Here is a 288358-nt window from a genome sequence, read left to right as displayed (position 1 = left end):
AACCACATCTTCCTGGACACAACAACCAGACTGGTAGAAACTCCATACAGACATCTTCTCCAAAGCAACCGACAAAAACCTGTATCTCCTCCCAGGTAGCTGTCATCCAAAACACTACATTAGGAACATCCCATATAACCAGGCTAGTTAGATACTAGTTTTGCACTGTTCATTGTCAGTTTATTGCATTTACATATATATATTTATGTGTGTGTATATAAAGTGTATCCAGGAAGATGTGGTTTGAGTTGGAGATTCTGCCATGAATTTTATTGAGGGATGGAAGTTTTTTGCCTTTGATATATGTATGTATCTGTATATATGTGTATATATGTGTGTATACATGTATGTGTATACATGCATATATATATGTGTGTATGTACATGTGTGTGTGTGTGTACATATATATGTGTGTGTACATATATATGTGTGTATACCTGTGTATGTGTTTATATCAGTGTGCATAGATAGCTCCTAAACCTGCTTAAAACATTGGGGAAGTGTGGGGTATGATATTTTTCTATCACAAAATCCCCATATTGGGCCCCTATTTGTTGAATGCGAGTAAAATCATGATCAACATTGCTAAATGAAACCGTGATATAATGTTCTTTTTGTTATTATAAAGAGTTTAATGCCCAAAAATTGGAGCCAGCTTCATGAAAATTTCCTTTATTAAAAAGTTGCATATTTTGTTAAATTTTATTAAAATAAAAGATTTTCATTACACTGTAAGTACAAAATGAAGCAAAATATTGATCAGTTAAAATTTTTGTAATGCCTACCGGCAGGAACACATCATGCAATAACTACTAATTAAGTACGTTTTGTTAAGTGAAATTCAGATATCAGTTTTATCTTTATCTTTAAATTTGGTTTCACTGTAATCATAATAAATGTGACATGCCCTCTAGCATTCAAATGTAAACTATGTCATTCAACCATCACAGTTTCTGTGAAAACATAAATTAAATGCTGATTGTTTTTATCTAAAACTTGCAGAAGTGTTTGCAGAATCAATACAATAAATGAAATATAGACTTGCTTTGTACTATCTTATTAATTATGTAATTTGTATCCAATCAAGCAAATATTGTTAAATCCTCTTGACTTGCTTAAAAGTCAGTGGGCACCATTGTGTGTCAAGTCAGCTCATTTCAGGTGACCTATCAAACACTGTTTTAAATATTAGTAACATCCTTAAAGTACATACCATTAATTGGTAGTTTATTCTACTTCTTCGTGAAAGTGATCAAGAATAGCTAGGGAACCAAGCTAAATATGTACTCTGTGCATTAAGTTTTGACATTCTTGTTTCTTTAAAAAAATGTTTTGTTCTGAATCAACGATAACTCCAGAAGGTATCCACAACCACATGAAAAAAGTTGTAATACACAATGTATTTTCTGTACTGTATAACAAGTTAAATGCATTAAGTTATTTTTATGATGACATTTGACAACTGTCTTAATACAAGAATTTTTTTTTGAAATATGAGTATATAAATTGCTAGGAAATATATATTATTTTTTCTGTTTCACGTAAATATGATCTTACAGGTCTTAAACATTGTTCCTTTTTTCAGGCAAATGATGTCGAAAGTCCCAGCACAAGCTCTGGAGTAGTTCCAATACAAATGAAAAAGTTCAAGAGGTGGTTAGGTGTCTCGAGTATGCAATATGTGTCGATGTGCCTTGGTCGCCTGTTTGATAAAGATTCCAGGCACAATGCAGACAATTATGCCATTTTCTTCAGCAAAGATTCTGAATCTGTGCACTTTGTAGCCAATGATCCCATTTTCTTTAGTAAAGAATCTCAATCTGTGCTAGCCAGAACATTGCCTTCAGTTCCTGATTTTCTGAATAAGGATTGTAAAGGTAACAGGAGAGTAACACAAAAATTACCATCTGTTCCTTTGCTGGTAGCCAATTCACAAATGTCTTTCACTTCATCAAGTGTTTTAGTGGAAATGCATGAAAGGGAGAATGTATACAACCCTCTCATGAAAACAGATTCAATACCATACGATGAATTTAAATTAGGAAAACCTGGTTTGGGTGCACACAATGTTACAGATACCATTAATTCCACAAGTCAAAATGAGACATGTAAACAAGACCATCATTTTTTTGTGCTAGAAGCTACTGCAACCTCAGCAGATTCTGAAGACAGTGCTAGACAATCTTCACAAAAATCTTTTCCACCACAGTATCAGATGAACACAGAGAGCTCTCGTGCTAGTTATGAACTGGCAAAGAATGTTTCAAATTTAGATAATGAATCTTTATCTACATCATCATCTTCACTTAGTCGCATGTCGCACAGTGGAATTCATCAAATGAACGATAACCAAAATTATCTATGCACTGAGTCTACAGACAATTCTGTAAATAATCCTGATGGTCATGCAGAAGACAATACAAAAGCAGATCATGCTATTGATCATGAGGATTCCAACATTGCCTTAAAGAGAAATACTAGTTCAGATGATTATGTAGAACCTATAAAGTCAAACACACTTTCCGAGTATTTAGAGATTTTTCCTTGTGTTCCTTAAAGGATATGCAATAATTTCATGCTCATTGAATGTATTTTTCTTCAATGAAATTATTTATGGAGTCATCTTACACTTTATTATAATCAGCATTAAGATAATTTTAATCCGAAGTTGCAATTCAAAAAGACATTGTAAAACACTGAAAGACATTTTTAGGACACATATCTTAATTTGATGATTTTAAAATTGGATCATTGATATACACCACCCCCTCGATAACTCGCGCCCTTGCTTATAACACAAGGTCAGACGTGGATCCCGTTTCTTAAACTAGAAAATACCCCAAATACTGTTCGTATTTCTTGAACTTGAAGAAAATCGTGATCAAAATTGGTAATGGAAACTTTGATGTATCGCTTGTTTTATCGTAAAAAATGCTAGATAGGACCTGGAAATTTTCATCAACACTATGAAATATCAAATTTAATAGGTCATACAAATTTTTACATTTTCTTTCCAAACGACATTCCTAGTACACCGCAATTAATGATATGTAAGGAAATTTCGATCAATGAAAATATCACTCAACGCTGAGTGGAGGCAGTACTTTAATAAATACAAATTGAATTTTAAAAAATTATCAATTGTAATTTGTGTTCTATTTCTATCTTTTAGTTCCATTTAAGTGCAATCATCATAAATGCAATGTGTCCTCTTGTAATTAAATGTAAAATGCTTCAATCTACCTTAGCAGCTATATCCGCAAGCGTTTTAAGTGCCGACAGTGTTTTGATAACTGACTTCCGGAAGTATTTGTTGTACTGTTGCACTGAATTAAAAGTTGGCCTCCTTTATATTATCACATTAATTATGTCTTTTGAATCAAATAAAGGAGGTGGAATAAAAGAAAAGTTAAAAGGCACGAAAATCCTACAAACTTAAAATCTAGCGGCCTTGGTCGTATGTCGGGTGAACTCACTTCATTTGATCAATCGAAGAGTTATAAATGTTATTGTGTATGTAACATAAACTACTTAAATTAACTGACTCTTTCATAACTGTGATCAACGATAACAAGACAGCGAAGCAAAACGAATACTTCGTAAAAAAAAGGAGCTCGATTTCACTGATACGGACCATTGTGGGCAAGCGAGTTTCAGAGAATTCTTGAACTAGGACTTAGAGATATCCTCAAGGATGATAAGTTTCATTAATTCCAGTTAATTAATTTCACGACATCAATATTGTACTAATTGAGCTATACAAAAATTGAGTTTCAACGCAGACGATTGTCTCACGAAACAAATGTTGTGTGTTTTTAAAAAAAAGTAATCTTGTTTAGTGGTGTATCAAGAGTTAGTCTAGTTCCATGCTATGTGGACTCCCGATTTGGCAGTATAATATTAAACACCATTGCAGGAATCAGACTCATCAAGAAAACATAAGCAGTGATGTAATATATATTTTTTTGGCGTACACGTGATGGTTGTTGAAAACAGTTGGAACGATCTTTCATATGTTGGACATTTTGAAAATAAATGTTATTTAAACAGAATAACGAACAACTTCATTACAAAAAAATATTAAAAATTATTATCGACATGATTTTAAAAAGGATTTAGTAAATAAAGAGCCCATTTCCCTAATGCCGCTCCCACCCACATCCCCCACGGTTTTCTCGAAGTCAGATTTTTTTTCAATTTTTGGAGGTCCCATGGTAACTCGCGCCTTGCCTATAGTGCGGTCTATGTTTGTGAACCTCGTTGTGCACGAGGGAGAGATGTAGTTAGAAATTATGAAAAATGTATGCATATTTCTTTTGTACATTGCAGATCAACAAATATATATATACATATGTTTTATTTGTTGTTAATAAAATGGTTGATTTAACAATAATAATTATATATTCATGAGAAGGAATTACATTTTACTATGAAGCAGATACATACATCCTTTAGCAAAGGATTTTAATTTTATCAGTCTTTTGGATACATTTGATTCTGCTTTGTTATAACATTGTCCATGGGAGCAATAGATTAAATCAATTTGTAATGAAGCACATGCATATAATTGTACTAGCACCTAAAGAAAGGGGATCCATCAACATTACCTGCCATAAAACTGGAATTATGTTCCAATGAAGGGCCATATAGTGAGGTGAATATGCTCCATTATAACACGGTCCATAGAAGCTGTATAGCACACACACACTTGTATGAGTATGTTAAAGCTACATTAAAAATCCAAAACAATCACATTGTGGCAGTTTATTTCAATGTCTATCTCTGGGACATCAGACAGGTAGCATCATGTCCCACCCAGTCACATTATTCTGACAATAGGCCATCGAATCCTATCAGTAACCTCTTAATGCTAGGCAGCTGCTAGCAGTTGTTTTACTTTTGTTTTGGTATGAATCGGTCAGGGTTCGAACTTGCAACCTCCCTCATCTGAGCCAGATGCTTTACCACTTAGGCCACCAGGGCAGTCACACACACTTATGATGAAGTACATAATGCATCCATCACCATATATGCCATAGAACAGGAAACGTGTTATGATAAAGGGTCTGATAGTGAGGTTGTACTGTATTTGTTTCTTTGCAGATCAATATATTTAAGCAGATAGAAACACATAAATATAAAGGGTAATTCACAGACAAAAACTGATGGACAACATAATTTGTTAATGATCTTGATAGCACCAAGGTACATACATAAACTAATCAACAGACAGAATATTGCATTAATATGATTCATCGAATAATAAACCAAAACTGTTTCATATATAGACCGCAAAAACTTCCATTCAACACACAAAATATAGATCCTAAAGAGCTGACATGTGATGAATCTGCAACAACAAAAACACCAATGGTTAAGATTATTTTCAGGTAAACAAGGAAAATGTTGATTATAAACAAGCCAAGGAATTCATCTCAGATAATAAATGAGAACTTCATTGTTGTTGTATAGGCTTAGCAGTGAATAAAACAGATGTGTCTGCAACTATATATAGGTCAATTCCAACTGCATAGAAGCCTCATTTGCCTTTGCATTACGCACTGGCAGATATAAGTATGCAATTTGTTAGGAGTACTCAGGATAATAAACATTAGCCCTGATCTGCTGGTGCATTATGCAACAACAGATTAGGGTCTGTGTTGTTTGCAGTTGGACTGAACTAATAAACATGTTTATCTCCTATATGATATGTCTGAAGTGTTCAGTTTTACGATCTGACTGATTATAATAATACAACCTTCTCTCCCTAAGCTGGATCATACCATCTCGTATTTACAACAATATTGATATAAACATGTTTTAGCATGAACTGAACTAATAGACTACACCTAATATTTACATTCATTTACAGTCATGTATAAAACTTTAATTTGATTTATAATTAACGAAATCAGGTACCTTGTAAAGGTATTGCTCTCACCACATCCATCCATCAAGACCTAATAACTAAGAGTAGAGCTGCTAGATGTACCACAAATAGATATCGTAACACTAGCAGTGTCAGAGCAAAGTTGAACCATCTTCAGTGGGAAACACATGAATCCAGGTAAACCAAGGCCCTGATGACCATGTTGTACAAGATAGCGAACAACCTAGTGGACAAATACCTGACCCTGGCATATAGCCAAACTAGGGCAAACCACAGGAAGAAAATTCCAATTAAAGTCAGCATCGACAAATTGTTTCAAGCTTAGCTTATTCACGTGTACAAAATATGGGCTTATAACAAATTACCATCATTAATTGCAGAAGCTCCTGACTTGGTATTTCACAAGCAGGAGCTTTCCAAAATCACACTCTAATAAACTAGTCACTACAAGTAAGACCTAGTGAGTATCAGGGTTATGCCGGCTGAGGTTCATTATCTCATAGCCACTACGGTAGCTGGATTGGTCTGAGTATGAAGGGACGAAAACGTACACGGACACTCTTACTTATTTCTGTCTTTCCTATCATTACTCTTCTGACTGTTCTATCACTTCCGTCTTTACTTTATCTTAGACCACGCACCACCCGCTGCTTTATAATCAAGTGTGACTGCGTCAACGTATTTATAGATAGCTAGCTACCTTACGCCGACACCGAATGGAGTCGGCGAATTCCAACATTTCGATGGGAAATTGACTCAGACCCTACACCCATACGTAAATGTCCAACTATCAAATTTTGAGTGGGAAGGGTAAGAGGAAATCTGGATTATTACAGTGTGGTACTTGCACAATATCTTGATGAATTCACAGGCTGTATTAAAATCTTTAGTTGGTTACATTTCTTAAGTATCAAACAAGCTATTTATGATGACCTTTGAGGTCTCCTGCCCCTCTATAACGTGGTATGTGTTAAATGGCTGTGGAACAAATAGAACAATAATGCTGTGCATTCAATCAACGTGGTTTGTCTAATAAGCACTGGAAATATAAAATACATATCTTTTGTTTTGCAGGAAAATTATCGTGAAAGTAACCGACGATGCTAGAAGCCACTTACTATCCGGCCTAGCAGACTTTAACGACTTTTTATTCAATAGTCACGTGATATCAACAATAAATCATTTGACAATGTTGTTGTAGGAATACCCTACACCCCAACATAAATGTCTAAATATCAAAAATGGGGTGTGAAGTGTCAGAGGAAACGCAGAGTACCCACTTCAATTGATATATTGCATCACCAAGTGTCCCCTACCACATAAATTTAATGTATTAACAGAATGTGAACAGTATTTACTGTGAATAATTAAGAAGTGACCATAAATTATTTAAGACATAACTCTGCGTTTATTGTACGAGATGACCAATATGGGTACAATTTTGATCTATTGACTTGATTAAGATCTGACCACGATTGGGCTGCTAATCCACTGTAATTCCTTTCCACTAAATACCAAATGCACCACCAAATGATCTCAAAAGATATTAGTCTTTAATCTGGACATGTCCATTCCGTGGTGTAGCAAGAACTTCTGTCCCCCATCTAAACTTAATTCTGGAGACTCTCCCAATAAGAAACCTTGTTTGGTGGGCCCCTCAAAGAGTTTGAAGGATCTTGTCCGCCGCCGCCATCACCAATACTTTCTTCGCTCGCAATACTGAGAACTTGCAGAATCCCCTGATCAAAGAGGATGGCCTATTCCGCCATGCCCTTGTAAATGTGTTCTAACTCCACATCTAGAAGCATACTGTCGGTATATGAGTATAGCAGCTGGGCCTTAGCACCGTAACGTGCATATAGCCAGTCATAGTAAAAGTCAATACAGCAAATATATATTGATAGGCCGAGGACGGATTGGCCCGTTTAGATCGGGCAGTTGAAATCAAGTCTGGAGTTTGCCCTTAAAGATCTTTAGGCTGCATGGCAAGAACTGATAGCCGTCTTTAGACTGGAGCTGGCCAAAAGCGAAGGTCGCATACTTTTTCATGCTGTTGGTAATGGCGTTGATGTCTGTCTGTGAGTCTGTATCCATTGCTATCAGCTGATGGTGGCCATCTTAGTTTCACATGTTGTGAAATAGGATGGGTACTTTCATTTCTTCTGGGTTGTTTCGCAGCAAATGTTGAAGCTGTTATGTCCGACTCCTCTGTATCGGTCAGCGATGTGACAATGGTCTCTTTGTTAGTGGGATGCAATCCTCTTTAAGGTTGTCAGATATAGTATATAACATCGTTCTCGATTATAAGTGCTCGGGTAAAATACCATAACAGAGTATTATATTTCTTATCCCGAGTCATCATTTGAATAGCTCTCCTGTTAGAAGATCCAGTAGTTCTATTTCTGATCGACTGTATGTGTCACATATGTAGCGTGGGCGGTCTAGGCTTGTAATCAATTATGCCGAGACTAGCCATACCATATGGCCTTCTGCGATCATGGTCATCACCCCTGAAATTTGCTTGCGCTCTGCACTGTTGGCACTCGAAGTATCCTATTGGCACACCTCGTCTCTATTTGATGTGATATTGATATTTGCCCATCCAATGTTATATCATCATGACCGCTCCCACCCGCCTCTACCCCTACCCGATGAAATGAATTTTGGCACAATGAATGAGGTTTTAGTAGAATGAAAAAATGGCAGGATGTCATAGGAATTTACATACAAGTGGAAATAAAAATATTCAAGGCACTTTTGAATAAAACGTCGTTCTAAACCTGTGACATGTAGGTGCGAAGCTGATCTTGAATGTACTGCAGAATCACTACTGTATCTAACGAAACTGCTGTAAGATGCATCAGTCGTGGCCCATATGGCATGTTAGACGATCGTTTTACATTGGATCCAAGGCCATGGGCATGTTCAATGGCCCCTTCTAGGTAATCACAGGTTGTTCTTATTCCCACAAAGTCCTCTCTGTACACGTGTAGAAGATGAAACATTGTTTTGTTGCGGTATTTGGTTGTTGTTGTTGTTGTTGTTGTGGGGTTTAACGCCATTTTTCAGCACACGGTAGGCTATATATGGCGGCCAGTATTAATGGTGGAGGAAGAACCCGGGAAAACCCCGGAAAGAACCACCGACCCACGAGAAGCTACTGGCAAGCTTTCTCACATACCCACATTGGCTGAATCTTAGACTCGAACCGACGCAGACAGAGGTTAGATGGCAGTGATCCGTAACGAAGAGTGCTTTAGACCACTCGGCCACTCGGGGCCCCTGCGGTATTTGGATGTCCATGGCTGTAAGATGGTTCATTAGAAACACCTAGTAAGCTGAGGAGGGTTTGCCATAGTCGTTCGGGTATGTAGCATAACCATGTCAAAATTCCAAGAAGACACTACTTCCTCTGTCAAAAAAACGTGAAATCCTCCTCCCCATCAGTCTATCCGAGCTGATACTTCTCCCTCCATCAGATTTTCTTGTAACGGTATCATCTCTGCATATTGGTTCTTAACATGGTCAATGAATTCGAGTACACTCTTAATGAAAAAGTCTGTAAACTGCCATTTTGGCATGACTGTTTGCACCTGCCTTCATGTACTTTGTTCGTTCTCGTGTATATTTTCAATTCTGTAAATATCTTCTTTTGAAACGGAGAAAACACTACGTATCTCCAGCCCTCGTTTGGAAGGCTTAACTAAAACCATTAACGTCCACGAGACCAAAAAGCTCAGTTTATTAATATGGACATGTATATAAACGGATAACGGCGCAAATTCAAAACGGTTTCCCAACGTTTCGGGCTTAACAAGCCCTTCTTAAGAGGAAAAAACAAACTTACATTTACATAACATTATACACAAAATCTACGAAAAGTCATGGACTCCTACGTGTCAGAATCAAACGGGGCGGTTTACAACTAGAGAAATAGCAATGCAATATTGTGCGAAAATAATAAATTTCGAAAAATACTGTGGTATCATTTAAAGACATTGTGAATTATATCATTGCGATACATGAAAATGTAGAATATCGCCACATTCCAGACTATTGGTACGTCAGCACATTCAAGATTGGAATTCACTTGGAACACCACTGGAATTCATTTGAAACACTTTATACGTTTGGACTTTTAGGAGAGTGATTTCTACAAGTTCATATCCAACATAAAAATTCTTTAAATTTTGTATTTGTCAAATTAATCACCGATTTTGTACTAAATTTGAAGAAACTTTTAATATCGTTAACACGTTTCTTGCGTAGACTGATATAGTCAACACTCCCGGGGTGAGATAGAATACTGTAGAATGACAGAACGTTCCAACAGACTTCAGTGTGTAACATCACTAAACTACAGATTTTAACGATTCTCAGTTTGCTTGCAAAGATTTTAGATTCTATATTTGTCCATTTCTGCATTCAAACCTTTTGTGTGCTAGCAAGCTTGCAGTCCATTTCCGAAGCATATGATGTGCTCAAATGTCGACGTTACTAAGTTTCGAGTACAATCCACACTTATCAATGCCTAATTGTTCCATCTTCTTCAGACACTTATGAATATCATGAAAACTAAAATCGCCACTTTGACTAAATATACCTTGAAAATATTGTCTAAGTTTTTGTTGTTAAAAATGTGCACCTTGTGCCGTTGAGTGTAAAAGGTATATGAGACTGTATGAGAGAGGCGAAATATTAAATAGCTTTTTTGTTGCTGTTGTTATATGGTTTAACACCATTTTTCAGCACACTATAGGCTATACATGGCGGCCAGTATTAATGGCGGAGGAAGAACCCGGGAAAACCCCAGAAAGAACCACCGACCCATGAGAAACTACTGGCAAGCTTTCTCACATACCCACATTGGCTGAATGCGAGACTCGAACCCACGCAGACAGACGTGAGATGGCAATGATTCGTTAACAGAGAGCGCTTTAGACTACTCGGCGCCCCCGTATTAAATAGCAACAGGTCATGTTTGTTCGTGATTTAAGTGAAAAACTGATTTTAAACAGTTGCGTACCCCTAGCTACATGAAAGAAGAAATAACCAAACCATATATCCCAGATATGTTTATGGTTAATAATGCTAGCATTTTTAGAATAATTACCTGAGAATACATACCAGTTTAAAATATGTACATATCTATATGTTATAACTTGGACCCTTTGCCCATATTTTCGATGTTTTGCCGTTTGTCTGTTCTTCTGTCCAAATATATATACGTCTGTCCAGTCTTATCTTCATTTATCGTAATTTCCATTTTTTTTTCGTCCCAGACACGTTAATAAATTATAATTTATTAGATCCCTGTATAAAAAGTTAGGTACCGTTCGTCTGCTTCGTAGACAAGAAGTTGGCTTCGGGTAGACCTAGTTTCCCTATGGTTCTAATAATGACTGTCCATTGGTCAACATCAAGCGGTGGCGTCCGACTCCAAACCCACGAATCCGATGTGTGCATTGACCCCATACATTTCGTTGCTTGCATCCATACACAACAGAGTACCCTGCATATTCAGTTTTCATTACACAGTAATCCGAGGTCACTGACGTTAATGGGACAGAAATTGTAAAGAAGAATATTGATTTGTATTTTCCTACCAAATGCAACGATCCATTTAAAAGGAGACTATATGAATATTAAGAAATGAGGGGACAACGACGTGCACATGTGGCAATCAGTGAAAAGAGCGACATATACCATGTTTGCGACTCTACGATAATCCCTTCTTTAATTACAGAACAGAGGTAGATGCAAAATTAAGTTTTTACTTACTATTAACTCAATTCAACTTTAGGAATCCTGTTCCATGGAAGAATTAGACATTGTCTTCTTCGCCGCACACATCTTATAGAAGACTCATTTTCAAAACTTGTAAACTATAGGGCACACACGTCAATGGCGAAATATGATTGGCTCAAAAGGTTATAATTAACTAACATAGATGCATCAGAGAACCGTTTCACGATGTAAACTATTTGTACCCAGGCAAAAATAGGTAATAACATGATCGCATCATGTTAGAAATAATTTGAATGTGTTAAATTAATGAGAGTATACATAAATGTGTAACCTTTTGAGCCAATTATATTTTGCCGTTGACGTGTGGATTTGACCACTGACCGAAAGTTAAGATCAGAAAAACCTCGAGTCCGCAGTAAATATCGCTAATGTACAGTGTGATGCGTTTTAATTTTGGTGGCAAAAACAAATATTGATTTTGGTAAATTTGGCTATTGAACATATTTTAATATTCTGATAATTAGCATTATCTACGCTACTATGCCTATCGTCTGCTTGTATTAACGTTGAACTACAGACGCGAGGTTGTTCTGATATTACCTTTAGGTCAATGATGAAATTCAAGACTATCCGAATGCAAACGGGACTGCCGGACCAATTCTTGTTTAGACGTCAAAATCGGCAACCAATTGTTGCATTTACTCCAGGATGTCACAAACTGAACGAAATGTGTCGAGCTGTTCTGAAAATTGAACTATTCTTGATTACGACTGGCATAAGTAAGAAATTAGCAGACGCAATTATGACAAACTAGCAGGGTTGGAACTACCGAGCGGTGCGGACTCTTGTCTTCCCTTGTGTTTTATTGTTACAGGTTAGACTCCTAATTTTCTTTGTAAAGAACCCCTGTGCTCCAAATGTAAGTATAATTCAAAGATGAAAAAGGATGGCGAGGTCTCCTGTTGAAAAGAGCGTGATGTGTCGCACGAGCGGAAGTAATAACCGTAATATCCTTTGTCTTTGCCGCCTAATCTAATAGGTAAGGGAGATCACTCGGCCGGACCACCACATACGTTGGCAGAGAACCTTTAGCTCCCTTTAGTTAAAAGTTATATCTGGGAGGGCTGGATTGGAGAGGTAGTGTCAGTACTCCTAAGGTATTATGACTTGGTAATGTATTCGAAGAAGAAATGGCGCTAAACCCCAAACAATAATAGTAACATTTTTGGAAGTGCGAAATAAGAAATAAAAGTGTAGATTTAACAAAAGTAATTTGTTTCTTTTCGGGGCCTTTATATAGCTTACCATAATGGAGTTTACTATGATGTATTTTACACAGGTGTCGAGATCGAGAGAGAAAACGTGTTTATTTAAAGAGACAGACGGAAAGAGGAAAATGTAGAAGTTGACGATTCATGGCGTAAATAAATATAAAAACAAATGATCGTAATTTTTTTTCATTGATTGAGAGAAATCGGTCTATTTTCTTACAGCTTATTCACTTCCCCACACATCCTGGACTCAGAATCTTCCAAAGCTTGAAACGAAAGAAAACAACGATTAGACAAGAAAGCCATTTATCATTATTATTATTATGACAAGGTTTTTACTGAACGCAGTCTCTTACCTGATAACGCATTTTCCTCTGTTGGCAGGCAAAACTAAAACAGGTGATGCTTACTCGAGAACTAGCTTTGATGTGAAAGATGGGTGAAATTAAAAAATCTTTAACACAAGAGTCTTAAACGTTCCCCTTGTCAGAGCCCCCAGAAAACTGACACCCATTAATCCTTATTGAAAAGCAAGATAAACATCGAAACTATTATTGTCAAATTATGTGATTTTATGTGATTATTTTCAGAATTTTCTCTCTCTCTCTTTCTCTCTCTCTTTCTTTCTCTCTCTCTCTCTTTCTCTCTCTCTCTCTTTCTCTCTCTTTCTCTCTCTCTCTTATGCATGCATGTATGTATGTATGTATATATGTATGTATGTATGCTATAGGTGTTGTCAAATGTTGTAAAGCGACTAGACCTTCTAAAGATTAGGCGCTATTCAAATTCATTATTATTATTGTATGTATGTATGTATGTATGTATGTATGTATGAGTATGTAAAGAAATTCCAAACTTTTTCAATAATTTTGGGAAAGCGACTTTTTCAAATTTTGATGGCACATATAATTGCTTCAAGTTTTTTTTGTGTCAAATTAATGACCATTTTCATAACCAAACTTAGGAGGCTTTAATTTTTCTTAACAAATTTTGTGCGTGAATTGACACAGCAAACATTGCCGGGGTGGGGGGTGAAATACTCTAGAAAGCTGAAAGAACTGTCCAGCAGACTTCAGTGAGTAACATCAACAAACAACAGACTTTAATGACCAGTGAGTAACATCAACAAACAACAGACTTTAATGACTGAGTTTACTTGTAAAGAATTTGTTTTCAGTTTGTTTGCTTCAGCATTTAAGCGTGAAGATTTGTTTTGTCAATCAATCAGCCCATTTTGGTAACATAACTCAAATGCTGATTGTCACATAATTTCGATGCCTAATTTCTCGATCGTTTTCAGACATGATTATGATTGTGTTGAGAGTTAAAATCTCTACTTATTGTTATATTTGTGAAGAGTTTTTATTAAAAAATATGTACCGTTTGTTCTGGGTGTAACCAGTTTACCATACCGTGTGGGTGACAACATATGGAATAGCAACATGTCTTTCAAGTTCAGTCACTGACAATTAGCATGATTCGTGTGCAAAACTAATTATAAAAATGTAATACTTGAAGACACCGTTTTTGTTGTTTAGGGCTCAGTTTGATTTGTTCTTGGTGGCGCTTTCTCATCGACTACATAAATTTGTACTAGAGGGTTCATAGTCTCGAACATTTTAAGAGCCGTTTATTCAGATGGAGAGCCAGAGACGGAGACAGAAAAGAAGAAAAATTGAAATAGGTCTAATTATACAAGTTGGGGTCTGAATAACATTTATAAGGGCAGATATAGTCCCTAAATGGGAAAATGAAGTAGTTATATCGCCACTGTGCTTATAAACGTTGTATCGCCACTGTACTGATATAATTAAATATCTTATTATGAAATATATTAAAAATAAATCTCAACTGGCTCGGGTGGTATGAAAAGCACACAAAATCATTATGGACCGATGATGATTAATCCGAATTAAAAAACAATTCAAAAGATCTGAGAAAGTCCAGAGTTATAAGCAAATGACGGATGGCAAAGACATGATACACATGCATACGGAAACGGTACAGGAAATACGACCGTCATACAAAAGTGTGACGGACAGAGAGGCTTGCCTCAGTATATTTCACATGTCACAAACTCCAACAAGAGTATACATCACTGCTACTTCGTACACTTTATAAATAAATACCGATACGAACACAAAACTTTTTCTGATTCAACTCAGAAGTTTCAACCAAAGATAGTTAAACTTTATCGGTTGTTCTTTTCTAAACCGCATCATACAAAAAAGATTATGCACTGTGTACCCTTAGTTAAATCTAGGTCGAAAACCTCATATCTATTTCATATATATATGTGTGGTAACAATGAATAATGCCAGCAATTTTAAAAAAATACGTACCAGAGACCAGTTTGAAATGAAACATTTGGCAAACTGTATACAGATCTCTCGATTTTTATTTTAATTAGGTGTAATTTCCATTGTTTGTCGTCTCAGACAGATTCAATATTTCACATGTATTAGATCTCTTGTAGAACAAACAGTTACCGTTCGTCTGCTGCGTTACAAAGAAGTTGTCCTCTGGTAGACATAGTTCCCCTATGGTTGTAAAAACGACTGCCCATTGGTCACGATCAAGCTGTGGAGTCCTGCTCCAGATCCACGAATCCGGACGTATACACTGACCTAGTGTATTTCGTTCCTTGCAGCCATACACCACAGAGTACCCTGTATAGTCCGTCTTTATCACCCAGTAATCCGATGTCATGGACGCTATTGGGACAGATATTGTGAAAAAGAAAGCTAATTTGTATTTTTACAACCAAACGCAATGATCCAAATGAAAGGAGACCAAAGCCATATAAAAAGATGAATGAAAGAGAAAGGACTAATGTGTAATGAATCAAAAACTTTACGAAAAAGAAGACACCCCTACACCGAAAACACCACATAAAGCAACAAAGATTTATAAAGGCAGATATCCTGATGCAAAGTGCAAGAACGAAATTGATTTAGCGGATTTAAAGGAACGAAACTCTGTTGGATACGCTTCTAGGTTACACACGAAAGTTATCTAATACGGAACGCAAGTAACGGTTCAATTCAGTAAACAAATCTAAAGCATGTCCGGGATTAACGTCTTCGTCGATGTTTGGGCTTGCAGCGTTTTCCAATAGAGCCATGGTGAAACCATGACTGATGGCCCCTTAGTACGCTGAAGTTGTAATTTCGCAATCTATATTAAATATATCAAACGGGAACACTAATAAATTTTGACAAATATTTGCGAAACTAATCAATGTTCAATTATGAAGTACTTTTATCTGTATTAGTATGAACAGGTAACATAACGAATACGTTATCCAATATGTGAAGGTATCCTTGGGATATATCTTAATGTTGATGGGGAGAAAGATTTCTAAGTTAGAAACCATAACAAAAGTTTCCCCCACACCTTTAGCATAATATACTGTACTATTATGACAAGAACTCTCTGAAAATGATAATGTCATATTACAAAAGTGCCAAATTAACATGAAGGCAATCTTGAACTTTTACTGGTCACAAACTTACCTGTCTCATTGACATAAACGGTTCTCTGCAGTTTACCAGGTGTATTTGTTGTCTTTAACAGCATCGTATAACTGAAACACGGTTTCAAGTTACCTGGGTCCCTGTCAAAAGTAATAAGTGTTCCAGCATAAAATTTCCACGCAGTTTACAGTATAAAACCAATTGTCCCCCCCCCCCCCTTTGTTTCTTGTGCGTATACTTAAGGGAATGTTAGGGTCAAAATCCAAGATATTCACATCAGAATATAGGGATCATACACGGTTTGCTGTGTGCAAAGACTTACTAGTAAACTAGGGAAGATTTTGAACTAGTGAGATTAGCCTAGAGATTTTAAAGTCCTACCCGAGTCATCTGGCGGTCGTTTGAACATAGGTAACTGGTTAAAATGATTAGTCTTTCACTATCAGTAAACCTAACGAGTACTTTTCAAAAACATTATGTACAAATGCCACTCCGGAATATCCGACTTCCCGCCAAGACTGCAAGATTTACCTAAATCTCTACACGATACAGGCCTGACGGTTAATGGAAAGGATTAATCTTCTCAATATTTGAACCTATTAACGTGTATGATTTACTGAGCAGCTGACGGTTATTAATGCTGTACATCGGTCACCTGGCTATCGTTTCCTTTCGCGTTCATTATTCATTTCTTTGTATGTTGGATTTAGGTCTTTGTTGAACATGTCTGACAGTTTTAAAAATACTTCCTTAGGATTGTGTTGATATTGTTTCCTGCTATTACATGATAAACAGACTGATACTAGAACCGGACGTACTGTCTGGACATGCGCATGCGATGGTTTTGCAGGATATACAATGACTAAGAAACTATCCAGTGACCTCAAAACATAAAATAGTGTTTCTTGAAAATACAAAGCTATTAGTCAAAGGTTGTGATAACAAACATATTGTTCAAAGTCGTATACTTAAGGTTAAAGACTTGTTTTAAAATCAGCATCAGGATTAAATCGACCTGATGTGCCATGTTACTTTTTCGTGACTTTCTGTCATTTCCGGTCGATGTCTCATTCGACAGGTATATCATCGATACATTAGGAAAAGAATTAAGAAAAATATCATACTAAACTATATTCTTATGCAATGAGTCAAAGACAACTAAATAACAACTGCGTTCTCACGTTTACTGACTTTGCAAATTTATACAGGCACTAAGCTTAACTGAGCCCATAACACGTGTAAAAGTTACATCCTTGCTTCCCGTACTCATGAATATGGATTATGAAATAAAATTACTTAAGTCTCGGCTGCTAATGGAGCATTAATTAATACGCATTGATTGCCCATGTGCTCCACCAGTCAAGTTGCTCTGGATGAATGTGGTATTCTTGCTTGACTTCATTTATATCAAAGACACTTGCCCATCCGACGGAAAAAATCACACTCATGCAAGGGTGCCCAACAGCTGGCATAAATAAAACAGAATCCGTACCCATGCAGCAGAAAATCTTCCAGTTTTTAAAATCAGCAAACGTCACATAACTCAGACATCAAATCAGGCAAAATCTGCACGATATTTAAATCCAGTAGTCCAGATGGATTTGCAGATAATACTGCACATCTTATTCTTGCTACGTAGAGTCTTACAACGAATGGAAGTTAACAAAGTAAAGGTCTTTAAATGAACTGATTTGTTTCCTTTTCTAATTACTACAAAATGATGCAACATCATGTTTTCATCGCCTTTGTATTTCTTACCTTCCACTGATATAGGTTGTGACAGATCCATTGTTGCTGAGGACATAGTTGTGTGTGTAATCCTGGAAACTTCTTCAGGCGGGATATAAGATTGCGGCAACCATTTTTGTTCATACCATTTGCCGAGGTACTGTATAATAAATAGGCCTTTGAATCAAAGAAGTACAAACTAAGTGTAACAGCAAAGTAGTAGTTTAGAAAACCTTTGTCAATTTAGAAATAATACCTTTTCCATTGAAACTCAACATCTCTCTCTCTCTCTCTCTCTCTCTCTCTCTCTATATATATATATATATATATATATATATATATATATATATATATATATATATATATAAAAATATATATATATATATATATATATATATATATATATATATATATATATATATATATATATATATTTATATTTATATATAACTTTTAGATCCATTTAGCTAAATGTAGCATGTGGGAGGGAGGGATTTGCAAAATAGTAGTAGTTATCCCAATATATCATGATTGGGTAACGTATTTAAAGAAGAAAGGTATACCCAGTTGTCTCAAAACACTAATCGAATACTTTTCATTTTTGGCAATTCTATTAAATCAGTTTTCCTCGCTTATGTGCAAGAATGCAGAATGGTGACATACCCCAAACTTGTTAAGTACATATTTTCATTTTTATTACTTTCTAATACTGACTAGACAAATATTTCATTATTCAAAGATGTGATGAAACTGTTACTTTAATGGGCACACTAAACGGTATAGGTTGTGTGGATTAAGGCAAAAATACTGTTACCTCAAATTCCGAAATTTAGAAGCAAACAATTTTTGAATAATAATAATAATAATAATAATAATATAGATAGGCAAAAAAACCCAAAATATACAAATAAAACAAATTGACCAAATATATAAACAAGAAAAAGCTCTACTTGACCGTTGTTTTTACTGATGATCATATTACCCCATCTATTCACCATGCTCAGATTGAAATTGGGCTGGACTTGGAAAGACTCAACAAGACAATCTACGAAAAAAGATACACATCTTTTGAATGAAACTTGGGAGTATATGCTTGTCTCAAAGGAACCTACAAATTGTTTATGTACCATACCTACTATAATTTATGTTGCATGTTACAACTGATAAATATATATTACAAGACAAAAGATGAAAATTTACTAAAATTAAATGGATCTATTGATTCATAAAGTTATTTAAATTTTTAACCTGCATATATATGAAGAGTTTTATTTGGTAGATTTCAGTGTATGAATAAATACGATACACTGGTGAAAGAGACTGCAATGATAGAGCATTCTAATACATGATATCGAAATTTGGATCTGTGATGTCTCAATGAGCGAGTGTCGAAGACATGTAAAATCACCATCTGATTTAAATAATATAATAATTGATAATTATAAAAACGTACATGTCATGATGATTACTTACCCACCGTGCATTCTGGAACAAAATGAATGCAATGATTATAGCATAGATTGAAAGGATCTGAAAGGAATAATGCTTTTAGTAATTGATTTGACGTCACATTTTGATCAGGTAACGCATGATAGAAAACTAAAATAAATAAAGACAGATTTGAGATAATTGAATCTGCACTGTCTCTACACTGTTTTAATGACAAAATCTCTTAGATAGGTAAACAATATAATGCAATTACTATTACTACTACCACATCACGACATGAGGACTACCACTACTACAACTACCAAAACCAACCATATATACTTGTCTTTTGGGGATGCTTTTTGGATCCCTATAATGGTCCCTTCTCGCAAAAATTATTTAACGTACAACCCCTTTTTGTTTTTATATCACACATATTATCCAGTTTGTTTTAAAACATCTTGATTTATGTCGGGTATTTAATTAGCATAAACCTGCTAAAGATGGTGTAGGCAAAAAGACCATTCAGCAAGTACCATTCTGATAAAGACCACTTTTGGATGTAACCTACTTGTGTTACACACCCTCTCTTCTCCAGGAAGAGTTAACTAAGTAAATCCAGAAAAATGTAACAATTGCTGTTTAACAATGAGTGAGCACAAGAAAATGCGTACAACCGATCTGCATTGACCATAACAAAATTTGTTGTATCAACAAAACTGATTCAGATCATATAAGCTCTTGATTTCTACATCAACAGCCAAACTCAAGCGCTTTAACAGGTGATTGTTTTAACTGAACAACGATACTATTGCCCTAATCTCTTTAAAAACATTTAAGCATCTTCACGTCGCTGGGACATGCAATTTTCCTCATTCTTTGGCAATGCCTCTGCTGTCACGGGCAGTCATGACCTAATACATGTTCGCTGCCGCTGTGTCTATATAGAACTATTAGTTTTATATTGAGAAAAATTAAATGTGGCTTCTCTCGCATACCTTTGCTCACCGTCCTCTTCTTCAAAAATGAACATAGAAAATCATCCATGCAAACATATCATCAGGGGTATTGCAATTATATTTGAAACGTGTGAAGAATTCGCTCTAAAAATGCGTGTCAACTTTCGTCAATAAAGAAAATCACTTAAAATGTTCAGGAGATGAGAAAAGGAAACAACTATTAAAAACGAAGATAAATACGGGCGGAAGGACGGACAGACTGACTCACAATTCTCCCCCCCCCCAAGACTTCTAATAGAAAACTATCATAATCACATCTACGTTTCCTATGTATTCATCGCAACTATGCGTTTATTCCTAATAATTCCTGTAATCTTGAAAACCTAAAACAAATCAGTTTAAACGAAAATGTGATGTATGTATTAATCTATCTCCTAGTGAATACCTATATCCGTTGATTCATAGACGTTCGCTCGTCTTTCCCTCTTGTTTATCCGTTAGCCCCCGTCTGTCTGTGCGTATGTCTCTGCATCTCATGTCAGTAACTACAATCTTAATTTCCATTTATCGTCGTCCTAGAACCGATGAAACCTTGGAAATTTGCTAGATTATGAATGTCAAACATAGTTACCGTTGGCATGCTGCGTGGCTAGGAAGTTGGCTCCTTGCAAACAGGTTCTGCATGGCCGTATTAACGATTGCCCATTGGTCAGCATTGAGCTGTGGAGACCGGCTCCAGACCCACGAATCTGGGTATGTACATTGGCCCAGCACATTTTGCTCTCTGCAGCCATACACCACAGCGTACCCTGTATAGTCTGTCTTCATCACCCAGTAGTCTGATACCATCGACGCTATATGGGCAGAATTATTAAAAAAGATTATATATTTTTTAACCAAAAGTATGAATCCATCGATATGGAGACCAGAAATATATGTAAACTAAATATTCTGACGAATCAAAGAGCAATGACTAAATTGTTTTGAAAAAAACATTAACGTGTGTGTGTGTGTGTGTATTGGATTTTGAACGCAGCTTTTAAACATTTTTCAGTCATATCGCTATGATGTCTGCAGTGAGACAGCTTATAGTGACGTCTGGTACTGGGGCATCATGGCGCAGACATTTGGCATCATGTTCCACCCGGTCACATTATCTTGACACCAGACCGACCAGTCCTAACACTAATCTCTTAATGCTGAGCGTCAAGCGAGGTAGCTGCTAGTACTATTTTTCTAAGTCTTTGGTATGACTCGACCGGGGTTCGAATCTGCGACATCAACCATCCGAGGTGAACGCCACCGGAGCGGCCGAAAAAACTAATAATTTTAAGAAAACGTTAACAAATAATGAACGCTAATATATCCCGATTAATCAGAGAGCAAGCAATAGACCGATTAAACAGTGAAACAGGTAAAGAAACTTACATTCAAGTTGCAAAGACATGTAGAACAATGAGTTAGAAAGAAGAGAAAGTTGTTGCTGTTGTTTTGGGGTTTATCGGCATTTATCAGGGCAAGATAGGATATATATATATATATATATATATATATATATATATATATATATATATATATATGGCGGATAGTATAATTGATAAAGGACGAATCCGGAAAAAACGGGAAGTACTAACGACCCATGGGAAGCTACTGGCAGCTTTCTCGAATAACCTCATTGGCTGAGCCGACACTCGAACCCACGCGGCCAAAGATGAGACGGCAGTGATCGGTAAAGGCAAGTGCTTTGGGATGCAAGGAGGGTAAGTAAACATGCAGATTGATACATGAACATAACGTACTGTCACAAGGATTTCCCTCTGCAACTTTTCGACTTGATTCGTTATGAATTGTCGTAAAGGTCAATTCAGGCCTGATGATTCTTTGAGCCAAGAAAATAAACTGCTATTATGGCATTTAACTGCACTATCAAAACACACTAATTGTCAACTCAGACAATTCCAAACACACATTCAACAGGCAATTACTAGGAGATTTTGGTGGACACAAACTTACTTGTTGCATTTATGTAAACGGTTCTCCGCAGTTTACCAGGTGTATTTGTTATCTCCATCAGCATTGTATAACTGAAGCACTTTTTCAAATCAACTGGATCCCTGTCAAAATTAACAAATGATCCAACATAAAAAATTGCATGCAGTTTTTAGAACAAAACCAATTTCTTTATCTTATCTCTTCACTTTGTGTACGTATCTTTAAGCCAAAACTCACCATAATGACATAAGAACACAGAAATCATACATGGCTTCCTGTATGCAAAGATTTTTTAGACTTGGGATTATTTTGAACTAGAGAGCATAACCCGTGGGTTGAAAGTCCCAACCGAGTACTCTAGAAAACGTGTGAAGACAGGTAACTGCCAATAGGTATTATTCTTTCACTATTAAAAATTCTAATGAGTACCTTTCAACAACAGCATATACAAGTCCCCACCCCCCATTGCTGCAACATTTACCAAACTTCCTTAACATATATACCATTAAGAGTAAACAAAACTAAACCATTTACTGGAATGGATTTGTAAAACTTCAATATTTGTCCCTATCAACCCGTATGCTTTGCTGAATAGTTGAGTTATTGTGAGGTGAACGCCGTATCTCGGTCCCCTGGCGATTGTTGTATCTACTGTACGTCCTTCATTTATTAGTATGATAGGGTTTAGTATGTAAGATATGTCTTTGTTCAATATATCTGACAGTTTCAGTAAAACGTTCCAATTATTGTCATGATTTTGTTTCCTACTGTCACATGAAGATGTCTATAATGAAATCAGATGGACTGGCTGGGAATGTGCACAAGATGACTTCGAATGAGCTACAATTACTAAGATCGCAGTACTATGGCCTCAAACTGACGATAGACAGCCCCAGATTCTGTATCAGAAAAGAAGGATAGATTACCCACATAGCACAAACCTTTCCAGTTTTTGAATTCAGCATACAAAAAAAACCTCAGACGTTAATCCAGTCGAAACCTGTACATTAAAATTCAAGAGTCCAATGAATATCCATATACTTATTTCCCACAATATTGCTGCTACTCTGCCTATTACAGAGAATTAATGGAGATTAGTAAAATAATGTTCTTTAAATGCACTGCCTGGTATTCGTTTCTGATTACTACAAAATCACGCAACATCTGGTTTTCATTGCCTTTTGTACTTCTTACCTTCCATTGATATAGGTCATGACGGATCCACTATTGTTGAGGACATAGCTGTGAGTGTAATCCTGGAAAAGTTCTTCTGGTGGAATGTAAGATTGTGGTAACCATTTCTGTTCGTACCATCTGCCGAGGTACTGTATATAAATACATTAAATTAAATTACAATCGAAATGTTACAGCATAGTGCCAGTTCGCAACACCTTTGTACTCGTACAATGTGACAACGATTTTCTTTGTTTTGTTCGAATTAATGAGGAAAAATGATGGCTGCGATCCCGTTGAAAATAGGGTTTCTTTACACAGCGTGATCCATATGCGTTCAGCAATAAATAATTGAAAGGTAAATAGTAGACAAATGAATAAATCCGTATTATATCTTGTTATGTACGGTATAATTTAGAGACAATACTTTTACGAAAACATATCATCAACAATCATATAGAAAGACATTTACAGCTGTCTCACAACACTTTTCGAATAACTTTCATATTCGGCAAACCTATCAAGACAAAGATTTACTCGCTTATGTACAAAAAATAATATGCAGAATCGTGACATAGCCCATACTCATTTAGAACAAATATTTTCATTTGTATTACTTTTTACGATTTTCTAGATAAATATTATATTGTTCAAAGATGTGCTGAAACTAATACATTAATGGGCAATAGCACGGTATAGGGTGAGTGAATTAATGGAAAAATAATGTTACCTCAAATAACAAAATGTAGAAGCAACCACCTCTTGTATAATAATAATAATAATACGCAATATGTAAAACGTATTTATACAAATAAAACAAATCGACCAAATATATAAACAATAAAACGCTCTACTGGACCGTTTTTGTTACTAATGTTAATACTATCCCATCTACTCACCATGCTCAGATTGAAATTGGGTTGGACTTGGAAAGACTCAACAAGACAATCTACGAAAGGATATACATATGTGTTTAGGTGAAATTTACAATAAAAGGTAGTCTCAAAGGAACTTGTTGATGTATTTTCTGACATTAATATCATATAAGCCGTCAGTACTTTCCTACAAATAATTTATGTTTCATTCTACAAATGTTTAATGTCAGATTTACTGCAAGATAGAAGATGAAAATCAAATAAACGTAAATGGATCTTTCGATTAATGAAGTTATTTAATTCTTTAAAACTGCATGTAGATAAAGCGTCTTACTTGATAGATTTCAGTGTATGAACAAATAATATACGCTGAAAGAGACTGTTAAGGATAGAGCATTCAAATACATGAAGTCGATATTTGACTATGTGATGTCTTAGTGAAATAAGCTCAAAGACATGTAATAATCCATCTGATTTAAATAGTACAATGATTAGCAATTACAAGAAGGTAAATGTCTTGAGGATTACTTACCCACCGAGCATTCTGGAATATATAAAAGGACTGATTAACGAACAGGTTAAAAGAATCTTATATCGATTTATGTTGTTTTTTTGGTAATTGAATTTCCGGTTATATTGATCATGTACGAAAACTGAGTAAAGATGGGAGTTAGACAGGGACGTCAACTTTTTCGGGGTGGGGGGATGGGGCAAAACTTGATTCACGGGCCGGGGCAAAACTTCATGGGGGGGGGGGGGCAAAACTTGACGGGCTTGTTAATTTTTGTATATTGGCAACAGCAATTTTACATTTTTACAGCACATGCAAATTCGTTGGGGGGGGGGGGGCATGACGCCCCTGGTGTTAGACAATTGAATCTGTCACTGTGTCTGCAGTGAGATAACTAAGAAAACGGACTTCTCCGATTGAGTGGATTTTCATATGCGACAAATCTTCCTGTCATTATACACACACTTGCAAGGTCTGGTGAAAATATATTAAATGGATCATCAGGTGGTAGGAAGGGAACATTAAAGCGTGATGAATAAAGAAGACAGTTCACAAATGAAGGAGAAGTTAAAATGTATTTATCAGGCAAAGTCCAATTTGATAAGTATCAGATGGCAAAGTCATCATACACATGCACACGAAGTAAAATAAAGACAGCTCAACCGGCTCAGGAAATATGAATAGCATAGGAAAGTGACAGACAGAAGGACGATCAGACTTCACTCCAATATACTCCACACCTCACAGACTTATATAGAACACAAGCATTACTCATAGCTACTTTCTCTATGTATTTATCGCAACTATATATTTATTCCTAACAAATCCTGCAATCTTAAGAACATAAAACAAATTAGTTTAAAAGAAAATGTGATGTATGTATTTATCTTAATCTCAATCAATATGTATATCCGTTGATTCATGTACGTTGGCTCATCTTTCTCCGTATGTTTATATGTGGGCCCGTCCGCCTGTGTGCATGTCTCATGTTCCGTGGCCATACTTTTAATTTCCTTTTCCCGTCGTCCTGAATCAGTTGAAACTTTGGTCATTTACTAAATTATATAAGCTAATATTTACCGTTGGCCTGCTGAGTGGCTAGGAAGTTGGCTCCTTGCAAGCACATGTTTTCTATGGTTGTATTAACGATTGCCCATTGGTCAACATTTAGCTGTGGAGTCCGGCTCCAGACCCACGAATATGGGTATGTACATTGGCCCAGCACATTTCGCTCTCTGCTGCCATACACTACAGCGTACCCGGTATAGTCTGTCTTCATCACCCAGTAGTCCGATACCATCGACACTATTTGGACAGAAATTGTGAAAAAAAGGTTGATTATACTCTTTTTTGGCCAATCGTAATGAATCCATCAAAACGGAGACCAAATAGATGAACTTTAAAATATGCTAACGAATCAAAGAGGCATGCCAAAATTGTTATGAAAATGACTTGATCAAATAACTAATTTTCGGAAAACATTAACCAGTAATAAACGATAATATACCCCGATGACTCAAGAGAGAAATCCCTAAAATGAACAGTGAAGAAGGAAATGAAACTTACATTCAAGGTTTAAAGACGCGTATAGCATTGAGTTAGAAAGAAGAATAAGTTGCTGTTGTTTTGTAGTTTAACGCCATTTCTTATTACAAGATCGGCTATATATGGCTACCAGTATTACTGGTGGAGGAAGAATTCGGAAACAAAAATGAAAGAACCAACGACGCATGGGAAGCTACTGGCAGCTTCTTCACATACCCACATTGGCTGAGAAGACACTCGAACCCACGTGGACAGATGGCAGCGTTCGTACATGTGAGTGCTTTAGACCACTCGGTCACACAGAAGCGTGTAGGTTAAGTAATCATACAGACTGATACATGAACCTAACGTCCTGTTACGAGTTTCCTCTTCCACTTTTCGACCGGAGTCATTATGAAATAGCGTAAAGGCCAAGTCGGGCTTGATGGGCATTTCAATAAAGAAAAGAGACTACTATTATGGCAGTTATATGCACTGTCGGAACACATTACCTGACAATTTACAAAATCTCAGACATGCACATTTAACAGGCAATTACTGAGAGGATGTGTTGGTCACAAACTTACTTGTTGCATTTATGTAAACGGTTCTCCGCAGTTTACCAGGTGTGTTTGTTGTCTCCATTAGCATCGTATAGCTGAAACACTTTTTCAAATCAACTGGGTTCCTGTCAAAATTAAGAAATGATCCAACATAAAAATTGCATGCAGTTTACAGGATAAAAGCAATTTTTTTTTATCTCTTCGTTTTATGAGAGTATCTTTCAGCCAAAGGTAGGATCAAAATACAATATTAAGGACATATGCTCATGTACAGTCTGCTATATGCAATATTTTGAACGATGGAGCATAGCCCGTGGGTTTAAAAGTCCTACTGGAGTTGTCTCGGAAACAGTTGAAGACAGCTAACTGCACAAAAGTATTATTCTTTCACTTAAAGCAAAACCTAACGAGAACATTTTCAACAACAGCATCTATAAGTTCCACTCAAGAATATCACACTTCCGCATATTGCTGCAACATTTAACAAAATTTCTTAACATTGACAGTAATCAAAACCATACCATTTAATGGAATGCATTTTTTAAAACCTCATTATTTACCCATATTAATCCGTAAGATTTAGTGAATAGTTAAAGAGTTATTTTGATCTGAATACCGTACCGTGGGCCCCTGACAATTGTTATATTTGCTGTACGTCATTCATTTCTTAGTATGATAGGGTTTACTTTGTAAGACATCTCTCCATTGAATGTATCAAACAGTTTCAATAAAACGTATCAATGATTGTATTGTTATAGTTTTCTACTGATACATAAAATGTCGATTATTATATCGGATGGACTGCCAGGGAATGCGCACAAGATGATTTTGTATGAGCTACAATTACTAAGAATGCTGTACTATGAACTGAAACCTATGAGACAGCCCAAGATCGGTATAACAAAAGAAAAATCGATCAGTCACCCAGCACAAAACGTTCCAGTCTTTTAATTCTAGATACATTAAAAAGCTCATATGCTAAATCAGTCCAAACCTGTCGAAATTTAAAAAAATGATCCAACATAAAGATGCATCCAGTTTACAGGATAAAACCATTCGGTTGACCTCTTCGTTTTGTATGCGTATATTTTAGCTAAAGTTAGGATACAAAACCCACTATAATGACATAAGAGTATAGAGATCACACACAGTTTATGTGGAAACATTTAATGGAGCAAGAATTTTTAATATTTTGAACCAGAGAGTATAGCCCGATGATTTAAAGTCCAAACCGAGTCCTCTGGTGAAAGTTTGAAGGGAGTTAACTGCGTACGTGTATTTTTCTTTCACTATCAGTAAACCTAATGAGTAATTTGCAACAACAGATGTACAAAAATCCACTCCAAAATATGAAGACTTTGAAGGCTGCAACATTTCCCGAACTTTCTTAACGTGTACGAGTTAGGAGATCAGCGTATAAATGAAAGGATTAAACCCTTAATCTTTGTCCCCATCAACCCATAAGATTTACTGAACAGCTGACAGTTATAATAATGTGAATGCAGTAAATCGGACACTTAGTGATTTTTGTACGTCATTCCTTTTTTATTATGATAGAACTTAGTTTGTAGGACGTGACCTTTTTGAATATATGTAACGGTTTCAGTAAAATGGTCCCACGATTGTGCTGGTACTGTTTCATACAGATAAATTATGATGAAATCGATAAAGGAACCGGTCGGACTGCCTCTGTCATGCGCACGGGATGCTTTCGTGTGAGTTAAATGATGAAGATTGCTGTACAGTGGCATGAAACTACTGTGAGACCTCCCCGCAGTCTGTATAACTAAAGCAAGATCAGTAAACCACGTAGAATATAAATTTCCAGTTTTTGAATTCAGCATATCTTAAAAAAGCTCAGACGCTAAAACAGTCAAAACCTGCAAGATATTTAAATCCACTAATCCAGTGAATATGCAAATAGTATTACTCTCAATACTGCTGCTACACGACTTGTTGCAGAGAATGGAAATTAGTAAAATAATGTTCTTATGAACTGCCTGGTATTCGTTTCTGATTACCACAAAATAACGCAACATCTTGTTTCCATTGCCTTTTTTACTTACCTTCCACTGATATAAGTTGTGACAGATCCATTATTGTTGAGGACATAGATGTGAGTGTAGTCCTGGAAAAGTTCTTCGGGCGGGATGTAAGATTGCGGCAACCATTTCTGTTCGTACCATTTGCCGAGGTACTGTATAATAAATTCATTATTCAATAAAATTACAAACGAAATGTTATAGCAAAGTGCGAGTTAGAGACACCTTTGAACTATTACAATGTGACCAGGACTTGCTTTCCTTTGTTCCGATTAAAGAGAAAAAAATGATGAATCTGTTCCCGTCGAGAATAGTGTTGTTTTAGAAAGAGTAATCCATATGCGTTCAGCGATAAATAATTGAAAGGTAAATAGTAGACAAATGAATAAATGCTTATTATAGCATGTTATATACGGTAGAATTTAGAGACAATACTTTTTCAAAGAAACGTTTCATCTGAAATTACATAGAAAGGTATGTTCAGCTGTCCTATAACATTACTCGAATAACTTTCGTATTCGACAATTCTATCAAGTCGTAAGGCAATTATATCAAGTCGTATTTTTCCTTGCTTATGTGCAAGACAGAATAGGATAGAATTGCGATATACCCCGAATATTGTAGTACAATTTATTTTCATTTTCATTTACATTTGATGATAAAGTAGATAAAATGTTTCAAATTAAAGGAAAATACTTGTTTAAAATCATACAATTTTAATAATAATAATAATAATAATAATAATAATAAGAAGAAGAAGAAGAAGAAGAATGCATAGGATGTACAAATTTCACTTGTAATACAAAATATCGAGCAAAGAAAGAACAATATCCTGGGAAGAGTATTCTGACTTTTTATCTACTCACCATGTTCAAATTAAAATTCGGCTGGACTTGGAAAGATTCGAGAATGCAATCTGTAAAGGATTTGCGTTTGTTTTAAATTACATGTTAAATATCCAGTAAAAGGCACTCTCAAAGGAACATGGGAATTCACGACGTAATTGGCAATGAGATTACAAAATCATAAATTTTCCAACAGAAAATTAAATTGGCTGTATAAATATTCTACAACAGATTAAGCGCAAGACATATAAAAATAAAATTTATGATAATAAAATATGACGACTTTTTACTCTTTCCGATATGGAAAACACTCGTCGATGGGAGATATACCGTCATCTCATGTTAGACAAGTTCTAAAGTGTATTCATCTTAGACCGTCTCACTTCACGTCATTGTCCCATGCGCAGAGGCTCTCCTTATTCTTCAAATGTTCGATTCTATGACCGTGACTACGGAAGGACATCAGAGATGGATAGTAAGAACGCTTCCCAGAAAAGACGGGAAGTATTAGTTTTGCTCCCCATTCACAATATACGGATTAAATCTGACGGATGGGAAAACAACGGGATCAACATAGTTGAAAGCGTCCACTGCCCAGGCTGACTGCCCAGTCTGACTGACAAGGATTTTTATAGTAGGCTTCATATCGCTACGACGTCTTCAGTGTGGGGGTTTATAGTGATGTCTAGCACTGGGGCATCATGCCGCAGACACTTAGCGTCATGTCCCACCCAGTCACATTATCTTGACACCAGGACGACCAGTCCTAGCACTAACCTTGTAATGCTGAGTGTCAAGCGAGGCAGCTTAAAGTACCATTTTTATGAGTCTTTGGTATGGCTCGGCCGGGGTTCGAACCGGCGACCAACCGCATCCGAAGTGGACGCTATAACCACTAAGCCACCGGAGCGGTCCTTGGTAGTTATACATATTCCTACTAGTAATTCCAAACGCAAGGAGTCTGGAGAATGGTGTCTCATTGTGCGAAACGCACAAAATAAGTTAGCACTGACTATCAAACGATATTTTTGTTTCATAATTATGGATTGACGGATAACTGACGGATAACGTTTGACTAAAAAGAAATAAGAATATTAAGTCCTGACATATCATAACCATCACTGTTATGTTTTCTTCCAGCGAATATTTTCCCAAGTCTGACGTAAGATGTCTGAAAAATTAACGATACTGCGCTATTGCGCATGTGCCGATGACGACAAGTTCTGGGTTGATGCACGTTTTCTAAAAATTTATAGAACAGGAGAATGGGGCATCTATCTCGGACGACTCTTTTCCATTGCCCAAACGTAAGCGTGCATGTGTATTATTTGGATTTTTAACGTAGCTTTAAAAACAATTTTAGTCATATCGCTACGATGTCTGCAGTGTGGCAGTTTATAGTGATGTCTAGCACTGGGGCATCATGCCGCAGACACGGAACATGATGTCCCACCCAGTCACATTATCCTGACACCTGGTCGACAAGTCCTAACACTAACCTCTTAATGCTGAGCGCAAAGCGTGGCAGGTGCTAGTAACATTTTATCAGTCTCTGGTATGAATCAGCAGGAGGTCGAACCTGCGACCTCCCGCATCCGGGCGGACGCTCGAACCACTAGGTCACCAGAGCGGTCCCTAAAAGTAGGCAGTATAATTAAATAAAATATAAATAATTAAATTAAATTAATTAATTAATTAAATTAAATTAATTAATTAATTAAATATAAATAATTATTTTTCAGACATCTTACGTCAGACTTGGGAAAATATTCGCTGGAAGAAAACATAACAGTGATGGTTATGATATGTCAGGACTTAATATTCTTTTTATTTTTAGTCAAAAGTTACTGACAGATACGAATTACTAATATTAAATTTTAGATTTCTGTTGTTCCCAAGTCTATATTTAAAAGTTTACCAAGTTTAGATACTGCAAGAAATCTGATTTTTGTTAGATATTTGAGCTTTCACTTTTTTTAAAATATAAAATTTCCACAAATTCAAACATGCCAGGAATATTGTTTCGTTTTCATTTAGACCAATATTTTCTCTTCCCAATTCTGTATCACCCGGTTAATATTTAGCATGTTAAATATGCCTTGTGTTGGCTCTCCAGTTACGGTGTATGAGATCAATGAAAAAAATACATAAGGAAAGATATTAATTTGAACATTGGTCTGCACTCACTATCCTTGTCTTCAAATGAGAAGTCCCTGTGGACAATCGGATCTTCAGTTATGGCATGTCTCTTCTCATGGGATATATATCCATCCTTGTTCGGTTTCAGGTCAAGGCTCTTAGCTTTGCCCAGTTCTACAGGATGGTGAATCAGGTAATAAATCTGAAAATGTCACGAGAACTGTTTGGCTTCCGTGCAAGACAAAAAAATATATATGTATCGTGTTGCGTGCGTGTGAATTTTTTAAAACGTGCGCACACGTGTCTATTGGAAAGATATATGTCATAGTTTTACAAGAGACTCGATTGAATCTATGATCACTCAGCTGCTGACATCGACATATAACCAGAAGCAATGGCAGTTCGCCAAGAAGCCCGGGTGAATATGACGCTTTTGATATTTAAAGGGCTATATCTCTTTTTTTAATAATGGTACAATAATAGATTGCTGGTCAGCATCATTGTGTACATTTGAAAGGCCTTCATACCAGTAGGTTTTTTATGTAATTTGTTTAAATACTTTTGCGCGCGATGTTTATTGAAGAAGTCGATTTCATTTTTTTACTGGGGGTGAGGGTGGCGGTGGGGATAATCCAAATATATTTGATGACAGATTGGCATCAAATTTTATAGTAACAGCCTCTATATTTGATGTCAGATTTGCATCATTTGTATGAATTCAAAAGCGTCCTTGCTAGAATCACGTCCCTTAAATTTTGCCTAATTCTGTCCAAACGTGTTCGAGATGTTTAACTGCCATGAATTTAAAGGGTCTTATTATAGAATGTCTTATGCCTTGTTTGGTTAAATTTGTTGCTTTTTGTTTAAATTAGTCTTATGGATTTTAATATTTTCAATAACAGCGGTCACGATAGATGGCAAATCGGCAGCAGTGTTAAATTTGTGCCAAACTGTTTTGCATAAGCTAGTCAAATTCTGTTAAGCGGTTTAAAAAAGTAAATGTATTTTAAAGTTTTTATATTTTATTAACGGCGGTCATATTTAATGGCGGATCTGCATAATTCATATAAACGTGAACGGTCTTTTTGACAGGATGCCAAGTTTGGTTAAAGAATTTTTTTAATGGGTCTTTGATTAAAGGTTGAAGAAAAAAACAAAAAACAATAGCTGATGGGCGACGGAAATTGCGTGAACTCGCAGGTTGTCATAGCCACACTTGCTTTAATTCTCCACTGAGCTATAACCAATACTACTCTACACAGCATAGTAATATTTCTTGATTTGGTGACTGTCACCTTTTCAAACCAATGAATAAATAATATTCCAAATTATAACCTGGACTAGATTAATAGAATCCATGTTGAGGTTGACATCAGGATGAGTAAATCCAAGTCTAGGAGTTGTATTTTCACATAAAAGTTAACATTTAGTAACGTCAAGATACCACTTGATAAGAATCGCAAATATATGTTCGCCGATATGAAATGCTTCAAACTCGTTGAATAAAAATGACATTTCATGCAAGCAGCTCGTAATATATATAATAATATTCATTACTTTTCATAAATTTTATATAAATGCAACACCAAAGTTGTTGTTGTTGTTGTGGGGTTTAACGCCATTTTTCAGCACATGATATGCTATGCATATACTAACCTCTTAATGGTGAGCACCTAGCAAGGCAGCTGTCAGGACCAATTTTTATAAGTTTATGGTATGATTCGGCCGGGGTTTGAACCTGCGACCTTTTGCAACCGTGGTGGACGCCTAACCACAAGCCCATATAAGCGGTCGACTGTGGACGTGATTGAAAACAGATTTTTTCCTTTCGTCAATAAACAAGTGATGCCGGAACTGTAGATAATACAGTCGAGGGAGGGAGGAAGGAGGACAGAACCTTGATGGCGGAAGTAAGCGGAAAACTTGAATCCACGCCCGTGAGGCTGATTTTTCACGCATCATAGCAAAATCTAATAACGACGATGGGACGTAAGAGCAAGTTTTCGTCGTCCTTGGATAAAGGTAGTGAAGTCAACGACTCTTGTGTTGGAGAAGAATGTTGAAAATGGTGGCGTACTATTCTTTCAGTACAAGTTAGATACGCTGACATCCAAGCTGTCGCTACGCATAGGCTCCCGATGAGAAGCAAATTCTTAGAACAAATGAAGCTACATCTCTTGCATATTGATACACCAAGCTGGACATCATATGCGGGCATAATGCATAATGATTTGCGGTACTACGCAGGTTAGATCGATCCCTGAGGGTGCCTGTATAAACTGTGACATGAAACTTATATATATATATATATATATATATATATATATATATATATATATATATATATATATATATATATATATATATATACTGGAGGACTTAGCTGCGCATCGTACGCGGAAAGTGCTTTGCGGTACAATGCGAGTCGTAAATAATTAGACAAAGTTTGTTGTTCTCGTGGCTGATACTGTATGATCGAATTTCGTCGTGGCCCATTGCAATCCGAAATATAGAGTCTGGTCACGATTGAACAGGGCCAACCTTGCTGGCATAAAGTTCTTGAGGTTGGAACTGAGTACGAATATTGATCCACGTATCCGGTCCGTAAAACTGATTTGCGAGATGGTAACTGAGAATGCTGCATGCTCTCTATCTCACTTTCCAGCAATTGAAATGGTTTGAAACCCTTTCAGACACCCTCTAGTGCTCATATAACTCCTACTTATGTGTAATTCCTTTACAAACGGGTACATATTGGCGAGTTTCTATTCAAGGCTTTAGTAGCGTCTGGGCGCCAGCCTTAATGTATTTACATGTATGGGCAGTCTCTGGGCCTTTAACACCACAGGTATTGCTTCATAATGGGTTTTGTTGCACGTACTATAGACTTCTATATACGTTGCATCAGTGCCCTTTTAAGGGAAGGTTTTCGTGTGTAATGTAAACTTTGCAATCACTGTTTTTAGACGGCGTATGCCATCCTGTCTCTATTCATAAGGCTCCCAGGACGTTATTGCGATACGCCTACAGCATCCTCTATTATTCAGGGACCCCAGTTGACTCAACTTCGTCCCTGGGGTCTTCCCTCATCTGATGAAGCGAGTAATGACGCATGTCTGTAACGGCAACATCAATAACGAATATATCTTACCTCTCTATGCATAGATACCACAGATAGCCAACTTCCTCCTCTGACTTCGAAGAGAGCAAGTTAACGCCAAGTACGATACAAGGTTAACGTTCCACGATCGCGAACACCTTTCGGCATCGGAGTGAGGATATCGGACAAAACCAGGACTTATCCGACCTTCTCACCAACTTTGTGTATACACGGCCAGAAACATTAACCATAGGCCCAGATCGGAACCTATATTGGTATTAACCTGGCTGGATAAGACATCTTTTTGACTATTTTCAATGGCATCTATGGAGCTCCTTTTCATACAAGACCTACTTCCTCATTTCATTAGCAACTGCAGGCAGAATTTATGAAATACATGCCCTGTGAGAAGATCCGATTAACATGCAAAGTTCAGACAAGACGGATTAACCTTATTCATGACGGCATCCTCTTTCCTTGCCGAGAACTGTCTATCTTCCACGGGTAGCTAAACCCTTGTCGGAAACCGTCTGTCTCCCCTGGATACATTAACTAAAGGCCACCTACAAGACCCAGTTTGGGCTTTCAGGTGATTCATTGATTATAACAAGAGCCGTTGCGTCGAGAGATCGGGCTTCTTTCTACTTCTCATAAAAGGACAGGACTATCGATCGGAACAGAAGTGGATTATTCGCTCAGCATATAGGGAAATAACCCCAATGAACATTTTACGCACCTTGGTTGAAGAGGTTCGAGCAGTTGCCACCAACCTAGCATCAGACCGGAACTATTCGCCAACCGACATCAGTCAGTCTGTGGGATGGAGATCGGAGTCCACATTTTCTAGCTTTTATCTCCGAGATCTGTCATACCCGAGAGGCCATTTTGATCTATATTTACAGCTCAATAGGTCTCACTTCCAGATCGATCGACAGCTTCTTCGGGAATCGGATATCATATCTCCGGGGTAAGGGAATGTTTCTCCATTCACCTCTTACCTATTGTCCTCAGGTAATATGATTGGGTAACGTAGTTAAAGAAGCAACCAATTCTTCCTAGTAAAATGTTTCTTCAAAAATACTTACCCAGTAATATTACACTTACAGCCTCCCAGCCTCCCCGCAGTTTCATCCATGGGAAGCGTGCCCTCCGCGCCAGTAATAACTGGGATATTCTTACACTGTGTCGCCACGTCTTATATTTAAGGGGATATCACTATGCCCAACCGCCAAATAGGTCAGCATACAACTCTTAGCTCCCTTTAGCTAAAACTAGCATCTGGGAGGTCTGGAATTTCGAGGTAGTTGTATTCAAAGAAGATATATATGTCGCAGTTACCTTTCTTTCTATAAATGTGGTACTGAGAAATGTATAAAATCACCTACGTTTGGAATTACAGCAGTAACAGTAAAAATGTAAAAATATACCAAAGTGAGTGAATGTGAATATGCGTCTTTCTATGGTGATCAGACCTTGATAATAAATTTAAACAACAAAATGTAACTAACGTTATTGAACTGTGAAATATAGGTCACAGGGAGCTAGCTACCTTAGCGATGAGGATGTACTATACATGGATGAGAGGCAAAATAGATAAACATAATCCATCAGGATTATGCTTGCATATTAAGTCAACTTTATGTAAGTATGATCCATGACATACCAAAGAAAAGATTGTATAGTACCAGTGTATGATAAAAACAAATTATATTCAGAAACTTTATGAAGAATTAAATTCTTCATACGCTGAGAAATAATCATATTCACAGATCAATTAAAAGCGGTGTAATTAAACTAATCTGTGTCATAGTTGTGAAAAGGAAATGAGTCTTGGTATCAACAAGTAAAGACGGTGAAAAACTATTCAAACATAAATCGCAACCAAGAAGTGGTTAATTTAGAGGGTCAGTCCACAACGAATGAAATTTAAATTACAAACATCCTAAATATATACCTCTGTTTATCAATAATCTACGTGGATATGATTCACATGTACAACATTCATAAAGATGTCGGCAAGGAATGATCCTGTACAAGAAGTCACTAATATACCCAACAAAGACTAAAAGTCTATCAAATTTTCAAATCCTTTTTTGTATAGTTGGCTTGTTTGAAAAAGTTGGAAAGAGATTGTTCTGAAAAGATCAGTAAGCAGTTTACATAGTTTTCTATGTATCAATCTTTATAGAAACTTCTAAAACAATCTAAATTATCAGTACATAGGAAAATGAAGTTTCGAAGAAATGGAGTCAGAATACTCTTTAAAAAAAAAGAAAGATATCCATGCAAATAAAACAGGAATCTTTTGAAAACATTAAAAATACGAAACTAAACAATATAGAAACAAACTAAACATTAAAGAAACGGAACTACCTATAATTTTTCTGACTTTATCACGATCTGAAATTAGTGACAATGATGATCAATAAATAAAAGATGGGATGAAACACTCGAAACTTTTAGATCTTCACAACTATCATGGGAAGAAAGACACATTAATGTAGCATATTTTCAGAGTACAAAAATATATGCATGCGGAATTATAACCTGGATCCTAATCACTATTTCGGCACAGTTAATCTTATCTCATGCAGCTAGTTTACAAATTCACTAGAATCAAACTTGAGCAGATATCTGATACATGTTTCTCATGATTTGATCGGGATTAGAGATGGAATTAGAATGGTATGGCAAAGTTATGCTGAATCGAATCGTGAGTATTATCATAATGAGATTCCGTGCATGACAAATATGGCTTGTATTTTTATTTTTATTTTTTTGATTGCTTATCATTAGCAATCTTAATGGTTAGGCTATGGAACAACCAAAGCATGTTAATAACCATTGACTTTAAAAATTTATTTTAAATCTATATTAATAATGATGTGTTTGATAAACAGATGGAAAATCTTAAAAAGAGCCATGAATAGGGTTTATCTCCATGTTTCAGCACAAGATAGGCTATACATGGCGGGCAGTATAAATTGTGGAGAAAGAAACCGGGAAAACCCCAGAAAGAACCACCGATCCACGAAAAGCTACTGGCAAGATTTCTCACATACCCACCGCCATCTCACCTCTGTCTGCGTGGGTTAGAGTCTCAGATTCAGCCAATGTGAGTATGTGAGAACGCTTGTCTGTAGCTTCTCGTGGGTCGGTGGTTCTTTCCGAGAGTTTTCCCGGGTTCTTCCTCCACCATTAATACTGGCCACCATGTATAGCCTATCGTGTGCTGAAAAATGGCGTTAACCCCTACAATAACAACAACAACAGCAATGATCCTTAACAGTGAGCGCTTCAGACCACTCGGCCACTCGGGGCCCCTCCTAAGTAAGAAAACGTGCAAATACTGGATACTTTACACAGCAAAAATATTTCTTTGGAAAGAAGAACTGTAATAGAGATACAATGCTTGCTAGCATGAAAACTTAAAATTAAGAAATGTAACAAAATATTTTTTATGATGGCTTTATAGTATCAGAAGCAAGTGAATTGCTTATGTAATGACGGATACTGATTCTCTTATTTATTCATTTTGAATCAAGTTTTACGATGATCTAAGAAGAATATGTATTTTTAATATGGAAGTGGCCATGAAAAATAACACTTAACATCATACGTGTAAAATAAAAATACCAGAGATTTTTAAAATGAATGAAAAGGCGTATCAAATGAAATATTTTGTTAACTTAGAAGAAAAATTGTATTTCCTCAGAAAATATATAGAAGAAAAGAAATAATGCAAGGGAATTAAAGTCTATCGTTAAAAAGTACAAGAATTTGACATATAAAATGATACTTTGACATGATACTTTGACATGTAAAATGATACTTTGACATGTAACATGTAAAATGATACTTTGACATGATACTTTGGCATGTAAAATGATAATTTGACATATAAAATGATACTTTGACACGATACTTTGACATGTAAAATGATACTTTGACATGTAAAATGATACTTTGACATGTAAAATGATACTTTGTTTAAACAAACTGTAAATCACCTTGAGATGAATTAATAAGATCCCACCATCATGAGTTATATATTATACAACTTTCTTTTATTTCTTTCTTACTATCCAGTCATTTTCAATTCATTCGTTTTTATTATATAAAACAACTTTTTAATAGATAACAGAAGCCTATTCCCATGTCATTAATTTAGCCATTTATTCAGATTTTAAAATTTAACATGAAAAAAGAATTTAATCGTTACAGCTGTATCTAATTATTCTAAATATTAAATCGTGCTTCACGCACAAAATAAATATACATATTGTTTGCATTCATGTTTTCTTATCTTTTATCTGCACATTCATTTCTTGTTTATTATTATCTGGGCTTCTTAGATCCAACCATAAACAATGACAATAAGTATTAAAAAATGGTATACGCAGTGGTGGTGTTGATCTTCATGTGCTTTTGTTGCTCAAAGAAATATGTCCTTGCTTCAATAAATGTGTTAATATATTGTATGCACCTGAGATTAAACATGTTGGTAATCACTTTCCAGTAGAACCGAAAAAATAGCATCAAATGCAACATAATCAAATATTGTGCCTTGATTATTATCATTATCGTCAACATCACTATCATTATCACCACACACATCACATTATTACAATAGCCGTCATCTTAGCTTGACCTAAGACAAATAATCACATCACCGAACTGCAAATACTTTTATCCCAAGCTTTTCGAAGAACCAGTCTGGACTGTGTGGTTCTGTACGTAGGCACGTAAACACATACCGGGCAGCGTATCGTTTAGGATACATACTTTCAACGTTAGGACACGATTGGGAGTAGTCTGAATATGTGCAGAGCGGTTTTGAAATTTTGAAACACATCGAGTATGGCGGAGGTGTCTAGTGGTTCACTTCATCAGCAATAACGTGAGAATACAAGGACAGCTACGAAAAGCAGAAGGCAGCTTAGGCGTGAATTTAAATTGTGTCTTTTGTCTAACTTAGCCTTAACATTTAGTCAAGTTCACTGCACTAGAAGCACTTGTTAAAAGAAAATTATTACAACTAAAACGACGAAGATAACAAAGACTACGAGTACCGGAAAGACTAAGATAAAGAAATAAAGGTGATAACGAAGAAGAAGACCATGACGATGAGTCGAGAATAGCATCATCTTGACTCATTTCTTTGACCATGCCTCATCTACAATTCATGGAATTCTGTATTTAAGAAATGTTCTCTATGCTTGCTTGAAAATTAACACTTATTTTCAGGTAAATTGGCAATCCAGCACATATAACTTACTGCATACATTTTCTAACCTACCTTCAAAAATGATCCAGGTGGGTGGGAGAGAGAGAGAGAGAGAGAGAGAGAGAGAGAGAGAGAGAGAGAGAGAGCTGGAACAGGGAACTTTGGCCAGCACATGTCTCCCCACATTTGATGTCACACAATCTCTGACGACACCCGATGAGATTTCCCTGCAGATGTCGGAACACATGTCGTCGCAGTCACTAAGGGTGAACGTATTGGGCTCTATGAGTACATCCCCCATTCTCTGGATGACAAGATCCATGATTCGATTGACCACTGTAATTCGAAGGTCATCACATGGATCCTCGGCTCCGTTTGTTTCGGCATGGAAGAAGTGTTTCCATACAGAACGAAGGCAAGACAGGCCACAATAAAAGGTCTGGCTATTTTCATCTGAAAAAGCACGTCTAATCAGTTGTTTAAATATCACGACAGTTTTTTATATATAAAAAAATTCGTCAACAACAACACTTCATGAAAAGGAAAACATAATAGAGATGTGTTCCGGAACATGGATGTCCCAATTACAGCACCTGAATACTGGTCTAACCGGAAAACGTTCCCAATGTATGACGGATAGTAGGACGGAAGGGGGTAACACTATATTTTCTACAACTTCCTTACTGGACAATAATTCTGGAAAACTGACTTAAGCACAAAATTTAACTGAACAGAAGGACGAACGGAAATCAAATATATACCCCTACCTCATTCAGTCCTTGATCATGCAAGCTTGAAGTATTTAAAGAAAGGAGAAATAACAGTAAATGGCAATAATTTAAATATCGTCCGTCTTTCTTCAAAACTATACAAATGGTTCTTCAACAAAGGTAATGCCGTATGAAAGTTGTATATTGTATCCTTGTGATGTTCTGCAACAGTCGACGAAATGTTACTTAAGATGTCGTGTACACTGCTTGCAAAAATTGTCTCCTAGCAATTGTACTAGCATATATTTCCTTTTTCATTATCACTCAAAACCATCACAATGTATAGGTAACTATGTCAACATACCATCAACGATCTCTAACCACTGGCATGGATACAAATGATAAAAGCCAGGTTTCTTGATTTCTCTAGATTCACAAAAATACAATAATGCAGCTGTTTCAATAGTCACATAACTGTTTTCAATAGTCACATAACTGTTTTCAATAGTCACATAACTGTTTTCAATAGTCACATAACTGTTTTCAATAGTCATCTTTTGATCCATATGTTCAGCAATAACGAATTCCTTTTGGATTTGACTATAAAACTGAGTATCATTAAATTGCCTTTTTAAGGAAGATTTTGGTTTCTGAAAAAAGTTTTTGGGTCACTGTTGCCAATGTACATGCTTAGCATCAGAAGGCACATTACACAATTCAAGCAATATTTGGAGACAGAAATATTTATTGTTGTGCGGCTGCTATTTAACTTCAGCACATTTTGCAACGATTGTGTGACAACGTAGATTCTACTATTCTTCTAGCATGCATGAATTTTTATTCGTGATCTGGTCTTACATTTGTCATTTTTTAACAGTAGTAACCCCTTGAATTGTGTATACAGTCCTACTGATTAATAGACACAATGTATCTTTGAAGTCTGTCAAAGGTAAGGGAGTTAAGCAGATGGTTGTGTCAGAACGAGGAATATTACATTATGGTGAGGACCTAAACCCACCCAAATTGTGTGCGAGTGTGTGCAAGCGTGTGTGTGTGCGTGCGTGCGTTTATGCACTTTTTAAAAATACTTTTTTTCTTTTTAAAGGGTCGTTTATAAAAGGAAGTTTACATTCGTACAGTTACCCCACAAAGATTTCACGCAAATATTATATGATTTAAAAAATATGTCATTTTGAAGATATACCAAGTATATTATTGCTGTACAGTAAACGAATTGTTTAGTCCTAATTCGATTTGAGGGCTTTTTATTATTTTTACTATTCCCTCGAAGGATAATAAGGGATCTCCTTTGCATGATATCTCATTTTCCGCAGAAGTCCTAAATACGCGAGAGTGTGTGATTTGGAGTTTTAACGTCGCTTCAACAATTTTTCAGTCATTTCGCTACGATATCGGCAATGTGACAGTTTATAGTGATGTCTAGCACTGAAACATCAAGCCACAGACGTGTATCATCATGTCCCACTCAGTCACATTATCCTGACACCCAGCTAACCAGTCCTAACACGAACCTCTTAATGCTGAGCGCCAAGCGGCCCAGCTGTTAGTACCGTTTTATACGTCATTGGTATTACTCGGCCGGGGTTAGAACCCGCGACCTCCCGCGTCCGAGACGGACGCTCTAGCCACTTAGGGCACCGGAACAGTCGTGTGTATTTAATCATTTTAGCTTGGAGAAAGTGATTTTGCTCTAAGTTGCCAAGAAGCATAATTAAATCAATATTGCACATATTGAAAGTTTTTGTCTCTTGGTAATCTGCTATTTAATATTCGATTTTAGAACTGAAATGATAACTCGTCGATTCATGCTTTTTGTTTTACATGTGTTCTCTTTATAAATATTGTCCACATTTAGAAATGTTAGCAACTAGTTATACATCTTCAGCTGTGCATGTGTTATTTCTGTATGGTGAAGGGTGGAGTTCTGATGCGGCTTTCTTCACTTTGTCTTGTTCTTATGCCACCCTAATATACAACATCATGAAATTAGTTCATTCTGGAAACAAGAAAGACTTCTCTTAAGATTTCACAACATAAACTATTTACTTTTAAGTTTTGAAATTATCGCCCGAGATAAAAACGCTTTTGCGTTTTCCATTTACAACTTTAATATGTTGTAAGAATAGGTCGTAAGAAAACTTTCATTCACCTGGTTCATCTTGCTTAGGATGCCAATAGAACAGGAATGCGGATTTTGCTACCAACCAAACGGATATTTAGTAAATAATATAAAAAACGTCGGACCATCAAATACAAAGCTACACTCCATAAATTCATATTTGACTACAATAATTAATTGTCTCAGCTTCATAATGATTCATCCCTTGAACAGATTATCTCGGGGTTTAGGAACATGTGGTAATGAAAAAGCATGAACCAAACCTTGACGCAAAGTTTCTACTACTGTGATCTTGTCCCCAGGGTAGTATAGACGAGCGAGTGTGTCGTAGAAAGATTTGTGCTAGCTTCATAACGATTCATGCCAAGTACGATGACAACGAGCAAATGATACAGCTTTAACCAAAATCCTAACAATCCGTCGTCGACACCGACGACGGAAAAGCCGCTGCTGTTTCTAGCTTGCCACTAAATTATGCTAGACAAAATCATGTGGACACTCCTAGCATGCAATAATTTATTTTTACATCATCCACTCCTGCAGAAGGATACGACGACTTAAAATAAAAGTTAAGGACAGTTCTAACGAAGAGAACATTTTATACCAGCCATTAGTTAGGAGGTACGGTGCTCCTTCAGAACACCTCGCCTTCAGCGAACGCCTCACTAAAATGAATCGATCATATTAACATGTTCATGGATCACCAACTACTCCAGTAGGGATATAAAAACGATATAGTAAATATTAAACGTTTCTAGCCAAATAAAAACAATTCGATTAATTGATTTAATGTATAAAAATAGAATTAATAGTAAAATGCCATAGTGCTATGAATTCAATAGTTATCCTTTTTGCATTTGGTTTTGTTTTCAGAAAGTTGATATAAACTTATCACGAGTCTTAACATGAGACCATCATTGTCTGTATGAAGAGACAATTTGGATGCGACACAAGTGAGGACAAACTCAGCGGCATTACAAAATAACACACAAGAGAGAATTGTTTTAATTGAAGATTATATCCTTCAGAACTTTAGAAATGATGCTGATTTACAGATTACATTTCTTGATGATAACACTGAAGAAAAAAAAAAACATTATCAACGTAGCAAGCCTGTTAAAAATTACAAACCATTAACCATTTTTGCTAACTACGCTACAAAAATGGTCAATAATGACCATATCGAAGGTTACAGATCAAAGTGTGAAACAAGATTTTGGCAGAATAAACTGGCTGGGTAATTGTCTTCTGCACCAGAATCAGCCGAATCATCACAGAAATCACACGCATACAACAAATTTCTTCTGTCCCATAAAATGTTAGGGTGATGTTAAATCATGCGCCATCACATTGCTAGCATGTAAATTGGCCGTTGTCTCGATATAATTCCGAAAAGCAACGAAAATCTTTCTTAAAACTGCCAAATACCGGAGTGGTTGTCAAAATGTAGTCAGTTTTACAGACTAACCGAAAAATATTCGTTATTACGGAAAGCTAGAGGATCTAACGCTGAATCTTTAAGATATTTCACGTGATTATTACCATCAGCATAATTATTATCTTTACATACATAAAAGGGACAAATCAATCATGTGAACCCTATCTATGGCTGCTGCGTCCGCCATTGTTTCGTTGTCGTTGCGTAGGAATATCGTTGCCAGTGCTTTGTCATCATGCCGATGCATTATGATTCATCAGTGTTAACACTGGCTACTTGTGTATGCTTTTGCAATATCACCGGTTTAAATTAAGGAATTTATTTTTTCAACAGATTCTTACCTGCAATGAATGACACAACTGTGTTTAAATACTCGTCTTTCGCACAATGTAAAATCAACGTGAATCATTCCTCTTAAAGCTTATTCAAGAAGTCTCCATACAGAAAATAATTATTTTTGTCAAATATATTCATGTTGTTGTTGCTGTTGGGGTGTGTGTGAGGATGGGGTGGCAGTGCCATGATTCAGCACATGATAGGCTACACATATCGGCCAGTATGTATGGCTGAAGAACACGGACAAATCCCGGTGTAACAGGCAATAGTATACCCCCAGTCCGGAGTATACCTGGGGTTAAAGCGGCCTAGGCTAGAATATACCCGGGTATATTATGGCCTGGGCCAATTTATACCACTGGGGTATATTATGGCCTAGGCCAATTCATACCCCTCAGGCCAAATTATACCCCCATGATATCAATAGTGTTGAACGATATACACAAGAATTACTTAATTTTTCAACATTTTTTGGGGGATTCAGCTTTGTCAGGTAAGTTAAGTGACATGTTTCAGTCGTACTCGTAGTCTGTCAAGGTATATACATACAAGATACGATTATATACTCTTCATGTCCAGAGACAGTGTTAATCATGTAGTACACTATCGTGGTAGTGTCAATGCACAACAATTTGAGCTTTTTGTGGAAAACTTGAAGGAATCAAGAATCATGATACAATATATACCTCACATTCTTCCAGTCCAATTGTATTGATTAACTATTATATTTCCAACACTCCCATCAATATGTTCTAGTTTTTAAATCACAATGGTATTCTTATTTCTTTAAGCTGAAGCTAAAACATACATCAATAAACTCAGAAAAGGCGGTGACGATTGCTGTTCATGTTTTCCTGCTACAAGTAAAGACCAGAACGATAAGTAAATAGCTTACCTTTGAGCTGTCTTTAATGCTTGCAGTCCTGTTTCGAACTAGAACATGCGACTGGGCCCGCGGAACCACAGCGTCCTTTTGCACATAATCAATTAGCATTACAAAGCGTGCAACAAGTGCATTGCGGGACTACTTGAACTCTTTTCAAGCTTTCTAAATGACTATTCAATTCATTCGAACCCACGACCTCCCGCATGGTAGGCGGACGCTCTAACCACTAGGCCACCGGAGCGGTCTGACACTGTTTGTAATAAAGGTGCTGCTTCACAAATAATTTCTTATATATCCTCTTGCAATTAAAACTATATGGATTTTATACCACTCTTGTCAAACATATTAAATTTACACATGTTGAATATGTGGACAAAATATTATTTATGATAGGCTTTTTACTTATCCACTAAATTATTTGCGCCTGCCTCGGATGCGGGAGGTAGTGGGTTCCAACCCCGGCCGAGACATACCAAAGATTTAAAAAAAATTGTACTCACAGCTGCCTCGCTAGGCGCTCAGCATTAAGAGGATTGTGTTAAGACTGGTCAGCCTGACGTGACGATAATATGACTGGGTGGGGCATTATGCTTCGTGGCTGTGGCATGATGCCCCAGTGCTAGACATCACTATTATCTGCCACACTGCATATATCGTAGCGATATGACTGAAAAATTGTTAAAGCTACGTTAAAAATTCAAGACACACTCACACACACACATTTATTTTCATATCGCTGGGGTTGTGTACACGTTTTCCATTTTCATTTACTAGTATTTTCATTTGTTTTTTTTCTTCTTATCGTTCCATTGTCGTTTTCTTTCCTTTCCTTCTTTGAATTGCTCGTCTTGCTAGAAAGGGATGCTGGCATGTTTGCTTTTCAGTCAAGGAAGACAAATTGCAAACCCTTTTTCAGGCAACAAGAGGTAGATTTCTTCCTCTTCATCTATTGGTTTATCTATTTGTCGTTTTTACCGTCAATACCCAAAGCTGATCTTCTGTCGTGTAATCCGACGAAATGGCGACATGAAATACGGGAATCCCATGTTATCTCGTTAGAAACTTACTTTCACCCTGTCCGTTAGCAGGTTTCTCTAGCCATCTGCATGTCTATCCCAATGAACGTCAGTCCCGAAACGCTTTCAACTGTCGTTTACCCTAGTGAGCTTCACGGACTGATGATGTCAGCAAAAATCCGTTGATATAAACATCAATTGAAGCCACTAAAATAGTTACCAAGAAAAGTTGATTATATTGTTAAATTACGGACAACAGTTATGTATTTATTTACTTTGTACCAAGACGGATCTGGGTTCGATTCCAATCAGTGGTTTTGCACTGGATAGCCCAGTTTGCTTCGACTTATACACCGTATAATGGCATTTTCCGAATTGATCAGATTACTTCGTGTTAGCATTAGGAGCGGGAACATGTTACATAATCAACGTGAGAGAGGGAGAGAGTTCTTTACCCATAAGCTTACATCAAGTATGTCTATACTTGTAATTATAAATTTATCATTAGAATTCTGAAATTTTAAAGTTATTTAATTTTTAACATCATGGTGTTTCCACTGGTTTATAATAGAGGCTGAATTGCATGAAATCATTCATCTGATGTCTTACAATAGTACTTCTTGGACCCCAAACCAGTGTGTATGTTTACCTCATAGTTCGATTTATAATTAAGAAGTAGATAACAATAAAATTGTCTTGTAAGAGTGTGTTAATTATTTCAGATACGGATTAATCATAAATAGCTTGTGTAAATGTTTGCATGTTAGTCTATGTAAACAACCGATTTTAAATGTACAATTATTAAATGACCTTTGATAATTTTTCCTAACACTAATCTCTTAATGAAGAGAGTCTAGAGAGGCAGCTGCTAGTACCATTATTACAAGCCTCTAATATCAATTGGCCGGGGTTTGAACCCACGACTTCTCGCATCGGAGGCGTACGTTCTAACCATTTAAGTCAATGGAGTGGTCTCTAAAAGAGTAAGAGCTGTGAGTAGCATTTAGCAATGGCAATGGCAGATATGGTTCACATTATCATAACCAGCCAGCAATGGCAATGGCAGATATGGTTCAAGTTTTTAAACACCTTTTTATATAAAATAAAATCAGGATAAAAATGACCAAAAAAAATTCTTCATCATAATTTGTTTTTATAAAAGAATTGTGCGAGGGCCTTTGCTATATTGCCACACCATGAAAAATATCATACATGTTAGAATGAGAGTATTAATGTTGTTTGGGTTATTGTAATACTTATTAGGGATGATTGATACTATAACAATTAGTGGTGACCAGCAATGCAACAATAAAAATTTCTGGATAAACTAATAAAAATCAAACAATAATGGTAGGAATTTTTTTTAAAAACAAGTAGTGATCCAGAACTGCCATTGCCTAAACTACTATTGTTCAAATGAGCACATATGGAATCAAAATGTAAGTGACGCCTAACGCAGCTGAATAAGATAAACAGAGACAATAGTGGCACAAATTTTTTAATTTCTGTCTGAAAATACATGTAGTTAATACAACAGCCTACGTTCTGCATTGTACACAATACATACAAAACCTGACTGAACCACATTCACAACCTCCTCAATATTAACAACTGATAAGAGTAACAACGTTAACATGCCTAAGAACTGACAGAAAGAATACAAAGAACAATGTACATGCAAATTTGCTATACAAACGATGTACAGAAAGTGTACTGAGAAAGAAAAAATGACATGCAAACTTGATGTCCAAATGATTAGCACAATTTTGTACATTTTTGTGGAAAACTAAACAAATAACAGTCATTTGTAGTAAATTTTTTAACACATTGTGATTTGAAAAACTGTAAAAGAAGGAACCATGACAAATCATGTCTGATGCTCCAAGTTTTATGTTTAGGAATAAACAACATAATTTTTAAGCCCAATTCTTAGAGCAGCCAAAACTCGTCCATCAACATCTTATCCCAAATGATAGTATCATAAAGACAACTCTTTACAATACTTTATTTTGTTATCTTAACCTACAAAGTGTTAATGAGAAATTCCAGGCATTGACATTATACATGTACCATGTTTTAGCCTGAAATTTTGTGTCAATTAATCACAAAATACTTTACTTTTCAAAAGCCTCTTAGTATTTTAATCTCTGAATTTTATGATCTCCACGTTAAATCAACTTTGTTATATTCACAGAACTGCAGAATGTGCACAGTATACTTGAAACAAGGCACTTAAGACTGCAAGCCAATTTACCTAGCTGATAAATGCACAAACTTGTGGCTAACCTTTGATAGACTGGGGTCCAGTCCAGAAGAAGTCATATATTAATATTAAAATAAGTATTAATGATTATAAAAGAAAAAACAATTTCTCAAAGAAATAAAGACATAACAAATTTAATTTATAAAAGCAACACAACTAAAATGTTTTCCTATTTTAAGAAGAAACGATAAATGATCAAAATTACTTTTCATTAACATGACAGAATTGTGACATCATGTAACTGTATACATCAAAAACAAAGGTCAATTTATGTAAAAATGATAAAGTATATATTCAAACTGCATGAGCTTTAAAACAAATAAATGCACAAGTTCCTTTTGGAAAAGGAAGATACTCTGTCACTTTCCCTGCAGTGTAAATGCTTCTGTTCAAGTCCTGGTTTCAGCTGAGCAGGAGTCTGATGTCAAGATTTGCCTCCTTGCTTTTTAATCAGTTACCAGTACAGTGAAAAGTGTTACACTGACATTACTGCGCACCTCTTAAACACTGAATACTGTAAATTGCATTTTTCAGTCCATTTGATCACTGTCTCAATTTCACTGTGTCAGATCGGATGTGCTGTTTATCACCCAGAGTAGAAAGGTTATTAATTTCTACCATACCTGTCACATTTTACATGGTGCATGTGCTACTTGATCTGTGTCACTCCATAACTAATCCCACAGAGAAATGGTGTGCTACCAAGTTTCAATACCCAAACTCTTTATGAAAAACGTGTACAATGGGCTTGCATTGACTACTATGCTTATGCTGATTGGCTATCCTGTTAGCTGATTGTTTTAAAGGCACAGATTTTTTTTTGTTAATACATGTAGTATTTCAACCAGATATATGTTTAAAATAATATACCAACTTCATCATATATATATATATATATATATATATATATATATATATATATATATATATATATATATATATATCTTTTTTCCATCTTTCTGCTTTTCTTACATGTACAAATGAACTTTCACTTTAAGTTATCAGATACTGTTTTATAGCCGTTAGTTTTTTGGCAGTGACTGATAAAAATAAAGATAAAGGGTCAGTCTAACCCTCTGATGAAAATCCTTAATGGAAGCCAAGCATAAGTATGGATATTCATTTTAATCTCATCACAATTATCATTTATGTATATTTCTGTCTACCCTACCTACTGTTGCGAGGTCACCAAAATTTTACAACAGTGAAATCAAGCTGAGCCTATTGTAACAGAACTGTAAAGTTACTAGACTGATATGGACAACAAAATATGTTTCTTATTTCTTTCTCAACTGGCATGAAGTAAAAGTGCAGAAAAGTGTAATAAATTGATCCACGACCTTGACCTTGAATGTAAAACCTTGACTTGTCATACATGAAATGCTGTCAAATAGAGACATACATGCTTTATCGTAAGAAGTGTTATGGTGTAAACCCCATGCTGAAAAATGGCGTTAAACTCACAACAACAACACTATGTCAATATGATTTTCCATTCTTCTGGAGAAACGATAAGATTTTCAATATAGATTTTGTGGTGGCCATACTGGATAACAAATTTGCACCATTTTCATTTAGGACCAACAAGATTTTGTTAGTGCAAACCCATGTTGATATACCTGTCCACTCAGGAGAAGGAACAATTATAAGATTTACAAGATGAGTATTGCTTTGGCCCTATCAGTACTATTTTCATTTGGGACCAACTAGACATAAGTCTTCTGGTGAAAACTGCATGTCACTATGACTTTCTCTTCAGGATGTGTAGTGACAAGATTTTCAAGATAACTGCTGTGGTGACCATATCAGATGTGGCATAATTTTCATTTAGGAGTAAAGACCATGAACTGAATGTGTGTGTGAAGTTTCATGCCAATTCTCCAAGTAGTTCAAGAGTAGTGATAGCAAACCTATACTACAGGATTGTTGGATGCTGAATGAAAAACCATCCCATAAGGTCTTCTGGTTTACAATCAGCACAGTCAACAAATTAAACAAATTTGGGTAACAGAAAAAATAAAGGTACCTGAATGAAATATGTGACCGTAAAAGCCCTACAGAGTTGAAGCTGCGTACTGAGGTGCTTTATGGTGATTGACTACTACAGTTATGGGGAAATCAGATTTGGTACAAAATGTTTTCCCAAAAATTCTATTTTTAGTGTTAACAGTACTTATAAGTGACATTTGAGAAACTAAACCTGCAGTTTACTTTAGCAACCAGCATTCCCTATTTAAAATAAAACCGACCCATGTTTATATGCTTAGGCATAATCAGTGCTGCTGCTGAAACGTAGTGTTTTGTAAAGATGTAAATCTGACCAGGTTAAAACCAAGCCAAGAAGTGGCAAAATAAAAGAGTGACCCCCATTTGATCAAGGATAAGTTTTATTTAGGTAGAAAGACAAAATCTTTAACACTGTCCTTAAATCTAAAACATGAAAACATTTAGCTTAATCCAGTGTGCAGACAGACATATGGACATACAGACATATAGAGATACATCAAAGTTATATATATGTCATCCTGTCACCAAGGTGAGCTAAAGAAAACAAAAAATCCAGAGTTTTCACATAACTTAAGTAAGGTGGCATTAACTTGTATAATGTTCAATCATCATTTGTTAATTCATGTCTAATCCAAGTGTCCAGCTACTGAAATTCGTTAACACAAACAAAACAGCAGTTAAAAGCATATACAAGAACACACTTCAAAAGACGAGACATTTTCATGACTAAAATTGAACAATGTAAGATTTGAGTCATCTCTTACAATATGGCACAAATTAGTACTTCTGTAAAAACAATGGTACTCACAATAATGTTAAATACTACAAACTGTACAAAATAATGATGTCAGTACAAAAGCTTATTTTACCATATTTTCAGTAAATAAACATATAACATATCAATATTATTTTTCATCTGAGGTAAAAAAATGTTAATTCATACATATATACACTGTGATACACATAAATGTATAACTGTCAGAATATCAATAGGTGATGTAAGGGGAGAGTACATAAACGGACATATCTTCAGAAAACAAAATGGGGCCAGTTTTAGTGGGGGGTGGGGAGGTGGGAGGTGAGGGTTTTTGGTAGGGATGTTGAAGTGATATCAAACAGGGAAAATAAGCCTGATCTCTCTTGCTGCTTTTCTACTGAAATTTCTGAGAATGCAAAACAGAATGTCTTATACAAAAAAAGTTTAACACAAGAAACTCTCAATAAGATTTATGCACTACTGGTCAAAACGAATTTGTAGGAATTCATGGGATGTTAGTTCCTTTCCTTCTTTTATCTTTGCTGAGCTTTAAAATCATCTCAGATATCCTTGAGACACTCCAATATTAAAACATTTGGTTACATAAATATTTTCTTATATATCCAAGTTAACTTGTTCACAAGTCTAATTCATGTAAGCTTTGAACTTGAACCTGATAACATAGACGGAATATCACTTAATGCATCTCAGGCACAGTCGAGTTTGTTTTAATTAGTAATTAGTATTTGTTTTAAAAACACAACATAATGAAATGGCATCTTTAAATATATCAACAAAATGGGTTTGATAAAAAGTAATTCATACTTGTCCATGTTATTATGCTCATTGACAAAAACTCAACCTTTGAACTTTGAATCAACAAAATTCATGGTCTGGTCCAAATCTCTGCATTAAGCTCATCCATAAACTTTGACCTGACCCGTAGGTCTGATATTCAAACATGATTACAACAGGGATGCTATTTTTATCGTTGGATCTTCACTATTTTCATTCAGAACTAATTACTTAGTGCAAGAGGTGATTTAGTGAAAATGTAGTGTCAATGCCACCACTCCTTCAATGAGTAGAGATAACAAGATTCCTCAGATGTCCACAATGGTTGCCATGCTGGAGGTCAGATCTGAACCATTTTCATTCAAAACATTTTGCATATTCTTAGTCTTTTAGTGACAAGCCCATGAAGATACAGCTATCCATTTAGAAGCAACTGCCTTAAGATTTTCATGATGGCTGTCAATGCAGCGATTCTAGAGATCAGATCAGTATTGTTTTTTTTAGTAAATGAACAACTACAAATGGTAAAATAGAGTTCTAGCAAGGCACATGTCTCAGTTCAGAAATGCAGTCATAAGAGATTTTATGATAACTGCTGTGGCAGCCTTATTTAAATATAATATCTACACCAATTTAATTTCGGACCAACTACACCTCATGAGAAGTCTTTTAGTGAAACTCCATGTCAGATGTAACCATCAGTTCAATAGGGTCACCATGGTAACCATGCTGGATGTCTGATCACATCCTCTTCATTTAGGACAATCTACAAGTCACAATACATTTTTAAATGAAACCCCACATCAACAAGAGGAAATGTAATAACAAGATTTTCATGGAGGCCACACTGGCTGTTCATGGGGGCCATACTGGTTGTTCATGGGGGCCATACTGGTTGTTCATGGGGGCCATACTGGTTGTTATTCAGGACCAACTGGACCTCAAAATGAAACCATGTCCCAAGATTGATGACCAGAAATTTCGTTGAAGGATTTTAGAAGTAGCAATAACAACTGTTAATGGACAATGCATGTATGCAGCCCAATGCATAAGCTTTTCTGCTCCTTGTAGTGCTAAATATAAATCCTGAAAAGTAAATCTGCTTAAAATATATTAGGATTGAGTAATTGATGTATTATTAATGCATTCCCTAAACAGTATATCAACTAAAATCCATGCAAAGATATTGTGCTTAAAAGTAATTCTCTATCATATAAACTAAGAATGTACCACTGATACTCATGAACAAGTTGGGTACAACTACAAAACTATATAGACCCTGATCCACCATCACAAATTGATCAGGGTCTATGTTGTTTGCTCTACTGATCAATCTTAGCAAAACATATATATCCAGATCTGGCTCCAATAATTCAATAGCATTTAAAGGTCAACCCTGTTAGCAGCTGGACAGGACTTACAAATGGTAATATCAATCAAAACTATAAATCATGGTGGATCTCAATATCAGTGTAGTTAGAACACAGGTTTTACTGGGGCATTTGACAAGTTTCTCAATAAAAATCATGAAACAATTACATATACAAGTTCCACATCAAAGAAATGTAATTATCTTTTTATTTCAAACAACAACAAAAAAAAGAAATTACTTCAGTATTTTTCATCTGTAACAAGTCAAGTCTGTTTTAAAAAAAATCGTTTTCCAAAGAAAATATTGGCGAAGCTATAAACATCCATTAAATGAAACAAAAATTCAATTCTATTCTAACATGTTATTCATGCATTACAGAGCAACATTTTCCAGTGATATATTCAAAAACAGTGCACTGCATACTATGTTTAACTTAACATGAAAATTCAATTATCATTTGTGGCAAGAAATATGCGTATACTGCAAACTATTTCATATACTTCCATCAAAATTCATGAAATGAAATGTAAGCTTGCATACTGCTAAATGAATGTAATTTGATGTACTTTGGTGTATGTGCTTTGATTAATTACAAATAAAATTAGAGCTTTCATACATGTCTGTAAATTAATGTTAATATTGGGTGTATGTTTTTATTATCAATAGTATTTCACACGTAATACAGTCTGAATTATGAACATTTTAAACTTGTGTATAGTTAACTACATTACATTACAGACTGTACACTGTGATTTAACATCTATAATAATACTTTAACTTAACCTAAAAAATAATACTTTCAAAAGTCCAACTGCTAAGACTTCTACATCAACTCTATGAAAAAATCTCTTATACTACAGACATGTAAAGAATTATTTCCTCTTGCCTTTATCGATTCACCAAAGACAACCTCAAGCATTGCTGAATGGATACATGACTAGTATCAATAAACGGAGGTTTAAATTAATTTCATGTTTCATACAAAGATCTATTAAAAATTTACATCGTGTTACAATATGGTTCATTATGTAATGTTATTCTTCTCAATATACTGTCATACCATCTATACTAAGATTTTCACTGTAACATTTGATAATAACACGCTCTGTGGTTATGAAAACCCAACTATAGTGTTAAAACAAGAGAGAGAGCAGTACATGGGGCAAAATTATAAATAAGAGTTGTGCTAACTTGTTGAAATGCCTAAAAAAAGACAGACCATTCTACGGTCTCATTACCTTCTGTGCTAACAGTATAAAATGCTATACTTTTTCAACACCGACCAGTTATAAGTACAAGTCATTGAAAAATTTTAAGTATATCTGAAACAAAAAAGAAAAAGAGAAGGAATGTTTTGTCTTAATTTACAACTCAACCATTATCAAATCGACTAAGTATATATAGATATATACAAGAACACTGAAACTAAAAAATAAAATGATTATGCATGCATAATATTAAACTCCGACCAATCAATTCTGATAAAGTGTAGACACAATAAGGCGGATTATTTTGTTTTTATTTGGGATGTAGCAATAGTGATACATATTGTAATCAATATTTTTATGACTACATCATACCGCCACCCCATAATCACAACAGCTTGATACGATCTTGAAACTTGAATAAAACTGTAAGATTGACTGGTCTAGTATTTGTCATATTGTATCAATTTTCATTTTAATTTTGGCACATCATAGCTAGTTTTGATAAGGATATACTAAGTCATAAGAAAGGACATGTATTGTGACACATATCATGTCAGGACCTAAGTATATTAACATGTATTGTAAGATGACATCAGTGGTGATACTCACCCCAAGATTTTATTTCTGGTTAAATTTGCTCATTATTACTATTTTTTTCATATTATCATTATCATTATTATTATTATTATTGTTAACTAATAAGTTTCTAATTTTAAAATATGTATCTGGATTAATATATATTATGTTTAAAGTTAATTCATTTTAGTGAAAAATGAATACACAGTTGTTAATAAATATATGACTTTCTCAACCTTCTTGAAATTTTCTTCCTGCACCTTGCTAAGAAACAACATGTACAATGTAAGTTGTGCAGGTTGAGACTGTGCAACTCATTCAAAGATTGGGAATGAATAGACTTTAGCAAAACTATAATGATACTAAATTTTAAAACAAAATTTAAGAATATATTAAAATTAATAAAGCTACTTACATAACCACACTGATGGACACTTTACACGTTCAATGAATAACCTTTTTCACCAATTGCTGACCGCTCTGGTGGCCTAGTGGTTAAAGCATCTGCCTCAGATGTAGGAGGTCATGGGTTCAAACACTAGCCAAGTCATACCAAAGGCTTATAAAAAATGGTACTTGCAGCTGCCTTGCTAGGCACTCAGCATTAAGAGGTTAGTGTTAGGACTGGTTTTCCTGTTGTCAGGATAATGTGACTGGGTGGGACATAATGCTACATGTCTGCAGCACGATGACCCTGTGTTGGACATCATAGCGATATGACCAAAAATTTTTCAAAACTGCATTAAAAATCTAAAAACACACACACGCACACACAAATTGTCATGTCTGTAATTTTACTTATACATTATTGTTTTGTCATGTGTACAGATAATTAAAGGTAAAAACAAATTCAAAATATCATTTTCTATGGTATGTAAAATTCAACATTTTCATATGAAAAATTTTCTGGTCTGCAAACATGTGGACCTAAAAAATACTGGCAATTTATATGGATCAACACTGCATGAAAATTTGAAAATTATGAAAAATCAAAGACATAATAGTCGTTTATTATACATGTAATAGGGATCCATGATACTTACCATTTATACCATAAATCCATGATACTTACCATTTATACCATAAATCCATGATACTTACCATATATATATACCATAAATCTATAATACTTACTGCATACACTAGCTTATAAGAGGAGTCCTACTGCAACCTGCACAGACTCAGTTTGTTAGAAGAACATAATCAGCAGAACAAACAAGACAGTCCCTGATCTACAGTTGCATTATGCTACAGCAGATCAGGATCTTTGTTGTTTGCAGTCTGATTCTGACTTGTAAGCAAGATTATATGGTATGTGTCTAATTCAATCTGTTGAGTTACAAAAAAAAAACGCAGATAGAGGATCTTACTCGAATGTTCATTATAAAAATGTTCATTATAAAATGAGTAATAAAATTTCTTTAAGTAAAAGTTTGATATTACTTAAAGAGTTTCATAAATTTCATTTAAAATGAACACAAATGTAAGATTATATTAAAAACAAAATGAACTGATTCTTTTTTTATGAAAAACAGAATAGTGTAGTTAAATGACTCTGAAATATGTGTGGATGCCTCAGACACTGTCTCTGAATTACACACCATTTATGATCTTACAATATGTGATAGTTCTTATGAAAAAGTATGTATCGATTAACCTAAATGACACAGCAGTCATGTACCTGTTAAGCTAGATGACAAAGAAGTCATGTCTTTATTAACCTAAATGACACAGAAGTCACATGATAACAATTTTATTTTTAAAAAATGTAGTCTTTATTAACATAAATGACACAGAAGTCATGTGATAACAATTTTTAAAAAAAATATTAGCTTTCATAATGATTAGCCAGCTTAACTTTACACTCCAATAAGCATTAAAACCTGCCACCTTCTCAGACTGGACATTTTTTCAGCATATTTGCTTCTTGTTTTTACAGATGGTGACCCAATGCAAGCAATAAGTTCATTTTGAACACTGGTATCAATATTTCTTGAACACATTAGTTACCATACTTCAAACTGTAGGCAAGATTCTGGAACAAGCAACAATGGAAGCTTTTGATTATAAATCAAAACATGACCAAGGCCATAACCTTTCCAAATTGTACTGAGTGTGATTTAAAGGAATATTTCTTACAATAGAGTATGCAGCTGTTTCAGAATTATAACAGAATTCAACCCAAATTCCCTCTGAATTAAATTTCCTTTTCAAACAAAGAGTTACATGTGCACATCATGACACAATGAGTGGCAAGTGGCTGTCCTGGCCCAATGAGTGACAAGTGGCCGTCCTGACACAAATGATACAATCAGTGATATGTACACATCATAATACAACAAGTGACACATGCTTGTCATGATACAATGGGTAACGTGCACATCACAGTTTGTGACACATCCACGATACAAAGAGTGATGTGCACATCATAATACAATGAGTGACATGCAAATTATGATACAAAGAGTGGCGTATGTGTCATGATACAATTAACAATGTGAATGTATGTTTAATAAATGAAAAGATGACATCTGATACAAAGAGTACATTATCTAGAGTCTATCAGATATTTTTTTGTCAGTAAAACTTAATAACATTTGAGTCATAATACATGGTTCCATAACATAAAGTGATACACTGGCTATAAAAAAACATCTTCAGATGTCTAAAGATTATGCAGAATTTCATTTCATCAAAAAGAACAAACATACCAGGATTGTGTTTGTAAAACATGTATGCCCCCACCGATGACCAACAATTTTACAAATGCAGAAAAATTTCAAAATATCTTTATAATGGTATTGAAACTTAAACAGGTCATCAAAATAAAAAATTAATTGTACCAAATGATTTTAAACCTCAAATGTATTTGCTAAATTGTGCTGACAAAGTTCTGTCACAAAAATTATCCCAAGGTTCAATAAAAAGGCAGGATCTGTGTGTTGAGTCCAAGATTAAAACCATGCCATAAAATAAGTCAGCTTGACCCCATGGTCAGAAGACAGAGCAAGCATGTCACAGTTTGAATTATCTTCATAATGATTCATACAATGTACAAAAAATAAAACCTCAAGGGGTTTTGGAAATATAAGGAAATATTTTAATCAAATCCTTATTGCAAATTTTCTGTGACTGTGATCTCGACCCATAAATTATAGGGGTGAGAGCGCATGCTGTAGAATTAACTGTCTTTGGTTTATCATGATTCATTCAAATGTAATATAAACAAATTATCAAAAGTTTTACGAAATACAAGCAAATGAAAAACCAAAAACATACAAACTGTTGATGACCTTGACCTGAAAACAAAGAGATCAGTTACATGAGAACATGTTGCAGAATGAATCATCTTTATTCCAAAATGAATCATCAACAGCAGTATATAAAACTGATATAATTTCAGATAAAAAATTGTGAAACCTATAAGACAGTCATAAAATGATAATAATTTACTCTGCTTCCCTATGAGATTCATATGCCTTACATTTGTATAAAGTTGAATCCAACTGCAAATACCCAGATCTGTTGTTGCATAATGTGGCAGCAGATCTGGATATATGCAGTTTATTAGTAGTAATCAGCAGAACAAATTACAAAGATCCTGAAATGGCGATGCATTATGCAAAGAAAAATCAGGGTCTATGCTGTGTGCAGCTGGACTTGACTTATAAGCAAGTACCTATGGTTTGTAAAAAATGTTAAAAAAGTCTGAACATGCCTAAAACATTTAAACATTGCTGTTATGGTCTCAATCAACATATGAGCATAACAAACTGTATAAAATGTCATATCTCATGCTAAATAGCTTTTTGTACTAAAGCACTAATAGGATTCTGGGATAACGTGCTGATGTACAGACATACAAATATACAAGCTTAGAGATGGTCTGTAGCAAAATAATATGACCCCTTCTACTATTACAGTGAAGGCCAAGAACTCAAGCATTCTTCTTATCATTAAACACCTTCAAATTGGCAAAAACAAATTAACGACCTAAAGATAAAGCACATTGTTCTACCATATGATGTACTTATTCTTTGGCCTTATTTATCCCTATGTTCATCCTTGAGGTATTCAAGATTGATGACAGGATTAAGTAATAAATCAAATAATGTAACACAATTTGTAATCCGATGATCCACAGAATGAGGGTGAGAGTCACAGCATTATATAAAGCTGACTCAGCACTCTTTGTAGCTGATTCCACACTTTTTAAAGCTTACTTGAAGGATTTTAGAAGTAGCAATAACAACTGATAAATTTAACTTATGCAGCATTATCGACTGATTTCTATTCTAGGAAGTCTCTTAGCATGGTTGCTTTCATGATTTTATAGATAACTCCTGGACAAGCTATGAAATCACCGATCCAGTATTCCGATACTATTATAAATTATTATAGATATTATAGATTTGGAAACAAAACATATGATTTTCACTTTTGCATACATTCAGTAGTAAAATATCATCTTGTATTCCTTTTTTTTTCTCAGCTCAAATGTGTAAAACATGGGTTGATATCACTTATATAGGAATCTCAACTTCAGAAAATCCTGACGAATCCAGAAAAAATGTTTGGGTCCATTTGTTTTTTTTATGGACACTGATATTGCACTGACTGCAGATGTGGACTAACTACTGTTTTTAAGTGACCACAGATATTCTGTTTAAAAGTGATGGAATTGTACAGAATCACACATTTGTCTCAATCTTGCTGTTGATTGTAACACTTCGTGGCAAGGTGGTTGCCCTTCTGAATGTGCCCAACTGTAGTCTGTGTGAAGCTGGTGAGGCCTGCCTCTCAGACATCTCCTCTATCAAACTCTCCACAGCTTTGTATAGATAGAGGTAATTTTCCTGTAAGTATAGCAAAAATAACCATAAGTCCATAATCTAATTTAGCACATAGTGAACTATGTCTATAAAGGGCCATCAAGGAGTAGTACAATTGTTTATTTTATGCTGGGCTGTGAATTCCTGAATCATCTGATAATTTTGAATGGAAAGGTAGAATTATTTTTCACTGCCCTGCCAAGAGATATTGATAATAATTTGTTCAAAAATCTCAGCTAATTTAGATGCCTGCTTGGCTTAGTGTTAAGCACGATTGCCTCTCATGCAGATGAAACAAGTTTACAGCACAGAAGTTTTTCTTTATTGTTTTTAATGTGCTGTTTTACTTTGAATTAGGAATAAGAATTATGTTAGTAATGATATTTTCTGTGCAAATGTACACAAAAGCACAGCAGAACATAAACTGTAATTCCAACAATATCACACAAAATATAGTAACAAATCTGCTACTTCAATCTGTTATACATATTGCTAACTGATATGTTTGAGCAAAAAATAAAAATAAAAGTACCTGTGCTACGTGCATAATGGATATATTTCATCTCATGTGTGAAAACTCGGGTATTTTCACCTGGCTTTGCCATTCACTCAATTTTTCAACCACTTGATGCAATATATTCATTATTCACTAATTTCCAGCAAATATTCCATCTTTAAAGGCATGTATATTTATATGAGGAAACAGGCAGAATATGCTCTTAATTTTACATGTAATGTTTATAGATTAATTAGTGAAAACAGCAGTGGAATTTCCAACTAAAATTTACCACTACTAAAAAATTTAATTTATTTGCAGATACCAATTATTACGATATTTTATGGTTTCTACAAATCACAGTTTCCATTACTCCTGATGTCTGATGTTTTGCAGCACAGCAATACAAGTGTGTTATTTAGTAATCAGGCAATCTGAGCAAGGTGCCTTGCCTGTGGTCACATAAAGGAGAAACTGCCAGGTTGCGCATCGTCCAGGTAAAATGGACAGACTATCATCTGCTAATGACATATTAGGAAGCATCTACTGTAGGGTTCAAAACCAAAAATTCACCAATCTAACTGAAAGATTCAAAAACAAAGATTCAATGACTACTGATCTATCTAAGAAGACAATAAGATCTCATTCTCCGTCTAAGGTATATCCAAAAAAGTATTGCAATTTGTGCCAAGAAGAGTAAGATCTTCCATAACAATGATGTAGGATTAAATGATCATGGTTGGGTATTTATTAATAAGTAAATTTTACCAAAACACTCACAAAGTAAAAAAAGTATGAAGGACTTTTATGTTAACTTTGAGAATAAGTAGGTACAAATTTACACACTGATAAATACCCAACCATGATCATTTAATCCTTATAATTCCAATTCTCATCCTTTCTGTCATCAGCATTCACTTTTAGATAACTCTTAGTTTTCTTTAATTAACCTCTTCACTGCACCTGAATACAAAGCCCCAAATTATCTAGCCAAGAGTTGTTGACTCTTTATACAGTATTATAGGGTAGAGTGTCCCAGTGGGTCATGTCAGTGATTTAAGGAACTTGGCATGGTCTTACTTTTTTATTTTTAAAGGCTGGTTGTTGTTCTTTAAACCAGGCTATTCCTTTTCTCCAACATTATGCTTGTGTGTGGTACATGTTGTTTATGCCTTGTTCTTGCTTTCTACACATTTTAATCTTTCAAAAGAAAACTCTTGTCCATTTTTTTGTGAGATCCCTTGCACTTCATATGACCCTGGCCTTTAATAATGGCCAGTGCAACACTGCTGAAGCAAAGTGCAGTAAGTTTGGCTTGTAAAGCCTGCCATATGCTTTCTCTGGCAAAAAGGGGTGTGTACTGGAGTGCAGGAAGGTCTTTCTGAAACATTGTTTTAGTTTCTAATGGGCAATGTTAATCTGGGTGTTGTAAATTTTGATCAGATATCAAAGGGGTAGGTAGGTGGGTGGGTGCTTGTTCTTTTTATCATTGTGATTTAAGGCACTGGTATAGACAATACCTCATATAAAATGACCAGGAAATAGGGAACTAAATGTAGTCCGCACAGATAAGAAATCGTTTTAACTGGTTTTCAGCTATGTGATTGCAAATTTTGACTGACCTTTGATCCAATGACCCCTGGCCTCTTGAGATGGTGGAGCTTGGTTACTTGATAGATATCAGCACTGTGGTCATGTGTCACCTGATCAGACAGACATGTCAGTTGGCAGAACAGACCTGCCTCTTCACCACCAAACCTGAAATGGAGATAAATGTTACTTTTATTTTTCTTCCATGATCCAGCTTGGAACTGCCTGACTTTAACTGGAAAACATATCCAAGGCTTCAATAAAGTGGAGAATTGCTCCAATTTATCATAAATAGACAGGCTATGTGAAAAAGTCCTTTCAATTATGTAACCGCAAAAGGTAATTATTTCTTTTTAATGTGTTAGCAAAGGGTGGAGAAGAAGGCAAACAGAATCACCCTTTGATGGCAAAACTCTCCCTGTTACCCTAATAGACACAAGACAGACCCTGTTAGATACAAGACAGACCCTGATAGACACAAGACAGACCCTGATAGACATATAACAGAGATGTGACTTCTTCCTAATTTTCTGACCTAGCTTGATCACTGGTCCCAAACTAACAAATCCATCCACTGAAAAAATGAGATCAGTTCACTCTGAAGTCCACTCAGCCATCGTTGTTGGGATAATACATTTACGATATGCAATGCTTAATTAGACGGTTTCCATGTCATGACTTGCAATCTACAACAACATTCGAGGGATCAAATAAAATATGTCCTTTATAAACAGCTGTCTTTATATTGAGGTTGAAAATGATAATTAAGGTAGTCCACTGCTGTAAAATCAACGATTCCTGTAGTTTCAAAATCGATGTGTCACTTTCTACCTACGTGACTCATTACACTCTCAGGTCTGGATATAAAACTCATGTAGCTGCAACTTCTTTCTCTTATTAAATAATAATGGGCAATTTTTTATACTAAACTTTAATAACAGTCAAGTTAAAGAAAGTCATAAGGTCAATGAAAAGTATACAAGACCTTGTGAAATCTTTAGCAATTTAGATCCTGATGTAATTGGCCAAACAGGCTTTTTGTAATGACAGAACAATGTGATCTCAATAACTGTCATACTGAAATATTTCATTCACATCATACCCTTTTCTTGGCATATCTGTTAAGGAATCTATGATTTCCAACCAGTTTAAATTTGACGAATTATTACAAAACTCATTCCACTATTACTTTACAATTTGTGATGGGTGCTTTTTTCCCATAATTTTCTGTGTAATAACCCTTACTTGGACATAAATAAGGGAAGAAGAAAATGTATATCAAGGTATCAAGTGATTATGGACATTTTAAAACATTATTCTTTCCAAAAATATACATTTTTAAACAAAGGTAAGTCTTTCAACATTTCATAAATGATCACCCATAAAAGAGACCCTGAACTGTTGTCTGTTATGAGAAGATTTTATTGATACAGATGTATGGTAAGGGAGATTTCATTGTGCTGTAATATAAACTTTAAGAGGATTATACTGCAGAATCTCGCCTACCTATCCACAACAATGACTGGTCCCATGTTGTTCTGTTTATGAAGATCTTGGACTGTCTCTATCAGGTCAAACACTGAGTGTAATGGAGAACCAGTCTCCGGCCAGGCATGTGGGGTTACAATTCTTGTCATCAAGACATAGTCATCCTGAAAATCATAACCATACTATTGATGTTTCTTTTACTACTAATTACAGAAGAACCGCACATGCCTTAACAAGTACGCATGTCAATCTCAACATGTCTTATGAGTTAAAAAAAACCACCTATTGTTTTGGGACTTTCCATCATGCATTCTTGGGAGTCTCACTTAATAATGCGATGTACATAATTTTACAATACTGGGACACTGTATGTGACAAAGCAGGATTTACTATATATATTTGTCTACAAGTTAAACTGCAAGCAACACAGACCCCGATCTGCCATCACATAATGTACCATCAGATCAGGGTATAAGTTGTTTATACTACTAACTGCTTCTAACAAACTGCAGATGCCTAGGTCTGCCCTTGCATGGCAGATCTGGGTTTGATCAGTTCTTAAGTTGGACTTGACTTATAAGCAAGTATATATGGTACCTCTTTTTATGACTAGTAAAATAGTCCAAGATATTGACCATGTAAAATAATTTCTAATGGTTACATGTAAGTGTAAATTTTTAAGATATAAAAAACAAAATAATGCAAAACAAAATAAGCATGAAAGCTACCTGTTCAGTGATGTCCCCATGCATTCCATCTGAATAACAGGGATGTAAACATAATGTCAGGAAGTTGACAAAGCCGTGAATATTACAGGGAAAACAAAATCGGAGATTTCCTTTACATGTAAAAATTGAAGAGATCATATCCCATTCATACCACACCCAGTTCCAATTCTATTTTTGAACTTTTCAATTATGAACTCATACTGAGGATAATACCTACAAACTGTCTGCTACACAAATTAAACAATAAAAGTAGATATAACTGATGCTATATGCTAAAAATTGTTATCTAACTTGTGTAGAACCCATTAAGGGTACACTGCTAAACTTGTGAGTTTCATTTCATTGTGGGTTCTTAGATCAGTAATAGAAAGGCAAGCTAATGAATCATCCCCTCAAATTTAGAAATAGGTGTTTTCTTGACATGGGATATACAATACAAGTTTACAGGGGCTGGGATTAACTATAAATATTCTTTGTAACGTAACATAAGAATATCATCAATCATAATTATAAATCATAATTATAAATCATAATTATAAATCATAATTATAAATCATACTTATAAATCATAATTATAAATCATACTTATAAATCATAATTATAAATCATACTTATAAATCATAATTATAAATCATACTTATAAATCATAATTATAAATCATACTTATAAATCATAATTATAAATCATACTTATAAATCATAATTATTTAGTGGATTTAATACAACTTGGGCATATCAAAATCTTGATTAAAATTATGACTTTATTGCATGATATTTCGATTTTTTTTTAAATTTAATTTTGATGTCGTACTACTAATGGCCCTGCAATTAAATGACACAGTAATGGGATGTTCCCTGTAGAATGTCTCCCAATAATGGTTACAATGGAATAGCCAGCACTATGATAATCCCACTGATTGGGAATTTAAAAAATCAGCAGTGACAAATGCACCACAAGTGATTACTGATGCTGCTGAATAACAATAAGTTTTGGGGTATGTTTACTAGTTCATAATGTCATAATAGTATGCACTGGCCTAATATAAAACATTTTGAAGTTACATTAAAATATCTTCATTCATTCAAAAGATGTACTTTGGTCAAGGTTACCAGTACTTTGACCGTGAGTCACAGGGCATGGCTATGGTATGTGACAGTGTCTGTACATGATGTATAACTGGCTAAAATTCAAACAAAATATCTTCAGTAGGTCAAAAGTTACACTTCAGAAAAGAATAAAATCGCAGAAAAACAATTTTCCTTGCTATGACATTTACCTTGGTACCTCTTACACCGACAATTCATGATCTATATTTGTGCAAAATTTAAAGAAAATCTCTCCAACCATTACAACATTTAGGGCCAGACAAACAAATGTTAACACATGGACAGATGTATGGACTGACATTCAATATCATAATATAATATGCACATTTATGATGGGCGTATCAAAATTAGTCTTAGATAAAACGTCAGTAATGTATTACCTGTGTGGACTCTAAAAGAAAATCTCTGATAGAATACTTTTTCCTCTCATCCACTTCCCTGTATGTTAATTTGAAATTGCCTGTGTCCACATCAATGGTATTGTTTTCATCTGGCCAAAACTGTGGATATTTCTAGGGGAAAAATATACAAGATTAGAAATGAAGCAATAACTTATAAAATTGTCATATAACCAGTTTAAAATCTAATTGTTTTCTAAATTACTGACCTAAATATAATAATTATATGAACTGGACTTTCATTCACAGTTCTATCTAGCTTACTATCTCAATATTTCACTAGAGCTACTGCTGATATGGGGTGGGGGTGAGGCCTGGGCCTGACGTCTCGCTTGCCAAAGGAAAGTGAAGCATCTCTCACAGCCTCTCCTTTCCAGGTGTAGTGATCACCACGGGACCAGAGTCTGACTCTGCTGGGCAGGAGGTTACTCACATATGGTCTCTCCTACACTATTGTGTCCACAGCAGCACCTTCACACGGGGCCCCCTGTTTACACAGAGCCTGCTGTGTGGCAAGACTGAGTGCCCAGTGGTATAACTGGGTGGGCAGATTGGGCTCGTTAGCCTTGGCAGGCAGCCAGTCTAAGAGAAATAAAACTTTGACTCCAAACCCAGGCAGATGGAGCTCGTTAGCCTTGTCAGGCCATTCATCTGGGGGGAGGAAACTCTGATTCCAAACCCACCAAGTCCCAGCTATTGGCTGATGGCTCCGCTACCTTGTGGATATCTTTGGGAGAAGGAATGGCTACGGGAGTAAACCCAGACAGAAAATCGAAGTGGAGCCCCTAAAGCGGCTGAGTGTCAACTACGACTTCCTTCCAGCAGCTCCTGCAATCGAACTGGTGCCAAATGTCATGTTCTGCATTCCTTTGGACCCCACCAGCAAGGATGAGAGGGGGATCCTGACGTCTGGGCAGCCCAGGATTACAATACTCCATGCCCAAGCTTGCGACCTGGAGAGGTCACTCCAGTCTTGCTACTGAGTGAGGAAACAACACAGAAGCTGGAAGTTAACGTGTTAAAAGTCCCACCCAACTGGTGTAGGGAAGGAGCACTATGGGTCAGCTTCAACGGTGGGAGGGAGTGTCCCACTGGCGGACTACCACCCGCCTCAAGCCAGGCAGCCCCGGGTCAGTAAGGTGTTGACCCGCCATCATCTGCCTGCTCCAGTGGGTGTCTGGAGCTCAGTGTGTTGCTCAGCACGACAAACAGACGGTAATTCTACAGACAAAAGAAACAAGAAACCAATAAAGAAGACTCCAGCTCTTCGATTCGCAAGCTGGAACGTGTGCACCATGTGCACAGGCATCTCTGATGACCTCAGGGAGGTGGATGACACCAGGAAGACAGCCTTCATCAATTGAGAACTCACCGGACTAAATATCAGCATAGCTGCCCTCCAGGAAACCTCAAGTACTGGCAACAACTGTGTGAAGGAATCCAGCGCAGTGCCGAGTCCAGAAACATCCAAGGTATGTACAGTGGCATCAAGAAGGCTCTAGGCCCTACAGTGAATAGTATTGCCCCCTGAAATTTCTGATGGGAGAGAAGATCACTGACCATGAGCAACAGATGGCCAGATGGGTGAAGAACTACTCAGAGCTATACTCCTGAGAAATGTCAGTCACCGATGTGGCCCTTAGCAGCATAAAGATATTGCTTGAATGCCCCTTCCCCCAGTATTATTCCTTGTCAAGCAAAATTCAGTGATTTACTGTTCCCCACTTAACATGTTAAAATGACAAACAAAAATATGTAGTCAAAAAATCATATGAAAATGACTGAAAAATGTCTAATCTGAATGTCAAAGTCACATTTAAATGTATGTATAGAGGGAATTTAAAAACAAAATTTGTAAAATTGATTTGTGAAGTTGTACTTGACCTTGAAAATAAATGTGCATGGAAATAAACAGTAAAGCAATGATTTTTACATGTACAAAGTTTCAATACTGACTCAAATGGTTTGAAGTTACTGGACAGATGAGAATGTGTTTAAAAAAGTACAACTTTAAGGCATGACCTTCACCATGACCTTGAAGTGGTACCCTTTAAGATGTGACAAAAACTCTATATAAAACTATATAAAGTTACATTCTTCGAATGGTTTCATAGCTATAAAGTGGAAAAGTACGATGGAAACATTAAAATAGCATGAATTAACCTCGACCTTGAAGAGTCCCCTAAATGTGGTACCCCCTACATCCACCTGTAACTACTTATACAACTTGAAATAGTAATAGTCCACTTATAAAATATCAGGAATGATTTATAGCTATACATTTTAAATTTTATAAAATGTAATGTTTGAAATTTTAAGAAATCCAGTCATTGGGTGAAAACGTCTGCTTTTGCCACTTGGAATAATGGGAAAGTACTGTGAGTAGCAACAAGCAGTTTATGTACATTTCACAGTATCTAGGCATAGAAATTATAGTTGAGTTGACCAACAATAATTTGGACAGGATGTTTGACAATTATTTGTCAGATGAAGCTGGTGTGCAAAGTTGAGAGAGAGAGAGACAGAGATTGAGATAGAGAGCAAAGAGTACTTTGCCACTGCAGTCTTGTACTGAAATTTGTAAGACTCAGGGAGTTATGTCGTAATTCAAGGCATGGTTAGAAATGCCCCACATCTGGAGAACACTTTACCCCATGTTTATCTCCCAAGAGATGTTCCACGATGTCAATAATCTAAAATACCAGAACTTATCTAAAATGCATTTCTGCCTCAAAAATATGGTCTGCAGAATTATATTTTTTTAATTAGCAAGTTTCTATAATTTCTACAAAAACTACAAAGGAATAATATTTTTCTAGTAAATCTGAGGATAAAACTGACAAACATCTGCAAAACATAAAGGAAGAAGTATCAGAAAGATCAGTAGTTGTTTTGATTTTGATGAAAATTTAGAAGAATCACATCTTGTTAGTAGTTGAGACTTTTTCGGCATTGAGGCACATGGACAAAACTGTATCCTAACTACATTTGAAATTCTTTAAACTTTTCAAGCAGAAAATAAAGAGAAGAAAACAATACAGCAATATTATTGAGACATTTCTTCTTAAAAATATATCCAAATGAATATTAAAAATCTAGTCTGTATGTAGAACAAGACAGAATCGATTTCTTAAAAATATGTTTAATTATCACTCTAAAATTCAAGGCAACAATAATTTCTTGAATTAAAAACATAAAAGCAAAGAGTTTGAATGTACTGTAAATTAATGAGCTTTCTGTATAAACTTTAATGTATTCAATTACTGTTAGTCTGTAAAATTTGCCCTGAAATTTGCTTGTTGTTGTTGTTGTAGGGTTTAACGCCATTTTTCAGCACACGGTAGGCTATACATGGCAGCCAGTAATAATGGTGGAGGAAGAACCCGGGAAACCCCCAAGAAGAACCACCGACCCACGAGAAGCTACTGGCAAGCTTTCTCACATACCCACATTGGCCAAATCTGAGACTCGAACCCACGTAGACAGAGGTGAGATGGCAGTGATCCGTAACAGAGAGCGCTTTAGACCACTCGGGGCCCCCGAAAGTTGTTTGTAAGTAGAGTGTCTATCCAGTAAGTGGAGTGTAAGAAAACGAGCCACTTACTGGTCCAAAACAGATGTTTCATTTCAGAAGTAAGGAAAAAATCCACTTGCCTGAGACTGCTGATTAAATCCATTCATATGCCCCATACAACACATTTTAAAATTCAAAGCTAATGATTAAATACATATCTGCAATGCAGACAGACTAATCATGCAAATTAAATATCTAAGCCAGCTACGTAAATGAACATGCTGAAAACTGTACAATAGCTTTCATAAAATGGCAAATCAGAAATTCATTTTTCTAGAAGTATACATTAAATTTGTTTTAAAAGAATGTCTAAATAAAAAGGGGATATATGATAAATTCAAAACCACATAAATGTTTATATCCAAGTCGGGGGGGGGGGGGAATAAACACATTTGATACGGTGCAGGAACATATGTCTCTGCCTGATGGCCTTAACACTGCTAAGCCATAACAAACTTAATTTTTCCGCCCACTCAGAATAAAACACATATGTAATTCTGTTTATGTATAAAATTCTTATACCTTATACACTTGCTTATAAGTCAAGTGCAACTGCATAGACCCAGACTGGCTGTCACAAAATGAACTACTCATTTTGGGTATATGCTCTTTGTTATTAGTAATCAGAAAAACAACAAAGACCCGGACACAGTGATGTATTATGTTATGGCAGATCAGGGTCTATGTTGTCTGCCACTGGAATCAACTTATAAAAGAGTATATTTAGCATATTTTGTACTGTACAAAATAAAGTAAATTATATAAATTATAATTAAATTTGAGGAAATATGAAAGACATCACAAGTATTAGAACTCCTTCAACATATCAAGCTACTTTTCTCCTGGTTCTTTTGGTGAGCATTGTCTTAACCTATTAACTGACGCAAGTGCCGTAGTGCCAGCACATTCTTGACCCATTAGGCGATGCAAGTGGTGTGCTTGCCATTGTCACAGCATTTGACTAGAATGTAGGATACTTGTGTGCTGCAGCTGCACTTCACTGAATCAAATGCAGGTCTGATTAATCCAGAAAATCTCACGACTGACTTACCTCACCATCCAGCTTTGACAAGAGGACAATGACAGAGCTGTTTTGGTCCCAAACCATCCTCCAGAAGTCTATAATTGTCGATTCTACAGGATGCTGGGTAACGATGAACTCGTTGGATTTATTGTATCCCTAAAATGATGAAATCCATATAGTTAGTTTTCATATAAAAAAAACGACCTTTCAGGCATGTAGATCTGTACTTTTATACTAATTTTAGTATGACCATACAGTTTGTTACTATTATTAGGTAATACAAACTATACATAACTATATACTATAACCTGTCTTGAGAGACCAGTGCTATGAGAGACCACCTGTTCTGAGAGACCAGGATCTCCATGCACAGATTTATTGATGATATAAAGTTATGACCTGTTATGAGAGACCACCTGTCTTGAGAGACCATTATTTTTTGGTAAAAGGGGTGGTCTTTCAAGACAGGTTCTACTGTATTTGGTAAAAGAGAGTGGATACAATGCCATAAACATGGACACAGTGAATCCCTCCAAGAGACAAACTGCAGAGCAAGTAATGAATAAATGCAAATGGAATGCAGTATGAATACAAATAAAATGAAGGCATTTTTAAGAAAATGGAAAGTGCAAAATCAAGCCACAGAATGCACAATGAACAATAAATGAAAATGAAATAAAAGGTGAATATATATGAATGGATTTGAAAAATGATCATGATGAAGCTGCTAATAAATTTCCCCCTTCTTCACATGATAATCCAGGTTCATAACATATGACATATAATTTGTCACTCCTTACAAGCTATTACATTCTCTTGCTTGAGACAAACCTGAACAAATACCATTGATGTGATGACATCATGAATGGTGGTTGTATCTAACAAAACTGAAAAAAGAAATAAAATTTGCCTACAAATACTCTATAGCTGTGACATCTGTTCCATTTTTTCATTTGATCTTGTACGCTGCCAAATTTCCCTACTTATCCATCCTTATATAAAACAGACTGAGACCATCAAAATGACAAGAAAAGTAAATCTTGTTTTGAATGAAAAACCCTTGTCTCACTATGGTTCAGAAACCTAGTCCTCATTATGGATGAGAAATCATTCTCACTAACTGCTGAAGCAAGAAAACTAATAAGTATTTCTGACCTGAAGGTAAGTCGCATTGATAAAGTCTGAGCCCTCTTTTCCTGGCTGCATTGGTAATGTGACTCGTTTTAAATCAACTGGAACAATGTCTGCACATCTGACTTTAAGCTTGTTTGCTTCTTTTTCAGCATGGCTACAATCCCCTTTCAGGGATTTGTACTCTGTCACAATCTAAAGCAAGAAAAAGTTGTTTGTATAACATGTTGCTCTCAATGCAGACCTGAAATTCCAAGCCAATTTATTTAAACTCATACCAATGTCTGGTTTTCTACAAAAAATTAAATATTGATTATGCAATCACCATGCTTTTAATATATGTCATTTAATATGCATCAATTTGAATATAGGCTTATATAATTAAGATCTTGGATGAGTTTGTTAATGAACAAGATCCACACATATTAATGAGATGAGTTTGTTAATGAACAAGATCCACACATATTAATGAGATCAGTTTGTTAATGAACAAGATCCACACATATTAATGAGATGATCTTGCATGGTAAGCATTTTACAACTGTGTTATTAAACCCCATAGTTTTGCACTCACACCTATGCCTTGTCTTGTACAGCCTAGATAATACACACATAACATTTGCTTTAGTTACCTGACTTGTCTCAATACTGCACCATATGTTCTTTATGTTCAATGACACCCTGTGAACTCCAGTCGTTATGTTATAGTGGGATTTACTTCATGACATCAAGATTAATAATAATATACACAAAAACAACAATAACAAACTATGAACCAAATCAGGGGTTAGTAATCATTTACACATTTATTTATACCATCAAGAACAAAAAATAAATATATTACACCTAAACAACCATCATATTTTAACATTTTAAATGTCACTGAAGTTTGGTATATCCAAACTTGTACCTTGAGAAACGTACTTAAATTCACAACTGGCTTTTTAAAAATATGGGTATTTAAAAATAAGGGTATTCAAAAATAAGGGGCATTATACGTAAATAGATTGTGTTGCTGGGTAAGCAAACTTTATGAAGACAAGTATCCCCTAAAGGTACTGGTGCTCTGTTGGTCAAAAACAATTTCCAGAAGTAATAGGCAAGTCCATTTTTTCTTGATAACTGTTGAGTATAGAAAATCTCTCTACATTCTTGAGAAACTCCAGCAAACCAAATCTGGTAACAAAACTGTTTTCTTATTTCCAAGTTAACAGTTAACATGTTCACAAGATACCTGTCTTATTAGCACCATTTTCATTTAGGACCAACCAGATAACATGACAAGTCCTTCTGCAGAAACCCTATAGCATGATGTCTATCATGTCAGGAGTGTCAGCTATTAGATTTTGATGATGGCCACCATAGTGAATACCCTATATCATGATGTCTATCATGTCAGGTGTGTCAGCTATTGGATTTTCATGATGGCCACCATAGTGAATACCCTATATCATGATGTCTATCATGTCAGGTGTGTCAGCTATTGGATTTTCATGATGGCCACCATAGTGAATACTCTATACCATACTAACTATCCATTCAGCTACTCTCAAGATGGTTACCATAGTGAAAACATTTTACCATGATGAATATCCATTTCGGAGAGTCAGCTTTAAGATTTTCTAGATAGATGCCATAGTGAATACCCTATATCAATATAACCATTTGTTCAGACTTAGTAGCAACAACTACATCTTTTTATCCTGGTATCAATGCATGTAAAATTGGTCCCAATTTAATTTACGACATCATATCACATAAAGTCTTTTAATAAAAACCCCATATCAATAAGACCGTCTCTTCATGATGAGTAGTGGGAAGATTTTTATGATGACCACGATGGTGGCTATACAAGAACAATTTTCAGATCTCAGCAAGTCTTTCAATGAACACATCAGGTCAATATGACCATCTGTTCTGGAGAAACAGAGATAACAAGAACCATATTGAATGTCTGAGGGGCATAATTTTACTTTGCATCAACTAAAGATAATAAAAAATCTTTTAAAGAAAACCCACACTGACATGACTTTCCATTCAGGACAAGTTGATCATCAAAATGGCCAACATGATCGCCATACTGGACATCATATTGTCACCATTTCTTGTTGTATTGTTTGTTCTTAGAGTTCAAAGATGACCATGACATTAATTACCATTTTCATTTGTGACCAACCAGACATCATAGGATTCCTAATAGTGGAAACTACATGTATTGCAATATCACCATCCATTGAGGTGTAATACAATTTTCAAGATGGCCACCATGGTCTAAGACCAGTAAAACTAAAACATAACATTTACCCTGAACTGCTTGTCTAGAAGCGACTCTTTTTCCCCCTCTGGGACTTTGGTGAGGTTAGCAACATATTTACTTATGTCCTGGTCTCGTACTTCAGTTTCCCCTTGGGTTAGCACATATTCCACCAGAGCATCATGAACCAGCATGTACTGCTCCTAAAAGAGAGCAATAAAAAAAACATGAGAAGTGTATAGCAAAATCTTTAACTCCCTCAACTCCATAATATATATAAGAATAAAATTTCCAAACATCCCATGGCTCCACCACCAGTGGGGTAAATTAAGATTTTAAAAAATCCACTGTATGTACTGCAGGAGATCAGCAATAATATTCCACCGTTTCAAAAAACTCCATCTAAACTGGTGTAAAAGGAATTGTGTCTCATTACAGAATTCAATACAAAATTAAATAATTGCAATCTGGCAGTTCTCTGAAATCCAGTATCTATGATAGTTTGGGTCATAACTGTAGTACACACCAAGATGTGGTATAACAAGAATGACTTTTATTACAATCAGGATTAAGATATCCTCAATACATAATGAAAATAATTATTGCTACACAAGAACATTAATTATAATCTGCAAGCAACAGGTTTCTGAAAATAACTATACTATTTTTTACCTGTTTGTCAGCTTGGCTGATGTTTTGTGTTATGCCAAGGAATACAAGACATTTTAGACCAAATATCTGGTACTATGATGTGACCATGATGTATCAGAATTCATGTTGTAATGAAGTGTACTGTAGCAGGATTTTGTTGTTGTTGTTGTAGGGTTTAATGCCACTTTTCAGCACACGATAGGCTATACATGGTGGCCAGTATTAATGGTAGAGGAAGAACCCGGAAAAACCCCGGAAAGAACCACCGACCCACGAGAAGCTACTGGCAAGCTTTCTCACATACCACATTAGCCGAATGTGAGACTCGAACTCACGCAGACAGAGGTGAGATGGCAGTGATCCGTAATGGAGAGCGCTTTAGACCACTCGGCCTCTTGGGGCCCCAGCAGGATTTTAAATGCTTCCCAAATTCTTTTTTCAATAAACTGAAAGACAGATGGCAAATCATTTTAGATATAGCAGAGATTTGCAAAAGCTTCAATGCTTGATGCTATAATGTGGCAGCCTTTCATATGCAAATGAGGGTGCCAACAAGGTGAGTATTTATCCTTGTGTTTGGTTTATAAGTGTTGTAAACATCCTGTGACTACAGTGTATAAACTGGTGTTTACAGTTCAGCTGGTTGCTTTAACAACAATGATTTTAAGTTACAAGATTTAAGAAGTCAACAATTCAAAATTAGGACATTCTGCCAATGTCAAAAAAATTGATAAAAGTCTGAAAGATACACTGGAATCTGCAAAGATATAATCATTGTCAGAGAAATATGATTTTCAATAGTTTAATATCACGCATCTGAATAACAAATCACATGGAGGCAAAAATAATTTCATGATGGCCACTGTGGTGGCCATATTGAACGTATGAGTGGCACCACTTTCATCTAGGAATAACTAGACATCACAACTCTTTTACTGAAAACCACATGCTGCCATGACTTTCCATTCATGGGGTACCTATAACAAGATTTTCAATATAACTCCATCAAATTCAGTTTTTCAGTGAAAACCTTATGTTGCTATGACCATCCATTCAGAAGAACAAAATTTTCAAGATGGCCTTTGTGGCAGTCATACTGGACACCGGTGAGAAACTTTTTTCATTTAGCACCAACTAAACACCATAAAAAACTTTTGGTGAAAACCACATGTCAATTTCACTTCCTGTTCAAGAGCAGTGATAACAAGATTCTCAGGATTGATGTTGTGGCAGCTACACTAGATGTCAAATGAGAACCATTTTCACTTAGCACCAACTGGATAAAAAGTCTTTCAGTGAAAAATCCTATGCCTATATGGCCATACATTTAGTAGTGACAAGATTTTCATAACGGCTGCAGAGGGTGCCATATTGGGTATCTAAGCATCACCATTTAATTTAGGACTAACTAGTCCTTATGATGAATGTATGTGTAAAGTTTTATGTTAATCCTCCAAGTAGTTTTAGGAAAAGCAACAATAACACGTGATAAAGGACAGACAGATGTTGGATGCTGGACAATAGGCCATTTCAAGACTCTTCTGTGGAGCTAAAAATAAAGAGATAAAAGATGAAATGAAAAGTGAATATAATACAAATGAATCACAAATTAAATGCAAATAAAATGCAGATTTAAATAATTACCTTCTTTTGAGTGTATATTTTCAGGATTGATGGACAAGACTAATGCCCTCTAATGGTCAAGGCATGAAAAAAGAAAACTGTCTTAGTATTGGAGATGACTATGGAAAATGTTGTGGTAATAGGTTTAACACAATTTTTCAGCACATGATAGGCTATACATAGCAGTCAGTACATCTGGTGGAGGAAAAACCCATGTAGAATCAGTCCCACAGGAAGCTACTGGCAACCTTTCTCACATACCCATGTTAGCCAAGTCCAAGACTTGAAACCCCATAGAGGTGAGATATCAGTGGTTAGTAAAGTGCACAAGACCACTCAATCACCCATGGCACCATACTTTGGAAGAATGATGACCATTCTGTCAGCAGGAACTGAAGCAATGCATGATTTTTATCTTGAAATTGTTTGTCTTCTGAATCATTTGCTTACCTCAGTTTGAACCAGGAAGTTTCTCTGTTTGCGGATATGAAGCAGGAAGTTGGGAATATTAACGGTTCCCACATCCTTTATCTGTTGAATCATACTGTCAATTAAAATGTAGGTCCCTGTGCGGCCCACACCAGCACTGCAAAACAAGAAAATTTAGTAAAGTTTTATCATCTGCCTACCATGAGCTCACCTAAAGTATACAATGATGAAATTTGAGACCTTTGAAGCAGAGCTGTAGAGGTACTGAACAGAATGGGTAACAAAACTCCATGGCAACATCTCAATGTGTATTCGATCAAAAGTGTTAAAAGGGAGTGAGAAAAAAATATCACTGACTGACCTTGAAAATAAAAATCCTGATCATGATAAATGAGATCGAGTTGACATCAAATAGATAAATGTAAGTGCACCAAAGTTCATTCCTGAACCTCAAAACACTCTGAAGATATAAAGCAGAAACAGATCATGTTTCAATCTTCAAGAATCATATGCCATAAACCTATGACCTTGATCCTGAAAACAGGACTCCAGATGTGGAATGCAATACATTTTATAGAAGTATAACACAAGTTTACCAAACTTCCTCCATTTTTAAAACCAGATTACATGTTGTTGAGCAGAAGGGAAAACTATTTACTCATGATTCTGAGGACAGAACCTCAATGTGGTATGTGACACAACTTCTTGTGATAAAATACAAGTATACCAAATTCATTCCTGAATCTTGGTATGTGACACAACTTCTTGTGATAAAATACAACTATACCAAATATATTCCTGAATCTCAGCTCTAAAATTATAGGGTTGCAGGAAAAATGTGATGGAAAAATGAAAATATTGATCTATGACCGTGACCTTAAAGATAGGACCCCCAACATGCTGTGTGACACAACTGTTAATGATGAAGTACACCATATTTCATGCCTCAATCTTAAATGAATCGAGACATGATGAGGTACAGAAGCACACCATGTTTTATCCTTCAATCTTAAATGAATCAAGACATGATGAGGTACAGAAGCACACAATGTTTCATCTCTCATTCTTAAATGAATCAAGACATGATGAGGTACAGAACCACACCATGTTTCATCTCTCATTCTTAAATGAAACAAGACATGAAGAGGTACAGAACCACACCATGTTTTATCCTTCAATATTAAATGAATCAAGACATGGTGAGGTACAGAAGCACACCATGTTTCATCTCTCATTCTTAAATGAATCAAGACATGATGAGGTACAGAAGCACACCATGTTTCATCTCTCATTCTTAAATGAATCAAGACATGATGAGGTACAGAAGCACACCATGTTTCATCTCTCATTCTTAAATGAATCAAGACATGATGAGGATTAGAAGTACACCATATTTTATCCTTCAATCTTAAATGAATCAAGACATGAAAATGAATGAACACCAACACTGCATCATGTAATTGTTTCATAAAGTAATTTTGAAAATTTAGTTTAAATTCGAAAGATTGCCAAAATGTTATGCATGGTTTCTCTGCTCTGATAATCAAGTAGTAAACTTTTTGCTATAACTTGCTTGCATATTATACATGGTACAAATTGTGACAGGTTCATTCCATATTTTTATACCTTTTTCAGAAGTGGAAAATAAAATGAGATAGTATGGTTTTTAATCTAAACAGCCATTATTTCTAAACAATTTGGTTTATTTTAAACAGTCCATTCAACACAATGTTAGCTAAATCAGGCTGAAAAATGGTATCCAAGTGCCTTTCTGACGTTTACATTGAGGCTCAAGGTCTCCTGGATGGTATCAAACCAATGAACCTTCAATTACAAATCTAATGCTCTGCCAAATGAGCTACCATGGCTTCCTAAAATGAGACAAAAGTTTTATTAACTATTATTTAAGTACAGTCTTACATATCTGGATACAAATTACAAGTACATTAAAAATTTAAAAGTCTCCAATCAAGGAATTGACTGGTTTGCTTACAATCACTTGCTAGAATATTACTTTAAAGACATGACAAATTATTTGATGGAATTGTTATATAGAGATGTCTCTCTCAATCAGACTCATATAAAATGTTGGCCAACTACCTGCAGTGAACCACTATGGGGCCAGCCCCTGGGGGGTTCACTTTGGCTGACTGTTTCACAAACTTGAGAACAGGTAATGTGAAGTCTGGCACGCCATGGTCGGGCCACTCTGTATAGTGATATTGGTACACTATCCTCTCTGATTGCAACTTCTGAAAAATAATTATAATCCAGTTGCATGAGAAAATTTCAGCAACAACAACCTGTATAACAATAATACTTATTATATGTTACACATATTAATGAATTACATTCACATTTAATATATTTGATATTACCAGCATTCATTCTGCAGCATGAAATTTAAACTTGTTTATACATACAATGTGCCACTGTGACATTTTCCAGTGTAAACGAATTAGGATTTGCTCTTTATTGGTCACTGAGATGCTTAATACAAAACAGGAAACAGTGATAAGCACTTTGAAGTAGACTGGTCACTGAGATGCTTAATACAAAACAGGAAACAGTGATAAGCACTTTGAAGTAGTACTGGTCACTGAGATGCTTAATACAAAACAGGAAACAGTGATAAGCACTTTGAAGTAGACTGGTCACTGAGATGCTTAATACAAAACAGGAAACAGTGATAAGCACTTTGAAGTAGACTGGTCACTGAGATGCTTAATACAAAACAGGAAACAGTGATAAGCACTTTGAAGTAGTACTGGTTGTCATGTTACAATATATTTTGATTGGAACCTTACAAATGGAATAGCCAGTAAGTAGACTGTTTTCAGCATCATGAGTTTCTCATCATAATCTCCCTTATACAACATTATTAGGTCTTTAAAAGTAGATTAATCTATTTGCATATAAACAAATGCCTCCATGACAAATATCTGTGCCACATCGTTTAACAATAATTCTGTCCTCATTTGAAAATCTAGAATATTACTTTGTAGTAACAAAAAAAACCCATTCAAAACATAACTGTCATCAAACATTTTCTCTACATGCACATATTACATCAAATGCTAATCCTGTTATTATTGGGAATTAGCCTTTCTACACATGCTTCGCCAATTTTGATACTGTAAGTAACACATATAGGGGATAAAACAATATCATGGCGTTTTCTCCAGGACAAAGGACTGCATGAATCCCTGCCAATTAATGAATGTATGCATGGATTTTATGGCACCCCAGCATAAGAGTGGCTATATAGTGCCAACCAAAGGTAAAGTTTGAAAAATGCTCTATTTAATGAACCACCCTTTGAAAGTGAACGAATTCATGATAATTGTGTGGAGATGACTGATCATAAGTGTAACGAATCCTATAACAATCAATAACATTATCAAAGCCCAACCAGATCATATAAGCGCTTGAACTCTAGATCAAACACCATAGCCAGGAGCTTAAAAAGTAACTTTTCTCAACTGAGTCGAGATCTTTCATTGATAATCTATTATTAAAAGAATTTAACAACAGCATTTGGTGAGGTTGTACAAAGGTAGACATGCAGTTTTCACAGTCAATCTAATATTGATATTACATGCAGTTGTAATGCATACTACATTGTGATATTGTCCCTAAGTTTTATTTTTATTCATTAAAAATTTCTTATATACAATTTTGTTGAAAAAGTATATATATATATATACTTTTTCAACAAAATTGTATATAATAAATTTTTAATGAATAAAAATAAAACTTAGGGACAATTTTATATACTTTTTCAACAAAACTGTATATAATAAATTTTTAATGAATAAAAATAACACTTAGGGACAATATCACAATGTTGTATGCATTACAACTGCATGTAATATCAATATTAGATTGAACGTGAAAACTGCATGTCTACCTTTGTACAACACACACACACACACACACACACACACACACACACACACACATATATAACTGCCTGTCACCTGCCCTACTAAAACTTAAAATCCCTTTCTTACAAAAATGACTGAGGGCGAATTCCCATCTGTAGAAACATTTTGGAGAAATCACTGTTAATTTCTGCAGTAAAATCTGAGTATGCATGAAAAGACATAATTATACAGATATGGTTCTAACAATACTCCAAGGTCAATTTTTAGTCATTTGGGATTTGTTCCTGGATTAAATTTACACAAGAATTTAAATGTTTTATCCTATATGCAGCTACACAACTACGTGGTATGCAAAATAAACCAGGATTTATAATGAGGTCTTCAGTCTATAGCATGAATCCATCAAGAGCACATTGTGAGTAGGTGGAAATATACAGACTTTTGACATGGATGAACTACTCAAGCTGAGGTACATCCACATACCAATTTTGAAGAGTGTAGATAAAACAGTGTCCAGGATACTAAAGGCACAATAAATGAATGACTGAAAATTCACAAGACATTAAAGAGAGAGAAAAATAGGTCAGAGTGACCTAATCTTCATGCACCTGGGTTACTCATGTTATGATGCATCTACATACCAAGTCTGATAAGCTTGATTATAGGTGACATTCAGGGTGTAATGAATGAACAAACAAATGAATGAACACAAATGCGGTAACAAACACGACAAATAAAAATGTGTATGAACAAGGAACTAATGGGCAAAATGCTTTATACCCATCAAACATTTGTGAGGGGATAATAAAAATTTGATTCCTTCATGTATCTGAAGTACAATTAATAAAGTTATACCTACTTTTCTAACTTTACTGCTTTTTAAAGAGAATATCCTGACAGTGTAATGGGCTCTGGGAATGGTATTAATGTGTTTGACAGTCACTGTTCCATATGTCTCCACCCCCTCCTCTTGCCAGTACATATCACACTTGTGCTGAAATGAAAATTAGTCATGCATAAAAACAGATGTACAACCTACCCATGTTTATCAGATGACGTCCATGCATTGAAATACCATTAAACATGATTGTTACATAAACTGATTGTACCTAAAAACATTGTTCATAACTGGACAGTTCTGCTTTGTTTGCCTATTGCTGATCAGGTTTAACTTGGTGAGAAATAGTCGCAACACTCATTAACATTCCTTGACAACTGTGAATGTGACAGCTATTAATTTTTGTGAACTTCAAGAATATCAAAACAACTCATCTGACATCCAATTTTTTGGAGCATTTAGGCCAAAGATAATCTGAATGACAATGTTTGTATATTTCAGTTTTGAACTGGCTGAAATTTACACATTCAATTAATTTGATAAAGTCAATGTTTGTATATTTCAGTTTAGAACTGGCTGAAATTTACACATTCAATTAATTTGATAAAGTCAGTGTTGGTATATTTCAGTTTTGAACTGGCTCAAATTTACACATTTAATTAATTTGATAAAGTCAGTTTTGTATATTTCAGTTTAGAACTGGCTCAAATTTACACATTCAATTAATTTGATAAAGTCAATGTTTGTATATTTCAGTTTAGAACTGGCTGCAATTTACACATTCAATTTATTTGATAAAGTCAGTGTTTGTATATTTGTTTTGAACTGGCTCAAATTTACACATTCAATTAACTTGATAAAGTCAGTTTTGTATATTTCAGTTTAGAACTGGCTGAAATTTACACATTCAATTTGACTAATAAAGTCAATGTTTGTAAATTTCAGTCTAGAACTGGCTGAAATTTACGCATTCAATTAATTTGATAAAGTCAGTATTTGTATATTTCAGTTTCGAACTGGCTGAAATTTACACATTAAATTAATTTGATAAAGACAGTTTTGTATATTTCAGTTTCAAACTGGCTGAAATTTACACATTCAATTTGATTGATAAAGTCATTTTGCATATTTCAATTTAAGAATTAATGAAATTTACACGTTCACTTAGTGTGTGTGCATGTGTCTCCGTGTGTCTACTGAAAAATTAAAACATATTTGATATGGTTATTTGCAAGAAACACTAAAAACTAGACAGCCTGACAAAATTTCCCCTCATCATGGAGGCAACTCAAACAGCCTTAATTTTTTTTTAGTTACCTTCCTTGACTAGCCTTTGAGAAGGAAGCTAATTTGTGAGAAAGTTTAGAAAACTTAAGAAAAGAGAAGTTTAGCAGGAAATTGCCTGTAGTTTCTACAGAGACAATGAAATCTTAGTCGTATCTGGAAGAAGAAAAAAAGATTGGCTTATCATCACCAATGTTGATAAGACACAAAAAGAATTTTAATTGGTACATAGAGCACCAGCATAAAAACTGGGAATATAATTTCTTTACTGATGAAAGTTTTGTTTGATCATATCTTAATAACATCAAAATTTGGAACACGATACTAAAAAACCACTGTATCAATTTTAGAAAGTCATGAAGACATTCTAAATGGACATTAACAGCACAAGTTTTGTATAAGAATACCAACCATATAAACTCAAAATAAGTCAGAACCAACTGCAAAATGTATAAACCCAGATCTGCCATTGCATAACGTGATATGAGATCTCGGTCTATGCAATCTGTTAGGAATATTGAGTATAACCAACCACACAGACCCAGATCTGCCAACACATTATGCCATGGCATATAAGGGTCAACAATGTTTGCAGTCTCACCATACATGTATATACAGTAGATCTTGCAACAGGATAATAACTGCATGACTAACTACACAAAAACTTTTGCAAATAAAAACATCCATGTTCTACATTGGCCAAGCAAGTGCTGATCACAAGCCAAAAGAAAAAAAAATCTGAGTATAATTAAAGGACCGAATCAGTAAGAATGAGATCAGAGATAACTGAAGAAATGAGGAGAGAACTGGTGCTATGAACAGTATGAAATATGATTTCATGAATAATTTTATATTGTACTGTGGTGTATGAAGCCTGTACTCTCAGCCATACGATGGACCTTGTCACAAAAGGTACATTACTTTACGTTAAATATAGCCTTATTTCAACATGCATCTTTTTAGAATATTATTTTTTACTTTAGAAAAAATTAAGATATCCTCTGAAATAATGCCATATTAAACAGATAAATATATGTATGTATGTATGTATGTATGGATGTATGGATGGATGGATGGATTGATGGAGGGATGGATGCATGCATGGATGCATGTACATAATGTTGTACAGTGGATCCCACTACAACGTGATAATTAGGGTCCATAAAATTGGATTGTGTTAATAGCGGGGTCACATTAATGCGGGGTTTTACAGGATTTTACATTGGCACATATACATTTATTCATGTTTAATGTTATCATGAATAGGGTATCAACACCATTTACTATTGTGCCGTCATGGCATGCAATTCATCCATAATGCATGTAATTCCATTGAAAAATTGCACACAGATTTAAAATATTCAATAATTTTGTCACAGATCATTGTGTATAAATTCAACGTCGAATATATAGCATGAACAGAGTATTAACACCATTTACTTACCATCTGATATCGTACCATCGTGACATGCAGTTAATCCAAAATACATGTAATTCCATTGCAAAAGTTGCATACATATTTAAACTATTCAGTAATTTTGTCACAGATCATTATGTGTCTGAATTCAATGGGAAAAATTAACAGCAAAATTTGATTAAGAAAGACGAAGCACATGTATGGTTCATTACGTTCTAGGGTCTATGAATGGTGTCTGTACAAATTTCATACTGCAAAAATTTTCTCGTATGCGTTAACGTGTACCTTTATCCATTGTAAATTCCCAATAATTAATACTTGTACACCTATTCATATGAACGACTACAGCAAGAATAATTAACAAACAACACATGCTTTCAGCATGCATATAACTTTTACTTTAGATTTTGTGAAATCGAAAGAAACATGTAAAAAATACTTTTATAAAGATGTTTAAACTGAATGCATGTACAATTTCATACTCTTTCAATTTCCAGCTAATAAAGTGGACATTATTTACTGGCCAACTGATTGGGTCTACACCGATAAGCCCAGCAAACATATTGGCAGCTTTGGTTTTATTTTATGTTTATTAAATTGTGAGAATCTTTTATTAACCACCACATTGTCTGCTGCTTGGTTGTGTATGCAGTTACAGAAAAAACACATGTTGGCTATTGTTTGAGGAACGATTGTATACAGAATTAACTGAAGACAATCGCAAAGACAACTTACCGGCTTTACTCATGGATCAGTAATAAGTAACTTTTCTAATAATGTTTATTTTGGCATAACACTTCAAGAACCTGGTGAAACTTAAATTTCAGAAGCCATGCCACGATCGTATTATATTCGAATTCATACGTAAACTCTTCCCCCAAATGATAATAAACATTTTACACACTACTTCTCGTACCTTAAAAAAAATATATTTTTCCAGGTATGAGAAAAATACATGTAAATGTATTTAAAATTTCAGGAACCATGCCACGATCGTATTATAATTCATACATGATCTCTTTCCCAAAATGATAATATATTTTTATACACTATTTCATGTACATTGAAAAAAAAAAAAATTTCATGTGCAAAGGAATATACAAAATTTCAGGAGCCATGCCACAACTGCATTATATCTGAATCTGCATTATCACGGGGTGCGTTATAGCGAGGTCGCACTGTATGTGTGTATTGTTTATAGCTGATAAAATAGCTTCAGTTAATTATGTTTCTTATTCTGTAAACTGCATACTAGCTTTAAATAAAATGTGTCTATTATTAATGAATCAATCAACTTTTGTTGGTGTGTACCTATTTAAGTCGTTTTATACTGTAGGGTTTCATGGTACACACTGTCTGCAAACAGTAGTATGACATATTGTACATCATATATTTTACAAAACTTACACAAAGTATTAACACTAACACTGTCATCACATTGGCAAAAAACAACATATGTCTCATTACTTTTAGTGGCAGTCAAGATGATAAAAATGGCCACTAATGCTGTCATCACTGTGCAAAATATTAAACCTATTTCCCATTATCTCAAAGGCCAGTCAGGACAATACAAATGTTAGTTTAGGGAACAGTTCAGCAGAGCTAGCTTTGTTATTATTATTATTATTATTATCTGCTGCAGTATATAAAAGCATATATGATATTCTTCTTCAAAACATGACTCAAAGATCTGAGTTAGCAAGATGTCCAGGATGGACTGAGAGCTCTCACATTAGCCTAAAACCCAGATGTATTAGTAATTGGCCTAAAACCCAGATGTATTAGTAATTGGCCTAAAACCCAGATATATTAGTAATTTGCCTAAAACCCAGATGTATTAGTAATTGGCCCAGCTGAAAGGTCTGGATTCATGGGTAATTAAGATCGACTGGTTTCAGTTGAAATCAAGTAAATGATGGTGACTATTATAAAAAATATTTCAAAAAAAGAAATTCTGAAACAGACAAGTAAATCTAAACATGAAATATATATATAAATACTATTAAAAGCCATTTCCTAATTTGCTTTCTAAGTGTAGGCAGGCCCATTTTGTTAAATGAACACATTTCACAAACCTGCTCAACAGTCTTATCCAGAATAGAATATATAATCTTTTGATGTTATCTTGTCTTGTTTTAAGTCCTTCACTCTCATTTCAGAATGGTCATATGCATAATGAATGACAGTTGATGCAATTACTGGATAACAGTCATACACTTTTTGGATCATGTTTCTCATTTTATAAAATTACCCTCTGAGAATCTGCATCTGAATATGCAGTGAGCTCAACTACATATATCTGCACTTGTAATACTAGTATACACACGTGATCTCGATCTCTCTCTCACGCACACACAAACATGTGACGAGCGGGATGTGTTTACGAAAAAAATGGCATACCTCCATATCAGAGAGAGTGAGATATTAAAGGCTGATTTCTCCTAAACTGGCCAGCGAGTTGTCCACCATTTTACAGATGTAATCAATAACGTGAAGTGTACCGACTGAGCACATGTTATGTCATAGTGTGGATTTTCCCTAAAAGCCAAGCCCCATATCCTTTAAAACTATTTTACTAAGAAACTCAAGCTCAAAACCCCAAATTCAAATATGCTAATTATCGGAGTACATATAGATCAAGGAAATTCTGCCAAGATGCTCAAGTGAAGGACATCCCTCATTCCAATTAAATTTACAAACTTTCACAGTTTTGTAACTCTGAGCTTGAACCTGAGTTTTGTGCTTAAAGTTTCGAGAATACAATGCCAAGTGAGCTAGGACTGATTACTAATTTAATAGCAGGAAAATAGTCATAATAGTGTTAAGGTTAAACACACTCAAGCAGTTGTCCATATACTTTACAAAGACACACTTTCTCACTTCATGAAAGACAAGACAGACAAATGTAAACTTGCAACCAGAGAAAGTCTAAAAAGGTAATCAATAATAGCAACAGAAATTGCATATTTGCCAAAGATAACCAACTTAATACTGACCAACCCTCTCTTCCACCCAAAAAACCAAGTTAAATTACTATTTTTGTATTTTAAAAAATGGTTGACATCAGCTAAAAAATGTGATCAATTTAGCTGATACATTCCAGTAACTTGTCTTTTTCAGGAGATATGAAATATACTTGGTTTGATTTTAAATGTTTTTGAAAGTGAGACCTGTTTATAAAGGATACTTAAAGTGCCTCAAATGATTGAGAGTGATACCAGAAACTAATAAGATAATCCAACTTTTACAAATGTACTACTATTATATTAATCCTCATTCAATTCTAACTACTATACCAATTATTAATCTGGTGACTAATTAGATAATAAAGATAAGCTGATATTTTAGTCAAAGGGCTGTACTATGTTTGTGCTCTCCAGGTATTCTAAGATGGAACCAGTTAACTCCATGTTTCTTCCAATTATGACAAACCAGCACATCTCACTGGTGACAATGGGTAGGATGTTTTTGTCCAAATCTACAGTCCTCACATTGTTTGTATATTGTTATATTTACTACATTTTTGTATACAATAATTTTATCATGGATATTATTTAAAACTAATATGTGTGCACAAGAATTCCACATTTTTATAAAGAGTAAACACCTAATTTTATATAAAATCTTCAGATCATGTATATCTTAGTAATTAAAAATAAAAAACCCTAAAAATCTGAAACTGACAAGTTTATTTATACATGAAAAATTTACAAATAACATTCAAAATCTGTTTCTATTACTTTGTTTAATTAGTTAGTGTGAGTAGGCTTATGTTTAAGAATGTTAATGATTGGAAGATAACCACCATGACACTAGCTTACCCTGTCCCCCTGTCAAAGAAACCAAACTAAATAAAAACAACTTATGGATACAATTGTACATGAACTAAAACATTTCACTGATAATGATTATAACTGTTCATTTTCCTGAAGTGTGAAAAGTATATTTGGTCACAGTTACTGAATATTAAAGTCAAACCTTTTTTTACAGGACAATAAAGGTATATCAAACTTTTATCTTTTGTAGACAGGTGTCCTTTATGTACTGATGAAAAATGTGCATAAGCATATAAACACAGGATTCCTACATGTCATATTGTATGAGCTGATACCCTTAGTAGACAGTGTCATTATCAATGTGTGTCCTTTGTAGACAGGTCTCCTTTATGCACATCTGACCTTTATATAAAGATGTTCACCAAGGCAGGTTTCACTGTCTATTAAGCTTTTATTATTTTATATTCACTTGTCTATAATCTGAAAATCAATTTCTACGGAGATGCTTTCAAAAACTTATACATTTTACAAACTCATGGTGTTTGTTCACAAGAAACTAAAACAAACAGTAGAGTGCAGCTATACTGTTTTGTCTTTAAAATAATGGCTGGGAGGAGAAAATAAAGTTGAAAATGTACGATCAAATTCAAGGTGAGAATTAAGTTCAATGAGCTTTTGTGCCAACACCAGAATACACTGGGTTCTGTATATTAAGGAGCATAATACACTTCGTCAGAGCGAGGTTAGGCTGCCTTAGAGATTTAAGTTATTGGTCTGACAGGGTGAACTTAAACTTACAAGGCCCACAGCTTGGCAAGATTCTGGTTCAAATGCACTCCAGTCAGGGTAGCTTAAAATAAAGCTACCATTTTTGCAAAGGTTTAATTTTCTACACAATTTAAGACAGGTCATATTACCTGGACAGAACTAACACCTTAGTCAGATTCCAGGATTTGGAAGTTGTGCATATGGGTAACTTTTTAGAGTTACTAGTCCTGTGGACATGCTGAAATTACATGGAGTTCACGATATTTTCTTTTTGCCATTGATAACTATTCATGCATGTCACATATCTGAGGACATCATTCATAAAAACCTGATCTGATTGAAAAATAAGCTTGCCATGTCATACAAATAGAGGCTGCAAGTTAAGGCTATGTTCCAAATCTGAAGAGGGTGGCATGTGGGATAAAAAGGTACTGGAAAAAAAAGAAAGAAAACAGTTTAACATTGAGGTAAACTCAGTATGATACACAGATGGATGGACAGTATAGTGATCCCTGTGCCATACTTCTGCCTAGGTGGGCTCTACAAAAAAATCTTCAAATCTGCTTGACTCAATAAAGTGTTTAGTACCTGCTGTACCGTATAAGCAAGATTATATTGTTTCAAGAAAAATCCTGTTTTACAAGTAATTGAAAACAAGTATTCTGTGAGACACATGTCTTGCCTGCGAATGGCATTACAATAATAAAGATTTCTTGTGCAGGCAAGACAGGAACTCCAAGTATACCAGGCTCCAAACTTCTGATGTATGGTAATCATGACAAAGATGTTTTGTGGAAAACAGGACAATGGGCCTAAGATAGGTGACTTTAAAAGACTCGAACACAAAATTTTAGCACTATTATTATCACTGATAGCAACTTTCTGTTATGACAGCAAGAAAGAAAATACAAGCATATCAGGGTAAAACTTGAGTAAAATTAATCCAAAGTTTCAGTTAAATGGATGGACACGATATTTGAGTTTGGACAACAACACAGAATTTTACATTACTGATGCCAATGCTGCCATCTCCATTGCCACAAGAAAAGTGAAGACTATTGTCAGTGCTGCCATCTCCATTGCCACAAGAAAAGTGAAGACTATTGTCAGTGCTGCCATCTCCATTGCCACAAGAAAAGTGAAGACTATTGTCAGTGCTGCCATCTCCATTGCCACAAGAAAAGTGAAGACTATTGTCAATGCTGCCATCTCCATTGCCACAAGAAAAGTGAAGACTATTGTCAATGCTGCCATCTCCATTGCCACAAGAAAAGTGAAGACTATTGTCTTGCATTCATAGCCGAGACAAAACTCTAACAAACGTTTGATTGCGAGTTATGATAAAGTCCTGATACTACATCATCTTCATCAGCAAAAGTTCCATGACAAAGGCAGACAGACAGTCATACAGACTGATACAAAAAACACACTGTACATACTGATGGGTTGACATAATACCTTTATCCCTTAACACTAAATTTAATCCTATAGCCCCACTATCACCCAGACAGACAGATACACTGATATGAACTTACCCGCCCCCTCTCCACTAAGTTTGTAATCATGACGATAACAACAGAACCCTGCTCCCAAACCATCCTCCAGAAGTCTGCGAATGTGTTTGGCAAAGGGCCCTGTGTAGCAATGTATGCCCTGGGTTTCTTGTATCCCTAGAAAACATAACAAAGAAATACAGAAATATTATATATACAAACTATGATGTCCATTTAAACAAAACAAGAAAATGCACATGAAATCTTAAATTCAGATCTATCCAGCAAAGTATTTTCAAACAAAGAAAAATATATCAGACTGCAGAATGCCTCTGAAACATCGTAGTTTAAAAAACTGTGTTTATGTTCCATTATGAATGCATGAAAAATGGAATGACATTACAATTATTAAAAGTATATACCAACAAAAAAAGATGAAGAAAATAAAACCCAACAAAACTAAAAACAATAATGGAACTATATATAATTCATGTGATACTTGAACAATTAAATGTATTTATGTATTTACATAAATATGTGATTCCAGAATTAAAATCAGATTCCATTGTATTGGAGATAAGCTTTTGTCTAGTCTATCTAAAAATGGGCAGACCAAGTCCATTATGTAAGTTATCTAGTTTGTATTTGGACAAATGGGGAAACCAAATACGTCCATTATGTAAGTTATCTAGTCTGTATATGGACAAACAGGGAGACCAAGTAGGTCCATTTTGAAACTCTTGCTGTTATCCAATGCATGCAAAAATGTGTACTTTTTTTTATGTCACAACATTTACCTATACCTTGTACACTGAGCTTAAAACAAACTGGGAAAAGTCTAGCAAGAGACAACAGATTAATAGTGGCCAACATTATAGCAATTAGAAACAAATTGCTATATTCAACATTTAAAATGATCCTTTCATAGTAATAAAACAAAACTTTGGACATCAATCTGATTTTTTAATAATAAAGCTATGCCTCTTTAAAATGAAGGGGAATAAATCTTGCTGGAATAAATTTAAAATAAATTCCTTATTTCTCGAAAAGGGCCATAATATTTACTTTCCATCTGCAAGAATGATATATATGTATAGTCAAAGACTCAAACCCACTTGCATTTCTGCAATTATAAAAATATTTCTTACTGCACAGCTCAAAAAGATGCAACCATTCCATTATGATATCCTAGATATGTCACTTGTCACCCAATTGCATAGCACTACCATGAACTCTGGGAAATATTAGATATACAATGACACTGTTGTGACCTGTCTCTTATTAAATATCGAAACAGAAAAATATTTACAAAATTTTAACAATTAAAATAGCAGCCCTATAATACAAAATGAACTGAACAAATTTTAATGATTTCTGTCAAATATGTTCAAATTCTTTCAAGTAATTTTGTGTAAGTTTTTAAAGGGTTTTCTATTGTGAGAAATGATAGCCATATTAGATGATGGATCAACATCCATGAAACAAAATGATTTCTGTAGGAATTTCTTCAAATGCTATTGATTGCACAAGTTATGAAAACAACCATTTCAAGGTTTCTTAGATTTTGATATTTACACCTGTATTTGTATCTAATCTGCATCATTTGTTGAATAATGAAAGGCCTCTAGGTCAGGATAATTTCTGTCAAAGACGGTAAAATTCTGTTTAGCTGTTTTTGGAGAAAAAGTGTAAATGTTTTCATATTTTTAATATCAGCAGCCAGTTTTCAGGGCGTTTCAGCAGCATATGTATAAATATGAATGACCTTTCAGACAGGGCAATTTCTGTCAAATTAGGTCAATTCTGTCAAGCAGCAGTTTAGAAGTAATTAAAAGTTTTAAATTTTTAGTAACAAAAGCCATAATTGATGGCAGATTTTATCATTGTTCAAATCTTAAAAACCCTTCATGCCAGTATATATTCTGCTCAATTTCATCCAACTCTTGTATGCAGACATAAAAAAAAAAGAAGAAATTATTTAAAATAATTTTAGTTTTACTAATAGCAGCTATATTTGATAGCAGACTGGTATCATCTGGTCTGACTTAAAAGGTCTTCATGCCTGTTTTCTTTCTGTCAAAATTTGGGTTTCAATTCCTCTGAACATTTTTATTAATGTTTTTCTTTGTAATGACTCTTAATTTGGAATGGATATTCAGCTAAGAGTAGTGGAAGAAAATATACATCAATATCAACATCTTTTTAAAGTGATTTTTGACCTATTATTATTCTTAATATTAATTAAAAAAAATATATAAATGCTACCACAATTCACAAGTGATGATTATTAATAAATAAGTAAGATTGCAATACATACATCAATGTAATTGGCGTTGATGTAATCTGATTGTCTTGGCTTGCCTGGAATTGGGTTCAGAATTACTCGTGAATGATCAACTGAAAAAAGAAAAGAATTTTGAAGTTACACAGTTCTGTCGTAAATTAAGATAGCAAGTCATTGGTCAAAAATCTAAACTTAGGAACGATTCTTGCACGTATTGAAAACTTCCCAAGGGCTATTTCAAGTAGAGTGAAAAACAAATATTTCTGTTTCTGTCAATATTAAACAGTTTGAAAGTTATTCATACTGTTAAAATTCTTACAACACTGTGTACCCGAATCATTAAATTTTATATTTTATTTAAAAGGAATTATTTTCTTTTTAATGCAGCTCATGTACAAGCTAATTACATTATCTGTCTCTCTCTCTCTCATGCACACAGACACAAACCTGTCACATGATATGTATGTGAACACTTCACATCAACTTTGACTGGCCCAGGCTTACTTAGTGACATAAAAGCTCAGTCTTACCCAAAATGTTTCTAGACAGGAAAAAGCAACGAAAGCAATATCTCTTTCTTGTGTAAAACCTGCATTAAACTTTGTAACAGTAAAGTCAAGCTAGGTAAAACCTGTTTTAAACTTTGTAACAGTAAAGTCAAGCTTGGTAAAACCCGTTTTAAACTTTGTAACAATAAAGTCAAGCTAGGTAAAACCTATTTAAAACTTTGTAACAGTAAAGTCAAGCTAGGTAAAACCTGTTTTAAACTTTGTAACAGTAAAGTCAAGCTAGGTAAAACCTGTTTTAAACTTTGTAACAGTAAAGTCAAACTAGTCGAATTTTGTACTATTTTAAAATATGTACTCTTTCTGGTGCATGTCGACTACCAGTCTTCTCCTAGTGACCTTTTAACCTCTCCATGTTGATAACAAGTAAAATATTAATTTTGAAAATAATTTAAATGAATAAAAAACAAAATTTTATTTACTAAAAGTACATTATATGCACACCATGACAAGCTATATTGATGCAATAAATTTCTTCCTTTCAGCCGATAAAGTGACTTCTGATCCTAAAATTGATAGGTGTCATTCTAGTCTCAAATGCAAGCCATCCAAAAAGTTTGGTCATAATTTGTGGCATATAACTTTGCTTATTCTGTAAAAAGTGTTTTCCTTTTTGAAGTCACTTTCACTCTGACCTCTAAACTTAAAAATCAATATCTGCCTTCACTTGTCTCCAATACAAACCATCAACAAAGTTTTAAGACCTTGTTTTGTACAAATTATTTTTCTTCTTTCAGTCCCTGTAATGCTGACCTTTGACATTTTGAATCCAAAATCAACAGGTATGTTATTTCAAATAGGTATTTCATGTTATTTTTTGTACCCTTTAATTTTTCGTACACCATCAAGCCATAAAAATAATAAATTAATTCTATATTTTTTTCGTACACAAAAGTTATCATTTTTTCGGTCATCCTATTATTTTTTGTACATAAAACGATCTTCTGTCAAGATTTACTTTTGCCAATGTGATAAAAAAAGTAGGCCCTTTAAATTTTACAGCCTTGAATAAGTGATAAAATCATTGTTTTAGCTGCATTATTATTTTTTATTTATCCATTATTTTTATTTCATTTTGTTAAAACTGCAGACAGGTTCCCATTTCAAACGGATTAAAAAATATACCAAAGTTCGATTTAGGTACATCAAATGACCAGGGTATTGTTTTGCTAAGCAAGTTATGAGTAATGACTAACTTTGGGCATGTTCTTAACTGAGGCACAAGTCGTCAATTCATTTTCAACTGGTTGAGATATTTTGAAGAAGGAGTGTGTCACCAAACACGAATCCAGGTGGGGTAAGTAATACATGTGTGTTAATTTTGCTCATTGATCTTACACTTTTGCCATCAATACCATGTTACGACTCCAGTGTCTTAATCTACGCAACAAGAAACAGCAAAACACACAAGTTTTTGCACAATTGAAAATAATTTATTTCTCAAAATACAGAAGTGAAAGAATTAAATTAACTTACAGCATGGTGAATGAATTCTTGTTTCCTAAAAGTCCTTTCAATTCCAATAATTCCAAGAAATCCGAAAAATGCCCCTTCTGTGTTGAAGTTTCAAATGTACAGAAAGATTTCCAAAGAATTCACCAACTATAAGTGTGTAGAAAGCCTGTTGCTCAGCTTACTCAGAAAGGGCAACTGTTTTGTTAACTGAGAATCTATTCACATTCAATTTATTGACCTTCTTCGTCTTTTGCATTGGCAAGAAAATAATGATTGATGTATTTGTTCTGTTGTTGTCATTACAATATATACTGCTATTCATCAACAGCTGGACAGCGTCGTTAACGAGTGCTCTTGATTATGTCAGTTGGTGTAACAAAGCAAAACGCGCATTTGAAAACAAGTTCAGAAGCCATTTGAGTTTATTTATCCAGCAAAAATAATAATATCTCAATACAGGAAGACGCAAAGACCACAGACCATTTGGCAATTAATCTTATTGGCTCAATATAGTAATGCAGTAAAAAAAACTATAAAAACCCAGTTACTTTTAATCATAAATGCAAAAGTCATTGACTCCGTGAGTTCGAGTTATATAAAGATCTTGGTCTGTTCATGCTTGGGCAGGTCTTCATTATTAAGTTTCTTCAAATAACATGCTATGTTTATAATACAAAAATATTTTTATATACATGCTGCTTTGTTGTTCTCTCTCTCTCTCACTTAAAATCATTTGCCCTTTTTTCAACTGGCTTCAGAACAAGTATCAGTAAATTAATATTTTTCTTGAGCTAATAGACTTGTCGTACACATTTTCAATACCCCATGGGTAGCCTCATTTCCCAATGTAGAGCCTCCTTAATTTGATAAGTAGAGGTGAATCTGGTCTTCAATCCAGTATTTACTGGAAAAGACCAAGCTAAAGGTCAAGCGTATTTAATTAGCATGTATATTACCTCTGCATAGCCATGTGGCACAGTGACAATGGATCTCATAATTACAACCAAAACGATTTATTTATTCAGGTTTTAATTGCCAGTGGAATATAATAGTGACAACTGACAGGTAACTGAACAATAAAGATTATTTTCTTATTTCTCTCTCTCTCTCTCTCTCTCATAATAACAACAGATTTTTCTTGAGCAGAATGAGACCAATTTTGTACATTAGTTTTGTACCTTAGGTTGTCGAGTGTCGTGTGTTCCACAGGCCTTGTCAGGTATGATCCCTGTTCTTTTCGTACACGGTAATTACCACAAAATGATAATTATTTATTTTACATATAATTTTTCATACACTGAAATTAATAATTATTTTTTCATGTACGAAAAATAACATGAAATACGGTAGATGTCATTTACAAAGTTTATCTGGTAAGCAAGTCACGTTACTGTGTGGAAACAATTTTCTTCAGCCCCTGTTGTCTTGACCTTTGACTCCTTAAGCCCAGAATCAATAGGTTCCTGCCCCAAACAAATAATGGTAATAATGGATGGCAAATAACTTGTTATTGTGTGGAAATGAAATATGCAAGAGTCCACTGGTATTTGTCGATGGTTGTTCAATTATCGTGTAGAAATGAAATAAGTGACAGAGAGCTGGACAGATGGCAGGAAGGACAGACATGGCAGGAAGGACAGACAGATGAATGAAATGATCAACAGACAACATCATAATATGCTCCACCTTATGGTGGTCATAAAAAAAGCAATAATAAGAACACGACTTCTGAGAGGGCCACTTTTTATTTTATGACCATTATGTGACTATCTTTTCTTTCTGTATCTCAAAGGACATGGGGATCCAGTCATAAATTAAATCATGTAAACTAATAAAATTTGTTTATGAATAATAAAGAATTCATTAGAAACTGTAATATTATATAAGTGGAACACAAATTAAATAAGTTAAAGAAAAGTGAAGTCATGTTCATAAACGTGTACCAGACCATCACATCGTACAAAGATCTTTTAATGCTTGATACAGGTTTGGTTAATATTACTGCTTTCATTGCTATAATATACAATATATCCAAAGGAAATTATATAACAGTTTGCCACTTAGTGTTAATGATTGACCATATATCATTCATGGTAGACTGTTTGGTGTTTATAATTCACTGTGTAGCTCTGCTACATTTGACATTTATCATTTTCTGTTTGTCCTGTGTTTGTTCATCCTTCTTCTTGCATTAATGTTCCGTTCATTTATTATTCCATTTGTTTGATGGGTAAGAGTCAGACAAACTCACATGTCTGTATTACAACATCCCCCATGCTAAAGTGTGTGGATAATGATGGGTACGACTTGGACAAACTTACATTAGTCTGTATTACAACATCACCCATGCTAAGAGGTGCGGATATTGATGGGTATGATTCAGATATACATTAGCCTGTATCACAACATCTGCCATGCTAAAGGGTGCTGATAATCATGGGTAAGATTCTGACAAACTGACATGGGTGTCTATTACAGTATATCCCACACTAAACTGGGGGTATAATCACGGGTGAGATTTGGATAAACTGACATGGGTGTGTGTTACACTATATCCCACACTAAACTGTGGGTATAATCATGGGTAAGATTCTGACAAAATTACATGGGCCTGTATTACAATATATCCCATGCTAAACTGTGGGTATAACCAAGGGTAAGAGTCTGACAAACTGACGTGGGTCTGTGTTACACTATATCACATACTAAACTGGGGGTATAATCATGGGTAAGAATCTGACAAAATTACATGAGTCTGTGTTACACTATATCCCACAATAAACTGCGTATAATCATGGGTACGATTCTGACAAAATTACATGGGCCTGTATTACAATACATCCCATGCTAAAATGTGGGTATAACGATGGAGGAGATTCTTACAAATTTACATAATTTATAATCATGGGTAAGATTATGACAAACTTACATGAGAATGTATTACAATATATCCCACAATAAACTGTGGGTACAATCATGGGTAAGATTATGACAAACTTACATGGGTATGTATTACAATATATCCCACAATAAACTGTTTGTACAATCATGGGTAAGATTCTGACAAAATTATATGAGAATGTATTACAATATATCCCACAATAAACTGGGTATAATCATGGGTAAGATTCTGACACTCTAAAATGGGTCTGTATTACAATATATTATATGGTAAACTGTGGGTACAATCATGGGTAAGATTCTGACAAACTTACATGAGAATGTATTACAATATATCCCACAATAAACTGGGTATAATCATGGTTAAGATTCTGACACACTAAAATGGGTCTGTATTACATTATATCCAATGCCAAAACTGTGGGTACAATCATGGGTAAGATTCTGACAAAATTACATGAGAATGTATTACAATATATCCCACAATAAACTGGGTATAATCATGGGTAAGATTCTGACACTCTAAAATGGGTCTGTATTACAATATATTATATGGTGAACTGTGGGTACAATCATGGGTAAGATTCTGACAAACTTACATGAGAATGTATTACAATATATCCCACAATAAACTGGGTATAATCATGGTTAAGATTCTGACACACTAAAATGGGTCTGTATTACAATATATCCCATGGTAAACTGTGGGTATAATCATAGGTAAGATTCTGACAAAAATTACATGGGCCTGTATTACATTATATCCCGAGATAATCACAGATAAGATTCTGACACACTAACATGGGTCTGTATTATGATATATCCCACTCTAAACTGTGGGTATAACCATGGGTAAGATTCTGACACAAATTACATGGGCCTGTATTACAATATATCCCATGCTAAATTGTGGGTATAATCACAGGTAAGATTCTGACGCACTAACACGGATCTGTATTATGATATATCCCATGCTAAACTGGGTATAATCATAGGTAAGATTCTGACACACTAACATGGGTCTGTATTATGATATATCCCATGCTAAATTGTGGGTATAATCATGGCTAAGACTCTGACAAAATTACATGGGCCTGTATTACAATATAACCCATGCTAAACTGTGTGTATAATCATAGGTAAGATTCTACAAAAAATTACATGGGCCTGTTTTACAGTAATATCCCATGCTAAATTGTGGGTATAATCATGGGGAAGATTCTGACAAATTTACCTTTCTGTTTATAATATCCCCCATGCTAGACTGTGGGAATGATGAAAGGTAAACTTACATGCACTTATATTTACATATCTGTTCTTGACCTTATTTTCTGGGTGGTAGGAATGCTCAGCTGGGATGTCAGTAGGTGTGCGATTATTTATGTCCTGAAACAGAATATATTCAAAATGTCATTGGAGAATAAAGCACAACATCACTTTTGTGAATTTACAAGTTTTGCTTACTTGTAACCATATATATATATATATATATATATATATATATATATATATATATATATATATATAAGTAGAATAAAATCTGCCAAAGCAGACACCTTATATAAATGACACTTGTTTATGAAGGACAAAAGGAAAGTGAAATAATATAAGTACAGTCAAACCCACCTGTCTAGATCTCAAGATCCCATGTATGTCAAGCATTTTGGTCTGGTCCAAAACAATCCTTCTTTGTTATTCTCATTTTTCCCAACTTACCTCAACCTCTATTAAGTTGATAACCCCATTATGTAAGGCACAAGTTTCAGTTCAAAGTAACATGTGGACCCACTAATTTCAATGAAGTGCAACTTTTAATGTCCATATCAGAGACATTTTACAATAACTGATCAGCAAAAGCAATTGATTTACCTGCGCAAGTTATATTTTGCTACTAGTCACAAGTCATCACTAACAAAAGAAAATACTTCAAACTCTAAATTTTCTCATTTGGTGCCTGGGAAGAACTGGATGATGTCACATCAGTCTTACATTCAACAGTGGGTCAGCCCTCATAAATTTTCATCCAATGCTGAACATTGTCATCAAGTGAATTCAAATGTCCCTGTAGCAAATTTCAGCCACTTCAACAGCCTCCTCGATAAATCCCTTAAAATCACAATCCTATGGACAAAATAAGCTTTCCTGGATGTCTCAAATTGCAAGGTTAAACATCTTAATTCACTCATAAATAATGAATAAACTCACTTTTAAATCTGATTTCACTGAAAAGTGACACCTAATTATTTGAATACACTTTATTTGTACTGTAGCTACATTATTCAAATGGACATCTCTTCTGAACTGCACTGAAACAGATCACAGAAAGCAGGGAAGTTCAAAAGACATGCTGCTACTAATCCTTTCTGTGTGTTTGTGTGTGTGTGTGTCTGATTTGGATTTTTAATGAAGCTTTAATGATGTTTCAGTCATACTGCTACAATGTCTGCATTGTGGCAGTTTATAGTGATGTCTAGCACTGGGGCATCATGCTGCAGACATGTAGCATGATGTCCCACCCAGTCCCATTATCCTGACACCAGGTCGACCATTCCTAACACTGACCTCTTAATGCTGAGTGCCAAGCGAGGCAGCTGTTAGTACCATTTTTGTAAGTCTTTGGTATGACTCAGCCAGGGATCGCACCCATGACCAACTGCATCCGATGCTCTAACCTCTAGGTTCACCAGAGCAGTGCAGATTTTGTAAGTATGGTGTGAATGACAACCCATACAAATCATACATGTAGGGTAATTATCTCCAGCAAGTATAAAACCTTTAATAAGACACACAAACAACCTTATCCATTGTTACATGTAATTAAGGAAAGTGAAAAAATGCCATATACTGGTAACAACTCTCAAGCACTGCACATGGCATATAGTAAAGTGGACACTAAGAAATGGATTCTTTTTATAGAGAAACAATCTATGTATTGAAAATAAATGATACTTCACTTGAAATAAAATGCAATAATGGTTGAGTACTGAGGTGTATTATAGGTACTGACTAAAAGAGTAGACAATTCAGATGAAGCTGGTTAACTTATCATACAATGAAACAGCCAAATGAAGAAATGAAGTACAAAACATTCAGTTTTGATGAAGATTGAGCAAAACTTCAGTATGAAAATATATGAAGTGTACATCCCTGTTATGAGAAACTGCTAAGACTTGTTTGTGAGAAGAAACAAAATGGACATTACTAACAAGGTCTCTTATGCTGACCAAGCATGAGCAGTAACTGTTGAGTAATAGGATTTGGCACAAAGTTCTTTATGCAAGGGGAGACCACTCTCATCTGACATTCACTTCAGCAGCAGATGATATTTTAGCAAGGATTTTTGCCGAATGACATGGTTAAATCTTTTATCACACGAGATGGCTGGATCTGTGAGTATAGAAGATTTCTACTAACACATTGTCACCAGGTAATGTAAAATATCATACCAAAATATGATCAACCCTCTCAATCAGTGTATGACAGAGATTGGGCTTCATGGGTCTATATTGCCAATACAAATTTAACATTAGACCACCAGTCCTCCTTCCCATGGGCTGCATCCACGATCTAAAACCTTCAATGTAATCTCCTCAACCTTGTGAAACACCATACCAAAAATGATCACCTTCAGTTGATGCAGACAAAGCTTAGGGTTAAATAGAAAGCAATTAAAGTCAGATGAATAGAGAGATGGATGCAGAGATGGAAGAACAGATATAAGCTGACATAATATTTCCACAAAAATTGTGAATTGCATGAAAGCTTTATGATGGTCATATCCCTATTGGATATAAATACAGGTCTACACATTCTGTAAGACACTCATATAATGAACAAACAGAAATATTTTACTGTAGAATGAACTTACAGCAAACTCTTGTGCAAAGCCATCATCACTGTCAGCATGCAGATGCTTAACATGCTCAATGAAATCCTCCACACTGACCACAGGGTATTGGTTCTCATCTGTAATGAATGACAAATACTGCTACAAAATATGTTAATTCCACACTACTGTAAGTGTACCATTTACAAAGCATTGTTGGACTTTGAAATACTGGAATGAAAAAAAAAATAAGTTTTTCTTAAGCACTTTACAGTAAAAGTTTTTAACAAAATAAAAATATTCATGAAACAAATAAATATTTATTAATATGACATGGATGTCCCTATACAAAAAAAAGCCTCATAAAAATTTGATTTTAGTCCAAGAAGTCCAACATATATAATTAAGTCTTTTTGTCTGCACTGAAACCCTGTGAGTAGCAATAACAAGATTTTCAATATGGCGGGACTTATGGGTTGGCTTATGAGCAGGTCATCCCTTCCACATGCACTGCTAGAGGGTGAAATAGTGAACAAATGCTCTACCAATTTTGCCACAGCAACTTCGTAACATTTTAGGAGAAGATTGAACAATGCCAGGAGTTAACTGGTTCTGTATGCAGTTTAAGGAAAAATTATTACTGGTATATCCAGGATTGTCTCTTTCTCAAAATGTCTCTGAAATATTCAGACAACAGTTCCATCAACTGGAATTTCAGTCCCTCATTCCCAAAATTGCTGAGTTCCTCAGTGTCATGACCCATGGTTTAAGAACCACCAAGTTGGAGGAGCTGCTTGTTATTGATATGCCACAACAGAACCAACCCCAACCCCATCATAACATGATGTTTGGGGCCCACAAACATCCATCATGCTATTTAACATATTGTGCTATTTCCATCCAAGTCCCTTAATGGAAAGAAATACTGCATGTATATCCTCTTAGCTACACATTGTTCAAAACAATAGATCTAAGAGTTACCTACTAGATGCAGTTTAAATGAGAAATATTTTAAACAGTTATTCAATACTTAATGTTTAGTTTTGGGACAGAGAATCCTTCATTGATGCATACAAATACGTGCATAAAGAAAACACATGACAGATGTGTAAACAGAGTATGTATACTCACCAACCAATCTCATTGTATCTGTCATAGTAATTTCATCTAAAGCATATTTCCTAAAATTTTCTGTTACATTCCACTTGAATCCAATATTTAATTTCTTACCAATACATTCTCAACATCTTACAAAACAATAATTTACAACTTTCTCATATACGCTGGACATGTCAGAAGGGTTTGATTTTTGACTAACAATAAAATGCATAAAACAGACAGTAGGAGTTTTTATTAAAAAATTATATTTAGGCTTCAAAAATACTTTAACTGAAATTCATAAAGGAGGTCAAGGGTATTGACCTAGTAATGTACTTGAGTTTTGGAGTAAACCATTCAATTTCATGGGTAAGGGGTGACCTCCATACAAAATGTTACGCCAGTTTCTTAAACACAGATTTTTTTTTAAAAAAATGAATGAAACAAACCCACTATTCAATGAAAATTCTGTTTGTAATTACAACTTTGCACAACTGCAGTGCAAAAAGATGGAAAAGGATATTTGATTATAATAAGCAAATCCACCAACCCCTACAACTTAAATGGTTCTGCTCAAAATTGTGTTAGCACTACAATTACAAGTTGCCTGTGTATATCTGAATGGTTTGAAGCTGCTGTCTGCATTTCTTACTAGAAAATAAAAATGATTAAGATGAGTGGTGGGGTACATGTATGTGACAGTGATCAGGACTTCTCATGACAATTTAGGGTGATAAATGGGCATATATGATGGCTGATGGAACAGGCATTGCTTAGCTACTATTTTACCTTCGGTAATTTAATTGATTTATAAATTCAAGTGAGATATCCATTTAGATTACTACCTTGTTTGGTGCATTATAAATTCAAGTGAGGTATCCATTTAGATTACACCTTGTTTGGTACATTATAAATTCAAGTGAGATATCCATTTAGATTACTACCTTGTTTGGTGCATTATAAATTCAAGTGAGATATCCATTTAGATTACTACCTTGTTTGGTGTATTATAAATTCAAGTGAGATATCCGTTTAGATTGCTACCTTGTTTGGTGCATTATAAATTCAAGTGAGATATCCGTTTAGATTACTACCTTGTTTGGTGCATTATAAATTCAAGTGAGATATCCATTTAGATTACTACCTTGTTTGGTGCATGACTGTGTGCAGCAGAAGGCTGAGCAAACATCTTTTGACTGTTGTTTACTTTGGATTAAGTAACGGCTGTACTCATGATGCATTGAAGATAAACACGTAATGGTTTTCTTGTTGATGATTCAGTAATAATTAGATCAACAATTAGCATCTGTTTTAGGAACAAACACCTTTCAAAAATAAGACTTTCCTACTTATGTGGACTGCATATATCTTTATTTAAATATTACACTTATTGAAGAAACAACTTTGAGAATACAGAAGAATACTTTCAATTTCCATTTCTTGTACATGTTAGAAGTCTGGTGGACTTCTGACATGCTTATCTATCGGGTCAGATGGGGAAAATCGCAAGCCCTGGACTTTGGACTACTGCTATTTTCAGCCCCTGATCAGTTTTTACCTCTATTCCATTTAAAAGACTTTCAGCTACACCTGTGCCTTGCCAGATTAAAAAAGGCAAGCAGAGTGGAATGTGATCTGTAGGTCACTGTGACCTTTACTGTGATGCTTTAAGCAGTAATCTGTAGACAAAAGCATCAAGCATAAATGAAGTTTAATGACTTTGCATGGAGTGTCTGAGATATGGAGCTAAAGAATGCAAAATTTAACTCAAAGAGGGTGTTAAAGTCCAGTGACATTCCGGCTGTGGAGACTGTACCCTTCATAATATATGCACTCATTAAGTTTTATTACTACATAAAAATTTCAATTAATATACACACAATCATGTCTGAGAAATGAAGCTTACAGTGTACAAACTCAACACTAACATCACGGCTATTATGACAGCAATGAAAGCAAAATGATAGGTCAAGACAACTGAAACAAAACATAATACATACCCACTGACTCAGGAGCGAAGACCACAGTGTTAGGTGGGGTGTTGGAGTTGGTGGGTACTGCCAAGTAGTGAAATGCTGCATGGTAATACTTTCTACATGTTAGGGACCTGGAATGAAAATGCAAAAAGATCAAACAAGTAATGCTATACAGCATCAAACTGACCAGTATACAGCATCAAACTGACCAATTGGCTTGGCATTGTGGTTATCAACCAACTAATGCAAACTAGAAATCCTTACAGCTCACCCACCAATCTTATCACTAAGTTTTGTCTGAATGCTTACCTAACTGCATTTTCTGTATGTGTTAAGCCAGTTAAAAAGTTGGTTAGGATCCCAGTGGGTTACCTGCATAGTCTTGGTCAGTCAGGAGACAATGGATAAGCTACAGATTCTGGATTGGTCAAGTGATCAGTCAGAAACCCAGTGGGTAAAGTACACATTCTACATCAATCAAGCTACCTGTCAGGAGTCCATCCAATGGGTAACCTACATTTTCCTCTATATTTTGGACATATGCATCTGCATTGTTTTCCTCCCTATAAACGAATTTGGAGTTAAGTGTCATGATGCAATGTTTCCATCTGTACATTTTCTATTGTTGACCATTGATCATGTGCCCCCCACACACATACACACACTTGGATCCCAATCAATATTAGTAACACATTTTTTGTCAGCCAATGAAATTGATCATCTTATACTTGAACGGCAATAAGCAATATTAATTCAATAAGCATCAGATGCAATGAACTGTAATGATCTTGCCTCTTTATTTTCTATGGTCTTTTGTGCTTTATTGGTGCCATAGAGGCAACTTTCTTGCAGTGAACTGTGTCATACTTTACACATCCTCCACACAATGTGTTATGGGCTGTTCCATTAAAATGTACATGGTACCCAGCTTAAAGCAGTTCTAAAAATATATACACCAGGGCACTTGGATTATTCACAGAGTTTATATTAAAATGATAAAAAATTCTAAGCTGCATCTATGGGTGACTACTCTACATTAGGAGTACCTTCTTTGGGTCTTGTACATTCATATTTTTACTACATATGGTTACCATAATGTACAACCCAATGGAAACAATTTATAAAACCACAGCAATTTCTAGACTTCTGAAACATGCTCAGCCTTGTCCATACTATTTTCCATGTTTACTGAATTGGCAATAACCAGAAATGTGGCTGGTTTTTATCTAAAGTAGGATGGGGGCAAGGAATCACCACTGATCATTATTTATACTGCACTTAAATATCCATCTCTCTTTCTTCCTGCTCCACAATGAATGAATATTATTGTGTGCTAAGAACCCCCTTTCATGGTCTGCTGTTTTATGGGGAATATGCATTGCTAGCTTTGCCAGCTTGAACAAGTTAGGAAACTGTTCTTTATGACTGTTTTATAGAATTTTTCACTGTTTACTGGTTCTGTCTTATGGCTATCTCTATTTCAAAATGCATGTGATCTGGTAACTCAGTGTGTTGTGTCAAAGTTAATGCCCTAAAACTGAAACACCACTTTCTGAAGTGAAAGGGTAATATTTCCCACAATGTTTGCAAATATTACACACAAGGCCTTCCATCTTGGTATTGTGTTCTAACCATTTGTGCTACAGTCTAACAGCAAAGACTTCTCAAACTGTGCATACAAATTTGGTTTCTTCTTTAGCAATTCATCAAACACAGCATTTGACATCATTTTAGAATTGTCATCTTCCGTTTGGTGAGAAACTCTAATTAATCCTTCACCTTCTTTATTCTGCCTTTCACTCTGCACACTCATGCCAGCACCAACCTGAAGTTGAAAAGAATCAGTAATTTTTTTAACAAATTGTCTGACTACAATCACAAGCTGTTAAGATGACTATTCTGAATAGAACCAAAGGCAATAACTCAGAAATGCAGGCAATGTTTAATCATGATCAGACTGGTCTGAACTCTTGCTGAGATGAAGGTATACAGCAAAGTAGTTTAATCAAATGAAAGATGTGGATGCTAGGGTGCTTGCAGGGGTTGTGCATTAGCAATGCCAATGCAAGATGATCAAGGGCCATAACTCTAAGAAACATGTGCAATAATGAATTCATCCATGCTTCTACTGAGATGAAGCTTCATACAAATTTAGTTGCTGCAGCATTTACAAGATTGTTCTTAAGTAATGATAATTAAAGCCATATCACCTATGTAGAGAGTGGTCTCATTATCAAACTCGTCCAAGCTCTTTTTGAGAGAAAGTCATGGCAATGTCAGAAACATGAGCAGATCATAAGACAGACCATTTCTTCACTCCATGCCATTGTGGCAGAGAGGGATAATAAAACAGCAAAAGCTCATAATACTGGGAATGAATGTACATTTAAGTGATGAGAAGCAAGCACTTGCTATACAGGTCATTTATTCTTGGGATTTAGCTTGCAAATCATGCAATATGCATTAAGCATGACTGGCACCAGTATTATAGAAGCTAAATATCCACTTGCCCCAAAGAAAACAGTTTGAACTGCCCTTCCTGCTATACAGAACTGTACCTGTAACAGATGAAGAGCCCCAATGCAACGAAGATGATGACAACACCAATCAGAATGCCTGCAAGTGCTCCTGCTGAAACGGTCTCCATCTGACGTGCTTCCTCTGGTTCTATACCTAGAGAAAAAAAGAAGATTAGGCATTGAAAATAAAAAGGTCTTCCAGATAACTGAAGCCATATTTATATGCATTATTCTCAGAGCTCACTGGATAATGTAAATGGGTAACTGCTTCAATTAACAGTTACATATTTCCACAAAAATGGAATTCTATCCAATGTTGTACTGAAAAAGAAAAAGTCTGAAATGTTTGGACATATAACACCTTTATGCATTTCCAACAAACAGCTCTGATTGTGATTTGAGAGTGCAATTTTTTTAAAATATTTCTTATCAACATACTTCTCTGATGGAAACATTACATTACTCGTATTTAAAAAGTGTTAATTTAGCATAAAAAGTTGTGAATACTGTTAATTTACTTTGGTTCAAGGAGTACCAATCCAATTTTCATCTTTTCTGTGGCCAATGTAAATCATAAATTACGAGACTCCATAAAAGATTATTCTGGGACATGAATATAAGGATGTCCACTTTTGAAAATTAATGCGTACTGTTAAATTCAAAATAACATAAATCATTACATTATTAAGTCATTTTTTTACTTAGGTGTATTTTGGCACTAAGTGGCTCTATCTTCTGTCTCAATTATACAGTGAAAAAATATATTTGAAAAAGATTCTGAAATCACAATACCAGCCATATGAAAGAAAATTACATTAATTTCAAACCAGAAATTCTTGTAGCGAAATTATTCCTAATTTTCAAGTGTTCTTATTCAATGTAAGAATGTATACATTTAAGAACTGAAATAAAGTGTAAACACAAATCCATTATGAGCACTTTATTAAAACGCTGCATAGGTGTACAAAAAGTAAATCTTGTTTTTTATTTCAGTCATTATGAAGCCAACCTTTTTACTTAGAATCATTAGCAGTGTGATCATTTCCTTTTCTTTTGTATTTTTATAGTTCTGTTATCAGTTACTGAGACCATGCCCCAATCTTTTGTCCATAGTTTCAACTGAATCACTGCCTCACATATACAGTACCTGCATTAGTAACAGACTATAAGTTGCTATCAGATTCATCAACTTGAGTATCCCACATTAAAACACTATTCTTTAATTCTTTACAATTCACTTACTTATGGAACTATCAGTGTCCAATATAATCTTGACTGCATATAGTAGTGGACATGGCTGATAGTTGGGCAAAGACCACATGCACTAAACATGGCTAGTAGATGGGACACAGATCACATGCACTAGACAGTGTTAATAATTAGGACATCAACCACATGCACTAGACATGGCTTATAGTTGGGACATAGATCACATGTACTAGACATGGCTAGTAGATGGGACACAGATCACATGCACATGACAGTGTTAATAATTAGGACATCAACCACATACACTAGACATGGCTAATAATTGGGACATAGATCACATGCACTAGACATGGCTAATAGTCGGGACATAGATCACATGCACTGGACATGGCTAATAGTTGGGACACAGACCACATGTACTGCAGATGGTCAATAGTTGGGACATGGGCCACATGCACTGGACATAGTTAATAGTTTGGACAAAAGATGGCCAAATATTAGACATCAGACCAGTGCCATTTAATTTAGCATTAACAGTATAAAACATCTTTAAATGAAAACCCAACACTATGTGAGCATTCATGCAATTAGTGATAACAAGATTTTCAAGCTGGTCATTATATCAGACATATTAGAATTCAGACTGGCACCATTTTCATTTATGAGTAACTAGACATTACGACATTATGAAAAGTCTTCCGGAAAAATGACCATGTCAATATGACTTCTATTCAGTAGGAGTAGCGAATATAAGATTTTCAAGAAGGTTAGACATCATATGAAATCTTTTAGTGAAAAACCCCCGTTGATATGACCAGTCATGTGATACCAAGATTTTCAAAATGGTTGCTGTGGTGGCCATATTGGACATCAGATCAGCACCAGTTTCATTTAGAACCAACAAGACCATGGGATAAATATGTATATAATATTTCATGGCAATCCTTCAAGTAGTTTGGGAAGAGTAGGGATACCAAACTTGTGCAAGCTGATGGATGGAGAGACAACATACAAAAGACCATCCCATTAGCTCTTTTGGTCTATTATTTCTTCATTTGCGAACCTGTAGAGCTAAACAATTAATACAAAGCAGACTTTACATTAAAATGGCAAAATAATTAGACTAAACTTACCAGCAAGTTCAAACACAACTGGCTCAGAAAATTTTCCAACATAATAAGACTGGGAGAATATACTTTCAGTAACACCAGCAACTTTCAACATGTAGACACGGTTAGTCCTCAAACCTGTAATTAATTTCTGTGGAAAGAAGACAAAAATACCATAACATGAAATGAACCATCCCATTCATATCAGTTTTATAATGTCAAGAACCAGATTACGATGTAAAGAACCATACTGTAATGCAAAGAACCAGAATATAATGTAAAAAGCCTATTATGCTACAAGAAAACAAGATTATGGTGTAAAGAACCAGTTCAAGAAGTAAAAAGCCAGATGATGACATAAATAACCAGATTATGATGTAAAAAGCCAGATGACATAAAGAACATGATGATGTGAAGAACCAGATTTTACTGTAAAGAATCAGATTATGATACAAAGAACCAGATTGTGATGTAAAGAACCATATTATGAAGTAAAGAACCAGATTATGAAATAAAGAACCAGATTCAATGTATATAAAAAAAAACAGACTATGCTGTAAAGAATCCAATTATAATGTAAAAAACCTGTTTATGATGTAAAGCACCTGATTTTACTGTAAAGAACCATATTATTAAGTATAAAACCAGATTATCATGTAAAGAACCAGATTATGATGTAAAAAGTGGCATCATGGTTTTAGTTTTTATGAAATATTTCAGATGAATGAACTATATTTGTTTTTAAAACACACATAGCTCCAATTCAAGCCAAAATGTCTAGTCCACCCCAAAATTTAAATAACTGAAAGAAAAAGAAATACTGCTATAATGGCATGAAAAAAAATCTAATTGGGTCATCTACATATAAATATAAACATGATATCCACACTTCATTTTATCTAACTTTAGCAATTTTTGCTTAACTTGTAATAATAAGGGTTTTGTAAAAAAAAGTTGCAAAAGTTTTCAAAACAAAAAGAAGCCCCCCACCAATGAAAAATGGCTCGAAAATCTAATCAGATCATCTACATATAAAGACAATATTCCTACCAAATTGTGTTTGAGTAGGTTGTTGTAGTTTATGTACTAACAAACTTCTCTGAAATCTCAAGATGGTCAGAAAAATGCATGGACACATAGACAAGACCAGATCAGGATAAAACTTCAGAAATGGGGTGGGGGCATTAAAAAAATAACCAAAATGTGTTTCCAGTTGACCAACTATCCCTGTTTCTTATTGCTGATCCTATCACTTTCTTCCTTCATGGAAAAAGAAAACATTTTTACAAATAATTCCTGAAATTGATTTGAGCATCTTAATTGAACCCAATACGTTGAAGCACTTAGTACATTATTTATACTAATCATTATAATATATATTACATTTATATATAAAAAGCCAACCTACCTACCCCAATTTTAAAACTAGTGCAATAAGAAACATATTTTTTTTGCTCAAGGTACAATAAAGTGTAAAGTATATGATCCCATCTAGGGAATCTAGGTGTCATCTGAATAATTGGAAATCTAGTTAGTCGAATTTTGGTTTCAGGTAGAAATATGAATGGAATTATCTGGATTAAATGGAAGTGACAATTGTCATTGCTGTTGTAGAGTTGAACACCATTTTTCAGCACAAGATAGGCTATACATGGTGGCAAGTATAAATGGTGGATGAAGAACCCGGGAAAACCCCGGAAAGAACCACCGACCCATGAGAAGCCACTGGCAAACTTTCTCACATTCCACATTGGCCAAACCTGTGACCTGAACCCACACAGACATAGATGAGATAGCAGTGATCCATAATGGTGAGTGCTTTAGACCACTCAGTACTTGGTACCCCCAGTGGTAATTGTGAATTTGACTGTATATGTATCAGTAATAATGTTAACATTAATGTTTTGTTGACACCTGACATGTTCAAGAAGAGTAGATTTAAAAACAATACAAATATTTTGTAAGATATTTTAGCTAAATACTAAAATTCATGACAGACTGACAAAATCCATTTGTTTTTGTGTGTACATTAAGCTTCCAATGATACTAATGCAATCAAATGGAATAAATGCTAGAAAGAATTACAGGAATGCTCTTTAGTACTGAGAATAAATGATCATTCACTTTTTAAAATTCTGTGAAGTTCAGCACCAAGGTAGAATGTAAGTTCTATTGAACAGGGATCAAAATAAATAAATAAAAGATGGCATATATAGTTCAAACTTTAGAATGAGCATATAATTAGAACGTATTCATGACAAAACTGACAAATGAAATTTCAACCAATGCCTATATCCAAACCATTATTTTCTAACTTCTGTTTCAGTAAGCTGACCATGTTCAAGTATTTAGTGCTAAAACAAATGACTGTTAACTCCTTTATTTGCTTGGGAGGGCTGCATTAGCATAATAAAATATAGCATAAGAAAATGTATGAAACACCAATGAATCTAAAAAACCAAATGTAAGATATCAATATTAATTGATACAGTAAATCATACTGAAATGAAAATGATCCATCTCTTCACCCTGACTCTGATAAATGAAACAGATAATTCAATGCATGCATTTTTATGGATCTCCTGACAACAATGTGTAGAATGATGTGTGCGAGAAAACTTTTTACTGATTCCAAAACTCACTGTTTATCTTACAACTGGATATGACCATATAGAACACACCTTTTATTAAAATGATGATAGCATCAGTGGTGATGAATATCATGATGATGATAAATAAATAAAAAAACAAATACTTAAATAAATTATGAACCAAATTTTAATTACATAAACATGTGAATGTTATTTGGTTTAATTAGTTCTCTATACAGGTATTTTGCTTTGTTATTATGCCAAAGGTGAAGGAATCAAGGACATAGCAATATTTTAGGTCAGGTCATTTTACAAATGATGACCAAAGATCAATAATGCATGCATATTTGACAGGAACTGAGTCACTTTTCCTACCGATGAAAATCTGGTTACATACTGAATGTGGGCCAAATCAGCTTTTATCACACAGTCCTTTCCACACAGTACAAATTTTGCGACTTTTTACCTGGCTATAAAAGTAATACAAATAAAACCTAATGCTGATATTTCCACATTCAGAATATTAATGTACAGTATCTTACCTCAGTCTCTTCCCCATCAACAATCAATTCTCCATGGTTGTTAGAATGTTTTGGGTCCCAGTAGTGAATAAAATAACGGTTTACACTCTTGTAAAACGTCTTGGGTTCTTCCCAAGCTATATAGATGCTGTGAGAATCAATTACAGTATAGTTTGTGATATTGGGTTCTTCAGGACCTGGAAAAATAATATATAATTCCAGATTTTTGTTCAGTTCTGAATACTATTTTACTGACCTGTGAAATATCATATTATTTGGTGTAAAGTGGACTGTTTCATTACTTTCATACCATGATCCACCTTTATCCACATCCCTACAAAATAATAATAATAATAATACATTTTGCAGAGCTGAAATTCTATCATGAATCAATATGTTGTATTACTGTTAAGCATGTGACATGTTCGGACAATAAGAATTGAGAATATCTGCTTTATAAACATAATAAATCAAATAATTTGTTTTGTACAATCAACACAATATATATCATAGTTCTAGTCACCTCTAGCAAACTCTCCACCCTCACCTACACTGCTAGATATAATTTCTGTCTAACTGCCTTTATTCAGCATTCATTAAATAACAATTCTTCTTACCAGACAGTAATATTAAGATAGTAAATAAAGTCTTCTCAATGTGGTAAATCTGATTTCTAATTATGATGCTGTAATTGAAACACTGTATACCTCAACCTAATGCAAAATGGACTCATTATCTGGCAGTCAGAGAAGTGGATTGTCATTCCATTTTGACAACAGCAACGACCAATTTTAATAGCAAGGAAGGCATTTGGTAGTTAGGGAAGTGGACTGTCATGATATTAGACCATAGCACTGGCCTAATTTGTAAGGTAGGCATCTGGTAGTCTGGGAAATGGAATGTCCTGCCATTAGACCAAAGCATTGGTCTAGCTAGTAAGGCAGTCAAGGAAATGGATTTTTGTGCCATTAGACCACAGCATTAACCTAGCTAGTAAGGCAGGCATCTGGCAATCAGGGAAGTGGACTGTCATGACACCATGCCATAGCAATGTCCTAACTAGGCAGTCTGGGAAGTGGACTGTCATGTGATTAGACCACAAGAATGCCTAGCTAGTAAGGCAGGCATCTGGAAGTCAGGGAAGTGGATACAACCAGGCCATACCAATGACTCAGCTAACAAGGCAGTCAGGGAAGAGGAATGTCATGCCATTAGACCATAGCAAAGCCTAGCTGTGCCTCTGGAAGTCAGGGAAGAGGAATGTCATGCCATTAGACCACAGCAATGCCTAGCTAGCAAGGCAGGCATATGGAAGTCAGGGAAGTGGATGGTCATGCCATCAGACCACAACATTGGCCTAGCTAGTAAGGCTGTCATCTGGCAGTCAAGGAAGTGGATTGTTATGCCACCAGGCCATAGTATATGACCAAACTAACAAGGCAGTCAGGGATGTGGACTTTCATGCCATTAGACTACAGCAATGTCTAGCTAGCAAGGAAGGCATCTGGAAGCCAAGGAAGTGGATTGTTATGCCACCAGGCCATAGCATATGACCAAGCTAACAGTCAGAGAAGTGGATTGTCATGCCATTAGACCACAGCAATACCTAGCTAGCAAGGCAGGCATATGGAAGTCAGGGAAGTGGACTGTTATGCCACCAGGCCAAAAATAATGGCCTGGCTGCACGGCAGTCAGGGATGTGGACTTTCATGCCACTAGACCACAGCAATGCCTAGCTAGCAAGGCAGGCATCTGGAGGCCAAGGAAGTGGAATGTTATGCCATATGGGGTTTGTTTTCTCAAACTAGTGAACCTTAATGCTTCACTGAACAAAGCAATGTGGTAAAACTTCATGCGATACACTGCAGTATCGCAGACTACACTATGATGACTGAATACAATCAATGGTGCTTTAAGATGTTGACCTGCATTCAAATTGTTTTCTTCCCCGCTTCCATTTTATCTTGTTTGACAAACATCTAATCAAATAATGGTATTTCCTTTCCCTTTATCTGTTTGCACTTAAAAACAAAATAAAATCAATTTTTTCATTCTCTGAGGAACTGACCAGTTACTGGGGTCAGGCCTGGGAGTTGGACATTCTTTTTATAGAATTGTCCCAGGCCCCACCACAAAAAATTAAATGGCTTGTCCCTCACCTTCTGCTATTCTCTCATTAAAGACAATTTATATCAAAATATATGTGTTTTGTTCTCCCCATTTTATGTTTAACCATGTCCTCATTTCTTTCTCTTTAACTTATATGTACATTTACAAACACACCCTAAAAGTCCTGTCTTGTTTATTTACCATCCACCTTTGTCCAACAATGGGAATCCATTGTTGGATAAAGGAGAAACCACTTTTTGAAACAATATATGTTTCTTCAATAATACTTGCCTGATTATAACATCTTAGGTTACATCCTGTACCTCTTAAGTTCTGCCCTTCAAAGCTTACATTAGCAATAAAAGTGCTGTCAACTGCTTCCAAAGGTGAAGGTCAGATAAGAGTTGTATCCCCTTGTATACATGGATTGATGCCAAATCCTATCCATTCATCAGGAAGTTACTTGCTACATCAGTGAAAGCAGTGAACTGGTCACTCTTAGTAATGTATAGGACTTGGAACTTACCTGCTACATCAGTGAAAGCAGTGAACTGATCACTGTATTCACTGCTGCCTCCCCCAGTATATGCAGCAACTCGAAGTTGATATCTGGTATAGGGTTCTGAAAGCAAAATTTTAATGATCAAGTACTGCATCAATAAAATACATCAACTCGTATTAAAAGATTTTAACTCTACTTTCTTCCAATTTATCTTCAATGCAAATAATTATTATATTGTGGTACTTATTAACTGAATTAAAGACAGGCTGTACAGCTCTGGAGAGCATTTTCTCAAGGAACTTTAAAAGTTTGATGGGGTTATTTGTCTTATGAAAATTGAACTTTCTCCATGTGGTACTATCTTTACTACAGCATAAATGGTTGCAAAAGCAGAAGAAAAACACACAACTGTGCCAATATAGCAAAGGGATATTGATCACCTGGCAACTACAAGTGTTGTGTTTCTTTTTGATCCTCCCAATTTTATCCCATTTTACTTATTTGTCAATCATGGGAAATACATCAACAGCAATTCTAAATTTAAAAAGTGACATATATTCAGTTTAATTTGTATTTATTCCCCTGATTCAAGGAGAATTTTGGAACAATTCAAGGAACATTTCAACAAATTCAGTAACTTTTCAAGAATAAAACTAACATTCTAAAATTCAAGGAATGTAATAACCACTGAAAGATAATGAATGCTAACATAAATAACAAAATTCAATGATTTTCACAAAACAAAAATTTAGGTTATAAAAACATATTCAAAGTCTGCACAATTTTAAAAAAATATTATGAATAAAACTGGTAACCATGGTATATTATGAAACATTTCTTTACTAATTTTAAATTTTACTGATCAAATTTATTTCTTTGCATTTTATATAAAACAACATACCCAAACCACTTAACAGTTCGGACATGGGGTTTGTTAGGTGGCCGTTGATGATTCTTGTCTTGTGTGTGTTGTTATGACTCCACTGAAGATGATAGCTATTCAGTATTCCATTGATCTTCTTGGGTGCCTCCCAGTTTACCACAAAAGATGTGGGAAGTCGATTTGAGACATGTATTATCCTCGGTTTTTCAGGAACTATGGAGAGAAAAACAAGAGTCCCTTAAAAGGATTGACTGTCCAAAAAGAATTTAAAAGGATTCAAGACTATTTCATCTTTGAAATGCAAAGTGTTAAAACCATCTTGGCTATTCTTGAGTGAAAATATTTTCAAATTAGCCATTGTGGCAGTCACACTGGATGCAATGACTATCCATCCATTTTCATTTAGGACAAACTAGATATCATAAGTTCAGTGATTACAACCTCACGCTGAATTGATTTTCCATCCAGAAGCACTACGAATAAGAACATTTTCAAGAGGACTAGTGTAGTGGCCATATTGGACATCAGTATCATTTTGATTTATGACCAACTTAACATTATATAAAGTCTTTTAGTAAAAACCTCATGTTTATGTGACCAGTCATTAAGGAGGAATAGTGATAAGAAGAGTTTCAAGAAGGCTGGTGAGGTAGGCATACAGGATGTCTGAGCAACACCATTTTCATTTAGGACAAACTACTGTGTGTGTGTGTATGTGTGTGTGTGTGTGTGTGTATGTGTGCATGCATGCAGACTTAAAGCAAACCCAGTAAACATTATACGTATGTATAGACTGCCTAAAAATTCTGAGTTTGTTCACATGATTCTGGGGCACCCAACAGTGAAGTTGACCTGCATGCTAGAGTCGGGATCATAAGGATCAAATTATGGTACTGATATTCCGTTTAATCTAAAACAAGCTGACCCTGCCAAAGTTGCCTATCAGAACAAGCTGACCCTGCCAAAGTTGCCTATCAGAACAAGCTGACCCTGCCAAAGTTGCCTATCAGAACAAGCTGACCTTGCCAAAGTTGCCTATCAGCTGCAGGACATTAAACTACAAACAGGAGGAACTGCAAAAATGTATGGTTCAAGATAGAGTGAAATAACTGAATGCCCCTTAACAAACAATGCATCATTCCTTAAGAAAAGCAGGCCACTTAATTTGTTGTTTGACTTGTTTTGGAAAAATTATCCCCCTTTATACACATTTCATGCCTAGTGGAAAAAGTTAGTCCCTCCATAAACCATGTTTGATGCTATGGAAAAAGTCAAAAGCCCCTAAAAATAAATCATGTGTTGTGCCCTGGGAAAAGTAAACCCCTTAATAAACCAGGTGTCATGCCCTGATGAAAGAAGGCCCCTTAATAAATCAGGTGTCATGTCTATGGAAAAGTAGACTCCTTAATAAACCTTTGGAAAAGCAAACTTCTTAAGAAACAGTGCAACCGTTCTCCTAAAGTTCAAACGTTTTTTAAAGTTCAAATGTAAATGAACATGTACATTTATCACGTTGAGTACTCTTTACTTTGTCAATGTATTATTTATAACATTTCTTTTTAAAAAAATCTTTCTGATTAACTTTTTTGTAAATTTAATGTTCATTTATGTATACAATTATATTTCAATCCACAAATATTCCTGCTGAACATTTACAATTGAATGTTAAAGTGAATGATATTCCATGTATTTGTAACTCAATCATGAGCAAATTATTACTCTGCTGAGATTTACAGCCAGATTGCTAGTAAGGGTAGACAAGTTTGTTTTGTAGGTCATCCTGTTGGAAGAGATGACCTATACCTAGAGAACTGTAACCCATTTTCAAAAGTAAACTACTTTCATTCTTTGCAACTCAGCTGAAACAAACTAAGAAAAATCAATATTCTGACAAAGTTCAAAGAGTTTTTTGTTGTTGTTGTACAACGTTTTAAATGACTGTTTTGAACATTATTACCTTACTTCTACCAACAATGTCACCATATTGTCCTAATCTGGTGGGAAAGAGGTCCTTTTGCTCTAAAATAAAGCTCAGCATGGATCCTGTAGAACCTGTTTTATAAATAGCATGCCCAAAGAATCATTCCTGTAAAGGTTGATCCAATCTGACCAAGTGATTTTGCACAAGCTGAAAATTGCAGATGTGGATGGGCTGACATTTAATGGAAATAGACAAAGGACATGAAAGGACATGAGTGATGCAGAGGCACATCATAACTTCACTATGGAAGCCATATCATTGCAAAAGAAGCCATGTCTGGCAAAATTTTGACAGAGCATTTCTGAAGTAACACTCCTACCAGGTTTGATTAAAAATAGCTCAGTGGTTCAAAAGAAGCAGTTGAACATAGGTTTTCTATATTTCTGCTAAGGAAGCCACAGTTTGTTAGGAAAGCCACCCACATGGAAAATTTTAACAGAGATTGCCCTAACAAACAGTGTTCTAAGTTTGACTCAAAATCGGCCCCGCTGTTATAGAAAAAAAGTTCCAAAATAAATTTACCACCAGTTGTTAGGGGAGCCATCCCAACATACATTTGCTAGAGCATGTCATAATAAACATCCCTACCAAGTTTGATTTCTATGGGCTCAGTTATTCTGAAAAATAAGTTGAAAATGTTTTTCATATAATTGCTATGGAAACCAAAAGTAACTGTCCAGAGAGTCACACAATTTTGATAATGCATGTCATAAGAAACACTTCACCAAATGTGATTTAAATTGGCTTTACTTTTCTATAAAATAGGTTTCACAACTTGTACCTAAGGAAGTCACATCATTGCTGGGAGAGTCACCCCTGACACAATTTTGACAGTGCATTTGCTAAGACAGATTCCTACCAACTTTGAAAAATTGTCTGATCCATTCTGGAGAAGATGAAAACATCATTTCCAATTAGGCTGCTATCAAAGCCATGCCATATTCTGGTCCTGGAGAAGCTTAACATAATCAATGCTGACAGATGACACATGATGGACAAGTAACGATGGATGATGGACATTGGATGCTGGGCCATACCATAAGCACACTTGACCTTACTGACATGTGAGCTAACAAAACTGGAAAAGACAGACAAATGTAGCCATGAATGCCATACCTCCTTCTGCAGTTCTAACAAAGGTGAAGGATGCTGGACCCTTGTCAGCATCATTAAAAGCTCGCACTGATATTTTGTAGTTTGTAAATGGCTGCACTCCCTGGATAATCACTCTCTGAAAATAATAAAAGATCATTTAATTTTGATAAATACTGACCTCAGGATGTTGCATAAAAACTGCAGAGACAAGTGTCTTGCAACACACATCATGTTGGGTAGAAAATCAAATCCCCAGACAGCTCTGAGATATGCACAGATATAGCTACTAACTAAACTTATGTTAAGATCTTGATGAAAAAGGTCAGGATGTGCTGGTCAAGGCCCAGATTTAAAATATTGCAGTAACAAATGTGTGACCTTTATCGCTGGTCTAAAGGTTGAGTTTTGATTTGGTTTGGTTTGTTCCATAGTGTAGCAATACAAGTAGGTTATTTGGTGTCAAAGGCAACTGGAGTCAAGTGCTTGACCAAGAACACAGCAGAGTAACTGACCCAGTCTTGTCTGATGGTAGGATTCAAACCTGCACCATTTCATTCACAAGTCCAGCATGCTAACCACTGAGCCACCGTAGCTCCTGAAGGTTAAGTGAGAATGTCACAAAATAAATTGCATGCTTTTTGTTTAATGGCACTTGTAACAGATTATTGCCCATGTCATTCCTTTTAACACATTACTGCCAATATCATTCCAAGCAATGGGGAGTTAAGTGCCTTTCAGAAGGACACACCAAGGCAACCAACCTGGGCTGTCCTGGGTAGTTACTGAACCCACAACTCTTGGATTATGAATTTGACATGATAACAACTGCGCTACCATGACACCCCCAAATAAACTGTTCTAGCTTCAAAATGATTTGTCCCAAGATTATGTCTTAAAGTGGTATATAGGTGTATTGTCGAGCGTATGTTAGTGAGAAGAGAGACATTGCAGTTACTTTTCTTTTGGCATTTTATGATAGTTTTTGTTAAAAATTTCAATTTCTATTTATTTTCAGAACCTCTTCTTATATTCTTTTCATGCTTGGCATGAATCAGTTTGAAGATAGTACAGTTCTTTCTGTGACATGCTGCTTTCCTCTTTTACTATAGGGTCATGGTCCCAGTATATTATCCTGACTTTACAGTACTGCAACCTGTTTACTCTGACAGACGTTTATCACTAGTTCCTCAGATTCATGTCCATATTTTTAGCTATCTGTCCTTGGTAGGGGGTGTCTTCCAAAAACTGACAGCTGATCTAGCACAAATATTTTTAAACGTGTAACAAAGTATTTATGTGACTGCATTTCTATCATACTTGATCCTTTATCAGAAATGCCACCATTACCCCAATCAATATAGCCCGCTTCCATGAATTGGCTGACACAAGTTAACAATACTTGGTGCATACCTTCATGTGTAAGATACTTTAATCTGTTACTCAAAGTCATCATAAATCCCTCTCCTTTATTTTTACTTGTCACCTTACTTATAATCTGACAGATGCTTAAACATATCACAATAAAGCATTTTCAAGTGCTTCTGGGACTGAGTTGGAGAATCTAATAAATGCATAGAACTCTGATATGCTCCATCTTTAAGGAAAGAAACTTTAAACTTACCAGTATAATTGAAACATTCAACAGAGGCTCACATTAAATGTGAACTTTCTATAGAAATTACATCAAGTCATAGCACTAAACAGCTCTAATATTGCTTAGCAGCCAACAAATTTCTTTTAAAAGCAAACTGAATTAAACTTGATGTGCAGAAGTCATTGCAGCTTTCCATCATTATAATGTGGTACACGGGGTCCATAACTGAAGACCAAACTGTTAATCTGATCCATGACACATTGAGAATAGTGTAGTATACCAAACCACCACATCCCAACAATAGCAAATTATACCGAACCGCGGTGTAACACAACTTATCAATTTTTTAAAAAAAACGGTGTTTTGAAATGGAAATAATGATAAAATGCAAGTCTTCATATTGTTTTATTTTTCAACTCATTGTTGTACACTAGTACAATTTTGGACACAGGGTCCATAATGGTACCATGTTATATCTGGAACTGCATTGTAATGAGGTGCATTATAATAAGGCAGAGCTACTTTTTCTTATTTGACATATTAGTTTTCTTTATTACCCAAATGCCAAGCATCCACAAAGCTGAATCATGGAATTTAATCTAGTGAAAAGGTTATTCTGCAAAACTCATTTTTCTTTGAGCCATAAGAACCCTAACCTTTGACCTATTTGACCCAAAAAGCAAAAGGTCTTTTCCATACCTTAAATGCAAGCCCTTCATAAACTTCAGCTAAGGTACAAAGTCTAGAATTAAGGTCATAAAGCAAAAAAAAATATCTACTTTGGTAACAGTGACTTTAACCTTTGACCCACACCCCCATCAATATGTATTTTTCTTACACAACATATAAGTCATCCACAAATGTTAGTGAAGGTACTTAGTCAATAACTGAATTTTTTAAATGCACAAACCATGTTTCTTTCTTTCAGTGACAGTGACCTTGAATTCTGACACTTTGATCAAAAGGCTTTATCCTTGCCCAAAGTATAAGCTATCTACAAAGCTCGATCCAGATCTGTGATGTAGAAGTTATTGTGCAGAAACCATTTTTCTTGTTTCAGTCAGTGACCTTGACAATTGACCTTTTGGCCATGACATGGACAGCATTCTTTCTTACCCCAAGTGTAAGCAATCCACAAAACCAAAGCTTAATAACAGCTGAAGGTAGACAACCTGAGTTATTGTGCTGAAATGAAACTGATAAAAGACTGACAAACAATACATTCAAAACAGGTGTATAATTGTTGCTGTTGTTACGGATTCAATGCCATTTTTTAGCACAATGACCCACAGAAAACATAGAAGACTACTGGCAAGCGTTTTCACATGCCCATGTTATCCAAGCCCATGGCTCAATCCCATGCAGACAGGTGAGATGTCAGTGATCTGTAAATGCGAGTGCCTTAGTCTACTCTGCCCCCAGGGTCCAGACAGGTGTATAAAACATATGCCCCACAGCAATGCTTTTAGTGACAAAAAGACAATCTACATAAATTGTAATTATTCCAATGCAATGTAACCCAAACATGAAGCTGCAAAAGGTGTGAGGGAAAATCAAAACAAAACAATACAAAAGCAAATGAGGGTCAGTAAAATAATTACCATGTTTTCTGTTACCAGAAAAGTATGATATTAAAGATTATACAAAACAATGATCAAATACACCTCTCCCTTGAAACTCAGGCACAACCAAGTCCAAAAATACAGACCACAACTTTAGCGAGTATGCAAGTTACTGAAAGACGTGTGAAAAATTTAAGAAAAAGATTAACAGTGTGAGTAAAAACACTGTATTAAGTTATATTACTAATGTTAGTAAGACCATAAAAATTTCTTACTATTTTTACTAACACAAACAATATTTGGCAATACAGAATGCACACTATATTATAAACATAATGGCACTGACTTGCTTTAAGCAAATATCAATATTAGTTTCACACAATGGATCCCAATTACAAGTCTGTTAAAATCTTTCACACAGCACATACACTTAATTGTTATTAATAAACTCCAAACTTATTAAATGTCCTTTTTTCAAAAGAAAAAGGTACAAATTAAACACAACATATTTACATTAAATAGTTCTCCAAGTTTGCTTGAAATTACTACTTTCTTCCCTCCAACTTGCAGATGAAGCTGAATTGATAAACATAGAGCCTATCATATATGGAATTTAGGAGAAAATATATTGTAAAGTCAGACCAAAGGAACTTGGAAAATGTTAAATAAATTAGATAAATTAATAGGAAACGTTTTGCATTGAATATAATTTAATTTCTACTTCCAAATGCACTGGTCAGAAAGGGACTTCTGTGTAAGCCATGATATATGTATACGGCAAGAAAGAAATCTATCTTGGCAAGAGGTGAACACAACTACTTAACATTTGTTAGTAAAGCCTAAACTGTAGGTCATAGTGACTTAAATTCTTTGATTGTCTCAGAATAGTAGTATAGGACAGAGATGTACCCAATTATCAAGTTTCATGATTATAATAGAAACACCACCAAGTACAGTAGAACCTATCTTGAAAGACTGCCAAAAGTTATGGTGTCTCAAGACAGGTGGTCTCTCATAACAGGTCATACCACTATATAATCAATAAATCTCTGCACTGAGAATATGGTCTTTCAAGACAGTGGTCTCACCTAGCAGTGGTCTTTCAAGACAGGCTTTACTGTAATAGAACTTTCAACACCAAATTTCAAATAAAGTCACTGAAACATGAAATATAGGTCACATAGATCTCTTTTGCAGCATGGGTGAAATACTTATTAAGACTCACCAAGATTCATTATTTAGGTTGGACAGTATGCAGATAGAATGCCTAAAGGTAATGTAAACGTGACCTATATGCAAATATCTTAAGCAAAGCCAGTCAAAGATGATAGATAGGTCACAATGAGAATTTATTGTAAGGGTGTGGCACAAACCAAGATGCAGATCACTACAAATTTCATGATTCTAGCATGAAGAAAGCCTGAAAAGTGAACACAAAAGTTAAGTCAATCAAGCATAAATATGGGCCATAAAGACTTGCAATGAGAGAGTACAGCTCATAAAAAAAACAATATCCATTTCATGAATGAAGACAGGTCAGTACATACACAGCATGCAAAATAACAAGACAGGTCAGTAAGTACACAGCATGCAAATTATCAAGACAGGTCAGTACATACACAGCATGCAAAATATCAAGACAGGTCAGTACAGACACAGCATGCAAAATATCAAGACAGGTCAGTACAGACACAGCATGCAAAATATCAAGACAGGTCAGTACATACACAGCATGCAAAATATCAAGACAGGTCAGTACAGACACAGCATGCAAAATATCAAGACAGGTCAGTACAGACACAGCATGCAAAATATCAAGACATGTCAGTACATAAACAGCACGCAAAATATCAAGACAGGTCAGTACATACACAGCATGCAAAATATCAAGACAGGTCAGTACAGACACAGCATGCAAAATATCAAGACAGGTCAGTACATAAACAGCATGCAAAATATCAAGACAGGTCAGTACATACACAGCATGCAAAATATCAAGACAGGTCAGTACAGACACAGCATGCAAAATATCAAGACAGGTCAGTACATACACAGCATGCAAAATATCAAGACAGGTCAGTATATACACAGCATGCAAAATATCAAGACAGGTCAGTACATACACAGCATGCAAAATATCAAGACAGGTCAATACATACACAGCATGCAAAATATCAAGACTGGTCAGTAAATACACACATGCAAAATATCAAGATCGGTCAGTACATACACAGCATGCAAAATATCAAGACAGGTCAGTAAATACACAGCATGCAAAATAACAAAAGTGATCATAAGCAATACATAAACACTTAATCTGTCAGTAGAATGTAAAAGGCAGGTTGTGGTGTCTTTTCTGTATGGTTCTCATCCTTACAGACATGTATATACTCACAAAGTTTAGTGATTGTTGCATGAACAGTTAAAATAAAGTAAAATTAAAATAGAAGTTTTAACCAAAGTCAGTAAAGTATGAAATACACAAAGAAACCATTAAAAAAAAACATATTTTTAAAAAAAAAAACATTGGTAAACAGGATAATAGCTGACATCCTACTATGGAGTATAACTTGGTCAGATTTTGTTTAGTTATTTGTACATTGTATATTTTTATTTGTGGGGTTTTGAGTTTCACTGCAAGAGTTTTCACACATAAATTATTTCAATTCATGTGACAGACAGATAGTCTGCATGATTGGTGCACTTGTGCAGCCTGGCAGCATCACTGATGCCCTCTAGGTCAAACATAAATATTTTATTATGAATAAAAACATATTGTGACCTGATTTTTATTGTGTATAAATTACTGCTTATACACTGTTTTAGCATATTTTATATGCAATACATGACAGCGGTCTTTTCATTTCTATGTAGGTCAGAATGCTAAAAATACACTAATACTTATGAGTTTGTATTAATAGATTAAATGTCAGCCAATTAAAAGCAGCTTCTGTATTCACATGCATCTTTGTTTTGACAGTACTTTGTTTTGCAGGAGGGATAGTGACATGGTGCACAGCCTATGATTTGATAGATTTAAGATGACTACTGTACTACCTTTACTACCACCCACATCACCACTACCACCACCACTGCTACTACTACTACTACTGTTGCTTATTCTACTACTCTTAAGATATTTGACAGAATTCTCATAACATAGAGTCACTTAGCATAAAACATGTATCTATCGCTCTGTGATGAAGTCGGTGTGCAGTGTTGCCTACCTCTTTACTTCCATCTATCGTGATTGGAATGATTATGTTTTCTCCCACAACTTCATACTGAATCTCGTAGCCCTGTAGATTTCCATTAATGGTGTCTTGTGGGGGAGCTTGCCAACTGATCTCAATTTTGTCACTCTCCACACTGCGGGCTGTTAGATTGAGAGGTGGAGAACTTGGCCCTGAAACGAGAAATACACTATAACTGCATATTAAGTGGATATCTAGGTATTATGATGACTGATTGATTCATTTGTGTTCAAAAGCACATGAAAACATGATTGATTATAAGAAATAGATGGCTCAGCCTATCTAATAATTAAGGGTCAAACAATACACATGTACTGATATTAACATGATGCACAGGCTATGATTTGATAAATATCAATACACATAAAGACTAAAGCAGCACTCACTACCGGTAACAATTATTTATGGACATTTAAGAATAAAGCTAACTTTTATAAGGTGTACATCATTTTGAATCAAGTTAAACCTTTAGTACTAATATATCAAAATGAAAAAATCCACTGGTGAATCACTTCACCCCTACTAAATATCTGGCATCAAGGTGTACTTACATGCATTGTTATTTCTAATCTACTTCTTGTATTAGTATAAAAACAATACATAACCAAACAATATGTGCCATATATTTTCAGTATAGATAGATTATCTCCCTCACGTATTTCCTTTAGGACACTGAAAGAACCTTTTCTCTTGTTCCTTCTCATTTTTGGTAAATGTGGCATAATTAGCTCTATGGAAGATACAACAATAGGGACATAGGGTTACAAACATGTCCAAAACAGTCCATTACTTAAAATCTGATGTAGATATATGATGTATTGGACATGTGTATATATATATGTATATATACATATGTACTCCACCCATGCAGTCTACATGTAATTTACCTATGGAAGTCTACAGATACTATACATGTATTAAATCCATGTAGTCTGTATATACTTCATTTTCATAGTGGGAATAATAAGCATACGATTGTCAGAAAAGAAGCATAAGTATCTTGCTGGTGTGTACGCATGGATGAGGTCAGATAGGTATGTTGGACTGGAGTCCAACAGTGAAACGTAGCATAGAGAACAAATTTTGTGTTTGATTCTGGATCGAATGGATAGCCAGTGTAGGATACAGAGCAGCAGGAAGCTGTGCTCAGATCATGGTACTCTAAGTATGATCCGAGCAGCTGTGTTTTGAACTTTTTGAAGTTTCTGAAGTAGATATTGCGATGAACCAGGCAGAATTGAGTTACAATAGTCCAGTCTTGAAAGTACTAATGAACATACAAGTGTTTTAGTGGCATCAACTGAAAGATATTTGCGAATGGAGCTGATGTGTTTCAGCTCAAAATAGGCAGCCTTGCACATGTTCATGACATGATGGTGCAACGTGAGAGTACTGTCCAGAGTGACACCTAGGATTCATACTGTGTGAATTTAGTGTTGGTGTTGCTGATATTTATTGTTCGAGGTAAAGGATGTGACTCAGAAAGTCTTTTTGTTGTGATCAGAATGGCCTCTACCCATGTAGTCAATATGTACTCTATATGAATTCTACCCATGTACTCTATATGAACTCTACCCATGTAGTCTATATATACTCCATATGAACTATACCCATGTAGTCTATATATACTCTATATGAACTCTACCCATGTAGTCTATATGTACCCTATATGAACTCTACCAGTGGACTAGTGCAACGTGAGAGTACTGTCCAGAGTGACACCTAGGATTCATACTGACTGTGTGAATTTAATGTTGGTGTTGTTGATATTGTTCGAGGTAAAGGATGTGACTCAGAAAGTCTTTTTGTTGTGATCTGAATGACCTCTACCCATGTAGTTTATATATACTCTATATGAACTTTACCTGTGTAGTCTATATGTACTCTATATGAACTCTACACATGTAGTCTATATATACTCTATATGAACTCTACCCATGTAGTCTATATGAACTCTATATATACTATATAAACTCTACCCATTTAGTCTAAATGTACTCTATATGAACTCTACACATGTAGTCTGTATATACTCTATATGAACTCTACACATGTAGTCTATATGAACTCTATATGAACTCTATCCATGTAGTCTATATATACTCTATATGAACTCTACACATGTAGTCTATATATACTCTATATGAACTCAATCCATGTAGTCTATATATATTCTATATGAACTCTACCCATGTAGTCTATATGAACTCTATATGAACTCTATCCATGTAGTCTATATATACTCTATATAAACTCTACCCATGTAGTCTATATATACTCTATATGAACTCTACCTCTGTAGTCTATATATACTCTATATGAACTCTACACATGTAGTCTATATGTACTCTGTATGAACTCTACCCATGTAGTCTACCATATATACTCACGTATAAGCTGAATAATTTAGGAAAAAATAAAAGCCTGGAAGAAGAGGGGGGGTGTCAGCTTATCTGCAGGCCAATGTCTAAACTTGACAGTTTTTAGGTCTTTTTGTTGACTAGTCTAATGGCTGTAAATCTTGGGACACGAAATAATAATTGTTTCCGTGTCCTACAACACAGGCATGTTAAATGAGTAACTCTCACTGATCCGACAATTATTAAACTGGTATTGATTTTGTTATTATTTTGCATGTGCATATTTTCTGATTTCTCCAACATGAAATTAAATAAAGGTAAATACAGACGTCAAATTCACCAGGCAACCAGGCTGAACTATAATCGACAGTAATCACCCAGTGGAAAGCGTGCTTAGCGTCACTTAAATCCTTATTTATTCCCAAACATATATGATGCAGATTTTGCTTTATTCATTGTTTCAACCAAATTGTGATCTTCCAGATAATGTTTCAGCTAGTCCTTAATAGGTGTTTCATTTGTGTTGAATCACATGCTCACGAGTTACTCATTTTCAATAATATAAGTGATCGTACAAACTGAGATAATATTTTTAAAAATGTATGCACGTTTCATTGTACAAGTCACATATCCAGAATAATTTACATGTTCACGAAGAGTGGTAATAATAAAGGCTAAAATTCTCATAGAGATCAGTTAAGATCAACATCAATCAGTTTTAGTTTTGTGTTTTGGCTGAACAAACATCATAGCTTTCCACACAATGGAAAGCTTGATGTTTCGGTATCTCCTGTGTTGATAGTTGGCGAATTTGTCTTTTGTTTTGCGACAGCAGTACAGGCAAGTAAATCATTAAAATCCTGAAACTGGCTTATGTTAAGTGGGAATTTTGACAGGTAACTATACCAGTACATTGATGTGTAATTCCATAATATTAGCATGATTACCATAGTTTTGTAAAGCGGGGTGTAAGGAATACCTATAAACTTTTCAAAAGCTAAGTAGGGAGACTGAATAAAAAAATAGATACTGGGACCTAAAATCAGGAGGATTTTCATGACATTTTGAAAGCCTTGTCTTCACTAAATATTGATTGATGTTCCTGGTCCAATATGCATGAAATTTGCAAAAAAGATTGCCGTTTCTCCGTGTGATGTGTCCTATTTTCCCCCAGGACATGCCCTATTTTCATATTTTGGTCAGCTGTGGTCAAACTGCACAATAGCTAAAGATTAGTCTTAAATAAACAAGCAAGAAAGTCAGTGTGACTAATTAAAAGTTAATCCTTATTGATGCAACTATTTTATGAAAACAACTGGCAAAAAGAAACTACGTTCTACACTATTGTGTGTTATGCAAACACCAGCGATTGATTGGCAAATAAAGGATTCCCAATTTTGTTGAACTAAGGGTACCTAAATAGGCAGCCTTATGGTACTGTACATGTGGCAACTATTTTCCCCTCGTTGTATATCCAACCTTATTTCCTTATTGTCAACTCATAAAGCATTTAGTATTGTTTACTATAAAATATGTACTGTATTCTGAATTAGTTTTTTGAGGACATATTTGCTGCACAGTATGTAGCTTCATTCCTTCTTTTAATTTAATGATAGTAATTAACATAGGTATATACGGTATAAAAATGCCAGGTGTTCACTCATGTAAGTTTCTTTCGTGGGAATGGCACTATAGCATATGGAGTTACAGCATTCGTAGTGATCATTCCTCGGACTGAAATTAATTGTGGACAATTTTATTGTTGTGGTTTTTTTTTTGTTGTGGTTTATTTTTTTTATGTTTGTATTGTTGTAGAGGTAAAAAAAAGATCATTAATGTATGCGAATAATGTTTAAACATAACATTCTATTTAGTAAAGAAGCGAATTCTTTCTAGTAATTATTTTGTCACAATAATAATTCACAGGTGATATAAATGTAGTACTTTTCTTGTTTAGAAGAATTGACAATTGAAGACATAATGTAATAATCAGGAGTTCTCTACAAAATTATTAGAATTGGGAGGTAGGCATGGAGTTTTTTTTCCCTCCCGGCATGAAAGTTGACAGGTATGGTGTAAGGTTGCTTACATCAAAGCAAACTACAACTCAGCTTTTATGGTATTAGCTTCATTTTTGAAGCATTATTTCTGAAACTTCATTATTGTATTTCGGAGATATCATTAAAGTTTAGCACAATGGTGCCCATGATTCGACTCCAAGGGATGTACTTAATTCAGCGCGTAATCAATCCTACAATGTACATGTGGTGGTGCCATTAAGAAAATATGTTCAGTAGCCTAATTGCGAGCATTGAATCGAACCGTATTGTTGTTCATTATGTTGTCATACTGGGATTACATTTTACTGAGTTAGGTATTAAAAATTTCAAAGCAAAGTAAATTTGTAATTACCAGTACGCTGATATGCAATAATGTATAAACAAACAATCGACTCAAAAGGGAGAGGTAGTGTTACAGCAACTTGCAATTGCTAAATTCTTGTTATTGTTCAATCAAATTATACACAAATCTGAATTAGGCAGAAACAACAAGAAAACAGAAATATAAATAAATTACTTTTCAAACAAGTTTATACCATTTCTTTTTAATAATCATGCATGCCAACCTCGAGATAATTACACATGTAATTTTTTAAAATAAACGTTTGCCTAAATAAAAGCATTTAGAACTTACCTCGTGCATCTTGAGATGTCTCGGAGTCATGAGTCAGCTTATACACAGATAATGCACTTGTTAGTGTTTATGCCTGCTCAGTTTGGGGGTCGGCTTATACACAAACGGGATTATACCCAAGTATATATGGTATATATACTCTATATGAACTCTACCCCTGTAGTCTATGTATACTCTATATGAACTCTACCCCTGTAGTCTATGTATACTCTATATGAATTCTACCCATGTAGTCTATGTATACTCTATACGAATTCTACCCCTGTAGTCAATATATACTCCATATGAACTCTACCCATGTAGTCTATATGTATACTATATGAACTCTACCCATGTAGTCTATACATACTCTATATAAATTCTACCCATGTAGTCTATATATACTCTATATGAACTCTACCCACGTAGTCTATATGTACTCTATATGAACTCTACCCATGTACTCTATATGTACTCTACCCATGTACTCTATATGAACTCTACCCATGTAGTCTATATATACTCTACCCATGTAGTCTATACATACTCTATATGAGCTCTACCCATGTAGTATATACATACTCTATATGAACTCTACCCATGTAGTCTATATATACTCTATATGAACTCTACCCATGTAGTCTATCTACACTCTATATCAGTTCTACCCATGTAGTCTATATATACTCTATATGAACTCTACCCATGTAGTCTATATATACTATGTATGAACTCTACCCATGTAGTCTATACATACTCTATATGAACTCTACCCATGTAGTCTATACGTACTCTAAATAAACTCTGCCCATGTACTCTATATGAACTCTACCCATGCACTCTATATGAACTCTACCCATGTAGTCTGTATATACTCTATGAACTCTACCCATGTAGTCTATATATACTCTATATGAACTCTACCCATGTAGTCTGTATATACTCTATATGAACTCTACCCATGTAATCAACATATACACTACTCCATCCATATAATCTATATATAATCACTCATGCTCTAAATAAAATCACATGTACTCTACCCATGCAGTCAACATATTTTCTATATGTACTCTACCGAGGCCCCGAGTGACTGAGTGGTCTAAAGTGTTCACCATTACATCTCACTGCCATCTCACGTGGGTTTGAGTTCCAGGTTCAGCCAATCTGGGTATGTAAGAAAGCCTGCCAGTAGCTTTTCATGGGTTGGTGGTTGTTTCCGGGGTTTTCCCCATGTTCTTCCTCCACCATTTATACTGGCCATCTTGTGCTGAAAAATGGTTAAACCATACAATAACAACATGTACTCTACCCATAAAATAAAAATATAGTCACATATACTCTAAATATGCTCTACATATACTCTCTCTATGCAGTCCACATATAGTCAAGTGTATTCTACCCATGTACTCTATATGTACTCTACCTATGCAATCTACATTTAGTCACATGTACTCTATGCAGTCCACATATAGTCAAGTGTATTCTACCCATGTCCTCTACATATACTCTACCTATGTAGTCTACATAGTTATGTCTATTCTACCCATGTACTCTACATATACTCTACCTATGCAGTCTACATATAGTCATGTGTACTCTATGCAGTCCACATATAGTCAAGTGTATTCTACCCATGTAATCTACATATACTCTACCTATATAGTCATGTGTACTCGTACAGTCCACATGTAGTCAAGTGTATTCTGCCCATGGTACTCTACATATACTCTACCTATATAGTCATGTGTACTCTATGCAGTCTACATATAGTTAAGAGTATTCTACCCATGTACTCTACATATACTCGATGTAGTCTACATAGTTATGTCTATTCTACCCAATGCATATACTCTACCTATGCAGCCTACACAGTCACATGTACTCTATACAGTCCACATACAGTCAAGTGTATTCTACCCATGTACTCTGCATATACTCTACCTATGTTGTCGACATAGTTATGTCTATTCTACTCATGTACTCTACGTATACTCTCTGCGTGGGTTCGAGTCTAGGATTCGGCCAATGTGGGTATGTGAGAAAGCTTGCCAGTAGCTTCTCGTGGGTCAGTGGTTCTTCCTGGGGTTTTCCCAGGTTCTTCCTCCACCATTAATACTGGCCACCATACATAGCCTATCATGTGCTGCAAAAATGGTGTTAAACCCCACAACAACAACTACATATACTCTGCCTATGCAGTCTACATATAGTCACGTGTACTCATTTGCTTTGAAAGCTGTATGCTCTTTAAATTAAAACAGCATGTCTGAGTATTAAGTTGTTACACATAAATAACAGCTACAGGTTATAAAAACTCTTCACTGTTACTTCAAATCATTAAGTAATATCTCTTATCATAAAAACACTCTTAACATTCCATAAACCTCTTCATAATGCACTCTCAATTTGGTTTAAGGTTTCCATTTACTGAACCCCTCATTTTTCTAATGTAAAAATATAGCCCTGAAAAGCAAATTACTGTGACTTCCTTTATTCTTGTAAAGAGTAGTACCCTCCAGAGTGAACACACCATTTAAGTTTTGAGTGTACAAGAATTGGAGAAACTGACCTAATGCAAAAACTTCACACAGATGCCTATACAAGCAATGAATTCTTCCTCTTAACAAAAATGCTGTAAGAAAAGAGACACCTATGTCTTGTCAATGGTTCCCATTGGGGACAAAAATGTACAAACATAATCATTATAGATATACACATAATTATTTATAACTGATTCAAATCATTTAAAGCTAGTCTCATGAATACAATGCAATTTTATACCTTTTTTTATAATTTTTATTTGGAATCATTTTTTAATAAATATTTTTGCTTTAAAGAAAAATGAATTTACCATACCCCAATCCTGGGTACTTAATATTTATAAAGAAAAAAATACAAGAAAATGAATCAAAAGATAACACTTTCAAGGGAGGTAATGTTAGTAACAATTTAACTTGGTAACTGAAAGAAGGCCCATATGATATGCCATTTAGCTCTTAAGATCTTGCAAATGAATTTATTTTTACGGATATAATGTTTTTGTGGTTTTGCAAAAAACAATTTTTTGGAGTCTTTTTTGTTCATATGAAATACTACTGTGTTAGAGGTTTGGTCACCTTGTAATAGGCTACACTGCACATAATATTTTTACTATATGAACATAACAGCCATATGAAAGTATGGGACCAATAAACTTCAATTCATGGATATGATAGTGGAGAGGTCCTATTTTTTACACAGGCTGATACTCATTCATTTGAATTATTATCTACATGGTTTTGTAGCAACCCACAAAAACAGTATTCCCAAAAATAAAGAAAATTTCACAGTAAATAATAAACAGTGTGCCAAAATAGTCTGAGCAGGACAGGTACTAGAGTTTGGTTTGTGCAGTGGGGAAATACATGAAGCTTAACACTGTTAAAAAGATGGTGAAAAATATGAAGACCTAAAAAGGTTAAAATAAAATAAAAGTCCAAGAATCATTCACCAATTAAACAAAAAATTAAGGAGAGTGTCTTTGATTATTTCAGAAAGAGAGTAGGGACCAGTCTACATAATTTGGAAGGTTTGTAATTATAAAGTAAAATCATCATGACTCTTAACTGCATTATTTATAAAAGAAAGTTTAGTAGTTATATCGGATGATCACACTGGTCTGTGTGTTTTAATCCATCAACTGACATTTATAATATTTGACAGAATACTGTACATGCCTTAATAACATCAGTGCACACTCTTCTCTTTGGTAAAAACATGCATAAAATAGTCTCTTCTAAAAGCACACATCTCAATACCAGCATTCCAGGTTGGAGGAAGGCAACTTCTAAGATCAAACATGAAATACATGATCTTCTCAAAAGCTACAATCATGCATGCCTAATGTGTTGTAATCACTTACATTTGTGGTTTAAATCAAGTCTCAAAAATATATCTTATATGGGTTTTATTAGGTATAACCATATTGGGAGGCAGAATGCATCTTCAGAGCTTATTAGCTTGGTTTGGTTTGGTGTTGTATGGCACAGCAACACAAATAGGTTATTTAGTGCCAAGGCAAATGGAATGAAGTGCAATAAGCACAGACACACCATGGCAGCTGACCCACATTGATCTGATGGTAGCATCTGGACCCAAACCCTCTTGGACACAAATCATAATCACTAACCACCTCAGTCACCTTTCCTACCCTTCAGCGTTAAGAGTGACAGTGCCTGAGATACTGAAATAATCATAAAACCTATTGCAGCTCAATTCAGTGTGAAATAAAAGTCACAGTGACCCAGTCTGAACTAAAGGGTGTAATACCCCTTTTGAGGTATCCTCAGATCAAGTTAAATTTACTTAACAATACAGGCAATATTTTTGAGAAAATGAGCAAAAATATTATTTGTGGAAAATAAACACAAAGTTAATCAATGTGACTGATGCCAGACAAAAGCTGTGAAAGATCTTAACCCCTTGACTGGAGCTGCCTTGCAATCCAGTCCAAAAGGTGAGATCTTGTACCAAGCATGCAGTGTTATTAATAATAATACAACTTTAGATACGATGAGTAACTTTAAAATCTAGTGCATAACAGTGTTTAAATATTATAACCAATGCAAAGAATATGAACTTAAAACATTTACTTTCAAATACGCTGAATTAAAGATAGTCAACAACAACAAAAAAGAAAACTTTTACCAAACCTTCTTCTGGAAATAATGCTGTTGAGAATCAGAGCAAAAATATCTTAAGAACAAATGCAGCCTGTATATTATGTTAAAATGTTAATTACAGAAATGTTCTCAGTTACTCAACTAAGTTATGCATTCTTGCTGTTATTTACATTTCAAACAGTACACTAGATCATGCCTTGAAAGACCACTACTTCTACCTAAACATCATGTTCTCTTAAGACAGGTGGTCTCTTATAACAGATCATAACTGAATATAATCAATAAATTCAGTTACTGACAGTATGGTTTCTTAAGACTGATGATCCCTGATAGCAGTGGTCTTTTAAGACAGGTTTTACTTTATCATATACACTTTTCTAAAGGACGAAACTTGCAATGTGTGACCTCAGTGACCCTGAAGCACAAAATGCAAAAATATTTACACAAAAAGATGATGCATACATATACATTCTGACATGGCAGAAAAAAGTTTTACACTCATCATACTCAAATGCATAGTCAGTGCCTTTCTAATGCCCAGATCTAAGTCATTAATTGCTACTAATTATTCCAAGATCCAGTATTAGCTTGCTTATTACTGTGTTGTCCATTCCTACAGACAAAATATATGTACCATCCCAATATTCTTTACCTGTCAGAAGCCATCCTGGAACTAAAATTGAGTAGGTGAAACAGCATCTTAACACACTCAATGTTTTGTTATGTTTTAAAACTTAACTAGTTTTCCTGATAATATTTATCCATTCAACTATTGTGAAATAACTTTATTTTCCTTGTTGGGTTACTCATTTTTGGTAGATTTGATGGTTGTTACAAGCCATGAAATTTTATATATGTATATAGTTGCATTTTATGCCATGGTTGCATTTCATGGTACTTCAATAAAATAACGGCTATAAGAAGCCAACTAAAGGTAAGCCTGACAAATGTAAAAATGAATTGCATAATAAACCCCTGGAAGATGAACCCTTCCAAATAAATGTAAGCATAAAATCCACAAAATTTAAAGACAGACCCAGCTGTGAGGACAATAAGACCCTGTTACACATCAGAGACAGATCCAAAATTTTAAACAAAATTCACAACAAAAACAGACCATGACAAGAATTTACAAATTTATAGCATTTAAGTATTCAACTTTAAAATGTAAAAACCAAATTGTGAAGAGTATTATCTACTTCCATCACTATGGGCATCATGTGTCTTTAACAGATGTTCTTTAAGCATGGCATCCTGCAAATGAATGGAGTCATGATGGTGCAGCCTTCTGCCTAGGCAGGTGAGACAGAATGCTTCAGCCTACCAGGGTCCAAACTTTTAGGCATGTAGTAATTAGTAGTGCAATGACTAATAGAAAAAATACTGACTGGTCTTATCGTCTTGTCATCTTTTTCTGCAGTATCACTAACTAAATATCTGACAACAGTTCTTTTCATATCTCATTGTTCTGTATGATTTGTTACAGATGATAGCAAATGCAACCGAAATGCATGTAAAAATCAGTATCATCATAACAAGCCATAGTGGGTATTTTTCTGCATGGTGTTATAACTGGCTATAGATAATAACTTAAAAAGCATTTAACTAATATAATGGCTGTGATAGTTAAAATAAAACAAATTACCATTCATACCCAGAAATTTACCCACAATGATCTGTCATATTGACTAATTTGAATAGGAAAATCTATATATTTATATTCATATGCCACAAATCACACTTTAACAGAAACTGAAATACATTTATCTGCTAAGAATAAAGATTCTCTTGTTGCTGAGGCTTGCAGTTATCATTTTGAATTTGGTGAGGTAATTTTGCAGCCATGAGCATTTTTTAATAATAAAAAAATACTTCACCAAACTAAAAATGATAAAGCTTTACAACATAAGAGCAGATATTTTGAGCATTCAAATGAATTTCAATTTCGGACATGTATGATTTGCAACACATGACAACAAACTGACACCATCTTTAATGTCATTGTAGGTAATTTTCTACATGGCACTATAGGAATAACTGATATTAAATTTTCATTTCAGAAATATTTCATCTATATAAGATACTTAAAGTAAAATGTGGTACAAGTCTTAACTAGTGCCTTGCAGAAGATTAAGATACTTAAAATAAAATGTGGTACCGGTCTTAGCTATAATACCTTGCAAAAATTAAGATACTTAAAATAAACTGTGCTACCAGTCTTAGCTATAATGCCTTGCAGAAGATTAAGATACTCAAAATAAACTGTGATACCAGTCTTAGCTATAGTGTCTTGCAGAAATTAAGATACTTAAAATAAACTGTGGTACCAGTCTTAGCTGTAGCGCCTTGCAGAAGATTAAAAGCACTTGCTTGCAAAATTGGCAGATTGGACAGGAATTTTCTTGTTCAACATCATCTACTACACATCATATTTAAAACAGAAACTGAAATTTATTAATTTGCTGAAAATAACTTGGTTCTCATGCTGATCAAAATGGCAACTACAATGCAAGTCTATTAACAATGAACTATGTATGTCCCTAAATTTTATTGATAAATATATACATGTATCTGGACATACTTTCTGGAGGTGTGAAGAAGAGTTCACTTGGACTGCTGGGTAGACTTGATCCTACTGCATTCCTGGCCATGACCCACACCTGGTATGCAGTGTTGGGTCGCAAATCCCTTAAAACAAAATGGTCTGTTTTGCTGTTTACTTCATAGACCTTCAAGTTATCCAAGGGATCACTTTCAGATCTGGAATGAATTTATAGGTACAAAGAGTTAGGGTCCTGAAATCTGGGTTATATTTAGACCCCAATCTGATTAAACTAGATCTCCACAGTCCTACATTAAGATTTGACAGCGACTGCTTAGGGGTCATGTTCTGGTGACCTTTGAACTAGCCAATAGAAAGGCGCCTTTCAAAAATCTGAAAGTGAATCAAATCATTCTGGTACACATTGATGCTCTTCAGCCATACTCCCAAACACAAAGATATAAGACTTCATCTGATTGGCTTATAAAATTAGTGATTATAGTAGTGACATATGTCAAAGAACATGACCCCTAAGCAATCACTGTCAGATCTGCATGAAGGACTGTGGATATCTGCTTTTAATCAGATTGATTTGGACCCCCAAATAAAAGATGAGGCCTAAGAGGGCTCATGACTGCTCAACTGGCTCAAAATAGCCTACTAGTCCTCTTCTTTGCCTCTATTTTTATTGTGCCATATTTGTCCCATATTAGACATTCTGCTTCCTCCATTTTACCTATTTATAAAAGCTGCCTTATGAGTAATATCCATGAATATTTTTGGACTCCAGTTGTTTTGGAAACAGTTTATACAGCACCAGAGAGCTGTACAAGGTGGAGTACTGTCCCACTGCTATAGTGGTGGAACTAATTAGTTTTTCAAAAGACTATTCAATGAGTTTTCAAGGACTTGAAGAAGTTTTCAAGTACTTCCAAATGTTTTCAAGTAGTATTTTTCTTTTGGAAATTGAACTTTCTCCATATGTCACTTTGTTTACCACTATATAAATACCACATATACTTATATGTAAAGTGCAACTGCAGACAACATAGGTCACGTTCTGCAGTCAGATAATGCACTAGCAGATCAGGGTCTATGCTGTTTCTTCTAGTGATTACATCTAACAAACTGCATAGGTTCAGTTCATTATTATATGACATATCTGGGTCTTTGCAGTCTGTAGTTGCTCTCAACTTAAGAGTACCTTAAAAATATGCTCCTAGTTCACCACTATAGTAAAGGGACATTATTCCAACTAGTAAATACATGTCCCGTGTCATTTAATTAACCAAATTTGATCCCATTTTATTTATTTAGTTATTTTTGTTTTTGAAATATATAACAGCAATTATTATTTGTAAGAGCAATATATTTTTGATTTTATCAAGTTTTAAACTGATTGTATTCACTTTGAGAAAATTAAAAGTTTTTCAACAAATTCAAGGACTTTTCAAGAATAACATGAACTTTTCAAAATTTAAGAGATTTCAAGGCATCCTGTAAACTTCAAGTATCTTCAAGATTTTAAAGACCATGGGTAATATATCATTTCATACACAGACACTATTTGTGTCAAACTGGAAAACAAATGTTCCCCTCCTCCTTGTGCCAAAGTTCCCAGATCTTGTATAATAATCACCCCAGTGCCTGTTATTTCAACCAAATAACAAAACAGTTCAAAAAGCATTTCCTGCTTTCTGATCAATATTTGTATCAAGTGTGATTTTTGTTTGGGCTGCACATTTTGTTTAAATAAATCTCATTACCATCAACGATTCGCACACAAAACATTGGAGTATAGTATAAATAGAGAAAGTAAATCAACAATCTTATAAAATGAGCACTGTCTTCCCATGCCCACCATTTATTTATTTTTGAACCGATTTTTGTTTTACAAGGTTATCAGTTCACCCAGTCTAGAACAAAATGTTTTTATACAAAGATAAAAGTTTTGTTTTCAAATAAATCTTCTTCTTGCTCAATACCCAGAATGCCAAGAAAACTGAAACTGGAGAGCCATAAAGATCACATTATACACCTACCCTGTAATTAAAAATGTCAATGTAGGCACTAGTATGATATGGCTGACTTGAGCGATTACTGACCAAAGTACAGTCTTGAACTAAACTTACTGTTCAGAAACCATCATTTTCACTATGGACTTACCATGACCGTAAATGTTTATCTTTAGATCCTGAATCTAAAGGCTTCCTTTTCTTGGAACTCATTGACCTTGACCTTTGACATTTTGATCCAAAAATCAATGGACTTCCTTGATACCTTAAGTGTGTGTGTGTGTTTGATTTAGATTTAAAATGTAGTTTCAACAATTTTTCAGTCATATCGCTATGATGTCGGTGGTGTGACAGTTCGTAGTGATATCTAGCACCTGGGCATCACGCCTGAGACATTTAGCATCATGTCCAATCCAGTCAAATTATTCTGACATCTATTCTGACCAGTCCTAACAGTAACCTCTTAATGCTGAGTGCCAAGTGAGGCAGTTGCAAGTACAATTTTTATCAGTCTTTTGTTTAATGAGCAAGGCAAAATATATATAAGGTATATTAAATGGACGCAGGAAGCTTCTTTTAATTTTCTAATCATCAAAGGTCTCTTACAAAGACTGTCTTTTTTATCTCGGTGAGTGTGAGCAACTGCTTAATTCATCGACACCTGTTTTCAAGTATAATTACACCAGCTGGACAACAAGTCAGTGCTGTGTTTAGCAATCAAAGGTAAAGTTTGATTGTGAATTAAAGGAACATCTAAAAAAACAATCAGAACTTCGACATGTAGCAATGACAGGGGAATCAGTGAGATGTAATACAAATGACAAATTAGATTCCGGATACAGTATTCTTTTTTGGAACATTTTATGTTATGATTCTGTTAATGTTTTTTTGCTAAATATCTACACTAATACATGTATCTTGATCACATACTACAAATGCTAATAGTAATAATACAAGCACAAAATTATAATGATGTTGCTACTAATAATAATAATAGTGCAAATTCTATTCTGTGCACAGTACATGCATTTATCATGAACCAAGTTTTAGAGCTGAACCTACCTTCAGAGGTCATCTGTCTACAAACTTGGCCACTTTGGCTTTTTCCTGTGGATGGCTGCTATCGACAGGTTTTACTGTATTTAATATGTGCTGCTCAGCCAAAAACGTTGATCATGATTAAAATACCTCAGACAACTCACGCTGGTTGAAGAGTTCAAGAACTGCATGCACAGTGACAACATGACCTACCTTGATGAGCAAAAAAGTAGACACTTTGTACTGCTGATGACTATTCTTTGAGTCACCATGTTTCTTTTGTCAACAAGTCTTCCTCTCAGCAGTTCTTTCTGGTAAAATCTACCTCAGCCTCATATAACTATTTCAAATTCTCAATCTGGCACAACTTTTAGGAATCAAAAGTCTCATAAGACTGATCAGAAATCTGTATCTCTTCCTATGTGTATTTATTGGCATGTTATTTCTGATGGCTACATACAGAAAAATAAGCAACATAATAATGATAGAGCTATTCCAAATGCTCTTATTTCTAATAGGCCAAGGTTACAGTCATGTATTGAAAGCAATACATTTGTTGGGTTAAACAAACACCACCTTGATTTTATTATGGAGAATTATGAACCATTTATGTCAATTGGTTCTCTTTCACTTACTGGTGATTCTGCCAAGACTATACCTATTAAAATATTAAGAGACACAGGAGCTTCTCACTCTTTTGTTATCAGGTACTTGGCCCTTGTATGAGAAGTCTTCTTTTAGTGAAGGTGTTTTTATTCAGGGAGTAGAGAATGGATAAGGTTGTGCTTAATCCACTTGTAACTGACAAGTGTTGTTTGGATCAGAACATTAATCCTGTCATGACTGAAATCCCTAATTTATACCCTTCTTGTGTAGTCACTAGAGCTACTGCAAAAGGAGCTCTTGAGAATGATGTTGATAGGAAATTATTTCTTTAGCTGACACATTTATTGGTCAGTCTTTGATGAGGTCACTTATGCTCATAGTACTGAACAATCAGGAGTCACAGTGACCCTCTTTTTACTATTCATTCTCTCGACTCTAAACAGGGTTACAAAGGACAATCACTCTTTGTTAAACAGGAACAATATCATTTGATCTCCATTTTCTTTCAGAGGGTTATAAGTGAAAATGAAGCCACACAAGTACCAGTCTGTTCTTTTATGAAAAATGGGTCCTCATAAGAAAATGGTGACCACCTGAGGTCCATGCTGATGAAGAGTGGTCACTTAGCTAACAAATTGCTAACAAATTGTTGTCTAAAAGTCATAGCAACATGAAATTCTTTGTCTAGCACATGAAAGTCCTTTGGCTGGTCATTTGACAGTCAATAAAACTTATCACAAGATAATGAATCATTATTTTTGCTGAAAATAAAAAGTCGTGTTTCTAATTATTGAAGATTGTGTCACACTTATCAAATGGTAAGAAATAAGAAAACCCAATCCGAAGATACCTAGGCTAATCTGCAGCCTATTCCGGTATATGATGAACCATTTAGCAGAATAATGGTTGACTGTGTCAGTCCCTTACCTAACACCCAATAAGGCAACAAAAATTTGTTGATAATATTCTATTATGTCCACAAGATTTCCAGAGCCAAATGCTTTGAGGAAGATTAAAACTATAAAAGATTAATAAAAGCTTTAAGTTTTTACACTCTTTGGCCATCTCAAATCTGTCAAATCTGATCAAGAGCCAAATTTTATCTCTGGAATTTTCCAGCAAGTTATGCATAAATTAAGCATCCAACAGTTTAAATCTTATGCAATGAAAGTCAAGAGGCTTTGGAAAGATTTCATCAAACTTTGAACAATATGAACTGGTCATATTACTTTGATACAGGAAAAGATTGGGATGAGAGTTTTCAATTGCTTTTGTTTGCTGTTAGAGAATCAGTTAAGAATCTGAAGGCAATAGTCCTTTTGAACTAGTTTTGCTTACATCAGAATTACTTATTCCTACCTTAACATCTATAGTTGAATTAGTCTTTTGGTTGTGTTCAGTTTTAACTTGAGAGAATTTATATATTGAAATTATTCATTGGAATTACAAAGTTCTCATTGATACTTTTGGACTAAATCACCATTTTGAGATTATTGTGAATCTGTTTAAAGACATTTTGGATTATATGATTGTCATACATCAAGACTGTTGGAACATTATCCCATTAAAGACCACTGGAACATCAGCACATTCAAGATGGAATTTATTCAGAAAAAAAAACCTACTATATTCCATTCTGAACATTCTATACTTTTAGATTTGTGATAGAGCTTTTAGGACTATTTGGGATTTAATTCACAATACTTAAGTTCCTTTTAAATTTTCACTTGGTATTCCAGGGAAATTAATTATTTTTTGAACTTTACAAAAACGTGGACATTTTCACTTTTTTTCTGTTACTTAGCATAAGACCATAGAGTGATAATAATGTGGATAAGCTGATCTTTTGGCGCAAAATATGTTCTGCTTCTCTCACACTATGTGAGTCTCTCACATTATCATTAACCACTTCCCAAGAAGATGCATTCATGTTAATCACATTCAATATGCATCAAATGATTTTCAAACTTGACTTGCTACAACAAATAACCAGCAACTCTAAAGGATTTCTAATTGCAGTGGTCCTGTTGTATGAAACGTGTTCCTAAAAGCATGAAACAAAACAATGTTGCTATAGACAAAGAGTTAAGGGAACAACAGAATGATGGAAAAAATGCATTTCAATAGAATGAAAGGATCAGTGAAAGATAAAATTACTGTATTTACTTGCATATAAGTCAAAATCCAACTGCAAACTGCACATAACCAGATCTGCTGTCACACAGAAGATATGGGTCTGTGCAGTTTGTTAGGAGTAATCAGAACAAACAACATAAACACTGGTCTGCAGGCGCATTTTGTTACAGCAGACAATTTTCTTTGTTGTTTTCAGTTTTACCTGGCTTATATGTGAGTACATACGGTACACACAAAAGTTTTAGGAGCAATAGAACATGCGTATGTACTCACAATAAATCAATAGGCAGTACTTACTCTTGAATCAGTGGATTCTTTATAGATGTGCTGGTAATAAAATGAAGTTAAAAATTTTGTGGGATTTAATTTTTGTATAGATTTTTACTGATATTTTATTCTTTCTGGAGCTTATAAGTGCTACAGCTTTTTTAGTAATGTACTTATTTGTTGCTAAAAACAGTAAGAAGAGAAAATGAAGCAGATGATTTGTTATAAATGCATCACATATTCCTTTTATAGGATTATACTGCAAGACACACTTCTTTCTCAACACTCTTTTTGAATTCTCTGACTGCAATTTTTAAACTGTTGCTAATAGATCCCGAATTCATTTATTTTCCCACCTCTGTCTTTGATTATTTCATGCAACTGTGACTATCTCTTGCTCCCTCTCCTTCTCCCTCTCTCAATGTCTAAATGTATACATTTTAATCAAATGTCATGTTAGATTAGGTCTATCTGCTTTTCATTAATAATATGTTTTTTATGTTTTGTGTGGACTACTGTTTTAGTACTGTTTTCTGAGGTGAAAGTACATTATTTGCATTATAATGGATAAATGGTGAAAGGGGTGAAGTTCAGCTATTCTTATCCAAAACCTGAATGAGTATGACTTTTAGGTTTCACATTCAAGCAATTCAGAATTAAGTTATTTAAAGTGGTCTCATCATCAGCAAAAACTTCAGCTGAATGCAATACAAGTTTAAAATGTTTCAATAGTTAAGGGAAATTTCTTTTATACATACAACATATCTAGAACACTCTACAGTGTGATTGTACCTTCATTTGAAGAGATCTTTCAAAATATATAGATAAAAAAGGAAAATCAAAATTGCCAAAACAACTTATCAGTTGTTCTCACTTTTTGTGTGAAATGTTTAAATCTGAATCAGGCAGCGTCTCTCAAGGAGACATAATCTGTTGCGTCCATTGTGTGGCAATGTCTTTAATTGAAAAGGTAGTTCAGAAAATTTACTGACTAGTAACTACTGTACTATCCATTTAACAGTAGGGGTACAATGGTACACCCCTTCCACATGTTCACACAGTTCACAATACACAACCTAAGATAATGATACATTACCGATACATATATCAACTTGATGATCTTTTCATCTTTAGAAGGTCTTTCATTAGTAGGGTTGTGCTATTTTATATGTGATGACATCTTGGTTGTGTTTCTACTATGCAGACTACATACAAAGTAAAGAATACTTCCTAACAGACTACCTATCAGGTAGGGGTGAATCAATACACATGTGCTGCATATGATTCACGATACAAAGCCTATGATACAATATTATACATTATTGATACGCATATCAACTTGATAGTCTTTTCAACTTTTGAAGGTCTGTCACTGGCATGGTTGTGCCATTTTAAATAAGTAGACATCTTTGTATTTTCGATACACCTCTCCCTCGATAACTCGCGCACAACGGGGTCCACAAACATAGACCACACTATAAGTGCGAGCGTGAGTTGCTCGTTATTCTGTTTAAATAACATTTATTTTCAAAATGTCAAACATGTGAAAGATCATTCCAACTGGTTTCAACAACCATCATGTGTACGCGTACAAAATCTGTGTTTTATAACACTGCTTTTTGATGAGTCTGGTTCCTGTAATGGTGTATAATATTATCCTGCCAAATCGGGAGTCCAAAGAGCACAGAACTAAACTAATTGTTGAATCACCACCAAAAAAACATGTGACATTTATTTCGTGAGGCAATTGTCATCAAAAAATTTTTATTGTTCAATTCGTACAATACTGATGTCATGATTTCAATGGAAATAATAATGAAACTTCTTATCATCCTTGAGGATATCTATAAGTACCAGTTTAAGAATGCTCTGAAACTTGCTTGCCCACAATGGTCCGTATCTGTGAAATCAAGCTCTGTTTTTTTACGAAGTATTCATTTCACTTGGCTGCCTTGCTATCTTTGATCACAGTTATGAAAGAGTTGGTTAATTTAAGGTAGTTTATGTTACATACACAATAACATTTATAACAGTGTTCGATTGATCAAATAAAGTGAGTTCACCCGACATACGACCGGGGTGCCGCAAGATTTTATGCTTGAAGGATTTTCGTGCCTTTTAACTTTTCTTTTACTTCTCATCCTTTATTTGACTCAAAAGACATAGTTAATGTGATAATACAAAGGAGGCCAGCTTTTAATTCAGTGCAACAATACAACAAATATTTTCGCAAGTCAGTTATCAAAACACGGTCACCACTTAATTAGTATCTCAGAGAAATGCTCACTGACATAACTGTTACAGTAGATTGATGCATATAGCTGTTACAGTAGATTGATGCAGATATACTCTTGTCATCTGTTCATGTGAACTTTTTTTAAGCCATTTAAGGCCACTCCATTTGATAAGATGCAGGACTTGTCTTAGTCATCGTGCCCTTGATTTTCACTGCATGACTGCTTTATGAACATTTTATTTCAAATTTCCATTTAAATTTAGAAGGTATTACGATCTTATCTTCAAAACATAAGAAACAGAGCACTTTACTCAGGCAATGAAAATCTTATGGGAGTGGATATGACTAACAACCAAATTCATCACAAATACTAACTGCATATGCAAAACAACTGTTGCAGCCGCAAGCTCTTATTTCTGTTAGTGAAAAATGAAGTTACGGACCACACCAACTTGCCTTGTAGAAATTAAGGAGGTGAATATATTTAATTTGGTTTGAAATCTATTCCCTAGCCAATTCTGTGCTATTTTTTTAAAATCCCATCAGCACAATCAGTTGCTGATTACAGATATTGCTTTAACAAGGATCCATTCCTAGCTTTTTCCACACGTACAACTTAATTACTTTACAGATCATCTAACAGACCCTTTTGCAAAATGCTTATGGAGTGTAGAGCAGTAAACAAGCTACTTTTTTATATCAGTGGTTACTGTTTTACCCTGGACTTGAACAAACATAAGCATTAACCAGAACTGATTTTAACATATTTCACTGCATGACAAGCCAAAAGTGCACCCTAATTCAATTCAATCCAAGTAGACAAGATATGAAGCAAGTGGGAAGCTTCATATAAAAGTGGTAATTAAATGATCACCAAAACAATTAATTCAAACATGAAGAATAAGTTATAAAGTCTCCATTACAGCAATATGTTATCAGTGGCTGCACATGTTGATGGGACAGAATTTGCTAGTGGGAGTAGATTTCAAATCGTGTGAGTTTAAACCACCTTGTGTTAATTTATAGAAAGCAAGTGGGTGTCATTTAGTTTTTTCTTAATCTGACAAAAAATAGTACATATGACCTCAAATGCTTTCTTAGATGAATTCTCTACTTTAAGAAGGAAAAATGGCAAACAACTAATAATTATTCATGACTGATGAGGATTAAAGTAGCTTGAATATAGAAAGTATTGCTTTGTGTTTGTTCTTCACCTCTTGTATCAATATGGAAAATGTATTTAAGCATCAACATATCAATTAATCACTTCACATCTTCTGTTAAGGGTTGTAGTTTTATTCTACCATTAAGGCCAATTCAGCCTGCTCCATTTGATCAGGTGCATGTCATCAGTCATGAATAATTATTAGTTGTTTGCCATTTTTCCTTCTTAAAGTAGAGAATTCATCTAAGAAAGCATTTGAGGTCATATGTACCATCTTGGTCACCATGCCCTTTGTTTTGAATTGCATGAATACTTTTTATAACATTTTATTATCCATTTTCAGTTCCTCACTTAAATCTGTAAGGCATTAGGATGTTGTCTTCAAAACAGAAGACATAATGCAATTTCCTTGTGCAAGGAAAATCCTATCTATAACAAGATCTGGTATGGGAGTGGAGACAGATGAAAGCCAAATCTTTTGCATCGTAACTCATGTTGATGCAAAAGAACTGCTACGAAATGATTAAAAACCACCCACTTCCCTTCTACAAATTGCCATGGAGATTATAACTCACACAACCTGGAATCTCTGATACTGAGCTAAAAACAAAATCATCTGATGGCATGTTAAGTTGCTGATTACATACATCAGCATAAAAGGAGACATTCCAATCTTGTTCTCTGTGCGTGATTCAAGTACTGTGGAGGTCATTTAATAGCTACTTTTGAATGAAGTTTTTCTGTTGCTTGAATCTATTTCTATTGAGTTTGGACATCAATACTTCATGTATGTCAGGACAGAAACAAGCTAGTTATTTCTGATTGATGGTTATTGTTTTACTCTGGACTTGAACAAACAAAAAACCACCAATCAGAAATGAATGCAACATATTTCACTGTTTGGTGCACCTAAAGTGGTGCCTTCATATTTGATATAAGTAAACAAAATCTAAAGCAACAGCAAAACTTGGCTTAAAAATGGTTATAAAATGATCAGTAATGAACTTAAATCAAGAGATGGGGCACAAATCTAGAATGTATTCTTTATATTAATATATATTACCAGTGTCTGAGTGTACTGATGGGACAGAATAATCAGCATAGGATTGGGGAAAGGGTGAACCAGATTTCAAACTATGTGAGTTAGTCACTTGTGTTTTCTAATGTGTAGAAGGCGAAAGGGTGTTGTCAATAATTTTCCTTTGTTTCTTACATAAATATATGCATGTACCTGCTAGGGCTGTCTCAAAAAAATTATCAATTTAAAGAATAAACTGCAAGTAACTAATAATTATTCATGACTGATAAAGATTAAATTAACTTGTAAAAGGTCAGTATCATTTTGTATTAATTCTCTACCATTTGTATTGATATAAGTATCGATATGGCAAAATACTAATACAGCAATAAACTGATTAATCATTTACCTCTGGACTGTAAACAGTTACATTTACTGAACACATCATGAGACAAATATCATAACCAATAAACTTTCTGATGTTATTAAATTGACAAAAACTGTATAATCACTAAAATTATTTTGATTTACTGTGACAGTAAGTTGGACAGAATTATAAACTCACTTGACTGTTATAATGTAAGCAGTGATCGGACTGTTGTTGTCCACAACACTGTGATGCCAGCGCACTGTGGCATTTCTGGAGTTCAAGTCGGATATCACTGGCGTACCTGGTGGATCTGGGATATCTGAAAAATGATTGATGGAAATGTGATTCTAAAAAATATAAGCATCATCGAGATAAATAAATGAAAAAAGATGCTTTTAAAATAAATAAATTTTTTCAAAAATAAAATGAAAATTGTACTATCCTTACATCACTATATTATTTTGCAAATTCAGCATTTTAGTGAGATAAAAATTTTGCAATGAGGTCACAGGCAAAAATTACATAACTTTTTGGGGTACTGAACATAAATATAATTTCATACAAATTAAATTTAAATTAAAAATTAAAACCTAAATTTACAAAACTTCTGTGACTTTAAATATGTAGTTGTGGGATTTAACTCAAGCCTCTATGTAAAATTGCTGACAATTTTTTGTCTCTGTTCTAGACAAAAGAAACATCTGGAATTATTTCTGCTGGCTTTCTTTTGTTTTTACATTACAAAGCTTTTTATGTCCAACAATCTCTGTATGCACATGAGAACAGGCAATATCTCAAAAAGACCAATCTATAAAAGGCTAATTCAGGAAATACCAGACATGCTGGTACCCAAATGTCTATGGATAAATAAAAATGTTTCTCTTATCCACAAAACACATAAGTGGATCAGATGGCTAAAAACCATAACTCTATATATGAATTCAATAAACTGAGTATTTTACTAATGGATTTGGAACTGCATTTTTTTCTTCAGTTCGATGGGATACTTGAACACTACTAAAGGCAAAACGTGCACTACCAGATTGACTCACAGACACCAGAATGCAAATTATGTCTTTTGAATGAGTAATATAGTTGTTGTTATGGGATTAACACCATTTTTCAGCACATGATTGGCTATACATATCAGCCAGTATATCTGGTGGAAGAAGAACCCAGGAAAACCCCCGAAAGAACCGTCAACCCATGGGAAGCTACTGGCAAGCTTTCTCACACACCCACGTTGGCCGACCTCTAGATTCAAACCCTCCTGGGATGTCAATGATCTGTCTAGGTGAGCTCCTTGGACCACTCAGCCACCCATGGACCACTCAGCCACCCATGGCCAAGTAACCAAGACTAGTACGGGACTGATTTGATTTTAGTGCTCTGTCCTAATAGTGCCCGAGTACTATCATTTCAAATGTAACATGAAATACAAGACCTCACCTGATAAAACACCTTCTACTGATTAAACAAACTACCATAAAAAATGGACTATGCTTACAACAGGAGCAATACGCTGACAACTTTTGGACTGAATGCATAAAATTAAACTACAGTACATCTCACACGTATTTTCAGTACCCCATGCTATGTGGTGGGGATGAAGAGACAGTGCAGAGGATTAAGAAAAAACCGTCCACCATTTCTCAGTGTGTCCTGAAAAAGTTGCTGTGGTGCCTCACAGAGAATTGCTCTGCTCACCATGCTTTCTCATGGAGTCATTGAGGATAACCACCATGGAGTGGACGTGGTCCCTATCAAATGCATGTGATTCACTCTCTATGATTCCTGCAAGCTTTTTCACAGAGTCAACAAGGAAGGACATTACAGAATGGATGTGGTTTCTATCAAATGGGCACGGTTTGCTGTGTATGATTCCTGCAAGCTTTCTCACAGAGACAACAAGGAAGGACATTACAGAATGGATGTGGTCTCTATCAAATGGGCATGGTTTGCTGTTTATGATTCCTGCAAGCTTTTTCACAGAGTCAACAAAGACGAACAACGCAGAGTGGATGTGGTCTCTATCAAATGGGCATGGTTTGCTGTGTATGATTCCTGCAAGCATGCTCTTTAGAGATTCATAGAAAGAGTGAGGTGCCAATTTATCTACATCATTATCAGATGATTATATACATTTCCTAGTTCTAATGAAGATAATGTAATAGATAAAACACCAAATCAAATTTTAGATAATATTAACAAAGATGCAGTTACTCAAAATCTGTAATACTACTGTTCTTTTGTAATAAATTTACACTTTTACTTCATTCAACAAAATCTGAACAAATATGCACACTATCCTGATAAGACCTTGTTGAGTTTCTCTTCAAAAGAGTAAAGTTATCGTACTGTTTAAACATGAAAAGTATCCTCTGAGGCATATACATTTAAATTCTTGATGACAGCTGCTTTTGTTAAAAATAAAACAAACAAAACAACAAAACACTGTGTTTACACTTAAATAATAATCACATTTTAGTCCTTAAAAAGTAATGACCCAATCACAAGAATGAATATACATGTACACAGCTATGAGCTTTAGTTCAATTCTGACTGCTTTTATAAGTAAGGAACAATACTGGTCATTTAATTTATGGGACTAATTTTGTTCTTTACTACTGGTTTTTTTAATATTCTTTCGTTCATCATAAGATAAGTTTGTTTCAAATAAAATAACCCAATAGAAACTTAAATGGTTTCTCCCTAATAAAGACTTATCTTGAGCAGATGTTCTGCAGAAATATAGGCAGTGACCACTGTAAACACTGTTATAAAATGCCAGCATGACAAGACAATGTCAATTTCAAGGTGCATTTCTAACATGAAGCATCTGACTTGATGAGCTGTACTATCAGCCCAAATTATGGTCCCATGATTAACAGCAGAAGTTTGGTAATTGCTCTAATTAATCTGAACTCACTGTTTTGTTGAAATGAATAATAGTGTGGAAAACTATCAAATCTTAAATGTTCAACAAATTAAAGGCATTCTGCATGGTTGTATCCACATGTGTCCTATTATCTGTTTGTTCACTGAAGGCATTCTGCATGGTTGTATCCACATGTGTCCTATTATGTTTGTTCACTGAAGGCATTCTGCATGGTTGTATCCACATGTGTCATATTATCTGTTTGTTCACTGAAGGCATTCTGCATGGTTGTATCCACATCTGTCCTATTATCTGTTTGTTCATTGAAGGCATGTGTCCTATTATCTGTTTGTTCACTGAAGGCATTCTGCATGGTTGCATCCACATGTGTCCTATTATCTGTTTGATCACTGAAGGCATTCTGCATGGTTGTACCCACATGTGTCATATTATCTGTTTGTTCACTGAAGGCATTCTACATGGTTGTATCCACATGTGTCATATTATATGTTTGTTCACTGAAGGCATTCTGCATGGTTGTATCCACATGTGTCCTATTATCTGTTTGTTCATTGAAGGCATTCTGCACGGTTGTATCCACATGTGTCATATTATCTGTTTGATCATTTAAATAAAAATATAAAAACAAAATTTTTGTCATGACAGAAAAAACTAATCTGTCAGATGGAAATCATGTGTCAATAACCTAATTGTAATATAGATCTAAGACATCTAACTACTACAATGCAGTTCCTTGTTTGGTGACTATTGGCAAATTTGGCTATTGAGTAAAAACACAAAACAGGCAAACCAATTTCTTACAACAGCATTTAGTGGATTCCATAATTTGGTATACTGCTTTGCAGCTAAAATGGATTAAATGGAAGACTTGGCATTGATTTCTCTCCCTCTCTCTCAATAAATCTCTCTCTCTCTCTCTCTCTCACTCTCTCTCTCATAATAACATGATGATGTTCAATTTACATTTCTCTAAAATGATATAATGGTTTTATGCAAATAAAAGACCTATCAGTAGCAGTAATACTAAGTTTGGTTTTTACACTTATTACAAATTGGTTGCAGATATCCTATAATTAAAATGAAACAAAAACTTAAGAAAGTGCTAATGGATCTATTTCAAGTACATTTAGTGCAATGATCTTATTCAAAAGATTTCTCTTATCATATGAAATTCAGTAATATTGCACTCCATGCAGTGAAAAGAACAAATATGAAAGATAAATATAAAACATTTTGCACCAAAATTGCATTGATACTTGACTGAAGTGAACAGTATTGCTCGAGCTTGATAGTTACCCTGTGCACAAGTCTCAGTAATATACTGTACTATTTCTACTGACATCCAATTAGAGAATTATTGAGGGGTATTTTAAATTCTTGTGGTTGTTGCATAAAGAAACAAAAAACAAAAAACAACAATTATTCCTAAAAGCTAACTGACCCTTTACTTTTCAGCAATATAAAGACAATGACAAAGTTACGTTCACTCATATACTGAAATTCTGTATGCAGGGTCAGATCAGGTCAAGTGTGTGTTTGGGAGAAGTCCAAAATTTCAAAAGGTCCCCAACTTTCCTCAAAAGGGCACCAAAGCAAAAGTCTACTGTACATGTTTATTTATTCAAATTGTACAAAATACCCAATAAAAGTACACAAGAATAAAACGATGGTCAAATTTCAATGACTATGTTTATGTGTGTATGTTGTTGGTTTTATTTTAGAATGGTGGTTGGTGGCAGGAAACCCTGGAAACCTTTCCCCCTTTTTGACCCTGGTATGTTGTGGAGAAAAGATTCATTCATGGATTCAGTAACAAATCTGTGGGCAAAGCACTAGATACATCTAACTGTATATCAGTCTCAGATATGTATGTACGTGTGTGTGAGGTACAGAGAGAAAATTCTTAAGATTTCTTATCTTTATTTTAACTCTACTATTTTATATTAATTACCAATGGTCAAAAATCACTCCTGATACATGAAGGTTCACAAGTACTTTTTCAAGACAGATGATCATTTGCAAACTAACAGCCTAGCACAACAGAAGCCATCAACACGGTTTATTTCCTTTGCCACTGAAGCATTAATTTCTTGTGCAAACTAATTACCTAAAACAACAGCAGCTTTTCTGCAGCTTCATTTTCTTTGCCATTATGTTGACAATAAACAACCTACTCAGGGTTAAGTGACTGGTGCATTTTGTTTACTTTGGCATCAGCAATTTATTGAATCATTCAGTACAACCTGAAGGCTAATCCATATTTATAATTCTATTAAAAAGAATTATCAATGATTGAAAGAGGAACCCTTGAACTAACTATTACATCTATTATGAAACGTTTGCATGTCTCAATCTTTCCATTCTGTGCTTCCTTTTTTGTTGTTTGTGTTTTTAAACAGAAGCTGCTGTTATCTGTATTTAATTGTCCATACATCAAAGGATTAATTTTCATATTAAAACAATAGAATAAACTTCCACTGTTCAAAAATGTTCAACAAGGTGCGCCTCTCATCAAGTCAGTTAATACATTTTCTAAATGTACAGAATATTCGAGACTTTATTCTTACATTAATTTCTACTGTCCATATGTATAATTGAAATAAAGATTACTAATTGGTGAAATGGCATTTGATTGTAAATCACTCATGACATCTCAATTTTTCCATGAATGGTCGTCATTGATGGGCTGTTCAAATGACAATTAGTAACGCTGATCCACCACTTCATGGTGGAGAGGCCATCCATGTGCTGGCTGAGGTGCGGTGGTGATTAGTGGGTGTTTTATTGCTCCATTATCGAGCGAAAGTGGAGGGATTAAGTCCTCCACTGTGATGCAATGTAATCTGAATGCATTAAAAAAATTCCTTCAATCCTTTCAAAGTATGCTAATTATCTAGAACTCTATTACTTAAGTTTGAAGTTTGTTTAGCATATATATATATATATATATATATATATATATATATATATATATGCATTAAAATTGCTACCACTCAAACATCAATCTGATTCTGGGCATCAATGGAAGGACATGCTGTGTGGGACTTCTCTTGCCAGGCACCTTAAAATTTCAACAACATCCTCAAACAAGTTTGGACCCACCACAGAGTCCTGATAGTCCTAATTTATATACACTGTTTGTCCTCACCTAGAAGTCAGGTACATGGACTCATATATATGCCACCATATAAAAGCTCCAGCAGATCTGGGTCTATGCAGTATGTTAGGAATACTCAGTTTAACAAACACACAGACCCTAACATGCAGGTGCATTATGCAACAACACAAAGGTTACAGCAAAAACAAACCTTGAACAACTAATTCTATTGTGTTATTATAGGTCAAGAAGTTGTTCTGGGCCGACGTAAATATTTTGCATGTGTAGTCATCAGCATCTTCCTTCTTTACTGTAAAAATTCTCAAGCTGAAATTCGTGGTGATAGTCAGTTTGCTACTCCATATTTCTGCATAGTAATTGACTTTCCCTGATTGTTCAGCAGAAGCTAGTGGAACACCATTTTTGTACCAAATGGTATGCAGGAGGTCCTTCACAGGGAAATCAACTTCACAATTAATGTCGATGTTTTGACCCACTGGAGCAAAGATTCTCTCCAAATCTTCTGCCAATACATCTGTGAAAGACAAAAGGACATACGGTGAATCTTGATATATAGGCAAACATGCAAATTTCATCCAATTTAGCGAGATAACTCAATTCACATTGAAGCACTATGTTGAATATGTCAAACTATATATACGGTAAATCTTGAAATACAAGCGAGCATTCAAATTTCATTACATCTAGCAAGATAACTCAATTCACAATTAAATTGTTTACTGCATTTTAGCACTCTAAATGGAATATATATATATATATATATATATATATATATATATATATATATATATATATATATATATATATACACATAAACATACACACACATCTACATGCACATACCTTAACAATAAGGGGTGCTAAGATCATGCAAGTGATACAAATGTTGAGAATTGACGTAGCAGGTAAATACTACATGTAGGACTCAAAATTAATGAATTATTTTTACTAACCCACAGGATCAGGAAAGAAAAGATTTTACTGATCTTGCCTAAATTTTACTGATCTGCTAAAATTAAACACAAGCAACAACAACTGTATTTCATCAACAAGATTAAAAAAATGTTTGCTTCAGGAACAGTTGAAAATACTTGTTTCAAAGATGTTACAATTTGCTCTGATTTTCAGGAACCAACTTTCTGTTTTGATTTCATGTATCTCTCTGCCATTATGTGTTGGGAAATTGCACTAATAATGTGATTTCTGGGATGATTTGTTTAGTTTTTATTCCTATAAATGAATGAAGTAACTGTGGGCACTTTGTATTTCTTTGAATACTCAGTTCAGAAAGTGCAAATGGCAGCCTTTCTCACATCATGCTTCAGGTATTCATATCCATTTGTCCAGCATTTCTGGTACATTCTTAGTGTCTTCCCTTGATCATACTAGCAATTACATTCTCCCTCATCAATTAATTTCTACTGTTTCGGTGGCAGCTGTACACCTTGCAAATACTTCAACATGTTTACAATTGTCACAGTACAAGGCACTGAATGCCTATTAGGAATGATATAAATATGAAAACATTGTTCGGTATAATTCTAAATTATTCAATGAGGTGGCAAACATGGCCGTTTTGGATTGGCCAGCCTCATTACCTACAGCGTTTATTATACCTTACCGTGTACAGGATGTTGATAGATCCTCAATTAACATAATAAACAGACCAATTAATCATTAAAGGGATTGCCAACCATGTTTCATTGGATACATCCGACAATGGAATATTTGTTGATTTTTATGATAGCAAAAACACAATAAATTTCACAAATCCAATCGATTAGTAATGGCTGCAGTTTTAGTGGCCCATCTGCAAAGTTATTAACTGTGGGTTAGAGGATTATTGTTAATTTTGAGCCCTGTACATTAAAGAAGATTAAAGGGATGAATATAACTTAGGCTAATTATCATGTTCCTTTTTTTAAGCATATACTAACTGCCTTCTAAGTACTTTCAATCTTAATTATAAATGACTAAAGATTTTTCTTCTCATTATCTTTTAACAGAGAACGATTAAAATACTTATACAATATTTTGGAAAATATTTAAGCAATTACCTTTGATAAGCATCTACCATTGCAGTGGTTTCCAACACTCAGGTTGTGACCCTTATCAGGATTGCAAGATATTCCAGAGTGTTGTTGAGGGTGGCCAGTATTTTTGTTTAGGGTGACAAAAGTTTTAAGTCTGTGGAAACAGGGTTGTGAGGCTCAGAAAAAATATTTTTTTAGGATTGCAGTTGTAATGGATGGGAACCACTGTTCTACTGAAAAGATTCTGAACTGTTTGAAGTGCTATGTAGTACCTGTCAAACTACATGTTTATCAAGTAAGGTAACCACTGACAAATTGTTTCTTCTCATGATTAGAATGTGAGTTATGCCCCTTTACACACACACACACACACACACACACATATTAAGAGAGGGAGAGGAGGGAGTGAAGCCTTTCATGCTCTGAAGGTAAGTAGAGCCAAATATAGATAAGTGTGTGTGTGTAACTGAGACAGAAAGAGTAAGTGGAAAAGCAAGTGTACAATCAAGTGATATATTTGGTAAAGTGTTCATGAGTTTTATGTAAAAGTCTGATCATTTCATCTTTTTTTCTTCTTTATCTTAACACATTAACCCCTAGCGACGACTATATGGAGCAGGAAGTAGTAGCCTACTGCCGAACTCTGTAGCGTCATGGTCATGCATGATACACTAAAGTGGCTGGTATTACAGAAAGGTAGACAGATGTAGCTCTACAATGATACCAAATAATCTGGAATACCTAGTTGCACTACAAAAAACAGATAGAAAAACCTCCTTTTTTTGGACCCAACTTTTTTTTACCCAAAATTCACCCGTGGTCGGAATCCGATTTTGTGTTCTGATATTAGACTTTTTGGTCTCAGATCTAAGGCAAACTGGTATGAACTGCAAACAGACAGATGAGCCTTTGCAAAAAGTAGGACAAGATGGGTATTTGGAATAAAGAGTGGTCTCCATACAAAAATAATGGCTCTGTTTCACCAAACAAAATTTAAAAAAATAAAAAAGAAGTCCAACTTTTACCCTTCTGCTCATGCGCGAGTCAAATAGCCAATGAAAATCGATGTTTCTAACACCACTTAAAGGCAGTATGTTATTGAAAGATGACCAGGGATTTGGTGTTTTTGAGTCTATTCAGAAATAGCTTTCTAAATGTGTTTCCTACTCGATTTTCAGGCAAAAATGACAAAAAGCTCCAGGGGTTAATGTATTAAGGGTCAGTGGGGAGACAAGTGATTGTACCACTTACAGTGTTACCCTATCAAAATGAAGTAGTAGTAGAAGTAGTATTAGTAGTAGTGGTTAAAGTACCAAATGTTTCTTATTATTAGAAACAAAAGTATCTTAAATCATCTGCCAAGACACCTAGCCCTAGGTTCTGATGGATCAAATTCCTTTAAGTCAAGTACTCAATTATAGTGACATTTTTATTACTTTTTGTCCAAACGTTAAATGCATACTGTAGAGACAATTGATATAATTTAATTGTATCTAATTTTTCAAGTCTTTCACATGTCATGTTGATTAGAATCCACACTGTAAGAAATCCTTCTGCTATCAAACATACAAACTGAACCTTTATGTCACAAACACCCCTAAACCTTTCCATTCTACAGGCATGAGAGTTTGTTTCACAGGCCCAAAGTCAGTTACTGGTTGTTACTGCTAACCACATGTGCATATATATGTGTGTGCTCATGTATATTAAGAATGTGACAAAAACTTGACAAGTTTAAACTGCTGACGGTACGAGATAGTAACTTACAGGTATATAATTTTAATGGAAGGACAGATTTTATTCTTAAGCTCTGAAAATCTTTGCCAGGCTTCTACACTAAATGCACTTTTATTTTACATCTATATTTTGTTGCAAAGATCTAAAGTCAGTGTGGGTGCAATTAGTCATGTAGTAAATTACAAGCATGTTAAAAAAAATAACTTTTAAACAAATCTTTATTGAGAAATTAAAGTTTTAATTTAATATAGGAAACACATATGCTACATTAGAAGCAATAAAAACAGAAATATGACATAGTATCAGGATGATTATTTATTGTGCTTCTATAAGGACAACAACATTGAACAGGATACAGCATATGTCATCGCCTTCTATCTTAGATTCTTCGTCGGGTCTCAAACTTGAAATCATTACAACATTTTGTATTTAGGACTTCTAAAATTTTATTCGTGGATTATTCTTGGATTATTTTTGGATTTGATTCTTGAAACCTTAAGTTCTTCTTTTTTTATTTTTAACAGTTTTTTTCCAGAGAAATAATTTATTTATTACATTTTTCAAAGCTTGTTGTTTTCACTCTTTCTTGTGTTACTGTTTATTTGAGCCTAAACACGTAACATAAGAATATTAATAACATTCTTATTACATGGATGTAACAATATTGTTAAAAGAGATTGTCACATACTGTGCATACATAAAACATCATCTGAATGCAATAGAGAAAAAATGAATAAGTATGAATTAAAATGCAAAGTTTCAAAAGGACTGCCTGCATAGCCTACATAGCCATGGGATGTGCAATGTGAAGGAATGGGCTGCATGCTGCCCACTGCTGCTTGGACATGCCTGGGTTAAGTGAAAGGTAACAATTATGCAAGTTGCCACAAGCTTGTCTGCTCTACCTCTATTTCCTCAAGCAATCTATGCACCCCATATTTGTTGGGAGAGAAGCTATATACATATATAGGTAGCTGACTCGGATTATGCCCCTAGGATCCAGTTCTGATCCTCTGTGTGTGTGTGTGTGTGTGTGTGTCTGTGTGTGTGTGTATGCATATCTCTCTCTCTGTACACATGTACAATAATACTGCAAATAGCTTTCGATACACCCACTGTAATACCTTCACCCCCATTGATGATCTTTATATCTTGTTACGTGTATCTGATTTAATATATATTTATTTTAATTTAATTGTTTGTTTGTCAGTTTAAATTTTTTTAAATTATTTTTCTTACACGCTATTGTAATGAAAATTTAATCACTGGAGATGATATTTTTTCAGAAAATTGGTTGACCTGAATCATTTTTTTCATAAAAACCAGGTGTTGGCCTGGAAACTGACCATGATTCAAAATTAGTAAACAAAGTTCTATTTTATTTTAAAATGATCGGTTGTTGTCAAGGTCATGATTGGATTACGTGGGTTAAGAAGTAAACACTTTTTTTATTTTTATTCTGGGAATAAAATCATTGGTCTAATCAAGGCCATATTCTGTGTATGTGATATTAACATGATCATGTGACCCCCCTTCTGATTTCACAACTTGGGGGAATTTCGAAACTGCGTCTTATGATACAATACAACCTTTGTTTTACAGAGAGATCTCTGTTTTTGGGCTTTTACACTTGGTATCAAGTTGTTTTCTTTGTTGTTGCCAGATTTTGAGTTAATTATCTTCAGATTATTTGGATTTCAAAAGGATTAATTCTTTATTCTCTGGAAATATTTTGAGGAGTGCTCACACAGAAATTTTGGAAAGACATTGCTAACAAGTTTAATTTGGATTTCCGACACCGGAGTGTCATTATTTGTATTTCTACAAGGAACTGTAGATAAGCACAGTACTGACTACAGCATACGTCGTTGTCATCCAATTGGCTTTTCCATCAGGATTCGAACTTGAAATTATTAGAACATTTATTACTAGGACTTTTGCAATTTAATTTGTGGATTATTCTAAGATTATTTTTGGATTTGATTCTTGAAACCGTAAGTTCTTCTATCTTTTTCATTTTTACAAAAATTTCCAGGAAAATAAATTTTTAAATTTTAAAAAGCTTGTTGTTTTCATTCTTTCTGTGTTACTGTTTATTCGAGCCTAAACACATAACAATCTATCCTTGGATTTTGACTATTGGATGATACGAAGTAGACATGGGTAAAGTTTCATCACATTATTTATCAGGGATAAAGGAAATAACAGCTCAAATAAGGAAACAAGTTATTAACATATATTATCCTTTGTTGTGACCTTGACCTGGTGGAAGATTTATTGCTGTCAAAAACATGAGTCACTGAGCATAGGTCACAGATTTATATCTTACCTTGCTGGGACATTGATTTTGAGGCAGGAAGTATGGCTATGTTATGTGACACTGTATAGGCATGACACATAAATTCATGATAATACTTTCACTCATCCAAAAGATATACTCCTGACATAACAGTAAAAGGTTTAAATTTCCTTGTCATGACCTTGAGCATGAGGCATGTAAACTCAAGATAGATAAACTCAATATAATAACTTCACTGGTCCAAAAGATATACTCTCGACATAGATGTCATATGATTATATTTTTCCTTGTCATGACCTTGACCATGAGGGATGTATAGTAATGATATATAACTCAATATAATACCTCCATTGGTCCAAATGATATATTCTTGATAAAGATAGCAGTCATAGGATTATATTTATCCTTGTCACGGCCTTGAACTTGGCACTTCAAGTCAGGATATATACTTAAAAAAATTTTCAATAAAATTGCTCCAACAAAGTTATGGACATATGGATGTACAATGCCATAACATATTACACCCAACTTAAGATGGGCATATAAAAAGCATGGGCATTCGAAATGGTGAGCCATTTAAGTTGTTGTTTTGATTGGTCTCATAAAAGAACAAAACAATCCCAAAAAGTACAAAATTGGGTCAATAACACTATCAAGCATAAAATGAGTTCTTGCAGCCAACGAAATTTAAGTGAAATTCAAGCCAGTGGGCTACTATATTAGACCATGGACTGTTAAAAAGTTCTCCACCTTTTCAAGACTTGCCAACAAAAAGGTTTGATCAAGGAGAAGAACTGTCAAGAAATAATTAGACACTGTGTGTGTGTGTATGTGTGTGTGATTTGGATTTTTAAATTAGCTTTAGCAATTGTAAAGTTATTTCGCTATCATGTCTGCAGTGTGACAGTACCGGTATATAGTGAAATCTAGCACTGGGACATAATGCCGCAGATATATAGCATTATGTCACACCCAGTCACATTATCCTGACACCGGGCCGACCAGTCCTAATGCTAACCTCTTAATGCTGAGCACCAAGCGAGGCAGCTGCGATTATCATTTTAATAAGTCTTTGGTATGAATCGGCCAGGGTTCAAACCCATGCCCTCTCACACTGGAGGAAGATGCTCTAACCAATAGTCCACCAGAGCAGTCAATTAGACAGTAAAGGGTTGTCTTAAAGCTATCATAGTCAAGTGGCTCTTTATTAATGTGGCATTTTAATCCCTGGTCCAATTATTTTGTATACAAACAAAATGTATTTTGTAAACAAACGTACAGCACAAAACTTATGCAATAAGAATATTTTTATCACCTAGATGCTTATGATGCCTTTAAAAATAAATTAAACAGCTTAGTGATCAAGACTAATTCATGGTACAGAAGTTCCAATTCAAAACAACTGGTAAATAATTTTACTCTGCCTATCTGCACACATATACCAAAGTGACTTCTCTACTAAGCTTTAACCAAGGTGGGCTTGACAAATCAACAATGGGGGGTCCCAAGTGTCCGAATGGTCTAAAGCGCTCACCGTTCCGGATCAATGCAATCTCACCTCTGTCTGCATGGGTTTGGCCAATGTGGGTATGTGACAAACCTCGCCAGTAGCTTCTCATGGGTCAGTGGTTCTTTCCGGGGGCTTTTCCCGGGTTCTTCATCCACCACTTACATTGGCTGCCATGTATAGCCTATCCTGTACTGAAAAATGGCATTAAACCCTACAACAACAACAAAAACAACAACAAATAAAATATGTGATAATTAAGCATACTCATGTACAAATCTATTTGTTCTATTTATTGCTTCTAACAAACTTAAAGTATGAAAGGACTGAGCAAACCCATAGCCCAATGTCCTGGACTATTTATTTTTAAAGTTGTGCAAGGAACATTTTCTCAGTCACTAGTCCAGGACAACTGTAATTTTCCTACTTTAAACAAAAGTCAGGCAAGTGTTTGTTTTCATGCCAGTATGTAACAGCCTTAAGCAGCCACAAAATTCAAAATGGTCAAGTGTCAAAGGGTTGTGTTATTCCACATGGATGTACCAGTCATCAAAAAATGGATTTGATCTGGAAATGTAGCCAAATGGACCCTTCAAGTGACAGAAGCTCAAGAGATATGAAAAATACTAGTAAGTGCCTAAAATGTACACAGGTATGTTGCATATTTGTTCGCAAGCAATCCCTCAATTTTATGAACAGGTGATATTTGACCCATAAATAGTCCATATGTATTCTGAGGGCTAATTTATCGGACTAGCTCTATTCCCGCTTGACTGCATACTGGGCAAAGGTGTCTTCCATGTCTGATACTGCATTTAAAGTGGAATAATTACACAAATTAGGGAGCTGTCTCTGTTCATATTTACAACTCCGGCGGCATATGTGGTTAGAGCATCTGCCTCTCATATGGTAGGTCGCAGGTTTGAACAATGGTTGAGTCATAAAAAAAAGACTTATACAAAATGGTACAAGCAACTGCTTCGCTACGTGTACAGCATTAAGAAGTTAGTGTTAGGAATGGGCAGCCTGGTGTCAGAATAACGTGATTGGGTGGGACATGATGCTACATGTCTGCAGCATGATGTCCCAGTGCCAGACATCACTATAAACTGGCCCACTACAGACATCGTAGCAATAGGACTGAAATTTTTTTAAAGCCATGTTAAAAATCCAAATCACACTGTTCATACTAAAAGGGCAAAATGTATATTATGATCAGTTTAGCTGTCAAACAAGATGATATTTACATGTGGCTAAAATGAGTTTACTAAATTATTTTCACAAAGAAGTTAATATGGAATATCCAGAGAACAAAATTCACCAGAAAGTGGGGGGAGTAAAATGTAAGAATGGCACTGAGTGTGAGGCAACTATTTCTCATAAAGAGAGAAAAGTTAGGCAATATTTCAACAAAACTGCAAAATATGATGCTACTAACCGACATATATTTTAGGCTTAACAGGGTTGATAATTATCCCTGGCTTTATTAAATCAATGACTCAGAAAGATACATATTTTGCATTTATTGCAAACAATATCCCAAATTGGCACAAGTTGGAATTAAGTTCAATCAGTTTATTTGGCAATGGAACTGACAAATTCAGAATTGAACCAATCAAGCCTCATAAAGACAGACTGGATGACACTCCACAACAATATGCACCATCAAAGCTAAATAAGACTGAAATGAAAAAATATAAGTGCTTTCTTCAACACAGCCTCTACAGCCTAGCTCGTTATGGAAAACTATTATCAAGTATGGAAATGCTGTCTGTAATCCTGGAGAAGAACATTGCTGAACCTGGTACTGCATATAATTATATAAAGAGATTTGGGCCAAATGATTCATTGTATGAATTGATCAAGTTGTTAGAGAAGTTAGGGAAAGTCTGAATTCCCATAATTGCCTTTCCATTCTTGTAACTGAAGTTCTGATGTTATCATACTGGAGAAACAATAGTGCATATAAGATACTCTGTATGTACCTGAACTGAAAATCCCTGATGTAACAAAATGTACAATATCATCCTTATCAACCTTGTACATTATTTAATTTGCTCTTTCTATGGACTAATGTGCAAACATCTCATCAAATCTTGGCAAGTGATTGAAATTTTGAGATAAGTGAAATGGTAGATGGGCTAAGTGAATTTTTGGTTGGGGGAAAAAACAAACATGCTGAGCCCTAAATGACAAATCTAGGTCGGTGTAGTTTGCAGCTGGACTGGTCTATGGTTGTAGTTGTTGTAGGGTTTAAGGCCATTTTCAGCATAAGATGGGCTATACATGGCAGCCAGTATAAACGGTGGAGGAAGAACCCCCAGGAAAAACCCTGGAAAAAACCACCGACCCATGAGAAGTTATTGGCAAGCTTGCTCACATACCCACATTGGCAGAATCCAAGACACGAACCTACACAGACAGAGGTGAGATGGTAGTTATCCATAACGGTGAATGCTAAGAACACTTGGCCACTCTGGGCCCCGGAATGGTCTTGGAAGCAAGCATATGAAGTGGTAGCTTCTTGTGACCTCAAATATGTGTAGAGTTAGGATTTTACCACCTTACACATAAAGTTTAAAAAATCACTAAAGTATAACAATAGGCCACAGTGACCTCATTTTGGTACAGTTGAGTTACGCTCTTTGGCTATGCGTCTAAGAAGCCAGTTTCATTAGTGTTGAAAATAATCCAAAATAATGTAAGTAAATGAATGGATGTCTGACAATAAAAATTCATCTTAGTAAAAAATTAGGTAACAGTGACCTAGTTTTGCTATGAATGAGTTACCAACTTTGTAATGCATCCACATACATATTTTCAAGAATACAGGCTCAAACAGGGTCCAAGAAATTGTGGGTGTAACCAGCAAACAAATTAATGATCACACACATATAGAAATAAACATGCATGAAATGTACCCTTCTAGGTCAGTATTTTATCAACAAATGGCTTCATGTAAGTCATTTGACTTATCAGTGCAAAAACCAGTGAGTCAAAATCCAAACCTATGAGTCTTATTCAAGCCGATGATCAGTCTTAAGTAGTTTTTGAAAATAATTATATCGTTTAAGTACACGAAAAAAATATTAGTTATGTAATGTAACTAAAGCCAAGGCATGTTTTCTAAATGTTTTTGTACAAGAAAATATTACACTAAGTAGTAGTGACTAGAATATGCTTTTCTGATAAGCAAAGAGTAAACTAGGTTGTAGTGACTGGAATGTATTAATCTGACTAGCTGGCAGAGATGAGCTTATCCCACACATCATGCTATGTTTTCAATGAGGAAGTCTTCTGAATGTAACTCTGACTCAGTAAACTGTTCAAAATTTTACAAATCATTTCATGTTTTTAAGTTCATAGATTCTTCTCTCTTTTGTTTTCTTCCATTTCTTCAAAGTTTCCTCAAAACTGAAGGTACTCCTGTCTTCCCCATCAATCTTGATAAGCATCAGCTTTCTCTGTTTCTCAATCCCAAGCCTATTCCTAAAGGTGTTCAAGATCCTGTTCTGGACCGAGAATAAACTTTACTTCTTTTTGAAAATGTAGCCAGCTGTATGTTTTCAGCAATTGCTGGACAAAATTATGTTTTATCTTATGAGTAATTGTTATCTCATCTTTGGATGATGATGGCTCCACTGGTTTAATAACATTACTTTTATCACTTGTTTGTCATAAACCCAGTCCGAAAGATAATTTCATCTGTTTCAGGTCTATTTTAATTTCTTTTTGCCTTTGATGCCATTTTCATTCAAACGCTGATGGTATCTTGGAACAATGCAAGGTATATAACTGAGCGAAAAGAAATTGTTGTTTCACTGTGTGACAAGGGTGCAAATAAAATAATAGTTTTTCGTGCGAATCACTTTAAAACCACGTGTTTATTTTCTGACTCTTTCTTCGACATGGTAATATACGGTTCTAACATCCTGTTTCTACAAATGATCTCAGTTACAGGTCACATGAGGTCAACTCAAGGTTCTACACTCAGTTATAACCCTGTGTCTTATAACATTAATGTAAAAAGCTGGTGTGCAAGTGTTTTCTCTGTTTGGGGGAGTTGTGATCTAGCCATTAAAGTAAAAAGACCAAACCTTTGTTTTGCGTTAATCAGAGTAACAACATTGATGTGCGTCAATTTACGTACTGGTGACAATATTTGTGTATCAAATCAGAAAAGTTTGCATATTTGATACATGACACATGGGGAGATAAAACACAGCTAGGTATGTTGAAATTTTGGCATGGTGATAATAAATTGCCAAGATCAGTAATATCAAGTCTTCAGTACTGGTATCTCACCAAAAATATGAATGCACTGCATATATAAATTAAATGATATTTTTGAGCTAAAACAGGAGGTGAATACATAATACATTTGGAATTCTTTATGTTGTTGTCAGGAGCCAAGAAGCTGATCTGTATGTTATCAGAGACCTTGCAAGGTCGTTATTCAACAAATTAAGCTTGTAACTCCATATCACTGACACCCCACCCCTCATACACAGTGTGGTTTTAACTGACTCATAAACATACTGTACAGATTGATTAAGACTTGATAATATTTCAACAAAAAATGACTAAGTGAAACCTATGCTGATGGAAATGCATGAAAAACTTGAGTAAAACAGTCTGAACATCCCACTCTGTGGTATTTAGAAGCCATGTTGTTGGTGTATATCTATATAAAACAAGAACCCCCATGTAAAATGTCCTGTTTCTAATCAAGTTTATTAACATTCATCCTCCGTTAAATAGTTTTGCCAGATGATGTAATTATATAGCACCAAATTCATGTGGGCAAATGGAAATATATATGATTCCCAAAGACCATAATGTTATGCATGTCCAAATTACTATAAATTTTTGTAGTACAACTGACAAATGATAATGACATCCTCACTGAGAGAAAACTTTAAAAACGATGAAAATGATATGCTAATAATCCCTTGCAGGCACTCACTATAAATATCTGGTTTTGAGTAACCTGTCTACTTATATCTGCTGGTACCAGTATGGTAATGACATTTACTTGAAAATAACGTAAGGTTCAAATCAACTACTGCATACACTTTGCTCACACATTGGTTACATTGGAAAAATTATATTAATTTTTTCCAATAATTACTCTTTACCATATAAGCAACCATTGCTCTTTTTAATTTAATGTACCACCATACATAGGCTGGTTCAATACATGTAGCTCATAAAAGAAATTAGTTGGCTGTAGCCATTTTCACTTTCATGTAGCAGTAACTGAATGAGGCAATAATATGCAAGTTATGTTAATTTTCTCTGATATTTACTTTTTATCCAATGAGCAACTTCATTCTTTGGAATAGAATATTTAAGGTACCATCACGTACAGACTGGTTCCAAGGTTCACAAAAATGATTAGTTGCATAATGACCATGTAATCTTGTAGTAATGACTGAAAGAAGCACTAAACATGCTTTGTGCTGAATCCAGAATGCACTGATGCTCCTGTACAATTTGCATCACACTGCATCAATATGGACATCATCATGGCAGAAGCATTGTTTTTGAAGTCAAAGGCCCTTCCATGTTTTATTTCAACCACATGTGTTGGCTTAGATCACTTGATACCAGCTTCATTTACATACTTCAAGGTATTTACATGTCATACTGATTGAAAACATTTTGTGAAACTATGAACTAATCAGAAAAATTAATATAAAGAAAAGCATGTGGCAGATGTATGCCTAGGTGTTGGTGGCAATATACATATACCATGTATAATGGCTTATAAGTCAAGTCAAATTGCAAACAGCAAAGATCCTAATCTGCCGCAGAATAATGCACCTGCAGATCAGAAACTTGTCTTACAAGCAAGCACAGATGATAAATGTATTTTGACTGCTGAAAACTTATGAAATTCATCAAAATACCTGGATGTACATTCAGCTGACAACATCCCATCGTTACATAAACATGTTCTAAACAATTTGTTTTATGCCAAGCAGCTTTGAAGGAATGATGACAAGCTTCTTCTAATACCTGACTTGCCAAAATAGCCCCATTTCAACAGATTTTCAAGAAAATCATCCCAAAAAGGAAGCAAAGTAATAAAACTGACACCTTTCTGCAAATTTATGCCAAACGCATCTTTCACCCGTAATTTTCAATAACATTCTTTCAGAAGCATTGTAGAAGGAACAAAGTTTCTTCTTAAAATACCCATTTATTTTAAAAAATCTCAATACAATTACCCAAAAGGCAGATGACCAAAGTGGAACCTTACCGTTCATCAACACCCACAACAAAAATAAGCCTAGAAAAAAGTAAAGCCTCAAGGCAGATCTATGACTACTACATACATGTACCTAACCCATGCAATTTCAACAACAAAATTCTTCAGACCAATTAGAAAGAAATGCAACCCCAAAAGCAAACTGAAGTTCTAAAAGTCCTTTCTTAATTTTTCAAAACCTTCCCCCAAGAAGCAAAGAAAATGTAAAACCTAAGTTACACATTACACCAACCACATATCTAGCATGCAAATTTTTTGAATGAATCCTTCATGCAGTTAAAGTAAAGCAACAACAAACTCATCTCCCAAAAGTATCCCATTTTGCTAATTTTAATAAATCTCCCTTCAAAATGGGTCAGAGTAAAAACCTACTGCAGATATGACATTCTTTACATTTTTCCAGTCGACAAGACATGTACTGCAAAACTGTTTCCAAATATCAAGCTAATATTATTTTGTTAACAGTCACGTTAATAATAATGATAATAATAACAATAATAATAATGCTTTATTTATAGAGGGTGACTCATTAGTCAAGAACTATTCTCCCTTGAGGCCCTCTTAACGAGAGTATAACAATTCACATTATATGAAGATAGCAATAATTACTATGTATTTTAATAACTTGTTAAATTTTCAATCAATTATCCTATTTAAGTTGGCATTAATACAAATAAAACATTCTGTCAATAGTGAACATACTTAAAAGCAGCAAAATGTGTTTGTACTGGATTTGGCAATTAAGCCCACAATATGAAATTACATAAATGGAATCTATAATTGCCTAGTGTCAATTCTTTGGGAACCAAAACAAACTTTAAATTAATTTTTTTTTTAAAATAGTGATTCTAAATTGGAATTAAAAGCAATAATAATTCAAGGTTAAATGCCAATAGGTATTCATACAGCAAAAAAGGTTAAGGCCAGTTATTAGGGGAGGAACCATTAATTTTCATGGAGGGGGGGGCGGATTCTGACCCTCAAATAGCTTGAGAAAACGGTTTTGTTCTGATTTATAGAGAAAAAAAGCCTATAGTGCCCATTAAATTATCTGTCGCTGATGGAAAAAAAATCCAGTTTGTTTTCCTTTCCAATTGCTAGATAAGCAAAATGGCTTATGCAAGAAATAATGACAGTATAAGGTGCTATTAGCAGTAGCGGTTAATTTCTCATTATCATCATCACCATCATTAACACCATCATCATCTTTTGAAGTTGAACTGAAATGCCTACTAACATTGTTGTGAAATGACTTTCTACAAATGGATATAAATCGCATCTAGTGTTTGTATGTCGTTTTAAATTTAACTTAAAAGTGGGATATCTTTCTGCATTATATTTTTTGTACTGTATTACAGATAATCTGAACACACCATACCTATCAATAATGAACTGTAGATCACCCACACTTACTAAGCCTTGTGTTTGCCAGGGCAATAAAATATATCTCTACTTTCCTAATTAAAATTATGTCAATTGCTCATAATATATCTTCATGAATTTGAACAGTTTAAAACAGTATTTCTGTGTGAACCTCTTTACCTGCTCTGAAGCAAAGTTGGGAGGGTTTTTGGCTTCAACGACTTCAAAACCAAATTACTGCCTCATGTATTGTGACCCTTCGGAATTAGTTCTAGATTCATCACAAATATTTTGAGTGTGTTCATTTTAATTAATGTTGCAATACTGACTGATTTGAATTTTGATCTATACAAATTTTGAAGATTTAGTTTGTTCATGTACATACCCACTGTAGAACTGACAAGAAAAAAAATTAAGAAAATAAGAAAAGCATAACAATAACCAGCTAATGACCCAATTAATTACATACAATAGGTACTTGCTTATAGGTCAAGTCAGACTGCAAACAACAAAGATCCTGATCTGCTGAGATTTTAATGCACCTGCTGAACAGGGTCTAGTTTCTTGCATGTACCAACTATCCTAACAAACTGCACAGACCCAGATCTGCCAGCGCATTATGTGAAGGCAGATCTGGTTCTGTGCAGTTTGCAGTTGGACTCATGCAGTGAATGCATTGCAAATACAAAAAGAACTGCTTAACAGCAATTTATTTTCATATTCTGCATCAAACACAATATCAAAACTGTTAAATATTATTAAATTTTGTAAACAGACAAATTCTTAAAACAAAGATGACTACAGCATATTCAAACAGTGTCATACTCTCTAATAATCCATGCCATTTTCCAAGTCTATGAACAAAGCCTTGAGTTACAATGACCAAAAGTGATATGGATAATATGAATTAGTTGATATTTGACTGTTTACAAGAACCTAAAATCAGCTGATATTTGGTTATTTACAGGAACTTCTATTAGTTGATATCTGGCCTATTTTAATGAACTTTGAGTCAGTTAATATATGGCTTATTAATAATAACTTCAAATTCAGTTGATATTTTGCTATTTTTCAGCTGATATTTAGTTATGTGAAGGAACTTGAAGTCAAGTGATATTTGGCTATTTAAAGAAGTCTGAATTCAGATGATAATTGGATACTGATAGGAACTTAAATTAAACTGGCATTTGTTCTTATATTTATGAAAACAACTCACTCAGAAATGCATTAGAACCATTCAGCATAAATGGCATATATGCATAAATACAAAAAGTCATCAAGTGAATTTTAAAGGCACTCCCTTCAACAGATGTTACATTTAGACAGTTAAAAAACCACAGCTAAATTTAAGCAATACACACTAAAATGATTAACGTATGACAGGTGGATGCTTCACTGATAATATAAAAATAACTTCAGAAAATATTTAAACTAAATATATTTGTACATTTATCACAATAAAATTAATCAACACATGGATAAAAATAAAAGTATGTCCAAACATGTGCTCCAAAAAAGGACTGACAAGAAGAAAGCAAATAGTTTCTACACAGCGTTGAGGAATTCTGATCTGAGGCAGTTTTAGAAGATATTATGGAGCATAAAAAGTCAGCTATCACTAAAAACTGTACACTTCTCAGAGTTAAAACAAAAAAATATGGTGATTTATGCAAAAGTAACCACCACTTTTAAACTCAAACTACTCCCTTGCTCTCCATCAGAACCAATTTGTTAAATCTGTGCAAATAGCAGTAAATCCAGTTCGACTACATTTTTCAATTGGTACATGTTTATACGCAATATAGTGGCAGATAGACATTGCCTGATTCATCATTAGGCAGAGCCACATAACTTCCTTTCCCTCAGACGATTTCCTGGATCAACATACTGTATCATCCATTATGTATGCAAAGCACTCATATTGCACATACTAAGTTTTATACTAATTTATATTGCATGTATCTACGGATCAAAGATCAAGCTGATGGTAGTACAAGAATGGGTCCCTTTGCCAAGGTCCACAAATAACATGAAAAGTATATAAACATGCAGTCAAGATTTTTTTATATAAAATTCCAGATAGAAGTGGTACTGAAGAATCTTTTAACTGATATCCAAATATTATTCATTTATTTTTCAAAATGTTTATTTTGTATTTGATCATGCTGATGATGCTGGACATACTGTAATTTTAATTTATATTTGTATCATTACTGTCAAAGCTCATATTTAATGTTGTTGTTATTGTTGTTATAGGGTTTAACGCCATTTTTCAACACAAGAGAGGCTATACATGGCGGCCAGTATTAATGGTGCAGGAAGACTCAAACCAATGCAGACAGAGGTGAGATGGCAGTGATCCGTGACGGAGAGCGCTTTAGACCACTCTGCCACTTGAGGCCCCCCTCGTATTTAATAGTAATAACATTTTCACACAACATACATTTGTATAAATACATTTTTATCACATCATGAAATAAAGATTAAGCAGCAAGTTTAAACCATCTGACAAAAGTGTCAACACATTTTCTGAATGGCAAATTTTCAGCCATTTCTACAACAGTCAGAATTCAAATGAACATGACAAACAGTTACTTTGGGCTGTACTCAATTAATCAAGATACAGGTATAAAATAATAGCTGTGGGATATATATATATATATAAATTAGGTTGTCAAAATGAAGTCAAAAAAGTACAAAACAAAATCATTTCTTTTCATGTATTAATCTTTTAATTACAATGAACCAGCAAAACCCATGATTCTAAAATACTGTTTATGAATTAAGTGTGATTCTCACACCTTTGTGATTTACAGATCATGAATGATGTATGATTATTACACTTTTGTTACCTGGCACCTAAGATGTATAAATGACAGCCATTGTTTATCTGGCTTGGGAGTATATGGTGATATGTTATAACCGAGCTAATTTTCTCATTTAGACTTTCAAATCAAACACCATAACCAAACACTATAACAAAAAGAAATTTATAACACAATCTTTTGAGTAGAAGTTTGTTAGAAATTTGTCTGGGGAGTTAAAACTCAAATGTTAAACAGAGGAAACATTGTATCCAACTACATCATGAACAAGCTTTACTAATAATAAGTGCAAACTGCTCAAACTGATGAACTACATGTATTTATCTGGCAACAGTATGGCTGGGAAATGTGCTGATTTCTTTTGAAGTGCGGGGTTGCTTGCATCTCAATATATCAATAATAATCATGTCTAGTCTGTTCAACTTTATCTGGCATTCTTTTGCAATGTTTCGAGTGGAGACCATTCCACACAAATCAGTCACAGCTTTTAAAATTGGCATTTGAAATCTAATGAACACAATTCAAACAGTATGGTTGACCATGACAGCTGATTACTGTAACTGTAATGCTTTAGTAAAAGAAATGGAGACTTTGATGAGGGAAATCGCAGCAAATCAACATGTAGTATACTTTGCTTTGTTACCAGTGATAATAAACAAAATATTGCTATATAATACAATTTTAAAAATATACATACACAGAGTTGTGGATTTTATCTTTGCTTAAATTAGAAATTTAAAATAAATAAGCAGTTCAGGAGACACAATGTCTAAGGTACAATATTGAATGGAAAGGATAAAGTAACTGCTTTCAACAGACACTGACAGAATATTAAAACAAGTTTGTTTGATTTAAAAGATATGGTAAAAGCATACAAAATATTACAGCTTTAAGTTCATCTATAAACACCACTGTAAGTTCTTCTATAAGTATAACTGTAAGTTGTTCTTTACTTACTCCTTTAAGGTCTTTGATAATTACACCTTTAAGTTCTTTGATAATTACACCTTTAAGTTCTTTGATAAGTACACCTTTAAATTCTTTGTCAAGTACACCTTTAAGTTCTTTGATAAGTACACCTTTAAATTCTTTGTTAAGTACACCTTTAAGTTCTTTGATAAGTACACCTTTAAGTTCTTTGTCAAGTACACCTTTAAGTTCTTTGATAATTACACCTTTAAGTTCTTTGATAAGTACACCTTTAAGTTCTTTGATAAGTACACCTTTAAGTTCTTTGATAAGTACACCTTTAAGTTCTTTGATAAGTACACCTTTAAGTTCTTTGTTAAGTACACCTTTAAGCTGTTTCTGTAAGTACACCTTTAAATTCTTTGTTAAGTACACCTTTATCCTAGAAATATTTGAGTGTTCATACAGAATTCTTGGACAAAAACATTTCTTGAATTTTTATTCGGAAATTCAGACAGCGGAATATTATCGTCTGTGGAACAACAAAGAACTGTAGACACAACAGCACTATACTGACTATAGTATACATCATCGCCTTCCATTTTGGATTTTCGTCAGGACTCGAACTCGAATTCATTAGAACATTTCATTACTAAGACTTCTAAAATTTAATTCGTGGCTTATTCTTGGATTATTTTTGGATTTGATTCTTGAAACCTTATGGTCTTATTTTTTCATTTTTACATTGTTTTTCCAGGGAAATAAATTATATGTTAAATTTTTCAAAGCTTGTTTTCACTTTTTTCTTTATTACTGTTTATGAGAGCCTAAACACGTAACATAAGAAAGATTTATTTAAATGTTAGGTAAATGACTGTCATTCCTTTGATGGGTTTAATGCCATTTTTCAGTACAAGAGTAAAAATGGATACTCGAATAAAAATAGATACTGGAATAAAAATGAATACTGGAAAGAAAGGGTGTCTTCTTCCCTGGTCAGACTAATGACACTGCTGAATAAACAGACAACTGTCTTCACTGTTCTGATTTTTCAACAGTGGTGGAATAATTTGCTGTGTGCCTTGGTTTCGGTTTTGTGGGGTTTAATGCCATTTGTTCATCACATGATAGGCTATACATGGCAGCCAATAGTTTTGGTGGAGGAGCCCAAGACTAGAACCCATGCAGGCAGAGATGAGATGTCAGTGATCCATTTAGGCAAGTGCCTTAAGACCATTCAGCCACCCAGGCCCTGACTTCATTTGTATATATGCATTTTTCATGGAATCGTCTTTGTATATAATTGTGAATAAAATGCAAAGAAACAACCACAAACCTTTTTTTTCCAAATCTATCTGCATGTTATAATTAAATATACGGCCATCAAAAGCCTAAAAAAGATTGAATAATCAATGTCTCTCTCAGCACAAACTGAATTCTTCACATTTTCACTGCATTTCTCCTTCAGAATGGTGGATCTGCAATTACAACCTGATTCTATCTAGGACACTACAGTATGAAGTGCAATCCGAAATGTCCAACCTACATGCTGACCATTTCTCTTGCAATTCAAGTGCTCATGGCCAGTTAGCGGCATGTATATAATTTCAGTACTTTATTATGCTGAATAAGTGACATATCATCCAAAAAATGCAGCTATATTACAGCAGAGAACGTAATATGCAAAACTGATCATGTTTGATCGGCAACATTGTGCTAGTCACATGGATAATACACAACATATGGTTATGAAGGTCAACTGACAAATGACTTTAGTTTGTGAGCCACATTTTCCACACTTTTGTAAACTTTATTTTAATTCGAAGGGCAATCTAACATATGCCAATATTTGATCCAAAGGTAATCCAGCCAAATGATCATTACATCTCACATGTTACCTATAGCAGTTTTCACCTTGCCAAATTCATCGAGTTAGCGAATGTAATTGGCAAGTGTGAGTGCTTGCAAATTTCCCTTCCTCCGCAATAATGTACTCAGAACTGGCAATTATGCCAAACTGAAACTGCCAATTTTGCCAAACTCAAAACTGCCAATTTTGCCAAAATGAAACTGGTAATTTCACCAAATGCACACTGGCAATTTCACCTCAATCAAAACTGCAATAGGGAGGATGTCATATAACATGATTTTTATGATACCAGATACATCAACCTATAAGAATGCTTATTAGGAATAATAGCATCAATATTTTTTATAATTTTGACTGCCTCTCTGCAATGCATACCACGTTGATGCATCTTCCTATTAGCCTATACATACTGGTATACAGTAATAATTAAGGTTCACTGAGAATAAGTTATGTATCCATTCTTCTGATTCCAGGGCAATAAATTCCTTCAACAATTTTGGCCAGATTAGTAATTATAAACATTAGCTTTCCCCACAAATTATATATATCTTTTCTTCTCTTCACCTCTGTTGCCATTTTTCATTGCATACCCCCCCCCCCCCAATTTTTATGGCAACCCTTCTCCACCATGAGAAGGGCCTAATAAGAGTGTTGGCTTATACTTGAGTGGTGTAACACAGACAAGAAGTCATGCTTACACATAAAGTATGAAAAGTTTAAATAATCATAAATATTTAATATTTTCATAAAAATATTAGTTTACACATTTTTGAATCAATGTGATTAAACTGAAATTGATGTTTCTGAAAATAATTATTAACAATAATTGCAAATAAAGATAGGTTACAAACATCTGTCTGTAATGTGTCCTAGCACTACTATTAGTGCCCCGGCATCCTTTATGAAGGCTATGGTATCATAGCTAACTCAATCCTTTCCATTTTCCCACTGTTTCAGAATGTGTGACAAACAATATTTATCTGAATCAAGGGTTCTCAATAGATTTCAAAACCGAAGTCAGTTGACCTTCAACCACAAAATCTCAAGAGTCAAAACTGAAATCTCAAGAGTCATTTATTTTGACAGACATAAACTCATAACTGGGATTGTTCATTATTCATGAAGCAAGCTGACATTTAAGATATCTCGTTTCATGCTGAATAAAGAGAAATACTTGTACCTGCATAGCAAATTCTTACTGAATAATACATTAATTAAATCACCTGAATTTTTAAAATGTCTCATCAACTGAAGAAATTAATCACCAATAAAACATAATTAAAATCTGTCCACTTAAAGTTAGGCAACTGAGCCACCATGTTTTCCACACTTTTGTAAACTTTGTTTTAATTTAAAGGGCAATCTAACATATGCCAATATTTGATCCAAAGGTAATCTAGCCAAGCACAACCAACTCCAAATTTTCAAATTTTTTACCAGTTGAAGCAAATTAATCACCAATTAAAAACAACATTGGTCCACTTACCTATGACAATTGGCTTTGCTTTCCAATTTTGTCTAATTCATTATAATTCGATGGGGAATCAGACATATTGGATCTAAAGTTAATCAAATCAAGTCATAGTTGATTCCCTCCTCCTCTATCATAAACATCGAATATATCTCAAAACAATCAAAAATTTATTCAAATATGCACACCTTATCATGGTATCATTGACCTGTTATGTCTGCCCAATAGTATTGATTTTACACAAGTGTGAGGGGACCCTGAGTGGCCGACTGGTCTAAAGCGCTCTCCGTAACAGATCACTGCCATCTCACCTCTGTCTGCGTGGGTTCAAGTCTCCGATTCAGACAATGTGGGTATGTGAGAAAGCTTGCCAGTAGCTTCTCGTGGGTAAGTGGTTCTTTCCAGGATTTTACCGGGTTCTTTCTCCACCATTAATACCGGCCACCATGTATAGCCATGCTGAAAAATGGCGTTAAACCCAACAACAACAACACAAGTGTGATATTATTGGCAGGTAAGGTGTAAACAGTTTGCCTAGCAAATGTCTATCACTGGCAAATGCAGCAAATTTTAATTAGACAAAGTGTACTTGATAGGAACTTAAGCAGGAGCTGAATCAAGTGTAATTGATTTTATGACCGAAACTGCTCTGCACCATAAAAATGCACAAGCTGGAATTTCCATGTCTTAAATTCCAAAGGACAAAACCCCAGGGTATGCATCTGCTGAGATCACATTTTTCAACAATAATCATAAAACTCTCCCCATTTCCATCAACCATAAACCATGGTTGACAGTCTGCTAGGCTCTTTTATCACCCATTGTCACTGGTGCTGAAATCTCCGCAGATGCAGCCATGGGTGTTAAAGGAGCGTTATCGATTATTACATGTGGCTTGCAACAATGTTTCTTTTAGTTAGTCAAAATTACTTTCATATTACTTTCTAAACCAAGGATATCACAACATTTTGAATTTTTGCAACAAGTTATTCCTTCAATGCCAACTATACCACTGTCTTTGGCAACTACAACACTATGAAACCAATTTGCAGCCACACTATATGTCACACAAAATACTGTCTTTACAAAGAAAGAAAGCCTGTCACATTTGGTCTGGTTACAGTCTGGTACTCTTTCAATTACATCTCATAATCTAAGAGAAAACATGATGGCAAACACATCAGTCTAAGTGTATGGTGACTGGACATCATGGTGATTTGATTTGAGCAACAAGGTACTTCTGAGATGGAAGATTTTGTCATCTTCATAATTATCAATGATAATAATAGCCAGTAATTACCAATTATGACAAAATCTGACATCCAAATAACACGAAGTAGTAAAAATAATCATATTATTTACCTCTCTGCATGGACTGAATTTAGGTATTTTATTAGCATGTTGGAACCAATTTCAATATAACAAATTTAGAAATCAACAAATAACTGTCAACTTGTATGACGAAAATTTGACTATGTACAATTATGGTGGCCAATGGCCATGTTAGAAGGCTGGCTGTCATAGAGGGAATTTCTGCACACAAACTTGCTGGTGCCATGAGATTCTGTTCATAAAAAGCAGGTGGCCACTGGTCAAATGGACTATTCAAGCTATCCACAGCCAATTCATCTGGTTTCTTATAATTCACATCAATTTTGTTTACCAGTTGAACATGCTAAAATACTTTCTCCCTAAAAGTGTCCACACAAAAAACTCCTGTTAAAAATGTTATACTACAGAATTCTGATTTTCCTAAATTATTTCAACATAATCCAGATACAGAATTTTCACTAAATATTCAGCATAATCCAAAATGATTGGCATCTCTGTCATAGCACTGGATTAAATTTTCTCCATAAAAAATAAAACAAGTATTAATTGTTCCCCATTAAAAAAAGTAGCAGGAAACATTGCAGCCATGCGGTAATAAGAAAAATTACTTACTTGAGATGATATAAGATATGAACAGAAATATGTGTCTTGTGGACCCCATCCTTGTAAATTCACTTCACACTTCAAGTTTCATCCTCATCATGGTTTTTCATTTTTCAATCTCTTTCCTATAAACAAGAAAACAAATATTGAAATGAGTAAGTCTTCTACAAAGGAAGGATTATTCCCTAAATTTCTTGACAAATATGCATTAATTAAAGATAGAACTGTCAACTAAAGCAATGGTAATTGCTTGCCATTGCAAATCCCGATACTCTTCACTTCATTTTTCACCACTGCCTATATATCCTGATCCAAACCCCACTATCCTAGTATGCACCCCCATGCATAGACAATGACCCAGGGGTAAAATTGTGAAGCCCAACACATACATGTGCATTCCCAAGAATGGTCATGTAACTCACAAATGTTTGGTTTCACTGCTTTTAATTTTCAATGAAAATAGTACTTCAGTTAACTTTAATACCAGTCATTTTAGCCATTTACAAATCCCAGTGATTTTGTCATTGACAAATAATTTCATTGCATTTTTTTAACAATGGGAGGTGCATGGTCAAAGATAAAGTAAAGACAGAAGTGATAGGTCAGTCAGAAGAGTAACGATAGGAAAGGCAGACAATAAGTAAAACAGTGTTAGTGTACGTTTTTGTCTCTTCATACTGAGATCAATCCGGCTGCTGTAGTGACGATGAGATATGGAACCTCAACTGGCATATCCCTGAGAATCACTAGGTCTTACTTGTAGCTGACTAGTTCATTAGAATGTGATTTTGGAAAGCTCCTGCTTGTGAAATACCAATTCAGGAGCTTCTGCAATTATTGATGGTAATTTGTTCCAAGTCTCTATTGTGCATGGAAGAAGCTGAACTTGAAACAATTTGTCAATGCTGACTTTAACTGGAACTTTTTCCTGTGGTTTGCCCTAGTTTGGCTATATGCCAGGGTCAGGTATTTGTCCACTAGTTTGTTCGCAATCTTGTACAACATGGTCATCACGGCCTTGGTTCACCTGGACTCATGTTATTCCCACTGGAGATGGTTCATGATTACACTGACACTGCTAGTGTTATATTTATTTATTTATTTATAGTGAACCTAGCAGCTATCCTCTGAACCACCTCTATCTTATTTTTTAGATCTTTATTATGTGGGTTGCACACAGTCAAGCAATACTCAAGACCTGGTCAAACCAGAGTGAAATATGCCACACTTTTTACTTCTTCATTGTTGATTTGGAGGTTATAGCACAGGAAACCAAGGTTACTTTTCCCTTTTTTCATTATCTTGTCTATGTGCCTTTTCCAAGAGAGGTCTCTGGACAATTCAACACAGAGATATTTTGTTGCTGGCTCATTGGTGAACTTGTGCCCCATAAGAGTATATTTGGACAAGATTGGTGATTTCTTCCTGTAAACTCTTAGAATGCTGCATTTTTCTGTGTGGAACGACATACCCAAGTTCTTTTCCTGAGGGCCAGTTGGTTCAGGTCTTCTTGAAGGATCTCACAGTCCTTGGAGACATTTATTTCCTGGTAGACTATACAGTCATCTGCAAAAAGTCTCATGCTGGATTTCACTCTCGCAGGTAAATGATTGATGAACACCAGGAAGAGAATGGGACCCAAAACACCCCCTTGAGGTATCCCACTAACAACTGGTGCAGGGTCTGATGTTGCTCCATCTACTAACTCTCTGCGATGTGTCTGATGGGAAATATCTGATCCATTTCTGGGTGCTACCACGTATGCCATAGTGGTCCAACTTACTAAGGAGTCTCTTATGAGGGACACAATCAAAAGCCTTACTGAAGTCAAGGATAGCGAGGTCAAACTGTTTCCCTGTCTAAAAATTTGGCAAACTCATACACATGCTGGCAGTCTGTTAGAATGTGAGTGTGTGTGTGTGTGATTAGGATTTTTAATGTAGCTTTAACAATTTTTCAGTCATATTGCTAGGATGTTTGCAGTGTGTCAGTTTATAGTGATGTCTAGCACTGAGGTATCACGCTGCTTATATGTAGCATGATGTCCCACCCAGTCACATTATCCTGACACCAGGCCGACCAGTCCTAACACTAACCTCTTAATGCTGAGCACTTAGTGAGGCAGCTGTTAGTACCATTTTTGTAAGTCTTTGGTATGACTCGGCTGGTGTTCAAACTCACGACCTCCCACTTTCGAGACGGACGCTCTAACCACTAGACCACTGGAGCGGTCTCTGTTAGAATGTTGTAGCGATCTAGATTTTGCATCATGTTGCTGACTATGATGTGTTCAAGCAGTTATGCAGCTGATACATGTAAGGGAGACAGGTCTATAATTGCTGGCCTTGAATCTTTCTCCATTTATGAAGAACTACTACTGGTACTACTGGTATACATGTACCACAGTTCATGGCTACTACTGGTATTCATGTGAAATAGTTCATGGCTACTAATGGTATACATGTGCCATAGTTCATGGCTGCTACTGGTATACATGTGAAATAGTTCATGGCTACTACTGGCATACATGTGCCATAGTTCATGGCTACTACTGGTTTACATGTGCCATAGTTCAAGGCTAATACTGGTATACATGTGAAATAGTTCATGGCTACTACTGGTATGTACATGTACACTGGTTTATGGCTACTACTGGTTTACATGTGCCATAGTTCATGGCTACTACTGGTATAAATGTGCCATAGTTCATGGCTGCTACTGGTATTCATGTGCCATAGTTCATGGCTACTACTGGTATACATGTGCCTTAGTTCATGGCTACTACTGGTATACATGTGCCATAGTTCATGGCTACTACTTGTTTACATGTGCCATAGTTTATGGCTACTACTGGTATATATGTACACTGGTTTATGGCTACTACTGGTTTACATGTGCCATAGTTCATGGCTACTACTGGTATACATGTACACTGTTTTATGGCTACTAATGGTTTACATGTGCCATAGTTCATGGCTACTACTGGTATACATGTACACTGATTTATGACTACTGATGGTATACATGTGCCATAGTTCATGGCTACTACTGGTATACATGTGCCATAGTTCAAGGCTACTACCTGTATACATGTGCCATAGTTCATGGCTACTACTGGTATACATGTGCCATAGTTCAAGGCTACTACTGGTATACATGTGCCATAGTTCATGGCTACTACTGGTATACATGTACACTGCATTATGGCTACTACTGGTTTACATGTGCCATATAGTTCATGGCTACTACTGGTATACATGTACACTGATTTATGGCTACTAATGGTATACATGTGCCATAGTTCATGGCTACTACTGGTATACATGTGCCATAGTTTTATGGCTATTAATGGTATATATGTGCCATAGTTCATGGCTACTACTGGTACACATGTACACTGATGTATGGCTACTAATGGTACACATGTGCCATAGTTCATGGCTACTACTGGTATACATGTGCCATAGTTCAAGGCTACTACTGGTATACATGTGCCATAGTTCAAGGCTACCACTGGTATACATGTGCCATAGTTCATGGCTACTACTGGTATACATGTACACTGGTTTATGGCTAATACTGGCATATATGTACATAGTTTACAACTGGTACACATATACAATAGATTATTGCTACTACTGGTATACAAACAGGGCTCTCAAAAGAGTTTCAGGATGAGGAATCCTGGACTCCTCACTCTAGGAACTCAAAAGTCCATTTATATTTCTGAGTCTCTAGCATAAAAAACTCAGGAGTGCCTTTGTTTCAAAAGGATATAAAGGAGAGTTAAAAATTATATGATCATTATTTTAATATATATCAGTAATGAATTCTTTGCCATTTATAATATCACACCAAAAAGAACATATTTTTCAGTAAATTGGATATTCATTTTTAATAATATAATTTATAAATGAAAAATTAAAATGTATAAATTTTCACCCCAATAGCATTAAAAATAAAAAATAAATCACAACAATAAAATCATCAGCTTTAGTTTCAATACCAAGAATGATCATTTTGAATGCTATGTAGTCTTCTCTGCAAGTAAAATACCATCTCTCCATTCATACCAAAGAAACTTACATGAGTATACACCTGGCACTACACTGTACTACATGTGTGTATATATATATATATATATATATATATAGGTATTACCACCACACAATGAAACAAAGGAATGAAAACATCCCAAGCCGCATATGAGCAAAGGACTAATTCAAAGCAGATATGTCAATTTATAAACAGTGTTAAATGCCCGAAGAGTTGGCCATAAGCAATAAAGGTGGATTACAATGCAAGTTCTATAGACAAGATGAATGAATCCTGGTACACGTACAGTAATTAAACAGCTTGAGACTGCAAATGTGAACTGTTGTCAAGATGAATTCACTTAAACTTTAGGTACGACTCTCAAATATCACCAGTCAAATGAAACATTCACCTATTTCTGGGGGCATTTAGTTGTCATTAGTGTCATTTTCTTCAGAAGTCCATTTCATAAAAATGAAAACAGATTTTGCTGACTCGTCTTGACAAGCTGATGCACTTTTCTGCATTCTTTTAAAAAGTCTATTCTGATCTTGTAGTGCCCTAGAACAAATCACATGTCCTTGTTATTATGGCATATAGACAATTTAACAATAATGTCCAAATTACGCTCAGAGAAAGCGTTCACTACTTTCATGGGACCACTCTGGTGGCCTAAGTGGTACAAGCATCTGCATCAGATGCAGGAAGTCACAGGTTCAATCCCCGCGGAGTCATATAAAAGACTTAAAAATATGGTACTAGCAGCTGCCTCATTTGGCTCTTAGCATTAAGAGGTTAGTTTTAGGACTGGTAGGCCTGATGTCAGGATAATGTGAGTGGAAGAGGCATGATGCTCCATTTTTGCGTCATGATGACCTAGAGCGAGAAATCACAATAAACTGCCACACCGCAAGCATCGTAGTGATATGACTGGAAAAATTTTCAAAATCCAAATCTCACAAACACACTCATAACTTTCATGATTTATATTTGTATCATCACAAATTTACAAATGCTTACATACATGCACAACTGAATATCCGTTTCTATGAAGTCACATCAAAGTAGCCTTCAGAGAGGCAATCACAAGATAATTACAGTGATAATAAATAACTGTCACAATGGCTTCATGCCTGTTTAATTAAGTTTAGCCATTACATAGTAGATTGGTCATGTCTGAAAATGAGGCATGTCACAAGAAAGCATAATAGGGAGAAACGGTTTCTCATTTGATAATTTCCTATGTATCTGACCCAGAAATTCAGGCAGCATAAAACCCTGATATATGTATGTGTATATGTAGTGATTAACTGCTACTATTGGTATAACACAGCACATGAAAAAAGAATTCTTCTGGCTAACCAACAGGATCACCAAAAAAAAATTTGTGCTGATTTTGCATAAATTTCACTGATCATGCCTACATTAAATGGAAGTCATGTCAGTTTATAATTCAATATTTATTATTCATAAACATAAACTCAACATACATGTAGAATGGTTAATGGCCACAAGTGGTATATATATATATATATATATATACACACACACACAAAGAATTTTAAGCAAAATGCTTTAAAAGGCAAAGTTTCAGCACAAAAATATAAGATTCATAGAGAAATAATTACATCCCCAAAATAATTGTTTATTCAACCTACTTTTTTCACCCAAATTATATGTACTATTTAATTCAAAATGTACTATATAAACACTTACCTCTTACACCTTTTTCGCAGGACTATGCCACATTTCAGTAATAAATGCAATGAATTACCATCTTATGGAAACCCCTGCAGTTTCAGTATTGGATGATTGTTTAAATTATCAATGTGATTAATCACCATACTTCTGAAGCTCTTCAATCCCAATGTTCTGTCACTTGTGACTAATACTGGAAGTCTACAAGAGCTATCAGTATGATCTATTCAATAAGATTCTGAAACTAGTCTAGGGCAGCCAGCCAGCTGAAACTGGGGCAGCACACACAGAAATATAAGATCCAAAGTCAAACTATATAAATATATATAAATATATATATATATATATATATATATATATATATATATATATATATATATATATATATATATATATATATATATATATGTGTGTGTGTGTGTGTGTCTCTCTCTCTCTCTCTCTCTATCTCACAGAAACCCTTAATCATGTGTATCTGAATGCAATGTTTTTATATCTAGGATGCAGAAAATCTCTTATGTGAGTGTCCTCTGTACACACACAATCAAAGACTTGCCAATCCTGCTCATGGGTCAAGCTAGACTTGAATTTTAGGAAGAAGTGACTTCTCCTTTTGGACATTATAGGGAGAAGTGAGAACTGAGCAGGGAGAAAGGGGACAATAACATGGTGACACATGGCGAGGTTTCTGGTTTGGACAAGCCACATCCTGGCACTTTAAAAAGACCCCAGTCCGGGGATTCCGCTCCTTTGATACCATGGAAATAAATTCAACAAAATGAAAGTGAATTCAAAATCTGAATACTGAACGAAAATGATTTTCTTATTCCAAGAGTATGAGGACTACTGTCTCTATCAATATTATTCAAACTTTTTCAACATAAACATGGCGCAAAACGGAAGAAATTATCCTAGTATAGAGCCAACGATTGCCCTGCGCAGTTAGATGTATACCATCTGGATCTATATAAACACTCCAGAATCCATGTAGTACGCAAAATGCAAAATAACTTCCACTAAATAACCTGGCCAACTCCAGGTTTACTCGACAAGCCTGATGATTGTACTGGGAACAAGTCAAACCTTGTACCACAAAATGAGGCAACATAGACCCCACACAGAAAAAAGACACTCCCCGTTGAAGGAAAAGGTCACACAACTGAATAATTTTATTGACAAGCAAATTCGGCTCCAAAACTCCAATATTATTTTCTCCAATCTTAAAGAACACTACATCTGGAACTGGGTCAAAGGAGGGCGGGTGGTGGAAAAACTCTCTACTTGGGACCCGGGGCGACCCTCCATGGAAATAACCAAGTCCTGAGGTTGATTACATAATCGTGACAACCACAGCAGTCTCTGCAAACAAGTTACAAAACTGTGTCCAACAATAAGGAGAAACATGATGCAGCCTTCCAAAAGGACAAACAAGGAATGATTAAACACTACCTTCAGGTTAAATGTAAAGAAAAGGATGTTAAATAATTTTCCATCACATCCGCATGATGAAAAATTTCGATCCTCTTCCGGTTGACAAGACATGCTATTCAAAATTCCTACATAAATTTCTTTAATAAAATAACTGTGTGGCTGCTCAAGTAGAGAACCCATAAATGGTACTCAAATGAGACTCTAGGAGAGATCCTTGCAGTTATAACATTTTAAACTAGAGTTCTAATTAAACCAACACGAAAATATCCTCTCCTATCAGAGGGCACAAAGGCGCCTTACAAACAAAACTAAACTAAACATGGGGGATGTTTTCCATCACGTCTATGTGATGGAATATTTCAATCCCTCTTACACCCAAGCTTGGAATCACAATGCTCTATGGTACATTCAAATAAAACTTTAAAAAACCTGTAGTTTTCAATCCCACTACACCATGCGCCTAGACACAATCAAATAAAACTTAAACACATAATGGAGTTTGGTGTACAAATAGATCTAAAAGTGTAACACTAAGGCGTAATATAGGATACAACCCAGATTAGACTTCAATATGCTAAGGCATACAGCTACAACTGAAACACAATGAATGCATGCATACCACACACTCACCAACTCAAAAACAAACAAGTAGACAACTTATTTATTTTTAACACAAAATTCTGGCTTAAAGGGGTACACTTTCAAATTTTTTAACACAGTAGGAATTAGGAGAAAACAACTAAGATAATTTGATCTAGGTAGAGCTGTCCTAACAAAAACACCATACATGGACAACACTACAAACATAAGAAAACACCACAAAAGGACATTTTGACTCTGGTGGAGTCACTACCCAAAAGAAAGCACTTAAGGGCTACAGGAGTGTAATCCAACCCAGAGCCTTAATAGACTCAAGGGGTGGTAGTACAATCCGAAGCTCCAAGCACGGTTGATAGAAATCAGGCCCACTGTCAGCCCAGGCAAAGGGAAGAGAGTATATCAACTGAGCTTTTTATTGGGATAAACAAAACTCATAGACTTGATGAACAAAACAGAGAGTAACCCTGACTACATTTATTATCTGCATTATTGTTTTCTAAACAAAGACATCACAACACTGATGGGATGGACAGGGGAAACCCCACACCAAAACACATCTTTAGAAAAACAGGGTGTCACTTCTAAGTTCTAACCAGCAAGACATGCTGGGATGGAGCTAAGAAGTGTCAACAATAGGAAGACATGCAATATATATATGTGTGTGTGTGTGTGTGTGTGTTTGTGTTGTTTTCATTCTCTTATTTGAATTATGCCATCTATTTCCCAGTATGCATATTTGCATTTAACATTGGTTTTAAGCAAAACTTTATTTTGAAGTAGAAAATGTTCTGAGTTCTATCAATATTATAAACACATATGGTGCATGTTTAATAACTATCATATTCATATTCAGTGTATTTTGGCAATATGACTTAAACAGAGAACAGAAGCTATATACTGTAATGAATTTTAACTGAGTAACTACATTACATTATTGTAATAGCACATTAGTAAAAATACTTAATCAATTACCCTTAATCAAGAATTTTGTTCTTTTTACTTTCTGAAAGTTCATGATAAAATGGCATTTGAAAAGATTTCTGAATTTGTTTGAAACAACCGCTGCACCATGTACATGACAGAAAATGCATACGTCTTTCAGATCATACTATTCGTCCTAAACTCTTTGTTGCCCATAAAATTGTAACATAACTGTTCACAGACGATACACTGAAGAATTAAAGTCAGTAAACAAATGAACTAGACTTTTATTTTCAACTGAATGTAACCACTCACTTTATAACTTTGCAACAAACAGTCTATTGACAGGATTGCAAATGTAAGATTGTATTATTTGTCTATGTACTTGGTGTAACATTAGGCATTGGTTAAATAGTTTTTGCTTTGCTGTTTTGTTTTTTCTTCATATTTTCACAAAAATTAGTAAACTTAGAATACAACCTTGACCTTACAGCATCTCGTCGAACTCCACAACACTGAACTGTCCCGTATATTTATGACCTACAAATTAAATTTTAAAGCTATATATTTAATTACAAAATATTTAGTCTCTGCTTTCTTACAAATTGTATATTTTCCTTAATATATTTGCCCAATGGTTTATAAAAAGATACAATCTAATAAACACTGCCAATGCACTTCCCAAAACAGAGATGTCCAACATTACAGTTCTAAACAGATTTTTATCAAGAAAATAATTTGCATGCAGCAGTTAAAATAATCATGTTACCAATTCTATTCTTAAAACTCAAATTGCTATTTACATAAATTGAAGTTCTGAAACAAGTTTGTATGTTTTTATTATCAAAAGATAACTTGTGGAAATCAGGAAATAATAATTGCTATCATATTCAAGAAATGATTAATGGTCAATCAACTATCAAAATACATGCCTGTGAATGTGCAAGAGTTTGACTGTCAGTGTAACTGATATCAACACCAACTATGTCTGATGGCTAGAAGTGTACATTTTGCCTTGAGTTATATATAACATAGCACTGGAACTAAGCAATGGAGCATCTCAAAAGGGATGGTCATTCAATGTTTTTGTAAAAAAAAATCACAGAGCAAAGTCGTTTTCACTATCCTAACAAAAGTAGGTGAAGTTTACACAGTTTTGGTGACTTAGTTGCCCACTTCGCCTGGTAGCTTCAACCTTCTACTGAGCGGGAAAATGTATTGATCAATTGATCATTATACCTGTGATGATATTTACAAAGACAGAAGGTTGAAAAACCCAAAGATGTCCATGTTGTCATTATAAGAATACATCATAAGAACATGATGCAATAGCTGGGCAGCAAGTTCAAAGACTCTGAATGGCTACTGAGTGGGAAAATGTGGTGATATTTACAATCACTAAATTCAGAGGCAAAAAGACCCAGAGAATTACATGTGGTCATTATAAGAGTACATCAAATGAACAACTTTAACATTCATTACTGTGTTTGTTACCAAGTGTAGCTGATTAATTTTTGCATGTGACTTTGAATTCCAGACACTGAGAATTAAACGCAAATTTGTACAAGTATTTTGGGGTTAAACAGCAAATTGATAAAAGACTGTAGTAAGATTCAGAAGAGTGCTGAAGTTGCTAGAAATTATAATTCAGATAGGTCAGTATCCAGGTGTAAGAAAGTGCATGACAACTGGCTGTGTTTGGAATAAGACCTTTCCTTGGATTGACAAATTTCAGTCTCACTCTGATGGGCAAAGAATGCATGTAATAACAGATCAAAACTAGGGATTACATTCATAAACAATCTCGTCGTCATGAACATAGACTACTGAAGTACTGAAACAATCAGCAACCTTAAAAAAACACAGCCACAAGCTCATGAATCTAAAGCAAATGATTCTTGAGGGTTTCATTTTGACTCTTGTGCTTTTGGTGTCAAGGTTCAAATGACTACAGTTCTGAAATCTATTGAGAACTTCAGTGGTACACCAGCACAATCATTGCTTATATTAATGTCAATACAGAGGTGGTTGTTCTTGTTGTAGGCTTTAATGCTATTTTTCAGCAAAAGATAGACTTTACATGGCAGCCAGTATCAATGGTGGAGGAAGAACCCAGAAAACCCCTGGAAAGAACCACAGGCCCAAAAGAAGCTACTGGCTTTCTCACATACCTACACTGGCTGAGCCAGAGACTCAAACCCACACACACAGAGGTGAGGTGGCAGTGATCCATAACAGTGAGTGCTTTAGACCACTCAGCCACTAGGGGGCCCAAATACAGAGGTAAATATATACCTGACCTGTACAACAAACAAAAACAACTGAACAAAAATGATCTTTTTTGTGATTCAATAACATCCACAATCTTAGTCCTACATGTAAGACCTTGATACTTATATTTATGTTTTGGGCGTCAGGGTCTTACTACCTAACTAACACTGCTGTGTAGTGTTTTTCTGTCGACTAACATTGTAAAGAAAGTCAAATTTTCAGGATTATCTCACAAAACTGGCAACTAAAATAATGGCACTTTTCTACAATGTAAAGTCATAATGTTTTAGTCAGACTTTACTTACTCTGATGTCTTTTCTCAAATAAATTCAAAGTCACAAAAGTAATGGACCTGTTTTGAAGTGTTCTTGGCCTACATTTCAGTTGACTGGAAAGCAATCAAAGCCTGGAATGATGAAATCGGGTTAAGTTGAAATATTATTCTTTAACGAAACAAATAAAAATATATTAAGCCTATTGGAACTGTAGACCAATGTTTCGTTTCATTCAAGAAACATATCCACCACATGAACCTACTTAAACATACTTTGGCATACCTCGACTAGTGTCGCATCTCAACAAATTCAAATGTATGTCAACTAAACATGAAAATGCATCCATTTGCTAGTGTCATATTTTCATTCCACCAGGATAAAGACAGCACAGTAAGTATATTAATTATACATAAATTAGTGGCAAAGTGTCGATATATGGTGCCAAATTTGTGAGATAATCCCTGAAACTTCGACTACTCGTTCCAATGTCAACGACATTGGAACACGCTAAACACGGCTATTATTTTGATAGCAAGACATAGCACTAAAACAAAACCAACATGTGCTATGTCTTACATTGTAGGACTACCATAATCTCTATATTGTTCATGCATAATGCATATTTTCCATTAATGTAGTTTGTCTCCATTACTGTATGTACATATTTTAAAACAAAACTTAGGAAAATATAAACAATAAAGTCTCTAAAAGGGAGACATATAAATATTCAAAAAAATTATTATGCTTAGTTCCATGTCATTTTTATATTCATTACCTGAGTACATTATATATGAATCATTCAAGTGATGTTATGTTACTTTACACCAGAACCATCAATTCTCATATACTAAATGCATAAAGAACAGCAACAAACTGTACTGGGGTCCTGAGTGGCCAAGTGGTCTAAAGTACTCTCCGTTATGGATCACTGCCATCTCACCTGTCTGCGTGGGTTCGAATCTAGGATTCGGCCAAAGTGGATATGTGAGAAAGCTTGCCAGTAGCTTCTCGTGGGTCGGTGGTTCTTCCCGGGTTCTTCCTCCACCATTAATACTGGCCGCCATCCATAGCCTATCATGTGCTGAAAAATGGCGTTAAACCCCACAACAACAACAAACTGAACCAACAAAAAAAATCTCTTGTACTCAACAAAATCAATACTGTACGTACAAATTGCTTAATTTCTTGCTCCGATTTACATTACTGGATTTCATCTCCATTAATGAACATTACAGTTTTAAGTAGACCGGTCTATGAACCACCTGCAACAACTAGAAAACCCATCCCCTTGCCTAGGATTCAGTTTAACGCATTCCACAGGTATTACCAGTGTAAATAAGGGCGCAGAACATGTGCTATAATTTCGGGACATAAGAAGTTGTGTGCTAAACCAGAATAAAAAAAGACCCAATTTTCGATTATTGTATGATCCTTTCCGCTATTGACAGGAGTCGACGAAGAAACATTATGCATGCAAATTGGCACCGACCTATCAAATACAGATTATGGGAAATTCCTAAAGATTTCTTATTGCCATTTAAATTTCCTGGTAAGAAACAAAAAGAGTATACCTACTTCTGCAAATACGAGTCTTTTTGAACATTTATCGAAGGTAGAAAATGAAACTTAATCCTGAATATTTCTAAGCAAAATACTGTAATGTATCAACTTCCGGATGATTAGAGAGACTGATACACTTGCCTCAAAATTAGACTGGCTACTTCCTCTCTGCTAATATTCGTATCGAAGCATAAGTTTGTTCTGTGAAGTCTTCTTGTTAAAGCTCACATAATTGAATTGCATCAACACCGCAATATTTCTTCGATAGCAGTGGCTCCAATGTTTACCGAAAACAAAATCCGATGTTCAGTTTCACTCCGTTAGACCTTGCATAAGGCGGTAATTTAATATGGGAATGGCACTATAGGTCCAAATGGGAATTTAACATTGGGGGTAAATGGTAGCATTATTTGAGGTGGTTGACGTACATTGGGTAAAAATGTTTAAGTCCAAAACGGGAATTAAAAGCAGGAATGGCAATATACTCTCAAATGATAATTTAACAAGGGGAAGGATTATAGACTCAAACGAGAATTTAGCAATGTTTGTTAAATGAGATATTTTCTATCTAAAACTTACTTTCTGATTACTATCAAATAAACACATTTTACGTTACTATCCAACACAGTCATTTTGATTGCTATCCAACACATCACATTTTGATTGTTATCCGACAGATACCTTTTTTATTACTATTAAATAACATCTACTATACTATCCAACAGGCAGTATGTAGAGTCTTAAAACCCATACCTGCTATCCAACAAAATGAGTGTTTATACAAACGCTATAAACTTACGTAGACTTGATGGTCGTGTTGGATATGCTATGAAATCACAGATTGTTAGCAAGTTCACAAATTTCTCAAAGGGCGTGAAAGACACACTCAAGCAAATGAGTATCGCGCCGTCTGGAAAATGACATGCAAGTATCATAACACCTTTACACCTAGTCCTACAAGTAAGATCTCGACCCTGAAATTTATGTTGTGGGCGTCAAGGTCTTACAGCCTAACGAATGGCGCTGTGTAGCGTGTTTTGATGTCGACTAACAACATTACGAAAGTCAAATTTTCAGGAATATTTCACATAACTGACAACTAATATAACGGCGCTTTTCTACAAAGTAAAGTCATAATATTTTAGTCAGACTTTACTTACTCTGATGTCTTTTCTCTAATAAATTCACATTATCACAAACGAAATGGACCTGTTTTCAAGTTTCGTTGGCCTACATTTCAGTTGGCTGGAAAGCGATGAAAGCCGGGAATGCCGAAATCGGGTTAAGTTGAAATATTATTCTTTAACGAAACGAATACAATTATATATTGCCTATTGGAACAGTAAGCAACGGTTCGTTTCGTTCAAGAAACATATCCCCAACATGAACTTAACTGACCATACTTCGACATACCTCGACTACCGTCGCATTGCAACAAATTCAAATATATGTCAACGGAACGTGAAAATGCGTCCATTTGCTAGTATCATATTTTCATTCCGCCAGGATAAAGACAGCTCACTAAGTATATTAATTACACATAAATTAATGGAAGAGTGTCGATATAGGCTGCCAAGCGTATGAGATGTTCCTGAAACTTTGATTACTAATCCGATGTCAACGACATCGGAACACGCTATACAAGGCCATTACTTAGAGAGTAAGACATAGCACTAAAACAAAAACAACATGCTCTATGTCTTACATTGTATGACAGTAGTGAAAGGGGGCGCTTTACGGACAATGGGAATTAGCATTAAAAACACCCTTGGGTCGCTTTACGGACAAGGGAAATTTAACATGGCGAAAAATCGTGGGTCACTTTACGGACAAGGGAATTTAACATGGGAATAAATCGTGGGTCACTTTACGGACAAGGGGAATTGAACATGGCAATAAATCGTGGGTCACTTTACGGACAAGGGGAATTGAACATGGGATTTTTTTTTTTTTAAATTTTTAAAAAAAAATTTAAAAAAGGGGTAGGCAATTCAAAGACTATCTCTTTTCGAGAAATATGGCTGGCCCTGAAAAGGGCCTTTGGGTTTTATGTTAATGTATTCATTAACATAAATGGCACCGCATTGGTCTTCTTCTTGTCCTTAGGCTGCGTCTTACTGTTGGTCCGTACATCAGCACTCTTTTCAGGCATCCTTGTCTTTCGACGTAGATCCTACGTATCCACAGGCTGGTGTTTGTCCTGTGGACAACGGTCCACTTCGATCGGACATACATGAGCAAGTCTGTCCGAAACATCATGGAAGACACAAGGGTGGATGACTCAACTGTAGTCCACATCTTGAAGCGACGAGAACAGGTGAATCAATGCAGTGAACGGCGCTTATTTATAGGCGGAGGAAGGATTGAAACGGATTGAGTTCATTTACCAATCCGAACACGCGTTACAGAATTCAGTCAGCTCGCATCCAATCCGAAGAGAGCAGTCTGTGACGTCACGTAGTCAATATAGATTCGCTAGCGCTTGTGTGCAGTCAATCTATGCGACAGTGATTCAACATGACGGAAACTCAGAAAACGATCCAGTGGGGTGCACCAGCAGGGGAGACTGCCCAAGGGAACCCGGACTTACTTTCAGAAGAGGTGAATTGGGATTTTGTGGATTTTCTCTCCTCGCAAGAATTTGTTCCGGAACCTTCGTTACCTTCTTCATTACCGCAAGTGGAGAATTTTAGACAGAGACAGAAAGAAGAATTGGAGAAATTTATACAACGACAAAAGGAAGCGGAACAGGCTTTTCTCCTACAGCAACAGCAACAAGAAGAAGAGGTAAGAAAAAAACAACAGCAACAACAGCAAGAAGAAGTAGCAGCAAAGAAACAAGAGGGTGAAAATCAAACGGTCACGGTACTGTTGGACATTTTAGCGGAGTTAAGAAGTCTGAAACAAATGTATCAGACTTCTTTATCACGACCGAAGAGAATACGACCTTCCCGAGCCAAACATGTCAACCCTGTGACTAAGCCTACCGTACCACCCTTAGTGATTTCAACCCAATCATTATCATCATCATCATCAACATTACGCAGTCCAGAAGTAGGCCTTGGCCGTGGCAAAGGCTTAAGGCAGTTAAAATTGATTGCTTAAACTCACCCCTACACCATGAAGAAAAAAGGCCCTTTTCAGGGCCACCCACATTTCTCGAAAAGAAATACAATTTCAATTTGCCAATAACTCAAAAAAAACTCACCCATGTTACCCTTTTAGTACGTGTCTGTGTATGAGTGCGTGAGTGTAGCTTCTTATTTTAAAATCACAACTCAAAGACACTTACCTTATATCATTCATTTATTCTTTTCTCCCTTTTTTTACAATCCAATTCACAATTTATAACACAACACTTTAATAAAAAGTTCATTAATTTCTTCTTTTCTCCTTGTTTAGTCTCTCTGTTTTTTTAATTTCTTCACCGTCACACTCTTTTCCTCTTCTTCCTCCTCGCTTTCTTCCCTTCTTCTTTTTTTCTCCTGTTTTTTTTTCTTCACCTGGCTGCTTTCTTCCTCTGAAGAATCCCTCTCTTCTTCTGAAGAATCCCTCTTTTCTTCTGACTCCTCTTGTTTCTTTTTTGGGCAATCTGGAGACCAATGTCCTTTTTCTTGACAATAATAACAGGTATCTTGACTTTTGTCTTTTTTATCCCCTGTTTTTTTTCTTTTTTGACGGTCTGGACACTCTGAAGACCAATGCCCTTTCTTCTGACAGATATAGCAAGTATCTTGACTTTTATCTCTAAAGGAAGGAGAGTAGTCCGTAGGCTGGTCTGAAGAGAATTTTCTAATGACCCCTCGCAAAGCTCTGACGAAACGTTCCATCTGGTTAGTCTCTTCCATCGTTGTGCTCGGCTTGAGAGTGAAATGAATAGTGAAAGGACAAGACACACACCCTTTTATATACGCTGGTCTGCTATGACTATAAAGTAGTTTATGGTGTTTGAACTTGAGTCATTTGACTTTTTGCTTTCAAGATGAAACGATCTCATTCATTCGAGAAGAAAGAAGAAGAAAGTAAGAGGCAGAAACGTGATCTCTCGCCTCGTACCAGGGCTGAAATCTTGGCACAAATTCATGCCAGTGATTTTGAAGAGGACATGAGTGAACCAGAATCCAAACCCTCTAAACCAAGTTCATCACCCTTTGTCAACCCTGAAAAGTACTATTCCATTCGAGAGACGGAAAAGCGCTCCTCTAGAAAATTTAGAACCACGGCTTACAAATACACGGTGAAGTTTAAAGATTTCAAGGCTGAAGTGCCGTTAGAGAAAGCAGAAGGGTTCATCACCGAGGTGTGGGATTCTTTGCTCACTGCACTCAAGCGACAATGTCAACCCAAAGAAGACGATCGCTTGAGACTTTCCATACAACACGACGGTTTGAAATCCCCTGTTTGGATCGAGTTTAGCACCCCTGCAGAATTGACTGCTTCCAAAGTCATGGACAAGATTCAACACGTACAACAATCTAATGATCAGTTTGACATCACCGATGGTAAAGCCACACTGGACATGACCCACGTCTCTCCTCCTCAAGGGACAGGACGCAAAAAGATGTTATTGGTGGACGACCTTCGCAACACCAAAAAGAGTCTCGTCCGAATTAACAACCCTCATGACCAGATGTGTTTAGCCCGTGCCATCGTGGTGGGACGAACCTATGCCAACAAGAACGACACGGTAGAATGGAAAAGAACCTGGGACACTATTCAACGTTCCGACCGAGCCAAACAACGAAACGAAGCAGAACTCCTGTTACAACAAGCCGGACTGCCCAAAGACACACCCTGTGGCATTCCTGAGATGCAAAAATTGCAAGATGCCCTAGCTCCACGCTACACCTTGAAAGTGCACCCTCAAGAAGTGCGCGGACCTCTTTTGTTTCGAGGCCAAGATTTGAAGGACCGAAAATACATTCACCTTTATCATCACGATGACCATTTCGATACCATTACCAGTATCACTGGATTCCTGAGATATGCTTATTATTGTGAGAAATGTGACTATGGTTATAATAATCGAGAGCAACACAAACATTGTGGATGGAAATGCTCAGGATGTTTGGCCTCTCCACCCTGTCTGAGCGAAGAACCAGTGCCTTGTTCCACTTGTCTGCGCACGTTTGTCAGCCCTACCTGTTACCAACAACATTTGAAGACGCAAGGTTCACAGAAGAAATGCGCTTGTCAACTCCTGAGATTGTGCCCTACGTGTGGACAAGGCATACGTACCAATAATACCAAGGCACACGTATGTTCAGGAAAGAAAAAATGTCACATTTGTCACCACATCGTGGACTTGGAACACCAATGTTACGTGCAAAAATACCAACCCCCACCAGAGAAAGAGGACGGTCACAAGAAGAAAGGCAATTTCATCTTTTTCGATTTCGAATGCATGCAAGAAACCGGCATTCACATTCCTAATTTCTGCGTGGCTCATCGAGCGTGCGAGAAGTGCATTCAAGAACCTATCTTCAGTCATTGCCCTCACTGCAGCAAGATACCCGGAGGGCGTGAAAAAATCTTTCGGGGACCCAACACGTTAGCCGATTTTGCCCAATGGGTCTTAGACCCCATCGACAAGACGTGGAGCCAAGAGGACATCGAACGTTACGGAGATTGTCATCGTCATGCCACGGTGATGGCTCACAATTTTTCCGGATACGATGGACAGTTTCTTCTCAGATACTATACGGAACAAGGCACCGAGCGTCCTAAAGTGACTTTGAACGGAGCCAAAATCATTTTCATGCAAGTGGGACAAGTACAGTTTAAAGATTCGATGAGTTACTTGGCCATGCCTTTGAGTCGAATGCCTAAAACGTTTGGAATGACAGAAATCGCTAAAGGGTACTTTCCACACTTTTTCAATACGGAAGCCAACCAACACGCCGTTCTACCCCATTTACCAGAGGCTCACTATTACGACCCCGACAACATGCGTACCGAACAACGAGAAGCTTTCTACGCTTGGTACCAGATTCACGCCTCGGACCCTTTCGACTTTCAGGAAGAAATGCTAAAGTATTGTCGTTCCGACGTGGACATTTTACGGCGTTGCTGTGGAAAATTTCGAGAACTGTTCATGGAACACGGAGGGGTCGATCCTTTGAAAGAAGCTTGCACCATTGCCAAAGCGTGTTCCTTAGTGTATCGACAACGATTCATGCCTGAAAAGACCGTGGCTGTCATCAGTCCTCAAACGACCCACTTTGTCAAACGTCAATACTCGGTCAAAGCCCTACGCTGGTTACATTACTTGTGCGACAAGGAAGACAAGTGGATTCAGCATGCCCGCAACGGAGGAGGCGAAAAGACCATCGGAACGTATTCGGTCGATGGCTGGGACTTAGAAAACCCGAAGATCGTGTACGAGTTTAACGGTTGTTTATTTCACGGATGTCCCGTCTGTTACCCTGACCGTGGCACTAAAAATCAGTTTTTGCAACGAACCATGGAAGACTTGTACCAGGACACTTGTCAGCGACGCCTAAAGTTAGAACAGCAAGGATACCAAGTGGTGGAAATGTGGGAACACGAGTACGATCACCGTATGAAAACCGATCCCGAGTTTAAACGCCTCGTGGAAAGTTACCAGTTCATGGACCCGCTGAACCCGAGGGATAGTTTGTACGGAGGAAGGACCAATGCCACCTGTTTGCTGTACCAAGCCGACGAAGAGAAAGGAGAAGAAATCAAATACTTGGACGTGTGTTCGCTGTATCCCTACGTGTGCAAATATTGTCGCTTTCCTGTAGGGCACCCGCAATTGCTGACGGAACACATCGACCTGAAAAACATTCGACAATACGAAGGTTTGATCAAGTGCAAAGTTTTGCCTCCCACGAACCTATACCATCCCGTCTTACCTCACCATTGTCAAGGCAAACTGATGTTTCCCTTGTGTCGTACTTGTGCCGAAACGTGCAACCAAGACCAACCTTGCCATCACAGCCAGGAAGAACGGGCCTTGACGGGAACCTGGGTCAGCGTAGAATTGTTCAAAGCTCTGGACATGGGATACCAACTGTTAGAAGTGTACGAAATTTGCCACTTTCCCAAGACACAACAGTACCACAAGGGTGACCCCACGCAGAAAGGCATTTTCGCCGACTACGTGGATGCCTTTTTGAAACTGAAGCAAGAAGCCAGCGGCTATCCTTCCTGGTGTCACACTCCCGAAGACCAAATACAATTCAAAGAGAAATATTACGAACAAGAAGGCATCACTTTAGACCACATCGAGAAAAACGAAGGCAGGCGATCGTTTGCCAAAGTGATGTTAAATTGCTTGTGGGGTAAAATGGCACAACGACCGTGTTTACCCAAGACGGAATATTTGACAGAACCTTCCCGCTACTTCCAGATGATTCACGACAAAACCAAATACATGAAACACGTGGACGTCGTTCGAGAGAATTTGATCTTGGTCAATTACGAAGAAGATCTGGACTTTGTACAAGACGACCCTTTTGGAAATGTCATCATTGCGGCTTACGTGACAGCCCATGCTCGCTTAAAATTGTACGAAGCTTCAGAACTGTTAGAAGAACGCGTCCTGTACTTTGACACGGACAGTTGCATTTACATCCATCACCCGATTCAACATCACCCTAACATCGAAGGAGACCGTTTAGGAGCCTGGACAGACGAGCATCCCGACGACAAGATTCTAAGTTTCGTCAGTGGCGGTCCCAAAAATTACGGCTACGAATACCGGGACAAACAAGGAGAAGTGCACACGACGTGCAAAGTGAAAGGACTGACTCTGAATTATCGTACCAGTCGAGTGGTCAACTTTGGGGTATTGAAAGAAGCCTTGCAATCGGGAGAGGATGGAAACTTTAAAGTGACCACCTATCAACCGAACAAGATTGTACGTTTACCCACTCACCACATCGTCAGTCGACCCTTGGAAAAAGTCTATCAAATTGTATACCAGAAGCGAGTTCGACTTCCCAATCATTTCACCTTACCGTATGGACACGTTGGTATAAAACATTGGTTGTAAGAGGATAGCCACTCACCAGAAAGATGACTTCGCCACAGCAAGAATCGAGTGAGAAACCCGATGAGAACTCCAAGTTCAAACCCTACCATTTTCCAGTCTTCTTACCTGACTATTGTGATTGTGCCCGTCGATTGGACACGTTTCAGAAATGGCCTACGGATAGGGAAGGATTACCTTCTTCGCATGTTTTAGCTAGAACAGGATTTGTCTACTTGGGACCTGAGTCAGGATTGGGATACGAGGTACAGTGTTTCGCTTGCGGACTGAAGTTACGAATGGATCTATGTATCTATAAAGATTCAGCTATTCTGGAACATACTCGATGGTCTCCGCACTGCCCTTACCTTTCTATGGCCTTTCCACCCATCACACTACGGTACAATGTTGACGGTACCTTAGAGACGGTACCTTCCAGAACAGGACATAAAAAACGTAAAAAAGGAAAGATGTACAAGCTGGAGACTGCATTGCGACTAGTATAAAAAGGGGCTATGGTCAAGATCGATAGTTCATTGTGACTACCAAGACCGAGCGAACAAGATGAATACTTTCAGAGAAACACAGAACAAGTTGTTTAGAAGGGCACAATTCAAGTGTGAGGCTTCGGAAGTGGAATGCGATTGTGAGCCTTGCGATGGATACGATGCTGTACCTTGTGACCTGAGCGATGCCGTAAAGCATCATGGGGACTTTAGTGCCCCTACCCCTATCATGGAAAGTGATGCTGTGCGTGTCAAACCTGTGGGATGCGAAAGCGATGCTGCTCGTCCTCTTGGACATTTTACTGGATTTCGTTTTAAAGGGGAATGTCGACCTTCACGTTTACCTCCCTACGGATGTCATCCAGCCCTGAGCAAACTCCTGCCCATTTCACTCAACCCTCATCGAAACGAACCTGTGAAAAACGAATATTCGTTTCCTGTGCGTTCGTCGGAATACTGCGACTTTGAAAATCGTCTTCAATCGTTCAAAGGAAAATGGCCAAAGTATCTGGGAGGACCGACCCCCGAAGAATTAGCCAGAGCCGGATTTTTCTACTTGGGCGAAGGAGATAAAGTCAAGTGCTTCAGTTGCGGTGTGTCACTTCACCACTGGGAACCGCAAGATTCGGCCTACGTAGAACATGCTCGATGGTCACCGAATTGTCATTACTTACCTTTAGTGGGACCGAGACATTGAAGTAACTTTTTTACCATAATCATCTGTTCATGGATACTTTACAAGAGAACATTCGTGCTTTGCCTGTGGAGTTGAGAGAACGCATTTATCGAGAACTGGTCAAAATACAAGTGAAACGTAAAGAACAATTGCATCCGATACGTCACCGGTGTTTGAACCACTGGTACCTGAAGGCTATACAAGGACTGATTCAATTGAAAGTGTTCCATTGGACAGACATTGATCAACGACCTCCTGGTTATAAAAAGGAATGGTTTGGTATTGACGATTTTATCTACTACATTGTAAACGTACTGCATCGAATTCCAGAGGAAGAGTTAACGAATTACCAACATCTTGAACACAATGTCAACTTGGTGAAAGAGGAAACTTCTGAACGAATTGTCATGTGTAGATTAGTGACTCAACGATTTAAATTCGACACTGAAGTGAAACCATGTTTGTGCAAAGAGTACATTTCTTGTGTCAGACCAAAGAGGATTTAGTATGACCTATTCATGGATACTTTACAAGAGAACATTCGTGCTTTGCCTGTGGAGTTGAGAGAAAGGATTTACCGAGAGCTGGTCAAAATACAAGTGAAACGTAAAGAACAATTGCATCCGATACGTCACCAGATCTTTAACCACTGGTACCTGAATGGTATAAGAGAACTGATTCGTCAGAAATTCTTTCAATGGTCAGACATTGTTCAAAACTTTGAGGTCGCTAATGATCGACATGTTCATGATTATGGTTACTTCGAGATTCACCTAGTGCAACGCATTGAGGAAGACAAGTTAAAGGATTACCAACATATTTTACGTGGAATCTACTTAGAGGAAGAGGAAACACCTAAACGAACTCTGACGTTTCGGTTACAGTATGCAAGATTTAGATTCCCTACTGGAGAACGAAGATCTCTGGCTAGAAAGTACGTGTATTGCATCCGAAAAAAAGAGAATATAAAAACAGGCTGTCATGCCACGGTTTATGTCACATGTCATCGAACAGATTCCGTGGAAGGAACTCAATGACCATATTCAAACCGTGGATCATTACCATCAATTATTACAAGAACTGTATCCATTCAATTTTGGACGACAAGTGGTGTGTGTCTTAGTGACTTGTTTTCTGGGATTTCGTTTACCAGCCGATTCTTTGTGGACTCTTTACGATCAGTACTTACCACCTCCATGGCCTTAAATGGTCACGAAAAACTCCTTTTGTTCAAAGCCTTGCGTTTTCATCTGGATACTTCTCGACCTCAACAGGAAAAAAAGATTCGTCAACTTTTAGCGACCCAAGACGTGTATGACGATGTGTGTGTAGCTTGTGACTTACACCCTCATTGGACAGATGTTCGTGATTGGAAAAAGGGGGGTTTTGAGGCTTGGACCCAAGAAGTGGCCCAGTATGCACAAGAGTTGTTCAAGGAAAAAAGTTACTTTTCAACCTGTGTTAGTGACGGTGCCAGAAGAACCCGTCACCGAGAACAACCACTCGCTTCAGGACAGGACTGTCATGGACATGCCTGAAAGGTCATTCCGGGAGGACACTTGTGTGACAATACCTCATGTAGAGACTGTAAGAACATTACACACTGTCCCTAGGACATCTTGGTTACCCAAAACATGTTGTACAGACACTTGTTTATATTTCACTTTGATCGCTTTGCTGTGTTTTATATTCCTGTACATCACTATTTGGGTTGTATGTATTTTTGTCTTTCGTGTTCATATTTGAAACATTCAATAAACGTGTTCTGAAAAAGTATATAAACTCTTGTCTTGTTTGTTTTTTCGTGTCACAAGTGACATTTCTCATACCATGGCTACCTCTGCTGTCTCTGCTCCCTCTTCCTCTACTGTCAAAGTCATCGACGAACACTTAGATCGTGCCAGTTGGGAGGCTTTGTATCTTCGCCATCCCTTTAACATGCTCATTGCTGGACCTAGCGGTTCGGGCAAAACCGAATTCGTCAAACGTTTGATCGAACATAAACATCATTTGATCGATCGGCCCCCTCAACGGATCGTGTGGTGTTACAAAGAGTGGCAATCGGCGTACAGCCTTTTGCGAGAAAGTCAAGGCGATTCCATCGTGTTTGTGGAAGGCATTCCTAAAGAAGACGACGGCATCGTCTCTGACTCCCGTCTAACCCATTTGGTCATTTTCGACGACATGTTAGGAGAAGACGAAGAAGAAATTAAATTGTGGTTCACGCGCAAAGGGCATGACCGTAATGCCAGTGTCGTTTACATCACCCAAAATTTGTTTCAACAAAGTAAAGCCCATCGCACCATCAGTCTCAATGCGCATTACGTGGTCTTGTTTAAAAGCCCTCGAGATAAATCGCAAGTGCAAGTCTTAGCCAAACAGTTAGGAACGCCTTGGCTGACTCAGGCGTACGACGATGCCACTCAAACGCCACACGCCTATTTACTCGTCGATTTGAAACCTACGACCCCCGAGGATTTGCGATTTCGTACCCACTTGTTTCACCACTGGTGCCAAGACGGAGGGCCTGTCCTGTACACGTCTCCGTCCTCGACTTCATTTCACTCCCCATCAAAAAATCTATAAAAACCTCAGACCCTTTTTCGTCTGTCTCACACAGTGTGAACATGACGTCCCTTCAGTCGCATCTTCCCGTCAAATTGATTCGTGCCTTGTATGGCATCAGTCGAGAAAAAGATCCACAAACACGAGCCCGTGTCTTAGAAGCTAGTCTCAAAGAAGTCTTACGATGGTTCACGGTGACGGCACGTCAATTACTCCAAGGAATCATTCAGATTCCTCATCAAACCCAACGCTTTTTCGATCGAAACAAAGTCGCTTTGGTCCAACTGGCCGATCCCCGCATCGACACTCAAACCAAAAAACAAATCATTTTGAAACCTGGAGGGAGCGGTACTCTAGGAGGGGTCATCATTCGCTCACTCTTAAGATGGGATCCTAATGCCCCCAAAGTTATCCCCAAGACAAAAGTCCAACGAAGCCCCAAGAAGAAAAAGAAAAAGACCAAGTCCCCAAGAAGAATAACTTCTCCAGTGGCAGGACCCTCCTCTTACCAGACACCACCACCATCACCCCGGAAAAAGAAAAGAAGCCCCCAGAAAAAGAAACAGAGAAAAAGTCCCCAGAAAAAGAAAAGTCCACAGAAGAAAACTAGTCGCAAGAGAGGCACTTCGGCCAGGACGCAACCTTACACTCGCAAACCACGACCTGCCACAACGTCTCCGGCAGCCTCACGTTTGTCCACTTCTCCGTTGATGTCACCAGGAACTGAAGAGTACTTGGAGACGTTGATTACACCAAGAACTTCTCCGTTGATGACCCCCAAAAGAACTTCCCCAGTGGCAGGACCTTCCAATTTAGCGGCAGTGGCTGCTGCTCACAAAGTGCCTTCTCCCAAAATCAAAGTTCAAGAAAGATCGGGCATGTTACAAAGTTTACTGGATTTGTCCAAGCAAGAACTGGCTCGATTTAGTCCGTTACGTACCCCTGCACGACGTGTCATGCCTGTCCTCAAACTGATAAAACGTAAAGACAATCAGTGGCGACGCGTTCCAGTATAAAAAAGGCCTGTGACCGAGTAGAGTATCAGTGTTTTTAGGTGCTCCTAAAGACTCAAAGATGTCACCCTCCAGAAAACCCCAAGGAAAGAAAAGGAAAGGACTACCACCACGTTTAGCCAAACATGGGGACCTGTTATCTGTCCTGTCCAAAGCTTCTCCACCCCTACGAAAAAAACTCATTCAAACGGCCTCCAAAGAGGTCATCGATACCGTGTGCGAATGTTGTTTGAACGTTTTGAAAGGCACGATCCCTTTGTCCAAACACCAGAAACAATGCTTAGGCAAACATCGTCACGTTCTTCGGAAAATGGTTCAAAAGAAAATTCCCATTCGTCAAGAAAAGAAGATGTTGGTCCAACGTGGAGGCATTTTACCTCTCTTGTTAGGCCCCATACTGAAAGGAGTCTTGGGAACCATGTTGGGAGGACTGGTGGGAGCAAGATAAAAAGGCCTTCGGAAGTCCCAAGATCTCAGAATTCACCCCTGACAACCCCATGGAAGGACGAAAACTAGCTTTAGTGCCTTACAAACGATGGATGGAATACCATCGGTGGCAAGAACAACGCACCCCGCATTTACCTCCCAATCCCAATTTGAGCGAGATGTCCCAGTTACAACACGAATTGCAATCCTTGCTGGATCGCCAAGATTTGTCCGAAACAGAAAAATCGCAAAAGTACGGTCAACTCTTGCAAAGACTGCAACTCTTTCACCAGAAAGCTTTAGACGAAACAGCTCTACCCACTCTGAAAGATTTTAAGACCTTGATGAAAAGTCCAGCACCATCACCAGTACCAGTACCAGTACCAGTACCACCAGTACCCGTGACCAAGACAGAAAAAGGAAAAGAAGAAGAAGAAGAAGGGTTTCAAACTCCACCAGAAAAAGTACGCAAGTTAACAACACCACCTACCTCCAGAATTGGATGGATTAAAAAGATGATGGCCACCCCTTCTTCCTCACAAGAGAAAAAGAAAGTGAAGACAGAAGTGAAGACAGAAGTGAAACAAGAACCGATATCCCCTGCTCAGACATCCTCCTCCTCTTCGACACCTATTGCTGGCCGCACACGCAAAGCCTTGCAATCCAAGAAAATACCCCAAGAGAAAAAGAGTAGTCTCTTCCAAGAGTGGGTGCCTTATTAAGACACCAATCAACACAAAAAATGGAAAAAGTCTTAGCTAGCATTTACTACGATCCCTCCCATCCTGCAGGTTACGCAGGAGTTCAAAAATTGTATCATGCTGCCAAAACGCGACTGAAAAGTCTCCGTTTACCTCAAGTGCAACGATGGTTACAAGAACAAGCTACCTACACTTTACACAAACCCATTCGACGCAAGTTTGCCAGAAGTCGCACCCGAGTGGAAGGCATCGATCATCAATGGCAAGCCGATTTAGCCGATGTCTCTCATTTGGCCAGCTACAATCGTGGTTACAAATATTTGTTCTGTGTCATCGACGTCTTTTCCAAATTTGCCTGGGTCGTGCCCTTGACTTCCAAATCCAGCAGCGAGTTAGTGCGAGCCCTGCAACGGGTGTTGAAACAAAGCGGTCGTCGCCCTCTTCGATGGCAAACGGACAAAGGCACCGAATTTCTGAACCAAGCTTTCCAAAAAGAATTAAAGAAACGTGACATTCATTTTTTTACCACCGAGAATCCCGAAACCAAAGCCAGCATCGTGGAACGTTTTCAACGCACTTTGAAAGAACGCATGTGGAAATATTTTACGCATCACCACACTCTGAAGTACATCGACATCTTACCGCACCTGGTGCAAGCGTACAACCAATCTTACCATCGAAGCATCGGACGTGCCCCGCAAGACGTGACTCCCGACAACGAAGTGCTGGTGTTCGAGCGCCTGTTTGGTACGTCCCCGACGAGGGCTGTCCCCAAGAAAAGTGGAGAGTTGGCCGTAGGAGATTGGGTGCGCATTGGCAAAACCAAACGCACTTTCGACAAAGGTTACTTACCTAACTGGACGACCGAATTGTTTCGCGTCACTGGACGAGTGCATGGCCGTCATCCTGCCGTCTATAAATTGGAAGACATGAACGGAGAAGTACTCAAAGGAACGTTTTATTTGCCCGAGTTACAACGTGTCACCAAAAAAGAAGACGACGTGTACGACATCGAAAGCATTCTCGAACGCAGAACCCGTAAAGTGGGCAAACGACGTGTCAAAGAAGTCAAAGTACGTTGGAAAGGATATCCACCCAGTTTCGATTCTTGGATCGACGCTTCGCAAGTCATCGACTATAAAAAGAAGAAGTGACCATCATGCCCTTTCACACAGCAGACGCAGCTACGTCGTCGACCAGTCCTTCTTCCCCTAGTTCTTCTGTGCAAGATTTACAAAAACAACCCTTGTGGGTGTGGTGTGGAGAACGTGTGCCTAAAACGCAAATCGTCTTTTTCTGCCAAATCTTCGTGGTGTATTGTGTCATCGGGGCAGCCATCGCCAATTTGAGTTTGCAACAAGGAGACAAACAATTGTGGACCATTTTATTGAGCAGTTGCATCGGTTACCTGCTTCCCAATCCCTCCCTGAAATTCTCCTCGAACGGGAACGTTGTGTCCAGTGCCAGTGCCAGTCACCACTCCAACAACCACAACCAGAACCCCATTTTGGGCGGAGACACACCTCTGACATCCACTAATATTCCCTCGGACAGCCACAGAACTCTGGAATTATGAGTCACCAAAACCAATTTTACTTAACCTTACCCAGTGACAGTTCCATGGAGGTGTTTCCCAACAACACGTTGTGCTGTTACACGGCCAAATTACCTCAAGCCATCCCCTTAGATCACGAAGCCCATTGGGAAGTGGCTTTAGTAGAAATGATTCACCCGACCCAAGTCCTCAATGTCGTTGCCAATCAAAATGTTTTTGATGTGGAAGTTTATGACGAACAAATACAACAGTGGATGGATACCCATAGCAAATATAAGCATAAAACCCCTAGCACAAAAAATCTAAAGTACACCATCTATCACTTGTTCGTTCCCCAAGGGTATTATTTTAGTGGTCAACATTTGGTCAACACCATAGCCACCAGGTTTAATGGCGTGTTTGGGGAAGCTTTTAAGAATGTCAAGAACAAAACTGTCACCCTGGAATACCACAAAACAGCTCGTCGCTTCCTGATAAAATTTCCTGAGGATAAAATCATGGGTTTCTATTTTTGTGATGAATTGTTTGACATGTTGGGCGGTGACATGGAGATGAGGAAGAGAGTAGAACAACAAAAAAAAACCCCCGAATTATCCATCATTTACGACAACGATACTTTTGGCCAGTATTTTCGTACCCCGGTTGAACTGAACCAAGGACAGAATTTGATGTTCGTGTATTCCGATGTGGTGGAATACAACGTGGTGGGACACACCTCCGTGCCGTTACTGCGTGTCATTCCTTTCAAAGTGGATTCTGCCGCAAACGCTGACGAGGAAGGTGGAAACACTTACCACGTCCACCGCGAATTTGTCCATCCTCACTATTTGCCGGTCAGCAAGTCGTATTTGGACACGGTCAACATTACTATAAAAGGAGATCTGGGACAAAATATTCCATTCACCAAAGGAAAAGTCACGGTGAAACTCCATTTTCGAAAACGGTTCTCTCACGACTCGTAAGCAAGTCATGTATCCAGTGTACCGAGGGGTGGCTCGACAGCGAGGACACGGTTTAGGAGATATGTTAAAATCGGCCTTTCGTTCGGTGGCCCCGGTGTTGAAACCGATGGTGACACGCGGATTGCACGCCTTGAAAGATGCGGCACTGACGCAAGGCAAAGAATTTCTCCAAAATGTCATCATCGACAAACAAAACCCTAAAGAAGCCTTCATGAGGGCAGGCAAAAATGTCTTGCTGCAAACGGGCAAAGACATTTTGGGCCGACGAGACACACCTATAAATGCCCTGCACGCTACCGAGTCAGGCATTCAGCAAGGACAAGGCAGAAAGAGACGACGAAGAAAACACCCTTTCACCAGACTTCAAGCGAGAAAGGCCAAGAAAAGAAGAACCGTTCGAGACTTAGACGTTTTCGATTATTGAGACACAGAACAAAAAAATGATGCACCGAGAGTCTTGCGCTTGTTCCAAGACGGAACTGGATCTGTTTGCCATGCCCCCCACCATGATGACCATGCAAGAATCTCAGTGGGTGGAATTTCACCCCGTCTCCTCATTGACCGATTCCGCTCGCATCGAGTTTGAAATCAAAGGACAGCCCGAAGATTACATCGATCTGAATAGCAGTTACTTGTACCTGAAAGTCAAAATTCTAGATAAGACTGGAGGTGCTATAGACGATGAAGCAGTAGCTCCCGTCAACAATTTCATGCATTCCTTGTTCAGTGGAGTGGACTTGTACTTGAATAACAAACTGGTCAGTAGCAGCATGGATACTTACCCTTATCGTGCCTACCTGGAAAATCTCTTGACGTACGGAATAGATGCCAAGAACACTCATCTCAATTCCTGTGTAGTATGGGAAGCTGACGAAACAGGCGAGTTTGAAACATTCGAAACTGATCCATCAGCCAAAAAAAACAATGCGGGATTTATAGAACGAAGAGACAGAATCAAAGGAGTCGACAAAAGTTTAGAACTGATGGACCGTTTGCATTTGGACATGTGGTTGCAAGAGAAATATTTGCTAAACGGAGTGAATGTTCGCCTGAGACTGAATCGGAGCAGTACCGCTTTCCATTTATTGGGTAATGCTGACGAGTACAAAACCAAAATCCTAGAAGCCAGACTCTACGTACGCCGTGTGGAAGTGTTACCTAAAGTGGGAAACGACATCAGTCAGACGTTGAGCAGAACGACCGCCAAATATCCCATACGACGCGTGGAAGTGAAAACGTTCACCATTCCTGCTGGACAGCGATCCATGATCGAAGATCATCTATTCCAAGGACAGTTACCCAAACGTTTGATCGTTGGTATGGTCGAGAATACAGCCTTCAACGGAGCCTTCGCTAAAAATCCTTTCAACTTTGAACACTTTGACGTGTCTAAGATCGAAGTCAGTCGCGATGGCAAGACCTTGTGTACCCGACCTTTCGAACCTGACTTTAAAAACAAGAATTACTTGAGATCGTACTTGTCCTTGTACGAAGCCACCGGTCAGTTAGGAACCAACACCAGTCACGGTATTACGTACGAAGATTATGCAGGAGGCTATGCTTTGTGGGCGTTTGATTTCACTCCAGACCAAGGCAGCGACGAGGGACATTTCCACCCTATAAAATCCGGCCAGATTCGTGTGGAACTTCAGTTTGCAAATCCTCTGCCAGAGACAGTGAACGTCATCCTGTATGCAGAATTCGATAATACCATAGAAATCAACAGTTTGAGAGAAGTCATTCTAGATTATTAGAAGCCATGGAAGACTGTTATCCCTCTTTACAAAGTGAAGAAACTTTGGACATGAAATGTAAGGAGACCGTGGAAGGAGAATCCCAAGACGAAGAAATTGTCATGATGAAGTCGAGATGGCCAGAACAAGAAGCCCATTTAGTCTCCTGTTTTGCCAAACACTTGGTGGACAAAATGACGGAATTGATCAAGAAAAATTGCTATGGATGTCAAAACGATCATCCCAGTCAAATTCAACACGATAAATGCCTGATGTTAAGTCAAGAAGAAAAATTGGACGAGTATCTGGACGAAGCTTGGAGTCTCATCTCGAACGAAGACGTGTTGCACCAGTGGTATAAAGACTTGCGTGAACATTCTTGTCCACCATTAACCACTCAAGAGATCCATCGTATCGAAGCTCTCCTGAATCAGAGTGAGGAAACAGAACGAATAACCGTTTATTCGTCAGACATTTTCAAGCAAAAAGTCAGGATCGAATTGACGACGTATTATTACCTGTGAAGAAGAAGAAAAAAACACACACAAAACAATGGATACCTGGGAACTTTATTACCTTTTGAACCACAGTTCGTATACGTCTTCTTGGAATCCCGTCGTCTGTGCTAAAGATGAACTCCCTCATCGCAAACCTAAAGACCATCAAGCTTACGTGATCAACACGGACGAAAGTCATCTCCCAGGAACCCACTGGGTAGCCGTCTACTTTCCTCAAGAAGGATGTGTGGAATATTTCGATTCGTACGGATTGCCCCCTTTGGAAGACGATATCATCGACTTCATGAGAAGAAATGCTCAAACCACCCGATTCAATAACGTGAAATTACAAGGCACAGATTCCTTGGTGTGTGGACAATATTGCGTGTATTTTCTGCATCATCGCAGCCTGGGCTATTCCTTAGAACATTTAGTGACTCATTTCGATCCTCGTTCTTCTGCTAGAAACGATGTGAAAGTAGATCGATGGTTTTGTGACCATTATGCTTATCTTTTGTCTCAAGCTAGGAAACGTAGTGTCCATCAATGGCCTAATGATTTCCAACAGTGGAAATCACAATTTCATTCACAACGTTGTCAGCCTTGTTTAAAGTAGATTGTATTTGAAGAAAAAAATGTTTGTGATTTGAAAAAAATTGTTTGATGTTATAGTGTTGGATTATTGTTAAAAATGTTGTTGTTTAGTGTTAAGTGATTTTTGAATAAAAATTGTTGTGTTTAGAAAAAATGCCTTTGTGGTTTGTTTAGCTAGAAGAATGTTGGATTGATGCTCTTTCATTTCTTACTATCCCTCTCATGAACGTTGCGGCTCGAAAACCGTGTGGGGGATGTTTTCCTTCACGTCCGCGCTTTCACTTTAAGAACCGGGTTGTTCCCAGTCTAGCCATCCATTGTCGACTCATCCTCCTAAGAAGATGTGCTCCAAACTAGCTAAGCTCAACGAAGCCTACGTGAATCTACATAGGGTCAGACACAGTCTGATACCGAAACCAGAAGAAATAGAGAATGTGAGAATGTTAAAAATCACTGAAGACCTGATAGAAGAGCTCTTCAGAGAAGAAATGAACAGGGAGAAAGAAGAATGGACAGAGAAGTACAGACTTCAGAGACAGCAGCAACAGCAGCAACAACAGCAACAGCAGCAACAGCAGCAACCTGAAGCTGACAGAGGCTTTGTCGATTGTCGTATCGACACCAAAGAATTCTTCTTCTCTTTCCGAAGAAGCAGACCTATTGCCAGAAAGTCTATCCTCAGAGGACATCGCATTCTTAGAAACTAAAACAGAATGCCATAGCAAAACAAAAAACAGCCCTTTTCAGGGCTACCCAATACTCTAGAAAAGAAATAACTATTAATTTGCCAATGTGTGTAGGTAGAGTAGTGAGAAAATAAACACTAACTCTTTCTTAAAGAATGTGAGGGTATGAGTTTGTGTGTTTGTGTAATTGTGTTTGTAAGTGAAAAAATAGATTGATGTCTATAGTAGATTAAAATGATGTTAGTTTTTTGGCTGTTTGAGGTGTATATTTGTGGTTAGATTGGATTGCCTTGCGTATGTGGATAGTCTATTGAAGTGATGGGTAGCATAAAAACGTGAGTGAGTGTTTCTTTTAGGTCCGCGCGTTGTTGTTGTTTCTTGGTCATGATCTAGGTAAGATGAATTTTATGTTTTTAGGGGATGTTTTCCTTCACGTCCGCGCTTTCAGTATAAAATGAAACTCGTTCGGCAGTCCAGCTACCCTTGTTGATTGATCAACACCAAAAATGAACACGAGACTGGAGAAACTGTTGGAACTTCATGTGCATCTGGAATATGCCAGGCGCATATTAAATGAACTGGCCGCGGAAGCCATTGTCGAGGAGGGAAGGATAAGAGAGGAGGAGAGAAGATATAAAGAAGAAGAAAGAAGATATAAAGAGGAAAGAAGAAACAAAGAAGAGGAGGAGGAAAAGGAGAGAAGAAATTTCAAAATCCCAGAGAGCGAAAATTGGGATTCTGAAGCGACATATCCTGCCTCTGCTCTCTCCCCCCAAAAGGTAAAAAGTAACTGGGGGATAAGATGTGTATGTGGCGCCAGGCCTGGAAGGTGCCACCATTAACCAGGTGTCCATGAAGTTCCAAACAAAACAGCCCTTTTCAGGGCTACCCAATACTCTAGAAAAGAAATAACGATCAATTTGCCAATGTATGTAGGTAGAGTAGTGTGAATATAAACACTAACTCTTTTTAATGTGTGAGGGTATGTGTTGGTGTGTTTGTGTTAGTAAGAGTAAAGGTATGTTTGTGCGAATAGTAGATTATGATTGGGTCATCATCTAGGTAAGATCCATTTTATGTTTTAGGGGGATGTTTTCCTTCACGTTCGCGCTTTTCGTATAAGAACCCACAGTATTCGTTGTTCAAACCATTCTGCAAAGAATACAAAAAGAAGATGGCGTCAAACCACCTTAACAAAATGGAAAAATTGCAAAACGTCATGGACAATTTAGGAATGTTTGAGCAAATGTTGGTTAACCTAAACGAGGATCACTACTCATATAGTCCCCATAGAGTGAAGATGGAGATAAACAATTTACGAAAAATGAAGGTAATCATTAGTGATCTGTTGAAAGAAATAAAGGAGGAAAAGGAGGATGAAGAGGAAAGGATAAGGATGAGAGAATGGAATGAAAAAATTGAAAAAGAAGAAGAAAATGAAAAGAGGAAGAAAGAAGAGGAGGAAGAGAAGAAAGAAGAGGAGAAGAAAAAAAAGAAAGAGAAGAAGAGTGTAGGAGATAAAATAAGAACTTGGTGGAGGAAAAGAAGAAATTAGAAGAAGAAGAAAACCCAAAGGCCCTTTTCAGGGCCAGCCATATATCTCGAAAAGAGATAGTCTTTGAATTGCCTACCCCTTTTTTTAATTTTTTTTTAAAAATTTTTAAAAAAAAAAATCCCATGTTCAATTCCCCTTGTCCGTAAAGTGACCCACGATTTATTGCCATGTTCAATTCCCCTTGTCCGTAAAGTGACCCACGATTTATTCCCATGTTAAATTCCCTTGTCCGTAAAGTGACCCACGATTTTTCGCCATGTTAAATTTCCCTTGTCCGTAAAGTGACCCAAGGGTGTTTTTAATGCTAATTCCCATTGTCCGTAAAGCGCCCCCTTTCACTACTTATGACTACTTTACACCCACCATGACCAACCCAGATAAGATCTGGGACAAATTCTATGATGATCTGGGGTATCTTATTGCAGAAGTACCAACAGGCAAACAAGCTTGTCATCATTAGTGACTTCAATGCTGGAGTTGATAGCCATACATGGGTAGGTGTCACTGGCAAAAGCAACAACAATGGACTCTTCATACAGAGAAAATGCGTTGAACATGACCTCCAAATCACCGCCAGAGTATTTCGCCTGCCAAACAGCAACAAGCCATCTTGGATACACCCATTCTCGAATCACTTGCAAATAGACTATGTGATCGTCAGGTTAAGAGACATGCTGGATGTCAAAGCGAAGGATGCCATTAGAACTGTAGAATGCTGGACTGACCTCGGGCTCATAGTATCCAAGCTGATTATCCGAATTCAACCTAGCAGACGAACACAAGGCAAAAGGTTCCGCAAAAGCTTTTGAATGTGAAACATTCATTTGTTGAAGAACTTTGTGGCCAACTGGATACAACATAATGTTGAGGAAAATTGGGAATCCTTTAGTGGCTCTGGGTACTCATCTCAGTCCCACCACACCAAATCTCAAAACTGGTTTGATGAGAACAAAACTGCCACTCGGAAACGTCTAAATGAGGAACTTTCTCTATCTAGACAGCACTTCATCATCTAGGAATGCAGCCTTTAACAACATCAAGAGCATTGTGAAGTGGTACGATGGTACAAATAATTGGTAGCTTATACTAGAAGTACCAACATGTGGATTTATTTGAGAGTAATAAAAAAGGATTGTAATAAAAGTATGTGTTGGACAGAATATCAAAAAGTGTGTTTGGGAAATTGGTGAAAAAGTGGTATGTTAGACAGTAATGAAAAGTATATTGGAAAGTAATCAAAAGGAGGTGTTGAATAGTAACGACAAATTCTAATAGAAGTTGGGGTCATATATGTTTCCGGTTTCTAATTAGATCATGAGTCAGACATATAAAGACGGGGGTACTAGTCCAGCAAGTGTCGGGTCTAGGTACGAGACCTGAATTCCCTCGCCCTTCACAAGTGGGACTGTTCCTTCTGTGTTTCCACAAGGTCGGTTCATCATATCTCAATCCACAGGTGCTAGACGCGAGCTTGATGTTGAGGAAAAAAATTAATAATTTAAAGGAAAAATCATACAGACTGACAAAAATACCTTAGATTACACCCATGACCCGTTCTGACATAGGACCATCTCTATCATAATATATAAGAAAGAAGGTACGGAACTTCCAAATACTTCATTCCACCCATGACCCTCGATTTCCTTCTGCTATTTCCGTTTGTTAAGGCACATGACCATACTGTACGGCTTGTTTTACTCCTGATATATTTTTTTATCCATCAAGCCGTCATTGACGTTTCTGCGTTGTACCAAACTGATGTTACGGGCTCCGAAATGTGCGATATTTGCGAATTTTTTCGTTTTGGACAAGTGCGTGCACATGTGAAAACCGCTACATGTACCATGTTTTCAACTCTATGGTACATCCCTTCTTGAATTACAGAACAGTGGAAGATGCAGAAGTAAGTTTTTACTTACCATTAACTCGATTTAACTTTAGGAATCCTGTTCTATGCAAGAATTATACATTATCTTCTTCACTGCACATGCATTGTATACATGCGACTCTATTTTCAAAATAGGTAAACTATGCGGCACACACGTCAACGCCGAAATATGACTGACTCAAAAGGTTATACTTATTGTCACATAAGCTCGGACTTTGAGAGTAAAAAAATCGCAAGTTTCGGAGCCCGTAACTTCAGTTTGGCACATCGCATGGAGATTGTTAACTAGTTGCATTGCTTGTATAAACCTGTTATGGGCGATATATATTTTTCGAAGGGTAATGATAACCTAATGGTGTTTTCTAACAACAGTGAAGCTGTTATAATGGAGGACGACAAGCTACAGTTATTTCAGGTTTCCAGTTGTTTCATGTGTCAGACATATAAAGACAAGGGAACTAATCCATCAAGTGTCGGGTCTAAGTACGCGCACAGGCGTAACCAAGCCCTATGCGACCTGAAATCCCTCGCCCTGCACAAGTGGGGCTGCTCCATTGGTGTTTTCACAAGGTCTGATCATCACGATATTTCATTCCTTATACTAATTGCACTGCATGGAATTTGTTAACCGATTGCATTCGTTGTGGAAACCTGTTAGGGACGTTATATGGTTTTTAAAGGGTAAATATAAGGCTAATGGGGTATACTAGTAACGATGCAGGTTATTATAATGGAGAGTGAAAAAGCTGCAATTCAATTTTTCCCTGTTTATCTATGGCTTTGAGAAAATACAAGATGTTTTTGTATGTCAAGTTTAGGTTGGGATTGGTCTGTTCCAAAAAATCCAGGTATGTTGGTGGAGAACCTATGGACTTATGTAGGGTTGTAAATGTTTCCCTATGTGTCTGGAGTTTGTGGCACACATTAAAGACGTTCTGTACATTCTCAGGGGTTGGGCAGTGAAGGCAATTGTGACCCCAATCTCTGTTGATCGGTAGGTATTTTCCGAAACTGCTGGCTAATAGGGTTCTATTAATGGATTTTGGTGGTGTTTATTATCCAGCTTTGGTGTTTAGGCATTCCTGCACACTGTTGTTTTTGGATAGAATATAGTGCACGACCCTATAGGCAGTTGTCCCATTCGTGTTGCCATTTTTGTGTGAATGTCCTGCCTATGATGCTATAAATTTCCTTGATACTATAGTTCAGCTTACTATCTTCGATTTCTTTGAGTTTTTGTTTTGCTGCTAAATCCGCTTTTTCATTTCCAAGGATGTCGATGTGAGAGGGTACCGACATAAATTCTATAAACTGGTTGTTACATTCCAAGCTCTTTAAAGTAGATTAGTATCTTTAATGAAATTCTCTCGCTTGTCAGAGTGTTCGGTTTATATTGATTTTAAAACGCTTAATGAATTACTAATACTTATAGATTTGCGGATATTGTTTGATTGGACCCAGTTGAGTGCTTTCAAAAAAGTCCAGAAGTCTGCTGTATAAATGGAGCAATTGTCTGGAAATCTGTTTCCTAATTCTGTATTCTTTTCTGGTATAACTACAGGTTATTGGTTTTGGACCTGTCAGTGTAAATTTTGATGTAGTTCTTTTAGATCAGGTTAATATCTTATAGCATTCTTGATCTAGTGGATGGTCTTGTTAGAATTCTTGTTTTGTTGCTTGTAGGTTGATTTTTGGTGTTTTCCATGTCCATGGTACTGGATCAGGAAATTTAATTGGGACTGTTTCTAGGCCTTATAGGTCTAAAGTCTTACTTAATTCGTGGATCCTCTTTCCTCATGGTAGATTTGGTACTAATTTGCGGCTGAATGCAGAGTTGCATCTTATGATAATTGATTCGGTGGGATGTGAATCTCCATGTATTGAGATTCATGCCGCATATATATGTATTAGCTCTTCTCTTCTGCGTGTGAGTGGTGGTTCTCCTGCAAGTATCTGAAGTTCTTCTTTGAGAGTATTTGTATGCTTACCTGTGCATATACGTAATGCTTTGGATTGAATAGTATCCAATTTTGATAGTACGTTTGGCTTGGCTGAAGCATAAACTTGACATTCATAATCCAATTTAGACCTTTTTAGGGCTCTATATAATATCAAAAGCATATCTTGGTTGGCACCCCGGTTAAATCCTAAAATCTTTTTAAATAGGTTTAAGTCTTGATTGCACGCATAGATAAGTTCCAAGATATGATAAGATCAGGGACGTCATTTCAACATTTTTTTTGGGGGGGGAGGGGGGCAACACCTGATTCATGCAAATATCAACGCGCTGGCTCAGACTGAATAACAGATGAGAGAGATAGTAATAGCATGGACGTCATTTCAATTTTTTCAGGATGGCGGCAAAACGTTACGGGCTTGTTAATTTTCGCATGTAGGCTACATCAGTATTACATCACATGCAAACTCGGGGGGGGGGGGGGGGGGGAGGGGCAAATCTCCCCGCCTCCCCCAAATGACGTCCCTGCGTAAGATGTTCATCGTAATGCATACCTAATAATTTTGCTATCTTTTCGAATTTTATTTGTACGCCTTGGACGAATAGGCTTGTGTAATTTGATTTGGGGGAGAACATTACTCCTACTGTTTTTCCGTTGGAGAGTTTAAATCCCCATTCGTCGGTTCAGCGGCCGATTTGATTTAAACTCTTTCTTTTTTCTGAGATTGTTTGATTACTGGCATGGTTTCCAGCCTTCCGGATGCCGCCGTCATCTGCAAACTGGGATAAGTCAGAGCGCTCAAGGTCATTAACCATTATGTTGATTAGGATGGGTGCCGTTCTCTCGCACACGTGTTTCTGAGTATTGATCCCTTTTTTTGTCCTGATTTGGCGTCCGTTTAAGAAATTGGCTATCCACCGGTGCAATTTTCCATTGATACCGTAATAATTTAATTTAACAATTAGGCCGTTGGTCCACACCAGATCAAAGGCTTTATCCAGGTCGAGAAAAATTGCAATGAGGGTGCGATCGCATTTTCTCTTGGCGTTAAATGCTAATTTGATGCATGATTTAGCTTAAATAATTGTTCTAGGGTGGATCTTTTACTGCGGAAGCCGCTTTGGTTTTTGGAAATCAGGTTGTTGATTTCTACAAGGTATCTAAGTCGGTTATTAATCATCGTTTCCATCACTATACATATGTTGTCTACAGGATATTGGTCTGTATGATGTTATTTCTGTTGGGTCTTTGCCCCTTTTTGGAATTCCGATGGCTTGCTTCCATTTCTGGGAATTTGTTCCGGTTCTCCATGATGTATTAATAAGGTCGAGAATTGCGTTTTCCATATTTTCCGGTATATTCTTGTAAATTTCGTATCCCAAACTGTCTTCTCCAGGTGGTCTTGATTTCTTTCCCTTGAGCGCGGTTTTCCATTCTTGAATGCTAAATCTATGTTTAGCGGGCTATTTTTAGCTTCCAGATCATGAAAGCGGTAAGGGAATTTGTTATCTACAACTATTCGGTGATTCTAGTAGGGGGTTGTGTGGTTACTATTACTGCTCATTTCCGCAAAATGTTTGGCAAGTATGTCTGCATTTGCTTTGTTTGTTTGTGCTACTGTTATTTGGCATGGTTTTTGTTGTCTTTCCTTTCAGTGCCATAGGGGCCCCGAGTGGCCGAGTGGTCTAAAGCGGTCTCCTTCACGGATCATTGCCATCTCACCTCTGTCTGCGTGGGTATGTGAGAAAGCTTGCCGGTAGTATCTCGTGGGTCGGTGGTTCTTTCTGGGGTTTCCCCGGGTTCTTCCTCCACCATTAATACTAGCCGCCATGTATAGCCTCTCTTGTGCTGAAAAATGTCGTTAAACCCTCTAACAACATCATTGCCTTAAGTTTGCTTCATACCTGTTTAGCACTGCATTTGACATCTAGGTTTGAGCATTAAGTTCGCCACGAGTTTTCTTTCGCAGTTCGAATAACTAAGTTTGCAGATTTTTCTTTGGATTTGTTTGTGAGAAAATCCAGGGATTGTCCTGAACGTCTGAATCTGTTTAGGGCCCTTTTCTTTTCCTTGAGCGCTTTTCTGCAGTCATCGTTCCACCATGGGACTTACGGTTTTGCATTTGTGATGTTTCCTCACCCTGTCATGGGTATACTCCTGGTTGCGGACGTTGTTAGACTTTCTATTATATTTTGATTGAATATGTCTCCTCATGCATACGAAATACCGTGGCTGGTGTTGGTCCATAACTGTCCCATGGCTTCGTACAGGGACAAGTACGACCATAAGTGATTCTTCTGGTTCGAAAGGTCGGGTACACAATTTCTTGCCATCGCGACTGACTTCGAGTTGGGACACTCCTTAGTGCTTAAACTGGAAAGGATTTTGATCGTCGGCTCCGTTGAGGGCTTCATTGCAAAGGAGGCCAACGATTAAACGTTTGGGTAACTGTCCTTGGAACAGATGATCTTCGTTCTTGGATCGGAGTCCAGAGGCAACGGCGAAAGTTTTAACTTACACGCATCGTATCGGATACTTGGCAGTCGTTCTGCTCAAAGTGTGACTGATGTCCTTTCCCACTTTAGGTTACACTTCCACACAACGCACGTAAAGTCTGGCTTCTTGGATGATGGTTTCATACTCAATGGCACGAGCAATCAAATGGAAAACTGTACTGCTGAGATCCAGTTTCAGACGGATATCCACTCCGTTCAACAAGTACTTGTCTTGCAACCACATGTCCAAATGCAAACGAACCATCAGTTCTAAAGTTAGTCCTTGCGGTTAAACTTGTCCTCGCATGCTGTGTCAGGTTTCCATACCACGCAAGTACCCAGATGAGCGTTCCTGGTCTCTTTTCCGTATGTCAAGAGATTTTCCAGGTGCGCTCGGTAAGGTTAAATATCCATGATACTGCTAACGAGTTTGTTATTCAAGTACAAATCCCGCTTCAGTGAACAAGGCAAACATGAAATTGTTGATGGGAGCTACTCTAGCATCGGCTCCTGGAGCGGTGTCGTCCGTTTTAATCACTTTGACTTTCAGGTACTAGTAACTGCTATTCAGATCGATGTAATCTTCAGGCTCTCCTTTGATTTCAAACTCGGTGGGAGCTGAATCCGTCATAGAGAAGACGGGATGAAATTCTACCCACTGGGATTTTTGCATCGTTATCATGGTGGGGGGCATGGCAAACAGATCCAGTTCCGATATGGAACAGGCACAAGACTCTCTGTGTGTCACTTTTCTCTCTCTGTGATTTAATATTCAAAACCGTCTAAGTCTCGGGCGGGTCTTCTATTATTGGTCTTTCTAGCTCTGAGGGTATGACGTTCTCTGGAGGGGTGTCTTCGTCGTCTCTTTCTGCCTTGTCCTTGATGTGGCGGCGGTAGCGTCCAGGGCATTTATAGGAGTTTCTCGTCGGCCCAAAATGTCTTTGCCCGTTTGAAGGAAGATATTTTTTCCTACTCTCAAGAAAGCTTCTTCGGGATTTTGTTTGTCGATGATGACATTTTGGAGAAATTCATTGCCTTGCTTCAACGTGGCATCTTTCAAAGCGTGGGAACTTCGTGTCACCATCGGTTTTAACACGGGGCCACCGAACGAAAGGTCGATTTCAACATATCTCCTAAACCATGTCCTCTCTGTCGAGAGACTCCTTGGTATACAGGATACATGACTTATAAGTCATTAGAGAATCGTTTTCGAAAATCAAGTTTTACTGTGACTTTCCATTTAGTGAATGAAATATTTTGTCCCGGATCTCCTTTTATAGCAATGTTAACAGTGTCAAAATACATCTTACTGACGGTAAATAATGAGGATGTACAAATTTGCAGTGAACGTGCTAGCTGTTTCTACGTTCCTGGTCAGTAATAGCGCCATAATCCACTTTGAAAGGAATGACCAGCAGTAACGGCACGGAGGTGTGTCTCACCACGTTGTACTCCACCACATCAGAGTACACAAAAATCAAATTGATTCCTTGGTTCAGTTCCACAGGGGTCTAAAATATGTTTGACAAATTCGGTTTCGCCTGAACCGCTGGGTCCGGCAATCAACATGTTAAATAGATGGCGAAGAAGCAAGACCTCCCAACTAGCATGATCTAAGTGTTCGTCGATGACTTTTAAAGTGGGAGAAGAGGGAGCAGAGGCAGTAGAGATAGCCATAGTGTTGGGAACGTCACTCTTGACACGAAGACGGACAAGGCAAGAGTATTTATACTTTTTTCAAGACACATTTATTGATCTTTTAAAATGGACCAAAACGAAAGACATAAATACACAAAAGCTAAATGGTTAAGTACAGCGATAAAATACACATAAAAACTATCAAAGTGGGATATAAACAAGTCTCTGTACAGCACGTTGTTTGGTAACAAAGTGTCCTGTGGAAAGTGTAACGTGCTTACAGTATATACATTGGGTACAGTCACACAGATGTCCTCCCAGAATGGATTTTCGGGGATGTCCATGAAAGTCCTATCCTGAAGGGAATGGTTTTCCTCGGTGACGGGTTATTCTTCTGACACTGTGATTAACACAGGTTTAATAGTTACTTTCTTTCATTGGACGTTTGAAGTCAAGATCACAACTCTTTGGCGTAATTGGCCACTTCTTTGGTCCAAGCTTCTAAACCCCAAGATTTCCAGTCACTTACATCTGTCCAGCGAGGATGTACGTCACAAGCTACACCCACATCGTCGTACACATCTTCAGTATCTAAAAGTTGACGAATCTTTCTCCTGTAGAGGTCGAGAATTACCCAAATGAAAACGCAAGGCCTTTAACAGAGTGAGTCTCTCGTGGACATTTTAAAGGTACCACTTTCATGTTTGTTTTTTCGGTACCTCACAGATCGTACAGAGCCCACAATGAATCGGCTGGTAAACGAAAACCCAGAAAGCATGTCACTAAGAGACACACTGCACGACGACCCGAATTCATGGGATATAGTGCTCGCAGTAAGTGTTGGTAATCATTCACTGTCTAAATACTGTCATTTATTTCCTTCCACGGCAATCGTTGTAACACTAGCGATAAAGGCCGTGACATGGTAGTCCGTTTTATACCTCTTTTCTCGGAGGTAATAAGTACACTTTTTGCACAAAACTGCTCGTGCTCGTCGTCGTATCCAAATCGTTTGCTCACTAGTTCACCCGTCAAACACCGCAAAGAATTTTCCTGTACAGAAGAAATTTGATAGCGTAAAAGATTTGGGCAATCCTTTAACTCTTCCTTGGAATTCGATGTAGTATGACCAAGGTGTAAGTAATAGGACGAGTAGCCAACAAAGTCTTCTTGTCCTCGTCCAGTTCAACAATGTCTGACCGATGGAACGTTTTCAAGTTAATCAGTCCCCTTATAGCATTCAGGTACCAGTGATTCCAACATCGGTGACGTAACGGATAGATTTGGTCTTTGCGTTGGATTTGTATTTTGACCAACTCTCTGTAAATGCGTTCTCTCGGTTCTAGAGGTAGATTCTGAATATCCTCTTCTAAACTAGACATTCACAGCAATGTCTTTCTTTTGACTGAGGTTAATAAGTGTACTTTTTGCACAGAAATGAGAGTATTCCAATAAAGATTATAATTTTCTAGTCACTAGCTCACACACTACACATCGCACATAATTTTCCTCTACAGTCAAAATTTGAAAGCGTAAAATATGTTGGCAATCCTTTAATTCATCCTCTGGAATTCGTTGTAGTATGGTCACCATGTAAGTAGTAGGATGCGAAGCCACCAAAGTCTACTGGTCCTTGTCCAGTTCAACAATGTCTGACCATTGGAACGCTTTCAAATGAATCAGTCCTCTTATAGCATAAAGATACCAGTAGTTCCAACATTAGTGACGTAACGGATGCAATTGTTTCTTACGTATCACTTGCATCTTAACGAACTCTAGGTAAATGTGTTCTCATAACTTCAAAGGCAAACCACGAATGTTCTGATACCACTCGTGAAGTGACACATCGAAACTGAAACACTTGACTTTAACCCCTTTGCCCAAGTAAATCAATCCGGTTCTTGCTGATTCCTCCCACATATTTAAGCCAATTTCTCAGAACGTTTGGAATCGACTTTCAAAAGTCGCAGTATTCAGGCAAACGCACTGGGAACAAATATTCATCTTTCAAAGTTTCATTTCGATGAGAGTACAGTGACAGGAGTTTACTTTGGGTTGGATGACATCCTTAAGGTGGTAGCGGAACGGATTCACGTGAGGGTTGACATCCACCATGAAAACCAGTAAATAGTCCACGATAACGAGTGGCATCACTTTCGTGTCTGTCAGGTTTGACACGCATAACATCACTTTCTTTGGTAGGTGTAGTGGTAGTAGTAGTCATAGCAAAGTTCCCATGATGTCCTGCTGAAGTAGTCATAGCAAAGTTCCTATGAACTGGTACAGAATAACAGGGGTCACGGCGCATGGCATCCCTGCAATCGCAAGAAGCAGCATCGCACTCGAGTTTTTTTCTTTTTTGATACTTGGCGTTTGTATTCACAATGAAGTATCGTTCTTGGAAGCTTTACCCTTTATATTCTGGCCAATATCGGCGTTTCCGTACGGTAAAGTAAAGTGATTGGGAAACAGTACTCGCTTGTGGTACTTGTTTTGATACACCTTTTCCAAAGCTCGATTGACGATTTCGTGTGTGGCTAAACGTACAATTTTGTGAGGTTGGTTGGTGGTCACTTTAAAATCTTGATCATTTCCAGACGACTGCAAGGCTTCTTTCAGTACGACAGAGATCACCACTTGCTTAGGGCAATAATTGAGAGTCAATCCTTTGACTTTACGCTCGGTGTGCACTTCTCATTGTTTGTCCTGGTATTCGTAGCCGTACGTTTTAGGACCGCCACTAGCAAAACGTAGAATAATGTCGATGGGGTGCTCGTCTTTCCGGGCTCTTAAACGGTTTCCTTTGATGGCAGGATGACAGTGACCCAAGCGATCGATGGAAATGCAACTGTTCGTGTCAAAATAGAGCACACGATATCCTAACAGTTCTAAAACTTCGTACAATTTTAAGGGAGCATGGGCTGTCACGTAATCCGCAGTGCTGATATTTCCAAATTCGTCAGCCTCTACAAAGTCCAGTTGTTCTTTGTAACTGAATAAGATCAAGTCCTCACAAGGAAGTCCACGTGCTTTCTTGTTTCACTTTCTAAAGAGCATCCACGTACTCCGCGAAAATACCTTTCTTGTGGTATTTTTCTGTCTTGGTGAAATGGTAAATTTCGTACACTTCCAACAGTTGGTATCCCAGATGCAGCGCCTTAAACAATTCCACGCTAACCTACGTTCCAATCAAAGTGCGTTCTTCCTGGGTTGTACTGACAAGGTCGGTCTTGGTTACACGTTTCGGCACAAGTATGGCACAAGAGAAACATCAGTTTTCCTTGGCAATGGTGAGGTAAAACGGGATGGTACAAGTCCGTGGGATGCAAGACTTTGCACTTGATCAATCCTTCGTATTGTCGAATGATGTCCAGGTCGATGTGCTTCGTTATCAATTGCGGGTGTCCTACGGCAAAGTGACAATATTTGCACACGTAAGGATACAGCGAACACAAGTCCAAGTATTTGATTTCTTCTCCTTTCTCCTTGTATGCGTGGTACAGCAAACAGGTGGCATTCGTCCATCCTCCGTACAAACTGTCCCGTGGGTTCACTGGGTCCAACAGATTGTAACTTTCCACGATGAGTCTCAACTCGAGATCGGTTTTCAAAGGTTGATCGTACTCGTGTTCCCACATTTCAACCACTTGTTATCCTAGTTGTTTTTCGCTGACAAGTGGCCTGGTACAAGTTTTCCATGGTACGTTGTAAAAACTGATTTTTAGCGCCACGTTCATGGTAACAGATCGGAAATCCGTGAAATAAGCAGCCGTTAAACTCGTACACGATTTGGGGGTTTCTAAGCCCCAGCCATCCACTGAATACCTTCCGATGGTCTTTTCTCCTCCTCCGTTTCGGGCATGTTGGATCCATTCGTCTTCCTTGTTGCACAGGTAATGTAGCCAGCGTTGGGCTTTGACCGAGTATTGACGTTTGACAAAGTTCGTCGTTTGAAGGCTAATGACAGCCAGGGTGCTTTCGGGCCTGAATCGTTGGCAGTACACTAAGGAAAACGCTTTGACAATGGTGCAGGCTTCATTCAAAAGATCAATCCCTCCGTGTTCCATGAGCATTCTCAAAATTTCCACAGGAACACCGTTAAATGTCCACGTCGGAACGACAATATATTAACATTTCTTCCTGAAGGTCCAAAGGGTCCGAGGCGTGAGTCTGGTACCAAATATAAAAAGCTTCTCGTTGTTCGATGTGCATGTTGCCAGGGACGTGGGCCCCATGCAAATGTGAGTAGAACGGAGTGTTGATTGGCTTCGGTACTGAAAAAGTGCGGCAAATAGCCTTTAGCCATTTCTGTCAATCCAAACGTTTTAGGCATTTGGCTCAAAGGCATGGTCAAGTAACCCATCGAATCTTTAAACTGCACTTGTTCCTCTTGCATGGAAATGAGCTTGGCTCCGTTCAGAGTTACTTTCGGACGTTTGGTACTTTGTACCATATAGTATCTGAGAAGAAACTGTCCATCGTATCCCGAGAAATTGTGAGCCGTCACCGTTGCATGGCGATGACAATTTCCGTAAAGTTCGATTTCCTCTTGGCTCCACGTCACGACGATGTGGTCTAAGATCCATTGGACGAAATCGATCAGCGTGTTCTGTCCCCGAAAGATTTTTTCAGGTTCTCCAGGAAACTTGCTGCAGTGATGGTTGTTGCTAAAGACAGGCTCTTTGGTGCACTTCTCGCACGCTCAGTGAGCCACGCAGAAATTAGGAATGTGAATGCACAGGTACCTTTCTTCGGATTGGAAAACAGACTCCGCACTGTTACTGAATTTTTAACACGTGGTAGGATTTGTGAAAAAACTCAGTCCGTTTCAATCTGCTCTTCGACTCTAAATAACCCGGGTCAATTCATTCCTTTCATCTGTTCTCGTCACAAGATGTGGACTAACGTTGAATCATCTACCCTCGTATCGTAGATGCTGTTCCGCACGGACTTACCCATGTATGACAAATCATCATGAACAATCATCCGGGTCACAGATACGAGCGTTTGGAAAAGAAGGATTTATGTGGACAGATAAGTGTGTCTAAGGAGAGTCCTATCTTACGGTCCAGAATTCAGAATAAGGTTGATAAAAAGAAGAATACATATGCGATGCCGTCTATGTTAATGGAATGGAGTTAATCAAAAAAGTGATTCAAAATCTTGTGATAAGTCTTATTAATCCCTAAATGATTAGCCAAAGGAGTTTCATGGGCAAGACTAAGAATTTCATGTCAGTACGATTTTAGAACTACAATTTGATAGTTTACTGACAACTCATCATCAGCAAGTACCTTGGGAGGTCTCCATTTTCTCATAAGAATTTTATTTTTTATGAAATAACAGACAGGTACTTCAGTGGCTTAAGTTTCACTAATAGCCCTTTGAAACAAAAAGGTCTCAGCATCTTTTTCCTATTCGACGACAAGTGATTGTTGTTTGTCACCCTGATTAGAATAAAGAGAATTAATAGTTAAAAGATGATCACTGTGATCAATACCTTTTGATTGATCAAAACAAGGAGTGACCTCATCAAACGCCCGAACAATACACTTGTCAGCTAAAGGAAAACTTTCCTGATCAACATCATTCTCAAGAGCTTTCTTTGCCAAAGCTCTAGCAACTGCACAAACTGGGTATAAATCGGGAAATTCTTTTTCAATAGGATCGACTTTATGATCCAAACAAATCTTGTCAGTTACAAGTGGATTAACCACAACCTTATCCCCAGATAAGTCGTTGCCCAGTAATAAATGTATGCCCTCAACGGGTAAAGCATACACTGTTCCGACTGTCACTGGTGCTGAGACTAAGTCTGATGACAAATTTACACAATGGAGAGAAACATTAACAAAGCCGCACTCTAGTCCCTGAATAAGAACACTCTTATTAGAAGAATACCGCTCAGTAAAAGGCTAAGAACCCGACAAGGAAAGAAGCTCTTGTGTCCCTAAAGTTTTAATAGGGATGAGATTGGCTAAATCACCCAAGAGTGATATAGAACACTTCGACATGAATGGTTTATAATTCTCCATAATAAAATCATGGACTGTTTTTTTTAGACCCAACAAATGTATTGCTTTCAATACATGACCGTGACCTTGACCTCTTAGAAATAAGAGCATTTGGAATAGATCTGTCTTGATTCTGATGCCTATGTTTCAATTTGTAGAAATCAGAAATAACGTATCCTTTCTTCTTGCAATATGTACACGTAGGAAGAGACAAGGATTTTTGATCCAGCTTATTTGAAGTTTGATTTTTAAAAGTTGTGCCAGATTGAGATTTAGAAGGGCTTGCATTAGGCTGAAATACTTTTCTGCAAAAAGACCACTGAGTGGAAGTCTCATTTACAAAAGAAACTGTATGATCTAAGGAATACTTGTCAGCAGCACGAGTAGCATTTCCCAAAGTTTCGATCTTATGCTCATCAAGTAAGCTTTTATTTCAGTATGAACTCTTCAAGTAATACAAGTTGTCTAAGACTTTCATAATCTTGATCAACTTTCTTGGCTAAGCACAATCTATCAAAAAATAAATGCTCCTTCTCTCTTGCAAATTCGACATGAGTTTGTCCAGCCTCTTTTTAATAGTTCCTGAACTTTTGCCGATAAGCCTCAGGGACTAACTCATTCCCTTTAAGATGCATTCCTACACCAAATCATAGTCAGCACTCTGTCGTACTGACAGGGATGCATAGATATCTCGGGCTTTGCCAGAAAGTGTACGCCGTAATAAATGAATCCAACACACCCTTGGCCATTTTTAATTTTCAGCAACTTTTTCAAATTAAGGAAAATATTTTTCTACATCTTTTTCTTTGAAAGGGGGCACCAAATATTCTTAGTAATATCAAAACTTGTATCTGTATGTAAAGTGGGAAAGTGCATTTCAATTGCCAGCTCTATTTCTATAATTCTAAACTGATATTCCCTTTCGTCCTTCTCTCTACGCATTTACACCTGCTTCTCTCTCCTGTTTCTTCAATTGTAACTGCATTTGTTTCTCTCTCTCTCTCCTGTAACTTCATCTGTTTTTTTGTAACTGCATTTGTTTCTGTCTCATCGTTCTCCCTAGTAACTGCATGTGTTTTTCTTCTTTCTGTATTAATATTTCTTCTTTCTCTTTCTTCAGTTGCAACTGTGTTTGTTTTTATCCTTTATGCTTTTGAAGTTCCAGCTTCCTTATTCTAATTCCATCTTGTATTTTAATTTTAATTCCTTTTCTTATATGTTTTTGTCCAAGAATTAATTTAGAGCCCTAGTATTTCCAGGGAAAACAAACTTGAAATCCAAATAAATTTAAGAAAACAAAATAATTAGCCCAAAACTGGTCACAACATAAAACACCTGGACTTCTCCAGTGTTAAGGCAAGTAATAACAATTCTTTCTCAAGACATCAGTAATAAATCTATCTACAACGCAAAACAGATGCCCGGATGTAGGTCATTCCTCTGGAAAAACCTGATTGATATATGTTATTTGTCACGTACTCCAATTATGGCCTCGACTTCACTTTATGAATCTCACTCTGAGAAAGAATTAAAAAAATAACAAAAGTTGTTTACCACAACTCTTAACGGTTCTGAATCAAGGTCCGGAACAAGGTCAGCATTAGATAAAGAGTTGATATTATTAGTTGTTTACTTCTTAATTCTATTTCTGGACAATGTCAAATCCAGTAAACAAAATTACATTACAATAACATGTAATGGAATTTTAAAAAAAATTTAAAACTAACAAACAAACAATTAAGTTAAATTAAATATAAATTAATTAAAATATGCATACCAATAAGAGAAAATTAAGATAGCACAGTCTAAATAGTTAATAATTATTCCCCCCCCCCCCAAAAAAAAAAAAAAAAATGATCAAAAATATATCGACGCTAGTCCCCAGGAAATGATATGCGAAAGACTTAAATCCAGTCAGTATTTAATATTGAAGCTTTAATATGTTCAATATGCGTGGCCAGTAGTGGTTGTTCAAACGATAATGGATCTTATATAATTCTAAATATAGTGCAGTATATGTTTTAACCCAGTGTTTCTATTAGGCCTAATTCAAAAAACACATAGAAACATTGCTCTAAATTCAAATTCCATATTGGTCATGGTATATGGTACACTAGACAAATACTGGATCAATTAGATTTTAAGTATTGCTGGAAATTTTTAAAAAATATTAGACCAATTAGACAAAAGAAACCAACAGTAAACCAAAATGAACAGCAGATATTTACCTCCCTAATACACTACACTCATCAACACAACGTCTGGAGTAACCAGCATCGAGTTATTTACTATCCGACACACACTAATCAAATACCTAACACCCAATTAACTTCTAGCCACTACTCCATTTGGAATCACCATCATCCACTGATCTACTATAAGTTATCTACTATCCGCCGGGCACACTATACCATCAACATACCGCTTGTATTGACCATCGCCCACTAATCCACTATACAGTACCAAGAGATTTCATATCCAACACATCCCACACCTACTATCCAGCAGGCCGTTTGAGTTACAAACACCTCACACCTACTAACCAAGGATTGAATTGCAAAAAAAAAAAAAAAAAAAAAAAAAAAAAAAATGGGGGGTGGGATAACTAAAAAAAAACTGTATCGTTTTAACTTCCGTATTTAATTTTCCTTTTTAAATTTTTGTGTACAAATTTTATTTTTAAATTTCTTTTCTGTTTTTTTTTTTAAATTTTACAATTTCCGTTTGCTAATACTCAATTTCAGTTTTAGTTCTTTCAGGTTTCATTTTCCAATTTTGTCTTCAGTTTTTCAAATTTATATTTTCATTTTCAATTTCATTTTGATTTTTTAAAAGTAATTTTAATTTTCAATGTCTTTTCAAGTTAGGTTTTTTAACTTTCATTTTCAGTTTTTCATTTCCATCGTTGGTTTTTATGATTCCCTTTATAATTTTTAATTTTTAATTTCATTTTCAAACTGAATTAAATTTACTACTTTGTCAAACACACCTTGGATTTGTCGTGAATCTAAGGTTTACTGTAAGGTCGTGACATTTTTATGTTGAACGTTAAAAACGGCCTAACTATATTATAATGCAGATGTGCATTGCACATAGAGCGTTTATACTTTGTTAACAAATTTTTTGTTTCTATCCCTAAAAGTGTTTGAGTATATTATCTATACGGTATCAAACGATTTAGTATCCAACACACCCAACACCTACCATCCAGCAAGTCAAAAGAAAAAGAAAAGAAAAGAAAAATTTCAAGGCATAGAGAGAGGTATATTATCTTAAATAGCAATAACAATGAAATTTAAATACGCATAGAAGATTCAATTTTACTTCTTTTAAACTTTCTTTTTCTAAAAATAGTTTCACTGACATTTATTCTTTTGTTTCTTCTTCTTCTGTTTCTAACATTTCTTCCTCTGTTTCTCATTTTCACTTTCTTGGGATACTGTCGTCCAGTTACCTTTTTGTTTATAATGATTAATGGTATAATTTCTTTTCTCTCTCTGTTCTCCTGTCTTTGAGGTTCATTTTCTTTGACGTTGTGGATACTCGGAAGCGGAATATCCAATCTCTTGACAGACACAAAAAAAGTATCTGGACTTGTATTTCGATAGGAGAAGTCTGGGCTTTCGCCAGAAGTCTTGTTAGAAGTCAACTTGCAAGTGACTCGACGAGCCATCTATTATTGCTCTCGCATCGTCACAGATTGAAACTGTATCAGTGAAATGAGGAGAAAAGGCGAATTAAGTTCTTCCATCTTTGTAGATTGAAACTGTAAGAATTAAAAGAGACAAAATCGTGGGAGTGTTGATACAGAGACAGACATACTTATACACTGCTATACATGGAACATACCCTTCTACAGACACTCAACATGATATAGAGAAGTGCGAACGCTCGTGTCAGGACAGGCACTAGCTAACTTTTGCATTACAAATGTCTTTTCTAAATTTTCATTTCTAAATTATATTCCTTCAAATTTCGATTTTTTTCATCACTTTTCATCTGTAATTTTATTTTTTCAAATACAATTTTCAATTTCTTCTTTTTGTCATTTCATTTATTTCAAATTTATTTTTAATTATTCGTTTTTTTACCTTTCGTTTTCGAGTTTCATTCTCAATTTTGGTTTTTCAATTTTCATTTTCACAAAGACAGCTGAATCTGCCAGTATTAGTAGATGTTGTTGTCGTAAAGGTATATTATCCAGTTGTTGGCACATTGATTTTTTTTACTTTCGCATGACAACGCCTCACCATCGAAATGCCATAAGAGCTTTGCGCTGGATTGATGACGGAGATTTCATTTGGAATATTGAGCGCTTCAAAATCTAAATAGATGATGCATGGAACACGCATCTAGCGATAGTAGTTCTGGAAGGCAAGGGTGGCGCTTGCGCTGCTTTCCTTTCGTAAGGACACTGGCAGCTTTCTCACATACCCACACTCTGAGCCCGAGTTTCGAACCTACGCGGACAGATGTGAAGTGGCAGCGATCAGTAAAGGCTAGCGCTTTAGACCACTTGTCTACCCTCGGCCCACTAAATCCTATTTTGAAGCCGCAGAGTTCAGACCTTGATCTACACTGCTTAAAATGCTACGTGAGTGTGGTCGATGCAATCCCATAACACTACAAAATCTTCATATAATATACCAAATACACATAAGAGCATAGGTCACAGTTAAATACAATCTAAATCAAGTTTGTGAGCTGTCAAAAAGTACAGCTGACATTTTGTCACAAGTTTCCAGCAATATGGCGGTGGTGTTAATATTCACTGTTAAGGTAACCCGTTGCAAGGAGTATGGACCGCTGTAATGAAGATATGCGGTACCTTGGGGCTCACGTCGAAGCGCCTGCTTTAGCTGTGCTATAATGATATGAATGTTCATCTGTAGGTAGGCAGATACTATGAGAGACGAATGCATCATTGGCCATGAGTGTACCATAAGCAATGGCACGATTTAGCCTGTTGCCAAAACCTCGTCAACCAGTCGTGTCTAAGATAAGTTGGTACGACATCCCAACAAACAGTTGAGATGAATTCTGCAATAAAATAAATGTTGGTTAAGATTCACTTCAGGTCCTCTGAGGCAACTTGTCTTCCTCTAAAATTTCACATCATCCTCGACGTCCAAAGATGTATTCTAGAAAGGAAAGTAGGCTATCACTTGTCGTTTAGCTAAACACTGGGGTGTCGTTTCAGTACTTCCCAAGTCAATATTCCTATATGATAATACATCATTCAAAAAGAATCTGAAGCAATCATCAATATGATGTGAGAACTTTGTTTGCACGTCTGAAAAAGAGCAGTTTCTTTGATCAAGATACAGAGATTAAGACATCAGCAGATCCTTCGCCAGATAGTGAGAAAAAAAATTCCACTCAGTGAAAAGAAAAGAAAATGCACGTTCGACAAGGAGGATTTCTTCCCACATTGATGGGACCGTTGTTAAAAGTCGTTACACTCCACTGCTAGTGCCGATTGCTGAGACTCTTTTATGAGGAGTTTTGAGGTGACTATTAAAAGAACAGCCCTTTTCTGGAAGGACATCAAATCTGTACCCCTGGATCTTATGGAAGGAAGAAATTTATCTTTAGTTCCTTACAAAACGTACTTGTAACTAAGCTTGGTTGTTGGTACGAACAATGGATATAAACCTAATCTCATAAAGATGTCACACTTACAGAAAGGGCGACAATCGTTGGTGGATCGAACAAATTTGTCCGAAACAGAAAAACCGCAACGTTACGGACAATTGTTGCAACGTTTTCAAGTGTTCTCCAGAAAGCTTTAGAAGATACAGTTAAAGCTACTCTGAGAGATGTCAAGAATGTCATAGGAGCCAAAGAAAAAACAAAAAGTAACTGCTGCTTCAAAGGCGATAACGGCCACGGACACGAGGATGACAGAGAAAGAAATAAAGAGAATGTTACAGCCCCTTGAACAAGGCATAGAGACGACCTCTCTTCTAAATGAAGGCGAACATTCCTCTAGTTTTATCATGTATTTATTAATGTGGTGGGTACGCATGAATGCGCCCGATTATATTTCTTGTCTTGTACAGGGTGCATATCCAGCAGGGAGTCACACGACAACCTGTGAATTTATACAATACAGCGTTAGAGATAATTACATCTTCCTCGTCTATCTTTAGACACATTCAAGATTGTAATTCATTTCTACATATTAGTTTACAAACCGTAGTTTCAGATCTTAATATGCAATGCATAAACGGTGATATGGGTGTGGTAGATGCAGTCCGATAACAATCCAATATTGTCACAGAATGTACCAGATACACATAAGAGCAAAGATCACAGTCAATGCAATATAAATTAAGTGTTAATTTTATCAGAGACTACGGTTTTATCCGGATTCCATTTTGCCTACACGTTTCCAGCATCGTGGTTGTGGTGTTAATACAGCCGGTGGAGGTAACCCACTGACGTTGTGGGTACTCGATTATGAACCGCGTACAGAGCCGGCCTTAGACCGATTTAACCGACTTGGACTAATTGGGCCCCGCGCTCACAAGGGCTACGGGCTTAGTAATTTTTAAAACATATCTATAGAAAGAAATTCATTTTTAAGCGATGGAAGAAAATTTTAAGTTCAATATCATATAAAACGTGTTCAAACGTTTATTTCCAAAATGACGTGCTCACAAGGTGCCCATCGCGTAAATCCAAGGGGCCCCGCCAAAAGGATCCAAATCGGGCCCCGCGTTTGCTAAGTCTGTTACTGGACCGCTGTCCAGAAGATATATGGAACCCAAGGAGCTCAAGTCGAAGCGCCTGCTTGATATGGCCTATAAAGATAGGACTATTCATTTGTGGATAGGCAAATTCCTAGGAGAGACGAGTGCAATATGCAAGTCCCTAGAGAGACGAGTACATCATTTGTCATGTGTTTTCCGCTATAACTCATCAGACTCGTATCAGATTAGTTATGCTTATAGTTATATTATTCCAAATTTTGGCACATATACTTATTCACACAAGTCTCAGCGGTGTGTATAGTTTTCGGGTGGAATCGTCAAACATCAGGTGCATAATAAAATCAAGTTTTCATTTTCTTTTTTTAAATCTCAGGTGGACTCTACTTTTATGAGAGACTCGTGGTTTAAGTTCAAGACCGTGGAGTTGAAAATGTGATTTTATTTTCCGTTTTATAATTCAGACTTCAAGTGGATGTTTTTTTACAATCAGAGTTCTAAGACAGACTGACCATTGTATTTGGTGTCTAATAAGGCTTAACATCAAGCTTGCTGGATTTAACTTTGTGGTACTTAATTTCAGAACAAATATTCCACCCATTCTTTAGCAATCTTCATGTACAAGTACCTCCTGAGTAACGCCAATTCATAAAAGACATGAGGGTCGGATTAGCAAAGGTCAAGGTCACTTGCACTTTAGGAGAAGCAGTAACCAATTGATTCGGATAGTCAATGGTTCTAGGACAAAGCTTACTCATGATTTTGGTTTCCACGTGATTATTCAAGCTCTTAGTTCTTCTATTCTTTTCTTCATTAAATGTAGCAAAATATTATTTAATGCACTTAATTGTTGGAGGCATTCCTCTTATTGTTTTGGTGGTCAAAAGGTGAAAGTTCAGGATCACTTTAATCGAAACTGTTGCTTTTATTACTTCAGAATTAGTTAAGCGTTCCCTAGTCATTTTTCCATAAACGTCTTAACGGGCACTGCACTTTGGACGAAAGTGCTTCCCATTTATACTTACGGGGCTAAAGGGTTAAATGTCGAGTTAGACGCTGGGTCCAGACAGTACGTTTGATGATTACTTTATTTTAATCTTTAATACATTTGCATTTGGTCCAATTTTTGGTCAAGAAGAATGCATTTCAATGCATTTGTGATTTCTTTCAGCCATGGAATTTACTAACCAGTGACATACTGTGAGCTATCTGCAAAATAATAATAATAATAATAATAATAATAATAATAATAATAATAATAATAACAATAATAATAATAACAACAACAACAATGGCAACAACAACCCTCTTTCTCCGCCATCAAAGCATATGGACATATGTGGGTTGCTGGAAATATCATCTTTTGCAAAACCACAATACTTTATGTCAAATAAATTCACAGTAATTTGGCAAACTGTTATGTGTGTTTAGTTTGTATTTTGTGTTTGACCTTTGTCCATGACCGAGGATAGAGTTAAGAGTGTATCTGTTTTCTGTCTTGTTTGTGGGTCAGAAATAGATGCTTACTTGACTCTGAGTTCAAGACCCATCCTCGATTATGACCTTAGAAGGTTCTAGAAACGAATTTGCTTACAGTTTGGGGTAACTTTCCATTAAGATGATCAAGAGATTTTTTTTCTTCTTCAGAAATTGATATTGCGACATAAAGTCAAGTGGGGATATATATAAGGCTGAGATCAACACAATTATTCATTCCTCCTTTAATTTTAGTCTGTAGAAGTGTTTACTGCTGTGCTCAGTTATAATTTGAGAGGAATTATTCATTGGAATTCCATAGTGCCCGCTAGCTTTTGGACTAAAACTCAGACTCATTCAAAGACATTCTGGATAATGTAAGCGTGATAAAGAAAGTTTGTTGGTACATCGGCACATTCAAGACTATTGGAAGATCAGCACATTCAAGATTGTAAACCATTTCGAACACCACTGGAATTCATTCGGAACACTCCATACTTTTGGACTTAGGATTATTTGGGATCTAATTCACAATACTGTATGTCTTTTATTTTAAATTTCACTTTGTATTCTAGGCAAATAATTTATTTGTTGAATTTTACTAACCTTGTTGGTTTTGCTTTTTCTGTTATTTAGTTTAAGACCATAGAGTCGCAACAATACAAACTTCCGAGATGATAACGGTTGGCTTGGTTTGGTGTTTGTCCAAGGACACACCACATTAGTCGACACGGACTAATCTGATGTTAGGGTTCGAACCTGTGCTCTTTCTGTCATGAGTCTGGTACGCTAACCATTTAGCCACCGTGCCTCCATGTTATAGTGAGTTGGAGGGAAAGGATGAAAAAGAAAGACGATGATGACAATAGATGGATCGATCGATCGATAGATAGATAGATAGATAGATAGATAGATAGATAGATAGATAGATAGATAGATAGATAGATAGATAGATAGATAGATAGATATGTTGTAATTTGTTTCAGATATATACACGAGGTTTTGCATACATGAAGTAATAAGAAACCGGATCTTCATTGCATCTAGTGTTCAGGAAGGATGGGTATCTTATCTTCGCCTGACATACGGTTGAATAAGCTTATGCCGCTATATCCGATATGTAAGTGATGTGGACAGGATTGTCCCATATTATCTTCGTTTGACATACAACTGAACAATCTCTTGTACGATAAGTAAGTGGTCCGGATAGGATTGTCTCTTATTATCTGTGACATGGTAATTTTAGGTGAGTCTATAATTATAAATGCAGTCTTAGACTGTAGGCAACGATTTATATTATTATTATTATTATTATTAGTAGTAGTAGTAGTAGTAGTAGTATTAGCAGCAGCAGCAGCAGCAGCAGCAGTAGTAGTAGTAGTAGTAGTATTAGCAGCAGCAGTATAATGATGATTATCGCCATTATTTACATTCTCACCACAACCATAACTTTTATCACGATCAGTAACAGGAACCAAATTAGCAATAACAACAAAACAACAAAAAACCAAGAAAAAGAACAAAGAAAAAACAAATTTATAAGAAAAAACCAAAATAGCAGTTAGGTATACATCATCACAAATTACTATTCTAAGATTCTTACGGTGGCTGATCTCTGTCATGTCACATTGTTGTATTGTTAATTTGTAACCCGAACAAATCTCCAATGCAACAAAGCTTTTAATGCACGACAAAGTGAAAACAACATAAAGAGACAACACACTGAATTAAAAATATCATGCAAAAGTGGCAGATTGAAGCGACAAAGCGACATAATTATTGCCTACTTTTGATGCCTTTTTTGCACTTTAACCAGCCTAAGTTCTTTCAAGTTTACACAATATTCTTGTGTTGCCTTGTCACATTGTTGCATTGGTGTTTTGTCTCTTTGGCACATTGATGCTTCACGTTGGCACAATCTTGCTTTTGTCGCTTTGTTACATTCATGCCTTCCATGCATATAGTTCTTACTCAGTTGTCTAAGATAATTAGTGCATGTTTTCATTTTTTGGGGGTGGTGATGGTATGGGTGAGTGGTACCTATAATAATGGATATATCCAGATCAAAGATGCAGTGTCACTAGCATAACTATTTATACTACACAACCAGAACATCCGGAATTGGTGTTCCTCGTAGATTTTTCCTGCACATTATTCCGTTGTATACAATGTTTTTACATTATTCCGTTGTTTACAATGTTTTTACATTATTCCGTTGTATACTATGTTTTACATTATTCAGTTGTATACAATATTTTTTACAAACATTGCAAGTAAAAAATAGTTTCATCCTTTACCCCGAGTTTATTTATTTAATTTATATTTTAATTTTTGGCTGACTGATTGGTTAAGTCGGTAAAGCTATTGAAGTTAGTAGTTTGGTGATAATACGGTTTAAAAATTAAAAGAAAATATATTTAATGTAATTTATTTATCCAAATTTGAATTTCATAAATCATATAATCAGCGGTAAGTTGGCAATAAATGATCACTTTGTAGTAAAACAATCTGTTTTTGGTGTTCTTCAAAACAGTGTTTACATGTTTACATCTTATTTGCGGTCAAAAGTGTATTTACCGAGGCAAAAGCAAACTGTGTCGTGAAGAAATTTAAATAATGGGCTTAATTTTGTTCTTGACAAGTGATTTTTGGTGGAAGAGTTTTCAAAAGTAACTCTGTGCTCTGCATATGAGTTAGATTATTTTTGCTCCTCGTGATTTTCTCGACTTAGTATTGGCCAAAGAAAAGTTAAATTTCACAAAATAAAACTATCAGTTTTTATATAAAATTTTGAAGCAGGATTCGCCATCATGTTCTCTCGGGAGCTGAATTAGTAACACGTCAAATAAATTATAAACAATGATAGATGCACATTGGTAAAGAAAATGGCCACACACAAAAAAAATCATTAAAATGAGAATGGTTCCTTACTCCAGAATCTTTCAAACGATACCTAAAACATAAACTGTTATGTTTTTGTATTGGACGTCGCCAGCGACTTTCTTAGGTCGGTCTTTAACTTAGGTTGGCCTTTAACTACGTGGTCGTCGTTAATTTAGGTGCTGATCGAATAATTAAAAAAAAAAAAATGCGTATACATGTTCCTCTTTCACTTTTACATTGCACCACTACGAGCTAATGTCACACAATCATATATAATTTACCCCTGAACATGTATAAGTTTCCATTTATCCAAACTGAGAAAACAAGAAATTATGGACAAATCAACCTTTCTAGATTTTGTTAAACAAATTTTTTATTAAGTTTATGTCACCAAATACGTGTATTAAAGGTCGATAATTTTACTTTCCTCTTGTTGAACCCCTTTTACGGCCACTCCTTGATTTATAAATTTCCTTCGGTGTGGCCTCTCATTCATAACCTTCATGTAGGGCAGGAAATGACGTTGAAAAACGGTGTTCTAATTCATAATTAGATCCATATTTGGAAACAATCGTCATCAAAGTGGGCAGGGTTTAGTTAAACGTCACTCAATTAAGCTAGTTTGATTGGCCAAAAGATCACAGTCTCCGTTTGTTTACTTGTCAATCTTCCCACTGGGTCTAACGCCATTTATATCTGGATCAGAAAATCTACATGGATTAGTATTAATTCTCTGTGAAAAGATATGTTTCACAACAGTCTACACACACAGATGGTGCTCTTTATAGACCTTTCGTTAATTCTGAAAGGATAGGACAGTTGACGTTCGTGGAAATTGTATATAAAACAAGAAAATATCAGTGTTATAGTTTTACCACCGGATCAAGGAGTGTATAGGTCAGATTTATTTGAGAACGGAAATGGGACATGTTATTTCGGCAAGAACCCTACGGCGGCTAGCGCTGTGTTTTTTATTTACGTATGTAAATTTTCCCTAAAAAAAGTTACATTTACCAAATGCCTTGTTGCCGGTGTTCTATAAGAATGTCAGTCGAGGACTGTATTAGTCCAGAAAAATTGAAAGACGAGCTGTTAACCGGAGATTCGCTGTTGGTGTTAGATTGTAGGTCACAGGCCGAATTCACACGGTGTCATGTAAAAGGAGCAATTAACGTGACTTTACCTAGTTTAATGTTACGGCGGCTTAAGGCAGGAAAGCTAACTGTTGCTTGTATTTTTCAGAATAATGAGGCAAAGGATAAATTTCAGAGTTTATCGAAAACTCGTTTAATCGTGCTTTATGACGACTCGGACGCTGGTCCCCAAGGGAACCCCAGCAGTGTTGTAGTACTGCTCTACAAAAAATTAAAACAGGAAGGATGCCGACCCAGCTTTTTGGAAGGTGAAAAAGTGATACCGCTATCATAAATTACTTATTTCTTAATTATTTTTAATAATGGAGATTTGATATAACTTTTATTTGAGTTTGAGTTTTCGTCAGAAATGGAAACGCATGCAGTCACCTCTCTCATGTCTCGCTTATCCAGGTTTAATATTTCAACAAATGAATATGACAGCTGTTACTTTGAGAGCAAGCACCGGTTTTTTAAGGATATGCTATTTTTGCTGCATAGACTTGTGCAAATGTGGCTTGACCAAGTTGACCCCCATGATGATTAAAAAATGTTTGTTGATCAGATGTGCTCTCCTACATGTTAGAGGTGACAATTGGATGAATGAACCGCACTGAACTTGTAGAGGTGACAGTTGGAGGCCTCAACCGTAGCGACTTTTTCGTTAGCGTACCGTACGTGCGACCAAAATTATGTGGCTTTGAATCCTACCATCGGGTCAGCTACCGTGTTATCTTGGCCAGACTACTCGGGTTGATAAGGGGAGAGATAGCCTTTCCATGCTCACCATGCAGATTCAGTGCATTTAATATTGATGGTCACTGCATGTGAATTAGTGTCAGTCGTTTAATTACATTGAAAGTTTAATGAAATATGCTGAAATTGTGAAGATTCGACTTTTTGTATGATGTATTGTGGCATTTAGATGGGTGATGGACGTTAGGTCAGAAAGTTGATCAAGTTGCCAGATAGCCCATAAATCACGAAGCTCACACCTTTGCCAGCAATAAGCATTTGTCAGAGGATGCATTAATCAGCTTGAACTCAACTGGATGGCATTATAGTTTGCAGGAAAAGTTTAAGAAATACAGTTAACCTTTTTTCTTTTCTTTTTTTACTGTGGCCCCTATTTGTCTGATTGAAGTGTAAAATCTGTATTTATTTCTAATGGCCATAGACCACATGAGCTTATAGGATGGACTGTTCCCTACAGCCTGAACTCCAACTCGGGTTTGTTATTAATACTTGGATGATAACTGTTTCAAGGTCTGGCAAGTCCTAAATGACAATGGTTCTGCTCAGACATCCAATATGGCCACCACAAAGACCATCTTGACAATCTTTGTTATACCTACTTTTCCTGAATGAATGGCCTTATTAACATGGTGTTTTGACTAAACAGCTTATGGTTGGTCCTAAATGAAAATGGTTGTAATCTGATATCCATTATGGCCACCATGACAGTCCTGTTGAAAATCTTGATATCACTCAATGAATTGGTATTGGCATGTGGTTTTCACATGATATCTAGTTGGTCCCAAATGAAAATTGTGTTTCTTAGTCAACCTATAAGGCCAAAACTGTGGCATCTTGAAAACACTCGTATCATGGGAAAATGTTGCAGATCTGACATCCAATATAGCAGCCATCTTAGTAATCTTCTGGTCAGTATTCCGGAAGAGAATAATATCAGCATGTTTTCATCAAAAACTTTTAATCATTTCAAGTTGGTCCAAAGTACAAATGATGCAGATCAGAATCTAATGTGGCCATCCAAAGACTTTATATGATGTCTTAAGTAGTTCTGAATGTAAATGGCCCTGATATGGTGCCCAGTATCTCTGCCGTGTCAGCCATCTTGGAAATGTTATTGCTGCTATTGAACTGGAAGTCATATTGACATGCAGTGTTCACCAGAAAATGTCTTTAAGATGTCTAGTTTGTCCTAATTGAAAATAGTATTGATCTGATGGCAGTACTGGCAGTGTTCTTGAAACTCTTGCTGTTCTATCTAAATTGAAAGTTATATCTGCATGAAGTTTTCACGAGAAGTCTTAACTAGCCCAGGTCTGTCTGAAAAAATGTTTCTTTGAGCACTGATTCTCATGACAGATCAAAGTTCCTGTGTTGTTTTCATGAAAATTGACACCAGAGCAAGAGTACCCCTCTCTCAGAAATGTGTGGAAGAAAGCTTGGAACTCTCCATTTTTTTAAAGATTTCTACATAGGGTCTTGAACATCCTGATATGTATCTCATGACATCAGTGATGATACATACCACTATTCGGGGGGTGGGGGGATATTAGACAAGTTTGGAGAAAGTATATTTACAATGTTTTTTAAGTTTTTTTGGCATCATCCAAGACAGCCTTTCCTACATAAAAGACATCTGGAGTGCTTGATGCACACTGCAAAATTTAAAAAATGGTCTGTGTCTGTGGATGCTTTGTGCTTTCATTGAATCACCACATGGTTAACCTTTGGTGATGAAGTTATTGTGAAAAGATTTGATTCAACAAAATCAATGTATATGATAGCAATGTTATGCAAACTAATCCAATTCTAAGGTAATTGGTCAAAACAACCTTTGATCATTTCATTGGAACTTAACATTGTATATGCATGTACATTGCTTTTGTAATAATTTGTTTGTCTTCTGTTACAGGTGGATATCCATCGTTCAAGGAACAATATCCAGAGTTTTGCGTATCACAAGAGCCTAGCTCTGGCAATACAGATGAAATACTCGGTCTTTGTAACTTAAAAATATCTGAGGACTCGGCATATGGAACATCTGACTCCGACAATGATAACCAGTTTTCTCCATCAAGCAACTTCCCAGTTGAAGTTATGCCATATCTGTACCTTGGCAATGCCAAGAATTCTGCGGACTTGAACCAGCTGAAAAAGTGTGGTATCACATACATTCTCAATGTTACTCCCAATGTGCCAAACATGTTTGAAAATGACAAGAATTTCAAGTATATGAAGATTCCCATCAACGATCATCTGTCCCAAAATTTATTAAAATTTTTTCCTGATGCTATAACATTTATTGGTAAGTGGTTTTGTCAGAGCTTATATTTTACCATATTTATTCAACGTTAAGGCCATATGCTACAAAATGTTGGTAAAATGTTACTATAGTATTCACCTCCACTCCACCTGGTAGTTTCTGCCCCACCCCGCCCACGATTTTACAAACTAAAAGCTTCAAGTTTATTAAAAATCTATGTGGATTATCAGTTACATTGATCAGTTTATAATTTCTTACCTGATCATCACCAGGGGGTCGTGAATGCTGTCATCTTCTTTCAGTTATAAACCAAATGTGAGTTTCTTTCCTAACATGGTCGCTCGGTTTGCATGGGCATGTCAATTTTTTTATATAATTTGGCAGATATGATGTTTGCGGTCTTCAGAAAGCTCTGAATATTTCCATAAATTTCTTAACTTTGGAACTTGCATCCCTAAGCACAGATGTATGGTGGAATTGCACCTTTTTGATTAGTTCTGAATCGGGTGTTTTTTTAATAGAAATGTTAAAACTAGACTATGCAAATACTGGATGCAGATGAGACAGCTGTTGCTGAAAATGGGCAGTTCTTGGAACAAGAAAAGGACAGTGAACATTCTACATGTTAATATCAGAAGCCTCTGTTTGGTATGAAACATGAACAAGAAGACAAAACTGTTGGGGGCCACCTGGTGACATTCAAGTTGGAGATTATAATTTGATGAATGAAATTACTAACTTGTTATATCCTTGTTGTTTATAGTTTTTAATATTGCTAAAGGGGTTGGGGTACAAACTGCTGAAGTGCTTGTGAATACTATAAAGATATCGTTGTTCTTGTTAGCAATAAACCTACTTTTTGATAATTTTATTTGTAGCACCCCCACCCCCATTGTGGCCTGTCATGGGAGAAATCTAATTTGCTATTTTTTCTTCTTATTTTTAACTGCATTTACATTAATGGCTATATCCTGCCAAGAAAATCTGAGCTAACTGCTTTCATGAAGACATAGAGAGGCATCCAACCTGGGTTGATCATTACCAGGTGTTGAACCAGTGTTTAACCCATGACCCTTTGATTACAAATCAGACACCCAGCATCCAACCTGGGTTGACCTTACCAGGTGTTGAAACCATGACCCTTTGATTACAAATCAGACACCCAGCATCCAACCTGGGTTGACCTTACCAGGTGTTGAAACCATGACCCTTTGATTACAAATCAGACACCCTCATCTGAGCTAATGCATCTGTTTATGGTTGAATTCCTATAACAAATCCAGCCAGCTGCCACTGTACTATTAAAGTTCCATTAGTTTCTGTACCAAGGACAATAACAGTAATTTTTACATTTGTACTATAACTTTCTTTCCTTCCTTCCTTTTATTGACAGGCACATCGCTGGTCCTGTGCATGATTATTTTCATAATTTGTAGTTTTGAGCATTGTGAGGAAAATGTAATTAACCGTAATTGCTATTTTCGTTTTATAGAATACGTAATACGCTCTTTCAGGGCATCTTATGGTTGTACTGTTCAGTAGCTTTTCTTTGGTAGTAATCTCTGAATTAATCTGGAGGATGGAGCTGTGATAGTCAAGTGGTTGGCATGCCGTATTTGTGACCCAAAAGGTTCAGGTTTGAATACTACTTAGACCATGTCCTGCCACAGAAGACTTCATCTTGTTTCTGTTCAACACAGTTCATACTAATGTGATATAATCAATCATGCATGGATATGCTGGTAAATGTTAAAGAAATAAAAATTGCCTGGTGAACAGTGAATTGAGTGAGTGACCAGTCCATCAAAGTAGAAGGTGTTACCCATAAGAGCTACGTCTGCACAAGTATTCATAATAATAGAATTGCTTTCCTAGTTTTTTAGTCCATGACCAGTGTTTCCTTTAGGCACAATTCCCTAATTAAAATTACCTTTTGAAAAGTTTTGATTTATTGCAATGTTTGGGCAGCATCATGTTATTATTGTCATAGTACTATGCAATAATATAAACAGAAGATCATAACTTAACCAGAGATATTCTTGTACAATACACACAAAAAATGATGAACTTGCAGTCATTTGCTTCTGTGGTTTGTCTCTGTGGTGGTGGTATGGAAATACTTTGCTAACATTGCCTTGGTACTGTAAAGTCTTTCATGTGCTGATGTGCCACAAAACATCAGTGTGTCAATCACTCAATCCAATAATTCTGAACATTGAAATGAATAGACTGAAATTTGTTTCTGCCTTTCAGATGAAGCTCGAGAGGAAAGTCAGGGAGTACTGGTGCATTGTCTGGCAGGGATTAGTCGGTCGGTCACGATAACCGTGGCCTATCTGATGCAGAAGCAAAATATGTCCCTGAATGATGCCTATGACTTCGTTAAAAAATGCAAGCCCAACATTTCACCAAATTTCAATTTCATGGGGCAGTTGGTGGAGTTTGAAAAAACTCTTGGCAACAGAAATCGAAAGTGTTCATGTACACCCACAGCTAAATGTTTCCAACACACACCATCAAATTCATTGTCTATATCATTCCCAGATTCAGAGGAAAATGGACAGGACACAGCTCCCACATGAAATTTTTTGTTGTTGTTGCAACGCCACACCTCAGATGGGTCCATGCCATCACAATGATAGTGCTTCATTTTGGATAATTTGGTGCTGTTTGGTTTGTAGTCTGCTGTTATACATGTGCAAGTGTACATCTTCTTTTGAGTTATGATTTGTGTTAAAATTTAATGCACTTAAGCATTTTTTTAGTTGCAGAGATAAACAATAAATGATTTTAACTTTGACATTTATAATATAAGTTTTTTAATTTTCTAGTTAAATTTTTTATTTAACAGGCAAACTTGTTGCGTAAAGTGTATGTTGCTTATAAAATCATTGCTTAATTACTCTGTTAAATTGCTCACTGTCGAACATGTCTGGTTTCATTTATCATGAAAGTTATGGGGGGGGTGGAGGTTCAAGAGAAGCACAATATGAACTAGTTTGCATGGTTGAAACTTTTGTAGTCTGCCTCTTTAATTACAGAGCACACACAGATTTTGCTTCGTGGATTTGACTGGTTAGTATTTCCAACCATTTGTTTTTTTTTAAAGTGCATGTAAATGAGGAACCAGTCTAATTATCAACAGGAAACTAGACATCCTGTCATAATGAATGTCCAGAATTTTTCCTCAAGGAATAAATTTGCTTGATGAAAGCTAGTCACTGATAAAGGTCTGCGGTGTGTGTGTGTGTTTGTGTGTGTGTGTGTGTGTGTAAAAACTATTGCCTTTATTCTGTCAAGACAAATATACTTTCCTTTCTCTGGCCCTCACAAGATTCTAGCTGGTACTCTTTTTAAAAAATATTCTTAGCCATAAAGCTGATGATTTATAACTCTTTCCATCAGTTAATGGTTTGTAGTATTAACCAATTAATGGGTACCATACTATGAAATGTCAATGCTAATTTATAATTTCTAAACAAAAAAAAAATTGAAGAATGCATATTCACACTATGGATTGACCAAGCAATGGTAATTAATAAATGTAACACAGGCACGTTTGTATAATTGAAATCTGAATTATTACATAAAAATCTTGCTCAGTATAATCCAATCTTGTACATGTTAGGACCTGTTTTTTTTAACCATTTGTCTGGTTGTGGTTGGAAGTATGACATTATTTTTCCCAAAAGGCTTGCTTTTAAATTATATCATATGCTTCATTTTTAAATTCTTGAGCGGTATTGAAAAAAAGTGTATTGCTCTTTATCAGCATAAAGTTTAGAATTCGATACTATTACAGCTTATACAGTTATTCAGTTAAATGACAATAGTTGTAGTATTTTGCTGCAATGAAAGTACCTGTATTTAATGATATGAAAGTACTTGTATTTAATGATATGAAAGAGTTATAAGTGCCCCATTTGATAAAGTCAGAGGAGCCCTATTTATAATAATTCTATTTGCCTACTAGTCTAACCATCCAGTAGTCTGTCTTTATTCCATTAATTTGGTTTCCACAAGATAACTTTCCTAGGATTTATTGGATTTTAATCAGGTTTGGCATAAAGTCATGTACTGATGAGGTCTCAGAAGTATTCTATATCCTGCCTTCATTGTTATCATCTAGAGGAGTTACGACTTCTAAATTTCAATGTTCAGTTACATAGTATATCTTTACCAAGGATTTTGGTCAGCTTATAATTGAAAAGATAGTGAACGAGTTTGATTTTAAACATTCCATGCCTTCTTTTGCAGGAGTTATACCCCCTGATTGCCTGTCCCACTGATTTTGGATTCTGGAGCATGTCTTGTTCAAGATTTTTCATTTTCAGTCAAATTTATCCTGTGGCTTTATATTCATGAAATGTTGAATGAGTTTGATTTTCTGTCCCTAGATGACCAGTCCTTCTGAATCTGTTTTCTGCAGCATAATTTTAATTAGTATTGTCAGCATTTAACCCATGTTGGCATGTAACTTTATTCTGATGTGGTGCAGAATTAGTGAACTTTAAATCATTTTACATCTTCATTTAGAAAGAGGCCCCTGATTAGTATGCTCTTAACTTTTGCTTGTATGGAGTAACTTTAATTTAGGATTTTGGTATTCATCCATATTTAAAATGCTCTTTACATTCATAAAACTTGAAATGGTTTGGTTTCTAAAATTCTACAACATCTTTTACAAGGGTTATCGCCCCTGATTTTCCACTCTCGTGACATCAGTTTTTGCTGCATTATTTTACCATAGTTGAATCTGGCATGTAGCTTTATATTGATGAGAGTTTGACTGATTTTGATTTTCAGCCTTTACTGTCATCATAGAGACATGTTATGATACTTGATTAACCCTCCTCCTGGGTTTTGTTTCAGAAGCAGAACACTACCTAGATTTGAAAACATTTTGATGAGACCTTGATTGGCTTTGATTTCTAGCATTACAGGAGTTATATTCTCTGATTATCCATCCTTTGACTGGTTTCCACAGCACACCTTTATGAAGGTTTGTCAGATCTTAAACAATATTGATATGTGTCTAAGACCATGAATGAGTTTTACTTCTAGCATTCCACAACTTACCTCTTTGCTTTCAGTTTGGTTTCAGCAACATACCTTTACCAGGTTTTGTTACATTAATATTAAGTATATGGATTTATATTGATGAGATCTTTTGAGAATTTGATCTCCCTCATTCTTATATACTTCTGTAGAAGAAGCATGGACCCTGATTGCCTGTCTTCCTAACATTGGTTTTTCACATGTTAATGTTACTATGCTTGTTGGATTTCCATCAAAATTAGGTATTTAGCCTATTGATTTTGGTGTCAAAGATCAAGATCACTGACACTTAATATGCAAGCCCAGGTGGCATTTTCTCACCTCAGATTGCCTTTGTCCTACTAAATGTAACAAATCCCCATATTTTTATCTTTATAGTGGGACAGTGGTACATAAAATGTTAACTTCACAGCTCGAGTAAGGTGCAAGACTGGTGTGACCAAAAAGAAGAAAAAATGGTTTCTGCACAATAATATTAGTTCTTAGACCTTGACAGAACTTTGTGAATGGCTTGCATGTAGTGTAAGAATGAAGCCTATCAATTTTGGGGTCAAAAAAGTCAAGGTCACTGACTAGAATGAGAAAAATGGTTTCTGCGCAATGAATTATTCACCATCTGCATTTAACAAAGCTTGTGGATGACTTGCACATGGGCTATGGATGGCTTGTACATGGGGAAAAGGACAAGACATTCGATTTGGGGGTGTGTGAAATGGTAAAATCTGGGGTCATTTATGTATCTTTGTATAGATAAATGACATCATTATTTCATGTGTTTGTATTGTTTTCACCAAAGAACAATCTTTGTTATGTCCTTTATATTAATATATTTTTGTTATTGCCTTTGTTGCCCTGAATATACTTGTGGAATATGATGTATAAAAATCTTGTACTTTTCGTCGCAAATCAAACATTTTTCAGAAACGCTGGTGGGTTTTATTGATTTATTGATAACTCTCTTTTTGTGAAATAATTAAAAATCTTTAACAAAGTAACAAAAGTTTTTATGCGCTACTTTGTCCAATGATGCAGAAAAAATAGGCAAAATTTATGTGCTTCAGATTAGCAGCGTGTTAGGATTTTACACATAAAAAAATAATTGCATTGACATGATACAAAATAATTTAATTTCACTCTTTTAGTCCAAAGCACGTTGATCCTGGCATAAACAGAGACTGTTTTATTGTGTTGCATTCATTTATTACAGACTATGCTATTGGGACTCAGTGTGTTTCATGCACGTTTAAAATATTGGTACTTGATGACCAGTAATACTCAAAACAAAGCAATAGAGACGAATGCACCTTAGTCACTAAGCTGTTTCAGTATTAACGTTCTGATAATTAAAACTTGGTCTACTAGTAAGTTTGTGTTTTGCAGTGTTCACAAAATATCCCATAAAATTTACTATCTTGTTTTGTTTGCTGTTGGTTTTACCAGCACTTTTTTTTACTATGATTGGCTATATGATGCAGTGGAAATGGAATCCAAGTGCTTTTCTCAGGGACACTCAGATACACCCAACCCAGGCTTGCTTGGGCAGGTTTCAAATTTACAACCTTTCAATTATGAGCTGCAGAGCCACCCAAAGTTGTAACTAGAATTATATTATTCAGTGACAGTCATCACTGAAGAAATAATTTGTATCCACAGTGCACGGATTCTTTTCCATAAACAAGATTTTTTTTTGTGTTCCACTCTGGTGGCCAAGTGATCAGAGTGTCTGCCTTGGCAGCGAGAGGTCATGGGTTTGAACCCTGGCCGAGTCATACCAAAGACTTACAAAAATGGCACCAATAGGTGCCTCACTAGGCACTCAGCATTAAGGGGTTAGTGTTAGGACTGGTCGGCCTGGTGTCAGGATAATGTGACTAGGTGGGACATCATGCTACATGTCTGCAGCATGATGCCCCAGTGCTATGCATCACTATAAACTGCCACACTGCAGACATCATAGCAATATGACTGAAAAATTGTTAATGCTACGTTAAAAAATCCAAATCACACACACGCACGCACTATCCATGGGAGCCATAGAATGTACCATCTTATGGTAAAGCACATGATGCATGTTTCTACCACTTAATGGGATCAATTACCATACTCGCATTATAACTGGAATCATTTTATAATGAAGGGCTGTATATGTATATACTTGTATGACACAATCAGAGGTTTGCCAAATGAATTAGGCAAAAGTTTTAAATATTGGTACTGACACAGCCACTTTTTTGTCTTTGTTTATTGCAAAAAATACATTGCTGTGTATTTTATTCATTGAAATGAAAACAAATTTAAACAGACCTAGTTACCAGCAACTTTCTAACATTGTATAATTTTGAAATGTGAAAATTATTAGGACAGTGATCCAGTGTGATGTAAGAATCTTGAAACATTGGCACTAGTCTTTTTTCATTTGTAATGTGTGTAAATTTGCCTGTGATATTTTATGACCTGTTTGAATTGGATGTAACAGCATTTTGTGCGGACTTGAAATGTTTCCTAACAATGGTAGTGCTTGTTTATTTTCCAAACAATAGCAGTTTATGTACAGTTCCTAACAGTGGTACTGTATATGCAGTTTCCAAACAGTAGTAATTTATTTTCTGTTCCCAAGAAAAAGTACTTATGTAGTTTTCTAACAGTTGTACTGTAAGTACAGTTGTTTAACAATCACACTGTATGTACATTTTCCAAACAATAGTAATTTATGTACAGTTTACTAACACTAAATGTATGCACAGTTGCATAACAATTGCACTGTATGTACAGTTTCCTAGAAAAGGTACTGTAAGTAGCTTTCTAACAATGGTACTGTAAGTACACTTTTCTAATATTGGTACTCAAAGTACCATTTCCTTACAGTGGTACTGTATGTACAGTTTCCTAACAATGTTACTGTACATAGTTTCATAGCAAAAGTACTGTAAGTACAATTTCTTAACTGAGGTTTTGTATGTCCAGTCTCTTAAGGTATTCGATGAACACTTTCCTTGTAGTACTGTGTACAGTTTCTTAACACAGCTATTTTATGTACAGTTCATAACATTGGTACTGGATGTACGGTTTCTTAATAGTGGTACCGGATGTACACATTCATAACATTGGTACTGGAGTTTAAAGTTTAAATATATTTTCTTTCAATAATTTTATTTTCCTCTGTGAGGAACATTCACATATGGTTAGCATTCAGATAAATTTCAATTGGTCATAGCTTTACATATATTGCAGCAAGGAAGAGAGATCATACCAAGTCCTGCTGTATTAAAATGGAAATTTACTTTAAGTCTGAAGAAAGAAAAAAAATTGTCTTTTTAAAATGAACATTTAATTGGTATTAAATTTGGCTTTTAGTTTAAGCCTGTTCCATATTATCTGAAAATAAAAGTACAACAAAACCCTTAAACCTTTATTGTTATTATGGGAAATGAAGAGTTGCCGTAACTCTGAATTAACAATGCTTAAGAACTATGATTTCACTCACCTACATAGTTTTCATGTACAGTATAAATAGTTTACAGACACAGAAGTTGAACATCCATTCATTTTTGAAAATATAGGCAGCTAAGGGAAGTTCAAGGTATTTGGTCTTTCACATCATCTGATTGATTGAAATCAATTTCTTCCTATGGGCATTGATACAAAGTCATGTTCTGTCGACCTTTTAATTAACCATTCAAGTTGTAGCTTTTAAATTTACTTGTAATGTGATTTCATAAATATGTGTTGTTGACTATCACCAACAGGATATGCATACAAATGCTTACAATGATTGGCTAGGAGAAATAAGTGGAACAGGAAATTCATAGTTGCCAGAATGTTGTACAAAGAATGGATACAGTGTGCCATGAGTCTCAGGACTATTCCGATTCATACCTACACATCAGTTCTTTATATATCTGAAATTTATTCTCATCAGCTATCACATAATGTTAACCCATTACATTAAAAAAATTTGAACAGGTAATTATTTGGGTTACATGTGGCATTAAACATCTTTATATGACATTTGTTTTTGTTTTTTTAATTAAAAAACACATTAACCTGGATAAGTGAAGTGTATTCTACCTCAGAATGCAAGATGTATTAAATATAGTTCATTTTTTGATTAAAATGACTGAAGTAATCCAACAGTCTCACGGAGTATATTTTTTTCATTTTTAAGAACTTGTTAATTCATCTATTTGTTAATGAAAGGAGATTTTTCCATTGTATCATCTGTCCAGACTTCACCCACCTGAGTCAGGTTCCGCCCACAATTCAGTCTCACTCCGCCTCTTTGGATGTTGATCATATTCATTGATAAGACAGTTATTGTTATTGAAGTGCCATTTTATGTGTGTGTGTGTGTACCAGAATACTTTATATATGATTTTTTTTAATGTAAGAATATGTTTAGGTCGCATGCTTGATCTATGTAACAAAGTATATGTAGGTTTACACACTACACCTTAGACACAGTATTGTTTTGTTTGTAACAAACTAAAACATGCATTATTTTAAAAAAACAAAACAAATGTATTAATAATTTTTATTCATTTCCTGAGCAGTTTGCATTTTTTAACAGTTCATTTCTTAACTTCAAATACATAAGTTTTTCAGTAATTATATATTATGCCTAAAAGACATAGTCTGAATGTGTTAATGAGACCAAGTTCAAAACAAAATGGACATGTGGTTTAATTGCAGTTGAAACTACTGATGAGGAAGTTGTTTTTTATATATAAAAAACAAATTAATCTCAGTTGTTTTGGGTGCAACTCATAGTTACAAAGAATTTGAAATTATTCACTTGCCGATTTTTTTGTAGAGTGTATATTTTTAAGTAATAACCAAATCTAGATAGGAAGTAACTTGTGCTTCATCAGACCAACTATTTATTTTCATTCATGTCCATGATAACCTGAAAGGGTCTATTCTACATGCTCAAAAATTATTTAATTTATTTAATTATTTAATTTTGTGACAGTTATATGAATAACAGTTGACTTGAAATAGTAATTGAAAGTGGTATTTTGTGACCAGGCAGGTATAATTTAAATGGAATATTGAAAAATAAAGTTCTTAGAAGTTTGGTCATTATTAGCAAATGGCAGTGCCAATGTCATCAGTGCTTTCTTGGTTAAAATTTGAGACAAGTTGTAATTGCTGCTGTTCTTTGACTGCCATCTATTGAAAAAAAATTTGATTTTAAAAACAAAATACTTTAATGTTGGAGTATATAAAAAGATGCCAAAATGTAACCTTGGTGAAAATTTTGGGAGTTACGCAGTTTAGGCTACAATCATGCAGAATTGCACATAAAATAAAATACATTTTCCCAAAATTTTAAATTCTCAAACATTTAACGAAGCCGAAATTTATCCGAGTATGGCATCTATTATTTTCTGTTTTCTTATAAAGCCCACATGTATGGAAAAGGGCAACACAGAAGTCACTCATCAACTGTTGCAGCATCATCCTCATTATTCAGGTTTTAGTTTAAGTTTTTCATTTTATATTGAGCTTACTTATCCTGATAGAAATGCTGATGTATCAGAAAATGAGGGCTCCAGTCTGATTGAAGTCAGATCTCCACTGTCCTATGTGAAGATCCAACAGCAACCACTAAGGGGTCATGCTCTAGTGGCCTATGTTATTACCATAATCTTGATCTGCCAATCAGATGAACTCGTATATTATTTGGGAAAATGAACAGCATGGCTAAAGGTCATTATTGTGTGCTGCACAATTTTATTCACTTTCAGATTTTGCAAAGCTGCATTCCCATTGGGCAATTCAGAGGTAACCAGAACATGACCCCTAATCAGTCTGTCTCAGATCTTCATATAGAATAGTGGAGATCTATTTTTTAACATTGTTGAGGTCTCAATATAATATACACCAGTCGAGTGGTTTTGTATATACATGGCTAACCATAAGCTTGTATATGTGCTCCATTTCAACAGTATTATGTACAGCTTTCTATTGCATTTTTTACATAAATAGAATGTAAAGGATACAGAATAGTGCCATATATTTGTAGTCTTCAAACATGCTTATAAAAGAGTAAAATGTTTGGGGATTTTTGAGATCACACAAATTTATATTTGTATATGTCTACTGTAAGGTGGAGCATATTATGATGTCTGTCTTTCTGTTACCAATCTTTATTTCTAGACAGTGACTCTGTCTGCAATTTAAAGTTTCAAACTTTGTAGCTCACTTGCACTTGGGGCAAGAATACTCACCATTGATTTCAGTCGGCATGAAAAGGTCAGAGGTCAGTATCATTATTAATGAAATAAAAAACATAGTTTTGCACAAGTAACTCAAATTTTTCAGCATGTACAGTTACCAAACTTTGCAGATGGCTTGCACTTCAAGTAATGAAGAACCCTATTGAGTTTGGCAATGCTACGTCATGAAGATCACTAAGTGAAAGAGGAAAAATTGTTTCTGTACAATAACTCGAGTTCTCCACCATTACCAGACTTTGTGGATGGTTTGCACTTGAGGCAAGGAATTACTGCATGAACAGTCAATTTTACCTCAGAATAAAATTATTTTCTGCATAATAACTCAAGTTTTCTAACATCTGTAGCTACCAAATGTTGTGGATGATTGACTTCGAGCAGAGAAGCAGCCTATTACATCTGGGATTGAATGGTTGAAGGTCAATATCACTTTGAGTAAGTAAAATTGTGTCCTTACATTAATATTAGTTCTAGAGACTGGACAAAGCTTTGTGGATGCCTTGGTGTCAGATGGCTCAGTCATTAACCAAAGATAAAAGGTTTCTTTTTTTTAAAAATTTAGTTACTTACATAAGGACTGTTAATCGCGGTTGGTGTATAAATATATATTGTTTTACTTGTGTATGTCGCAGTGCAGATGAGTTTATATTAACTATTTCTTTAGCTATTTATCATCCTTATATAAAACCCTATTTGTTTCTTAAAATGCAAATGTAGTCAACAATTTATCATATATTTGTAAGAGTTTTACAGTACAACATTGCAGGTGAGAATTACACCAGTATTAAAAATGGCAGCTTGACAAAAATGACATTGATCATTTATAAGGTAAACAAAGTATGACTTGGACATTTATTATGTAACACCTATAATACTGAAAGGATGCTGATCAAAGGGGGGGGGGTCTGGTCTTTCACTTACAGCTTGTTTCTAAACACCCTGTTTTCAGTAAGTATTGATCTCATACTAACACCTGCACATGTTAACATCTATATAATGCTGAAGCTGTTAGAAATTTGTACTTTTCATAAAAAAGATTCTGTTAATTTAATATTATTTAGAAATTACATAGTACATTTGTTTTTAGATTACATCTTAAATTTTGCTTAAATGTTTGAGGTTTAGACATTTCTTTAGACAAAAGAAACCCATTTTAGTGCTTTATTTTGTACTATGCCGATTGTCAGAAAGTTTTCGTTGGTCACTATTATCTTTATTTTTTTCATTGCAATAATTTTTTCTGTTTTCTTTTCACTTTCTATATGCCAGATTTTTAAACAGAAGTTATTATCAAGTGTAGTTTTAAGAATACATAAATATAATTGGTGAACTTTTGGGAGTTAAACCTTTTCTTCAGTCTCAAGTATCTATTTTATTTACAAAGACCCACCCTTAGATTTGGATGTAAATATTTACATAGATTTTATCCATTTTGAAATGCTTCAAGTTGTTACATATTGCTGTATTTCTATTGTTGATGAAACTTAAATTGTTGATCAGTGTGTAGTTATTGACTATTTCATATTTGCCTGTTTATATATTTGTTAGAAAAAGGATAGTATTTGTTTTGATATTGATAATGTTAATTGTGCAGATCATTTATTTCATAGTAATATACAGTAAATCCAAGGTACTTTGTACTCAGTGTTTTCTTTTCTTTCATTGTTGTGGGGCATGAGGTTTGTTCTAAACTTGACTGAATGTGTGTAAGAGAGCCAGAGTGAAAATATGTTGGTACATAATTATCTCTTATCTTAAATTACTTAAATTGGAAATATTTTACTAGCACATCGAGTAATAGAACCACCTGATTAACGTGTTTGGATTTTTAGCACAGCTTTAACAATTTGAGTCGTATCACTACAGTGCCTGCAGTATGGCAGTCTGTAGTGTTGTCTAGCACTGGGGCATCATGCCATAGACAAGTAGCATCATGTCCCACCCAGTCTCATTATCGTGAAGCCAGGCCAACCAGTCTTAACACTAACCTCTTACTGTGGAGTGCCAAGCAAGGAAGCTGTTAGTACCATTTGTACAAGTCTTTGGTATGACTCGGCCAGCATTTGAACACACAGTCTACTGCATCCTAGATGGACTCTCAGTTGATTAGTAAATGATCTTACAGATTCAGAGCCCTCGATCAACATGCATGTTGAGTATTTTTCCTCTCCTCTCCCATTTGTCCCTTCATCCACTTGTCCTACTTTGTTCATGAACAGGATAATTTTTGGAAACTACTGGACAAAACCAGACCTAATCTGATACCAAATCCCAAAAGCTGATGAAGATCTGCTGACCTTGACAGGTTTTGAAGGTCATTGATATAGTTAGCCCTAAAAGAAACTGGTGCCTCTTGGACATTCAATGTAGCCACCACAGTAGCTATCTTGAAAATCTTGTTATTGCTATTACTTCTAGATGGATGGTCATATCAGCATGGGGTTTTCACTACAAGATTTTATGATTCTCTAGTTAGACCTAAATAAAAATGGTGCCAGTCTGACTACCAATATGGTCACCATTTTGAAAATCTTTGAAATTGCTCCTGGTAAATGAAAAGTTACATCAACATGGGATTTTCATCAGAAGACATCTTGTGATGTCTGGTTGGTTGTAAAGAAGATGATACTGATCTGACATTCAAGATGACCAACATGGCTGCTATCTTGTACATATAGTTATCGTTATTCCTAGTAAATGAAAAGTCATGTGGACATGAGGTTTTCACTGGAAGACTAATTATCATTTGTAGTGGTCCTGGGTGAAAGTGGTGTTTGTTTGAATCCATATTTCTACTTGATGGTTGGTCATATTGACATGGGATTTTCATCAAAAGATGTGATATCTAGCTGGTGATGATTGGAAATGATGATACAGTATGGCCGCCAAAATGACCATTATGACCGTTATGTTGAAAATCTGGTCTCAACAGAATGGTTGGTGATGTTGACATTGTGTTTCCACCAACAGACGTCTAAATGTGTCTGGTTGGCAATTCGACTTGTGTGTTTCAACTTGCTGACTTTTGTCAGGTCCAGAGATTTTTGTGCTGACACATCCTTTGTCGGTTCTGTTGACGTATCCATCATCAATAGTGCTGGTGTCTCGCTTGTCCATGGGCACAGCTCTTATTTAGGACGTCCTCGGTCTTCACCAACACCCTCTTAATAAAGGCATCATGCGCGAATTCAGGCGAAAAAGATGTTCGCTAGATAGTTTGCTGAAGTGCACCCTCATCATCGAAAGTGAAAAGCACTAATACTCTAAGGCTTCTTAAGTAGCAGCATTGCAGGCGCCTTCGGACCTTCGACTCCGTTTAATGTTGTCCTAGAAGCTGAAATTCTCGGCCACGAGGCGGGCAGTGCTTTCAGAGTTAGTTCAAGGACAGCAGTGGTGCCACCTTATGGTCGTGTATTTAACGGCCGACAGTATGACGTCAGTAAGTGGGATAACGGCAATACATGTGTCTGATTAATTTCGCAGTGATTCAACGCAAAACTTTAAAAACAACCAAAAACACCGAGAAATTCTGATTGTAGGTCATTTTGTGGGAGTTGGAAGGGTGGCAGGAAGCGCGGTGAAGGTTGATTCAGCCACCATTATTCTAATATGTTTACCCTCCCTGCTACTGCAAGGATACAGGGGTTAGATCTGTATAAAAAACAGTCTAACTGATTCCAAAATAGTTGTCCATCAACAGAGGAAGCCAGGTAACAGGTACACCGACGCGGGGAAGCATCCTTGTATAACCGACATGTATGTTGCACTTATTAAGGCATATCTTACTATGGATAGAATGGCAAACATAGAATGTAATACTCATTTTAATAAAAGCTTTGCATATAGTTGCCATTTGATACCAAAAGTTTTCTATGTGAAGTTTGTAAATGCAGAATATATTTCTAAGAAAAGTGTTGTTTCACTTCTTTCTTAAAATTAAACATACAGCGTAACCCATATCAAATGTACAGTTTTTAATATTTAATTTCAACTGTGATCAATTCATCGCCTTGTCTTTTTATACCTAAGATACCTTCTATTTTACATAAGTAAAGAAAATCGTACACGCGATTGCACTATCTCTCTTTGTCAGCTCGATAAACCTAATCAAATTTATTCAAGTTTTGGACACTCCAAAAAGCGACTAAAACTTTCTGCATAGCTTTTGCAGAAATTATTGGAAAATGTTCAGAATTTTCCATCTAATTTAGAAAGTTATCTGACGGTACAGTTAATTGTAAAATCTTGGTTTGAAATCATTTGTGTCTAGTACATGTTACTTTGTGAATGAAGGAGAAATACGTATTCCAATATTTTCATTTCTATTGTCAAATTCTTTATTCCATTTCGCAATTAAGGCTATCTCCTGATTATGATTGATTTGTAAATTGTTTTACGACTCTTTTTATTTACTGTTATAAGTACAACATATTGCATATTGTAACCATATTGACATTGAATTTACTTCTGCAGAGTATTCAATCATATAAAAGTCCCTGAAACTCTGGGAAATTTACAATATACTATAATATCCAAACATGAATATTAGGATTCGCCTGTAATACTGTTCGAAACCAATCTTCTTTTTTCCAGCATTAAACTTATAGAATTTTATATATGCTGAAAAGATATATATTACAAGTTTATTCTGGCATTATTCACTTAGATAAAATCAGTTCCAAATAGGAAAATATATTCCATGTTTGGAGAAGAGCAAATATAATGTTTCTCAATCTGGGCTTAAGAGCAATCATTCTTCTGATCCAGGCTGACTTAACCGTATCCACAAACTTTAGAAATGGGATTTTCACTTAATGAAATGGGGCTGATAAGTCATCTAACATCACGGACACTGTGGTCATGTTGAAAATCTCTTATCCCTACTCCTTTTCAGGGATTCTTTATTTGACATGGAGTTTTCACTTAAATACTGATTACTATATCTAGTCGGTCCTGAATGAAAATGTCCTCAATGGGAGTTCCTCAAATTTGGCAAACTTTGTAACAGCAAATTCTGCTGCAGGGAAGGCCTTAGCGACATTTTATTAAAACGTCTTGCTTGTAATACATAGTTGTTCCTGTATTGAACTTATGCTGATGCAGCCTCCACAGGGATGCTTCGACGTCATCTTTATATGAGAACTTCTCCTGAACGGAAGGTTGTATCGACATGGGTTTCACTTTAATGCTATTGCAATATGCAGTTGGTTCTATTACAAATATTGCTCATAAGATCTCCAGCACGGCACCATGTTGACTATCTAAATAAAAATCTCCTCACTACTCTCCTTTCATGAGTGGTGACATTTATCACCAAAGCAAATCACTTCTTGCAGTATATTACTTGTCCTGAATGAAACCTGCTGTACCTGATGTTTGCCATGTTCTTTATTGTAATTTTATTTACAGACCTTATCTTGATGACACTTTAGAATGTTCTAGAAATCAACTTTTGACCCTCGTCCTGGTTACATTTTTGTGTCTTAGCCTGTTATATAATGTTGTTTACTTGTGACATTACTCGTTCTTACCTTAGCAACTTGAAGCAGAAATAGTCTTATTGTTGTGTTCGGCTTATCATTGGGTAGAATTATTTATTCAAATTATTAATCAATGGTAATGGAATGTGTTCATCGTGTTTTTTGGCGAGGTTCACATACTGGTTGGCACTTACGCTGGAACATGCATAAAATGCGGTATCAGAATAAAGTCACGTTATAAGCTATGCCGACCTTTCGGATCTGTTCGCAAGTGTTATCGCGCGAGCCGGCAAAGATTTGTCAACGTGAAAGTTGGAAAACGTATAGAAAAAGACTAATGATGTTAACGTTAACGCCTTCGAAAAGATTATATGTGAGTCTGATAGCATCTGTTCATAAAATCTACACTTCCTCGAGAGTGGCCAAGAGTAACCTGATGAGCTTAACCTCGTCCACAACGAGAGCCCACTCGCTCTGAAAGCGATCTCGGTAATCCGCACGTGGTTGTCCCCGTTCATACTGCGCTCATGGACTATTTCCGGCGTAAGTTAACTACATGCATATAGCTGGTTCCAAATCTGCAACCGAAGTTCCACTATGCTGTCCAAGCACGAAAACTGCAGGTGTATGTGTGGCTTAGGATGCGTGTGTGTGAAGTCCACCTGGTAACTCTTGCGTATGGATGACTCCGTAGATCCATATGAATACAATCTCCGAACGGTGGTCACGAATGAATCTGAAAAGAACTTGCTGTGTTTAGAAAAACGCTGGAAATCTTTGGATAAGAATCAGAGTCGAGCTTGTCCGGGACAGTGATCAGGACAAATATCGCCGGCTCATTGCAGACCCAGCGTTTGAGTCACGTAAGATATTGGTTGGCGTACTTGTTGCAGTAAACGCCAAGAAATCCAGGCTAAAGCTGAGAAAACAGATTTATATTAGCGCGTTCCTTCTGAACCGTGAAAGTTGCTCATGTAAAACTTTCACTATGATAAGATCAAATCGTAATACGGGCAACATTTTAAAAAGTTGTACGCGGATACAGATTCATTACTCATGCATAGCATATCACCACCAATGACGTCTACGCGAACATGGGTGAGGTATCACTTGACAACGAGTTTGACACCAGCGAGTACCAGAAGGACTATCTGCTCCTCAGCAACGTCAACCAAAAAAATCGCGAAGACACAAAGCAGTTGATTTTCTTCGATTGAATCGCCACTTACGCATAAGGGCATGCGCAGATCCCAAAATAGATCCTGTTAGAAGATCCTTATTTACTAGACGTTATCTACCTTCCTGCTCCCAAAGGGGAATACATATACCGAACCAGATTATTCTCATCCAAGTATAACGCTGGTAGTTTCGGCGGCAAAGCACCTAGTGTGATAGTCATGACATTTTGCCTAATCACGTCATCGGGTTTTATACCCGTTGCACGTGTAATATCGTTGTTCAAAGATGCTATGAAAGAGCGAAGCCGCACCACCTGCTCGTAATACTGCTCTGCGGTCCGGGACCAATCATGAATTAACAATTCCTGCGCATACTGATGCGCGAATACTTGGTCCACAAGTGTACGGTTAAATCATTCCACAATGGCCTGATCACGATAAATGTTAATATGCCCACTACGTAGCCACATATGGTGTTTTCCAAGCAGCGTAGCAACAACTCTGAGAATCTTTAACTGGATCCACTTGCAGAAGTTGTTGCCATGTTAGCGGTTCACGTGCTTAAATACGTTTGAACGCATCTGTGACACTTGTTGAAACTTTGGACGTCAATGAAGAATATCCCTACAACGTTGTTTAAATCTAATAAGAAAATAAATAGTTTCTCATCGCCCACCCATTGATTAATCCAGACTTCTCCCATTCCATATGAAAACAGTCAATTCCTAACTTTATTTACCCAACAATCACAGTGTTCTCCCCATGTCAATTATAGGTTATAACTTTGTTTTGGACGTCTATCATCAGTCGTCTTTAATATATTGAACCAGTACTTAAGGATTCTTCTATATCTTACTACTTGCATTGACATTCAAACTAACTCATTGTAGATAAAAGCGTTTGGAGTGTATTTTGTAATACCCATGATTTATTTACAAAATAAGTTATGTACAGCATCAATGTCATTTGCTTTGTACATATCCCAAAATTCAAACCCATAATTCAAAATTGTATTAAACATTTGGAATAGATTTTTTTGAGACAGCTTACAAAACCGATTAAGTCAAGTCTTCAAACTATAAAGTGCCTCTGCCGCTTGTGTTGCTAGCGTTCTTTTTGTTTTTATTTCTATACCACGAGGTTTAGGAAAGAATACACAGCCAAGATATATGTATATAAGATACTGCCTCTATCACGCAATCATATATCCCCTCTTTAAAAAAATCTTCTTAAATATCCCCTCTTTAAAAAAAAACTCACAATTTTAGTTTCATCCATGTTTATCTTTAATTTCCAGATGTTGCAAAATTATTTTAGTTTACGTACAATTCTTTGAAGTTGAGTGGCAGTTTTGGCAAAGGAAACCAAGTAATCTGTATACAACAGCGCAAATAAATTAACCAATTCTATTGTGACACCGTTATTCTGGTCAGAAATATGTTTTTATGTCGCTTAGAAATAATGAAAAGAAAGAGCTGATAAAACAAAACCTTGCTGTGCCCAAGCCGAACAGTTAAATATTTATGTCAAGCCATTTTGGCGTTTTCAAACAAACCTTGACATTTTCATATTTGGCTTTCAGAATTGTATGCATTTTACTGCTAATTTGCTCATTTACTAAGTTATGATAAGCAAGCTAATGTCAATACGGTCAAATATATTTTGTAATCAATAAAACGAATATGAAACCTACCGCTCTGTTTCCTCAAATATTGACATATAAATGTGCATAAAGTAAATATATTATCTATAGTGAAATGTCCACTTCTGAAACCAGCTTGTTTTTATATAAAATATAATTTTCATTGATCCAGTTATTTAATTTAAAATTGAGGTAAGTAATTTGCTGAAGACTGGTAAAAGGCTAATCCCTCTATAATTTCTGGCATATTTATATTCCTCTTTTTGTAAATTGGGGCGATAACAGCCGTGGTCTAACATTTCGGTATGAGTCCAAAATCAAATAGCTTATTAAGATATACACTAAGATATATACGGTAATATTTCCAGTAGCTTTTTTTAAAAAAAATCACTCAAAAGGTCACCTATTTAAATGGTTTTCCCTAACTTTATACTTTTTATAGCATTCTGCACTTCTGCTTCATTCATTTTATAGTCTAGATTTTCTTGGCAAATATTAGTTGTTTCGTAAATGTTGGTCCATCTCATATTGTATATTTAATAACTATGCAAGGTACTGGTACCATACGGAGATGTTCATTTTTCCATTCTTGGTATTTGGACATATTAAAAGTCTCCAGTAAAGTGTCGAGTCTTTAATTGAACGTGATATTCGAAGATTTTCAGTTTCCTGTTCTCTGTATAGGTTGCGTTTGCACCTAGTTGTGTTTTATTTATTTTGTAAATATGTTTATATTGCTTATATAAAGTCAGGCTGTCATATTATTATTTCTGAAGTTTCTTAGAGCATCAAGTTTGTGGTATTTTGCTGCCTTACAGTCTGCATCATACGAAGGTTGTTTGCTGACTGAAGCTCATTTATTTTCCTGACGTCATTTGATCTACTTTCATTGTATATACTGATTCGCAAATACTCTCCTTTAAAGCGGTATCGAGTTGATTTTGTTCTATCATTGTGAATATAGTATTAGATGTTTCTGATTGGGCAGAAGTATATTCTGCGTTTCATGGAGGAATTGGGCAGAAGTATATTCTGCGTTTCATGGAGGAATACTTCCATCATTTTCAGTTTTGATGGTTATGGGATCACCTAGACTCAAGTGTAATATTATTGGTTGATGAATAAATTAAATTCTGTTACCAGTCTTGAAGGTAGTTATACATGCAAATAATGATTGATCTGAAAGTAATCTATGGTTGTAGCAGAGTTATCTTGTATACACGAAAAGCTTAATAATAAATATAATAATAATAATAATAACAACAACAACAACAACAATAATATCCACTTTATTGGTTGTAATAAAATAAATTTGCTTTTGAAGTAAAATAAAAATATTATTGTTGTTAATGTAGTCACTCTTAAATGGTGTGCAACATAAATGTATTTGTTTATTTGAGGCCACACACACACACACACACACACACTGCAAATGAAACCTACAAGTATAGACACAATGCCCACCCTAAACTACAAATACTAGGTATTTATTTGTATATAATCCTAAAACGTCGCATAGTCAATATAGCAAGAAACGTAGGTCATTACAACTACAATTTACTTATTATGTATACTAACAACAGTGATAGATGTAGATGCACATATTAAATTTTATGACCATACATGCAACAATATCGGGGAAAATGAGTAGCACGCAATAAAAGTGTCGTCTCTCACATTTTACAGGTCATTTATTGATTGCTGTATCTAACTACAGTATAAATGAGATGGAAATCAATGTATACAAATAAACAAAGGTACATTTTATGGCTAACCTTGTTAGGACATTGTTTACGTTAACAAAATTATCAGCTAAGGTCACATAACAGTGAAAATGTAATCATCAATTTTGTGATACTCCAATTATTCAATTCAAGGTCAATGTCGTCGACTTTAAGTTCTAAAGGCAGAGGGGTTATTGCCGTCTGTCATTCTATTATTTTTTCTTGTTTCAGATATATTTTATTATTGCAGTTTGCATTTATTAAATCCGATCTGCCAACATATTGATTGATTGTATATGTGTTGAGTCTCTTCTAAGCATAAATTTGATGCTTACCTCCTTCAGGTATTCACATATTCTTTATATACTCTTTTGTTGCGAGTATGCATCCTTTCATCATCATATTAGGGATATTCCACCACTATGCACACGTGTGGTGGTATAATTGCTGTATTGCAGGCCCTGAATATAACAAGCATACAACCAAACACGTGGATAAGGCACTGAATATTACAAATTATACCACCAAACACGTGGATAAGGCCCTGAACATAATAATTATCCCACCAAGCACGTGGATAAGGCCTTGAATATAATAATTATCCCATCAAACACTTGGATATGCCCTGAATATAACATTTATCCCGTCAAACACGTGGATAAGACCCCCAGTATAATAAGTTATCCGGCAAACACGTTGATATTGACCCGAATATAACAATTATACCGTCAAACACGTGGATAAGGCCCCGAATATAACAAGTATACAACCAAACATGTGGATAAGGCCCTGAATATAACAATTATACGCCAAACATGTGGATAAGGCCCCGAAATTAACAAATAAACCACCAAACACTTGGATATGCCCTGAATATAACATTTATCCCGTCAAACACGTGGATAAGACCTCCAGTATAATAAGTTATCCGGCAAACACGTTGATATTGACCCGAATATAACAATTATACCGTCAAACACGTGGATAAGGCCCTGAATATAACAATTATACCGCCAAACATGTGGATAAGGCCCTGAATATAACAATTATACCATCACACGTGTGCATTGTGGTGGAATATCCCTAATATGATGATGAAAATTATGCATACTTGCAACAAGAGTCTAGAAAGAATATGTGAACACCTGAAGGAGGTAAGCATAAAATGTATGCTTAGAAGAGACCCCTCACCTATACAGTCAATCACTATGTTGGCAGATCGACGTTAATAAATGCAAACTGCAATAATATATCTGAAACAAGAAAGAACAATGGAATGGCAGACGGCAATAACCATCATCATCATTACTACCATCATCACCATCATACATGACATCACCATCACAATCATCATCAACATCACCACATCGACCTCGTCATCACAATGACTACCACACCACCATCATCATTGTCGTCGTTGTTGTCGAAGCACAACACTTCACCTTCCTCTTCTTTTACTGCTAATATGCACTGCATGAAAGTATGCAAAAAGCAGTTATTCAAAGCTTTTTAAATAATTCTTATCTCTTCAGGACAGTTAGTGTTAGATAATAAGGTAGGTGATGACAAATTACTTGCGATCGATAGCACCATATGTTCTGCACACTTACGTGAACTAAAATAATCAATTTACGTCAGGTGTACTATTTTATCAGCTTAGTCAGGTGTTCTGTTTTTGTCAACTAAGTTAGGTGTATCATTTTATCGGTCAGACAAAATGCTGTCGGTGCATGGCATTTAAGCTACATATGCTAACGGTTTTGTTCGTCGACGAAGAATACATACATACATACATACATACATACATACAGTAGTCAAACGACTTAAATAGCTTAAAGATATATATATATATATATATATATATATATATATATATATATATATATATATATATATGACTTAAACGCCTTCGTGTGCTTGGGTTTATTTATCATTTAGTGACAGCTGATTTGGTTTTTCATTGTTCCCTAATGACAGCTGTTTGTGACTTCATAAGGCATACATCCACACACACGTTCTCTCTCTCCATTGATCAGTACATATTACAACCACAAAACGGATCTCCAAGCACTAGTAGTTTTCTACATAAGTGACTTATGTCTCAAAAAGCACAAAGCGTATACGTATATTAATTGTCTCTTGTCAAAGTTAAAGAGCATTGATACACACTCGACACGCGTGGGCGCTCAGCGGTTCTTACGCGTATGCTGTAGGTCACTAACACATATTTTAAATTAAATGGGGGAAGGGGGGGGGAGAGAGAAGTTCACATATCATACTATTTTTCTGAAAGGAAACATGCTAAGAGATGTAAAGTTTTAAAGTTAACCATGCCTGTAGACTTGTTAACTGAAACATAAAGACGTCTGATGTTCAATTTATGCAGTGAATTTTATTTCACTATTAAGTGGTCAAGACAGTTTCAGTTAGGATGTTTTTATCTATCTAATGAAGGACGCAGTGTATAACGTATAAAAACAAAGTATTTGAAATTGTATATTAATCACCGATCTCCCAAACTCATTATAATTGCAAAGACACAGTATATCTCATTTTGTAACCGCTTGTTATCATCTGTGCCGGTCATGTTTTATATTTCTTTCTCAAAACCAGGCTTTGCGGGAAAAATTAAAATTAAATTCTTTCCCCTTTTTTTAAAACAAAATTCTTCGCACAACTACATTTACATTCTTAGGGAGGTTATCTCATTTTCTCATCAGAATATTAGAGGTCAATTAAAACAACAAAAAAGAGCACTGTCATTTATGACATGCAATAACTGATATTTTGTGTTTAAAACGTTAAAATCAGTTTTTCAATATTTTTGCTCCCTTCGCTTGGTTAAGGGACAAAAGCGTGCGGTATTTCTCTACATGTCTGAAATGTTTTGAAACAGTTACCCCCCCCCCCTTCCCCTTTGTACACGATGCCTCAGCAATCAGATGCTGTTTGGACCTTTCCGCTAATCCTCGGATAAACACAGATGTTTTAGAAAATCCACGAGGTATTCCGATTGAAGTTAATTAGTCTACTATATGGTCTAGGATCATAATAATTTTTCCTATATGGTCCCTACTTTTATTTGTCAGGACTGTACTTTACATTTTGTCCAGATCTCAATAAATCATATATTAATGTAAAGTATCTTCACATATCAACTCTGGTGAAGTTCTTGTCGTGGGTTATCCGGCATTTTTTGAGAGGCTAAACGGTAAACACAACAACGTGTAGTGGGTCACAGATTTCAATGCTGGACATGTAACAATGCCTCATTACTCACTGTGAATTTGCGCCGAAATACACACAGACAGTCACGCCACATCTAACTCGTGCATCACCAACAAGAAGTAAGATATGCTGTGAAAAATAGACTGTGACTACATTCATAGTAATTGTGACCAGAGACCATGTAGTGGTTCCCTATCGCACGAAATTGAAAATCATAGTGACGTGTTGGCAAAAAAAACATAGGATATCAGCCCTGCATTCTGACCACCTCGGCTATTTTTGAGAGAAAAAAAATTGCCTTGGTTGTATGTCGGGGCAGTAATTTACAGAACAAGAAAAATCACGCATTTTGTTTGACGGAAATTTCGCAAGAAAGAGACCGCGATCTATTCAGACCCTCAATGTTATTTCTACAGTGTGGCTGACCGTAGATTTCGCGAGAAGTTGCAAATGAAGACTCCACTCCGGTGGCCTAGTGGTTGGAGCGTCCGTCTCGGATGCAAGAGGTCGTGGGTTCTATCCCCGGCTGAGTCAGACCAAAGACTTGCAAAAATGATACTAACAGCTGCCTCGCTTGGCGCTCAGCATTAAGAGGTTAGTGTTAGGACTGGTCGGCCTTGTGTCAGAATATTAGACTGGGTGGGAAATCATGCTACATCATGATGCCCCAGTGCTAGACCTCACTATAAACTGTCACACTGCAGACATCGTAGCAATATGACTGAAAAATTGTTAAAGCTACGTTAAAAATCCAAATCACACGCGCGCGCGCGCAAATGAAGAAATGAAGAAAATGGTCAGTCAATTGTTGCATAAATAACGGAGGTAGTCCGAATAGCAATTTCTGATTGTGCATTTGTTCCTTCGGAATATAGTTTTCAATGGTAACGTGGGTTTGACGTGGGTTTGAATTACATCCAAGATTTCTCTCTCGACTTGACAGGAAAGGCAGAGGATATTCCGATTGATATCGACATCCAATCGAGATATGATCGGTACGATTGACCTCGAAAATGCTTACAGAGACTGAAAAAATCAGCAAGATATTCCGACAAGAAAGTAGAATCAGGTCTGAATATTTATTTCACATTTAGTATTTGAGTATGTATTTCACATTGAAATGTTACAAGTTGTGTTGATAATAAAAATGCAGACTTAAAAATTTGCAAAATTGTATAGATTTTAATATCTGACTGCTGTTTCAATCACACAAGGATGATTATGAAAAGTGCGATCTAAATGAATGTAATTCAAGCTCGTTTTGGTTACTTCCCTTCCCAACAACTCGCCCTAATCCCCAAAATGATTTATCGCAAACATGGCGTTAAGGAATTGGAAAAGACAGGAATACAACTACCAGCCAAGGAGATGATGATGATAGTGAGAAATGAGAGGATCAGAAGACCTAAAATGAAAGCTAGAAGGAAAGGATCAAATCTGTTGAAACAGAAAGAGATCAAGTTACCATTAACGGAAGAAAGAGAAAAGGCAGAGAAAGAGAATGGCAATAAAATACAGAAGAAGTAAGACGTAGATTTCCCTCTAAAGAACTTGTATAAGCTGAATTTTGACGATGAATTAAAATACACTTATTACGAGTGTAGTGATATTCCCACTGAAACATAGACAAAATAACTTTAAAAAATAACGAATGAAGACAAACAAACAAACAAGCAAGCTAACAAAAGACGAGAGAGAGAGAGAGAGAGAGAGAGAGAGAGAGAGAGAGAGAGAGAGTTTAAAGTGAAGCATTAGGAATTAGAGAAGATAAGTGAACAGAAGAGAAAAGATAGAGACGGCACACATGTATACACCCTAAAACATTAAGGAAGGACAACCGGAATAAATTTGGAAAAATCCATTCTTAAAGTCAATTTCAAACAGACTCAGATTTATTTTCAAAATCAGTACAAACTGACCTAAAGTCAAAGGTTACTTTTCAAACTTAACTTGTTGGAAGAATGAAAGGAAACCCGACAGTAGTAATAGAGGGCAACCTAGGGTACAATGGGACATTAAAAACAAGGTCTCGGCACTCTGGGGACAATGGGAAATTTATCATTGTGGGCCAGTCTAGGGACAATGGGAATTTAACATAGGGAATTTTAACATGGGTGGGTCTATAGAGGGACAAAAATATTGGGTCTTTCTAGGAACAATGGGAAAATACATTACAGGTAAGGTGACGTCATGGGACTGAAGATGGGTAACAATGTAGCAATGGGCTGACCTCAATAGGACCAAAGAGCGGGAAACAAAACCCCGAGAACATTTGGGAGGGACAGAGACATTGATAACACATACAACATACAAACAACTATACAACCGACAAATTATAAGTGGCACTGAAAAGGTTATTTGGGTTTATGTTAACACAGAGGGCATAGCGTCGGTCTTCTTCTCTTCCTCAATCTTTCGATTGTTGGTCCATGGATAAAGACTCTCTTCAAACGCTCCGTACGGAACAGCATTGACGATACGAGAGTAAATGATTCTACGTTTGTCCACATCTTGTGACGAGAACAGGGGAATGCAGTGAACTGCAGTTATTTATAGTGGAAGTGCGGATCAAAACGGATTGAGTTTATTCACCAATCCAAATACGCGTTACAAATTTCAGTCACAACACGGAGTCGGTCTTCCTAGCCGAAGAGACCGGACTGTGACGTCACATTCCCTATATAGATGCGTTATAGTCTGTGCGCAGTCAATCCATGCGACACAGTTTCCAAACATGACGAAAACTAAGAAGACAATGAATTGCGGTGCACCGGCCGTGGAGACGGAAGCGATGGCAGCGGCTACCAAAGTCAGCACAGGTGTACTTCCAGAAGAGGTCGATTTTAATCGGGATTTAGTCGATTTCCTTTCTTCTTCTCAAGAATTGTTCCGGTACCAGTACCTTCGCCACCTACACCTTTACCACACATCGATAATTTTAAACAGAGACATAAAGAAGAATTAGAGAAATTTTTACAACAGCAGAAAGAAGCAGAACAAGCTGTTCTCCTTCAACAGCAACAGCGAAAGAAGAAGAGGCAAGAAGGAAACGACGGGAAGGAGCAGCAGAGAATAAACAAGGTCTAGGAGAGAAGGAGAATATTAAAAGCCAAACGGTAACGGTACTTTTAGACATTTTAGCAGAGTTAAGGAGTCTTAAACAAATCTATCAGATTTCTTTATTACGACCCAAGAAAAAAGACCTTCCCGAGCCAAACAACCCAGCCCTGATACTACGACTGCGATACCAGCCCTAGTGATTTCTACCAAATCATTGACTGGAGCCAGTCCAGAAGTAGGCCTTGGCCGTGGCAAAGGCTTAAGGCAGTTAAAGATGATTACGTTCGGTTCCTGAGTTTGTTTTTTTAAACAAATACCCGTCGGTCTTTTTCAGGGTCACCCACTTGTCTCGAAAAGAGATAATATTTCAATTGCCAAAATCAATTTAAAACTCAAAAGTCCTTTTTTTTACCCATGATGTATGTGTATGAGTGAGAGCATGAGTGTAGGTCCATATTCTTAAAAATCAAAAGCAAGAGACACTTACGTTTTCTGCCTGGTCTATTCTGGTACAAATTTTACAATACAATTTACAACACAACACCACACTTTAAAATGTTCATAGACTTCTTCTGTGTCCTTGTTCACTTTCTCTGTTTTTTTAAAAAAAAGAATTCCTTCACTTTCACGTGATTTTTCTCTTCTTCTTCCTCACTTTCTCCTCGTCTTCTTTTCTTCTCTTTTTTCTCTTTTGGGGAGGGTGTATCTTTTTCTTCCTGTTCTGAACCCCTCTCTTCCTCTTGCTCCTGTTGTTTCTTAGGGTATTCTGAAAGCAATGTCCTTTTTTCTTGACAATGATAACATGTATCTTGACTTTGTCTCTTCTGACACCGGTTTTGCTTTTTTTGACGGTCTAGACACTCTGAAGATTAATAACTTTTATCTCGAAAGGAGGGGGAGTAATCCGTAGGCTTGTCTGAAGAAAATTTTCTTATGACACCTGGCAAAGTTCTGATCAGAAGTTCGATCAGTGTGGGCTCTTCCATCGTTCTGCTCGGTTTGGAAGGGGAGACACACACCCTTTATATATACGCTGGTTTGACATGGATATAAAGTGACCCATGACGTTTAAAATGTAGTCATTTGACTTTTTGCAGTCATGATGAAACGATCGTATCATGTCACGGAGAAAGAAGAAGAAATTAAGAGGCAGAAACGTGTTTTATTGTAGTAGCTGAAGTCTTGGCACAAATTCATACCAGTGATTTGAAGATGACATAAGGGAGCCAGAATCCATACCCAGAGATTCTATAAAAACACCATTCGTAAACCCTGAAAAGTACTACCACATTCGAAAAAAGGGAAAAGGGCTCCTCTAGAAAATTTAGAACGACGGCTACGGCTTCGTACACGATGAAGTTTAAAGATTTCAGGTCCGACGTACCGCTGAGGAAAGCAGAGGGCTTCATCACCGAGGTGTGGGATTCTTTGTTAACCACACTGAAACGACAATATAAATCTAAAGAAGACGATCGCTTGAGACTTTCCATTCATCGCGACAGTTTAAAGTCCCCCGTTTAGATCTAGTTTAGCAACCCAGCAGAATTAACACTTTCCAAAGTCATCGACAAGATTCAACAGGTGCAACACTCCAACGACGGGTTTGACATCACCGATAGAAAAGCGACAATGTTTATGACCTACATGTCTCTTCGACAAGGGCCCGGACGCAAAAAAGTGTTATTGTTGGACGACCTTCGTAGCACCAAACGAGTCACGTCTGAAGTATAACAACCCTCAAGACAAAATGTGTTTAGCCATGGCCATGGTGGTGGGATCAACGTATGCCAACAAGAACGACACTGTAGAATAGAAAAGAACCTGGGAGGGCATTCGAAAATCGAACCGAGCCAAACAACAAAGAGAAGAACTCCTGTTACAACAAGCGGGACTATCCAAAGACACACCCTGTGGTATTCCTGAAATGCAGAAATTGCATGATGTCCTAGCTCCAAGCTACACCATGAAAGCGCACCCTCAAGAAGTGCGCGGATCTCTATTGTTTCGAGACAAAGATTTCAAAGACAAAAAATACATTCACGTCTGTTATCACGATGAACATTTCGATGACATCACCAGTATCAACGCATTCATGGGATACAGTTTTTTATGTAAGGAATGTGACTATGGCTATAACAATCGAGAGCAACACAAACATTGTTACCAACAACATTTGAAGACGCAAGGTTCACAGCAGAAACGTGTTTGTCAACTGCCGCGATTGTGCCCTACTTGTGGACAAGGCATGCGTATCAACAGTGCCAAGTCAAATGCGTGTGGAGGAAAGAAACGATGTCACATTTGTCGCCAAATCGTGGACATGGACCACGAATGCTACATTCACACATACCATTCCAAACAAGAGGAAGATGACCAGAAGAACGGGAATTTCATCATTTTCGATTTCCAATGCACGCAAGAGACCGGCACTCACATTCCTAATTTCTGTGTGGCTCATCGAGCGTGCGAGAAGTGCATCAAAGTTTCTATCTTTAGTCATTGCTCTCACTGCAGCAAGATTTCTGGAGGACGTGAAAAATCTTTTTGAGACTGAACACGCTAGCCGATTTCGCCCAATGGATCTTAAACCTATCGATGTGACGTGGAGCCAAGAGCACATCGAACGTTACGGAGATTGTCATCGCCATGCCACGGCGATGGCTCACAATTTCTCGGGATACAATGGACAGTTTCTTTTGAGATAATATACGGTACAAGGCGCCGAACGTCCTAAAGTGACTTTGAACGGAGCTAAGATCATTTCCATGCAAGTGGGTCAAATGCAGTTTAAAGATTCGATGAGTTACTTGGCCATGCCTTTGAGTCGAATGCCTAAAACGTTAGGAATGAAAGAAATCGTCAAAGGTTATTTTCCTGCACTTTTTCAATACTGAAGTCAATCAACACTCCATTCTACCCCATTTGCCTGAGGCTCACGACTACGACCCTGACAACATGCGTTCCGAACAACGAGAAGCTTTCTACGCTTGGTACCAGGCTCACACCTCGGACCTCTTCGACTTTCAGGAAGAAATGTTAAAGTATTGTTCTTCCGACGCGAACAATTTTACGGCGTTGCAGTGGAAAATTTCGAGAACTGTTCATGGAACACAGAGGAATCGATCCTTTGGAAGAAGCCTGCACCATTGCCAAAGCGTGTTCCTTAGTGTACCGCCATATATTCATGCCCGAAAACATCCTGGCTGTCATCGGCCCTCAGACGACCAACTTTGTCAGACGTCAATACTCGGTCAAAGCCCTATGCTGGCTACATTACTTGTGCGACAAGGAAGACAAATGAATCCAACATGCCCGCAATGGAGGAGGCGAAAAGACCATCGGAAAGTAGTCAGTGGATGGTTGGGATTTAGAAAACCCCAAGATCGTGTAAGAGTTTAACTGTTGTACGGATGCCTCCACTGCTACCCTGAACGTGACACTAAAACGGACCATGGAAGACTTGTACGAGGCCACTTGTCAACGAGGTTTGAAGTTAGAACAGCAAGGATACCAAGTGGTGGAAATGTGCGAACACGAGTACGATACACCGTTTGAAAACCGATCCCGATTCTAAACGCATCGTGGAAAGCTACAAGCTGGTGGAACCACTGAACCCGCGTCATAGTTTGTACGGAGGACGGACAAATGCCACCTGTTTGCTGTACCAAACCGACGAGGAGAAAGGAGAAGAAATCAAATACTTGGACGCGTGTTCGCTGTATCCTCACGTGTGCAAATATTGTCGCTTTTCCGCAATTGCTGACGGAACACATTGACCTGACAACATTCGACAATTGGTTTGGATTGATTAAATGTAAAGTATTGCCTCCCACGGACTTGTACCATCCCGTTTTACCTCACCATTGCCAAGGGAAACTGATGTTTCCCTTGTGTCGTACTTATGCCGAAACGTGTAACCAAGACCGACCTTGTCAGCACACCCAGGAAGAACGCTCCTTGACGGGAACGTGGGTCAGCGTGGAATTGTTCAAAGCTCTGGACTTGGGATACCAACTTTTATAAGTGAACGAAATTTACCACTTTCCCAAGACAGGGCGACGAGACTCAGAAAGGCATTTTCGCAGACAACGTGGATGCCTTTTTGAAACTGAAACAAGAAGACAGCGGCTATCTTTCCTGGAGCCACACTCCCGAAGACCAAATGAAATTCAGGAGCAGGAAGGCATCACTTTAGACCATATCGACAATAAAACGAAGGCAGGCGATCGTTTGCCAAAGTGATGTTAAATTGCTTGTTGGGCAAAATGGCACAACGCGTGTATTTCCCCATGACAGAGTATTTGACAGAACTTTCCCGGTACTTCCAGATGATTCACGACATGAAACACTTGAACGTCGCTCGTGAGGACTTGATCTTAGTCAATTGCGAAGAAGAACTGGACTTTGTACAAGCTGACGAATTTGGAAATGTCATCATTGCGGCTTACGTGACAGTCTATGCTCGCTTAAAACTGCACGTAGCTTTAGAACTCTTAGGTGATCGCGTCCTGTACTTTGACAAGCCTGGACGGACGAACAACCCGACTACAAGATTCTAAGTTTTGCTAGTGGCGGCCCTAAAAATTACCGAGTGTAAAGTGAAAAGATTGACTCTCAATTATCGCACCAGTCGAGTGGTGAACTTTGGGGTAATGAAAGAAGCCTTGCAGCCTGGACAGGATGGAAATTTTAGAGTGACCACCTACGAACCGCATACGATTGTACGTTTACCCACTCACTACATAGTCAGTCGACAATTGGAAATTTGTTTATCAAATTATCTACCAGAAGCGAGTGCGGCTTCACTTTACCGTACGGTCACGTTGATATTAGTCAGCATATAAAAATGTACAAAGTCCAAGACCGATATTTCATTGTAACTAACAAGACAAGAGAGAAAGATGAATCCTATTAAACAGACATTATTCAAGTTTGGGGATTCTCAAGTTGAGTGCGATTCTGTGCCTTGCGATGAGAGCGATGCCGTACACTGTGACCTCAGCGATGCAGTAAGCATCATGGGAACTTTGCTACAACTACTACAATACCTACCATGAAAGGGGATGATGTCCGTGTGAAACCTGACCGATGCGAAAGCGATACCGCTCTTTATTGTGGGCTCTTTACTGGCTTTCATGGTGGATGTCATTCTCCGCGTGACTCCATGCAGCTACCACCCTTCGGATGTCATCTAAAACTGAGTAAACCCCTGCTGATTTCAACCTAACTTCATCGAAATGAACACGTGAAGGACAAACTTTCATTCCCTGTGCATTTACCTGAATACTGCAACTTTGAAAGTCGATTCCAAACCTTCCAAGGAAAATGGCCTAACTATAAGGGATGAAATATCCCGGAAGAATTAGTCACGGCCGGATTTTCTACTTGGGCGAAGGGGATAAAGTGCTTCAGTAGTGGTGTGTCACTACACCAGTGGGAGCAGAAAGATTTGGATTACCTGGAACATGCTCGATGGTCGATGTTGTCCGGATTCTCACTACCTACCTTTAGTGGGACCGAGTCATTGAACTGGCATAACGTTTAGAAAACCAGCTTGGCTAGGAGTCCAAAGTTGGACAACACCTATACAAGTATTTAAACCCAATTTAAAAATAAAATTCAAGGATTACCAAACGAACTGCAAGAGAAGATCTATAAGGAAGTTTGGCAGGGACTTGCAGAGCAAAATATCAATTGGTGACTGTAGAACTTTAGTGTCGAGAAACTCACAAGAGGAAAGTGAAAAGGTCAACAAACGTGTCAGATTTCTCTGGATCAAGTGTGCGTTCATCCTATTATTCCGCTTTAGATCGTTGACATTAGAAGATGTTATTGTCATTCTTGACCGTTACCCTGAATGGTAGTGGTCAGAAATTATTCACTGAGTTCATTACTTTCGCTCTTGGAGAAGATCTTAAATAAAATACTACTGACAGACTTGATCATGGATACTTTACAAGAGAACATTCGTGGTTGTGCCTGTGGAGTTGAGAGAACGCATTTGCCGAGAGTTGGTCAATTTACGAGTGAAACGCAAAGAACAATTGCATCCGTCACGTCACCGATGTTTAAACCAATGATACCTGAATGGTATAAGAGGACTGATTCATGAGAAAGTGTTTCAGTGGTCAGACATTGATCGACTACCAATTGGCACGAAGGATTGGTTTGTTACTGCTGATTCTATTTGCCATAAGGTAGACTTACTGCAACGAATTCCAGAAGAAGAGTTAAGGGTTATCAAAATCTTTCACACAAACCTCTGAACAAAGTGTGACGTACAAGTTAGTGACTAAATCCTTTATATTCCTTACTGGATCATCTCTGATCATACGATCATCTCTGTGCAGAAAGTACACTTATTACCTCCGACAAAAGAGGGTATAGTATGACATGATCATTGATACTTTACAAAAGAACATTTGTGGATTGTCTGTGGAGTTGAGAGAATACATTTACCGAGAGCTGGTCAAATACAAGTGAAACGCAAAGAATAATTGCATCCGTTACGTCAGCAGCAGAGGGGGCGAATCCGACATTTTGTCCAATCGTCATTTGGCTTAATTATTACTTTCTGCACTCAACGATCTAGTGTCGTCAGCGCCTGGTAAAAAAAAAACGACGTCGTCGTCGAGGGGATCGTCCGGACGTCATTTGGTTTAATTAATACCTTCTGCGCGCCGATCCCAGCGTCGTCAGCGTCCGGTAAGCACATCGACGACCGCGTCGATGTCATCGCCCCCTCTGCTGCTAAGTAGTTATTTACAATGAAAATTATTTACAACTAACCGAATATTTGGTCAAGTCCGATACGATATCGTGTCCGAGGATCATGTAAATTTATCGTTACGAATCCATGTGGGGTCGACTGAGCATGACTAAAAAAGTTTCGAAAAACATTAAAGTCCATGTCACCGCCGCACCATGTCTGCCAAATATTTCGTAGCGTGTGTGTATCAACGCCGTTGAACACAGCAAGAATATTACAGTTGTCTCTAATTACTTTTGGAATCTGAGTGTATCGTTGAGTGACATATATCACGTCAGTGTTTTTATGCCTGCCTCTGGAAAATATCCTAGCTGGGTTTTTTTGATTGTCTAACATAACATCATCGTACACGACTAGATTGTTAACGTCGCCATCAATATCATCAATACCCGGTGCATCATTGATATCTGTAATAAACTCGATGACATTTTTTTTAGCGATCGCTGATGCATTCTCGTTGAAATCTTTCAACACCTCGTAGCATCGTTGATCATCTACGCTAGGGGCGATTAAATACAACTTATCCCACTTCATCCATCTCATTATTAAATTGAGTAACAATTGCGTCTTGCCGGATCCAGATGGTCCGATGATAATCATCCGGATCGAGTTTGGTAACGCTGCAACATGCTTAACTGGTTCTCTTGTTTTAGTCGCCGAAAAATCAATTATATTCATATCTCTATACATAAATTATGGATCTATATTGTGTGAAGTGTAGAGTGCGTACTGGCACAAATGATATGACAACCGCTACAACAAGAAATAACAGATCGGCGCTTACTGGTAAGTGTGTACAATGCGGTACAAAGAAATTTAGATTTATTTCTATTAGACCCGGAGATGTTTTAAAAAAAAGCGAGGAGGTGACATCGCAGCCAAATTGGCAAAACTCCCCGGAACACCGTGGGCAAAGTATCCAGGAGAAAAGCACCTCCCAGGATATAACTACTGTGGCCCCGGAACACGATTAGATATTAGACTCGATGATCAAAATCAGCCCAAACCCGGTGAGTATCCAATAAACGCTATCGATAAGGCGTGTCATGCTCATGATGTTGCTTACAAAAGTAGCGATCTGCAACAGCGTCATATCGCGGATGTAAAATTAATTCACGCATTAAATGCTATTCCTGATCAATCCGTCAAAGAAAAATTAGCCTCATGGTTGGTAAAATCGGCTATGAAAGGTAAATTAATGATTGGAAGCGGAGCTTCTGGCGCTGGTAATTGAAAACGATAGCGTTTATAATAACAACATGGATTCCATCTATTATTCTCCGAGAGGATACTGGAAGGGGAAGGCCGCAATTGGTAAGCTTGCAAGCGCTGCAAAGGTAACAAAGACCACTGCGGCTAATTGGTTATCCAAACAGGCTATATGGCAAATCTATCTACCACCGCCTAAACAAATCAACTTCTCGCGCTTTGATGTCAGCGTACCTAATGAAGTTCATCAGGCTGATATACTATTTCTGCCGCATGACAACGGTTACAAATACGCGCTAACCGTAGTTGATGTTGCGAGTCGATACAAACAAGCGGAGCCGTTAAAAACAAAGTCAGCAACTGAAGTAGCCGCTGCGTTTGAAAGAATTTATCGAAGAGGCCCTCTGCGCTGGCCAAATCTATTACAAGTTGATCCCGGTAGTGAATTTCGCGGCGCTGTTTTATCAACGCTGAAACATCATAGCGTCGCGATACGACGAGGTCATACTGCGCTACATCGTGATCAGGCAATTGTTGAACGATTCAATCGGACTCTTGCTGAACGGTTATTTGGATATCAATACGCGAAGGAATTCATCCAAGAAAAACGATCTCGTGAATGGGTTAAAAGGTTGCCAGGTGTAATTGCAGCGTTAAATAACGAGATTACCCGAGCAATCAACATGAAGCCCAGCGACGCGATTAAATACGAGTATATACCCGGAAAATCAAAAATAAATAGCGTTTCCAAGCCGATTCTTGGCGATGTCACTGTTAGATATCTGTATGAACCAGGAGAGCTTGAAGGCGGTAAAAAAAGGGCTACTGATCCTATTTGGAGTGTTACCACACATAACATATCAACGATAACACGATCAACTGGTAGATCACCGATCTATAGACTGGATTCAACTGCTCCTCAGCGCGGATTTACACGCGAGCAACTACAAGTGATACCTAACGATACTCAATTGCCACCACGTGGTCTTAACTAGCGCCGTTGCGTCTATTGCACTCAAGACAGGTCAACCTCACATTGTTTTTGACATGACCGAGACTGTTATCGATCCTATCCACGGTAAATTGGCGAGTGTCTTTATCCGAATAACGCCAACTCATTATACAATTGCAACTCGCGCAGTGATTATTCTGTTGTTGTCGTAGCGAGATTATTAATTCGGCATCAATATCAAAACGCCGCTGTTTTTTTTTATCCTGTTGGCGGTAACCCGAGAGTTTTCTATCAATGACGCTTGCATCGATGGTGACTTTGTCGCCGGCTTCGTCAGTGACTCCGTCACCGGCTCCGTCAATAACAATTCTTCGAAGCTGATTTATCCTTCGTACTCTGGACACTGCAAGATAGACTAGATTCGACCATTCGATGCGATTATCAACTATCCAAACAAATGTGTCCGTGATGGTTAGTCCCTGCGAGGAATGTATTGTTGTTGCGTATCCTAGCGTCCACGGGGATTTATCAGCACGTAGCGCGTCCTCGACGACACCGATATCAACGAGCACGATATCATTCAGCACGAGAATTTGTTTTTCTGTCCGGCCTGGAATTTCAACTTCAATGTTCTGCCGCCGTGTGTCCGCGGGTCTATAACATAATGGCACTGGACGCGTTGGAAACTTTTCCTTATGCAACGTAAACAACTTCCGCTGAAGTGTGTCTCTGACTATCTTTCTACTCGCTACAATCAAATCGTTTGGTCTCCATGTTTCCCAGAATTCATTCAACGGCGTTTCCGGAATTACCTCGCGGATTATTTCACACTGAACTCTATCCGGCTGTAATCTGATTAGTTTTTTAACCTCGCGCAGTTGTTCATCAAGTGCTCGGTAATCAGTATCGGTTTCTTCATAATAGTCCACAAAACCCCTTAACCAATCATGTGGACCCTCGCCGACAAATGGTGGTGGTTGGCCATGATCTCCACACATGATTACCGCTGTATTCGCGCGCAGCAACCACTCAAGAAACATTTGTAAAGTATCTAACGAAACAGTACATATCTCATCCCAGATGATAATGTCGGGAATAAATTTTTCACCCATTCGATCAGGAGTCCACTCACCGCCGCTGTATCGAAAAAAGCTGTGATAAGTAACGGCGTCAACATTTCGTTGTTTTATCTCTCGCGCTAGTCTATGGGTCGGTGCAAGCACGATTATACTTGCCCGCGTTCGAAATAATTCAATTGCCCGAGTCGTCTTTCCTGACCCGCCACAGCCGCTTAAATAAACCGTCTTGTGTCTACAAATTGGATCAGAACACGATGGTGCATTAGACCATTCTGACAATTTATCACCGCGTAAGTAGTTGTTCTCAACGGTGACATCTGCTGACGGGGAATAATCGCGTCGTATTTCATTTTTAATTCTCCATGTACCCCAACTCTCGTCCGGACTAGTAAACTCGGCTACGTTTCCCTTATACGCTACGTCAACATAAAATGAATCAACGGCTACTCTAACCGCGGTATCGGGGAATCTATTTATCATCGAGAATAAATTGATAGCGGCATAACCCAGCATAGACGCCCTCAAATGTGGATACGCCGGGCTGTCTCCATCGCTGTAGGTAACAACTGTACCCAACCTCGTTCCATTGGACAAGAAAGCTGTTTTGCAGTTCACGTATCTATTTTTTGCCACTGCGTCCTTGATTACGAAATCATATTCTGCGTCATCTATAATCAGCCGTGAGCAATATCGTTTGTAGTCGTGGTTTTTTCCACCTTGTGTGAACTTACCAATTATTCTTCTACCGAGATCTTTTGCCTCGCGGTTTCGTTGGTTAAATATCCTCCTGGACCATTCGATGATATATTCCTCGTCGGCATCAATGTTTTTTCTGGACTCGTCAATTATGCTATCTAGACGCTCCGGTTCTGGTAACCAGACTTCAGTCTGTGCCCGGTATGATATAATCGCGTCACTGACAATCAACGAAACTAGCATGCTACAATCAATCATATACCGTAGCAGCGCTATTGGCAGCCACTTCTTTTCAGCCATGTGTCTACCGATCCAAATATAGCAACAGCGATGGAGTCCTGCCGAGAATTCAAATGATACTATGCGAGCGAATCCGGTTAAATCAAAATCAGGCAGTGGTCCATTAATAGCAACACGAGTCATTTCATGACTGGGGTGTCCAAATCGTCTAAAGTACTCAGCGGCGGATCCATACCCGAGAAAACTCGCTGGATAACAGGCAACCATATCAACCGAGATCATAGCGTCGCGGTTGTATTCAGTGTTCCATAGTCCACCGTGATAGTATTCCAAACAACTGGATTGTACATCCGGTAGAAATTCCCTGCGCGTTGGTCTCCACGCATTTTTCCTTGCTGCAACACGAGCTACAACCGATGGAATTGTAAAACAATTTGTTAGCAGTTGTTCATCATGCTCTTCAAATTCCATGGCGGTTTTTTTCATCCTGTTGTGAAATGCTTCAGTGCGATATAATTCGCCGTTTGGTCTTACAAACTGATCAAAGGTATCCGCATCGTTTTCAGCGCTGCGAAGTAACCACACTGATACAGGGTCGTTTTTACACAAGTAGGCAATAGCATCAAATAGTTTCCTCTCCGCGAGAAAACCGTCCTTGGAGAATTGTTCTCCCAGGAATTCTTCGGGTATATACCTTACTGTTCTATCCCGTGGAAACACTGTGATCGCGGGCGTCCATGCGTGTTCGTTATGATCAATAATTTTGATTGGGGCTCCATTTGATTTGTACTTTGATTCGTATAATACTTCACCGGTTATTGTTGTAACGGTTATTGGAAATCTCAACGACGTTTCTAATCTCGCTATGTCGCTGATGGTTGCTCTACGCTCTTTTACGGTTAGTTCCCACTGGTTGATTTTGCTACGTCGTAAATCAGTCAATTTGTTTCCTCGACATGCATTTGTAAAATGCTCTATTATTCGTTCTGCTACACAATTTATCCCAGTTGACTGTTTCATCGGTTTCAGTTTTCCGATATCAGGTTTCTTATTTAACGGGTATATTCCATAAACAACTGCTGTTTCAGGATACGCTCGTTCATAGTATGGTCTGTCAATTCCGGTTAACAACCCCGGCTTGGAGTCGCGGCTGACAGTGACTGTTTTCTTGTCGCTGAGAACTGGTTCAAATTTATCACGCATGATCCAATCGCCTGATTCCACCCGGACAATGAATTTTACTCTGAAGAAATACCTTTTACCGTCAAGTTGTGATATTATCGTTGCTGCGCGGTTGTCGTTCATGGTAGCATCAACAACACCATCAATTCGAAATGTTGACCAACTATGAGATGCACCATCACGCTTGAATTCATTGATACAATCGCGTATTTTACTCAACAGGGTTTTATCGTTTATTAACGCTTTTGGTGTGTCCTTGAGGACTCTATCGAGATTGAACTTAATATTTTTCCAGGGCTTAATTACTGCTAATCTCTCAAACTCATCCATATAATTAAAACAAGTATTTAAATAAAAGAATATAGTATAATGAATAAATGCAAATGGTTGATGATTGGGTCGACAAACCCGTGCAATAAATCATGCAGAGGTGAATTCTGCGGGTATCATTTACAAAGCGTTCGTAATGGTTCTCTTGGCCCCCTCCCGTGCTTGGTTTGTCACGTCGGTGTAAGAGGAAAATCGCAGTTGTGTATCAATTGTGGCGGAAAGCGATACAGGGAACTAAAACGCTATTACGATAAACGAATAAAAAACGCCGTCATCGACCCCACCGCCGACAAAATCATCAAAACTCCTCAAGACTACATTGAAAGGTTTATAATTAAACCAAATAATGAATTAGACAAGTAGTATTATTATACAAATGGACCAAGAGTTCAGACCTCACCCTGTGTTTGTTAATTACGAGGCATCTCGCGACGGCGTTGTTAGAAATTGTAGACTGAAGAAGCCGGTTGGATGGAAAAATAATCAGGGATATTTGATGTTTGGTGCCGGAAAAAAGAAGTATTTTGTTCATAGGGCGGTATTTGAAGCATTTAACGGATTAATCGAGAATGGGTTTGTTATTGATCATATTAATAATAATAAGACTGATAATTCTCTTACAAACTTGCAAGCTATCTCGCAAAGTCAAAATACCAAAAAAGGGGAAACTGGTAAATACTCAAAGAAAGCAAAACCCGTAAAGTCATTTGATACAACAACTCACGAGGAAAAAATATTTCAGTCGATGAATGAGGCAGGAAAATATTTTGACATTTGTATCGCCTCAATACGAAGAGTAGCAGAACGAGTATATCAAACAGCGATCTCAAAAAAGACGAGTCACAGAATTCGATTTTCATATATAACATCAAAGGGAGATAACTCGTTTTGTGATAGCGTCGCATGACAAGAGTTACGTCCCTTGAAGTCCAATTAATGTTGCGATTAATTAATCATTTTACGATGAAAACTAATGAAATACACGCTGTTATCTAACAGCTGTATTCTTTTTTTTAATGTTTTATTTGAGTATTTGGTTTCATTTAAATGCCGTGAAACACCATTAATAAGTATTTAAGGATTCAACGATTCAAGGGAATTCAAATTAACACACACCTTGTGACTGACGCCGCTGTATTAGTCACTTTATATATAAGTTGACTCGTTATAAGCCTGGGGCTTTCGAAAGCCAATTCAACTAATCAAAACTAACCCACGCTCTTGACCCGGGCGTGTGGTTGTCTTTTGTTCACAATCATGCAACCGGGTTAATTTAATTGGGTTGCTTTTGATTGGTTGAATTGGCCGTAGAGTTCCGCCCCGCCGTTTTATGTTTGTGCTGTCTTGTGTCGTCCCATCATCCATCAATCATTTCATTGTAAATATATTCATCCTTAATTAAGTATATGTATATGCCTGCAATCTGCCACAACACTCGAGTGGAGATCTACGGCATTGTACTGTCCATGTATGCCTGCAATCTGCCACAACACTCGAGTGGAGATCTACGGCATTGTACTGTCCATACAAAAAACGGGGTCAAAAATGACCCCAATAATTTTATTAAACTTTAAACTTAAATTTTATTAAAATTTTTGATATTAGAAATAAGATGTTTATAAGAATATGGATTCCCAAGACATCAATAATATATTAACTGAGATTTCAAAATTAAAAAATCAAGGAATTGAATTATCTGATGGTCTCGACAGTGAAAAAATATTATCCGATTATGAGATTATTAACGAACAGTCGAAACGGGGGCGTTTTACCCTGGCCCGCGAGTATTTTTTTATAAAACGATTACAACATACGATTAATGAGAACCTGTACCACAATGATGCAAATGCATTCATTGGACTATTCACTGCCGTTGAAATAATACGAAAAAAACTCGGACGTGTTTATGAACGACGCCGGGAGATTTCTAGTAAGATCAAAAACATTAGAAGGATTATAGACGAAAACTCCGTGGAGCTCCCGATGGTACACTCGGCGGAAAATTAGAAAATTGCGGATCAATTTACAATAATGGTAGGTGAATCACTTACTACTCGGCTAGCCAGAGAGCGACTAGCAGCGCTTAGAAAGTTTATACCGTTACGAGACAGAGTGAGAGAGAAACTTCAAACGCGACAACAAATGCAAACTGATTTTGCTGTTGGAAGTGAACAGTTATTTGCCCCGGTAACTAAAGCGACTAAGGATGTTACGGCGGTAACTGTACCCGTTCTTGGTGCGCTTGAAAAGATAGCGGCAGAGACAAAACAAACAAAAAGGTCTTTAGAAACACTCCCTGCAAAAATAGCGGCTGCTACAACACGGAGGCCACCACCACTCGCTATAACCGAACCACAAGAACCTTATGTTACAATGGCCGACGAGGAAGAACTAGGCGCTACTGCGAAAGAACCAGAAGAAGAAATACCCGAAGAAACACCAGAAGAAGAAATACCGGAAGAAAAAGAGAGGAATATACCCCGTATTGTACTCAAGAAGAGCACAATAGATCAAATTAGAGACTTCAGCAACAGGGAAGAATTAATTAATTTTACTGCCAACAATTTTGCTAAGAGCATACGAGATGAGAAGCATATCAATAGCGGTTACGAGAAAAATATAAAGTCGTTAAAGGACTGGACAAGAATAGTGTATTTAGCAAGTAAACATAAAGATGCATTAACACATCGTAGTAAATCCGATTACGACGCATTCCACAAGGAAGTTAAGATTATAACACCAAAAAAAGGAAAAGGATACTCTGTTGGTAAAGAATCCTACGGCGTTGCCTGTCCTGGTAGTGTTCTCAGTGATATATCACGGCTGGAAGTACTAATCGGAGGAAAACGAGCCGGAAATAACTCTACGGAAATAATCAATGAGGCCGCTGATATTTGCAAGCGGTTATTTACAGGCGGTATTATGGACATTAATGCATATCGAACGCTCATAGACGAGCTCGTGGATGATTAATTGGAAAACTGGTGTTTTTAATAAGGATGATCATACACTACAACCATGATAAACCAGTACTCGTCTACGTGGTAAACTCGCGATTGCCTGTTTACCGCGCGTACTATGGAGATGGTCTCGGTAGCACCATTGCGGGGTTATTTACAAGAATGGCTCCAAAAGTAGCGCCGTTAGCCAAACAATTAGGAATGAAGGCTATTGATGTTATTCGTGATAAGGGTATTAGTGCTATTGGAGATGTTGCCGGAAAGGCGCTTTCAGCCGCGCGGGACAAACTAATGTCATTGGTGAAATCCAAGAGATTTTCAAAAAGAAAACAGATGCCATCAACGATAGTGATGCCTGCAAATGTCAGTAAAGTAATAAATAACGCCGTGGAAGAAAAATTAGAGTCGTTGGCGACGACTCAGTCGTTGGCGACTTCGCCATCAGCCGATGCGGCAACCAACGCGCTCATGAACGCGATAGCGGGGAGTGGTCTACGACGAAAACGACGTTGATGGATTTCAATTGAAAACACCGACATGAATAATAATAAAATGTTTGCGCGAACCGCTGACCCCGCGTTTGATATGGACGCCCCAGTGCGCAGGGATGATTCTGTCCGTGATTATCAATATTATTCTTATTATGCAGCGCAACCCGACCTACGATCGCGAATTGAACTTCAGGTCCAAGATACCAGTAAATACTTTCTGCCGTGTGAAGCGTTTATCGAAATTGAGGGAGAACTCGTGACAAATGCCGCCGATAATGCACCATACGCAGATGACCATCGTGTTCGAGTTGGCTTCGTCAACAACGGTATCATGGCGTTATTTGAGAGTGCCAGATATCTTATTGACGGGCGAGAAATTGAATCAATAGAACGCGAGGTTGATGTTGCAACGACGATAATTGGGTTAGCGAGATACTCGGATGATTATACAAGATCGGCGGGCCCATCTATAATGTTCGCAAAGGACACCACTAATAACGCTGACCATATTCAGTACATCAACGTGCTGGTGGAAAGAGATACCGCAGTTGCTGATCAAGCTGAAGCAGCCAATCCAGACCGCAGAGCAAGACCGGGCACTGAGTTCAATATTATGAAAAGTCTTAACAATAATTACAATATGGGATTCGCAGCACGAGTAGGGATGTTGCAAGGACCACGCCGACAGTTTTCATGCGCGATTCCACTCCATCACATATTTGGATTCTGCAGAAATGTTAGAAAAGTTATCTATGGGGCTAAGCATACAATCGCGCTGACGCGAAGGGGCGATGATAACAATGCAATATGGCGTGCTGCTGGCGTCGCTGCCGGTAAAGTCATTTTAACTAAAATGGCATTGTGGATGCCGGTGCTGACTCCATCAGTTACCACGGAAGCACGATTGTTAGCATTTATGGAACAGGGAGGAAAATCGTTGTTGAGTTGGCTAGCGGTAACAACTGATGCTAAAGAGGATAACGTCGCCGATACGTTTACATGGCACCTAGCATCAAAACAGGGTGTTTCAGCCCCGCGTCATATTTTTATAGCGCTACAGAATAGGGAACGATTGGGTAATCAAGAACACAGCCATATGATATTTGATCAATTAGGAGTCAGGGATGTTTCGCTGAGAATAAACGGACAACAGGAACCATCCGAGGATATACAGCTTAATTACGGCGACAACCATGTCGCACGTGTGTATCATCGATTGCTGTCATATATGGGTCGTGATCAAAACGTCGACACTGGTTTGCAAATATCACAACTTGATTTTAAAAAGCTGTATCCGATTTATTATTTTTCGCTGGAACATCTTGATTTAACGAGACAATCCGTCGTTGATATACACTTCCGAGCTCGTATAGCCCCGGGTGGTGTTAATTATAGAGCGGTTGCTGTCATTCTCAGCGATAAATCAATGCTGTTGGAAGGTATTGGTGGACGAATGAGAATCGTTGATGCGCCAGTGGAAAACATGTAATTGAAAGCACAAACGCGTTTACAATAAATGTCGTATAGTGTCGTCAGTGTAGAGTTGACTGATGGTCAAGTCAAGAAATTACGATCAAAGTCGGCTAAACAATGCGGAACCACAATAACGCTGAAGCCGTCACAGATGGCAGGTGGTAATCATAAGATTTCGTTGACGGCGCGTCAAATAAAACATTTCAATGATGCGATGAAGAATAAAAAGGGTGTTCAAATAGATTTTTCAGCCGCAGCAATTAAAAACATGGAAAAGACCGGTGGGATATTTCCGCTGTTAGCCGCGATTCCAGCGTTGATTGCCGCGGCCGCACCAGCAGTGGCTAAGGCGGCGGCGTTAGGAGCCGTTGCTACCGCGGCGGGAATGGCATTGAAGAAGGCAACCGGGAAAGGCTACAAAAAAAAACGACCCGTGGCCGGAAAGGGTCTAAGACTACCGGGAACCCCGTATTCATGGTATTCGGGAAAGGGTCTAAGACTACCGGGAACCGTTTATTAACGCAAGAGTCTATGACTCCAATGTCTAATTTTGATTTAATAGACGCCGCAAACGCGCTAGCGATAAAAAACTTCAGAGGTGTTTTTATGAGGGATCAATTACCGGCGGCACCAAGAAATATTGAAACCGGCATAATTAACCTCGATGGGTCCTCCGGAGCGGGAACTCATTGGGTTGCGTACGCGATTGATCCGCGCGCGATCGTCTACTTTGATTCATACGGGTTAGCCCCGCC

The 288358-nt window shown here is 36.5% G+C and overlaps 3 protein-coding genes across 4 annotated transcripts in view; 2 read left to right on the top strand and 1 right to left on the bottom strand.

Moving 5' to 3' along the window:
* The window catches only part of LOC149799637 (uncharacterized), a 39344-nt gene extending 33639 nt beyond the window's left edge, over positions 1-5705 (top strand). Inside the window, exon 7 of the mRNA XM_089958241.1 lies at positions 1586-5705. Coding sequence (XP_089814367.1) covers positions 1586-2557 — 972 coding nt within the window. The 3' untranslated portion in view covers positions 2558-5705. The remainder of the gene's footprint in view (positions 1-1585) is intronic.
* Positions 5706-48502: 42797 nt separating this feature from the next.
* On the bottom strand, positions 48503-192054 carry LOC149799636 (putative receptor-type tyrosine-protein phosphatase mosPTP-1). Of its 2 annotated transcripts, XM_089958978.1 has the most exons (28): positions 191953-192054; positions 179156-179271; positions 155115-155438; positions 149103-149226; positions 144149-144178; positions 138096-138274; positions 125791-125969; positions 119429-119543; positions 116350-116544; positions 115473-115568; positions 112859-113034; positions 109750-109876; positions 107447-107561; positions 104913-105019; positions 101857-101954; positions 99281-99374; positions 93100-93179; positions 90825-90959; positions 82066-82200; positions 79420-79571; positions 77341-77476; positions 74667-74819; positions 72387-72557; positions 71259-71387; positions 66616-66747; positions 64420-64565; positions 62946-63081; positions 48503-60851 (listed from the first exon to the last, which is right to left on the bottom strand). In XM_089958978.1, the coding sequence occupies exons 2-28, from the start codon at positions 179202-179204 to the stop codon at positions 60687-60689; spliced, it is 3678 nt and encodes a 1225-aa protein (XP_089815104.1). In that variant the 5' UTR covers positions 179205-179271; positions 191953-192054; the 3' UTR covers positions 48503-60686. The 2 variants fall into 2 exon arrangements, with proteins under 2 accessions (XP_089815104.1, XP_089815105.1); XM_089958979.1 differs by lacking the exon at positions 144149-144178.
* Positions 192055-213803: 21749 nt separating this feature from the next.
* On the top strand, positions 213804-255550 carry LOC149799635 (dual specificity protein phosphatase 6-like). Its single transcript, XM_089958229.1, has 8 exons — positions 213804-214192; positions 215287-215305; positions 216852-216905; positions 218342-218404; positions 235961-236122; positions 239710-239869; positions 242266-242658; positions 244870-255550. Exons 1-8 carry the CDS (start codon positions 213804-213806, stop codon positions 245196-245198), a joined length of 1569 nt encoding a protein of 522 aa, XP_089814355.1. The 3' UTR covers positions 245199-255550.
* The last annotated feature ends 32808 nt before the right edge of the window (positions 255551-288358 follow it).

Source organism: Sinohyriopsis cumingii, chromosome 5 (genome assembly GCF_028554795.1).
Source record: "Sinohyriopsis cumingii isolate HCF-2022 chromosome 5, ASM2855479v2, whole genome shotgun sequence".
NCBI lineage: Eukaryota > Metazoa > Mollusca > Bivalvia > Unionida > Unionidae > Sinohyriopsis > Sinohyriopsis cumingii.
This window is presented reverse-complemented; position numbering and strand designations above follow the sequence as displayed.

Coding starts and splice junctions, on each gene's coding strand:
- LOC149799636 (XM_089958978.1), bottom strand. CDS start 179,204: ATGGGGTCCACAAGACACATATTTCTGTTCATATCTTATATCATCTCA. Junction 109,877..112,858: donor TTGATGGGGAAGAGACTGAG/GTAAGATACTGT, acceptor TTCTTTCCACAG/AAATTAATTACAGGTTTGAG. Junction 99,375..101,856: donor GCTTTGCACAAGAGTTTGCT/GTAAGTTCATTC, acceptor ATTCTGTTTCAG/GACATAAATAATCGCACACC.
- LOC149799635 (XM_089958229.1), top strand. CDS start 213,804: ATGATCTGGGGTATCTTATTGCAGAAGTACCAACAGGCAAACAAGCTT. Junction 236,123..239,709: donor GGGATCTAATTCACAATACT/GTATGTCTTTTA, acceptor TGTATTTTTCAG/AATAATGAGGCAAAGGATAA. Junction 242,659..244,869: donor TGATGCTATAACATTTATTG/GTAAGTGGTTTT, acceptor TCTGCCTTTCAG/ATGAAGCTCGAGAGGAAAGT.